Here is a 288358-nt window from a genome sequence, read left to right on the forward strand (position 1 = left end):
TCAATTAAAGTGCTCTGTAACAGATTAATAATAATTGGTTCCCCAAAAGACAAGAATAATGATATTCCTCTAGTTAAATTCATTCACGCTGCATTCCTAACAAACACCATTACCAATTCCTTGCAAACAATAAGCTACACTTAATGTTCAATCCACGATTATCACTCCCAGGTTAGATGTCCTCAATAGGTTCAGTGTTTCATCTTGGTTGACAAGAATAATGGAACTGCAAATGTTTTCACTGCATCTAAATGTTTTGAATGTTGTTCATTTCTTTTAAATCCCTTCGGTCTGTCTGGTTTAAAAAGTACTTTTAAGGATCATGAACAAGACTAGTGGGAACACATTTTTGTGTGTGATGTTCATGGCTTAATTTACACAGTCCTAGAGCCAGCAAAGCAAGAGTATACTAAAGGGCTCTTGAGTAACGTGAAAGTGCTTTTCTGTCACCAATGACTACCTACAAAGATTTAATTTGTCCTTATCACTACCAGTTTACTCAGATAGTAGGTGTTTTATGTATCATTACTCATGCACAATAACATAGCGCACAATAACAGGTGCATTATGAGTCACCTGGAGAAGGATACAAATGGTCATGCAAACATGTTTCAAGTAATGACAGTTACTAAAAGAATAGTTTGTTTGAGCCCAGATAATTGTATTAAGGTTACAATCCTGGAAGTCCCTAAATTACTTACTTCTGAGTAGACATGCACGGAGATTTATTATTACTTGTTCTATAATTAAAGTCTTGACTAAGTTGTTCTAGTGATTTTAAATTCATCACTCTTAAATTAGATCCTGATGCTCTTAACTGTGTAAAAATTATATTTGGAACAATTTGACTTGTTGAGCAATAGGTTGTTATAGTAATCCCCCATTTTTAATTCATATCTTCTGAAAAAGCACTGGAGGCTGTGATAATGTCACAGGAAGGGATGAAGAAATTTTGTTGGCTCATTTTAAGTGGGGGGGGGGAGGTAAAGGTGGGAATAGAAGCAGGCCCCCCCCCAGGAAATTGAACCACTTCCAATACCTCTTAAAACGTTTCCCAAGGCAAGAAAATATTCAAGAATGTCTTGCCAATTTTTGACAACAAAATAGCTTTCCTTCCTTTCCATAATTATGGGGGGGGGGGGCATCGCCACAATAGTTTGGCATGTGTTCTGAAGTTGTGGTGTGTGTGTGCAGGCTGCAAGTTACTTCCCCCTCAGTTACATACAAACTGTATAATGCTGTGTATATGCTAGGCTTTATTTATTTATTAAGGAGAAATGCAGATTCTAAGATATATTGGCAAATTCAGATATATATTCCTAGCTAGTATCATCAAAACTCTACTGGCTAACTCCAGCCTATTGAAGTTAGCTCCAGTCCCTGGAAATTTATAGGATAATAAATGCATTGATCCTGAAGATGTATGTTTTTGCAATTTTTTTCACACCTCAGATTTCCAAATGGAAACGTTTGGGCTCTGCTAAAAGTAGAATGCCCTAGCAACAAGAGCAGAAATTTAGTTATGCAAAAAAAAAAAAAAAAGGCATAGCATTTCTAGCCTTCTAAATTTTTAGGCATATTTACGTTGCTGATTGCTGTGGCAATGGCATTTGGGGGTGTGAGGGGAAAGAGAAGAAGAATTTTAATAATTCTTGCTTATCAAACTATAGTTCCTAAAAAATTCTTGTGTGGGCTTTTACAGTAGTCTAAAACTGATTTAGTCATGAAATTCAGGTCTTTGGGACAAAAGGCAGAAGACAAAGCTTCTCTGGTGTAGCAACGAGATCACAATGGCCAATTAAAGTGTTGCTATTTATATGTGGATGAGCACAGCAAGTATCTATGCACCAAAGAACAGAATTTTTGTGTCTTGGTGAGCAACTTTTTATACATTTATTCTGTAGGGCCATTTTGATTTCTCTTCCGAATGCAGGTAGTCCTCGACTTACAACAGTTCATTTAGTGATTGTTCAAAGTTACAATGGCACTGAAAAAAGTGACCTATGACTGTTTTTCACATTTAACAGCTGTTGTAGCATCCTGATGGACATGTGATCAAAATTCAGATGCTTGGCAACTGACTCATACTTATGATGGCTATATTGCCCTGGGGTCATGTGATCCCCTTTTGCGACCTTCTGACAAGCAAACTCAATGAGAAAGCCAGAATTACTTAACACCCATGTTACTAACTTAACAACTGAAGTGATTCAGTTAACAATTGTGGTAAAAGGGTTGTAAAGTTTTGGTTTAATTATGGTCATAAGTCTATCTATATTATCTCCACCAAAGCCAGACAAATAAATTGAAAGAAAGGATAGAAAGTGTTCTCATCAAAGAACCTCTTGAGCCTCTAGAACAGAAGGGACATCCACTCTCTTGTTTTCTCCAATATGGTCTCTTCTTAATTAATAGATTGGTCAATAATAAGGTTCTACATTTAGGCAAGAAAAACAAAATGCACAGGTATAGTATAGGTGGTACCTTGCGCAATAGTAGTAACTGTGAAAGGGATCTTGGAGTCCTAGTGGACAACCATTTAAATATGAGCCAGGAGTGTGCAGCAGCTGCCAAAAAAGCCAACACAGTTCTAGGCTGCATAAACAGAGGGATAGAATCAAGATCACGTGAAGTGTTAATACCACTTTATAATGCCTTGGTAAGGCCACACTTGGAATACTGCATTCAGTTTTGGTCGCCACGATGTAGAAAAAATGTGGAGACTCTAGAAAGAGTGCAGAGAAGAGCAACAAAGATGATTAGGGGACTGGAGGCTAAAACATATGAAGAACGGTTGCGTGAACTGGGTATGTCTAGTTTAATGAAAAGGAGGACTGGGGGAGACATGATAGCAGTGTTCCAATATCTCAGGGGTTGCCACAAAGAAGAGGGAGTCAAACTATTCTCCAAGGCACCTGAGTGTAGAACAAGAAGCAATGGGTGGAAACTAATCAAGGAGAGAAGCAACTTAGAACTGAGGAGAAACTTCCTGACAGTTAGAACAATTAATCAGTGGAACAGCTTGCCTCCAGAAGTTGTGAATGCCCCAACACTGGAAGTCTTTAAGAAGATGTTGGATAGCCATTTGTCTGAAACGATATAGGATTTCCTGCCTAGGCAGGGGGTTGGACTAGAAGACCTCCAAGGTCCCTTCCAACTCTGCTATTGTATTGTATTGTAATGGATCCTTAAATCTAGTGATCCGGTCAACCCCACTAAAACCACAAATACCAGGAAGGAAAAGTATGCTGCTTCCATATTGAGTCATCACTTCAATATACATTGAGCTCAAGAAATCAAAATACAAATTTCAACTTTTGGTCAACTTCCTCCATGTACAGAATCAATAAGAGGTGGTATCTTAGTGGTCAGAACATCAGAATGAATGTTGATTTAACATACCCATGAGAAATTGGGCAAACCCTACCTGTTCATTTTAGTTCCTAATCTGAAAAATGGGAGACAATGAAAGAAATGTATTGAGGAAGACCATTTGTACAAGGAACTGTGGTCAAGAAAGTATGCGCCGAGGAGAAGGATGATGGGGCAAAGCAGTCACCGTGTATACTGTTTCTAATAAAGTGTATACAGAGAATTTTAGAATTTCACAGACCTTTCCCTCCTTCCGTCTCTTAGTTCTTATCTCTGCCTGGCACAAACAGGATTTTCTTATCTTGAAAAAGATATCATGCTGATTTGTTGCAGTTGTATTTCTCTGGGCAGTTTACATTAATAGAAAAATGCGGTTTCACAAACCAATAGTTTATAAAATAACCAAGAGATCCACCAGTTAAACCAAAACGTTGAACCTAACAGGTATGCTAAAGTTGTTGGAATGGTAATGTTGGAATGAAACTAAAACATATAAAGAACGGTTGCAGGAACTGAATGAAAAGAACTAGGACTGACATGATAGCAGTGTTCCAATATCTAAGGCAGGGGTGTCCAAACTTGGGAACTTTAAGACTTGTGGACTTCAACTCCCAGAATTCCCCAGCCAGCATGTTGGCTGGGGAATTCTGGGAGTTGAAGTCCACAAGTCTTAAAGTTCCCAAGTTTGGACACCCCTGATCTAAGGGGTTGCCACAAAGAAGTGGGGGTCAACCCATTCTCCAAAGCATCTGAAGACAGGAGAAGCTATGGATGGAAACTAATTAAGGAGAAAAGCAACCTAGAACTAAGAAGAAATTTCCTGACAGAACAATTAATCAGTGGAAGGACTTGCCTCCAGAAGTTATGAATGCTCCAACACTGGAAGTTTTAAAGAAGAGATTAGGCAACTAAATGGTATAGGGTTTCCTGAGCAGTGGAACAGCAGGTTTCCTGAGCAGGGGGATGGTCTAGAACAGTGTTTTTCAACCTTGGTCCCTTTAAGAATTGTGTACTTCAACTCCCAGAATTCCCTAGCCAGTATGTGCTGGCTAGGGAATTCTGGGAGTTGAAGTACACAGCTCTTAAAGGGACCAAGGTTGAAAAACACTGGTCTAGAAGACATCCAAGGTCCCTTCCAACTCTGTTATTTTGTTACACGTAAGGCTGAATAGGTTTCAAATGATATGCAAAGTGCTGATTAATTGGGGAAAGGGGAGGAACAGCCCTTTTGAAGGTGCCTGGTTCTAATCCAGTTTCTGGCAACTGAAATTCTCTCCTTCTAAAAGTTAAGCTGGCCTGCTTTGTAGGAGGGCTGTTACAGATAGTTGAAATAACCGCCATTAATTTCTCTTACTATCCTAAGTGATTAGTGGGATTCCTATCTGAAATTTCTTTGAAAATAGTATTTTGTTTAGGGATTAGGGCTTTTTTGCCCTGCCTATAGACTCGCATAAAGTGCCACTAAATTTTTGAGCAGAGAGGGTGACAAATTTTGAGGAGAAGGAACAAGACGCGGTTGGGAAGCCGGAAATCCATCCGGGTAACTTATTAGGGGACTTGCTCTGGATTCTTCTGAAAGAGAAAACGGACGGGCGAGCGAAAAGGCGGGAAGTCGCGCGTCTCTGTGGAAGAGTCTGCTTCAAACGGTGCGCTTCCTCATCTACTCACAAGGTGGAGTGACAAGCGGGCCCATCCGCCTTCTTTGCGTCTCTCCCTCTCTCCCCCCACTCCTCCTTTAGTCTCTCTACACGAGAAAGAGACTGCGATTTCATCCCTGAAAAAGGGCTAGTAAGTTACTGTGCTAGATTGGGGAAAGGAAAAAAAAACATCACCACCAGACTCGCCGCCTCCCTACTCCGCGCAGTCCCTTCATAGAGTAAGGAGCCTATGGCTGTCTCCTTTACCCCCGTTTCCTTCTGCTCCAGCTAGCGTGGGGCTATGACCGGTAATGAGCCAGTGGTGAAATTCAAATGTTTTTACTACAGGTTTTGTGGGCGTGGCTTGGTGGGCGTGGCAAGGGAAGGATACTGCAAAATCTCAATTCCCTCCTCACTCTGGGACCAGCCAAAGGTGATATTTACCAGTTCTCCGAACTATTCAAAATTTCTCCAGAACCTGCTGGCTTTCACCCCACTGATGAGTTCCTTAATCCACGAATTTGTGGAGCGTCCCCACGCCTCTGCTTCAACAGAACTGACCAGCCTAGTCTTATCCCAACACGGCGCCCTCCAACCACGTTAGCTGTCACCTCAGTCCTTTGTCAGCGCAGCTACTAATTTGTCTTAGGGACAATGGGAGGGTGTAATCCAGCATGGCGGGTATGCGCCGGCTGGAGACACCAGCTTGCCCTGAGCCGAAAGGTGCGGGGGCAGAGTTTTTTCGCGGAGGGCGGGCTGGCGAAGCTGTATTTTGAACCCTGGGTTCAGGTTGCCAGGCTTTTGCTGCGGCAGCGGCAACGCCCACAATCTTGGAAAGCGGAAAAAAGGGAGCGGTGCGTGTCTCCCTTCTAAGTCAGGCTGAAGTCAAGGCGCCACAAAACTTGTAGTGGACCGGCAAAATAAACTCTGGCGGTGGCGGGAAGTCCTCCGTCGAACGGCTAGGGTTTCAGCTAGATAATAGATAATATCCGGATTCTCGCAGAGGCTTTTAAGGCGCTTTTAAAAAACGCTCTTACGCCCAACAGCCTTAAACAACTTTCGCTCTCTGTCCAACTTCATTCTTCATTCAAAAAGAGGCATTTCAGGGACGGTTGACTCGGAGGGAAGTACATGTTCATTGGCTTAAGCTCCATTGGCCTCGATTCTGGCTAAAATACGGTTGGGTTGGAAATAACTATGTGCAATTTGAAGAGACCCTCGAGGCCTTTAGTTCCCCTGTAAGATGCGTTCCTAGCTTTCAGTTTCTGTAAAGGTAGATACTTTTGATTTAAGCTTGGTGTTTCAATCTAATATATCTAATGTAACATATTCAGAGTTAGAGGGGTCTGTGTGTGTGTGTGTGTGTGTGTGTGTTGCTAAAAAAAACTACGCCGCTTAATTCTTGCTTTCCAGGTTTTCTCCCTTAAGTGCCACCGTGATTCATTCTACCTTTCTCTCAAATGTTGGTTTGCGATTGGATCCTAATCATGTCTACCCGGAAGGAAGCCGCGGCCGGTAGTGATTCCAGTGTCATTGCTACTTCACCGCTCCCAAAGATAACACTACTCGGTGTGTGCAAAGCAAGGAGCGCATTGACATGCTCAGCTTGAACTTTTGCTGAGTTGCATCCGCACGCTGCTGCACTGGGGTGGGGTCGGGTGAGGTGGGGGTGGGGGATGGAACGGGAAGACACATCCCTCCTTGTTTTCAAAGTTATCAATATCCTTTGAGTGCTTGCCGCGGGGAGGCGGTGAATCGCTGGCCTTGAAACCTTTGCCAAGATTTTACTGTCATTTCCACGACTTGCAGGCAGCTGCTTCGAAAGCCTGCCGGGGACTTCCTCCTCGTTTGCAACTTATCGCTGTCCCGGAGGAAGATAAAGGAAAAGAAAAGGAAAAGAAAAAAAGAAAAGAGCAGGGAGGAAAAAAATATGTAAGAATTTGAGACAAAGCAGCCAAACAATTACAAATAAAATACAGATTTTTAGGCCAGGGCGCTCTCCTGGTGATTGGCGGCTTGAAAGATAGGCCGAGGGAGGGGAGAAAACAGGGACATTTATTAATATATATATGCCCACCTCCTGCTGCCCTGGGAAGGACGCACCGCGTCTTCCTAGCTTATCCGCTGTCACCGATTGTGAGCAGGGATACCGAGGGGGGAGGGGCAAAACCACGGGCCAGCTGCAGAGGGAGGCGGGGTGGAGGGATAGGTCAAGGTTAGCGAGAGACGGCTATTGATCTGACTTTAAACGCAAGACGCGGAGCGCAACGAGACCAAAGGGGGAGCTGTGAGACAAGACATTAACAGCTTTCGCTTGTGCTAATGATCGCAAGTGCCAGACTGGGGAGAGACGGAGGGAAAGAAGAGGCGGAGAAATCACTTTGGAATTCTCCGTTTCCGCCTTCTGCCCCCCACCCTCATTTCGACCCTCCCTACCCCCCTTCTGGAGCTCATTCCAGGAGAAGAAGAAAAAACTCAAATCGCCCCCTCCGTGTTTGTGACCAGCCTTCGCCATCCCGGCGCTCTCCGGGGGTGTATGGGGGTTGTCTCCCCATTGGGTTGGTGTGATGGGGTTGTTGCATGCCCCTTCTGAAAGGCACAGAGGTGGGAAAGATTGGCCTCTCCGATTCTCAGAAGTAGCGGGGACAAGTTTGTGTGCGTGTGTTTTCCAATCATTTCTTTGTCGTCCTGGTTTTGAATGCTCCCTGCCTGACGGTATTTTAGTCAAGAGAGGGACGGCCAAGTTATTCTCTGATGAGCCCCGCCAAACGTGTTTCACCCCCTCTTTCTTTTCCTTTGAAATTTCCTAGTAGGACTAGCCAAAAACATTCAAGGTGGACTTCGATCGCCACCTTTTTAGTTATATGGTCCGGGGGAAAAATAGGATAAAGATTTAATTTACTTCTTGAGTTTAGCCCATGGGACGCATTCGCTGGACCACACTCATCTTAGCCCCGCACGAAGAGTTGCTACCCTTGCCTAAGAATTCGGAATCGCCTTTCATATTAGTTAATTGTGACAATTCTTTCTTTTTATAAACGCCGCTTATTCCAAGCTGAGCTCCAAACCCGCTTCTTTATTCGCTGCGTTTTATGGGGATGGCGATACATCATAAGAGTATTTTTAACTTCACGTTTCTATAACTATGAGTAATTAGAACCTTGAGAAGCCCGAGAACGTCACTTCTCAGACATTACGCCCCAAGTTTAAAGAAGGGGAGATTTGGAAGGAAACGTGTAGGAGTCTAGTTTAGGCACGGTGGTGTCCACATAAGACCCATTAATGCGCTGAAAGGTTGGCGAGGAGGAGTATTTCTCTTTTTGTCGAACTGATCCCAAGTAGAACAGGAGAAGAAAGGATTATTTTAATCTGACCCTAAGAAGTTTATGACCGGATCCTATGCATAATGTATTCAGCAGAAAGCGCAGAAGTGAATTTTACGGAGTAGGTGAAAATTAGTATGTAAACACTTAAAACAAGTAAGTGTTAAAATAAGTAAGTAAATATAAACAAATAGGATGCTCACTCTTAAGAGATGCATTCGGCTTATCACGAATATCTCAGGCTCAAGAAGAAAGGTAAACGCACAGTCGCTGGAAAATATGTTGTGTCAGTTAAAGAAATAAAATTCTCGGCGAAGTTTTGATGGAAAGTCTGCCCGAGGAAATTATCCACGAGTGGAACTTCATAGCCAAGTGGCTTCCTAGGGATTTTATTTCCCGAGTTTTGCCGCGTTTTCTGTCACCCCCCCCCCCCCCCCGATTAAGTGCTGGGAAACTACCTTGAGTCTTCCCACCCCGAAGTCTGGCGCCAAATGGGACTGGCACGTTTTAAACCTTCTTGGTGAACAGGAATCAATGGGAGGGAGGACATGAGATCTATTTTTTTAAAATTATGCATGGGGGGGGGGGGAGCAGTAAGAATCACTGGTGCTCCTTCAAAAGCCTTCAGGCTCTTCAACTCCTTCAGCCCCACATCCAGCAGCGGATTTACTCGGATCAAGCTCGAGTAAAAGCTGCAAAGGAGCGAGAGGGCGCGGACTGGAAAAAGCGGGCTTGCAGTAGCTGGCCCTACTCGCAAAACCGTTGAGCGGTAGGCCGAGGAAGGTTGGCCGAGCGCCAGCCAGGTCGACTTAAGCGCCGGGGCACCACCACCACCCCGCCGCCTCTTGCACCGGGGATGGCTGCCCGTTGGGAAGAAGTCTAAGGGACTGACATCGCCATCCGTGGCACCATTAAAAGGAGCAGTGATGGCGGCGGTGGTGGGAGCTTAAGTTAAAGGTAGGGCGAGGAGAGCGGAATCTGGAGAAGTTGTGTTTGGACGTCAGATTTCAGAGAAAGTTAGACGGGTGGGTAGATAAGTCAGGCAACACATATAAGAGGGAGCAGAAACGCCTACTTACGACCAACAAAAACCGGAGTTAGGGAAGCTAAATAGATACCTCAGTCCTATTCAGCATTACCCGAATAAAGGGTGGCTTAATCCTAAACATTGCTGGGGCAAGAACTTTTCAAATTCCACGGCCTGCAGTGGAAAAATTAACTATAGAAACGTATACCTGCGTTCTGTTCAGGAATAAGTCGAATTGAATTGAGTAAGACAAAGAAGGCAGGCAGGCAGGCAGGCAGGTGGCTGGCTCCCTCCTATAGCCTTTGGATATGCTTAAATCTCTCTCGGAAATGCAGGAGAGTTATCAGCATGGGATGGTTGTGTTCCCTTAGCTTATTAACTAAATAGCTTGATTCACACGTTCTCCTAATCCGTACTTATCTAGTTGTGGTTTAGAGTGACGTCGAGCCCAGCTTCATGATTTAACTCGTGGCTATGGAGTTATGAACCACAACTCGAAGCGATACTGAATCTGGCCAACATGTGAATGAAGTTCAATCGGATCTCTCTCTCTCTTCCCCCACCCCCAGCTGTCTGTTAAGGCTGATCCACGTGCGCGTAGCTAATGGCCGTCTTCCTAGCGTTCTCACCCATACTGGTGAATGGGTGGAGTGCGGAATCTTAAAACTGCCTGGAAGGGATAATTTTTCTTCCAACAGTAGCTCCAAGTTAGAAAGAAACATCATTTTTCGCTTCAGCTGTCCCAGATCAAACTCAGGCTGGAGTCCACCACAAGTTGGCTTAAATCTAGTGCTGAATATAGCCAAGAGGAAATAACTTCCCAGGTGAGGGCGAAAGAAAGAAGCCTTGTTTGTTCTTAGTTGTTTGGGAGGGAGGGGGGGATGGTGATGGTAACAGTCAAAAGTGTCAGGTAAGATCACCTGAGGAAAAATAGATTTGACTGCTGCCTTTTTGGTATATGGCACCTTAACCCCTTTATGCCGTCTTCTAGAGCGAGTTCAGGGGTTTCGTTGCTTCAGCCCGCCATCCACAACTTCCGTGAGCGCAGTTAGTCACAACTTCTCGCAGCGATCTTGGCCTGTTTTCAAGCGCCTTGAACGGCAGCAGCTTAGCTCCATGAAGACGCTCGCAAGGCGTGCTGGGTGACAGGACCAGGGCGGGTGGGCTGCATTTTTTTTAGAGGAGCCAATGAAATCGCGCGAGCTCGGAGATGGCGGGATCCCTTGCACGGGCTGCACTTCGCGACACTTCCGCGGCCCCCCAGGGGCTTTCCTGTTGAGTAGTAGGCCACTGAGTAACACTCCCAGGAATCCTTATGGGAGAGTGGGCCATATTTGCTCCAGGGGCGACTGCTGTTATGTCTTGTTTAATCAGGATTGAAAGGCTGCATCTAGCAGTCAACTATATTTACTTAGTGACTTCTCCGTTCAGACGATTATTCGGGCTAACGGGTGAGTCACTCTGGAGTAACCCAAGAACGTGGGCAAAATTGCGAGCTGGGCTACAGTCAAGTCATAGGTACCTTAAATCCCGCTTCATAATTCAAGGGAAAACACGAACTGTAACAAGTGGAGTTTCGGTCACTTTTGACACAGAGAGGAAACGGGGGGGGGGGGGGAGCATAGCGCCAGAATGGAGCTTGGGATGTACAGGTCTTACTCTGAATATACTTTCTGGCGTTTGCGCTTAGCTGCGTTTGATGACACCAGCTGGCTTGGCAGTCCAGCCCAGAATGGGGGGCTCGGCTCAGAGGGAGGCATGACGCCCTCGGGGAATCAAGGAGCCATGTGCCCTATCACACACACCCCAAGTTCACTCCCATGCTGTGGAAAGGAAGCAATCTTTTTGACCAGGCAGCTCTGGTACCTTTATCTCCGAACCTCTGAATAGCAGGAATCTTTGAAAACTGCTTTATTTGCAGACACCTGGTGAATGCCGGCTCCTTGATCAAAGCTGGAATGTTTCCATTAAGGGGAGGGGGGCGCTCTGGAAGACACCCATTAGCCTGAGCGACCGTCTGCACTGAAGGTTAAGGTAGAATCCCGGGCCTACAGGCTAGACGAGGAAGTTGAAGGCGATGGCAAGGCGCGTCTGTCCCGCTGCCAAGAAACTACCCAGCTCTGGCTATGGAAGCGCCAGAAGTCGGGTTCGGGAGGAGGGAGGGAGTCTCCCTTTGGCTTTAACCTGGCTTGTTTAGCCCGCTTGCTTAGGTCAACGCCACTTCCAGTCTGGACTGGCAGAGCCCCGGGAGTCTACAGGAATCCTTCTTCGCGCAAAGTGGTGAGACGCCTGGGAGAAAGTGAGAGCAGGGCGTGCGTGTGCGTGTCTCCCTCCGCAATCGCGATTCACATTGAGAAGGGGGTGGGAGAGAAATATCTCTTTTCCCACGCAGATATTTGTGTTATTGTAAAAACTGTTGGAAATAACACAGCGAAGGTGTTCTGAGCAGAGTCGGGCTGCTGCTGCTGCCGCCGCCGCCGCCGCCGCCAGTCTGCGTGCAGGGAAGAGAGCGAGGGAGCGTGTAGTTGAAAAGGGGGAAGTGAATGAATCTCTTTGAGGCCAAGATCCAGCCGCCTGGAAGCTCTCCGAGCAGGTGGATCGAGCAAAACACAGGATGGATCCCGCGGACCTCGGGCGCTCGCTGCAAGCCTCATTCCGGCTGCTTCTCCGGGTTGAGCCGATCGTAGCCACTTCCAACTCTTTCCTTCCCCTTTGCTTTTCCGGAGCCAGCCTGCTTGGTTCGACTAATCCCTTTACCTACACCCTGCTTCCCCCGGGAGACGGCCGTCCCATTTGGGCCTCCTGCCAGCGGGCGGCGGCGGCAGCAGCAGCGAAGATGGTCCGGTTCCTTGTCACCTCCTCCCTCTTCCTAAGACCTGCGAGACCTTTGCGGCTTCTTTTTCGTAACTGGAGCGGGGACGGTTTTTTTTTGGGGAAAAAAAAGACATCTCCTTCCGTCTACTGGATTTTACTCCCCCCTTTTTCATTTCCCCTCTGAATCTCGTTTTGGCTGTGGCTCTGCAGAAGGCAACCTTGGCTAAGCAGTGGGAGCCGCGCGTGTGCTGGGAGTGTGTTTGAGGGTGGTTTTCCCCCCCTTCTTGTTCTCTTGCAGGGTACAATGTTAAAAAGCCACCGCTAGTCGCCCCCAGTGCTCCTACTCTCTAGGTCTTTTTTGTCTCTAGTGCAGATTAAACGTCACGTCCGCACTTGAACTTGAATTTTATCCCATTGTACGGAGGCAGACCCAGCCATAGAGAGATTGAGCGCTCCCAGGGAACCAGGACTCCGCCATCTTCACATTGCAATATATCTCCTAGTAATAGCCAGCACTCACCCAGAAGCACTGGGGGGCTTCTTTCCTATCAAGACCTTGTGCCAAGCGAGGGGAGGGGGAAAAAAAGCACTGGTAAAAGTGGTGCGAGCAAAGCAAAGCAAAAAAAAAAACCAAAAAAAAAAAAAACCAACCTCAAACAGTAGCACTTGAACTGGCAAAGAGGAGACACAGTTTGGGCTATCCCTTTAAAAAAAAGCAAAGCAAAAAAGAATTCTAACTCAGCAAGGGTATTTTTGTTGCATTTTTCTCTGCGTGTGGGCAAATACCAATTTTTCTACTTTTGTGCGAGCGTGTATGAATATAATTACATTTTCATTTCTTTTTTTTTCTTTTTTTAAAGAAAACCCTCCTGATGGAAGAAGTGCACTTTGCTTTTTCCCCCCCTTCTTTTTCTTCTAACCACTCTGGAAAAATAAATGTCAGCGCTTGGTGAAGTTCAAGAAAAGATCTGGAAGCTGTGGAAAAGGAAAACAAAAACCAAACAACCCAAAAGACAGTTGTCTTATGAAAATAAAAGCCAAGCCTCCCCCACTTCATGTATGATGTTTGTTTAATTGGACGAAGAACCTCATCCTGAGAACGTCAAGGGGGGAAAAGTGCTTCTCTCTTTCGAGTTTTTTATTTTCTTTTTAAAAGAAGAAATCCGTCAAGAAGAGCATAGAAGAAGAAGAGGAGGAGGAAGACGACCGCTCCCCCCCTCCGCTCCCCCTTACCTAAGTCCAGCTCTCCGGGCGATGACCGTGTAAATGCCAGGGCAATGTCCCGTCGCAAGCAGGGGAACCCGCAGCACTTATCACAAAGGGAAATTATCACGCGTAAGTTGTGCCTCGCGAGGAACCGACTCGGAAAGCGGAACGTATGTGGGGAGAAGCGAAAGGGGTGTGGGGGGGCTCGAACCTGGACGCGATTTGGGCGCCTTGCGCGAAACTGGATAGTGAGGATTTCAGGGGTGCCGGTGGGTGGGAGAAAGTAGGGGGCTTGGAGTGTTAGGAGAGAAGGAAAGAGAATCTGGCCGCGGAGAGGATGCCTGGCAGGCTAAGGGGGGACGCGTATGTGTGCTGTTGGTGTTGGGGGGAGAACGGAGCGAAAGAGGTGTGTATGCCGGGTGCCGAGCGAGGAGGGAGAGAAAGTTTGTAGAATTTGTAGGCAGCCGGGAGGAAGAAGGCCGAGGAGCCGGCCGAGAGGGGGGAAGAGAACCGGGGATGGCGGGGAAGGAGTGAGGGGTGAACTACAGGAGCTTGAAAGGAGAGGCGAGGTGGGTCCAAAGTTGGCCGCGAGTGAAAGGCAGCGGCTGCCGGGGAAGGGGAAGGTGGCTGGAGCGCGGCAGGGAGAGCCCGTAATGAGAACCACATGCAGGGGACGTTTGGGCCGGGGATGAAGCGGCGAGGCCGGCGTGGGGAGCTGGGAGAGGGGGAGGCGGAGGAGGAGCGTGGCAGGCGAGGTAGGGGGGGGGAGATCCAGTGATTGGGGCTGCTTCGCCCCCCCATTAGGGAAGCCCCGCTCGGTAATGGGAGATAGCACCGGACTTGGGGGGGGGGGAGGGATGGCGGCGACGGACAGGTAGTCAGGCAGGCTCGAAGCCTTTGGATCGACTTCTCCCTCGACGAGGTCCGGCAGCCCGGCACAAAGCGTAGGGTGGTTTTGCATACGATGGGCGTGTGGCGAGAGCCCAGGCGAAGACGGGGGATTGGGGGGGGGAAGGCAGATGTATGTGTGCGAGGGGGGGGAGTGTGGGAATTTTTTTTGGTGGGACCTCGCAAAGTAATGGAAGCACCATTTTGCAAATCGCAGCGCGCGCCAGCAGCAAGCTAGAGAAGTCCAGTGAAAAGCGCGCCACTTTCTAATCCTGCAAGAGAGCAAGGTGCTGCTGAGATACCAATGTGGTCCAAAATAGTTCAAGCAGATGGGGATGGAATGGGGGGGGAGGGGGGGAAGAGATGTAGAATGAGATACTCCACACGTCGGAGGCAAGAATGGAGGGTGGGGATCCCGGACTTGGTTGTCTGGAGTCGTGGGGGGTCGAGCTAAAGGGTCAGCGTCCCTCGGTTTCAGCATCTTGTTGCAAAACCTACGGGGCTGTAAAATAAAAATAAAAAGACAGCAACAACCAACCTTTTATTTTGCAGTTCTCCATCTTTCTTTGCTGTCCCGAATACTTTGAAATGCAATAGACACCAAATACTGTTAAAAGTGGCTTGAGGATTTGCAAAGCAGCATTGCTTTTTTCCTGCTTTCTCGCTTTGCTTTTTAAAAACAACAACAGCTAGGTGCAACATAAAGTAGCTGCCCGAAAAGGAGATAGACCTGGAGTCGTATTCCGGGAGGGGGAGGGAATATAGATAGGATATTGCAGAGAAGAAAACGGAGCGAAATCAGAACCGAGAGAAATGCAAACAGACGCTGCAAGGAACAGCTCCTTTGCACGCCCGGGCTGCTGCAAGAGCCGCAGCTCTCGGGGAGCTGGGCGAAGCAATGGAAAGAGGCGCGCGCCTGGGCGAGACCCGGAGAGAGGGCTGAGCTGAAGAGACAGTTGGGGGGGGAGGGGAGCCAGGAAAGAATATAATATGTATGTTAGATTTCTCCAAATTTAAATGAACATAAATGCATACACGGCCCTGCGCCTACTTCCCCCCCCCACCCCCCGAGAGTCTAGGACTAGCAGCCATCTGCCAGCAGCATTTGGTGACAGCGGTCGCTCTCGGTCTTTCCTTTGTTACAGCTGATAAAAATGTTATTTGCGAGAATACATCGGAATTATATTGATTGGAGAACGAAGGCGCTCGACCCGGGATGGCATTTGGCTCGTGAATGTTGTTTTTCTCCTCCCCCCCTCCCCCAACTACTTCATTTCCCCCCTCCCCCCATTCTTGCACCCCCCCCCCCTTTTTACTACTCAGCTGCAGCAGCACCGAGGAAGATACGGCGTTTAAGTTGATTTTGAGCGGGCAGTGGATGGCTGGGCTTTAAAGTGGATTTAAAACCCAAACTCAGGCAAAACCTGCCATGCCTTTCGAGCAAACTGTTTATTTTTTTCTGAAGAAAAACCCTAGCCAGCTTATGAAATTCTCAAAAGGGAAGGAAGGAGGATTCCTCTTCTTTTTGTTTACAAATTGGCAGGTGGACTTTCATTTTTGAAAGTAAAGAGGGTGTTGTGTTTGTGTGGGGGAGAAAAAGATAAAGACAGTCACAGATATTGGTACTAGGAGAAGCAACAGACACAGTGCACACATTTTGGGAAGAAATTAGAATCTGGCTTGATTTGGGAATTTCACTTTCTCTCCTATGAGAACCAACCATCATTACTTTTGAGGTTGATAGCAAGGTTTGCTGGAAAGATTCTCCCAAATGTCTCTGTGCTTGTGGCTTAAGGTTTACAATGGTGCTAAAAAAGTCTTCAGGTACTTCCATTCTTTCTCAGATCTTCCATTCCACTTTTCAGGTGGACGGAGTTTACAAAGGGTCCTGAGGGAGGGCTTCTAGAATTAGGCTGTAGAAAGCAAAATCAGGAAGATAATCTTTTGTCATGGGCACAAATGATGTGTATATTTGAGTATGTGAGTAGAGGTGGGGAAGAAAGACAAAAATACCAAGAAAATGTCACTCTGTTTCAACTGTCAGAATTAAGAGAGAGAAGAGAGGGAGACAGGGAGGGAGGGAGAGAGAGAGAGAGAGTTTCACCAAGATCTGGTTGGAGCAATTTTCAGGAAGGTATTAATGAATTTTTAAATAATAGTCTGATTTTAAAAAAAGGAAAGAAAAAATATCAAGAAGTTGGACGGGAAGCACAAACAAGGACCAAATAAGTAAACAAATTCATATAAAATTCCCCTGTCTCTACCTGTATTTTTTTCTTCAATGAATATGAGGTGTTCTGAAAACTTCAAGTATATGAAAGAGGAAGGGTCAACCAGTTGGGCAACTGCCTTTTAAGGTGGATGGCTCTGTTAGGCAGGCATTTCTCTCTCTACCCCCTTTCATTGGAGTGCTTTAGATTTTAGTCTCTGGATGCTGAAATAAAGATTCTTACCTTGAATGGTGGGCAGGCAGAAAGGGAAATATTTATGGCCTGAGAGAAAAAAATATTTACTGACTGATCCTGTACAATTACTCAGAAGTAAGCACGGCTGATTTTAGTGCTGCTTAGCCTCAAGTAAGTATGTATAGGATTTTCAATCTTAAGGGAACAATCCAGATGCAGGTCAGGTCAGTTTTGTTGCTATCTTTCAGTGACAGCACTCTGACTTCATTGTTACGGTATTTTTAAATTTATTTATTTAGATAAATACCTCTGATTTCTCTGCATTCCTTCTTGATAAATGTATCTCACCTAATCTGTCAGTGATAGATTAATGAGTTGATGAAGGCAAAACTGTGGTTTGTTTTCTAGTGACGGATTAGTGGGAAAATAGAATGAATGAGTTGCATTTAATTTAGAAAATTAAAATGGATCCTGAGGAAAAAGCAGACATAAATGTTTTAGGATTTTTCTGTACTACATAATAACGTTAATTAGATTTTTTTACAACAGAATTTCTTGTTTAATAGACAGTAAGGTTTGAGCAACAGCACTACAGCTTTAAAATGAACTGATAAGCTAGAATGCAATCAAAGAAACCAACCATCAGAATAATTCTCATTGCAACATATAGCTGAACCTCCCCTAAGACAATCTCTTCAGGGTGGTGTTGTAGGATTGATAATAGAATCACATCCTTGCTTTGCATAAATAAATTTGCCAGATTTCTAGAATTCTTTTACTCAACAGGTGGCTTGCTGGTTTGCCTTTTTGGACCACGCTAATTTGAAAAAACATCACCATGGTCTCAGTAAAAAGAAAATATTTTAAAGTTTGTTTTCTTTACTGAAAGGATTTTTCTCATCCAGAAACAATTCAGGAATCTAAACAGACATCCAAGCTAAGAGATTGGTTAAACTCAGGAATTAGCTAGAAATAAATTTGTAGAGATGATTTCAATTTCTGAATAAAATAAGAGACTGTGATGTGTGTATGCAGCAGGTACTATACGCTTAATTTTATTGCTTCCTCCATTGTCCACATCTCTACTCTGAATTGTACTTCATAAGTTGTATAGGATATATTTTAGTCAAAATTGCAGACTGTAAAATATTTTATGAGACCTATTTTGGCTTTAAAACTCTATATCCCTTTTCTTTTGCTAATTTTTATACATTGCCTCGCATTCAGTCTGCCATCTATAGATGTCCTTTGAATGATGTAGTTTGTTTAGGAGAATAAATACACTGGGGAATAAGGAACAGTTTTACTTTTTGTTGATAGGCAAATACAGGGATTAATTTGTTAGGCTTATTTAAGCATCTTAGTAAACATGGAGATAAACATGCATAAGCAGAGTAGTTCATTGAAAGCCAGGTTATTGTGTGTCTCTTCTAGTTACATGGAAGTGTGAGCTGAACAAAGGCTGTTCCAAAAATGAATTTGGTCCAGGTAAAAGAGGCCAAAATTTTCATGTCATTGGCACTAGTTGGCACATTCAGCCTCCCTTATCAGAATGAAGTGGTTTGAAGCTTGTTCCATTAGTTTAACTCAACACATAACAAGGCTTTTCTTTTCCATTTTCTGTTGAGATCGCTCTGTACGCTCTTGTTTGTTATTACAAAATACTCTCCAAAATAAACTTTCCTAGTTTTTTCAGTTGAAGTCACATTGGTGGTGATCAGTGGCTTGCCTTGGCAGCTAGGGGGCGCTCATAGCCTGTCTGATAGAGATTTTGTTTCCCAGCATCTGTGAAGGCAAGGCAATAATAGAGAAGAGTCAGGTTTCCATCCCTGCCTACAAAATGTTTTAGGTGTAAAGTTGTGGTATTGATTTTCATGCTGAGATCTGTATAGTACAAGATGAGAGAGATTGCAAGTTAGATAAATCTATTTTCTAAGCAAATTATGACTGATTAAACAACTCTGGCAAGATGGATGTTTTTTAATTAAAATTAGCTTTTAAAAGTGTCTTTTACTGTTAGTAGCTTGTCATACTTTCTGAATTCCAAGTTGCTTGATTAACTAAAAGCAAGGAGTAAGTCCTTCACAGATTGAGCGTATGTGCTCATATATATTTATGCACAGCGAATAATTTGTCTTTTGTACACATTTTACATACTGAACATGGAATGGAATTATTTTTAAACAATAAAAAAGATCAGTGAGATTGAATTGTTTAGGAGAGATTGGCCTAACGGAGTAAGAATTACGGAGAGTGTACTTATGTCAATATGAACACATTTTCTGTGTAAAATCATATAGATACACATTGTGAGCCACATAAATACCCTGGCCAAACTACAAACTTATAAAAGCTGTATGTTTAATGGTGGGGAAAGGGGATTGTATGTCTACTCAGATTTCAGCTCAGTTTTGAGCAGATGTTCATGTCTATCAGTTCATTAGAACAATAGTAAACAAATTGATGTATACAAAGGTGAATGTTTAAGGAAACCAGATCTTGCAAGGAATGTACTAGTCCATGGTATAGTTACTTATAATTGATAACTGCAAACTGTTGGATTCATCTGGTACATATATTTTATTCAAGTTACTTTTAGAGAAACCATAGTTATCAAATGTATTTAAATACTCTGTGTAGTTTTATAGCGGCAAAACCTTTCAGCAACACCTTAATTATCATGGCTTTGAACGTTATGGAGACATGCAAGCTTATTTTCATTGGTTTACCTTTGTTAAAATAATAAAGATATAGAGGTTCATCATAAACAGCATAAATAGAGATCATCATAAACAACATAAAAAGTTACTTTGACAGCAGGTAAGTGCTGAATTGTGTGCTTGTGATTTCCCAGATTTCCTTGACCAGTTTTATAGGAATTAACATCTCTTGAATCCTTTCTTGCTGAAATTTATGCCGTATAATGAGTTATGAAAAGAGAATCCAGAGATACAGCTTTGCCAGAAGAAAGGCATTGAAGGTTTTGTAGAAGTTTGTTAGGATTGGGTTTTGTTAAGTCTTCTGCAAATTTTTCTCTCATCTCAGGGCACAATCTCTGGGTAGATATTCTCCATTGATGGTGCAGTGGGCTCTATTTGAACTTTCAAAGAGAAATAAATTAGGTCAGACAAAAGAGTAGAGCTGTCATTTACTATCCGAGAACCCTTCATTCTCAGCTAGACAGGGCCTGCAATTTATCTGATCATTTCTCCACTTCATTTAGTGTTCCCATCCAGTTTCTTGGAAGCATAGAGACAGCAGGCAGTTTATTGGACTAACTTGGAAATGAAGGGGTGAGAAGATCACTTCCCTGCCTAACATCCACTCACATCCCCAGAATACATGTAGGCTCTAGAAAGCTTCAAATTTTGTCCCTAACAACTTTCTTCAATCTTTGGACTTTAAAAACTTTTCACAGTAATAAAAGAAGGAAAATGGTAGTTGGTAATCGAAGTATCACCAATAATATTTCCACATTTGTGAAAATACTTGTTATGCCCAGCCTGTTCTTTTTATTTTGCTTCTGAATATTCTTTTTGCCTGCTTTTTTCATGTGTTCTACTCGGTGAATTTAGTTGAAGTTTTAAGAGCAGCGGATAAGATTAAGAACATCTGATTTAAAAAAAAATCACACAGATGCATTTTTACTAAGAAACTTAAAACTAAGTTTTCATCAGATTGTACCTTAAGGCTTCATTTGGGCTTGTGCGATTTAAGGATGCCCGAGAGATCATCCCCAAAACAGTTCTAATCTAGACAGTTAAAGAGGTAGGACACAATACATTTGCATTTGTGCAGTTTCAATTTATTTCAGAGTCTTTATGTTGAAAAATTATTTGGTTATATAATCCTGCAAAGCCTCGTTTGCCTTGTGCAGAACTCTAGGGCATTTAGCACAGTTCACAAGGTGGGTATATTGTTATGAATATAACTGCATAACGATCTAGGGGAAATGTGCTTAAACAGACTGGGCATTACTGATACGTAAGGAAATCTTTTAGCAGCTATTAGGATGATACTCTTCTCTTGTTTCTGCTTAATTAGTTTTATAAAATGCTCTTATAGAATCCTTTAGCATTCCCTGTTCATGTAGTATAATTCTCCACAGCGTTTGCATTAGTTCTGCTCTTCCATTATTTTGGAAAAGTACTATTTCAGTCAACTAAGTTTCAACTGTATATTGGGAATTTTGAATTTTTCTTGTTCTTCTGTAATACATCTACAGCATAGACAGGAGGATAAGCAGTGGTCTTGGACATAATGCAGGAATATAATTTTCTGGCAAAAGAGGTATTTGGGAGTTTTATTAATGGCATGACATCCATAGGAAATGGCTTGAGTGTTTTCTATAAATATATTTAGTTTTCCATTTGCAAAATTTTTGAATGCAGAATTTTTTTGGGGAAAGATCTACTGATTCGTTTGTTTTGTGAGTGCTTAAATGCTTGTTGGTAATTGTGTGTACTCATGGTACAGTAGGAAAGTATTGTAGGAATGTATGTGATTGTACACAGAGCATCACTTCTACTTCATTTCTTTTAATGCTTCTGAAATAATCTGATAAAATTTGTTGAATGACAGAACACCTAAAACCTCTGTGTAACTTGAAAAACAACACCAATAGAATTGGGTGTAAATAATGATGATGATTTACAATTCCCTTGGAAACTACCCCCACCTTTTGTGGTGGACGTTTGACAAAAAATGTCACCTGTTTTCAATCCACAGCAAAAATCACATTTATTAACTTTTTCTTACTTGTCGTCTATATATTGCTATAAATTTATAGTCTAGAAAGTCCGTTCTACTACAGCTAAAAATTATCTGGATGGATTCTCTTTCCCCATTCAGATATTTGGTTTTAACTAAAATAAATTTATTTACACGGGCACAAAGGAAGCTTTTTATCACAATCATATCATCTCAGTCCCTGATTTATCTGTGAAGATTTACAGCTTTTATGGTCTGTACAAGGACCTATGTATTTTAGCCTCTCAATTGCAATAAATCTTTTTTTCTTCTTTCTGCATCTTGAATAGCTAGTTCATTTAGCAAAATATACAGATATTTGTGTAGGCATTATTTAAATTAGAAAAGCAGAGTCATTTCTCAAGAAAGAAATTGAGAGAAGCAGATTAGGGTAACACCAAGTGTTCCAGAAGTTATAATATGACCTATTATTCTATACAGTTATAGCCAAAACTTCGCAAGTTTTTAAGTGGTCACTATGAGACCTTGCTGGAATAATTAAACTTGTGCTAAACAATTTTATTTTTTATTCTCCCCATCTCAAATCAAACTTGTGATAGGATTAACTTGTTCTCTTAAGCCAGAGGCAAGTTCTTCAAAAGGTGTTTAGAGAAGGGTTTAGAAACTCATAGCCGTGTAAGTGCCATTTGCGTCTTTTAATTCCAAATGAGCAATTCCAGGCAGTTTAAGCAATTCTTTAAAAATCCTGATTAATGCTGGTTCCTCCATAGTGATTGGAAATCATTCACATCTAGAGCTTGACCAGTTGTTTTGCAAAGCAGCCCAGTATAAATATGTGTATGTATGTACCTATCTCTGTCTACCAAGGCAGTCTCCTATCTTTGAGTCCTAAACAGAATTAGAACGGCTTGCTTTCAGTGGTCAAGACTGAAGGTCAAGCAGGTTATGGAAATCTTCCCAAAAGCTGCATTGTACTTAGACATGCCATTTTAAAAAGTGGATTTCAGATGTTTTATATTCTCATTTTCTCTGCCAGCTGGGAATACTTTTAAGAAGGTGGAATAGAAACTGTTCACGTTATATATGTATACCATTCATATTTGTAAAGCCTGCCAATCAACAAAGATGGGCAAATTACATCTATCTGCTTGGCCACATCTACATCTGAAACTTACCTGAATTGAAAGGATTGTTGTAGTCTAACTTAATTCACGTTGCATAAAATGCTTCTCAGTTGCAATTCTATAGTCATTTAGTAGGAATTCACATTGTTTTGTGGTGCTTGCTTCTGAGCAGAAATATACTCTTAGATCTCTTACAAGTAGATTTACAGGACTCTATGAGTTTGAGTTTGCTGAATTGCAAATTGTGGTTGTGATGAGCCATTTTGCACTATCTGATTAGTTTTGTTTTATTCACCATTCATATTGGTCTGTAGGAAACATCATTTCTCTTCTTTTCTTTTATGCTGATTTTATATGGAAACTAATATGAACTAATATGAAAAAAGTATAAGTTTTTCTTCTTAAGGGAAAATAAAATGTATAGCCTGTTACAATGACAAAGTTTAGATTGAGATGAATCTGGAAACAAAATTACAATAAGCGGATAATGTTTTCCCTGAATTGTCGATATTTATTTTAGCGTCTTCAGAATCTTCACTCAGTGATTGGTCCAGGTTTTTAATGTGCCACTGTGTAATTCTAATAGTGGTATGCCTATATGCCAAATAGCAATTTAAAAGAGGGTTTATGAGCAAAATCTCCAAGATGAAAGCAATTTCCTTGGTGGATGTCTGGCCATAGTTTTCAAGTACAAAGTTATTTTTTCCCCATGTTATCAAAATCCTCAAAATTCTGGTACAGGACCTGGGAAAACGCGTAAGTGCATAGAGTTCCTTTGAGGGGAAAAAATGGAGCCTGTTGGATATTCCTCTGAAATTAGGATTTCCCTGTAGAGTGGTGCAGCTGGCAAATGCTGCTTGATTCATCAATACATCATTACAAAGCGCAGCCAGATATAGTTAATCTACAGTCTGCTCATCTAGGTCTGCAGAGATTTACACCGTAACCAACATTACGGTACCTATGATGATTGCAGCACCTGCTTAACCTAAGCAGCACGTAGTATCAGCCCCATTTCTATTGGCTTCTGGCTTTGAGAAAGTTGTGATGTTGCACAGAACCTTGGTGCTCTTATCGGCAAGCATGGAGGAGAGTATTATCATTTGCCATTAGTTTTTAAAGAAGGTCAGAACAATGGATTCTTTTCAGAATTCCTAAAAATACATTATTTAGCTGCATCTTTTTTACTATAAAAAAGTAAGAATTTTTCTTTTCTTCACTATAGGTGATAAGGTTAGAAAAATAAGAATATTAAATGTTCAACTATTTCCCCTCTCCTTTAAATTTTTTACAGCTTTGCAAGGAAAAAAAAAGTATTTTGAAGCAGAATTTGATCTCAAGAGAGCTCTTTGCAAATTAAATTTCAAGAATAAAAATATGACCACACAAATGGGAGCACAGTTACATTGTGAGATAACTGACTGTTGCCTGATGACTGCATACAAGCAGAGTTGGTTTTGTTTTTGCACAATGTGTCAATTGGTACAGGAAGTCATCATCCGCCAAAAAGGGTCCTTCCTTTTGCTGTTTTCATGAAAAGTTTGGAGATTGTAAAAACAGGCAAATAGATTTAGCAAACATTTTTACTTGTAAGAGTAAACAGTGTGGCATGCATATTATATATGCAGCATTATTAACTTACTCACTGGCTATACCAATGCATTTAATTCAGCTATAAATCATAAAAAAAGAAGAAGAAAATCCCCTAGGCATAGCAGCTAGAAAGTTTGCATTTGCGTCTGATTGTTTCTTGATTCATATCCAATACCTCTCTTTTTATAGCGCTCCTAAACTGATTTCTTCCCCTTCTGCAAGCAAGACATGTATTAATGTGTAGTTCATTGTGTCTTCAATTGCCCAACGGTAAATATGTTAACATTACTGAAAGAAAAGGGTTAGTGGAGCTGGTTTGCAAACCCCTTGATGAAGAATGGAGTAACTATTAAGCCACTTAACTATGTATGCTTCAGTCAGATGGAATGAAAACCTTTTGATGCTACAATTGTGTTGGAAGAAAACACACACTTTGGAATGATAAGCAGTTAGTTTTGACAAGCTGGGTTATCCAGGTTTAATGAAGACAAGTCCTTTTAATTTAATAACACCTGGCCTGTTTGATTTTTAAATATATTCTACATCTTTGTTATAGTTTTAACATCTTGATTTTTTAAAAAAAATCTTAATTATAGAACATTATTATCCTAAGAGTGGGCATATGTAGGATCTCCAAATTTATAGAATTAAATTTAAGTTCAATTGAATTTAGTAACAGAAAATAGGTTTTGAATGTGTGCCTTGGTGGATATGTTCAATGAATGTGGTTGAAGGTTTGAATTGTTATTTTGGGTCAGAAAAGCTGTCTTAATTTCTTTTGTGTGTTTTTGTACAAGTGTACAAGTGTGCGTGTGTATGTGTGTTAAGAAGAATCAAGTGATTTTGCTCTCTCTTGCTAATGGATTTGTCAGAACCTAATGTTTATTGTCACTTTTGAATTCATGAATGTAGCCTGGAAGAGCTAAGGCAAACATAGTCTACAAGTGTAGAAAGTCTTATGCGTTACCATACTAGAGCATACCATGCTCACCTTGCATTATTGGCCTTGGCTGTTTTTTTTAATGGAAATTCCATTGAAGTTAATAACTGGGATTTTTTTAGGAGGGTTGTCTTGTGGATCATGCCCCTTCTGTGCTCAGTTGGGTGACGCAGTCCGAATTTACTGCTTTTGGATGAGATCATGAAAGTTTGAAACAAAAAACGGTTTACATCGCTCTATTTCTACACAAACCCATATAGAGCTGTGCTGCATTTGCTTTTTGCTTTTTTAAAAATGAATAAATGGCCAGTTTAAAAACAAATGTCACCATGTTTTCATTTATTTTATGCATGGAAAAACTTCCAAGTTCTCATCAAATTCTGATCACAGCTGTTCATATTTTTCTTGACTAATGTGCGTAATGTACATACACATATATACTGTGTGTGTCAGTGTATAAAATTATATACTTGATATTTTCTATATATTAGGTTTCATTAGATAGTAAGCTGCTTTTTAGGTTTCCTTTATTGTTTCACCAATATATTGATACTTAATAATGAGCTTTTTTAGTTCTGTAATGATTAGTTTATATTTATATTAGTTTCAAAATAGAATACTGTTCTAGGAGTTAAATTTTTAACCATTATTACTGAAGAAAGACCCCACCTACTCTGGAGTATATCAACATTACTTTTACCTGCTCCAGATAATTTAATCTGCAATAATACTGCAATCCTATACTTGGTTCCCTGGGAATAAGCCTCCTTAACTTGAGCAGAGCTTACTTGTACGTAGATATGTATAGTACTGCACTATTCCACTTATCAGCACAGCTTTCTGTCTGGGTTATTAAATTTAATCAGAATTAAAATGACTGTTTAAATAACTTCCATTGATTTCTTTGAAAACAGCAACGATAATTTGAGAAGGACTTTGCGAAAGGAGGAAACATAAAGCTGATTTTCTAAAATGTGATAGTTCCAGAGAATGAAAAATTACTCTGTGTGTGTGTACTGTGCACACCATTTACTTGGGTGAGAGTAAAGAGGAGAAGATTTAGATAAATGGAGACACACAGACTTACTAATCATGATGAGATGCTAATGAAACTCGCGTAGTACAGGATGTCAAGATAGCCAAATAAAATGGGAAAATTGATGACTTTAAGAATATTTGATTTCTAAATTGTTTTGCAAACTGGGAAAATTGATCTTTTTGAAAAATATATTCAATTCTATTTTAATTCTTAATAATAGACTTCTTTTTTAATAAAAAAAAATCAGCTACTGGCGGTGGAAGGAGATTTTGAAATTTCAACCAATATGAGGTCTGGAAGGCTGGTTACTTTGAATTTTTCTACTCCTTCCTCCCCTCTTGTTTGCTTTCCTTTTTTAATTTTTGTTTTTTTGAATAAGCAGTATCTCCTACATCATAAAGTTGAGAAGCTTGAAAACTCCTCTCCCATTCCATATTAAAACACATTCATAGTTAGCCTATTGTAATTTTAGCCACGTATCTCACTTTAGCAAGCAGGGGTGTTAAGGAAATGCCAAGACATGTTTTTTTAATTTTATCTATTTTCCGACTTCCATTCATTTTGCTCCTTATTTGTGCGTAGGTTCATTTCTGGCTCTTCCGATCCTTTTACCTTATCTTCCTTTGTGTGTGCGTGTTTTAATATTTTGACACTCTGCTCCCACCTAATAGGAATTCTTTTTGAGAAAGGATGCATATGTTGTCTAAAGGAGTCTTTTCACAGCCCTCGGTTTTTCCTTTCCCTTTTGGCTCTAAAATTATGTATATGTAATTGGTAATTAAAGGTGCAAGCTCTCTTCAATATAAACTATTGCTCAATGTTAGATCATTAAAGGGAACAGAAGCACTAAATAATTACCTTTTGCATTGTGACAAACCGTTCGCACAGAAATCCACTCACTTCCTGCTCAGCACTAGGGTTATGATTATATTTTCACGATGGCAAAAGAGTCCTTTCATAAAATAAATTGGTAAATTAATTACGTTGCATTGTCTACCAGCCGCTTTTAAAGTAAACTTTGAGGAAAAGGATGGAGGGAAAGTAATTAATGGGTTTCACACACCATGCATTATGCCTGGTGTTTGAGTTACCTAGTGGATTAATTTGGCTACAAGTAAGTACAGGAAGCTTTCATGCATGTGTCTCTTATTCCTTAGGCTGACTTCTTGTTCATCCACCTCCATTAATTGTAAAGAGAAGGCAGTTAGCGTGGGCTTAAACTGAAGTACTATGAATCCAACAAAGCCCAAGTTCTAATGCATTCAGTTATTTTTCTTATATACGTACTTCCTATGTATAAATGGCAAAACTGTATTTGACTACAGTCATGTACTCATTAGCAATATTTTTTCAGAAATAGAAGTTAGATACCTTTTGATCTAATTAAAACTGGAGGATTAGCCTCCTGGTTAGATAGTTTCCCTTTTATTATTAGAAAACAAAACAAAAAAATCCAAATAAAAATAAATAGCAGTTTTAAAAACTGCCTAGGCAAATTTCCCATTCAGTTCAGGGATTGCAATTCAGAAGTATGACAAATGTTTTACATTGTCCTGCTGCTTTTAGATCTCCAGGAAATTTGGAAACAAATCACCAATGCCAGTATTTCCATGTGTTCATTTTTTTCCCCTGCGGAGTTTCACTATTCCCTTCTCTTGATAAAACTTCAATGGCGCATCTCTTTTATTTACATGCCGTTAATTCACTGTGCATTGATCAGGCCAAATGCTACAATTCTTGTTTAGAGCAAAACCCTGCCAGTCATTGGGAACTGTGCCTGATCGAGGTCCATATTTCGTGTGGTTTTGCAGTTAGCCTGCCTTGGAAATAAATACAAAACAAAAGTTTATTGCACCCTACTAATATTGTGAATTAGCTATATTAAGTACATTATTATCTTCTGCAAACACAAAATTGTCCCAAAATTCTAGTTATATTAAGTAATGATAGGATATTACGCTTAATAGTGTTGGTATTCAATAGTTAATAACAATTTTAAAAATAACTATCAAAATGTTGAGCATTCTGAAGACTATTTATATAAATAAAATTTGGTCAGTGTGGACCATAGTGTGAATTGAATTGGGAAATCGACTCTTTCCCATTTAAGTTTCAGCATTTGAAGATAATATTTATGGACTGAAATTGAGATATGTTAGTTCTGAGCAAATTTCATTTTCTTTCAGCTAATAAGTGGATAGCATTATAATCTAAAATAAATTTGAATTGAGATTTCTTTTTTTAAAAATCATCTTTTTTATCAATTTGCCTTTGGTTCTTTATAAAGGGCTTCTCTGTATAGTTCCTTATTGAGATATTTATGCTGGAAACCTCAATGTTGCATATTGGTTAATTGAAATAAAAATAAAAAGCCTTAAAAGTTGCTCATATCTGAAGGTACAACAATTTGGAAAAGAAATTGAAAGGGAAGAAACGAGGGTTTGTGACATTACAAAATTGGGACCTTAAAATTAAAAAAAAAAAGCTTGATATTAAGGTCATCCTCTGAGCAGGGATGTTAAGAGTTGAAAAAGATTCAAGCAGCCTACTGAACCTACTCAGTTGGAAGCATGATTTAGCTGTGAAGGTTTTCTGGAGAAAATTAAAGTCGTTTTTAGAAAACCTAATTGTGACAGACTGTTTTCACGGGTGGCATTTGAGAGACTGACTCTAGGGAACCATTCATTCAGGACAAACCCCATGATCCATCCACAAGCCAGTCTATGAGCTCAGTGTGCATTCTCAAGGGGGGGGGGGCGCATAAAAAAATCAGCCAGAGATTGCAGGTGTGGGATTGGGTACATCTTCATTCTTATCCTGAGCCGTGTCGCATTAAAGTGATTGTGTGGCCTGGAAAGTTGGGGTACCGTTTCCCCGAGGCGAGCATTTGAACAATGTAGGGAACAAAGCCTGATCGGTGTGTTTTGGGTGTGAAATCAGTTCCCTGCCTTTTCTCTTAAGGCAGATGGACGTGTCACTTTATGCTGCTTGTAGACCTCAGGCTTGTTTTGTGGGTAGGGTTGAAAGAGACAGTCTTCCTCCTCAAGACAAGCCCAAGAACCTGTGACTGTCTTGTGCTACCTTCCAAGAGATTGCAGACATCAGGAACCACAGAAACTTGTTCTCTAAACTGGTTTTGGCAAATTTGTATAAATCTCCTTCTGGCATCATTGATGTCACTTTCTCGGTACAAGAGTGATTGAAAAATCCTGTCCCTGGAATGGCTTTCATCTTGGGAAAGACAGGCTTACGATGCCAGGAATCAGAGGCAAAAACAGTTCCTCCTTCTCTGGTCATCCTAAAAAGGTGATACAGTAAAAAGAGCAGTCAGATCAAACTCACTTATATAAGATGTATGTGGTGCCAAAAACCTGCTTTGTGTAAGCATGATTTGTCCCTATATTTTTAATAAATCCTGTGAGATAATTAATTTCACTGTGATGCACTGAGCACTCTTTCCATTCAAATTCATTTGAACAGGTGCCTACTTGTCGCCAAAGCTTTTCATGGTTATTTGACATGGCTAGTGCTACCTTGTTAGGTTAATCAGCCTCTTCACTATATTTGTAAGTCCAATGTATTGCATATGCATTGCTTCCAACAGTCCTTGGAATGGTGGCCATGGAATGGACCTAATTAAAAAAATATTTTGGAGGGCGAGTCAGTGACTGGGCCATAAAAAGCTAGAAATACGGTAACATTCCAAGAACGTCATAGTGCAACAAGCTTAATCTTACAATGTTTTTGACAAAACAGCGCTATATGATCAATAAATTCTTGAAGAATATCAGAAAAAATAATAATATAAAATATTTTCAATGTCAATTGTTTTTAATGGTGGGCTTCCATTGTCAAATAGTTCAGTATTGTTTCTTGCTTTATAAAGAAAAAAAGACGCTTGATTACAGTGCTTAACTGAATCATGGATTTTAATATAACTTGATGTATATCTCTGGCTCTGTCCAATGCATCCTACCAGCTTTGATTCTGGAAGTGACTTAACAGGTCTCTACTCTCCCCTGTTATTAATCCATTGCTCTGGAGATTGATGGTTGATTCAGAAAAAGCCTAATTAGATATGCTTATTATTTTGTTTTGCAGACAGACTTGATTGCAAAATGTACTCTGATCACTTGTGGAGACAAGCAGGGTGGGAAATAGATAAATTTTTTTTTACAACTATATGAATATTTAAACCAATTGCTCTCAATTGTTTTTCCTTCTTTTTTTCTTTTTCCCTTTCTCCCTGACCCTCACCTTTTTGGGGTTTCCGAACGAAGCAGAGGCTGACCACGTGGACACTGCCATCATCACCCATGAGGATGAGAGCCTAGCACTAGGAGACCCGGTTGGGCTCAGCATTGCGTTGGGTGGAACAGACCCTGACCTATTAACCTGTGGACAGTGTCAGATGAACTTTCCCCTGGGAGACATCTTGGTTTTTATAGAGCACAAGAAGAAGCAGTGCCATGGCGCTGGTGGTGCCTGCTATGAAAAGAATGTGGATAAGAGCAGTCCTCCCCCTCCATCACGCTCCGAGCTCAGGAAAGTGTCAGAGCCAGTGGAAATCGGGATCCAAGTCACACCCGATGAAGAAGACCGTGTTCTCACGCCTACAAAAGGAATTTGCCCCAAGCAGGAGAACATTGCAGGTACAGCATGTTTTACGTTCATTCATCTGCAGAGGTGGCCTTTCCTTGTCCCACCCCTTTTCTCTAAAAATGAGAGAAAGGCTTCTTGACAGAATGAAAAATGTAAAATTGCCTGTGAGTAGTGCATAGGGCCATAACTGAGGATCCTCTTGATTCTAAACCTCAGAATCCAGTTGATCCCAGTTTGTAAAGGGTTTAGTTGGATCCTTGGATTGTGGAATGCCCTCTGAAGATCATCTTGTTTTGAGTCATAACTTTTAGTCTTGTGTTGTGTCAGATGTTCCATATAACAGGCTATTATGATTCTCCAGCCTGAGAAGTCAGATACTGCCCCTTAAGTCATCACCTTAGCTCATCTTTACTTGCATTCAATAATTCATTACGACTTTCTACTGACAATTCTCAGCTCTGTGGATTGGCATGGACACTTAAGGCCTAAGTACTTTCACATTTTGCAGACCCCCCCCTCCCAAAAATCAAAAAGATCCTAGAAATTAATTTTTTAGAACACCTATTTGAACTTGCATATTTTTCAAATGAGAATCGTGTCATCGTGATGATAGTTGTCTAATCTTTAACTTTGAAAGTATTGTAGCCAAAGTATACATAATATTTTTAAAAGGGTAGAGAGAATTGCAGTGAAAAGCAATGGTGCATAATCATGGGTAGAGACATCACATATGTGGGGAGGGTCTTTTTTTTCTCCTTTGGATTTCATGGGTTGGAGAGGTTTTTTTTTTATAACCATGTTGAGCTTACTTTAGGAAATATGGCAGAGCTTTTTGCATTTCCTACCACAACATGGTGGAAATTACCACTGATTTGGGTGAGTTAAGGTTTACGAGAGGCTTGTTGACAGCAGAAAAGATGTTGAGGGGCCATACCTCATATCAGATTGCTCAGCACTGTTTGAAATTCTACAGAAGGCAGCCTCCCCATAGCTTAATTCTGCTTAGCTATTTCTTTGGTTAATATCAGAACACGGTGTCCAGGCAGAAGAATATTAGGACTACATAAGAAGATAAGACTGTGTTGAATTTTAAAGTAGTTTAATACATATGCATTTAGTGTATGGTTTCCAGAACAGCAAGAGAACAGGGCAGTTGTTCAATGGGAATACAATATATTTCTGAAGAAAGGGATAGTTAGGAGCTACAAATATAAAACAAGCTTAATTTGCATAACCATTTCTCTCTAGTTAGTCTGTTGTTCATATGTCTGTGAATGTGTGCGTGCACACGCACACATATATATTAAAAGTTTTAAAGACAACATAAGCATTAACACAAACTAATCTAGAATAAAGAAAACAAAGGAAGAAAAAGAGAAAGGAAAGAAAAAAGACAAATGTAGAAAGAAAAAAATAAAGATAAAAATGATGGTTTCCAATTTCCTTTGCAGAAAATACGATTGCAAAATTACCTCTTATTGTATAAATAAAAAAGCTCATTGTTTTCTATTGTTCATTTTTTCTAATCATTAAAATCACAATTCATAAGTACATTTCTTTTCTGTTTCATGCAAAAAGTCTATAAGGGTTTCCAGTCAGCCTTAAGTGCATAGTGTCTTTGCTGTAATCAAGGATGTCAATTTAGCCATCTCTGCAAGTTACATCACCTTCACCTATTGTAGTGAAGTGGAGAGTGTCAAATTTTTCCACTCTTTGACCGTATAGTAATCTCATTGCAGTTCTCATATATAAAAGAAAGTTCCATGACTTTTTTCTAGTTGTATCTCCTTTAATCTCAAAAAGAAAAAAAAAAGAAAAGTCTTCAGTTTCTATTGTAAATTCGTCCTTAATACTCTTTCTGAATTTGTGTATTTATTTGTATCCATTTTTTTTTTTTTTGCTTTTTGGCACATCCACCATGCATGATAAAATGTCCCTCATGTTGTTCACATATTGTTTTAGTTAGGCTGTTGTTCCGGTGGGATGGTCTTGTCATTTTAAAGTGAAGATTCTGTAGGTTTTTACCCACACAGATCTGCTGTTCTCTACCGCATTCTTAGTTTTGCGTTGTAGATACAGCAGTACAAAACTAAAACGAGGAAGTTTGATGTGTCTGGCTTACCTAGAACTGATCTTATTGGCTTCATAGCCTTTGAACAGGCCTGTGGCTTCTGATGTTTAGATGTCGCAACGGTTTCTAAGAAAAAAGGGGTTGCATAAATAATTATGCACGCTTTGTTTCTGAAATTATTTTTTTGCTAGTTAAGAATAAAATGAATGTGAACTTGTCTGAGGTCACACAAACACAGTGTTTGGGATGTTCTTGTAAGCATGGGCATGTAAAGGCCTTCCTGAGACTGTTTAGGGAATGGGTAGCCTGCACTTACTCAGCAGATTACCACATTATTAAAGAGGCATTACAGAAACAGGCTGGCTTGCTGGGAGAAATTGACTAGTCCCCCCCCCCCCTTTTAAGCCCTGGATGGTTATCATAAACGTACTTGGCCACTAGTCGAGCTGAAATCAAGTGAACCTTATTTTAACAATTAGAACAGGCTATAGCTGAATGAATTGTCTCTAGCAGGATAGAAACCTTCATGACTTGCCAGTCAACTTAGAGATGCTGGGGTTATAGACGTAAGAGCTATAGCTCAGGAACTTCTGGAAAACCCTGGACTGATTGGCAGAAAGACAATGGCTTTTGTGTTAGATTTATTTTGTTTTTAGAAATGTCTAGTCTTCTATTTTTCCATTGTTTTGGCTTTAGCATGCTTTCTCTGGATAATTTCTAGGCCTCGAAGGAGGATTTCCCTGGAGTTTTGAGGTAGTACTAGAAAAGACTGAAACCATGGATAATTGTTGCTACCCAACACTGCTACTAACTAGAGGCATCAATGATCTGACTTCATATAAAAAGATTCCTATATTTGTAAGTTATAAAAGACATACATGTAATCCTTGATTTATGATCACAATTGACCCCTAAATTTCCATTGCTTAGCAAGACAGTTATTAAGTGAATTTCCCGCTTTTACGACCTACCTTGCCACAGTTGTTAAATGGATCATTGTCAAGTTAGTAACACGGTTGTTAAGTGCATTTGGCTTCCTCATTGGCTTTGCTTGTCAGAATGTCAACAAGAGGTGATCACATGACCCCAGGAAACTGCAACTGTCATAAATACATGCCAGTTGCCAAGTGTCTGAATTTTCATCATGCGACCATGGAGACAATAAGTGTGAAAAACAAGTGTGAAAAATGAGTCATTTTTTTCAGTGCCACTGAATGGTCACTAAATGAATTGTTATAAATCAAGGACTATCCGTAGTGAGTTTTAAGTTAGGCTTCCTAATGCCAAAGCATAAGACACTGAATCTGCTATATTAAAGTTGGAAGATATGACAACTTCAGTGTAAGATAGCCTAATATAGCTCTACTTTTAGGTGTAAAATTGTCGCTTTGAGTCGGGCTTGAGTCCTGGAAATTACATGAAAAAGTCCATGCAGTTTGCTTGGCAACCTATTTGAGTGTAGTTTGCTGTTACCTTCTTTCTAGGACCAAGAAAGAGACTATGAAGTCTCTTAATTGGTTTCATGCCTAAGTCAGGACTTGAACTCATAATCTTCCAGTTAACAGCACAATACCTTTAATAGCTACACCAAGCCATTAGACTAGAAGTGGAGTGATGTGAGTTTTACTCTTGCCTTGAATATGGGTAACTGGGTGATTTGGGACTATTCATTTCTCAATAAGGAGAAAATGGCAAGCCCCTTCTGAAAATATTGCCAAGAAAACTGCAGAGATTTCTTCATATAATCGTCAAGAATCAAGACTGACTCAAAGGCACCCCTCCCCCAAACCCCTTTCCATAGGCATAATCTGTATAACATGATTGGTTAAAGAGTAGCATAAACTTGTCCTTGACTTCCAGACTTCACAAATCACAGGGCAGCTATGGAATTCACTTTCAAATTGTGTAAGTTATTTATATCTGCACATTTACACTTTGCATCTTTAAAGGTTATTTTCCCCCCTACATGCTGAGTTTAGTTTTGGACCATATCCCAGCCTTTTAGAATAAGAGATGCCTGTTGAATATGCAGCGTAATCCCTTTGTAGTTTATCCATCAAAAATGACATAAAAGTTCTCTTTGAGCTGAACTTGCTTCTCCTGGTGCCTTAAAGAACATATCTATGGGATTTGCTTGGCAACAATTTACATATAGTTTGAGATTGTCTTGTCTTCCCAGGATAGATCTGAAATCAGATCTCTATCCAACCTACTAATCAGGTCTAACCATCTTCACTGTCCAAGTCCAGATATGTATTCACAACCTCATCCCAAAAAAATACTATTGGGCCATTAAATGACAGTAAATGCATACTTTATTTATGTTTACTGTGCATAGCTCTTAAGAAGTAGCAGACGCAGGCTACCGTAGTAATGCTATTGGCAGAATCTTAGAAATAGGAAACAGTTAAGTGTTTATCTTTCATAATGTTGTGAAAAGTAATTCTTTTGAACTTGCAATTTGGATGATGAAGAATTCCTCTTTGGTACCAATGGATATTTTCCTTCCAATACCAATATTAGCTTTGATAGAGTGAGTCTCATCAGAAGTAGTATGGAAGAAAATAGTTATACTTCTCCTTTTTCTCACTGTTATGATTCCTCCCAGAAACAGCCAATTGTATTATTTTAAGAAGCACGATGCAAAGATGTGCTTAATATAAATTATAGCTTAACACTTTTCACATTGTATAAGAAGGAAAACTCAGAGGAAGAAAAATGAGCTGGTTTGGCTCTTAAACTGCAGGAGAACATGAAAACCAAATTTAAACTTTGCTTCAATGATTTCCCTTATTTATTTTTATATTGCATTTATGCTCTGCCTTTCCTGTAGGGGTTCAAGTCTGTGTAAATGGCCATTACCCCTCCTTTTATCCTTTCAATAACAAGCTTGACAGGTATACAGTTATCCAGTGAGCTCCTTGGTTAAGTATGGATTTGAATTTGAATCTCCTTGGTCCCAGTCCAGCTGCTTAACTACCATACATACTGACTCTCCTGGGTAATCCTTTGCTTTCTTGTATAAACATGAAGACTTGACATTCATTTCCATGGGAAAAAAAATAAGATGGTTGTCCTTGGAGGCCACGAGTTCTGTGTGGTACATGTGCCCACACGCAGACTTCATCTGCATTGATCCTTGCAATATATATCTATATGATTCACAGCAATTCTTCTTCTTTCATATTCTTCAGGCCTTTGGCTAGCAATTATATTTTGGTATTCGCATTCTCCAGTTATAAAAGCTCTTGTTTTATGAAGTTGCCTTTTATTTTGGTTTCCTTCAGCATACTTTAACTTTCAGCATGGCAAGTCTGCAATTTTTTAAAAAAACTCTTCAAGTATAGGGAGAATGAGTAAGAATGATATTAAGCACACCATTAAAAAAAAAGAGCAGAACTGGAGGTCTTGATTCCCCCCCCCCCCCAAGCTAAAGCAAAGATTAATTTGACAATGATTGGAAGATTTTGAATCTGAAAAAATAAATATGTGGTTCATTTGATTTTTCTCTATCCAGGATTCAAATTCCTTTGGTAAAAGACGGCATTAAAATTTAGGGTCAAAGCTCAAGTTCAGTATTGTTCTGTTATATTAGTTAAAGATTTTTGCTCACCTTCTCCCCTTTTTCTCTTTTTCTCTTCTTTTCTTTTTTTAAACTGCACAGGATAGTTTTCAATAGTAGGATAAAAGCTTCATATTACAGCCATGGAGGATAGCCATGAAAAAAACCCCTACAAAAGTCATTCACTGAAAAGGCTTTAGTGGGATATACCAAACCCCTTATTTATTTTTCAATAGAAAGGCTTTCTGCATTAGCCAAGAAAATCAGAATCTGTATTTAACACTAAAGGTATTTCCCAGTGAGAGTCTGTAGAGCATTGTTGTTAGATTTGTTAAAAAAAAGAAAGAGACTAAATACGATTTCATAAAAGGGAAACTTAATCTCTAAGGCAGCTCACTCTCTCTCTGTACCCCCTTCCCTCTTTCCTACCTCCTCTTTTTTTTTGGGGGGGGGGTAATCAGCAGCCTATAATATTTTCACTTTCTCTATGACAAAAGATATTCTTAGGCTTTTTTGTGCTACGACAGGAAGAATGAAAACTTCTTTATTCTACTAAGAAATATGTAAAATAATAGAAGAATGGAGGAGATATATTTGTTCAAAGCATTTAAAATGTTATTTTAATCAAAGGCATATAACAATTGACACGCTATGTCAGCTAAAAGGAGACTATAACATTTGAACTGCAAATTGTGTTCATATTTATATATTTTTTTTCTGATCAACCAGCACTTTAAAACAAATTTAGAAAAAATAAATAAATAAGAGAAGAGAAATAAAGATTAAAAGAATAAAGAGGGAAAACATCAGTGCCTCAAACGTGTAAAAGTAATTGAATATGGCAGAAGCATTAATTATTTGAGCTTAATTGAATTCTAAGGACTGCAGCCTTTGCATTTCAGATAGACAAGCTCTGTTTGTTATTTCTTTGTGTGTAGATTAACAGCAAAGAAAAAGTAGATACGTTTCCCTTATTTCTTGAAAATAAATCTGTCAATTCATGAGAAGAGCAAGTTGTTCAGAGATAACTGAGTCTTTAGGTTGGAAGCGGAAAAAACAGAAATAGCTTAAGAATTGTTCTCAAAGGGAATGTACCGTAGTTACTTTTTTCAAACTCATGCCATGTCCTTAGACTTTCTTTTCCTCAGAGTGATGTATGAATGTTGCTTCCGTTGCCATTCCACCCTCCCAACCACGTTTCCGAGCTCTGGCGTAACCAGATGAAGTTAAGCATTGGGTTTGGCTGAAACGTTTCTACCTTTCTTTTTCTGGGAGGCAGGACAAAAATATGTAGTGCATTAGTTCATGGGCAATACATTTCAAAGAGCACCTAAAAACACATTTGAATGTTCACGCTTTTTTAACCTGCTCCTTTCACAACTGCATCCTGGCAGAATCAAGTGACCATGTAGGTGCACTTGGTTTGAACTGGTATTTTTCCTATGACTATCTTTCCTTTTTATTTCCACCACTGTTTTTTTTTTTCAAAAACCCCTTGGTTTAGTAGTATCATGGTTGGTTTTTTTTTGACAACATCAACCATTCCTTCCGTAATCCTAATGAATGACCTGAAATTCACCGTTTTCCTTCCTAGGTCTCATTAGTATTTGACAGTTTTTGTATTAAGGAACAGTTTTTCCCACTTTTAGTTTTTTTTTTTTATGTTTTGTGTCATGGAAAATGTTCTTATTCCATTTGTTTGAAAGTATATATAAAGTGATAAAAGTGAGGCTGTCTTGATGCACAAAAATCAGAATTATCTTTTAAGCAACGTAACTAGATAAATAAAATATGTATTCAATAATAAAGAAAGTTTAAAGATATACAGAGGACAAATGGGGATATTTAATGTTGAACTTGTGATGTTCACATGATCTGGAGATCAAGACCTGGAGGTCTTGCACATTATACCACCATATTGTGCACATTTGGTTAGTCAGTTTATTAATTCACTATGGTGTTTGGATACTCTAAAATTACAGAAAGTCAACATTAACATTTTGCTGGGTTTTAATATATGCAGCAAGATCAGGGGTGGGTTCCAGCTTCTGTTACTGCCGGTTTGCTCAGGGACGCGCTTCGCACATGCATGATGTGTGCTTGTTGCGTGCATGTGCACATGCGCAGTAGTTAAAAAATTGCTTCTGCACATGCAAAAACAAGATGGTGCTGCCTATGGTGCTGCCTATGGTGCTGCCGATAGAATCAATTCAGGAGCAGGGCTGGCTGAGCTACTACCGAGTAATGTCCAAGGCCCTCTTCATGAGGATCTATAGGGTGGAAGGTGACATCTTCGACCATCAGCAGATGGCTAAGGGCGTTCATATCACGTTGAGATATGAACACCAGTCTAAATTGGTCTCATATCACCGCTCACTCCATAAGGAGCACCGCCACCATGGCTGCCTGGGCAATGCAGGTAACAATAGAGGAGATCTGCAGGGTGACAACGTGGTTGTCCCTCTCTCCGTTTGTTAGAAACTATAAATTGGACACATTTGCTTCCGCCGAGGCATCATTTGGTAGAAGGGTCTTACAGAGGATTCACTCCACTGCTGATACCCTGAACAGACCTTCTTCCCGCCCTCGTGACATTTAACTTGGGTATGTCCCATGCGTGGACTCTCCAAGCAGCGCACAGGAGAATGGCCTTTGACTTACCTCAAGGGTCGTTCTCTGTACACTGCGGGAGAGCCAACCCTGCCCAGGATCTCCTAGGTCATCTCATCACACCTCTCTGGTTTCCAGCCAATGTTGAAAAACTCGCCTCAATAAGGATCAGGAGGCGTGGCTAAAGAAAATTCAACTCAGTCCTTGGGCAAGCAGACTAAGTTAACCCATGCTTGGACTCTCCTGCAGCGCACAGAGAATGACCCTTCAGGTAAGCCAATGGTCATTCTCAGTCATCCAGGTTATGGTTGTCCCAAAGGTGCTTTTTTCAAGAGGCAACTGGACTTCCTGATTTTTCTTTGAAGACATTTTGCTTCACATCCAAGAAGTTTCTTTGGCTTAAGAAGAAGCTTCTTGGATGAGAAGCGAAACGTCTTTAAAGAAAAACAAAAAAGTCCAGTTGCCTCTTGAAAAAAGCACCTTTAGGACAACAAGCAAGACTTTTGGGAAGTTTAACATGGCATAAAAACTTTAGCCATTTTTTACTTTGGTTCTTCAAATTTAGTACTTGGAAAATATCATGGCTTCACATATGGAAGTTTCTAGATGGCATTGCCAATAATTGCTGATAGACCTATTCAATTCTGTGTACAGAATGGTCTGATTTTGTTTTTAAATTATTTAAAAACCAGTGTTTCATTAGTGCATATTTTAGAAGCCAATTTTATTTATTTATTATTCATTTATTTATAGCATTTGTAGCTTCCCATTTTAAAAAAATCTGAAAGCAGTTTACAGTAGAATTAATTTTGCTCCATGTACTATGAACTGTACATAATTTCGTACTCTTTTGTCATATCATTTGTCAGCCTTCCTTCCTTTCTTCCTCCTCCCTCCCTCCCCTCCCTTCCCTTCCCCTCCTCTCCTCCCTCCCTTCTTTTTTTGCTAAAAAATCAGTGACTTTTTAGATTCAAAGATTTTTTTGCTGCAATTCTGAGCTCTAATACTTACATTTTATTTATGTTACATACTAATACAGCCGCTAAGGGATTTTTGGTGTTCTTTCTCCCTTTGGATAGAGAGATGAAACATGTAAAAAAAATTGGTATGAGGTAATTTTAAAAATTTAAAATAAAATAGGAGTGAGAAAGCATGATACTGGTAGAGATGACATAGAGTCTTGAGAGAGACCAGAGGCCTGGCTGACTCAAACACTGAAAAAAATGCACTTGACATTTTTGCAATATTTTCTTTGGCAATAGAATTGACAAAAATATTAATAAATATGTGCATATCTAGTGACAAAACTCTGATTTCATGATGTTTTTAGAATTTTATTTTAAAAGTATAGTCCAGATTTCAAATCTGGTCCTTATAATAAGAATATAAACTTGGGTTCTTGTCAGTTTTGCTCCCCAGTTGTCCTATTTTGTCTCTATAACATTCAGCTGAAATGCAGTTGAAATTGTCTCATAGCAAGGATTTTTGGAATTAAATTTTACAAGCATACTTTACATGCTTGGATGCTTTTCCATATGAAATAACTTCTTGTAAAATCAAATTTAGTTTGATAAGAAAAAGGATTTTAGCTTCTTTTTTTTGAAACTGGGATTCTAGTAAAGTTTTTTTTAAAAATATAGCGTATTTTCAAAAAGATTTCTCCCATCCTCCTTTTCATTCCCTTCTTACAGGTGGAAATGGCACAGTCTAGCAAATTTAGGGTCATTTGGCGGTTCTGATTATGTGCGTAGGTGCTTAGAAAGTGAAACCTGCAGGGAAAGATTGCATCGCATCTGTGTTTGGTGCAGTGTAGCAATGTTAGCCTGTAGCTCACAGCAATAGAATGAGAGAACAACATTTAGAGTTACGAAGACCAAAGAAACCAGTAGTTGAAATTCATTAGACAGCTGTGCTAATTGCTGCAAAGACTGTAGACAATACAACAGAAAGTCAGTTTTTATTCTGTTCACCAGAGGAGTAGTCTCTGCTTCATGAACAAAGTACCCTCACTTTGTCTTGGACTATGATTCTCAAAATAATTAGCCAATATAGGAACAGTATATAGGCTGATAGTTCCAATATTTAATAAGGGTGTCAGACTTTTTCAGGAGGGGGGAAGGAGAAACAAAACACACACACACACATGCACACCAGAAGTGGTATTCAGCAGGTTCTGACCAGTTCTGGAGAACTGGTAGCGGAAATTTTGAGTAGTTCGGAGAACCGGTAAATATCACCTCTGACTGGCACCGCCCCATCTATTCTCTGCCTCCCCAGTCCCAGTTGATTGGGAGGAAATGGGAACTTTGCAGTAACCTTCCCCTGGAGTGGGGTGGGTATGGAGATTTTACGGTATCCTTCCCTTGCCACTCCCACCAAGCCATGCCACGCCCACCAAATCACACCCATAAAACCGGTAGGAAAATTTTTGAATCCCACCACTGACGCACACATACAAAATGAACACAGATGGTAATGGGTGGGTGTTAAGTATCAAAAAAGGGAGTTACAATGCAGTCCCTGTCCTATGAATGTTTATTCTAGTCATTTAAATAATTAAACTGCTAGAGAGACAAAATAAATAGCAATAGCATTTAGACTTATATACTACTTCACAGTGTTTTACAGCCCTCGCTAAGCTGTTTGTTACAGAATCAGCATATTGCCCTCAACAATCTGGGCCCTCATTTTACCCACCTCGGAAGGATGGAAGACTGAATCAACCTTGAGCCTGGTGAGATTTGAACTGCCAAATTGCAGACAGCCGGCAGTCAGCAAAAGTAGCCTGCTGTACTGCATTCTAACTACTGAGCCATCACATATATGCACTGGAAGCTAAACATTTTCATAGGTTGCTGTGAAAAGAAGCTGTTTGAAACATTTAGAATTGTTATTTTCCTTCAAATTAAGTGAAATACATGTATGTTGCATGAGTGACTGTTAACTCAGTGGCATGGATTAGCTTTCCTTATATTATGACAGCCAATTATTATTGCTGTCTACTTAGAGACAGTCATTTACATTGTGTACTATTATGGATTCAGGCACCCCATATTAGCATTTGGGAGTCACACAAGCTATCATGGCATCTTCAGTAGATAGAAGTAAAAGACATGCTGCTAGATACGATGAAAAGAATTACTTTGAGTTCCTGCAGTAGCAGACAGATTGAAATCAAGAGGCTGAAAAAGAACTGAAATAGGACTGTTTCCTGGGTATTAGTCGGGCCAAAGGGAATATGGATTGTGATATATGTATGTTAGTTGATAGAATCAGGACTGTGTGTAGACACAGAACTAGAAGAGAATAATTATCCTAGGAAATTAGAGACAAGAGGACAAAATTACCAATTACAGCTCATGAACTTAGCAAAATAAATCAGGTCTCAAAGATTGTCCCATCCTAAACACAGTATTTCATAGCTCTTTCTGTTTAGAAAGAGCTAATAACCTTTTTGGGTGGGAAATGCCATTTTAGAGCTTAACATATCATTTCTTTCAGCTAGGTGCTCTCCAGGATGTTGGATTTCACCTGCCATAATTTCCAACCAGGGCAGCATCATGTTGAGAGATGCTTGACTAGAAAGTTTCACTACCCTAGGAGTTGTTTATTACTTGAAGCAGGTTCATAAATGGCTGAATCTTAGTAGCTGTAATCCTCGATAGCTGGTAGATAATCCACAGTAGTCAAATATGAGATAATCAGACCCCATCTACAGTGTTCTGTCCAGTTCTGGTCACCACTTTTAAGAAAGGTTTAGAGAAAATGGAATAGTGTAATGAACATTAATAACAAGGACTGGAAATGTAAGGAGAGCAGACTGAAGGAACTGAGAATATTCCATCTTTGGAAAAAGATAACAGGACTATAATAACACTTTTCAAGTATACAAAAGGTATTGTTACTGTGACTTAGCCCCCAAGTTTTAGTCATACAACTATCTTGTGATAAATTAGGCTACGACACAATAAGTAACCAAGAAATGAAAAGCTTTTATGCCAGAAAGCTAAACTTTACATTATCATAATTATGAAGTGTGCTGCTGTCCTTTTTTTTTTACTTGAAAGTAAGTATGTGGGGCTCTGATCTGAATTATAATCATGGCACATGGAAGTGGATAATTTAGGATTCCTTTCCCAAAGCCACTTCCTTCCTCAAATTCATTTCACATGGAAGGATTTAAAGGAGGGGTCTCTATTGTGGCCTCTTGTGCTTTCTTGAAGAAAAAGGACAAAAATCAGCAGGTATAATCAAACTACAGCGATGTCCTATAACACAAAAATATCTCTTTGGTCTGGCATCTGAATGCTACGGAGACAATTTCAGGCTAACAGCCTCAGTTTGAAATGATCATCTGTGCTTTTATAATTGAAGGCTCTTCGCTTATTGTGTGTGGGAGAAGTGAAATTGGCTAATTAGTTGCTTCTGTCTTATATGCTCCTGGCAGATTTATGCTCATAGTACAGAAGTAAACTAGCCACAAGCAGGTGTCTATGATATAATCTTCTGTTGCATTATACTATGTATATACAGTAACTTTCGCAATTCATACTTCAGTGTATGGTGAAAAGGGGAAGGCTAGCATACTGCATGCTACAGGCCATCCTCCATCTCCATTTTGGGAGAAATTACCATAGGCAAAGTGTATAGTTCACCAGCATATTTTCTGTATAAAGACCTTGAAATCAGGGAAACCATTGAGAGGTGAAATGAATAGTCACCTCTTACTGAATTCTAAGCAACATATGTTTATAGAGCAACTTTATCTCTACTGGCTTTGGACTCTATTTTCTCAGTTTATCCATTTAAATGAAAATATGTTAGATAAGAGAAGCAAGCAGTACTGCTTGTTGTTTTATGGAATATAGGTTACAGAGGGATGAATCTGTAAATTACATTTTATGAATACTATATAGGCTTGGGGATAAGCTTACACTCAATTTTTTAAAAAAAATACCATAACAAATCTACCAATTTCAGATAAGCCAATGTCATTTTGGTTAATAATGTGAGGTTTGCTTATTTATTTATTAAATTTATATGCTGCCTACCTCACTGTTGAAATGATTCTAGGGTTTGCTGTAGATGGGCTTATATGAGGTATATAGGTACCACAGTAATAGTAATATACTGTACCACAGTATAGCCTCACTAGATAAGCCCATCCATAAATAAGCGGAAACAAATTTTTGGCTTATCTACGAGTATATACAATCTATAAAATTTAATTAAATGAGTTTGAAGGCTTTTTTTTAAAGCACTAATTTGTTGTAGACTGGTGCATATGAATTCTAGTTTGTAATTTTGTCTAAGGTGTATCGCTTTCCTATTTGTCCCAACACATACTTAGGTACACTTTTTCAATGAACATACATATTTTTGTATAAGTTTATCTTAACATGCATTTTTATTCTTTCTAATTGTTTGGAATGGTGAAAACAAATTATATAAAAGTGATTGAGACTCTCTTACTGCTGGCAAAGTAATTTTTAGATGTGTGCCAGGCTTGGTATAGTAGTAGAAACTGATAAAAGAAATATTGAGTTAAAGAGTTAGATGAAGACAAAAAATCCTTCATCTATATAGGAAAAGTAGTTGGGCAGTGGCTTGAGATGTTGGTAATTGCTCCATTCTAAGCTGTTTCCCACCTGGCCCAGAGGGTCAAAGTTTGTGTAATGTACTCCATGCTTCCCATGGCACATGGCAACATTAGACACATTTGGCTGTTGGAAAAAAATTCAGAAGCTATGCTTTTGCATATTCTCCATATCTTTGTTCATGATTGCAAAATTTAAAGAACTTCACATTTCGGATAAGTTTTCATTCACAAATTGTTTGAAGATGCAAAAATTTCATAATTACAGGGGTGGGATTCAGCCAGTTCAGACTGGTTTGGGCGAACCGGTTGTTATGATTTTGCGCAGTTCGGAGAGCCGTCAAAATCGACAACTGGCTAGCCCCGCCCTACCCTGCCCTGCCTCACCCCGCCCTATATATTATTTTCCCTTTGCCACGCAGTCCAGACCGTCCAGCTAATCTCTGTGCCTTGCCTGCTCTGCTTACCAAAGGTAAGCATGCTGCCCACTTGCCCTTCCCCTCGGGTCGGGGACCAGGGACACGCCATTCCCCAGCTCCAGACTTTTTAATTTTTATTTATTTATTTCCAAACATGTAAAATACACACACACACAAAATGTAGACGTATACCACATTAATACAATACGAACAGGAACCTCCTGTTCTTTCTAATAGCAATTGCCAATCGATACCGTTCTCCTTATATTATTTCCCCTTCTAGTATATTTCATTTGCATTTCACCATTCTTAACCCTCTTATTTTACTCATCTGTCTACTATATTGGTTGATTACCCCTAGTAAATGTAAACCTCTTGGATGCATATATATGTGTTAATTCTCCTTAACTACCGTTTTTGGGCTTTATTGGCTTCCTTCATTGATCCTTGTTTCTTTCCTCCATCTACCTATACCATTTATCCCATATTTGGTAGTATTCTGTTTCTTCTTTTCCCTGGATTTCTTTTGTTATTTTATCCATTTCGGCGCAGTCGAGACTTGCTCCGGAGCCTCTGCCCGCTGTCGGCCTGCCTCTGCCGGATCGGAGAATGCACCATTTCCTGGCTCCAGCCTTGCCCTGGGGCCGCTTCCCACTCTCCACCTGCCTCAGTTGGGGAATGCGCCATTCCCCATCTCCAGTCTTGACCCAGGTCTCTTCCCACATGCCTCTCCCCCCGGCCTCAAACTACCTAAAGTGCTGCAGTGGAGATCTTGCAGCTGCCCCTTGCCGAGGCTTGGTCGATCACAGAGACGCTCCATTTGGTCTCCGGGTCAGCAGCTGCTTCTCTCTGCTGCTGCTCTTGCTAGGAGAGAGAGTGTCTCTTAGGCAATTTAGCAGCTGTGAGTCGCCACTTTGCTCTAAGTCCCAACTGGAAACTGTGAAGCACAGAGAAGCAGTATTCAACATGGCTGCTGCTTCTCTGTGCTGCATGCTTTCCAGATGGAAAGAGGAAAGCAGTGGCTCACAGTTGCTAAATTGCATATGAGACGTTCTCTCTCCCAGCAAGAGCAGCAGCAGAGAGAAGCAGCTGCTCCCCTGGAGAGCAGAGATGGAGTGGAGCAGGCCCCGAAAGGCTGCTTGGTCAACCCTTGCCGCGTGGCAGAAGCCACGCATGCATGGAAACTGTACATGCACGCATGCATAGAAGCCGTGCACATGGGCATGCTCTCACATTTTAGGCGAACCGGTTGTTAAATGAGTTGAATCCTGCGACTGCATAATAATATTTCACATCCATGTACTATATGCAAAAAAGACACAGAATTGGAGTGCTGGGTATAACCTTATAATTCTGCTTTACAAATTAAATAGCTTTGAAACAGGTATGCTACTTTTAATTACTATTCTGCTCACTATTGCCATCAGCCATAGCTAGCTGTTTCATTATAAACAATTAACTTAGCCTGTGTACTAAAATGAGGCAGTGGGAATAGTGCATTAATATATTGTTTTTATATTTCCCCCTCATAATACCACTGTCATCTAATTTTATAGAAATTAACTCGTTTTAAATGATCTTACTAAAAAAATATACAGAAATTATATACAATGCAGATGATTGTAACAGAAACACTTAACTGTCCTAATGATAGTCTTATTCAGGCTTAGAGTGCATCCAGATGTATATAATTGCAGCAATGAGCTTGCTATGAGACCATACTTAGGTCTGTTCAAATGCTTGTCTTTCTTGCTTGTTATTGAATATGGTAGCACACCTTTTTCCTGGCCTCATTCAGAGTTATAAAACTACTTTCTCCGTTCCTTTCGGAACACTTTTCCATGTTTTAAAACGCTGCATTTATATGAGTGAAGTAAAGGTAAGGAATAATCATTCATGTGGCTGTGTGAAAGCCTAAGCTAGACTTTGCTGGTTTGGTACATCAGAATGCACTCTGCAATTCACGTTAACTCTACCCAGTTATCTCTCAATTATGGAGATATATTCTCTTAACTATTGTCAGACCATATCCCATTCTTATCTATTTGTCATAAAATCTGATTTTCAGTGCTGTTTGGGGTGTCCTATGTCATCTTTTATTGCAGCTGTTTTTATCTCGTTTTATCTAGGTTTTTAATTGTTTTAGCTAAGTGTTAGATTTTGTAAGCCACCAGAGTCTATTGGAGTGAACAGTCACAACAAATGTACTTATTTATTTATTTTAAAATTCTATTCACATCTATAAATTTCTTATGGATAAAATTGTATAATAAAAATGTGTTTTGTGAAAGTCACTTTATTTTTAAAAGACACATAGAGAAAAAAGGAAAGGATTTGAAGTGTAATTTTGTCATTTTGACTGGAGCAGAATTTTTTTTACATGAAGAATCCCACTACCTGCCCCTTTGGCTAGCAACCAATGGTCTGTGTATCCATTTTACATCTTTCTCTTTGTATTATGAATTAGAAGATAATATTGTCCCCACTTTGACACTCTTTTCCAAGGCCCTGGAGACCTGGTTTGATTCCACCAAGTACTTTTTATTTGACTGACTTGATTATTGCCTCCATGGAGCTGGGAAGGAGGTGTTATTGCTTTTTATTGTTTTTTACATTGGGTTTTTATATTTGTAAGCTGTCCAGAGCTTGGGCAGCTGTATAAATTTCCTTCCTTCCTTCCTTCCTTCCTTCCTTCCTTCCTTCCTTCCTTCCTTCCTTCCTTCCTTCCTTCCTTCCTTCCTTCCTTCATAGAAAAAAAAAAGAAAGAAAGAAAGAAAGAAAGAAAGAAAGAAAGACTAACTTGCCCAAGCAATTGAAGAATATGAGCAGTGTATGTATAAGAAGTACTTGGTTGCAGTATGTTCCATTTTTCCGAAGTCAGTAAAATGAGAACCCAGATTGTTGGGGGCAATATGCTGACTTCGTAAAACAGTTCAGAGAGGGCTGTAAAGCACTGTGGAGCGCCATATAAGTCTAACTGCTATTGCTATATCAGATATCTATTCTAGCATTGAAGACCTGTGAATGTATATTCATACTTTTGTTTCAGGTCATAGAAAATGAATCTAATTTATTTACCATTATTCACTCTTTAAGTTAGGAAGTTGCATTTTAATGTAATCGAAATTCAAATTCTAGTGTTTGAAAATGTATACAGTTGGCCCTTATTTGCACCCCACATCCTTCATAGTTCATAGATTTAGGGATATTTCTATGTATAATATTGGAGAGGGATCTTCTTTTGATTCTTCTTATAGGCAATGACATGGCTTATTAACGGAGATCTGGCTTAGATACCCCTGGGGTATGATTAACCTTTTTGACACCGAGTGCCAAAATTGGAGCGCATGCGCCGGAGTGCGAGAACCCGGAAGAGAGCAGCTAGCTAGTGTCCATGCGCATACTTCTGGGTTCCGTCACACACATGTGCGCTGGCCAGCTGCTCTTTTGGGTTTTGGTCTTCCAGCTGACTAGCGCAAGTCAGAGAGAGAGCAGCTGGCCAGTGTGTATGTGCACCGGACCAGCTGGCCAGCGCGCATGCACACGACAGAAACCGGAAGAGCAGCTGATGACAGCGTGTATGCTCACAGACAGGGCTCTGTGTGCCACCTCTGGTACGTGTGCCATAGGTTTGCCATCATGGATCTAGGGCAGTGATGGCTAACCTTTTTCTCATCGTGTGCCAAAAGCGGGGGGAGTCGTGTGCAGGCGTGCCCATCACCACGCACATGTGTGCATAACCCCCGTGCATGTGCACATAACCTCCGTCCTTCCCCTTTTGGCACGTGATGCCTTTCTAGAGGCCTGGGGAAGGTGAAAATGGCCTTCCCCACCCTCCCCAGAGGCCTTCTGGAGGCTTCAGGAGGCTTTTCTGAAGCCTCCGGAGGGAGAAAAATGGCCTAACGGGCAAACTGGAAGTCCATTCCTGAACTTCTGGTTTGCACCTTGGGTTGTTTTTCGCCATCCCGAGGCTTCAGGAAAGCCTCTGCAGGGCCAAAAACGGCCGAAAATGAAAGCTGAAGTCATCTGGCCAGTGTGTGCATGAGCACTGGAGCTGACAGGGCAACGCCTCGCGCGCCCTAACAAATGTGTATGCCATAGGTTCGCCATCACAGACCTAGGGATGTTGAGTCCTTATTGTTAAATTGCTTTGCTGCTGGCTGACTATCAGTGACTAACTTGGGTTACATGAAACCAAAGTAGCATTTGCTGGCACATGTTTTAATTTGGTCATATTTTGAATTAAATTAATCTCGGCATTTACTTCATTGTAATGAGGCTTCATGGTTATTTAATCTTTACACTACCAAGAAAGACTTGGATCAACCTTTTATTCAGCTATAACAAAAGGCAGATGGATTGTCAGCAGAAGAGGTGATCCTTCTAAATTAGGGGTGAAGATATTTTCCATAAGAGAGCCAAATAATTTTCATGAGTCATTTTGGAGAAAAGATTGGGAAACCCGCATTGATATGTATAAATAGTTGTTGAGAAAAGAGGTGGTACTAAGCATGACATACTTTGGTGATGTATCACTTACAGATTTGTCTCTTTTCTGAATTTCCCCTTTATGTCTGACCTTGGTCATCTCAGCCCACAATACTAAGAGAGTCTATTGCAATATATGTTCATTTGTGGGGGTATTTTTTAACGCAACACTATACCAGTGCATGTTGGAAATATGTGTATGATTGGTTGGATAGTCTTTACAGTGAATGTCAAATGACTTGAGATACCATTTCAGAACTGATATTTTGATAAATCATTGTTGGGAGTGGAGCTGAATAAATAATACACAGTCATGTAAATCTTCAAATGGCTGTATGCAGTGTAGGTTTCCTGAAACCTAGAGATGGAGGCACTGAAGATTGAAATGTCCACGGATCAGCTAAGCAAATGAATCATGCTAAACTCAGAATCAGGAGCAGACAGATTAAGGTTAGAGAAACATATTTGTTCATGCATATAACCTCTTATTTGCACTTACCTTGATAGGAATAGCACATGCCATTCATCCTTTATAATACTTAACTATGGAGAGCTGCTTTTGTATTCACAACCAATAGCTGTTGCTGTAATAGGAAAAGACCCAGGTTGTGCCTTATGTCATTCATCTCTCAAAAAAAGTATTGAACAAAATTGAAATTTGAAATAAGGGGTTCAAATGACAAGTTGGCTTAAGCATTATATGAAGTGGTTTATAGAATAGGGGCTAGGATTATTTTTCTACTTTACAATGATTGAAACATATTTCTTTTTAACAGAACTTAAATGTGTTTTATATAATTCTTAGGAAATTTTATTCCAAAGAACTGAGTGGGCTGATTCAGATGACATGATAAACCATAAGAGTGGCTAATTTCATTTGTCTGTCCATCCATCCATCCATCCATCCATCCATCCATCCATCCATCCATCCATCCATCCAATTTATATGGCCTATAGCAAAAACGTGATTTAGGTTACATACAATAAAATAAAACATTTAACATATAAAAGACATACAAATTCAGAAAAATTCAAAGTATTGCAATTAAAGACTAAGAGAAGGCAATGGACATCAGCAACAATGGAGTTACCTCAGTACCTCGCTAGTCCTCAGGAAGCCCAGGCGTGATGGCATAATAAGGTTTTGAGGGACTTACAGAAAATCAACAATGGAACCAATAAGATGGGTACCACGCAGAGAAGGCATGTCTTCTGGGTCAAGTGTAGCTCCCTAGGAGATGGGACCTATAGCATGCTCTGCCAGTGCATGGGACCCTTCTCTGCCAGTTCTGAAAGACAGACAGTCCCTCAAATAACTCATACCATGCAGTGTATTAAAGGTAAAAAACACCATCTTGAGTTGAACCAAGAAGCAGACTAGTAATCAATGTAGCTTGTGAAGCAGAAGTGTCATGTGTGCTGTTTTACAGGCACATATAACTGCCCATGTTACTGTATTTAACTGAAGCTTCCAGATATTCTTCAAGGACAACCCCTGTAGAGTATATTATAATACTCTAATCAGGAGCTTACTAGCAGGGCATAAGTGACTGAGAGCAGAACTCCCCAATCTAGGAACAGTATGTATCCTTTCATGCCATCTGGATCTTTTTCTGATGGTACAAGCTAAGAAACTCTTTGTTTGCAGATTACTTGCAGGACAACTACATATAAACAAATTTTGGGGACAGTCTTTGATTAGTTGCTCCCAGTAATACCTTCCAGACCACACAGTGAATTCCAAACAAACTACTATCTTTTCCTAGTTGGGCTATTTGGGAAGTAAGAAGGCTATTGAAACATGATAACACTGCAAAATCATTAGTATTTATTAATATTTATTATATATTTAAAATATTTTATCCTATCTTTATTACCTTATAAGTAACTCAAGACAGTGAACATACAGAGTACTCTTTTCTTCTGTATTCCCCACAACAACAGCCCTGTTCAGAGGAAACATCTGGTCTAAGTCACCCAGCTGCCTTACATGCCTAAGGTGACACTAGTGTTCATGTGTATGTGTGTGTGTGTGTGTGTATACACACACACACACACACACAATTACACAGCCAATCAACCCACTTACAGCAACAAAGCCAGCACTCTACCCCCCCCCTCCCCAAGATTTATAAAAAGACGGCAGCTCCGATCACACTTTAAGCCCAAAACCCAGCCTGAGGATGGCGAGTGAGACCTTGCTGAAATGTTGCCAAGACAATCTCAATCTTACACGGAAAAAGACCTCAATACAACAAGACCAGTATGAGTGTGTGCGCGCGCGCGCGCGCTCCTCTGTCTGTTTGTCTGTCTGTCTGTTTGTCTGTCTGTTTATCTATCTATCTATCATCTATCTATCTATCTATCTATCTATCTATCTATCTATCATCTATCTACCTATCTATCTATCTATCTATCTATCTATCTATCTATCTATCATCACATTACAGTAATTACATAATACTGCTTTGATCCTATAGATGTTCTGCTGATGTAGATATTAGGTTTTTACCTAATTCTTTTAATTTAGGATTTAGGGACCAGAGCGCTACAAAATGTGCAGGATCACATCAGAATGCAGGTTCAGCTGACTTTGGAGGTGGTTGGGGGCGGTTTAATAATATGTGAATTATAGCACATTACATGGCAAGGAATTATGAGTTTTCAGATGGGAACATATATTATATTAATTATATTATATTAATTATATCATATATATATATATATATATATATATATATATATATATATATATATATATATATATATATATATATATATATATATATATGTGTGTGTGTGTGTGTGTGTGTGTGTGTGTGTGTGTGTGTTGTATTTGTACTGATAAATAAATAAAGGGAGACTTCAGTACAAATACAACACAAATATAAAAAGGCAACATTAAAAATAAAAATATGGTTTTCTGCCTGCATGGTCTTCTGTGATAAGCCGAAGGACAGAAAGAGGAGTAGTGACCTTCCTCCCATATTTAGGCATACCAGGGGTTGTAACACAAATACATACATACATACATACATACACACACACACACACACACACACACACACACACACACACATTATGTTTGTAGGATATATGTTCTGTATTAAGTTATGTTGACCCTATATAGGTAGTCCTTAACTTGCAACAGGATGGCAGTTATGATGGATCTCCTTAGGACTACATGCAACCTGGATTTGAAGTTTGCTGCTCCCCTCCAGTCATGTGCTCATATTTTGGGTGTTCAACAACCATGTGTACTGTCCCATGGTCACATGACTATGATTACATTTTTTTTGCTGGAAACCAATATTTACTTCTGGTTTCCAGCAAAAAATGCCCATTGTGTATAATGGATTTGCTTAACGACTGCTGCTGCAGAAAAGATTGTAAAATGCATGGTCATGTAGTGATTCATTTAATGATCAAACAACTTACAATCATAATTCTGGGCAATTACAGTCATAAGTTGAGAACTACCTGTAATATATATATATATATATATGTATGTATGTATGTATGTATGTATGTATGTATGTATGTATGTATGTATGTATGTCACAATACATTCTTTCAGCACAGATTACTTGTAAACACTCTGTGGAGTATTTATAGGTCCCCTTATTTAGTGGGATCAAGATGAATGGCTTTCTTTATGGTGACTCCTTCCCTATGGAAAATCATCCCTGCAGAGATAAGATGCCCCCCCCCCCCCTGATACTCCTTTGAAAGGCCCTGGACATACGGCTTTGCCAGCGGGCCTTGAAACTTCAAAATGATATGGAGCCCATTGAGTGGTTTGTTTGATTATTGTCAACAAGGGAATAGTGGTTTATTGGATTTTGTATTTGGAATTTTACTTCCGTAAGTCATTATGAGTCACTGTGAGTGAATAAGTTGGTGGCCATATACATTTTTCAAATAAATAAGTAAACAAACTGTAGGCTCACATGCAGGGGTGAAATTCGGCAGATTCTGACAGGTTCTGTAGAATTTTGAGTAGTTCAAAGAACCGACAAATACCACCTCTGGTTGGCCCCAGAGTCGGGTGGGAATGGAGATTTTGCAGTATCCTTCCAATGCCACACCCATGGAACCAGTATTAAAAATTTTTGAATTTCACCACTGCTCACATGCATATAATCAGCACAATTCAGAGATAGGTTTTTTTTTTGTCTGTACTGTCAAGTTGTCTTCCAGCGTGCATAAGTGGTTTACATGATTAAATACCCTTGTTTATTTATTTATATTTATTTTATTAAATTTATAGACCGCCCCCTCTCCCCGAAGGGACTCGGGCGGTGTACAGACACCACATTAAAACCTAATATAAAATAGATACACTTAAAAACCAATTAAACTATAAGGCTGTACAGGGTAATAAAAGTTAAAAATTAGCTTAAAACAACCCCAAAAATTTAAAAGTACAGAATTGAGGGACTAGATCGGGATTAGGCCAGGCCCGCTAAACTAAACAGGTGGGTCTTGAGCATCTTACGGAAGGAGCGGAGATCAGTGATTGTTCTGATGTCACGGGGGAGGTCATTCCAGAGGGTCGGGCCCATCACAGAGAAGGCCCTACTCCTGGGCGTCGCCCGCTGGCACTGCCTCGTGGATGGCACCTGGAGGAGCCCCTCCCTGTGAGAGCGGATCGGTCGAAGGGATGTTGTAAGCATCTCTCTGTTTGTATGTATTTTAGGCTGTGCATAGCTTGAAAATGTTTTAGAAGAAGCATTTTCAGAGATTATTTCAGCGTAAAATTGAAGGCACTTCTTCCAGAGAATTTTTGAAGTGTGCTCGGGATGCCAGTGTTGAAGAGATTGGAAAATCAAGATGGTGGCTATGATTGCTCCATCAAATCAGTCCTTTTTTTACATCAGTTATAAGTGGAAAAGAAAAGGGCCTTTGATCATGCAGTTCTGGCCACCAACTTGACTTTTATGACTTATCTGTGGATAACTCTGAGTGTATACTACATAATTATGTAGGTACACATATATACAAATACACATAAGAAGAAATATATTATCTGTTAAAGAGAAGGGAACATTTTTGCTGTTTCTCCTTAGAACAGGGCTGAAAAAGATTGATTGTTTTGTTGAATTTGTTTTCTTCTGGAGTGAGTGTTTTATAAACTGAACTGGAAGGAGTGTTCGATATTCCAGTTGATTGGTCCAAATTCAACATCAAAGGCTTTGTGGGTATCTGTTTGTGCAAAGAAAGTTACACACATTATACAGGACAGTAATTATTCAAATTAACATATTCAATGCTTTGGAATGTATAGATGTAGGAAACATCGGTAGAAGATGATATTCACTAATTTGTCAGATTTTCTCTTTTTGCTATTAAAAAATCATGGACAGGTCAATAGTAATTAAACATGATATTAAATGTAAAATAAAAAGAAAACACAAACTCCTGGCATGTATTACAAGGTAAGCAAAGAAACTATATTTTACGGTTAACTAAGGATTAATTGAAGAAAGTATACATATTGAAAAAGACAACAGGGCATCCCATCCTATGATTTTTGATAGAAAAACAAATGCTTTGACAACTGGATGACCAATTATAATCACTCTAGCATGCATCCTATCCAAAGAGAAGAAGGGAGCCTTGCCCATTTCCTAAACTGTAAGTAGAGGAAAAACTTCTTAACAAGTTACAGTTTCAGGAGACCAAACTCACTGCAGCTTCACAGAATGTTATCTTGCATGCTTTATTGTGCATATGTACCCATTTTATCATCACTTTTTTTCGTTTTCTTGAAAAGAGAATCCTAAAACCCATCATTGCCACTGACAAAAGAGACACTTGGTGAATTGCAGGAATCTCGAAAGGAAAATCCACGGTCTATTTTTATTTTTTTTAAAGGTTGGGATATCTTGGGATTTAGTATCTAAGCTAAGGAGCTGAGCCGGAAATCCCAGCGATGTAATGAAAACAAAACGGACTTTTCACTTGCGCTGTGGCATTCTGGCAGTCAGAGTGCTTTCGTGTGCCAATGTTTTTATTGTAGGTTTTCTCGAGAGAAGTAGTGGAAATGAATCATTAACCCCTTAACTGGAATAAATGCCTGGAATTGCAAGCACAGCAGCAGCAGTAAAGTGTGTTTTCTACTATTTAGCAGTCTAAGAGCGGGAAATGGTGATGGGAGGGGGACAGAGCAAAGTTTTCCCTCAACAAGTGGGGTGAATCAGTGCTGTATTTAAAGCAGCTGCCTCTTTTTGTCCCCCCCCCCCGAGTAGTTCATTCATGCTCTTCCATCTTGTGGTTTGTACATGCATATCCATGTGTGCATACACAGACATGCATATGTGTTAAAAAAAACAAAAAACTGAAATATCCCCTGATAAGACAGCTTCTTGATATTTGCTAGTATCTTAAAATCCATTTATAATTGGATTTGCATGAGCAAGAAAGGGGAAGTTTGCTTACTCAAGAAAGCAGGATAGATTAAAGAAAACCTTACCCATATTAGAAGCATCATGTGCAGAGAACATAAATCTGTTTTAAAGTATACATAAACAATATGCAGTATTCTTTTTTTACTTGAAAATTGGATAAGTTAAACTAATAAGCTGTGCTTGCCTGCCTGCCTATATCTGGGGGAGCGGGGGAAGGGCTGGGGCCGTCCTGTCTCTGTTGATTGTGGCGTGATTTTTTGTGGTGATTTTTTTTAACCTTTTGATCATGGCTACTGCATAGCAATTTAAGCCCCTCCTTCCCCCCTCTCTCATTAGGATCTTTTATCTGCCTTTATGCTAGCAAAACTGTATGGCACATCTTAATCTAGCCTTTAGAAATAGGCAAAGCAATTAAAATCATTCAGCATCTCCCTTTTGCTGTCCCATACGCCTGTGTCTCCTTGTCTGGGAGGACCAGTCTCCAGTCTTTGGAATTTCACTGCCTTGCATAATTTAGGCATAATTGTGCAGCTGCTAGAGGGGCCATGTCTCCCCAGCTGACCTTGGTCAGCATGCCTGGTTGTTGAATAGACGCTTTGCCTTCTTTCTTTCCACTTTGACAGCTTCCTCCCACCTCCTCCCTCCCACCTCTCCACCCATTATACACACTCTTCTTTCAAACTATTCCTTTTCAGTTTTCGTTTGGAAAATTTGTTGATAGCTTGGGAAGATCTGTTGATGGGGCTGATCATCATAATAAAGTGATTGTTAATAATTTCCATATCTGCTTCTTAAACATTAGAAGTCATTACACAGTCTTTTGTGAGGTGCTGTACTCTAATTTTGTAGTACTATGTAGTGACAGGTTTTCTACTGGGTCGTAAGGATAGCCAGGAGCTTTAGCTAGTCCTGATCCTCTCCTTGAAGGAGGAAAGATGCATTAGTCTATGGTGGTAAAGAAACCAGGAGTCTGGTAGCAGACTCCTGATGTTTTGCCACCATAGCTTTGGGTGTACCTACATGGGTATGACTGAACACCTCTTGGAAAAGAGTTAGTGTTGTGAGTCAGTGTGGTTGAGTTAATGCAATCTTGTCTTGAGATAATACATTTGGAATATTTAAAAAAGCTTTACGGGCAAATTTGTTAAAGTTTATGTATATGTCGCCATATGTAGATTACATGATATATCCTACACATAAATGGGAAGAAATAGCACGTAAAAAATTATTTTAACCGTATGTATGTATGTATGTATGTATGTATGTATGTATGTATGTTACAACTCCTGGTATGACCAAATATGGGAGGGAGCTCACTTTATTTATCAGCACAAATACAACACACACACACACATATATATGCAGGTCTTGGTGTATTAGGGTCTTTTCCTGTGTAAGATTGACAGTATCTTGGTGACGTTTCGATGAGATCACACGGCATCTTCAGGCTGGTGCCTTTGACTTCATGCTTGTGCGAGCAAAGCGTGATCGGAGCTGCTGTTTTTCTATAAATATAGGTGTGTGTGTGTAATTTTCGCTTTGTTGCTTTGTTGCTTTAAAATAGATTGGTTGACTGTGTTGTCACATCTTGATTGGAACCAACCAATCCGTTTAAAGCAACAAAACCAACATTCCACACACCCCCACTTATATTTCTAGAAAAACGGCAGCTCCGATATATATGGTTAAAATAAAATCTTTACGTGCTGTTTCTTCCCATTCACGTGTAGGATATATCATGTAATCTACATATGGCGACATATACCAGCCTGAAGATGACGAGTGTGACCTTGTCGAACTGTCACCAAGATACTGTCTATCTTACACGGGAAAAGACTTGAATACACCAAGACCTGCATACCTATACCTGTGAAAATCTATGAAAACAAATTATATACATATACATATACATACACATACACATACACATATAATATTGTTATAAATAATTTGGGAAGAGCTCTGAAGCTTTGTGGTTTAAAATTGAGTTAGTCTCTGCTATCTAATCCTAATCTAATCTAACTAATCCAATCTGATCATAATCTAGACTTTGTACATATAACTCTGGAATAGGATTTAGCCTGTGAATTTATTTCTAAACCTAAATCCTATTTTAATCAGCCTTTAATGAAGAGAATGCTTAATGTTAGCCTGCCCCTTCTGTACTCACTCATCTAGATACTAGCTAGGTTGAATGAATGCCACAACAAAATGCAATATCTCTTCCCTCTTAAGGTGAATCAGGTGCACAAACACAGAATGCCTGTAGTTTGTGTACCAACCACGAAAGAAAGGATTGCATTCATTCAAACATACAGAGACTTGCAAAGATGAATGTATAAACAGTCTTCTGCTTTGAGAGAGAGGTGCCTGTAACTTTCCCCCCCTATTTTTTCCACAATATTTATAATATTCTTCTGAGTAACTCAGAGTGAGATTGAAATTTATTTTACACTGGTGGTGAGTGAAGAACATGCTGGAATGCTGGGCCTGTATAAAGATAGTTTATGAAATAATAACTCATCTCGATTTTCAGCCATTGTTTATTTCTTCTCCTAAGTGACCACATAAAAGGGATAGAAGAAGCTAAGAAGGAAGCAAACACAAGCGGGGCTTCAAAACGCCGTGCCCTCCTTTTAAAAAGACGTTTATTATTATTTTCAGTGTCATTCTGGAGCCCAGTGCTGTAAACGTGTCTGCTTGAACTCTTGGCTGGAGGAGGTGGGATCTGAAACCTTAGACGCCAAAGCTGCTGCTTACTCCATACAGACAAAGTCCAGGCTACAGGACATAAAGGGAACGAAAACAGCCCTTGAATTGTTTCATTCTGTATTTCAAGTGGTTTATTCTCTCCCCTTCCTTCCTCAATTAATTTTCACCTGGTTGCCTACTGTTGGGTGAAGAGGCCCTGTTATTAGCTTGTTAAAAACAAATGGCATCTTGAAATTGAAGGGAACCACAAAAGTTTCTTATTCTTCCCCCCCCCCCCTCCTTCTAGTGGGGTGGAGGTGGCTAGCCTTGGCTTCATGCCAGCCTCTGTTTCAACAAAAAGGGAACCATTCTGAGTTGAAATGTGTAGAGCAGAGTCCAGGTTCAAGGGCTGAAGCCTGCCAGCGGACCTGGCCTCTTTGTTACTGATTAATGCTGCAAGCAGTCCAGCTGGTTTGCTCACCTCTGTGTTCAAGCCACCACACTCCCTTCTTTGCTAAAAAGCAAAATTTCCCACTGCCACTATTTCTGTTTCTCTTGATTTCCTTGTCAAGATGCCTCTCTCCCTTACCAAACAACAACAGTTTCTTCCCTTTTCTTTCCCTTTCCAGCCACATGAGGGCTGAAGTCTTTTAAATGCATTCTTTGCTTTGCTTGATACTTACTACTGTGTTTGGAATTTTCGGTTTCAGCTTTAGCATCTTCCAACGAGCGAGAGCGTTGGCCTCTGAATTTCCTTTGAGGCATTTAATGGAACAAAACAGCTTCTTTCAGCCACACTCTGGGAAGTCTGGCTACTTCCAGCCTTTTTCAACCCGTGGAAAGCACAGGACAAGGGAAGAAATTGCAGGATCTTTTACTGTAGCAAAGCGTTGATATGCATGGCTGGACTTTGCTCAATAACTAACATGCTTAGCTTAAAGTGCCAGAATTCGTCACCTTACATTCACTTTGAAGAGATGCAAATTAATGGCATCCTTGAATATGTGCTAGCTGAGGATGAAAGTCCTGCATTTAGAAATCAAAGATAAATCTACACCCAGGTTATTGCATACCCTGTATTTCCCCCCCCCCCTTCACTGTGTAGACAAGTTTGCTCAGATGGATTAAGTGAAACAAGACATTGTGATACGATTTTGCATCCATATAATATTTATAACATGTAATAATATGTGTATTCATTATAGCTTAATATGAATCGATAGCATCTTTGAAGGTTAATGCCTTCTGGCTGATGTAAAGGATGCATTTCGCTAAAGGGAGATGGCATTTTGTCAGGGAATTCCAACTGGGACCAGGAAGTTAGGAAGATGGTTCCTGAATTAGGGCAAGTCAAGACTAGTCTCAACTCCAAAGAAAACTGTGATTACAAATCCCTTTAGAAATTGAGTTTGAGGTGTTAATCATTTTGGGTCTACAGTGTGCTATGTGAAAAAGCGCTAGAAGTTCCCTTTGTGGAAATATATTCTGTGACTAGGTATATGGGGGGGGGGGGGGAAATGAAGCCATATTTCAGGGGAAGTTTCGTATGTTTCTTCCCCCCCCCAAAAAAAACCCTTTAAAATAGATTATGAATTATTTTCTGATATTTTAAAACTCAGCATATGTTTGGGTGTTGCTATGCAAAACAGCTCCTAAGAGCTATGTTATAGGAACACTTTTATGTAAAAGGGCTCCACAATTTATGCTAGATCAATAGCATCCCTTTACATATTTATTCTGATCTATATAATGTAATTTTCAAATGCAAGGACAAGAGTGCACTTTTTTTTAAATCTCTGGGAGACAATGAAATATTTTCTTTGCTCATGAACTTTCTTTTTCTATTCTACAAGTTAGTCCTCTGTTCCTGTTTTCCCCTAGATTTAAAATGCTGGGTGTGGCTTTGATAGCATTTATTCATTCATTGACATTTGTAAAATGTCTGCCAATTAATTGTGTATATATTTCTCTTTCCACAAAAATTTTCAGATATTTTTTTCAGACTACCCTCCCCCCTTTTTTCTCACTGTTTTAGCATTCTTGAAATATATATATATATATATATATATATATATATATATATATATATATATATATATATACATACATACATACATACATACATACATACATACATACATACATACATACATACACACACACACACACACACACACACACACACACACACATATATATGTGTTGTATTTGTGCTGATAAAATAAAGGGAGACTAGTATAGATCCATTTCGAGCTCGAAATGGATCTATACTAGTCTCCCTTTATTTTATCAGCACAAATACAACACAAATATTAAAAGGCAACATTAAAAATAAAAATATGGGTTTCTGCCTGGATGGTTTTCTGTGATGAGCCGAAAGGACAGAAAGAGGGAGGAGTGAGCTCCCTCCCATATTAGGTCATACCAGGGGTTGTAACACAAAAACACACACACACACACACACACACACACACACACACACATATATATATATATATATATATATATATATATCCAGTGACTCTGATTTTCACGTACTCCTGTATTTACATTAGAAGGTCCCTGATTTCATTTGTATACAAATTGAATAAAATGAAAATAATTAAAAATACCTCTGATGATGGTAGATGTTTGTAAATGTGAAAGCAAAAAGGAGGAAAAAATTAAAAAGTGTACTTGCTACACTGTATGTAATGCAGATATCTTAGTAGCTATTTTGCATTTTGCTGTATGAAAAAATATTCTCAATAATAAAAGTATACTCATCTCTACTGACTTTATTAGTTTATTGAATTTAATCTGTAAATTAGGAAGTGTGATTTCTAGGTATATAGTCAGGCGTTATGATTGATTGTTATAGAGTAGACTGAAATATCAAATTGGATTAACTGCAGCAGAGATGAAAATGAGAGTTAAAGTTGTACTGCCATGACTTAAACCCAGCATTTAAGTATAAATGAATTGTTATTCTCTAAATGTACCTATAAAAAGCACCCAGATACAATAAAAGAAGTGCAATCTTAAATATCAAATATAAATATAAATTATATAAATAAGTTTTGGATGCTTCTAAATATCAAATTCAAAAGCTTATTTTACAGAATAAAGTTTTGGCATCTTATCTTTATTTGGCCCCTTTAGCTTCAAATAGATGCCCACCTCTGAACCAAATTCAGAAAAAAATTGAAGAAAGACCATCTGTGAATTGTTAAATCACATTGAAGAGAAATAATGAGTTGTTAAAAAAAAGAACCCAAAGTTTTATAATATGGTAATGAAATTAAGTCCTTCTAAAGACTGTCACAGATTTGTTTCTCAGGGAAACAAATGATTGGGACAATTGACTTTACAGTTAGAACTGTTTTTCATTACAATATTTCCTTTGTATTAATCAGAAATAAAAATGCATGTAAATACTTTGCTGTGAGGGTTTATTATCCTTTTCCTTCCTGTCACAACTGCTGTTCCTCAAGTTTTAAATAGTTAAAGAACTCAAAGAGTACACCGAGAAGCAGAAAAAGAAAGAATAACTCTCTTAAATTCTTGTTTAAACATTTCTCTCAAGCTGTTACTCCGGAAATAAAAAATGTGCAGTGTTTGCCTATAGCAGATTCAGAGTTTATCTTTTGAAATGACACCCTCTCAAGTATGGAGTCGGAAGTATGTTAATGTTTTGAGGTATGCAGTAACAGGTCTGGACCAGACAGAATATATTTTAAACTAAAAGGAAACAAGATACTGTGTGTTTTTAATTTTTAAACCATGTTTTATAATTACAGGTTTCTCCTGCATCTGTTTCTCTTGTAACTTTTAAAAAATGCTCTCAAATGGCAAGCTTGAAGAAAAACTACACTTAAAAAAAAAAGAGGCCAATTTAAGTTTGATGACCGTAATCGACCAAAGAAACTCATTGTGCCAGCTGTGTATGAAAAATGTTCTTATTGGATTGTGTTCCTTATCTTAAAAGATTTGAGAAAAAAAATCGTCTTTCTCCTTTTTTATAATTTTTAAGCCTCAAAGAAAAGCATCTGGAGGGAAAAAAAAAGCTTTTGCAGCTGCCAAAGCCAAACTATATTGAATCCCTGAGGTCCCGTTTATAACAAACTAACAAGATAGAATCTGCCTTTGAATGTCAGTAAATACAGCTAAAGATCACAAAACTGTATTCGTAATTGTTCACATCTAAAGCTTGAAAATAATATTAAATTAACATCTATAGTATACTTTTCAATTTTAGTTGATGGTTGTTATGATGTGCAAATGGCAATATCAGATATAAGCTAGCAGTTTAAAAAGTTTTACTTATTTATTTTTCAAAATCTTCATTCTGTAGAAGCAGATTTTGTTTTACTATGTTGGTGGTGCAGCTATCTGACTAAAGCTGTCTAGCTAATAAAATTACCTTAATGAAACATTTAGAAGAAACAAAACCTGCTATGGCTTTTGCAATATTTTCTGCATAGATTTTAGCCTTTGCAGATATCATCTGTGTGTTATATTTCCCAAGTCTGTTGTTATTATTTTTTAAATGCAGAGATTAACTTGAAATTTCCTAGCCAGTTCAAGAACATGTTATTTAAATCTGTCCTTATCACAAAGTGATGATAGCAATAAGAATTATTTATAATTTCATTATATGCATTGGTTCCATTTTTCTGATAAGAGAACTGATGCTGAGAAATTACGATCTTCCAAAAGTCATCCAGTATGCACATAAATGAAAATTCATTCCCTAATTTTAAGTTTAGATTTCATAGTAGTTTCTATGCCGCCCATCATCTTGAAGTTTAGATTTCATAGTAGTTTCTATGCCACCCATCTAGTGCCAAGAGCTGAATGAAGCCCAGTGAGGCTGAAATTACCACAAATAGAATTTTACCCAGAAGCACCACACACAGAAAATAAAAGAAATCCACTTCAAGTAGTATCGCGATAGTTTGAAATGTGCTGAAGCTAAGCAGGAAATAGTTTTGCTCCAGTTTTCGAGCACTTCTTTTTTTCTTTTCTTTTTTACATATGATCGCAGAGATCCAGAACTGTTTTCAAACTCTCACAGAGCCCTGGCATGGTAATGTCTTTTGATGAACATCACAGTTATCAAAATAACATAGCGGTACTTACAATGTAGATCTGTTTCAAGGAATCCATCTTTTTTGTGTGGCTGTTAAGAATACTGAAGGTTTGTTTTGTTCAAATTCAGTCTATGACAGAAGTGATCACATTCCTCCTGCTTTCTTAAAAAGTTGTTTTGTGTATAGCAGGAGAGGAGAGCATAGTGGGCAGCTACTGCTTATAGCATTTCTCGTTTAACTTACTTTTAGTTTCACTGCTTTGTTGTTGTCACTGCTCTTGTTATCTCATAAGCATACCATCTTTGGAGCATCTATGAAAAATTGATTTCCTATGACTTCTTCATTGTTCTGAAAGGTTGTACATCTTTAACGAGAAAGGGGAGGATGAAAGTACAGCCTGTCTGCTTAAAAGCAAAAGGCAGCCAAAAGCAGGCAAGGTGACACCTTTTTATTGGATTACTTTTTGCTGGTGAGTGGCCAAGATTTCAAGCATCACAGATCTTATGTTCTGCTGAATAATTGAATTTAAATATGTCTTTTTAAATGCCAGCTTTGATGCTCAAAGAATAAATTAGCACAAAAAAGTAAAATGACATTAAAAAATAGGAACATTATCCTTTGGGATTAATCCCAGGAAGATGTTCCATTTTTGGGTGCTTCCTAGATTCCTTTGTTTTAACTTGATTACGTTGGCCAAGAATTTGCTAAAAGAACATATCTATGGAAAAAATAATCAACATAGTAATCAGGGTAATAAAGTTAGGAATAGGTTATGATATCTTGTCCTATTATCTCCTTATTCAGCCCTGCAGTTGTTTGCCTGTGAAAAGTTGGCTTAATCCTCAAGCAGCAAAATGATTGTGTTGGCTGTTACTGAGACAAACCAGAAACAGCTAATAAAATAGACAAACTGAGGCAAGGCTTTGATTGAGGGAATGTGGAACCAATGTCAGTGCTGGCAATACTTTTAGTTATAAATTGGGAAATTTCAGGCTCAAATCTTGTCTGAGTTGTGAAGAATTAGGAGAATTTGGAATTCACTTACATTTCTAATAATTAATCATTCTGGGTAACTTAGTACTTCCTTGGTTTCAATTACAGATGTAAATGCAACTAGATTAGCTGTAGTATAGTAGAATTCACAAGAAGGAGGAAGCAATATTTATTTTATCCCCAAGTAAATAATATTGAGGTTATGACAAAGATATGAGTTTTAATAGACCCAGTAAAATAAAGGTTTTAGAAGAGCATCTTTTTGTCTTCTTTCAACATTCACTGCAGGAAGTAAGTTTCACATTGTAGTGTGATTCTTAACATTTTATTTTACTATAAGAATTTCCAGGTCTGCATTATCACTGTATCAGCTCACATCTTATCAGCCCCTGCCTGATTTTTTAAATCTGCAACATGACTAAAGTACAATTGTCATACTGCCTCATAATCTGCAATATGACTTTTTAATCTGCAATATGACTACAGTATAATTGTTATAGTGCCTCATACTATTGTTCTGTAATTTGTATTGGGATTCCAGAATCAGTGGTCAGTTAGCAGCTCATTGTGAAATGGCTTTTCTATAGTACAGGGGCTAACAATTCTGATCTATATCTCAAGGTTGTTGAACTGATTGCTGAGATGCTGAATGCCACCACATAACAAAAATTACCTTTAAAATTGCTCTCTTCCTTGGTGCTTCCTTATGGGTAGCAACTAAGCATGGTTGTCATAAATACCTTCTCTGAAAAATTAGATCTTAAGACCTTCTGTCTTAACAGCTGGAAACAATGCTCTACTTGTGTGTTGATCCTGGCCTTTGATGCCATATCCCTCGTCCAGCAACCTCCAGAAAGCAGTTCCGGGAGGACCTGGTAGGCATTATAAATAAGCCAGTTTTGCTTTCTGTCATGGGCATGGTTACAGGGCAATATCAGAGGTGGTATTCAGTCAGTTCCAACAGTTCTGGAGAACTGGTAGTGGAAATTTTGAGTAGTTCGGAGAACTGGCAAATAGGCTGTCCCTACCTCCGCTGCCTCCCAGCTGATCTTTTGTTGCCCTGGAGAACGGAGCTGGAAAGCAGGTTAGTGGGGTGAGCAGGGCATGGGGATTTTGCAGTAACCTTGCCCCAGGACTGGGGAGGGAACAGGGATTTTGCAGTATCCTTCCCCGGCCACGCCCACAAAGCAATGCCACACCCAAAGAACCAATAGTAAAAATTTTGAATCCCGCCACTGACAAAGTCTTCCGGCAGCCTGCCCATAACCATACAGCACACTCCTAGAGTGGCCGCTGCTGGAAGAATAGGAAGCCGAGTTCCGAAGTTTGGAAGCCGGACAAGAAGTTTTGCTCGGAACTCGGCGGCGGCTGCAAGGACAGCTGGTCCAGGGCATGGTGAGGCTGGGAGGCATGAGAGCTGGGGGCGGAGCAGGAGCTCACGCAACCCCCCTCTCCAGCCGGGCAGAGGTTCATGCACTGACCTAGGGGGTTTCCTGAATGTGCCAAACCACGGGAGCTGGGGGGCAGGCAGAGCGCCACATGGCTTGGCGCCTTAGGGATACTCCCTAGGTCAGTGAATGGTGCTCTGCCCGGCTGGAGAGGGGGTTTGCTTGGTGGCTGCTTGTGAGCATGGTCACCTCATGGCTGCTTCGCTCCTGAGGCTGTGCCTGGCTCTTCGGGAGCCCACTCGCAAGGAAGCAGCTGCCAGGCAACTCCCCCCTCCAGCCAGGCAGAATGCCACACCCCAACCTAGCGGTATCCCGAAGGTGCCAAGCAACGCGAGTGCCTTTCTTCCGCCCCCCCGGTTCCCGCGGCTTGATGCCTTTGGGATACTGCTAGGTCGGTGAGCGGTGCTCTGCCTGGCTGGAGGGGGGGGAAGTCCAGGGGGCTTATTTTTGGGGTGGGGGCTTATATTTTTGCCCACCCAAAAATGTGGCAAGGCTTTAGTTTCAGGACATGTTGTATTTTCGGGAAAACATGGTATTCTGTTTGGTAGATGGACTTTATGAAAATCAGATACTATTCTATATTAACTGTGGCTGCTTCTCACATAATATGCAACTGGCAGTGGCTCAGTTGTACCACTTTTTAGGCGATTGCAAAAGCTGAAATGTTGGCCAAAATGTTGAAACCAAATGTATGAGAATTGTATCCATGAATTACAGGAAGTAATATGGGAAAATTGAGAAAGAGATCGAGGTTGATAATCACCCAAAGGGCATAATTAATTTTTATGATTATGTAGATAATGTGGAAAAGAAGGTGGAGATCAGGATTTAAGTTTGCCATGTTTGTGGGAACTTTAATTATGAGTGAAACCATGACGTCATGATAGAGCTAAAAATTCTTTCTAAGGAAATTTTTTCACCACAAACAAAAATATATCTGTATTGGAAAGGCTATTTTCTACATAAAATAAGATCGGACAATTGTATATAAACTTAACTCAGCGATGAAGCAGAGTGTAGGTAGTCCTCGATTTACAAGAATTAATTTAGTAACTTACAAAGGCACTGAAAAAAGTGGCTCATAACCATTTTACACACTTAAAACCTTTGATCATGTGATAAAAATTTACATGCTTGGCAACTGATTCATATTATGACAATTCCAGTGTCCCAGAGTCATGTGATCACATTTTGCAACCTTTTGACAAGCAAATCAATGGGGAAAGTCAGATTCACTTGTGTTACTAATTTATCAACTGCAGTGATTCACTTAACAATTGTGGCAAGTAATATCATAAAATGGGGCAAAACTCCCTTAACAAATGTCTCACTTAACAACAGAAATTTGGGCCCAGTTGTGGTTGTAAGTAGAGTATTGTGTGTGTGTATTCTGAAGCACATAAGCTCCTTTGGCATCAAGGAGGACGCCCAAATTGCGCGCCCGCTCCACAGGGGACAATTGTTCGCCCCCTATGGCCAGCGATGGAGTCAGCTGGCTGAACCGAGGTGCCGGTAACCACAGCCACTCGGTCTTGGAGGGGTTGAGTTTGAGTCTGTTGTCCCCCATCCAGACCCCGACGGCTTCCAGACACCGGGACATCACTTCGACAGCCTCGTTGGGGTGGTTTGGGGTTGAAATATACAGCTGAGTATCATCAGCGTAAAGATGGTACTCAACCCCAAAACCACGGATGATCTCACCCAGCGGCTTCACATATGCGTTGAACAGGAGAGGCGAGAGGACCGACCCCTGTGGCACCCCACAAGTGAGTGGCCTCAGGGACGATCTCTGCCCCCTGTCAACACACATTGCTTCCGGTCGGAGAGGTAGGAGCCGAACCACCGCAAAACGGTGCCTCCGACTCCCATCCCCTCCAACCGGCGCAATAGGATACCATGGTCGATGGTATCAAAAGCCGCCGAGAGGTCTAATAGGACCAGGATAGAGGAGCAACCCCTATCTCTGGCCCTCCAGAGATCATCAACCAACGCGACCAAGGCTGTCTCGGTGCTGTGCCCGGGTCGGAAGCCGGACTGGCGTGGGTCTAGATAGTCGGATTCGTCTAGGTGTCGTGGGAGCTGCTGCGCCACCACATTCTCGACAACCTTCGCCAAGAAGGGGAGGTTGGAGACTGGACGATAGTTAGCTAGCTCCATTGGGTCGAGCGCAGGCCTCTTGAGCAAGGGTCTCACCACCGCCTCTTTCAAGGCGGTTGGTAAGTATCCCTCACTCAGTGAGGCGCTCACCAGGCCCAGGAGCCAGCCTCGTGTCACCTCCCAGGCTGCCAGTACCAGCCAGGAGGGGCACGGGTCCGTTAAACAAGTGGTGGGTCGCAGCCGTCCACGCAGCCTGTCCAAATCCTCGGGGGCAACAGAGTCAAACTCCTCCCAGAATGGTCTCTCAAGACTCACTGTTGGCGGCTCGTCTGGTCCACTGACGGAGGTCTACCCGCTCCGGATCTGATCGATTTTGTCCTGAAGATATTCCCCAAACTCCTCTGCTCTACCCTGTAAGGGTGTCTCCCGCGCCCCCTGCGATAAAAGGGAGCGAGTCACCCTAAACAGGGCGGCAGGGCGGTTATCCGCGGACGCAATAAGAGCAGCACAATGTCTACGTTTGGCCGCTCTTATTGCCACAAGGTAAGTCCGCAAATAGGCTCTTACCTGTGTTCGGTCAGATTCGGAGCGCGAGGATCTCCACCTGCTCTCTAGACGTCTCCTGTGGCGCTTCATCACCCTGAGCTCCTCAGTAAACCAAGGAGCCCGGGTGGGTCGATGCCGCAGGAGAGGTCGCAAAGGCGCAACCCGGTCCAAGGCCCCAGTCGTCGCCCTATTCCAGGCAGTCACTAGGTCCTCGGAACGGGAGCGGGACAAGGCTACAGGTATTGGCCCAAGCTCCGTCAGGAATCTATCAGATTCCATCAGGTGCCTGGGGCGGTACCAGTTTATAGAGTCTGGTTCCGCCTCCTCGCGGTGGGGGATAGCGCCAGGGAAGTCCAGCCGGAGGGATGAGTGGTCTGACCATGACAGGGGCGTGATAACTAAATCCCCTATTCCCAGATCACTCGTCCACTGTTCAGATACAAAAATGAGGTCCAGTGTGTGGCCCCCTTCGTGAGTGGGGCCCTGCACTAATTGGGTCAGGTCCATGGCCGTCATGGAAGCCATGAACTCCCGAGCCACCTCGGAAGCCGCTCCCGTTGACGGCAAGTTGAAGTCCCCCATGACCAAAAGTCTGGGAGTCTCAACTGCCGTCGCTGAGATTAGCTCGAGGAGCTCGGGCAGGGCTGCTGATGCATAGCGAGGAGCCAAGTATACAATCAGCAAGCCCCACTGCCTCCCTGGGCCCCAGCTCACACCAAGGGACTCACACCCGGGTATCTGAGGAACAGTGAACTCCCTCGGCTCTAAACATTCCCGCATAACCACCGCCACCCCACCACCCTTACCCAGGGCCCGAGGCTGATGGAATGCTCGAAAACCCGGTGGGCACATTTCCACGAGGGGTAAACCACCCTCGTGGCCCAACCAGGTCTCCGTTATCCCTGCAAGGTCTAGCTCCCCCTCTGAGATCAACTCATTAATGAGGGGGGCCTTGTTGGTGACAGACCTTGCATTGCAAAGCATCAGCCGCAGGCCCTGGCTCTGTAGCACCTGTCCACCTAGACTGCAGGGGTTGGTACAAGCGACCGGGCGTAACCAGCAGCCGCGGTCTCCCAACCGACCTTGGGATCTTATCCTGTCCTCGCATCCCCCCTCCCCGCGACCGTTGTAATATGACAACCCTCTGCTTTCGTGACCTTTATATTCCCCCCCTCCACCGCATCCCCGTCCTTCCTGGACTCACCTGTCTGTCCGGCTCTGGTCCTCCTCCCGGTCTGATTAACCCTCCCCCCCACCCTGGGACCCCCTAAAAAAGATAAAAAACATTTTACTAAAAATCCCCTTAGCTTCCGATTCCTGCACCTCTCGGGGTCCACGAACCCGTCCTCGAGGCGGGCCCTTGAAAGAGCCAAGGGCCAAGCCTGCGAGAGAGGGGCCTCCCGCAGGCGGAGCAAGTCTAACCTCGAATACGTTATTAAAAGTCCCAATAGGGTAAGGTACTGACAAAACAAAGTTGATAGGTAATAGCCGGCAGGGCTAGGGTCTCAATAAAGGACCAGAGTCTTAAAGTCTAGATGGTAAATCATAGTAAGTAAATCATAGTAAGTAAAGTCTGGATGGTAACTTCAGAGGAAGATGGTAGGTAATAGGTGGTAAATAGATGGTAAATAATGTCTAGATGGTAACAAGATGGTAACTTCAAAGGGAGGGGGGGAAATGGGAGGTAGTCAAGTGTCGCAAATGGTGGGGAGAGGCAAAGATGATAAATGGGAGAAAGATGGTTCACATGGCCCCAGGTGAATAAAAATTCCTTAATGGGTGGGGGGGCCTTGCATGATTACCACCAAAGGGAGGAGATTAGAAAAATAAAAGGCACAAAGCGATCCAGGATCAGTGGCTATAGATTACATATTATTTAATGGTATATCACTAGGCAAAGTCCTGTTGATTGGATGCCAAAGGATGGATAAACAAGATACCTTTTCCAGTAACTTAAATTGGAAGAAGCTTCAGAGCTGGCAGTTTGTCAATCAGCCTTCTATGACTTCATAGGAACTATTTTTGTGGAGTTTTCTGACTGCATAGTTTTGATGAGTGAGCAATAGGGGCATAAATAAACCAAACCATCCATCTTTCCACTGCTGCATTGCTCATATTTATAAAGGGAATGTGCCATCTCTCAGTGCCACACTATTGTGACAAACGTATGCATACTACAAAAGATTGTTGGTGCTTTCCTACTTGAATACTTTCTATTGCTCATAAACAATATCCTACAACATTAAAATAGAAGCTGTTATGTTTGAATTGAATTTTTGTTTGTTTTCTTGCAGTTTGTGGTGGTACTTTGTGTGTGTTTATAAAAACACCCCTCATGCACAACTGGGGTGACTGTTAAAATATTCTGTAGAGTATCTACAGCACCAACCTAAACATTGTTAGCTTTTAGATATTTCCGCTTTTATTAGTAGCAGCTAATATTTGCATACAATAAACTTGTTTAAATGGACAATTCAGAAAAAGTACTGTGGAATTCTGTAGTGAATATCATCACTAAAAATATCTTAATTCTTCCTTAAATTCAGGCATTTTTTTTGCAGTCTAGTGCAAAGAGATACGTTAAACATGGTTAAATAAATCATATTTACTTTGGGTACTTTCCTGGTGAAGGAGAAAAAATTGTTGGCTGTTTTAAACTTACTCATTTCTCCAGGTTTGCTTCCTACCTGTTTTTGAGTGTGTGCCCAGAAATAGTACTTTTGTCAAACGAGTAGATTATGCCAACCAGTAGTTGCCTCTGCCAACTAAGCTCTGTATTGGAAAACCCAGCACTTTTTCTCCAACAGCATCACAATATTTTTTCTCCGCTTCCAGTTAACAAAAGAAATGAGGATATAGAACTGAGGGCATTAAAACCTGCAGAAAGAAAAATGTGATATTGGCATTTGATCAGACTTGTTGCAGAAAATTTGAATGTAGATTATAATGGCCTTTTCCCATCCTGTTTAAGGACGATGCTTGTGTCAGTTTTGGAACTTGAAAAAAGCAGTAAGACCCAATAATACCTCTGTTTCCTTTGCCGTTTTGTATCTCCCTAGAGAAGTAGAGAAATTGGGGTTTGAATAACGTGCAAATAATTTTCAGAGTCATAAGCTGATGGTGATTAAAAGCTCTTGGTATAATATAGTCTTGCTTTTGCTTGGTTTCAGCAAGCTCTGTGTTTGCTTGTTATGTCTACATCAGCTAAATTTCATGTAGATTATTGCAGAACGTATTGTTTTGTGAAGGTGACCTTTTCCTGTGACTCGACTCACATACTGCTTTACTTCTGGATTTATTTCTATTAAAATATATCCATAACTATATTAAAATAGGATTCTTAATTGAAGTAAGGAATTCCACTTTGGAATCCTTATAGCATTTGCAATCTCCTGCCACTTCTAGGGGGAATAATTATTCTATTTAGTGCAGTCTACCCTACCTTATTCACTCTGGATGGATAGGAACAACAGCTTCTAGAGCTTCCAGCCATGTTCTGCATGGCTGGTTTAGCTTGTCTCAAATTCGATGACCTTAGAAAAAGTTTTACAAGAAGGCATTGGGAAACTTCTTCCATATTGTTGCTAAAAATGTATATGAATGTAGAGTATCCATGTAGTCACCAGACAGTTAGTTGAATGGAAAGTCTTCCCATTCTCTTTAAAGTAAATGCAGGATCTCACTAGGAGAAAGATCTGTGTTTTGTAACTCTGATTAACATATTTAGACCATAACTATTCATTTGGTTATTTTTTCTTAATAAAGTCACTACAATATACCTTAGGCTAATAAAATGAGGACATGTAAGTTACAGATAATTTTTAGTTAACTGTATAGTTAGGGGAATCTGAATCATCAATATATTTTCATTTTCAATTTATAAATAGACATATGTAAACTAATTTTAATACAAAACTTTACTGTAGAAGCTTTAAAAAACCACTTGTTTCTAAATTACAGTAATTGCTTATTACTTATATGATTTCCCCCCATATCTGAATTATTGTAAAACTCTCCTGAATAGGTCAGTCCTCATTCTTTCATTATTCTGCTATCATCTTATCTAATACAGTAGGTAAAATTGTTTTACTATTAAGAGATAGCAGGACTTAAGGTAGTCAGCACAACTGCTTGTCCTGATTATTATATACACCAAATCTTACATTTAGGGTCTTGATTGAATGTGGACATCTTGGAAGGTTGCAGTTAGTTTGTGACTTTCTATAATAATTCATTTTCCCTGCATAGAGAGCAATTTTATACAAAATGAAAAAAAATGTTTTATAATATATGATTGATGCCCTATTTTTTTAATGTTGCTTCCCTGGTATATTTCTGTCCTGTTATATAGTGTCCCTGGATAATTGTGAGATTCCTTCCCTTAAGCCTTTGAAAATGCTTGATAACTTTCAGAGTGTATTTCATGACAAAGAAATTAAACAAAACTCAAAGTTTATATATTATGATTACCCCAAATTTCTGGTGGGAATACTTTGCAATAGAAATGACAGATCCACGGAGGCTTTCCCTACCAGTTTGTCTAATTATATTAAATAGTGGTATAACCCTCAGTAGAAACCAAACCTGTGCTAAATCCAGTTTACTTGCATATTGAATCATAATGAATAACTAGCCCAGTGTAATTTATAATAACAATCTTTATTAAATTAGTAATTTGAAATGCTACTGTTCTTTTTTATTGCAAATACTAATATGACTGCATATTTTTCTCTTATCACTCGTTAAAGGCTTGAAAGAGGGATTGATTTTTGTTAGGGGAAAACAAAAAGCTAGGAAGCTGTTTAGAATGCTAAATTGGAAGACTATTGATGATTTTGTAATCAGATCCTGCTCATCTTTTTAAGAAGGATCACAGTACTTAAATTGAAATGCCATGTACCATCTCAAAATTAGGGTTAAAAGGGCTACTTTGTTGAAATTAATTACAGCCCTCCTCAATTTTTTTAAGCTCAGTGACATTTTAGAAACTTGGTTTGAAACACAAGAGACCAGAGAAAAATGTATTTTTTTTTACATTTGGCATAAAAAAAGGAGCTATTTGAATATATACAATTTCACTTGAAGACAAAGCAAAACAGAAACTCAATGGCCTTTATTTTACTAAGATGATAAAGATGAACTGAATATATCCTTTCTCATGCTGAAGCTGTTGTTTGACCTCGAACTGCTTTTTTTTTTGTCTTAAAAAAGGGGAAAAAGTCTGTAAACCCGCTAATCTGGCTTCACTGCTAATTAACCACTATAATACCTTCCCCTGAACTTTGGTTAAAAAACTCATTCATTACTACATCTCAAAACTTGATGTCAACAGGATGGCACATGGAGTATAAATCTTTTAAAAAGAGCTGGATTTTATGATTCATATAAACAATTAAGTAATACTGCCAGTCAAGGAATAACATAAATGATATGCTATTTTGTTTTTCTTTGGCTGTGTGAGGAAATGTCTGTCAAAAGTATTAAAGTTTTGCTGTTATCCGTGGTAACAACTGCCTCACCTTGTTCCACCTCTAGGGAAGATGTTTTAATTCAGTAGGCTTTTCTACATAGAAAGTAACCACTATTGCATAAATATTTAAAACTTTTTTTAGTGATTAATAATTAGGCTCTTTTAAGGTTCAGGTTATCTTTAATGGCTGCTTTTTGTCTGCATTTGGTCTTTTTATTCTACATTATGTTGCTTTGAATATACTTTTTGGTAAGTTGTTTTGAATATTTACAAAGCTACTGAAAAAAATTTAAACATTTACATAAGAACAAAGAGAACTAAGAAGTAGTAAGATAGACACATTGACTAAGGGAATTATCCCTTATATAATTTAAAATCAAATAGAATTGATGTCATTGGTAATTGGTATGTATTTGGAACACTTCCCTCGATATACAAGATTTAGAATTCATCTGTGTAGCACACTTGTTCTGGCTGTTATTGCCAACCTCTGATATCTTTTGGAATATAGGCTTTCAGTAGTTCACATAGTGTGGTAAACCATGATTAACCATATGGTATTAAATAAATCACATTTGAAATGGTTTGCACAATATGCTGAGGAATAAATAATTATTTACAAATCACAATGCAAAGGTTCACATTGCAACCTAAGTTAAATCATTCAACTCATTCTAACTTCATTATGTTATCTTTAGATTGAAAGGAACCTAAAAGTAACCTGTTTTCAAAACCAAGACATTCCGCCACTAAAAATCACATTGGCAGTGAAAAGTGTAGGTAAATCACTCCAGGGTGGAATTGATATTTCACTTATCAGCTGTTTTTTAAGCTTTTCGGTTAAATCAGCTTCTAGAGTATTTAGGTAGCATGTAGCATATTGTCATCTTCCATCAAATTAGGGAATAAAAAGCCTTTTCTTCGTTCTCCTTGCAGTTCTTCTAGACTCTGAAATCTGGAATATTTGCCAGAGCAGATTTCAGGTGGAAGTTAGAAAGTTTTTTTTCCTTACATATTTTATTATTTTAAAGGAAAACTCTGCAAAACATGCAGACTGGTTGCATCTTGCCCAGAGTCACTTGTTTTGTGAGATAGGTGCCTATATAAATTTGAGAAGTAAAAAATAAATATCTGATAACCAGCTAAGAAAGGGTCATTTTCTCTCTGGTTCTCATGAAGAAATGTCTCTTTTAAAATGTGATATACAGTATATGTATCCTCTAAAAACAGATTCTTTTCCTTAATCACATACCTATATTCATATATGGGTAGGGAGAGTGATGCATAGGTAATATATTATGCAAATAGATCTTGTCTTGAAAAAAATCTTAGACATTTTAATCAGTTTGGACCATAGTATAAAAACAACCTGTCTCATTGCCATCCTTCTTTCCATTTTTTTTTTTTGGTGCATGGCTTTTGTTGCCATTGCAGATTAGATCTTTTTATCGCTTTGCCTCTATGATTCAGCGTGATGCTGCCGGCAGCCGTGCGGCTTGCAAAAGGGGCAGGAAAGGTCTACCAGAGGCTGATTTCGTAGCGTGGAGGCCGTGAGTGATTGGGGAAAGCTGTTTTTTGGTCGCTGCTGTTTCTTGTGGGCTGAGCCTGGTGGAGCCCTGACTTGGTGCCATGGCAGATGCAGAGTAGAGGCCGGATTCCCCCCCATTGTCCCCTGGGGAGGGGACCTCCAGTGAGGCCCGAGTGAGGCCCACAGCCTCTGTGAGACTGCGAAAACTGCAGCAGCTGGAAAATCGTCCAAGGCCTTGCAGAAGGATGTAGAAAGAAGGCACAGGGCCCTGGAAAAGCAGGTGTCCAGGGCTGAACAGAGGGGTAGGCCTAGTTCTCCCTTGAGGTCTAAATCGCCCATTAGATCCAGGTCTAGGTCTCTTCACAGGGGGGATTCCCCAGTGTATCTCAGGGACATTTCACCTCCCCCCCACTCTCCATGGAGGAACAGGGCCCCTATCTAAAGGATCCTTTTCAGTGCAGGGAAGCCAGGGGGGGATAGTCCCATCAGGCCATCATTGGCTCCACAGTCTGAAGGCTGTGCACAAGAAGAGGAGGAGGATTCCTTTGTTAGAGTCATGGAGCAGCTTCCAGCAAGCATTCAGAGGTTTATCTCCTCTGCAATTTCACATGGAATTTCTGCTGGGTTACAGAAGGCAATGATGGCAAAGGTCGCTGGGGGGGGGTGCCACTGCTCAGACCAGGCCGAGGCCTTCCCCCTTGGAGGTGCGCCGGCCTGTTTCTCCTCTGGCTAGCGAAGGTTCCATGGCGGGGGATCAGGTTCAGAGAGAGATAGACATATCTGATGATGAGGATCCCTCAAAACCTGAGGCACCAGCATTCTCTGGTCTGTTTCCTCCAGATTTGTTCAAGTCACTGTTGCACAAGGCCAGGGCCACAGCGCAACTGGGTGAGACGGAGGGTGCCAAGTTGGGTGCCAAGGAGGGTGGTCTGGAGAAAAAGCCGGAGGATCGAGTTTACTCAGAGCCTCCTCCAGCGAAGGAAGACATCCCTGCTCCTAAGTTGTTCCTAGAGGTAGTTAAAAAGGAGTGGGAAAAGCCAGGAACATTTCCCAACCCCAGCAGCAGTGATAGAAAGTTCTTTAATATGGAACCTAGTTTCTCTAAGGCGTTGCAGGTGCCCACAGTGGACCCTCCAGTGGTGGCATTGGCTTCCACATCAATGGTAGTGTCCGGCGAATGTGACTGATTACTTGAAGGCTGAGGACAAGAAGGCGGAGCTGACCCTTCGTAAAACATTCCAGTCTTCCGCGTGGGCCATCCGCACAGCTATCCTTTGGCTACAACAGATGCAGGAAAGGATTCCGCCTGAGGGGGTGTGTACTCATCAAGATCTCAACAAGCTGGTTGCTGTTGCACAATTCTCTGCGGATGCCACTCTGCATGCCATGAAGTATGCTTCACGGGCAATGGCGGCCTCGGTGACCTCCCGGCATCTCCTGTGGCTGAGGGGGTGGCAAGTGGAGTATAAGGCAAAGTGGCACCTGGAATCTTCACCTTATTCCAGGGGATCCCTTTTCGGTACCCCGTTGGACCCAATCCTTGTTGAGGACAAGAATAAAAAGAAGGTCATGCCTACGCCCGCAAAGAAGTCGGAGCAAAAAATCTGCACCTTACTTTTGGAAGCAGTCCTATCATCAGTCAGAGGCGCAGCACAGCAGGTATTTTCCGAGATCAGATAGGCAGTCGGATAGGCACTACACCAGGGTTAGGCCTAGGTTCCAACCCCAGAGGAAGAAGCCCTTTCAGGGGAGAGATGGCCGTCCCTACAGTCAGGGCAGATAGGTCAATAGATACCCCACCCATAGGCGGCAGACTACTTTTGTTTGCCGAAGCCTGGGCTGAGATTACCACTAACGCCTGGGTTCTGAATACCATCAGATTTGGCCTGTGCCTAGAGTTTGTCTCCATTCCGCCGAACCACTTTTGGATGTTTTCAGTCGCCAAGAGTAAAGATAAACACTTTCTCATGAGGCAGGCGATCCGACACCTCCTAGAGATTAGGGCGGTGGAACCAGTTTCACCGGACCAAGTGGAGTCAGGTTTCTATTCCAACCTCTTTGTCGTTCCGCAGAGTTCGGGGGGATGGATTCTGGATCTTAAACTGCTACATTTTCACTTAGTCTATAGATTCAAGATGGCATCGCTTAAATCCATTTTGGCGGGGGTCAGGCACGATGACTTCATGGCCTCCATCGACCTGACAGAGGCTTACCTCCATATCCCCATCTTTTCTGGCCATTGTAAGTATCTCAGGTTCTCCTATTTAGGTAGTCACTGTCAGTATAGGGCCCTACTGTTTGGCTTGGCGTCGGCGCCTCGGACCTTCACTAAGATCCTAGCTGCAGTGGCAGCTTACCTCTGTGAGCGCTCTGTCAGGGTCCAATGCTATCTCGATGACATCTTAGTCCAAGCAGCATCGTTTGAGTGGGCGAGGGAGGATATTTCGTTGATGGTGTCCACGCTATAGCAGTTAGGTTTTTCGGTTAACCTAGATAAGAGATTCCTCACCCTGGGACCATCATAGACTTCAAGCTGGGGAAGGTGTTCCTGTCCCACGACCGTAAAGTTAGTTTGTTAGTCTTAGTTAGACAAGTTAGAAGTCAACGTTTTGTTCCTGTAGTAGTGCTCTCCAGCTTGCTGGGGAAATTCATTTCTTGCATAGATGTGGTGCCTTGGGATCGTCTACACGCAAGGCCGCTCCAGTGGCGTCTCCTGCCGCATCAGAGGTCAAACTCCAGCAATTCTGAGGAAAAGGTTCCAGTGACCCCACAGGTGCAGCTGTCATTGAGGTGGTGGCTCTCCCCAGCGCTACACGAGGGCTGCAGTTCAGGGAGCTGGAGCGCCTCATTCTGACAACGGACGCCAGCTTGTACGGGTGGGGAGCTCTCCTGGAGTCCCGGATGGCGCATTGGACCTGGTTGGACCTCCAACACAATATAAATTGGCGATTCACTTGGCATTGTGGCACTTCAAGAACCATGTTCGGGATCGAGACGTCTTGGTGCTGACCGACAACGTGGCGGTGAAGGCCTACGTCAACCGACAGGGCGGCACACACTCCAGGGCTCTTCGAACCGAGGCGATGGCACTCGGTGCCTGGGCGGAGAAGCATCTTCGATCGCTCAGGGCGGAGCACATCACAGGAGTGAACAACCATCAAGCCGACTGGCTCAGTTGGGCCACGGTCGGCCACGGGGAGTGGAGCCTTTCTCCAAAACTATTCCAGGCCATCTGCTCCAGGTTCGGCCATCCTGGTGGCCCTGTTTGCCACACCGCAGAACACTCAGGTGGATTGGTTCTTCTCTCGGTTCCCGGCTTCGGGGACAGAGGGAGTCAATGCGCTTCAGATTCTGTGGCCGGAGGGCCTGCTCTACGTCTTCCCTCCCCTTCCCCTTCTCCCTGGGGTAGTTCGGAGAGTTATATCAGAGAGGGCGGAGCTCATCTTAGTGGTTCCCTACTGGCCACGCTGGGTGTGGTTTGTGGACCTAATGTGCCTGTCAGTGTCACACCCGTGGAGGATCCTGGGGAAGGATGTGGACCTCAGACAGGGGAACCTGGTGCATCCCGAGCTGCAGTGGCTGCAGCTAGCTGTGTGGAGATTGAGCAGGAGTGCCTAAGGGCCGCCCAGCTTTCACAGAGGGTGAGATCCACAATTGAGGCTTCACGCAAGGGTTCCACCACTAGGATTTATGATTCCACCTGGCGGGTCTTTGCAGAGTGGTGCTGGGTCTCGGGAGCGAATCCTCGTGAGGCTTCAGTACCGCACGTCTTGGAGTTCCTCCAAGATGGATTGGATAGGGGGCTCTCACATGGCACCCTCAGGAGACAGGTGGCAGCCCTCTCCGTGATTATTTGGGGAGAGGGGCTCCTTCCACTTTCTCAGGTCCCATTAATTAAGAGGTTTTTTAAGGGTGTGGGGAATCTCTGTCCCCCGGTAGTCCACAGGTTTCCGACATGGAGCCTCACTACGGTTCTCCAAGCAATGACAGGAGCACCATTCGAACCTCTGAGGACGGTTGACCTGAAGTTCGTAACCCTTAAGGTTAGTTTTCCTTGTGGCGGTAACCTCAGCCCGTTGCATCTCCAAACTGGGGCATTGTCCTCCAGGTCGGATCTTTGTACCTTCCACAACAATCGGGTCGTCCTGCGACTGGATCCGACTTTTGTTCCCAAGGTTAACTCCCTTTTTCACAGGTCTCAGGAGGTGGTATTACTGGATTTTTGTCCAGACCCATCTCATGATAGGGAGCACCTTGGGCACCGGCTGGATGTCAGGCGTGCCTTGCGCACGGAGGTGCACGGAGCTGTATGGAGGGCCTCTGGAAGTCTGAGGCGGTTTTCGTTTCCTTTTATCCGTCTTCCCTGGGGAAGAGGATGTCCTCGGCTATAGGGAGGTGGATCGAGCTGGCCATCACATTGGCCTATGAGGTTCAGCACCTTCCGGTGCCCCAGGGCATCACAGCACACTCCACCAGGAGTGGGGCTACCTCGGCGGCCTGGGCCACACAAGCGCTTATCGTGGAGATTTGCAGGGCGGCTACGTGGGCGTCCCCGTCTCCCTTTATCAGGCACTACAGATTAGCCACATTTGCATCGGCTGATGCGGCATTGGTCGTAGGGTGTTACAACAGGTGGTAGCGCATGAGGGGCCCAGGACCAATAGTGCCCCCCCTGAGGGACGTTAACTTGGGTATGTCCCAATGCTGGCTAATCTGCAAAATTCCTCTGGAAAATGACAGCTGGTCTTACCTGAACTGTTGTTTTAGGAGGTTTTGCAGGACTAGCCAGGATTGGGTATTGTTATGTCCAATTGGCCTTGAGACAGAGTTAATTTGAAGCCACACCTCTGTGCTCCTTGCTTCTGGTTCCCAGTTTCAACGAGTCAAGCCCACTGCAAAACATCTGAAAACAATCATAAGGGAACACACCCTACCCCCTGAATTCCCCAACCCCTGGACCAACCCTAGGGCGGGAACCTGGCTAATCCTGCAAAACCTCCTAAGAAATAAATAAAAATATTATTTGTGGCAGAAAGATAATTTCCTTTCAACTAAATCTGTCCTTTCATAGGGAAGTTTTATGTTTTTAAGACTGTGCATAACCCTTGAAAGAAGGCTTTTGGAATGATTAGGGGTATATAAGAAGCACTTTTTATGAATTGGTGAAGCAGCTGACTCTTTTGCCATACTTACATGGCTGTATCAAAAGCTGTTCCTTGCTGTGTCTGCATGAATCTCCAGGCACAGCCATTTTGCTTTGCATTTTTCCCAGTAAAAGCAAAGTGGCTGTGCTGGAAAAGGCTTCCGAAGCAACTGGGTCGGATTGGAAAGAGATGTGGATAGCTTAACAATTCAAAAACAGATGGTTTGTAACTGTTCCTGTGCATGGCAAAGTGATTCCTTTAAAGGATTTGTAAACCCCTACTGCGTATTCCAGGTTTTGTTCTCTGATCTTGTGGGGGTATTGTAAGATTCTATTGGCTGAAATAATGCTCTGCTTGAGCTAGCTGTGAACCTTAAAACACATTCAGAATTTAATGTGGCATACAACAGTGTTCTTGCAAATGTATAGAGATTACACTATGGATAAATTGATGTTGAGAGGGCTCTGCATTCTGAAGATCACTATGTCATCCTGCTAATTTAAGTTTAAATTGCTACCTCCAAAGTCTTCATATGTGCTTATGAGACTTAGTTACTCCCATCTCATAGCTGTTTTTTGATTGATTTATATCCAGTACACATTATCAATGAAACAGTTTTTTTTAAACTCCATCCTCAATTCTAATGTACCCAAGGCTTTGAATATAAAGTAGTGGTGAATCTTGGTTGGTTGTTTATATGTATTTATGATAGGAAATTAAAGTTTAATAGATCTGTGAAAATCATTAAGTGTAGAGAGGTTTGCTGTCTGAATCTTCTTGAAGCTAGCAAAGTCTATACTCAAAAGACTTAGAGCTGCTTTGAGATTCCTAACCAAGGTCTTCAGGGCATGAGTGTATACATGGGAAAGACACTTCTGTTGGGACAATCTCTTGGTACTGTTGGAATAAATTTAAAGTTAAGTTTATTTAGCCTTGTGTATACATCAAAATTCTTGAACAGAGGATACTAGAGGTATGAAAAATATTTGTATTAATTATTATTAAACTAAAATTCAGAACCTTCCTGCTGATGAGCATTCAGAATTTTTGAATTGTTGAGATTTTTTTAATACAGTAATTTATTTATTAAGTTTGTTGCCATCCATTTTGAAACAAGGTGATTCTATGCAGATTACATTAAAATCAAACCATAAACATATGTATAAGTGTATAAAACCAGAGGTGGTATTCCGCAGGTTCTGACCAGTTCTAGAGAACTGGTTGGGGAAATTTTGAGTAGTTCGGAGAACCAGTAAATACCACCTCGGACTGGCCCCACCATCTATTCTCTGCCTCCCGAGTCCCAGCTGCTTGGGAGGAAATGTAGATTTTACAGTAACCTTCCCCTGGAGTGGGGAGGGAATGGAGATTTTACAGTAACCTTTTCCTGGATTGGGATGGGAATGAAGATTTTACAATATCCTTCCCCTACCACGCCCATCAACCCAAGCGACGCCCACCAAGCCATGCCCACAGAATGGTAGTAAAAAAATTTGAATCCCACCACTGATAAAATTACATTAAAATTGCAGTAAGATACAAGTTATTTTAGTTAATACATGGTTCATAGTTCTCATTCTCCCCACAAATTCCATTGTGGACACAAGGAAGGGCTTTTTATGAAAGTAGAAGTAGCAGCTTTTTTCTGAAATAAACATATTTGATATAGTAGAACTGCTCTAAAACATTGCTTGAATTGCTTACTTGCTTCATAGGCTTTGATGTTCATATTATTATAGTATGGATGAATGAAATAGAAGTCTCCATTCATATTTGATAAAGAATGAAGAAAATCGTTCAAATTGACATACGGCCTAATGTGAGCTAACTGCTAAGGATAGGTATTTCAATTTAAGAAAAAAAAAATCTCACAAGCCATATTACGTCAACCTTCTATTCTGTGTAATTACCTTATAATGCTACAAAAAATGTTTAATCCCATATGTTTAAATGAGCCGTGAGTGGATTATACTAGCTGCGGGTCATGGTAAAGTGATTTATGACCATGCCATTTCTCTATGAGTATGGTAGGGGTTGGATTTCACACATGCAACCATATGTACAAAACTACACTCTTTTGAGAGAAGTCAACTGGTAATAGGAAAATATTCTTGCAGTTTATAGGGTTCTCTTTCTACATAATCTTTGTTTATACCTTTTAATAAAAGGTAATCTAAACATACCAGATGTGTGAGGTGCTTGTTGTAAATCTCTAATAATTTTTTTTTGAAATACTGGATATGCATAATACTCATACATATATCACTTTTACTAGAATTCTCCCCCTTTCCCCTGTAAGTAAAAATAAACTATGAAAACTGCAATCTGCATATGAGATCAGAGAGAATGGACCTTTTATGTTGCTGGAAGATATCCATATCTTTTTTCAGATACAAGGGAAGGACTGTTTGGGACAGTGATGTATAGGGAAAATTGCAGAAGGAAAAAGGATAAAATTTCTTACCCACTTTATGCTGAAACCTCTGTGGGTGCATTTCATAAAAGAAAAACAAAATTCCTATAAGAACAACTTAATGTAGCTACAGTGCCAGAGAAATAATAATTACAGAACTGTTCCTGTCTTCCTTTGTGGCCTTTTGCTTCAAATAGCTGACCAGGAATTGTGAAACTTTACATTTCATTTTCACAACTGCACATTTTCAGAACTGCACAGCTATGAGTATGAAGGATTCTTAGCTTTATCAAACAAGTGAAACTCTCCTCCCGTCTCTCTCCTCTCTCCCCTCCCCTTCTCCCCTCATGTGATTTACTGACCTTACTTTTGAAAAGGCTATCTTTGTGAAACTTAAGAATTTAATACTTAAATTAGCATGTTTGGGCTTTTAGAAAGGCAAAGCTTTCCATAATCAGCTGAAGAAAAAGGGTAAAATGGTTATTGTATGTTCTAACCTCTGCCTTGTCATAGATAATTGTTTTCTGTGGTACAAATAGCAACCTGTGATTCTCAAATCCACTTTTGTGGTGCTTGGAAGCACAAACTAACCATGATTGTTGAGAACTGATGCTATGTTGCAACTGCAGTTATGCCACATAGATAGATCTCAAGTAAATAATGAAATGGAATCCATAAAGCTCAAATTTAACTCCTCCCATATTTGTCATGTACTCATACTCACTTTGTGGTTTTAGCCACCAATGGCTTATTCATTGTTGATCTATGGAATACAGTTATAAAAGCGGAAAGGTCTTGTTTTTCTTGCCCTTAGGAGATTTGAACATGTAGTTTCTCATCTCTGGAATATCATAGAATACTTAACCATGCAATAATGAGGGATTCAACATTTCTTATTCCAAACTGCTTAAAAGGTGATGTCATCATCTAATTAATTAATGGTATTTGGAATGAGACACCCATGTTTATCATTTAAATCGTTATTATGTGCTTCATTGTGACTCTTTCATAGAGTTTTTAAATAGTAAAGCTGAATTCATAGAAACATCAATAGATGAAGGCATTGATAGGTGTTAAGTGAGACAGAAAACTGGTACAGAAGGCCGGTGATTTATAAATTTATTTTCTACTTTTTCCTTTCCAAGGATACATATCTGAAACTGCCTTCTACTGCTCCATAAGGCACTGGTAAGAAGCAGGGACTAGAGCTTGCCATGAAGAGGATCTGCTGTAACTTTACCTTTGCATCTACGTATATTTGATGCAGTTGAACACAGTGAAGTTCCTAACGCTAAACAATACCATTCCAGTGTAGTGCAGACCAATTTGCTTCTCATGGTGACTTTTTTAAGGACTTTTCTAGCCCTGAAGTATTTTTAACAGGATATACTAAGGATAGAATCCGGGGTGTTCTTCACACAAAGCGTATGCTCTCCTATTAAAGTATGACCTCTCCCAAAGATGTTGTTTCTATGGAGATTTGAAACTTGTCCATTGTGTCTCATGTTCTCTCAAATTGTTCATACACTCTGTGCAATCCCTAAGCCTCTACAACACTTTGGAAGAGGCACAGAGTCAGAGAAATGTGGTAAAAAAATTCACCTTCCTGCTTTTTCAACTGCGCCTGCAACTCCATTTGCCAGAAAGACGTGTCAGGTTTAAACATAAGGTCTTTTAGCACTCAGCGTACCACAGGATGCTTTTCAAATGACTGAATATCTCTTGGGAGCAGCCTGATAACATTAAAACAAAAACCATTGATCATCTAATGGTCTGTATAGGTTTGGCATTGCCTAGGTTATAGATTTTCACCATTTATAGCTTTCTGAGCTTTTTTTCCACTTGAGAAGCCCTGTTGTAGATTGTAGTGATAGAAATAAAATTCTCCACACACCTTCCAAAACCATATAATGAAAACCAGTGCATCAAGTTTCCCAGTAGAATTATCCTTCTGTAGCTCTATCGGTTTTTAACCAAAACATAATTACTATTTTAAAAAAGCCCAATCTTCTTCTCAGGGTATGCTTTATGAGGAAATGGGCTTTTCGTCTGTGAGCAAACAGTATATTTAATTATGATTTCCCCTTCCCTGATCCAATCTTGCTACTCACTTAGACATTTTTTTTCTATCCCCCATTTTAAAAAGAAAGCAGCTGATAAAACATTGAACCAATGATTTAATTTTTTTTTAATTGTATGGCTTCAATTGGGTTATCTGCCTATCTTGTTTGTGAAATTTTGTGCTGTCTTTGCTGCTCAGGCTGTGACTCCCCAATCTTCCGCAGTTCCATTTCCATATTCCTGCATGCTTGTTCTTTGTTAATCACTTGGCAAGCGCTTATTTGAATATTAAAAATTTCTTTAATCATCAAAGGCAGGAGCACAGCTTCATGAATATTCATATTTTTTCTCCTCAGACTGGATTCTAGTTCATTACCCTGCAGTAAAGCCAAACAGTCATCAATCGCACTCATTACTGCCGCTGGCGTTTTGATTGGCTGCCTGCTGTTGGTAGCTTTCTCCCCCCCCCTCCAGCTTTTCTGTCGTGTACCTGCCAACAACAACAACAAGGAAAAAAAGCACACACCCAACAATGCAAGATTTTGGGGGGTTGAAAACCAACTTCACAAACTTGTCATAAAGTCATCACTTCTCTCCTCCCCAATTTCTCTCTTTTATTTTAAATTCAAAGTGCTTTTTTTTCAATAAAAGGAGAAACTTGAGCTTCAGAGATGAATATTTGTCAAGAGAGTTGACGTAAGTTTCATTTGCATAATGACTTTGTACTTCTGCATTAATAAAATTTGCATATGAAGCCACGTTAATTACTCCTGATCATGCTTTTTGCATTCATGCATAGTAATTTTCTCTGACTTGTGAGAATTAATGTCTTGGCATGGGGGTGGGTGGGTGGGATAGACAGGGGGAGGCAGTAAGGAGACTATCAGGTTTCTATGCCAGTGTCCCTCACTTTCAGCCTCTCTTTCCTGCTCTCAACATTTCTTGTTTGATCTATGACTCATTTATACGAAATCAGTAGGAATTCTGGATGTAAAGAAATGCATTTTTAGAATAAATCCTTGCTTGCTTTAAAAAATATCAAGCAGGTTTAAAGGGGCTGTTAGAAATCAGTTGCTCCATGTTCCTGCACATTAAAAAAAAACCCTTGCTACCTATGCATTTTGTTTAGAGATTTTGGCTGGTGCATTGGTGAACATCCAAGCTCTTTTGGTTATCCTTCAGCATGTTGTATGTGTACTTGTTCTTACTTCTTTTTCTGTAGATGTTGTTTTATGTGCATTATGATATATTGACTACCAGCTTCTTTTGTAAAAAATATTTATTTAAATGATTAATAAGAAAGAGTAAATCAGCTAGGTTTTAGAAAAGCTTTATAATATTTCTTTCCTAAATTGAATTGTATATGGAGGTAACTGAAGTCAGTCTAGATATCTATGAATGGTAAAATTCTGTAGCAGTACAACGGTGACTTTGAATCAATATCCATAACAGGCAGCATTGCTTTAAATTTTGCACCACTGGTATAACAGTATGATTATTCATAGGTAAAAAAAGGTTAAGAATGTCAGTATCCAATACAATCCCTTGAATACCTTTTGCCTGCTATTGTCTTGTAACACAAAGACACACAGGATTTAGAGCATCTTTTGTTTCAATAGCATCCAAATACTTTGCACATGAAATCCACCCCACCCACCCATGTAATTTCCAATTCCTAATCTTTGCTTTTGCTTCTGTATTTAAAGTGGTGAGATGTTAAATTAACTAAAGGAGAGATTGATCTAAGATTCATATGTGACATCAGCAGCTTCACATCCCAGTTTAGTTGATAGATGCACCTAAATTTTGTTGAGAGCCATAGTCTTCTTGTTTTGACTGGGAACATATGTTGTATGCTAGTTCCATGGGACCTAGGATAATTGTGGCTGTCTTTTATGTATGCATAATTTTTTTAAAGTAGCATACATGTATATCAGTTGCGATGCTCTACATCACATATAGTGTGATGTGGAAAATATATATAATTTGCGTATTTTGTTTCTAATATCTATGAAGCAGTTTGCAATTCTTTAGTAAAAAATAGTTTAATTTGAAAAATTGTGTGAGGTTTGTAAATTTCTAAGGGAGATGGGTGTAAAGAAATAGGCAATATGATAAATAAATAATTTTGTGTACAGCTTACACAAAAAGAAAATGGTCATGTTTCCACTATGAAAATCAGAAGACTCTTAAAAGAAGCTTACTCTTACTCAGACAATCAAAGGCAAAGGAAAAAAGAGTGAGTGCAAAAATTGTGTTCTTACACGGGTTTCTGTTTGGTTTATTTTTAAAAAATGTGGGTGCAGTTATGCATTAGCAGTGTTTTCCCACAGATCTTAGATACAGATGAAAATAAATGAGGAACATACCTTAAATGTGGCAACCCAAGCCTTTTGTGTATGTTTTAAATTTTATTTGGATCTTGTGGTTTGATTTTCTTTGACTGCTCTCGTTTTCTTTTTGTGTGCTTATATGTAGCTTATGTGATGAGAGAGGAAGTATAAAAAATATCTTAGATGTGTTTGGTATTCATCAGTGTCTACAGTCTCCAACCCAAAGTTCCCATCTGCAGTAACGATGTTTAATTCTAGACCAAGAAACTATTTGTTTCATACGCATTTGCATTGGGGGATGATTGCTGGATGACAGGGTAAAGGTAAAAGTGAATTTACTGTTAATTGTTCTATTTTTAAAAATCCATCTTATCTTGCTGTGAAGTGGGTACTTTTAGTAGGTGAAGTAAACTGATCCAGAGACCTGTGGGGTTTATAGAGATTTTTTTCTCTGTTTCCCTAATGGCCATACAGGAAAATCAAAGTACCAGAGAGATTGCATGTTCAAAAGCAGACTTAAATTCAAGCCATACTTACTGGCATTCTTCCATGAAAAGCAGAGGGGGTGCACTTTTTGAACATTCTTGATCGCTTCTGATATGGAGAGTCCAGTTCCAAGTTTTGTTTCACTGTAGGAAAGATAAAAATGAAAACTCACGTTAATATTGAACCTGTTCTGCTACTTCAAAAATTGGTATAGCATGTAACTATAATTTAATGATACCTTATGGTCTAAAGAATATACCAATATGCAAAATAGATAGTGTATTTTATATTCTAATATATCCCCTGTGGAATAAGTCTGTTTTCCATTTACAAGAGAATTCTACTGGTATTTGGGTTTTTTCATTTAGCAAGACAGAAAGTAGTAACAAAATGTTATTTCACATGATTCAGATCTGTTGTATTATATTACCTTGATTTAACATTTTCATATTAATTATGATTCTATTACTGTGTTTATAATATGTATGTGCTTTAAACTAGAGAGCATATACCTTTGAAAAATGGAAAAATAATGAAAATAATAGTGATGGTGATAAGAATAAGCAGTTCTAGTATTAAAAATAATTCTCTTAGCTGAGCAAGCCTATTCTCCGTTTTTAATTAATATGCATTGACAGTTTGCTTTCATTTTTTTTCTAAACATAATATATATGGACATTAAGGGAAAGGACAGAAATTTAATTTTTAAATTGAATTATTGTAAAAAAAACATTACTTAACTTTTAAAGCTGGCTTAATAGGACTCCAGTAGATCAAATTCTAAGGCAATTTTTTTCTTGTGATTGGCAAAGTCCAATAACATTAATCAGGAAGACAAATTATAATCTGGAATTTACTACTATAATGATACAGCAGTATTATTATGGATTATGGATTTTTGTGATATTGCAATAAAATTTTTCAGCATAAACTTGCTTTTCCTCAGTGTCCTCCCCCCCCCCCCAATTAATTCTGCCTGCCTTCTGTCCTTCACCCAATTTTCCCTTCCATTGGGTTGTCAATATTATGTACATATTGAGGGTAGATTGCTTCCGTTTTCCTGGTTTGTCTAAACACTTTTTTAAAAAATTCTAAAATACTAGGTTTTCTTGAGGATGTTCTCTTTGACAACATGAAGATGAAAGAAGAGTATTGATTGAGGATATCTGAACTGCAAAAATCCAAACAACTGTAAATAACAACAGAGAAATCACTTTCTGTATGCAGTTGTCATTTTGTGTTTGTGGGTGTGTGTGTGTATTCCGTGTTAAATAGAAGTATGACTTGGTTTCTCCAGCACCAGAAGCAGATTTAGTTTTACTTTATTTAAGCAGCATTGCTGTGCTGTATTTGACATTGTACTTAATACAAATTCAAAAAATTCATACCTATGTTGCTGGTAAATTAAGTACATAATGTATTTCAAACGCCTGTAGGAAAAAAATATGTGGTGTTTGATAATAATATTACATTGCAGGAAAATGTGGCAAAAAAGCTTACTGTAAAATATGAGATCTGTAAAACCAAAACCTGTAATGATTTATTAGTCCCTCTTGCTTCTGTTATTATTCCACCATATCTTGATACTTTGGTTTTTTCCAAAATCTAGAATATTTATAAGAGTTATAATGGGATTAACCTTGATGTCTCTTAAAAATAATAGCACTACAGAAATGAAACTAGAGAAATCTTAAAGCTTGCCAAAACTATAGGTTTTGCAGTAGGGAAATAATTACTATTATTCTCCAATTTGGAGCTAGCTGAAACCAACGTTTGTACAATGAAATATCTCAGCTATTTCTAAGCAACATTGTCTTTATTAACACTTATGTATATTTTCATATTACACATTTTTATCTCTGTCTCAAAGCATAATTCTAATATGTCATTGTTTTCTTTTCATGGTAAGTGCCACCTATTAAATTGGTATTTATTTATTTGTCTTTAACTCATTCTTAATTCTAAAATTATAGGCGATGTATGTAGCTCTTGACTTACAACCACAATTGGTATCAGAAAAATCATTTTGAGTGGCGTGGTTGTTAAGTTGAGGCATCAAATAGCCACCACCAGTTTCATGATCTTTTTGGCCACGGTTGTTAAGCAAGATATCACATGACTATGACTTGCAACCTTCCCTAATAGCTTCCCATTGATTTTGCTTATTAAAAGCTGACTCGGAAGGTTTCAGATGCCAATCACATGGCTTAGGAATGCTGCCACCGTCATAAATGTGAGTCAGTGGCCAAGTACTGAGATCATGATCGTGTGACTGTAGAGGTGCTGTGACAGTTGTAAGTGTGTTTATCAATCACAAGTTATTTATTTCAGCATAACTTTGAATGGTCACTAAGTGAGTGGTCATAAACCAAGGACTACCTACATATCAGAGGTGTCATAATCTTTGTCTTTCATGCCAGTGTTAGATATAGGTAGTCCTTGACTGATGACCACCATCAAACCCAAAATTTATACTTCTAAAGAGACAGTTGTTGAATGAATATTGCTCCATTTTATGACCTTTCTTGCCACAGTTGTTAAGTGAATCACCTTAGTTATTAGCTTAGTAATGTGGTTGTTAAGGGAATCTGGATTCCCCATTGACTTTACTTGTCCATAAGTCTCAATCCCCCTAGGATATTGCAGCCATCACAAATAATGAGTCAGTTGCCAAGAATTTTGATTACATGACCATGGGGATGTTGCAACTGTCGTAAGTGTGAAAACTAGTCACAAGTCACTTTTGTTAGTGGCATTGTAACTTTGAATGGTCACTAAATGAATGTAAGTCAAGGACTACTCTGTTTCCCTGAAAATAAGACCTCCCCAAGTAATAACCCAAATGGGCTTTTGAACGCATGCCCTAAAATAAGCCCTTCCCATAAATAAGCCCTCCCAAAAATATTGCAATACAGTAGCAGCCAAGGGGTGACTACATTCGCTGCCTCCTGCACTTAAAAAATAATAAGACCTTCCCGAAAATAAGGCCAAGTGCTTATTTCGGGGCTCAAAAGAAAATAAGACCCTGTCTTATTTTTTGGGGAAACACAGTACCTGTACTATAGGATAGTGTAGTTTTCCCAGTTTGGCACACTCCAGATATGTTGAATACATCCATCAGTTAGCTCAACTATTAGGTCTATGGGTTGGGTCAGTATATCTGGAGGAGACCAGATTGGGAAAGGCTGCATTTTTTTTTTTAGTTTTTCTGCCTTATCTGCAGTTGTTTTGAATAATTTTTCTCATTACTTTTACCTATTAAGAATCACTTTGTCTAACAGAAGAGGCTGTAGGCCTGACTGTGTTAGAATTTTGGCAACTATTCAAGAGCCCAAGGGATATGACTCAGTGCAGAAGATATTAGCCACCCTTGTATTTAATTGGGGTGTGGTTTCTGCAAAAAAACTTGCAAAGCCTTGGTCAGAATAAGTTACATAACATGTTAAGGCCTGTGGCCTTTGTGCAGTCTGTTTTGTTAAATTCTAGAGAGAAGTTAAAAAAGTTAAATGGTATGTGCCTTTTCGAGTTCTGTGAAAATGGCTTCTCAAAATTCTCCATCCTATTTGTGGAGGGGGTTATCGGTGTGTGTTTTTTTTTTCTCAGATGAAAATAAATTACTCCAGTGGGTGCAGCTAAATAGTAATGACACTAACTTCAAGTCTTTCTTTTCACTGTGGATATTTTTTGCTGCTTTTGAAAATGGAAAAGCAGGAATGAAATTGGTAGCCATTTTGTATTAAGTCATCTGGATCTAGGAAACTATAGGGCTATATATAGAAAAGTCTCTATATAACCCTAAATATCTATACCAATTTGGACTGCAAAAATCTTAAACCTCAGTAGATGGCAACAATTCTTTACTGACATCTAGTGATTGTCTGGATTTTGAAACCCAGATATGATAGCCAAAGAAAAATCAGAGTGAAATTGTAAAGTGATTTCCAAAAACGTGTGTGTGTGTGTGTGTGCGCGCGCGCATTTCTATGTTTTGAGGGAGGGGGTTAAAAAGGGCTTCTGAAAATGTAACCTCAGCCTGTGGCTGTTTTGAAGTGAGACCATTCCTGATTTGTGATTTTTACAAACAAGTTTTCTCTCTCTGAAGCAATTACTTCTCTCTCTGAAGAATCAGCAATATTCATACATTGTAGGTTTGATGAAACCAAGAGCATCAGTAAAAATTGTAACATTATGTAAATAGAATATACATACATTTTTTTCAGCAATTACAAACTTAAATTTTAAAATCATTTAGGAATTCTTCTGTACTCTTCCTACTTTATCTCTTTCTTGTCGTATTAAAAGATCATGACACTATCTATGCATTTTCTAAATGCCAAGCAAAATTATTTATATATAATTAGACATTCCATGTCTGCCATCTGCTTTCATTGGCTCCACAGACAAGTCACTTCCAGATTGCAATGTAGGTGCAGTTTCTGTCAGTATCTTATTTTACCTGTTTGTGTAACAATTTGAAATGAGAAGGTGGGAGAGCAAGGAGTAAATAATCCGAAGGTCCAGACTCTGTTTAAAAAATAAAAATCGCAAAAGACACATATTTTATCCTTGATGCTGCAGAGCTCAAGTATTTATGCCAAAGATTTAGGGCCCTTCACTTGTGGTTTGGCAACAACTTCACACAAATGTGTTGCCCTGGTAGTCTCTTAGCCATTTAAGATAAATGACAAAATCAAATGCAGTCCATGCAGACTGAAGTGCTGAATGCAGTGCCAAGGATGAAGTATTTCTATTGGATTCACATCTGTAGCTATCAGATCACCATTCTAGCTATAGTTTTCAGACTGGGACAAATAGATGAAAAACACGAGGAGGGTAAATGCTATTTTTAATGAAAAACTAGGCCTTCTAGGCAAATAGGGAGGAGGAAATCATAAGTAATAGTTATAGTTTAATTTTTTAATAGTATTTATACAACACTTTTCCTCAACTGTGTCTGAGATGCAATAAATCCAGTAACAACAGCAGTTAATAAAGACATAAAACAATAAAACTGTACTGAAACATTGAAACAAATTTAAGCCATTACTAGTAAATTAAATGACTGTTCACATAAATAGATTAAAAATAAATCTTTTTTTCCCCTAAAAAGAAAGGATGTAAACCAATTTTAGCTCCTGATGGAGAATAGTCTGAAAGGTGGCATCCAAACATCTGTGACCAGAAATGTTTGTTTCGGCTCATACTTAGGCAAGTTCATAAAGAAGGTAGTTCTGCAGATAATCAGCACATAAGCTGTTTACAGATAAGAGAAAACAATTAACAACTTTTGCAGAACCTTCAAGCAGTGGTGGGATTCAGCCAGTTTGCACCACTTCTGGAGAACCAGTTGTTAGGTTTCTGAGCAGTTTGGTGAACTGGTTGTTGAAATAAATCATTAGATCAGAGAACCGGTTGTTAAATTATTTGAATCCCACCGCTGCCTTCAAGTAATATAAGTAATATGATCATAATAACCAGGTATCAATTTGCAGTTTAGCAGTCTTTTTGTAGCATTTGATGCTTCTTCAAGCATAGTCCAATTTGAAAGAGCTTACTACATGATGTGATAAATATGCAGGATCCAATCTGAGTCGGTCACCAGGACCAGAGATGACCGATCCAGATTCATCTTCATTGAAGATGGGCTCCAGCACGAGTCCAAAAGTTTAGAAGGCAAAACCTCTGGTCCCAATGACCGATCCTGATTGGCTCCTGCAAAAGTATGATATGAATAATGTTGCCAGATCAGGCTAATTCTGAAATAGTCACAGATAGCAAATTTTAAGTATTTATAGTTCTTTATTGAACACAAGCAGTTTTCAAAGTGCAGTTTTCAGAATGGTTAAGATGATGACCTGAAAAACAAAAGACAGCGAGTTCAACTCCCACCTTACGCATGAAAGCTAGCTTTGAGTCATTCACTCTCTCTCAGCTCAACTCACATCACAGGGTTGTTGTGGGAAAAATAGGAGGAGGAAGGAGTATTAGATATATTTTCTATCTTGAGTTACTTATAACGTAATAAAGTTGGGATAAAAATCTAATAATGTTAACTTTAATAAATAATAAAATTATTAATATTGTAAGTCTAACATTGCCTTAGAGTTAGGTGACAGGGAACAGTTCAAGTAAGAGGTATTACCATATATGGAGGATAATACTTCAGATTATTTTTCCAGTGATTTTAAGTAGCTTTTAAATAATGTAAAAACATAGAACATATACTAGGCAATAGCTTCAGTGCTAAACAGTTGTCCTTTAGCCCAATTTTAGATCACTATAATATAGTCTCCATATTATAATATATATCTATCCCTCAAAACCTGTTTAGAAGCTTCCTGTCACTAACAATATCCAAAAGCATGTGATAACCAGGATCCAGTTCCCATTTCTAACATTCACCAAGCCAATCAAGGGCACTTTCTCAGTTAAAATTATAATTTAAATAATTTTGTGTGATTTCTGAAATAAAATTGATACGTAGTGAATAGCTTAGGTGTTTTTTTATTATGCATTTTGTTATTTGTTTTGTTGTATTCCCATTTCTTTCAAAGATTTGTATTTTGGGAAGCATATACTAGTGTAGATAGGCATTATATTTAAATTAGTTGGAAATTACAAACACATAGTTTGTAATTTTTTAAACTCCTTTGTCTATAAAATTCACATGAAATAAATTGCCAGACTATTATACTTGCAAGCTTATTACAGAAACTGCAGTTGATTACTGCAATAAGTATATTGATTCAAGAGCATCAGGTTAGTGGCAGCCAAATACTTAGTTATTGAAAAATGGGTACAGCATCCTGAGTTCTAACTAAAAGTTAACTTCATGCAATGTGTCTGGGTTATGCTTTTATTTAATTGCTTAAGTCATTCTGATGACTGCCAAGAGAGCAAGAGGGAAATCATTTCCAACACACCAGAAACAGAGACTAAATACAGTTCTAAATAACAGATGATTTCTAGATATGTGTGTATGCGTTTTAAATGAATAATAGAGTTTGAGGGTACAATGCTTCTTTCCAGCTATTAGCTACAAAGAAAGGTTATGTTCTGTATAGACTTAACATGGGAAATATAATGCAGAAATGAAACATGTAGAATGCATTGTTGGCTGCAGCTCAAGTAACGACGAAGCCACAATGGGCCATAAATGCTTTATTCTGGGAGCTTGATTCCTGGCAGTTGTATGAAGTTGTTTCAGCTATGAGTTGTGGCAATTTGTGTTAGTGTGCTGGGCCTGGTTCAGTAGTAACTTGGCAAGCAGCTGCCCCCCTTTATTCTCTTGGCGAGATGAATTAGGATGGCCATAAACAGTAATCCCCTTTCAATCTGGTTCCTAAGCACATGCCCTATAGCTCTGGCAATGTCCCCTAGTGCTCCTCTCTAATGCCTATAAGATGATTTATCTCATACATTGTCCTCTCCTATCACTCTTCCATTTTTGGTTCCTTCATAACAGCGGGAATGTTGCTGAGAACTCTTACAGGATTATTATGACAGGTTATTTCCTGCATATGAATCTGTTTTATCAGAAGTGGTGTTTTTGACCTGGTAAATTATGATCAGAGCAGCTCTTGAGAGTGGGCAAAAATACATAAACTATCAAAAAATTTTTTAGCAACTCAACAACTCAACTCAACAATATACACTATTGGAAAATGTCTGTCTAAATATAATTTTTTTGTATCACTATTTTGGTTTTTAGGACAAACAAAACAACAGTATTAATTTATATTTGTACAGAACAACTGGCATGTTCTTTTTAAAGCACATTTCTTTGCTGCTTGGCACTTCCAGAAATAAATCACACATTTCTGGAGTCTGACAGAAGTTTGCTAGGATGCTGGCCATTTTGCCACATGATACATAGCTAAACTCTACCTGTAATCTTTTTGTTTGTACTATGGAGGGATAAAAAATGGAAAGTAAAAAAGCCAATAAACAGCTAATAATCTAGTCACAGATAGATTAAGCTGTTAGTGACTCTATAGCAGGGGTGTCCAAACTTGGGAACTTTAAGACTTGTGGACTTCAACTCCCAGAATTCCCCAGCCAGCATGGCTGGTTGGGGAATTCTGGGAGTTGAAGTCCACAAGTCTTAAAGTTCCCAAGTTTGGACACCCCTGCTCTATAGAGTAGTCCTCAAATTGATACTGTAATGGAGCCTGCCGATTAGGCTCATAAATTGAATTGGTAATAAAACATGACCGACCTGATTTTATGACTTTTTTTTTGGTAAGTGTGAATTCTATAGTCAAATGAACACTGTTGTTATTAAGAGAATCCATGGTTTTGCTGTGGTGCAGTTTTGCCAAAAACCAGAAGTGTTAGTTTTATGCAAATTCGTTGTAAAGTGTAGTAATGTGACTGTAGAATGCTGCAAATGGCCGTAAAAGTGGGCTATGTTGCTAAGCGCCCGAAGTGTGGTTGCATAACATAAGGCCATTTTTTTCGGGTCAGTCATAACTTTGAACAATTGTTAAGCTACCAGTCGAATATGAAGGACTGCATATCTATCAATGTCTTGAGAGTTACTGAGGAAGAAGAAAAATAACAGCAAAATAATTGCTTATGTATTTATATTTATATTCTCTTCCTTTGAGAAGATCTGGCATAGGGAAAGAAAATATTTCCTCGGTGGATATACAGATAAAAAGAAAAAAAATCCCATAGACAAACCATATAAAATATGGATGATCAAAATTTATCATCTAGATCAGAGATTCTTTAACTATGCTTTTCATAGTCATGTTTTTTCTTTGGTATTATGACTGCAGCCTTTATTCATTCACTTATTTATATAGTTATTCTAGTACTATACTGAATCCCACCCCATGTACCTTGATGGTTTATAAATAAATAGTACTAACACATTTGGCATTTAAAAGACAGGGGGACGATACAGTTATCTATCCTTCTCAGAGGAAAGGCCTTAGTGGAGAGAGAAGCCTTTCTACTGACTACCGTCTCTTTCTGCCCTGTGAGTTTGCATGGGCAGAAGGAATAACCTTGAGAAACAGGAGGAAGACAAATAACCTGGACGGTGACTAGATAAAACAAATCTGAGTCCAGGCTAGAGGTGTAAACTAACAAAGCATATCAGAAAGAACTCTACCTAGTTCTAAGGATGATAAAGAGAGAGAGGTGCATTCAGACTTGCAAGATTCTTTTACTATAACCTTATAATACAAGTAGTATTTGCATGGATGTTTTCCTAGTTTGGTCTACCTTGAAAGACTGACCTCAATTGCACAATCTCTATGCGCTTCCTCCTCCTGTTATTTTCCTGAAAACAAGGGAGCGTCTTTTCTGAGATGCTTATTCACCTTATAGTTGCAGACCCAGACTCAGATTTCCCCCCCTAACAGTTAGCTTGGTTGTGGCTTTTTATCCAGTTCCTCAAGGTTAGGCTCCTTCCTTCCATTACAGTTTGTTAAGCAAATATGTACTGTAGGTCATGCCAGCCCTACATTGCTCCTATTCTCCATCTCTGCTTTCAAACATCGGTACCACTGACAGATTTTTCTATTGTTTTTTCCTCAGGGCCGTCTAGGCCTGCAAAGCTGCCGGCGGCCTCCATAACTGCCTCCTCCCACCCTCATGCATCAGTGATCGCACCGCCACCTCTCCGTGCTCTAACCTCAGTCCCGCCCTGCCTGAGCCTGCCCTGCTGTGGTGCGCGCGCAATCTCAGTTGGCGGGTCTCAGAGTGAGACATCAGGCACATTTGGATGTCATTGTCAGTTGTCAGGTAACAGAAACATTTTATTTTTGCTCTCTGAAGATCAGCTGCCAACGTGATATATCTCTGGAAGCATCAGGTCCATTTGGATGTAAGGATAGAGCTAAAGCACTAGAAATCTTCCTTATCATTGCTGAGACAGGAATTGAAACCAGTTTGGTCTTGTTTTGCCGGGGGTGTGGGCTAGTTGATCTCAGATGTTGCCACCAACACTGGGGCTGATGGTTTGTTTACACTGCATTGTGATCAAATGTCTGGGAATCCTCCTACAAATGTGATACTCTGATATCAAGATTTCATCTCTCTGGGCTGTTTATGCTAAACTTAATTGGATAACAGTTAGCATCTGAAGTCTTTCTTCCTGATGATTTGGTTCTTCGGATCTCATTGGAACATGGCATACTTGTGGTTCGCACACTTTCCCTCCACTGCTATAAAAGCCTCTCATTAATTTTGTCTTTGTTCCATCACTGACTTGTATGGAAAGCAATGAAAGGAAACCAATCTTTATGGAAAAGACTTTGTAAATATTGAATACCACTGAAAAAGTAGTTCACTAATTTTACCCAGATTTGGCCAGCACCCAAAGCAAGTTCAATGGGAGAAGTTCAATAGCTGGTGATGACCCATTGGAGTCCCTATCTTAGGATATAGTGAAACAAAACAAGTATATCTTTATGAAGTGCATAATTTAACAATGATATCCACTGCTCCAGCATTTGATGACTGTTGGCTTTCATGACTACTAATTAGAAGGGCTAAAAGCAAGGTTTATGCAGAGGTAACATGTCTTTGAATAATAACTGCTGGGAGAAAATAATGTTGCCCTCAAGTTTGATTGGGCATGGTGGGAACCAGAATATTAAATGAAATGAATCTCTAGGCTCATCTTTAGCTCTTAAATAGCAAAGGAAAAATCAGACTGAAATGTGGAAGAAAAATTATTCTTCTAAAATTTCATTTATTGCTATAAATGAAGTTTGAATAATGCCTTTGTGAGAGGTTCTCATTTTATTCTTGTAATATATTAAGGCTACCATTAATAAGAAAATCCTTCCAGAAGATCGGGATTTGACTTACTTCTACTACAAATATTCATAATATAAGTAACAAAAACATACTATCAGTAATCTACAACTTATATATGATCTAATAAAGAGATGGACATACAAAAGAAAAAAAGTAACAATTTTATACAGAGAAATAAAAGGTAAAGAATAAAAGGAAAAGCAAAAAGGTGAGAAATGGACCAAGCAAGAATGAATTAAATATAAATATTTGGGTTGCAATAAACAATGAATTCTAGACATGAACAATTTTACATAAATGTAAGTTGAAGGGATTTCATTGTGTTTTAACACTCTTTCAAACCACTGTAGCTAGCATTCATTTATTGCAACAAGTTAGCCACTCATATTGTCTAAGGCTTTTAGTGTTTACTATTGCAATTATACATTTTTATTTCTTTGGCATAGACTGATTTGTCAGGCATAAAAGCCCTTGCCCTAAACTACTTATAATATAAAATATATTTTTCCCAGTACGCCTCTGAACATGAAAAAATATTTTTTTCTTTTGAGAAGTGGTAACCTTTAGATATTGTTTAGTATGTTTAAATTGTCTGATGCATGTTACCAAATAACCATGATATGCTGCTAGTATGGATGGTGTTAGCTTAAATATATGTGAGAATTTTGTTCTTGTAGAGTTGGCTGGTTTAAAAGTTAAGATAAAGCAAGATGTCTAGTTCTAGGCCACATATAGCTTAGTTATTACTTTCCAAGGTTAATATTCATTTATTGGTTTCTTATGACCTGAATGCATCCTTGTAATATTCATAAGACCTTCATAAAGGAAATAATAACCTAATTTTTCCATATTTTTATATGGAAATAAATGATGCTGTCATAGCATTTTAGAAAAACAATCCATATTCAGTGTAAGGGATTACATGGGGAAATAGTTTGATAAAAGATTTAAAGTACCCTTTAGGTTTTAAATACAGGAAATTTGTTTTATTTTAATATCTTAATATCTGTAACATGCACCTCCCCGCATCCAACAAAACATGTAAAATAACAGTAAATATATATATATACATACATACATACATACATACATACATACATACATACATACATACATACATACATATATATATATATATATATATATATGTTGTAATTGTACTGATAAATAAATAAAGGGAGACTAGGATAGATCTATTTCGAGCTAATTAGCTCTCATCAGCTAGCCATACCCTTACTGGGATTAGAACCCGGGCTGTTATAATAATAATAATAATAATAATAATAATAATAATAATAATAATAATAATAATAATAATAATAATAAGTTTGAATTTATTAGCCGCTCCCTTTCCAAGTAGGACTCGGGGCGGCATACAATGGAGCATATAAAACATAGAGGATGTATAAAAAGCACATAGACATACATACAAAACACACATACACATACACGGACACGGACACGGAGGAGGTAACAAATTACATCATATAGACAGTTAAAAATCAACATTAAAATACCCCAATTGTAAGAACCCAATATGCAATTAAAAATTTAACGTTTAAAAGACAATTTAAAAAACAGTTAGGAGGAATAAGAGAAATTACGATTGAGCCAGGCCAGATAATTGAAAGAGGTGGGTCTTCAGCTGTACACGGAAGGAGCGGAGATCGGAAGTAATCCTGATGTCACGGGGGAGGTCATTCCACAGGGCTGGGCCCATCACAGAGAAGGCTCTGCTCCTGGGTGTCGCCCCCCGGCACTGTTTGGCGGACGGCACCCGGAGAAGTCCCTCTCTGTGTGAGCGAATTGGTCGTAGGGATGTGTGGGGCAGGATGCGATCCTGCATGTAACTAGGCCCTGTGCCATGAAGCGCTTTAAAGATCATAATCAAAACCTTGAAACGCACTCGGTAGACCACAGGAAGCCAGTGCAGCTCGCGCAGGAGAGGTGTTACAGGGGAGTATCTAGTCCTCCCCATAATCACCCGCGCGGCCGCGTTCTGGACCAACTGTAGTCTCCGAGTGCATCTCAAGGGAAGCCCCATGTAGAGAGCATTGCAGTAATCCAGGCGAGACGTCACTAGCGCATGGGTGACTGTGCGTAGGGCATCCCGGTCCAATAAGGGGCGCAATTGGCGCATCAGGCGGACCTGATGGAACGCCCCCCTTGCCACGGCTGTTACATGGTCATCCATGGACAGCCGGGCATCTAGGAGGACGCCCAAATTGCGCACCTGTTCCATGGGGGCTAGTTGGACGCCCCCAATGGCCAGAGATGGAAGCACCTCGTTGAACCGGGAGGCCGGAAGCCACAGCCACTCCGTCTTGGAAGGGTTGAGTTTTAGTCGGTTGCCATCCATCCAGACCCGTACGGCCTCCAGACACCGGGACATCATTTCGACGGCCTCATTGGGGTGGTTCGGGGTGGAAATGTATAGCTGAGTATCATCAGCATACAGATGATATCCCACCCCAAAACCACGGATGATCTCGCCCAGCGGTTTCATATATGTGTTGAACAGGAGAGGCGAGAGCACCGATCCCTGTGGCACTCCACATGTGAGTGGCCTCCGGGTCGAACTCTGCTCCCCTGCCAACACACGTTGCGTCCGATCAGAGAGGTAGGAGCCAAACCACCGTAAAACGGTGCCCCTGACTCCCAGCCCCTCTAGCCGGTGCAACAGGATACCATGGTCGATGGTATCGAACGCCGCCGAGAGATCTAATAGGACCAGGATAGAGGAACAACCCCTATCTCTGGCCCTCCAGAGATCATCAACCAATGCGACCAAGGCCGTCTCCGTGCTGTGCCCGGGTCGGAAGCCGGACTGGCGCGGGTCTAGATAATCATTTTCCTCCAGGTGACGAGGGAACTGCTGTACCACCACACTCTCTACAACCTTCACTAAAAAAGGAAGGTTGGAGACTGGACGATAATTGACTAGGTCCGTTGGGTCCAGGGAAGGCTTCTTGAGCAGGGGCCTCACCACCGCCTCTTTCAAGGCGGCCGGTAGGGACCCCTCACCCAACGAGGCGTTCACCAGGCCCAGGAGCCAGTCGCGCGTAACCTCCCAGGATGCCAGTACAAGCCAGGAGGGACACGGGTCCAATAAACATGTGGTGGGTCGCAGATGTCCACGCAACCTGTCCAAATCCTCGATGGCAACCGAGTCGAACTCCTCCCAAAGCGGTCCCTCAAGACTCGCCACGGGCGTCTCTACTGGACCACTGAAAGGGGCCCATCCCGTCCGGATTTGAGCGACTTTGTCCTGTAGATATTTCCCAAACTCCTCTGCTCTGCCCTGTAGTGGGGCTTCCCGTGGTCTCTCAGACAAGAGGGAGCGGGTCACCCGAAACAGGGCGGCAGGGCGGTTATCTGCGGACGCAATAAGAGCGGCACAATGTTGACGTTTGGCCGCTCTTAATGCCACAAGGTACGTCTTCAAATATGCTCGTACCTGTGCTCGGTCAAATTCGGAACGGGAGGATCTCCAACGACTCTCTAGGCATCTCTTGTGGCGTTTCATCACCCTTAGCTCCTCGGTAAACCAAGGTGCCAGGGTGGTTCGTCGCCGCAGGAGAGGCCGCAAAGGTGCCACCCGGTCTAGGGCCCCGGTAGTCGCACTATTCCATGCGTCTACCAGGTCCTCCACCCGGGGGCGGGTCAGGTCCACAGGAGGTGGCCGAAGTTCCGTCTGGAACCTATCTGGTTCCATCAGGCGCTTGGGGCGGAACCATCTAATACCTTCCAGTTCCGCCTCCTCGCGGCGGGGGGTAGCACCAGGGAAGTCCAGCCGGAGAAGTGAGTGATCCGACCATGACAGGGGAATAATGTCTAGATCCCCTATTCCCAGATCACTCGTCCACTGGCCAGAGACAAAAACAAGGTCCAGGGTGTGGCCTCCCTCGTGAGTAGGGCCCTGAATTAACTGGGTCAGGTCCATGGCTGTCATGGAAGCCATGAACTCCCGCACCCCCTCAGACGCTTCTCCCATCGACGGCAGGTTGAAATCTCCCATCACTAAAAGTTTGGGGGTCTCAACCGCCACCGATGAGATCAGCTCCAGGAGTTCGGGCAGGGCCGCTGACGTATAGCGAGGAGCCAGGTATACTATCAGCAGGCCCAACTGCCTCCCTGGGCCCCATCTCACGACGAGGGACTCACACCCGGATGTCTGCGGCACGGTGAACTCTCTCGGCTCTAAGTCTTCCCGGATAATCACTGCTACCCCACCGCCCCTTCCCTGGGCCCGAGGCTGGTGAAATGCTCGATAACCTGGTGGGCACATTTCCACAAGGGGTAGACCTCCCTCGTGGCCCAACCAGGTCTCGGTTATTCCGGCGAGGTCCGGCTCCCCCTCCAAAATTAGATCGTAGATGAGGGGGGCCTTATTGACAACGGACCTCGCGTTGCATAACAGCAGTCTCAGGCCTTGGGTCTGTAGATCCTGACCACCTAGTATGCAGGGGTTGGTACAAACGACCGGGAATGACCAAAAGCCCCGGTCTCCCAACCGACTACGCGCTCTTAAGTTGTCCTCACACCTGCCCCTCCCCACGACCGTTGGTATTACGGAGCCCTGAACAGGAATGCTATCTTCCCTCTCCTCCCCCACTCCGCTCCCTCCTCTTTCGACCACAAAGTGTATCTTAGGCAGGAGTCTTAACCACTCAACCACGGGTTCTCTTCCTTATCAGTTGATTATACACACACACACACACACACACACACACACACATTTTATTTTATACTGATATAAAATAGTGCATTAAAAAGAGAACAAGAATTTAACACACAATCTGAAGAATGTTAAAATAAAATTCATAGAAAAGGTAAAGATTTGAAGCCTAGGTAGAATACAATGGAGAGATAATTTTTTGGGCTTCAAAGTTCTAAAAATAAGTTTTAAAGTCTGATGCCACCAAAGATTCTCCAGAAAACAAAGATATGGACAGGAATGTCACAATAATTAACCTTAAAAGTTGGTAGGCTTACATTTGACTTACAAGTAACTTGCCTTGTTCCAAAGCATTAAGGCCTTGAAAAGTAATAATTAACATCTTGTGATTCTTTTAAAAACACACCAGTCAACAGCAAGTATCCTTGCTACTATAAATATTCCATAACAAATATGGATGTTTTCCACTAAAAGGATCCGTTTTAAAGAGTCTCATCTAGATGGGAAGATAGTGGTAGAAAAACTCTCTTGTTTGCATGTGCAAGATCTGAAAGTGCAAGGTGAGAAAATGAATGTGAGAACAAAAGGTCAGTGACAAACACTGATTACATATCCTTAACTCTAGCATTTATTTGAATGATGTGCTTGGTTTACTTGAATGAGGATGTTTGCAGTTAACATTGCTAATATTTTCCCAGTATATATTTGCTTCTATGCAATTTGCTTAGCGTAATATAAATATGATCCCATATAGAAAATGTGGCAGTCAAATACTGTTATATTTGCATACTTCCTTTGTGATAAACAGATACCAATAATAGTGATAACAAAGAAATCTAAGACTACTGTAGATAAGTAAAAGTAAAGTACCCAGAAAGAGCATTGCACTTTTGTATATTCACTCCTATGTTGTTGGACACCTAACTTTTAGACTGATCTTAAATGAAAAGCTATACCAATTTAAATTGTGGAACAATCTGATACTATGGCATCTCAACCTGAGATATTTTAGTATCATGCCACACACTGTTTATAAAAGCAGTCATTACAGTTTTATTTTTGTCTATTTGTTAAATCTATATGCCACTAATTTGCTCCTAATACAGTCATATAAGCTGCTTTATCACTGTTTGTTATGAAAAAGTACTTATTTCAAGTTAAGTTTTCAGTACACATGTAATCAAGGGAAATGTAATCAAGCATTGCATTCAAAATGAGACAGATATTTTCAGGCACAATGGAAAGTTCATAGAGTCCTTGAGTATTTGTTTTTAGCAATTCATCACCTAGCTGTAGTTTTGTTTTAGACTGGATACTTCAACTTTATCCTGGGACATGTATATTCATCTTTATCTGTGGTGATATTTTTCTATGAAGGTAGTAGACTTCATGACTGATGAAAGTCCATCACATCTTAGTGCTCTTAATGGCTAAAAGTAAAATTCTCTAGGGGAATTTTTTGGTGGCTTTGCAATAAGGTTGATAAATTAAATTTCCATGTATCATTATTAAAGTTTTTATCTAAGGGAACAAAGAGTTATCTTCAGCTACTCTCGTCTTTTTCATCCTCTCTACTTTTATTCCAAATTTAATATATCAAGTCCCCTTCCATAGCTTTTGCTTTTATGCCTGGGACAAAGTTTAAAATCATAAGCTTCTTTATATATACACAGAACTTCATAGCATCCATGTACACATACGTAAACAGCCCACATGCTTTTGTGCTACACAAAATAGTCATTTCAGTCCTAGAATCTAAAAAAGCACAACACTATTCCCTAGTAGTAGCATTTTTTCATTAATACATGAAATAACTCTCCTGCTACTCCTACCGCTGTTAGCTTTTCTTGAGGGAAAAGTGTGCATATCTGTGCTTGGAGAAATATTCTAGGTTTTTAGACCATTTACTTCCTCAACGTTTCTTATTATAGTATAATATACAAAAAGTGTACATGTTTACTTTTGGTACTCTTGTCCCATGAAGATCTTTCTCCTAGCAATTCTGTTTTCCTGAAATGTTATTTTGCCCTCTTGGAACAAGGTGAAGGAAAGGGAAAAGGAAAGGAAGGGAAAAGGAAAGGAGAAATTCTTGCAGAGTAGATCACATTTGGTAGTTCACAGTTTGCATATCTTGCAGTTGTCCCACCACTGAAACAATCTTTCCTACTGGGTTTTCCAGTTGGGCAAGTAATACTGCCTACAAGGCCAGTGAGAGGTTACGTGTGCTTTTCTGATCAAACAAATAAGTTATAAACTGCTCAGCACTTGACCTCTAGAAACCCTATGTATAAATATGTATAAATACTTGTTTTGTTTTTTGGCCATAGGCTCGGGATAACAGCTGTCTGAATAAAGATGATCTTATTCCTCCCTTTTAGCTGTTATTCATCACAAAATTGATTGTAGTAGCTTTTTATTACTTGGATATCTAATTTAAGTGGTATTAAAACTCTGATGGTCCTTCTGTGTGGTATTGTAATTTGACCTATATGTTTATTGTGGATTTTTGTATCCTTGTAAAGCTGCCTTGAGTCTCCATGAGTAGCCAGCAATATAAATTTTCTTACCAACAACAAGAATAAATATAATAATAAATCAAGGGACAGTTCTTGCCCTTTCTACAGAAATTTCCTCATGGTCCATTTTTCTGAGTAGAAATCATGGGCTATTCTGTTCTAACCATTTGGTTCTCATGTAGGATACTTATGACAGCTCACATCCAAGGTATTTATCATTTGTTATTTCTTTTCATTTTTTTATTTCATTTTTACCAGCCATTCTGTGGCAGCAGCATATTTTCTTCTGATCTTAGAGTAACAGTCAGGGGTTTTGCAACAGTGAGGTCTCCTGTCTGGTTGCAAGCTAAAAGCTCCACCTGTTTTTTTGCATAACTTTCCAAATCAGTGTTTTACTGGCTAGCCTAGGTTTAAGTTCTAGAAGTTACCCACATAGAACAGGGGTCTCCAACCCCTAGGCCATGGCCCACTACTGAGCTGTGGCCAGTTTGGAACTAGATCATGCAAGAGGCAGCCTGGTGTCCATGCATGTGCGAGCACAGCTCAACTCACCGGAGTGGTGGGCCAGCACACACACATGCACATGCAACTTCATCCCAACTGCATGGCCAAGCCAGAAATGTTGGGGACCACTGACATAGAACACTAGTTGTTTCAGATGGCTCCCAAGCTCTACAGTTCCCATATATTTTAATACTTCGACCAACTGATTAAAGTTTGGCTAATCTTACTTTGACACTTTTCCTATAGCTCCTGGTACTTTACTTCCAAAGTATGATTCCCATGGCTATCCAACACATCCCAATAATCTTTTAACATTGAAGATGAAATTATCTGGGAGTTCCTCCCCACTGAATTGAGCAGGACACAAAATGAATTTTCTTATAGAAAATTGTGATATGAATTGTGTAAGGATCTTAATGACATGCATAGAGCATTTCGTAATGGCAAGTGTGCTAATAGTGGTCTTTATATTTCCCTATTCTTTTTGCTAATACTACTTTAATCTACTACATGTTTTGTATACTACATAAAGTCAGCTCAGGAAAATACTACTGCAAGATAAGCCCATTCCCTAACATGTTGCTTTGAAATATCTGCACACACCTCCATTGCCCTGTCTTTTTGCCTTCATTGGGAGGTTTCTCCCTGCTGAATTGTATTCTCCTGTTGAAATATTGTAGTGTCTTTTTCATTAGAAGCTGGAAAGGAATAACAGCATTCTCAGTCTTATATCATTTCTGTTTTGATTAGCTTTTTCTGAATAATAGGAAGATGAAGGAAGAGAGGTTGGAAGTAGTTCTGATAGAATTATTTAAGTTCATTGAAGGCAACTAGACTTGGAAGTATTTATAGAAATCACAGTCTTTTGGGTGGGATGTATGCACAAATAGACGCACACATGTGGGCACACAGTTTGCAAAATGCATAACCTTTCTGTTTTGTTCTGTTTTTTAACATATCTATTAACAACTACTAAGAGGATTTACTATTTGTGCTGCCTCTCCCTGCACTTCAGTGGTTTCCTTATGTATCACTGAATGGATAAACTCCTTATCTTACATTAGTACTTATTTTGCTCTATTTTGTGACATCAGAAAAGTTTACGTATTTTTCACACACACACACACACACACACACACACACACACACACACACACACACACGATTCTGGATCAGAATCGATTGTTGACCTTTTTAAAGAACTTACAATACATTAAAAGTTAGAAGTGTAATGATACCAGTAAGGGAGTTCTTGTGGCCATGTGATCCTAACCTGTCTACAGAGGCATTCATTTCAATGGACGGTACGCAATATGCAGGTCAGTGAGCTGGACAGTCCTTATAGACATAGAATAATATGTGAAACTATCTAATGCCAGGTCATGATGTGATTTTAATGTCCAGCTTAGCATTGGCGAGAGCGCCAATTAGCATTGGCGAGAGAGCATTGAAAAGCATATTCTTGGCTTTACTTGGCAAGCAAATTTAGATTTGATTTGTAGTAACTGATTCCATTAGTGAATAGCTATTCCTTTTTGAGTGCTTGGATCTATACTTTTGTGCATGGTGGCTTTTTTGTGATGGCAGTCACAGCACATGTTTCAGAGGAAAGCCTTGTCCTATTTTAGTATTCTAGGTTCTTGTGGCTATACAGATTTTTCTCCATTTTAGAGATCTTTGTAGCTATTGTATAAGAATTTCCCAAACTGGGAAGTGGCCCTCCTTAGGGAGATACAGGCAGAGACATGAAGGGAGGTATGAAGATCTTTATTTTTTATGTCTTCATTAAAAATTAAGTTTCATTTTATTGTTTTCATTGCTCAGTTGTGCTCATTTGGGTATTTGGATTTTTAGGGAGCAGTAAGAATATTAAGATTATACTAAAGGGAAGTATGATGGCAAAAACGTTTAGGAACTTCTACTATACATTTGAATAACAATTCTGTGCCTATTTACTCAAGATAGCTTCTCTTTTAAAATAATGATTTATGGCCTAATAAACACAGTAAAATAAATAAGTAATGAAGGGAAGTAATAGTTACTAAATTAATACAAATTAACATTTTTGATTTGATATTTGTTCCCTAGTATTTGCTTAGCTAGTTGGTATTCTATGGTATAGTTTAGAAGAAAACATGATTATATAAGATATACCTATAAGAAAATAATGTGATTGAACTGAGGATATATATGCATGTAGGGATATGGTTAAATAATACTGTAGCTATTTCTCTTTCTGTCTTCTCATCACTATTATCCTTAAACTCATTTTTGTTAGATTTATACACCAGCCCAGCCAATGAGAAATCTAGATTGGACCACCCTTGCTGGAAGAAAGGAAAAGAAAAAAGTCTGATGCAATTAATACAATCTGTCTAGAAAGCTGCATTATTTCAGAAGCGTTTATGTTAATAATATGGTATGTGTTCTGCACATTTCACAGTGAAACAAGATGCAGACTTTTGTTTCATTCCAGACTGGGTTTATTAAAACCGAGGATCAATGGGAAAACAAAACAGTAATCAGAGTAGAGAATGCAATCTCATCCACATTTTTTTCATCAAGGCTTGAGGAGAACAGATAATAGTACAATTTTTGTGTTATACCAGTTATATCATTATGCAGACCAGACACTCTAGAGCTGCATTAAAAATAGTCTGCCCTTGTTCCCCTTACATCCACTTAGGTGACAACAATGGTAAGAAGAACGTGGGCTATTTATTAAGTGCATATGCAGACAAAGAACTACAAAGGCATATATTGGGAGTACATAAAAACAGAGATTTTTTCCTACTGAGAAAATACAGCTTTGAATAAGGTGAAAACTGCTGAAGTTTGGGTTTAGCAAATATTATTGATTATGATGAAATCTATATAATATCTGGAAAAACTGGATTTGTGGGTCATAGTTGCACTGTGTAAAGTATGTGAACTCCCCTCTCTCCAACTTAGCTCAGACAGAATCAATGCTACATTTATATGTTTTCATTTAGTTTGGTTTCATAGGCAAAAACATTCAAATGGCTGAGTCCAGCCTTGTTTTACATGATTTTGAAATATGGTGCAGATATAGACGAGTGTAGAAAATATGAACACTACATATACAAAATAAGTCAACCCCCCCATAGGCATTACGAAAAAAAAGGAAAATTTGTTTTGGAGCATTCTTTTCCCCATGTACAGTGATTCTACTGTTACTAAGTTAACCGAAGTTTTAATTTGAAAAAAGATACTTAAATTGATTCAATCTGGCGAATCATCATCATTTAGAGAACACATTGGATAAAAATATTAAAAGATGTTAAAAGTACATGCTTACAGCTTTTAGGAATTTGATATTGTATATTTATGTGCTCATGTTAAATTACACAGTTATCAGGTAGAAGTAGATCGTATAATCTAAACACTAAGAGAATAAAGCTGCAACAAAGACAATGGGTCCATCAATTAGAGAGTTAACTGGATTTTATTCTAATATCCCAGTCCAAGAGCCTGAACTCTTCAAACATTCCAAATGTAGAACTAAATCAAAGAATTCTGCTTCAAATCCATACAAGATGTTGCTGTCTGTCCCCCCCCCCCCACTTTCTGACATGAGAAGCATTTGGAAGTATAGTTTCTTTCTTTCCTTTTTATAGCTATCTTAAAAAGGAATTTGGATGTTTAGCACAGCTGGTGCTCATTACATTATGCACTATCAATAAAATAACATGTGTAATTAATTTTTAATGCGATGCTCTATGCAGTGCTTTAAAGCAGTTACTGTATGGGGGAGAACTGACACTGGTCAACAAGCTTCAGAAATATTAAAAGAGAAAGCTCTATTTTTGCATTTTAAAAAAGGTGTGGAAAAGAGACAGTAGCTGTCATCAGCTTGCTGTTCCTTCGCCAGGCATAATAGTCTGGAACATTGCATGTAAAATGCAAGGAGACCTGAAAAAGAAAAGTATTTAAATAATAACCTGAGCCAGGGGATACAATAGATAGATGTTTGGCTGAGATTTTGTGAGACTATGCTCAAATCCTCAATCGGTTATGAAGCTTGCTGTGTGGCCTTGGGCAAGTTTTACATTTGCTCCAAAAGACTGTTCTCAACACCTTAGAAATGAATTTAATATGGGTAGGATGCAGATATAATGGTTAAATTTGCCTAACGTAGAAGTCATTTTATTTTTAATGGCCTGAGCTCTGCTCAGAAAAACAAAGCCCTAATCAAAAGAGGTGGGAATGAGAAGAAAGTTTTCCTTCCTTTTGTCTACCAATCTATATTAAAACTTACTTGTGGCTTGTAAATATTAAGCAGGGGAACCCTCTGGGAAAAGACAAATTTGAATTGAAATCTAAAAGAAAACAAAGGGGAAGAATTTGGGATTCTTCCAGGAAAACCATTCAAAAATAATATGAGCCTTTGCCTTTTCTTGTGGCTTTTGGTTGGTTACACTCAAAATAAAAACCAATGTTTTTTGCTTCATATTTGGGGAGAGACACTAATTTGAAAGACAGAAAACCAGGATGACTGGTAAAGGGCCTGAATCATTTGCTCTGATAATTGACCAAATAATAAACAAATCTATTTGCACTTTTGTTTTCTTCTCTTTCTCTTCTCTATAATTAGAGTGCATGCCCACTTTCAAAAACAAAACCAAATGGGGATTTTCAAGATAGCGAGGTGGGGATGGGAAAAAGAAGGGAATATTAGCAAAGGGATTCAGCTACGATTCCTGGCAGTTCCTACCTCTACTTGGGATCCTGTGCCTTTAAGCATTTCATAGAAAGCAATCATTTCCTGGACATGACATTTTTTCATTACAAAGTGGCCATCACAGGGGAAAATACAACTGATGTTGTTGTTCCAGGTAGCTATTATAGGAAGAACAAATCTCTCAGGGTATAGAATAGGTAACTTGACTTGTTCAGCTGATATATTTACCTTAAACCTCTACTGTATTCCAGGTTTTCCCGAAATTGAAGGAAGGATTTTTTTTCCTGATCAAATTGGCACAGTGAAGTCATTTAAGGAATTTCAATAAGGAAAGGGGGGCTTATAGAGTAAGGTTAATATAGTTTAAAAAACCTTTACAATGTAAAAAAGTATGATTTAAAAAAATGTTCAAAAAGAATTCTCTTAAAATTTTTGGGGAAAAAATATCCATTGGGGATGGGATGGGAGATTATTCAAAGATAACATCATCAGACTGCCAGTTTGACATGGCAACAACTTGTTTTAAACTTTGCACTTTAAAAAAAATGGCTTCATTTTTGAAATACGTAAGTCGAGATCCATATTTTTCAATATGACGTCCTAGTTCATATACAAAGTGATATGTGTGTGACTGTTAGAAGTAGCATGAAAAGAATGCTGGCCTGTTCGTCTCTGGCTTATTTCATTTACATATTTTCTCCCAGATATATTTCTCTAAATACAGGAGCTCTATGAAAATGTCAGATGAAGCTTTTACAATTGAACATCATGCCTAAAGACATAGGCAGACCATTATTCTATGCCATTTGGACAAAGATTCTTCTGACTATAATATAATACATATAATCAAAGATACTACTTCTTGAAGATTAAGCTATATGCCAGAAAAATCACATGCTGAAGATTAGTTTCCAGACCATAGATGGAACAGTCAAATACTTAGGTAAAATGTGGTATATTTCCTTAATTTGAAATTGGACAAGAATTTCCTTTTTTTTTTTTTAACAACAACATCACCTTAGCAACAGAATAAACCACTATGGGTGATTTGTATTGTAAAATCAGCTGCACTACCTTAATTGTACAACTCATCATTTTTATGAAATGCAGCTGAATGTCTTTTTAAAAATATCATTATAAATATTAAAAATAAATAGGAGAGGAATGTTTGTTAGTAAATGAACAACAAGTTGGGGAGTATGGGAACTTCACAAACTTTGATCAGCATAGAAATTTAGGCCTAGATTTTTTGATATACGTATGTAATAACAAAGTGTTTTCAAATATTTTCTCATTATATTAATAGAAATACTTCATCTGACATACGTTGAATGATGTTCTTGTTCCGTGAAAATTATCTGTTTTTACTCTTCATTTAATGTGCAGGTATATAGTACTAGTTTATTACTCTAGCAGTCTGGCATACTATTAATGTAGAGAAGGCTAAACATTTAGAAGGCAGGGCTGCTCAACTGTTTTCAGTGCTACATATTAATTTGTATTTAGGAACAAAAAATTACAAGGGTAGATTTATATATTTGCCTGTGTGTATGAGCGAGTATAAAGGTTCTAATAATATTTTGAATTAAGGTGAATGTCTACATTCTGGTATAGATATACTAGCTTGATAAGAGGTTATATTTTGCAGTTGTCAAACTATGGCAGTGGAATTGCTTTCTACTTGATCCCTGTGTTTCTGACAGTGAGAACTTGTCTGACATATGATCTAGTACCTAACACAACAGTTTTGCTTCACCATGCTTGGGATAGGAAAGTCTCTATCTCACCGAAGGTCAATGATCTCAACCTGGTTTGGCCAGCCTGTCGAAGCTGTTGTCTTGGGTGTGGCTGCTGCCTGTGCTACAGCTACTAGGAGCCACAGGTGAGAGATGAGTAAAAGGTGTGGACCAAAGATGGACAAGCTGCCCGAAAACCTGTCATAAAACGAGCTGCCCTAAAAGGACACAACATGTTTGTTTGTTTCTTTGTTTATTGGATTTATATGCTGCCCTACTCCCAAAGGACTCAGGGCGGCATACAACATTAAAAAAAAGATATATTACAAAAGTTAAAAAGGAAATTAAATAAAGTATCCAAAAACAAACCCAATTAATATTAACAATAAAAATTTAAAAATTAGATTTAAATTAACAATTTAATTAATCATTTGTTTTATTCTGTTCAGGCCAGGCCGGCTTGCTGGAAAACCCAACTTTTTAGGACGCGTCGGAAGGACCGGAGGTTGGGGATTATGCGAAGCCTCGGGGGCAGCTCATTCCAGAGGGAAGGTGCTCCCACAGAGAAGGCTCTCCCCCTGGGGGTTGCTAGCCGACACTGTCTGACCGACGGCACCCTGAGGAGGCCAACTCTGTGGGATCGCACTGACGGTGGGAGGCTACTGGTGGCAGTAGGTGGTCTCGCAAGTACCCTGGGCCTAAGGCATGGGGTGCTTTAAAGGTCATAATTAGTACCTTGAATCGCACCCGGAAAACAACTGACAACCAGTGCAGGCTGCCTAAAAGGGGTGTAACATGGGAGCACCTAGGTATCCCCCATGATAACCCGCGCAGCCGCATTCTGGACCAGCTGAAGCCTCCGGGTGCTCTTCAAGGGCAGCTCCATGTAGAGAGCGTTACAGTAGTCCAGGCGAAAAAGGACAAGGGCATGAGTGACTGTGCATAGAGCATCCTGATCCAGGAAGGGGCGCAACTGACGTACCAGGCGAACCTGGTAAAAGGCCCCCCTGGTCACGGCCATCAGGTGTTCTTCTAAACTAAGCTGCATATCCAGGAGGACTCCCAATCTGCGGACCCCCTCTGAGGGGGCTAAAATTTCTCCCTCTATCATCGAAGATGGAACAAGATGCACAAATCAGGATGATGGAAACCACAGCCACTCAGTCTTGGAAGGATTGAGCTTGAGCCTGTTCATCCCCATCCAGATCCGCACATCCTCCAGGCATCGGGACATCATGTCAAGGGCATCGTTTGGGTGGTTTGGGGTAGAGATGAAAAGTTGAGTATCATCAGCATATTGATGATACCGTACCCCAAAACCATGGACGATCTCGCCCAGTGGTTTCATATATATGTTGAACAGGAGGGGTGAGAGAACCGACCCCTGGGGCATTCCACAAGTGACGCGCCTTGGGGTCAATCCCTGTCCTCCAGTCAACACAAACTGTGACCGATCCGATAGGTAGGGGGAGAACCACCATAAAACGGAGCCCCCCACTCCCAACCCCCCGAGTCGTCGCAGTAGGATACCATGGTCGATGGTATCGAAATCCGGTGGGAGGTCTAATAGGACCAGGACAAAGGAGCAGCCCCTGTCCCGGGCCGGCCAGAGATCATCAACCAACGCGAACTATGCCGTCTATGTGCTGTACCCGGGCCTGAAACACGACTGAAACGGATCCAGGTAGGCAGTTTCATCCAGATACTGGGGAAGCTGACGTGCTACTAAGCGAAGGTTGGAGACCGGACGGTAGTTGGCTAAAGAAGCTAGGTCCAGGGAAGGCTTCTTAAGGAGGGGCCTCACCACCACCTCCTTCAAGGCGGTGGGAAAGAACCCCTCTCTCAATGAGGCGTTGGTAATCGCCTGGAGCCAGCCTCATGTCACCTCCCGGGAAGCCGAAACTAACCAAGACAGACATGGGTCCAGCACACAATTGGCAGCACTGAGTCTCTCCATAATCCTGTCCATGCCCTCGGGGATCACAGGGTCAAACTCATCCCAGATAGTTTCCACAAAATTCATCCCCGTCGACTCGCCCGAATCTACCCAGTCATAGTCCAAGCCTGTCCGGATCTGAGTGATTTTATCCTGCAGATACTGAACAAATTCTTCAGCCCTACCCTGCAAGTGGTCTTTCCCAGTTCCTTGGTTAAGTAAGGAGTGGGTCACCCTAAACAGGGCGTCTAGGCAGTTATCTGTGGACGTGATATGAGCGGAAAAATGTTGCCGTTTTGCCGCTTTTAACATCACTAAGTAGGATTTAATATGAATTATTACTAGTGTTTGATCAGATTCAGACCGGCTGGCCCTCCAACCACTCTCTAGGTTTCATCTTTTCACTCTCTAGGTTTCATCTTTTTCAGCGTTTCATCTCCCGGAGCTCCTCGGTAACCCAGGGAGCTACCCGGGATCGACACAGGGTCAGAAGCCGCAAAGGCACAATGCGATCCAAGGCCCCAGTGGACGCCCTATTCCAGGCTTCCACTAGGGCTTCGGTCGAGCTGTGAGCAAGGGATTCAGTAAAAGTCCCAAGCTCCATTAGAGTCCATCAGGCGCCTGGGGCGGAACCATCTAGTCGGTTCCGCCTCCCTGCAGTGAGGGGTAGCAGCATGGAAGTCAAGCCTGATGAGGAAATGATCAGATCATGACAAGGGTTGGATAGAAATATCTCCTAAATCTAGATCATTCATCCACTGGCCAGAGACAAAAATCAGGTCGAGTGTGTGTCCCCTGTTATGGGTGGGGTCTTGAATTAACTGAGTTAGGTCCATAGCCATCATGGAAGGCATGAACTCCTGAGCTGACTCGGATGTCTCGCCAATGGAAGGCAGATTGAAATCCCCCAGGATCATAAGCCTGGGGAAATCAACCGTCAATCCGGCTAACATATTCAGCAGCTCCGTCAGGGCTGATGAAACATAGCAGGGAGACAGGTACGTAACAAAAAGGCCCACCTGAACTCCAAGGCCCCATTTCACAAAAAGGGACTCACACCCGCCTATCTGAGGCACAGTGACCTCCTGAGGTTCAAGACTTTCCCTAATAATCACCGCCAACCTCTCCTCCACCCCTGCCCTGGACTCTCGGCTGGTGAAATGCCCAGAAGCCTGGTGGGCATAATTCACTAAGGGGAACACCCCCCTCATGGCCCAATCAGGTCTCCGTAATGCACGCCAGGTCCGCTCTACCATTTTGTATGAGGTCGTAAATGAGGGGAGCCTTATGTACCACGGACCTGGCGTTAAGTGACATCAGCCGGAGACCAGGATCTTGTGATCCCGAGCACCCAGGGGTGCAAGAAGGGCGATGAGGGTCGGAACGCGCGATCGCTCTTAAACAGCAAACCCACATCTCCCGAACATAATTTGGCCCTCGGCCTCCACCATATCTGCCTCTCCCACAAACAATAGAGATGGTGAACCTCCCAATGGAATGGCTTAATGTCTCCCCCGGAATCCCAACCCTTTCCAGCACTCCCAACCCGCGCCTATTTGTTAGCTCTGGCCTGTGCCCTGGCAGACTCCCCACAAGCCTGTCTGAGCCATCCAAATCACCTCCCCCCTTAAAATTTGATTTAAAAACCCCTGTAAGAAACCCCTCAGAAGTCTCTTCTTTGCATGGCACCTCTCAGGATCCCAAGATCTGTCATTAAGGAAGCGCCTTGATAGGCAAGAAGGCCATCCCTGGGAAAGGGGGAGTTCCCGAAGGGCGTAAAGTTCTGTCACAATATAACATAGAGGAGAGTGTGACATCAGCCAAACGGGATGACATCATGGGGAGATGGAACAAGAAGATGACATGTCCACGGGATGTGGAGGTTGCCGACAGTGTTCAAGGGGGTAGTGGGAATGCCCTACACCAGAGGTGTTACCCCTCCCTGAACACCCCATACACGCCTTCCCATATATATTATATATGTGAAGATTACATCACTCCTCTGCAGACGATGTCTGCAGTTGTTTGAGAAATGTACTGATAGTGGAATTATTTGGCATATTGACATATTGTAATTTGATGTAACAGGGCTGGGAAATAATGGTTTTCAATAATCAGAAGCAGAGGAGAAAACTGAGTTTATAGAAAAAGAATGAAAATAAATTGTGCATAGCCAACAGGGACAGCATTCTTAGTTACCGTATCAAGACATCAAAAGTCGGTTAAAATGTATATTTGGATAATTTCTTCAAATATTCTGCATGATTCTAAACATCATTGTAAACTTGAAATATAATCAAACTGATGTATTTTTTCCAGTACAAATTCTATAATATTTTCCAGAATACTCTATTGATATATCATGTTTCTATTGCTTGATTTATACATCTTGAGAAGCCATGTTTTACTGAGCACGTCACAATTGGCTGTTTTCAGAATGAGTTAGCCTAAACAAGGAAATTACATGATGGGTCTAGCACTGTTGACTGACTATAACTATGACTGACCAAAGGAGTAGGTGGTTATAGAATTAAATCATTTGGTGAATATTTTTCAGTACAGAAAAGAGTAATGCATTATCCAAAACACTCATGCATCTCCCTCCTTCCCTACTCTCTTATCTCTCTATTACTGTCAAAATAGCCAGAGGTCAATCAGTAAATATACATCTGTCTGTTGTCCATCTGCCTGTTCATCTATCATCATCCATTCTTCCATCTATCATTCTATCCTATCATTTTACAAATTCCCTGGAGCCTCTTCTTTTCAAAACCATTCTTCAAATGAGCGCACAAAGCAGTTCTTAATGTAGAATGTTCTTAATAATTATTGTGCAGTATTATTAATTCTTTTATAGGTCACAATTTTGAAGACCTTTGGTTTGCATCCAGTATAATAAAAATAAGTTACCCCAGAGTTCTCTTGAATCAAGTGCTTCTTTCAGTGTATTGTGCCACTATCTGTAGCATAGAATTAATGAAATATTGAAAAGTAAATATAGGGAAGAAGGAATTTTCTGGTATATCTTGTTAAGCTTAGCCAATTTTGTAAGATCAGGACAACAGTGTTTAGCCTCTTTTTGTCTTCCAAGAAGTAGGAAATGAAAGCCTCAGTGATTCAATATGATCAGTCTTTGACATACGAAACAAGTTTATTTTTTTAAAAAAATGAATTTGTCTGAAAGAATTAGAAGTCTGTGAACTTACAGAAGGTGTGAATATTTGAAATGACAAGGGCATTTGGAATATGTCCCTAACTGACATATTTTAAACCTCTTTCTATATAAATTGTGTGAATCTCTAGTTAAAGAAGGACCAAGTTACACACTCTATGCAAGTAACACATTTGAGATTCTATTTTAAAGTCAAATAGAAAGGCTATTAGCTTACACAAATAGTCCATCTGTAAGAGATAAAATTATTGATGTCTGCCCTCCACTGAGTACTAATGTTGTTGATAGTGGCAGTGAGTTGCACGTAAAATAGATATTTTCAAAGCTTGGATTTTTCTTATAATTTGTGATTTGACCAATCTGAGTTTGTATGTTTCATATTATCCCTGCCTTAGAACAACTTGTAATTTGCCAAACCAAATGTAGGCTATCAGCCAAGGAATTCAATAGGCTTTATTGTTGTTTTCCTGGGACTTCAAAAATGGGCGGGAAGCTGAGTTTGTCATAATAAGTAACATATATTTCCTTGCACCTGCAAAATGGAAAAAAACAACAACTGCTGGTTGTCACAAAGTGTGTAAATCTGGATTATGATGTTTATTACCATATTAGAAAGTTATTTATTTTATTTATTTATTTAAATAATTGATAAATTGCCTAATTGTTGAAGTAGTTCTGAGTGGTGTAGAATAAATTAATAATTACACATTAAAAACAAAACAACAACCCTGAATATCAATAAACCATTAATGATAACAGAACAACACTAAACACAAAGTTGGGGAGAACACTAATACATACAAGGAGAGGAAAAATAATTGATATTAAATGCAGAGTTACAACCATCCTTCCCAGGGCCTGCTGAACTATCCTACATAAATCAGCATCACTGAATTGTGCAGACTTTAGTGGGCATTGGATCCAAAGGGCAGGCCAGCCGCAAATAATAGCTGTTTTTTGCATTGTATATTTTATTTCAGAGTATAATGTATTCATATTATTTGCAATCCTTTTGGCTGTACAAAGTGTTTTCTGACTTTTATAGTATATATTCTCAAATGGAGCTGAGAAGCACCACGAGGTCTTCCAGTGGACTGACTGTACATTAAATAAATTCTATGGCCAAATCCAGTAACTTATCCATTTAATCATGGAGGCTATATTCCTAATAAACAAATCAAAGCACACTCTTTCTATTTTATATAAATATTGTTTCATATATTAATTATATAAGGTCAAATCAGGCCTCAATGCATTTACTAGAAGCTAGTATTTATCAAGTGTCATGAAATAAATCTAATAATGACTTATAGGATTGAATGGATCATGATAGTTCTAACATCCAATAAATTATTTTTATACACTCTTTAGTTGCAACATTTTTCACAAGAATCAGTTTATACAGTCAGCTGCCCCTAATATGTAAAGAAATGAAACCATATAGATCTGTATACTACCTATTAAATTGCCCTCTCTAATGTATATCCAAGTAACAGAGGTTAGCATTTTACTTGTATGTAATATGTAAATATGTTTCCGAAAATGAACATTTTTAATGAATTTTAACTTTTTTTGTGGCATGTATAATATACTTTTTCATTTTGTAAAAAAAATCTTTTTTTAAGCAACATCCCTGTAATCAAATTATAATGATACATCCCAATAAATCCAAAGAAGAGATGCAGCTTTCCTTTTAAAACAATTTGACAATAATTATTGAATACTACAAATCTAATTCCTGCAGATCCGTGAGTTTCAGCATAGTGATGTTTTCTGTATAACATGCAATAACTGCTGTTGGAGGATTCAGGAATTAAGCTTGATTACTTACCTTCATTAATTTTATGAGATTTTATGATCATAACCAATATTACATTCATATTGGGCTCAAGAGCCATATAAGATTACCAGAAATGGTATGGTGTTTTTTCAATAAATACTTGCATTTTATTTTTAAATGCCCAGGGCTTCAGATTTTTATCAATCGTATTGAAAGTATTATTTGTATCCTTAATACAGAGTACATCTGGAATAATTTGTATTATTTAAAAAGGAGAACATTTCTCTGATATTAAAAAATGTGAGGTAATATTAATTTTACAAGGTAGGCGAAATATATACTTTTCAGATTTTTAATTTTAAGAAAAATGGGGAATATTATCCACTAATAAAAAATCATGTATGTCACAGGAGGAAATTTTAGCTCATTTTTTCTCAGTTTGTCATTCTCCAAGTGTGTGGAATCACAGTATTCATAAATATAGTTGATTTGATTGTCTGTTGTATATAATATACAGAAATAGCAGGCAACCCCCCCCCCCCAAAAAAAAACTTTCCTCATTTTATATCTGCTTGGATCAAGCTTCTCTCAATCAGATAACAAGGAAAATGTTCACACTACTGGCGTTTCCACATCCCTCCACCCTCTAGTTCCTCATAACACAATTTGAAACCAACCTGCAATCATATTCACTTCTATTGGGTTCAAAATGCAGACTGCATGCAGAAAACCCAATGAGTTGAACTCAGTTCTTACCCTCTTTCACTATAGTTGATCAACAGAAAAATACAAACTATCTGTCCTGTTCTTTAAGTTACATCAGGTCATGTAATCACAGGAATATTTTTATTCCAGAAGAAATGGTATAATTTTCTAATATATTTTTCTCCATGTTTTGTTTGTATTTGTCTGTTAATATGCAAATAAATAGAATTGGTGCAATGGAAAGATGTCAGGAAAGTTGATTGTGAAAGCACTAATAATTGCCATGCCTTGCCTTGCCTCCATTTCTCTATTGCTGTGATGGCAAACCTATAGCACATGTACCTCTTCTGGGGTTCTGGCGCGCACACAACTATCAGCTGGCCTTTGTGCGTGTTGCAGTACTGGAAACCGGAAGAGCTGGTCTTTCATTTTCTGGTGTGAGTATGAGTGCCAACCAGCTGATCAGTGCGTGCGCATGCACGGCAGTAACCAGAAGACTTGCCAGCTGGTGCGCATGTGTGCTCCGGGAACCCAAAGTACATTTTCTGGCGCATGCATGCCCCCTGGGCAACTCCTCTTCCTCTTTGCAGCCCAGAAGAGCACATGCAAAGTGCTCCCTTTTCGCCATCTCTGCTCTATTGCCTTGTGAATTATGAAAATGAAACAGTAACATGTCAGCAATTTTGCATCTAGATGGTTTTCTCACCTTCCAATACTGCAAAGAATGGTTATATGTTGCTATCAAGGCAGAACTTGAAAGCGGTGTGGAAAAATAAGTTATAAACAATGCACACAAGAAAAGACAAGCCATAGAAATAGGACTTGCTGGAGCCCAATGTGAGGCAAGAGTTCTCATCAGTGGGGGAAAAATGCCTCTCTGTAAGGTTTGCAGAACTATCATAACTGAAAAGAAATTATCAACTTTGCTAATACTTCCTGTAAACTAAACCACAAATAAATCAATTCAGTCCCTTGAAGTCATTCATATCTGCTGCAAACCAGACAACTACTGGGTGGCAGCAAAGAGTTAGAATTGTCTTTATCTCTCTGCTGCCATCTTACAGTTATTTAGAATTTTATAGACTAAAGTAGACTGCACTTAGCCAAATGAGATTGCTATTAGAGGAAATGGTGGTGATGTCTCCTGTTTTTCTCAGTTCACCCATAACATCTACAGTATATTAGTTTTCTCACATTATAGAGGCATAGAAACCTAGCAGAAACTTATCCCTTACATATACAAAATGATATGTCTGTGTAGACACATACACACACACACACACACACACACACACACACACACACACACACAGGAGAAAGACAGCACATATATCTCATATTCCATCCCTTTTTGTGCTCTGTACAAATGTGTGTAAGCAAATGATGGTCCCAGTTATAGTATTGCTTCTCTACCTCCCCCCCCCCCCTCTTTGTGATCTCTATAATGTGGTATCTTCTTTGGGGATTGTGCTTTAGTAGCATTTAGTTTTTCAAGCATGCTAACAAAGTAACTTTCTCCATTACTGATTTATTTTGCATCAGTAAAATGCTGTATTTTTTAATTAACTCTGTTTAGTCATTGTTCTTATTTCAGGGTTTCCCAACTCCACAAGCAAAATTGTTTTGATTTAATTTGTAAATAAACATTGGAATTGTTGACTGATGGAAAGCACAATTCTCAAACATGTGCAGAAACACATTTGCACATACATACCACTCACACAGAAATATAATGAACCAGGTACTGTATACAGTTATTATAGTAAGAATAATAATATCACCAACAATAATAATAACAGCGCTGTCCTTTTAAATCTGGTCTCTCAAACTTTACTGGATATTTTACAGAGCCTGGTTTCATTTATAGTGGAGCCAGACTTGCTGTGTGAGTCGTTCGCATGCTGGAATTAGTCTTAAGCTTGCTTCTGTGGGGTTGCCAAATTCCATGTTTGTGTTTTATTTAGAATTCTTTTCACGGCCAGTCGAATCTGTTCAGGCATACACAGGCGCTGTTGCACCCCACAGAGAAAATAAGCAAGCTTGCGTTTTCTTTGGCATGGACTGTGGCCACAAAAGACTGTGGTCTAAAAAACATTTTTTTTATATAAAAAAAGCTATTTTAACCCATAACAGATGTATAAAGTAGGCACATGCGTGCCAGTTTCCTTAGTTTTAATTAAAAAATAATTATGGCTTTAATGGGATGCTAGTGACAAATTTGGATGAATGGTGGGTGACAGTATCTCCAGGCTCCCTTCAAGTTATAAATTAGTGTATTTCTCTTGGCTGATGGAACAGATGAAATTAAGAAAAGGGAGCAAAGTCATTTTGTTTCCACAAGTCACATTTATTAAGTGTAAAATAAAATATTCTGAAATAATAGAAGGCTGAGGAAACTTCATCCTTGGCTGAAAAATAGTTGAGTTGAGGTTAGGCTTTTACTTTGTAAGACACCTGCATCCGTCATAACTTTTTAAATAGCCACACTGCCAAATCTTTGTTGCTTACATCACTTAGATAGCTTTATTTATAGCAACATATAACCAGCTAGTGGGAGATTTACATTCAGAGATATTTTTAAGCATTGATAGGAATTTAAGTCTTGTTTTATTGGTAGTACTGCTGTTGCTATTGTCACCTTAGTGACTTCAAGGATAGACTACTGTGGTACATGCCATATAGGAGATAACTTGTTGACAGTTCGACTCCTGGAAAGAACAGAGAAATTGCATCACAAGCGCACATTCATTTCTGTCTTTTTATGTAATTGAAGGTATAAGTATGTATGAGCAATCTGTGGCTCAGGTTTGCACATAGTCCTGATTTTCCTTTTTTGTGGCTCTCAGAATCATGTTTGACCATGTTTACCAAAACATTGAAGCGCATTTCCCTCTATTTTGAAATAGGAAACAAATAAACATGATAGTGTAATTATCCTACTTTGGACACATTGTACAAACGCTAGCTCTCTAGCGATAGCTGTAGAAAGGAAAGAGGATGACCAGCAGCAAGGAAGGTGGCAATGAATACAATATAGAAAAATCCTCAGAATTCAGCTCCAAATCCCAGACTTGCCTAACTTCGTGATGTGATGGCCCTTATGCGCTCACCCATCTATATCAAGTCCATAAACCCCGCTAATATTTGAAACTGAGATACATAAAACAAATGGTTACTTCTTCCATCAGTCTGCTTGCATGCTAAGATGCCCAGGCAATGATTTTCTGCAGTTGCTCTTGTTTTTTTGTGATAAGGTGCTAAGTGGAGAACAGCCATTTTCATTTGCAGTATGCAATTTGTATGGCATCTTTTTTTAGTGAAATCCAACTTTGTTGTTTTTGAAAGGAGTGATACCATAAGAAGATTCATTAAAGGTTCTTCTGGACTGCTTTAAAATACTATATGCTGCATCTGATTACTATTTTAGGATTATGTTACATCTGCTAATACTATTATTTGTTATTTTATTTGTAATTTTGTAAGTCACCTTAGAGTCTTGCTGAGTAGATTCTGAATGCAGGATGAAATATTATTCAGTTTAGAGCCTAAATGCATGTGTTGTTAAATACACTATATGAATTTAAGATAATGTAGGATTTTAAAACTCAATAGTAAGCACAGAATGTCTCTATTCTTCATCTAAATTTCAGTACATTTGGAAGAGTGATGAACCTTTCTCTGCCCATTCCATCCCCAAATAGTCACTCATGAAACAAATAGTGATGGGATGAAAAAACTTTTATTGGTTCCATTTTGAGTTTTGTCATTGCTGCTAATTGACAGAAGGGCAAAATATCTGTCAAGCTTCCACACACAGATTTCTTTCTGTGTTAGAGATCTATTGATTAAAATAATAATTTTAAAAAGGTATATCATGGTGTAGGTGAAGGCTTTAATATCATGTGTATTTAAGTCCTCACTAACTAAATACTATACTAAGGCATTTCTTAATATATTATACTTCACTCTTACTTAGTTGTATTATGCATTTTTTCACTCATAATCTGAAAAGAATGGTCCTATCATAAGGGTATGACTTAGTAGTTTTGGGGGGGCACTTTTGTGCCAAATACTGTTTCTGGGTTTTAAATAAATAATTAGGGGGCAGGAGAACTCTCTCGGCAATGGTCTTGATATTGTCTGGAAATAGAAAATTGCGACAAAAAGTGAAGTTTGCTGTGCAACTGTCAAATATGGCAAAGTATTATTTTTTGGTGAAATGGCTGATTGTACAAATCTATTAAATGCACATTAGAAGTTAATCATTAGGCCCAAAGAGCCTAATTTTATGAAGGATTAGGGATTATGAGTATACTGTAGGAGACCAATGTGTCCTTCACTATTATGTGACTATAATGATTGATTAGCATGAAAATTTTAGGATATCTTCTTGATGCATTTGAAAAATAGTTAGCAAAGCTGGACATAGGCAGTTCTCCTAGGCGCTGCTTGGAATGTCCAAGCATGGGTTAACCTCAGCTTGCTGCCCAGGGACTGAGTTCAAAGTTTGTGTAGCCACGCCTCTTGCTCCCCTCAGAGGCTCAGTTTAAAAAACACAGTCGCCCTAAAAGGATGGATTTTGGGGAGTTCCAGTCCTTGAGCAGCAAGTTGGACTCTCCAAGTCAGCGTAGTGTAGCCTTTATTATTTTTGTGCATAGTTAGGTTACGTTTCCTTAGCTCCTTATTATTTCCTCTCATCTGTCAAAAGTGTGGATTGCCTGTCTTTGACTTCTGACGCGCAGAACAGGCTGCCTGGAGCGTGGCTGGCTTCCGTGCTGCTGCGATTGCAGCAACACCGTGGGATGCTCACTAGCGGCTGCTGGCGAGCTTCGGGGGCAGGTAGACAGCTCGGGACCCTCTAAAACACTGTCGGAGGACTTCTTTATAGCTGGAGGCTCTCCTGAGCCTTCCGAATAGCCAACAGCTTTCCCGGTGCTGCTCCAGGCATGCGGTGGCCATTTTGGAAAGGAAAAAAGTTCATGTGCTTTATTTCTGAGCCATTTGAAGCCGCTGCTGCCTGTTCCTTCGCAGATCGCTGCTGGGAGGAGTTCTAATCATCTGGCCTCGTTCCGGATCTCCAAACATGCCTTCCCCTCCCCAGGACTTCCAATTAGGTGGCTGCAGGGATTTTGGCTATTGCTTGGCCATCCCCTGGTATTAAAATCTAGTGCGGATTTGCTGGCGCCCTGGACATATTCTGACCGGCGTCATTTTGTTCTGCCTTTGCTTCACCACTTGGGACACTGACTGTTTCTGAGGGCCTTCAGCTCCCATCTTCTGTCCTAAAGCCTCGTCTCTCCGTCTCAGTAAGCCAATTCTGCCTCTGTGCCTGACGCCATGGCTAATTCTACTGATGCTGAAACCAATTCCCAGGTGGGACCTACCACCAGTAAGCGCAGCAGGCTCAACCCTGCTGCTAAGGGTAAGGGGGCTGGGGGGCCATCCAAGGGAAAGCAGTCCAAACCCAAAAAGCCATCCAAGGCTGCAGAGAAGATAGCTGAGAGGCACCAAAGGTTACTTGAAAAACAATTCCAAAGGGTTCAATCAGCCCAGAGGCCTGCAAGGGATCTCTCTCCACCCATGGAGAAGATTGCAGGCCCTTCCCTTCCCACTCCCCAGCGGGATAGGTCCCCATCCTTGGCAGGGGAAGAGGACTTTGGTTTTTCACCTAATCCCTCTAGGGCTTCTCCTGGGTCTCCCTGTCCATATCTAACTAAGGGCTCCATGAATGAGGCCTGCTCTATTATTGAGGAGGAATCCTTGCCTCCACCTGAGACCAGACCCAGGGCCTTGTGCCCTCCTGAGGACCAGGGGCCTCAGCTGTCTAGGGAAATGCAGGAGGTAGTTGCATATGTGATTTCCCAGGGGATTGCGGATGACATCCAACAGTTAGGGATCAACTTACCTAGACAGGTCAACAACTCGAACAGGGCTCGCGTTGCTGGGACTAAGAACCCACCAGCTAGAGCATCCTCCCCGACCGCTTCGGGAGTTAGTGAGGTGTCCGAGGCGGAGGAAGGCGAGCAGGATGCTCCTGATCTATCAGAGGATGAAAATTCTCTGCCCGATACACCCGCCTTCTCAGGCTTATTCAAGCCCTCAATGTTTAGAGCTATCCTTCCCAAGGCCAGGGCTCCGCCACCCAAATGGGTCTCCCAGCTCAGGCAGATAAGTCCTCCACAACAGGGTAATAAGGATGCAGTTGGGCCCCAGGATCCGGGTGCAGGACTCTTCAGGGAGTCCACTCTTCCCCAGGATCTGGTTCTAGCCCCCCCAGCTGTTCCTGGATGTTATCCAGCGCCAATGGGTCCAGCCAGGTTCAGTGGGGTAGAAAAAAAACTATATACCATGGAGAGTAGCATTGAGGATCTATTAAAGCTCCCTCAAGTAGATGATCCCATTGTGGCCTTAACTTCCAATTCAGTACTTCCAGCCGATCTGCTAGAAGGTCTCAAGGCTGAGGATAAGAGGGCGGAGAAGGCCTCTTATAAAACTCACCTGGCCACCGCATGGTCCGTGAGGGCATCTTCTTCTTCTTCCTACTTTAGCAAAGCAGCCCTTCTTTTGGCTTTGCAAGCTGCTGTCTAGCCTGCCAGCAGGCGACACCAGAGTACGCCAGGACGTGAAAAAAATCATAGTGGCAGTTGAATACTCTGCCAACGCCTCACTTAATGCCACAAAATTTTCATCCAGAGCCCTTTCCTCCAATGTGACCTTGCGCCGTCTGCTGTGGCTCCACCACTGGCAGGCGAACATGAAGGTGAAGTGGAAGCTCGCTTCCGCTCCCTTTAAAGGGGGAAAGCTTTTTGGGGAAGCCTTGGATTTGGTCTTGAGCGAATCCAAGGATAAACATAAAATGCTACCAGCGGTCACCCAAAAACCAGACCGCAAGGGTCAGTCCTTTTTCCGTAGGCAGCCCTTTTGGAACACAGACCACTCTCAGGATTGGGCACAAGACAGCTCATCTTACAGGGACAAGAATAGGCAACAGCGTAACCGCAGGTCCTTCCAAGGGGAGTATTCCAACCGTTCCTTTCGGAAGTTGAAGTGATCGCCAATGGTCACCTCCCATTGGCGGACATCTCCAACTCTACACCACTCAGTGGGAGGAGACTACAACAGATGCTTGGATTCTGAATATGGTCCATCATGGATTGACCCTGGAATTCCTCTCGATCCATCTACGGACCTTTGTCCGTTGCCCTATTCCCAAGTCTGTCCACAAGCACCAGCTAATGCGGGCAGAGATAGGACATTTGCTGGAGATAGCGACCATGGAGAAGGGGTCAGGAGGACAAGGTATTCTACTCGATCCTCTTCCTGGTCCCAAGTCCTCAGGGGAGGGGTAAGGGCAATACTGGACCTCAAGAAACTCAATATCCATCTAGCGTACAAGCGCTTCAAGATGCAGTCACTTCAAACCATACTGGGCTGCATAAGGCAGGACGACGTCCTAACTTCCATCGACTTGAAGGAGGCGCACCTGCATGTTCCCATCCATTCAGCGCATCACAAGTTTCTGAGGTTCCAGTTTGCCAGCCAGCACTATCAATACAGGGCCCTTCCCTTCGACCTTTCGTTGGCCCCAAGGACATTTACCAAGCTCCTGGCCACCATCGCAGCGCATCTCTGATCTCTTCTGGTGCACCTCAAATGCTACCTGGATGACATTCTCATTCACTCATCGTCCAGGGGGCAGACCCAGAGAGATCTCAATATCACCATCCACATTCTCCAGCGCCACGGGTTCTCTGTCAATCTCAACAAGAGCCACCTGACTCCAACATCCAGAATCCAGCATCTCAGCACAGTGATCGACTCCAGGAGCTGCAAGGTCTTTCTCACACAGGAGCGAGTGGAGAGCATCAGATCTCTGGTGAGACACATCCGAGTGACTGGGTCAGTGTCCATCATCTCTCTCTCTCTCCCAGTTGCTGGGAAAACTAATCTCATGCATTGCAGTGGTTCCTTGGGCAGGTCTGCATGCGCAGGAGCTCCAATGGTTCCTCCTACCGATCCAGAGACGCAAAGCCAGCAACTCCAGGAGAACGGTTCGCCTCCCCCCAAAGCTGCTTGGGTCCCTCAAGTGGTGGCAGTCAGAGGCCTTTCTAAGGGGATCCTTCTTCGGGGAGCCGGAGTACCTGGTCATAACAACGCATGCTAGCCTATACGGTTAGGGCGCTCATCTCCAGACTCATGTAATACAGGGCAGATGGTCGCAGGCGGAGCTCGCCCACAACATAAATTGGCTGGAGCTCCGGGCCGCCAGACTTACTCTGCATCATTTTCACCATCACATCAGGGGCCGCAATGTCCTAATACTGACCAACAACATCGCCACAAAGGCATATATAAACCACCAGGACGGCACTCGATCACAAGCCCTGATGACAGAGGCGGAAACACTGGCCGATGGGGAGAGTGTCACCTGACATTGCTGCGGGTGGACCTCATCTTGGCGGAGGACAAAGTGGCTGCGGACTGGCTGAGCAGAACTACCATCAACAACTCAGAACGGCAGCTCTATCCATCACTATGCCATCAACTGTCGCAGAGGTTCGGCCTTCCGAGGGTCGACCTGTTCGCCATCCCGGCCAACACACATCTCCCCTGGTTCTTCACCAGGTTGCAGTGCCCCTGCGCAGAAGATATAGACGCTCTACGATGTCGCTGGCCTCTCGGCCTCTTTTATGCGTTTCCGCCTCTTCCCTTGATACCCCTGGTGATAAGTAAGATTTTGTCGGAGGGAGCGGAAGTGTTGCTCATAGCACCATACTAGTCGAGGAGGTCCTGGTTCGCCGACCTAGTCAGCCTCTCAGTGACCAAGCACTGGCGCATACCTCAGGAGCAGATATTTCTCAGCCAAGGGGCCATTCAACATCCAGACCATCAGTGGCTGCAACTAGCCGTTTGGCACTTGAGGGGGACCTCCTGAGGCTAAGCAGGTTTTCAGACATGGTCATCCATACCATCCAGTCGGCCTCCACAATCAGAATTTATGAGGCAACTTGGTCTGTCTTTTCGACTTGGTGCCAGTCTCATCACATTGTCGCCGCTTCTGCAACTATTCTGCAACATCTAGATTTTCCCCAGGAGGGCTTGGACAAGGGCCTCGTGCCCAATACACTCCGTTGGCAGACGGCAGCCTTGGCCCAATTCTGTCCACGGACTCATCTCTGCCCTTTAGTAGCTATCCTCAGGTTCATAGTTTCCTCAAGGGGGCTGCCAACCTCAGTCCTCCTACAATTCACCGATACCCGACCTGGGATTTGTCCGTTGTCCTACAGGCTCTGACCGCAGCTCCATTCGAACCGCTTCGATTCATCGGTTTGCATCACTTGTCTCTCAAAACAGCCTTTCTTATAGCAGACACCTTGGCCTGGAGGATTTCCGAGCTAGTCGCTCTTTCAGTCAGTGAGGACCTTTGCGTTGCGCTTCCGGACAGGGTCGTTCTCAAACTGGACCCGGCATTTGTGCCGAAAGTCAACAGTGTCTTCCACAGGACACAAGAGATGATCCTTCCTGATTTTTGTCCGCGACCCAGACATCCAAGGGAGCACGTGTGACATAAGCTTGATGTTTGCCGTGCTGTGCGCATATACAAGAAAAGAGCTGCTTATTTTCGCAGGTCGGAATCATTCTTTGTGTCCTTTCAGCCCGTTTCCATGGGCAGGAAAGTCTCATCTTCTCCATAGGATGCTGGATACAGGCATGTATGAAGCTAGCCTTTGAGCAGCAGGCTAGACCGGTTCCTCCGGTGTTAGACCGGTGTTACAGCACACTCAGCTAGGAGTGCCACGACCTTGGCTGCGTGGGCCACGCAAGCGCCCATCAAGGAGATATGCAGGGCCGCAACATGGTCGTCACCATCTCCTTTCGTGAGAAACTACAGACTGGTTGCCTTTGCATCTGCGGAGGCTTTCTTCGGAAGAAGAATCTTACAATGGGTCATCGCAACTCCTGCAGGCCTGAACACTTCTTCTTCCCACTTGGGTATGTCCCGTGCTTGGACACTCCAAGCAGTGCCTAGGAGAATGACCGTTGGCTTATCTGAATGGTCGTTCTCTAGGCACTGCGGGAGTGTCCAACCCCTCCCTGGGATCGCCCGCGGGTGCGTGTGTTGCCAACTTTGAGGACATGAAACATTCATGGTTTTCTTCCTTTTGAGACTTATTCTTCATTTTTTAAACTGAGCCTCTGAGGGGAGCAAGAGGCGTAGCTACACAAACTTTGAACTCAGTCCTTGGGCAGCAAGCTGAAGTTAACCCATGCTTGGACACTCTCGCAGCGCCTAGAGAACAACCATTTAGGTAAGCCAACGGTCATTCCATTGCCCCAAAATAGGCAATCAAGTGAATAGAAACAGGCTTTACTGAAGTTTATATTAGATATAGTGACATTGTAATCAAAATAAGCATCCTTATTCTAAGACAGCTTTTTCCAGTTTGGCCCTTTATCTAGACACTGACAGTTGTATCTAATACAACTCTCATGACCTTCAGGGAGATGTTTGGGAATTATGGGAGTTGTCCAGGTTGGGGAACGTTTCCAAAGATATCCAAAATTCAAGTATGAAAAGAGCAATATTTGTTGCCGATATATTTCTTGTATGGGTTAATATAGAATTGGTTTGACCGATGTCAGTGTTCTTTTCTGAAGTCTGTATAAAATATGCCAAACATATGGATTTCCCTGCTGGGAACTTTTTAAGCAGGAGAAGCGGGTGTTTGAAACATGCCCTTGTGGGTGGATTGGAGAAGGTTCTTTCTGCTTTGCATTATGTGTGAGTCACGCTATCTTCAGTGCTAATTCTTTCATGAATAAGATCCATAGGCTTTGGCCTCTGTTATCAAGCTCTTCCCAGCTATTAAACTCATATAATTTGAATATTGATTTAGTTAGATAGTTCCAATCTTTTAAGGCACTAGAAGCTTATTAAAGTTCATGGGGTTCATATAATGTAAGCTGAAAAAAAGGTTGTTAATATTAGAGAACATTGTCTGTGTGGGTCTCCCACAAATGGAGAGGAGGTTGGTCTTCCAATCTATCCTCAGTCTGAAATTTTCTCTTGATAGAAATGACTGTACATCTGGTATTCAATTTGACTTTCAGGTCAATTCTCCTTTTACTGAAATAAATCAAAATTAGACTTTTGATTTCAGAGAATATCAGTGCTGAAAATCTTCCTTCCAGCCACCTTCTACTCTCTGCTGCTGTAAAGCTTGTTGACATTACTATGTCAAGGTAAATATAATCTTGACTGAATATATTTTTAATATGTTAATTAATTAGATTATGGTTTCTCAATTAGTTCTTTTACATTTCATTTCAGTCAGCTTTTTTCCTTTTTGTATCCATCACATGAAATCAACCTACCACCAATTCCTCTTAAATTTTGTCTTTGCAGTTTTATCTACAAACAACTGGGGGAGGGAGAGAGGAGAGAGAGAAATTTGGCTTTGTTTCTGAAAAGCACAATTCTGAAAGCATGACTTATCCTGGTCCAAATTCTTCCACAGTCAAAATATCTTTTCTGCTTTAAAATTGGGAGTTATATCAGAACATTACACACACACACACACACACACACACACACACACACGGAAATAGTCCCTCTTTTGCCTGATTAGAAACAGTTAACGCTTGAAAACATACCTGTTTTAATACTATTATGATGTACTTAATTTTCTTTTAATGTTTTTGCTACACTCATAAAAGCTTGTTGCTTTCTGGCCTTCTCTTTTATTTCTGTGGTTTTTTTTAAAAGATAGAGGCTAATTTGATTTGTTCTGATATGTCTCACATATCTAATTGCTGCTGTTGAGAATGATTAATGTCCAGCTGAAGAGTTTCCACATCTATAAATGAAAATTGAAAACAGATGTTACTTTGATGAAAGTGTCTTCCAGCCCTCATCAGCAGTGGCTGACAGCACTGGCTGCTGAGATATAGCTATCTGTCAATAGATAGATATTTGGTGCCAGATACAGTTCATACACATACTGACAGAGAGCCAAGATAACAATTTATGATAATTTCATCTAGTTTATAAATATACAGATATATATTCTTGTGGCCATACTATTGGTGGACTTTGATAGTGATGGACTGCCAAAAATAAACAAAACCAATTTATTTTATGATTCTTGATATCTTTCTCCAGAATATTGGCTTCTATTGTCAGTATTGTCTCATATTTATCTCTCATTCATTAATTCACTGCTGTTACAAAAAAAATCACATTTAAAGTCTTAAGAGTGGATAATAAAGTTGGAAACACTTGTAATTTTTGATGACTTTAAGAGTTAAATACATGTTTAGCATCCTCCTACTGAAGTTAAAGGACAGTAAAAATAATTGTATTTGGCAAAGTGATGGCCATTGCCTAATTCATCAGTGCTTTACTCAGGAAAAAGTGCCTGAAAATGGGCAATATGATCCTCTTTTGCTTAATTCTAAACAGGAATTATCTCCTAAACAGGAAAATGACAGTATTTTAATTCTTAAAAAAAGAGTAAAGATAAATAACATTAGGAAGAAAAATATGTTGTGCTTTTTTTCTCTCTTTAGCTCTCAGACAAGGAAAACAATTCCTTTACTTGTGTTTTTTTAAACTGTTCATGCAACTGATCACTTTGGCAGAAGCTCACATTTTACAGTCCACTTAAATATTGTAGTTTTTGGACAGTTGCATTTTTTATATGGTTTTCACCTAGTTGCACTGGCAGAGAGAGTAGCATAAGCAAAAATAGATGGCTGCTTTAAGTGCAACATAGCATGGATCTTTTAAGAGGTTATATACTGTATGTATTTTGGCTGGCATGGTAGAGGATGTAGCAAACAACTTCTGTACTTAGAACCTGCACTTAGACAAGCCACATGGGGAGCTGTTCTACACAATATAACTGCAACAAGAAGATTGGATACTTTTAGGGTATCTCCCTAGGTATTTGTAATGATATGTACGTACAGGTAATTGACAAGTGAGAAAACTGAAAAAATAAAAATTTGAAAATTTTATATTGGAAAGTTCAATTATGTTTCTCAGTCTTAAACTGCCTGATTAGGTTGAATACAACCAGTTGTTTTATACAACTGAAATGCACAGACATTTACTATTCCTGGTAAATGGCTGGGAGGATGCTGAAGACTAGGTGTTTCTGAACTGAATTGTAAGTAAGGAAGTTAATCTTGTAAGTAAGGAAGTTAATTGTAAGTAAGGAAGTTAATCTTGCTTTATTTAATTTAGAGGAAATGGCTCCATGAAACCTCAGATTCAGGAGTCTGAAACTTCACCTCAATCTTCTATTCCACAGATTGCCTCTTTCTTTCTTAAGATTCCTTGAGCTTTATTTGGGGCTTTGACTGAGTCTGGGGGCAATGAAGCTACATATCTTATGAGGCAGCCCGTGGGATAGAGGACAAGATCAGACTAGCTGCCTTTCTTGTTACAGCCAAGAAAGAGGAAAATCCTCTGCTTTTAGCATGATGTCATTTCATCCAGTGGGTGGGAGCTGTTAATACCTGCATTGAAATCTTTCTTAGGCGTTTCTTGTAATGTTGCTTGGGGCAAATGCTGAAGAATGCTAAATGAATAATATTGAAATGCAAACTTAGAGGCTTACTGTAATGCGTAGAAAAATCTGCTTGATTTCTGACCCAGAAACAACTATAGGTATATAAATTCATATTCTTACGCAGTCCATATAGTTTCAAATTATTTATTAGTAACATTTATTGCTATGGTGGGAGCAGTGAGTATGCTATTGCATCTGCATAGGCTAATTATTCTGACATATTGAGCAGCTGCTGTTAGGGTATGGGTTTGAGTTTTTAAAATGCAAATCACAGCTACAATTTCTTTGTTTCAAATGAGGTTTTAAAAATTTCTCATATTTAAATTTAATACATTCATTATATAGATAAATGTTGATATATGTACGTGTATAACATATCCAGAGACATATCCGAATAATAATCATAGCAAATGCATGATGTTCATTTCAGTGTTAATAGATCAAATAGCTGCTCTTTGAATCTTGCCCTGAAGTGATTAAGATTTCTCTCCCCCCCCCCCCCATGTGAAAGAGCATATGTGAAGCAAATGGAACTGGGCTGATTTGGATTAGAATTTCCTGAGAATTTCTATAAGTTGTATTCTTTTTTTTCCTTTCTGCTTCAAATGAAACAGAGGCAAATGGTTTAAACTTTAGAGAATTCAGTGCTTATTCAGTGCTTCAAGAGCTCCTAGAAGAGAACAGTGTAAGAAGCAGAGGCTGGCAAGGTCTATTGGCAGATTTGGCCTATTAAACTGCAATTAAATAACTTGGGGATTTTCTGGAATGGGCAAAACCACTTAAATGAAGTGCTGACTCAGTGTTCAAGGTATGTAGCAGTATAATGCCACATGGCACCTTGGAGAAACAGCTGGAAAATATAAATAGATTTCCACAGTGTCAAAATACTGAGAACTTGTTTTGCAATTCTGATGACATCTGTATTGCTAGAAATAGTAAAACTCATAGCAGAATGTATTTTCCTTTTTTATGAAGAAAAGGGTGATCTACTTTATTTTTTTAAGCTAAGCATAATCTTGTGAGATTTTCAGAATGCTAGGTTGTGATTCCAAATGCTGCATTATCTCTGTCCGTACTACACACTTCCATCAAAACTTGGTATTTAGGGGATATTCTCAAAGGGAAATTTATCAGGCAATTGGAAAGTATACTGTTGACATGCATATATAAAGTAGCTATCCTAGGACAACAGTGGAACAACTGGTAATATTGGACTCTGCCCTTTATGGTTTTAAGTGTGTGAGTAGAGAAGAATCTATGAGTGAAAGAGAGGAACAGAGTGTGTGAGTGTGAGTAGAGAAGATTGTATGAGTGAGAGAGGAACAGAGAGAAGAGGATTTAGACAGACACATGCATTATTTAAGTTGGGAAACACATGTAAATTTTTGTTTTTCCTTGCATACCAAATAGAAGAACCGTAACAGCCATATTTATCAACTTAGATTTAAAAAATTAATATTTTAGGTGAGAGAGCTGATTTACATTTTAAAGTCAAGTCATAGTACAGTCTTGATTATTAGACTACAGTTGTTGTTTTTGTTTCTTCAATGCTCAATATATGTACATAGGAATAAGTTCCCTTATATTACAAAAAATACAACATATTTAAATATGAAGCTAATAAAATGAACTGGTAATAAAATTTCTGGTTGCTTGTCAGGAGTATGCATATAAATAAATACGATTGGTCAAATGATCCACATACTTATTATACTGGCTAACACACAGCATATTGGCTGCTAACCTTTGTTATTGTCACATTCGGGGTGGTTGCTATGGCCTCCAATCACTGCAGCAGAGTTATCATGGGAATACATTTATATTATCTGGTGCTGGTTTAAATACTGTATACTACTGTACTTGTTGCGAGTCCTCAACTTTATTCCTACAGTATGCTTAACTAAGACAGCTCTCAACTTAGGATATGCATTTATATCAGTGCTTCTCAATTATTTTCTGTCATGCCCCCCCTAGGAAGAAGAAAACATTTCGCGCACCCCCCCGGTGCGACTGTAAATAGTATAATTTGTCTATAAAATTGTTATAAGTACACCTCTGCATAACATAGCACACCGGTCTTTCCTCGTCGCCCACCGTAGTCACATGCTTTCTTTCCTCTTTCCTCTTACTTGTCTATCCTTCCTTCCACCCTCCCTTCCTCCTTCCCTTCCTTCCTGCCTCCCTTCCATTTCCCTCCTTCCTCTTTCCCCCTGCCTGCCTGCCTTCTTTCCCTCCTGCTTATCTATGCTTCCTTCCTTCCTTGCACCTCCCTCCCTTCTGCCTGCCTGCCTTCTTTCCTCTTTCCCTATCCTCCTATCCTTCCTTTCTCCCTCCCTCCTTCCCTGCCTCCCTTCCAGTTCCATTCTTCCCTCCTTCCTTCTGCCTCCTTCCTGCCTGCTTGCCTTCTTTCCTCTTTCCCTCTTGCTTGTCTATCCTTACTCCCTCCTCCCCTTCTTCCCTCCCTCCCTGCCAGCAGCTCCTCCAGCATCCCAGCTGGAAGCAGCAGCACAACAGTCACCGTTACCAGGGGCGAAGGGGTGGCGGTGGCAAGATCGGGCGACCGCCGCCCCTTTGTCCCTTCCCCAACAGCGGCTGTTGCGCTTCCGCTTCCAGACGGAATGCTGGCGGTGGAGCTGCTGGCGGGGAGGCGAGCTACGTGCATAAAGACGCCGCCGAGGGCATGGCAGAATATATCCCGGCTTGAAGTGGCAGCGCTGGGGACTGCTCAGAGACTCATCAGAGCCGCGGGCTGGAGCTGTGCAAAAAGTCTGCTTGGGCTGGGGGGGGGAGGGAGGGAAGCCTGGGACAGCCATGCTTCCCTCCCTCCCACCCCCGCCCGAGCAGGCTTCTTGCACAGCTCCAGCCCGCGGCTCCAATGAAAATCCACAGTCCGAAGTGCTGCCACTTCCAGGCGGGATATATTATGCCTCGCCCACGCCGCCGCCGCCGTTGCACCCAGATGGAAAGGGAGCCTTCGCGCCCCCCTTTACGGAGCCTCGGCCCCCCCAGGGGGGCGCGCCCCACTATTTGAGAACCGCTGATTTATATACACATTATGCCTGGTTAGTTTTGACATTGGTTCATATCTTATGACTTAATGTGCTATGTGGTTCGTATACAATTTTGTATATTTTGCAACCACAGAAAAGGGTTAAATTCAGTCTGTGAGAACATAGCCATTGAATGATTGACCATTGAACAAAGGAACTTGTCAGCTTCTTTGTCCAGCTAGCCTGGCATTGCCCCTTTAACTGCCAGCAGCTGTCCTGGGCTTTTAGCTCTTTTCGTTCACTTAGTTCCTAATATTTCTAAATGGAGATGTGCAAAGCTGAAATGGAAATTTCTATGACAAACATGATTGATGTGGATTTTATAGAAATATTGGCCCAAATGGTCTGTGGTAAGGTCCTGTGATGCAGGAAAAAAAAACAAGATTAAAATTAATATAAACAAAGCATAGCTATTTGTTTTCCATTTCAGGTCTTGGCAGTTTTTTACAGCTACAAAATTGTGACTTTAAATTCCAGCAGTGGCCAAACCTCAACATTGTTAGGATCAACGATTCTACCTTATTAACAAATTCTGAATTTTAACCAGACTTATATAATAGTGAGATAATTATGCTGGTAACTGGGAATGAAGAATAAAGGTGTGGAGAATGGAGAGAAGGGTCATCAAAAGTTAGAGCCCCAGGGAGGCTGATTAATCTGGTTTACTTATAGGGTTTCTTCATTTTGTGCTTAGGCCTCAGGCTCTCCTTTTCCTGACCTGGGGGAAAGATTGGGCTGACACCTGAATAAAAGAAGGGATGCTTTCTCACACTTCAAAGTCAGCCATCCCCAGGCAAATCATACAGCTACTTTACACTGATGTTCTTTGATATTCGAATGTATTTGCTTTTTCATAAATATGAAGGAGTTACTCAATGGTCCCTGGACATTCATTTCTGAAAAAACTTGGAATGACTATCCATTGCCTAGATCCTTTGAACAAATTCTTTCAGCGTGTTTATCAAGTTTTTAAATTCATCACATAAATCCTAATTCAACATATGTTTTCCTTGCAGAAAAGGACTTGTTGGTTAGGATTAAATGTTGAGGGATATGAATGTGTGGCTGATAAACTCAATGGGAGTTTAATAATATAATTTGCTAGCCAATTAATAATCCTGACCAATAGTATCTCTCCAGCTTTTTCCCAAAGAAATGTCAACTGTATTTATCTTCTTCATCTAACTTCTGCTCCTTGCCCATAGTGGTATCATCCTGAGCTGTATTTCGGGGTTCCAAATAACACCCCCAACGAAAGAAGACTCCGAGACTTGAAGTTCTTCTAAGTTCCATTTTATTAGAAATGTCATATTGGCACATCTGGGAAAACACGAATCTGAAAGCTTCTAGGTTTTCCCCACCCAAATGAAAGTCCTGACACTGTAATCCAAAAGTTCTCTTGTTCTAATTTTCGTTACTGTTCTTGCCAGTTCCATCATCCCTTTGGCATTTTATTCATGGAATAATGTGCAAAATTCTTTGTTGGGATGTGCTGTTCATTCCCTTTCTGCCAAAAGTATTATAGGAAGACGTTTGCCCTGTAGCTGTCTATTTCTGTTTAAAAAAGAAAAAGTTGTATTAAGCAAACAAACAAAGGCAGTGTGGGTTATAATTCTGACTTCCTTTCTTTAAATAGAAACTTAGTCATTTAGTTCAAATGAGGATTAAATCTCTAATTGCAAGGCAGAGAAAATTATGAGGTAATAGGTTTTCCATGTAATGCTGGACTAATCTTATAGATACCTAATAGAACCTCTGTGGAGACAATCTAGGTTTGAGAAGTGGCATGGTGAAAGAATTAAAATGCCACGGTCTGTATGTCTGTTCTGATCCATTGAAAAAGCGGATCATGGATTCCATGGGTTGAACAAGATGGCATACTTGCGTAATTGATAATGAGTGTTATCAGGAAAAATGTAGTAGTGTTATATGTAGAAGAATACATTCATGACTCAGAGGACTGCTATGCTCAGCATTAAATTACATCCAACTTAGGGCTGGCTCATTTGAATATTCTCCATTTCTTCTAAGTACAATATGAAATATGTTGCTTGTGCAAAACCAGCATGTCAAATAGAAGGCTAGCCTAGATGGATTCTTTGACATGCTAGCCTTGGGTATGAAGGGAGCATTTACATTTTCATTCCTATAATAATTGAAGTGAACTAGAGCCCAATGCAAAATAGTTTAGTTATCAGATGCTGCTGTTTATGATGTGTTTCGGGTTTCTGTGAAGCTTTGTGAAAAAAATAGCTTATTGAGACTTAAAGCTTTTACCTTCAAATGTTCAATGAGTGAAAGCTAGAAAATACATATTAATAGAGGGCAAGAACAGTAGGCTGAGTTATGGGAGGCCAATAAGAATACCACTAGTCATGAGACAAAACTGGGACAGTAAAAAATGATTCTAACAGCCAAGTCAGGCAATATTCATAAATAGAAATGACTAGCTAGTCAGAAGTCATAACTACTTTCAAATAGTACATTTTGTAGAAAAGCCACATTGCGGTAAATTAATCATTGGTCCATAAAGTTCAAACAATGAAGCTATTCCAGATTACAATAGATAGGTAGATATCAGGGTTGTGGGACCAACTGTATAATTTCTAGTATACTAGTATAATTTCTAGTATCTGATGAAGACTTTTCTCCTGTGCACTGCTTGGAGACTCCATGCATGGGTTATAACCTATATTTAGCACTGTAATACTGTAATAGTGGGAGAATTGGTCAAAGTTGTAATGTAACCATAAAGGGGAGAGAACATGTGGGTGGCCATTTCTTTTTAGAAATACACAGATAAAATGTTCTGATAAACACGTGGCTATTCACAAAAACAGCGGCTGTGCACACCTCTCTTTCCCCCCTCTATAATAGTTAATAACATTTAGCTGCATTCTATGTTGTGACATTATTTCGTGTGTGCATGGTACTGGAGTATAAAATGCCAAAGCACATTCAGGACAAAGAATCATATAATGTATCCTTCTAAGCCTTTCACATGGAGAAAAGAGTGTGACAAAGGATGAATACACATGTCATTTTCCAAGGGGAATTTCTTACAAAAGTGTGAACAGTTGCTCCTATAAGTGTGAACTATCACCTAACCCACCCATTTCACAGCCTAGATCTTACAACAATATTAATTGGGCCAGTTGGCAAGTGTGAACCTGCCTTTCTTTGTCCATGTCTTCGTGTAGGTGTGATTGATAAAGGGTGCACATGGTTTTGCAAGATAGCCTTTGCATTACCAAATCAAAAAGTCCATGTCTGTCTGATTTAATTCCTTTATTTCAGAGCTACCTGCATATTTGTCTGGGACAGAAAATGATTCCTCTATCTAAAAAGTCTTTGCTGTTTTTGATGTAACCTAGGGAGACACAAACTGTTGAATTATTTTTGTCTCACAGGACAACAGTTGAAAATCCCATCCTTAGATTATATAATGGGGAAGAATCCAACTGTAACTCTCTCTTCTACTCCCACTTCTAATGTACAGTCATACACATTATTACAGGTGTGTTTTATGATATGATGGGAAAAACTGGTAGCAGTTTGTCAGATGGACAAGTCTGCACTTATGCTTAGCACAAAAGAAGATTAGTTATTATTTCCCACAATGAGATCTGTATCCACAGATTTTGAAAGGCCAGTTGGTAGGTCATCATTTATATTTAATTGCTATATTCAAATGTTTTACAAGAAATATATATATATATATACACACACACACAATGATTCAAGTCTATTGGTTCTATTTGTTTTATTCTTGCTAGTCTTGTTTTATTATATCTGAATCTTGAATAAGGGCATATCACTAAATTTTGGGGCGGGAGAGTTTCTTATAATCCTTTTGATTGAAGTTTTATTGCATATCATCTATATATTTGCTGAGAATTCTGGTATGCCAGATATATAATATTCCATCATGGCTGATAGAAGAGGAATGTCTTGACATTCCCTCTCTTGTTTTGCAATACTATGGCTAAATGTCACATCTTAAATGAGCTGCTTTCTTTCTCATATTGTTTCCAAAACATTAAATATTGTAGGTTTTTTTCTTCATCCTCCTCCCAGGAGTTATATTCTCAAAAGTGAGAATTTTAAAAAGCATATGAGAGGGAATGAGCTGCATTGCTATTTATAATGAATCAAGTGCCCATATTAGACATTTTATGATCAACCTAAGTTTCCTATCAGGTACCGTTTTTGATATGTATGCCCTGTTTAAATATAACGAGGGTTCTGGCAGATACTTATTATACATGTCTATGTCATGCAAATATAGTTGTAGTTACATAGTAAATAAATCATTTGAACATCCTACATCCATTTAGGATGGGACATTCGTTCAGTTGGATTATTAGATAAAAATAAAATATTACTTTTGGGGGATAATAAACCACACAAATGTAAGTTTATTTATTTATTACATTTCTACACCAACCATTTTACCTAAATGACTCTGAGCTGTTTACAATAAAAGTTGCATGCATATTTAGTATTAGTAAATGCTAAGGGATTGATTGTATCTGTAAATATTCAAACACTGGGAAAAATTCCTTCACCTTCCCCCTCATTAGTTCTACTCTATGTTGTTTTTGCAGATTTAGGAATGAAGTAGTCAGGGGGAGCTGTTCCACAACAAATGTAGCTGAAATTCACATATTTTGGAAGCAAAACCCTTAAAAAAAGCCATTTCCACAGCGTTCATTATTAAGATATTCATTCTTATAAGAGTATGCTAAATAATTAAGCTGAAGGAGGGGGAACTATGTAAATAAATGCAGGAATATATTTAAATAATGAAGAATATTTTTAATTTGCTCATGTAAAATAACTGCAGGCTGGTGGCAGCTCAAACCTTCAAATTTATTAAACTGTTCTTTCCATTCCCGTTGCAAAGGAGCAAGGTTGCATTATTTTCTTAACAGTAAAAACATGTAGCAACTTCAAGAATTTCCCCTTTTATTCAAAAATGGAGTCAGTTATGCTCTGAAGTTGCTTTTTGAACCAGTTCTGTAAATCCTGTTGGTGAGAGCAGATCCCTTGTGCCCCTGTTTTGGAGTGTGCTTGTGTTGTTGATCAGGAGGCTGGACTAGAAGACCTTCAAGGTCCCTTCCAGCTCTATTCTGATTCTGTATGTGAGTTCATGTTCTGTCCCCCTTATTTTTGATGGAAAAGTTATTGTTCATTTGCTTCAAAATATGGGGGGAAGACATGAGAACTCATTCTTTATTAAATTCTTTCTAAAAATTATAAAATATTGTGCTTATTCCTTATCATATCCATAATACATCTGTTAGTTTTCCAACAAAGTTTCTAGGTATCTAGAGTCGAGATGACGCAGTGGTTAGAGTGCAGCACCCCAGGCTACTTCAGCTGACTGCTACCTGCAGCAGTTCAAATCTCACCATGCACAAGGTTTACTCAGCCTTCCATCCTTCCAAGGTGGGTAAATTGAGGATCCAGATTTTTGGGGACAATATGCTGACTCTATAAGCTTAGAGAGGGGCTGTAAAAGCACTATGAAGTGGTATATAAGTCTTAAGTGCTATTGCTATCTTACACTCCAGGGTGTAATCAAATAGAATCAATAGTATAAAGGTTTGACCACAAGTTAAAATGATAGGAAAAAAATCATATTATTTTAAGCAAAAAGAGTCAGAAACATTCTCTAGAGCAGGGATACTTTATTCTTTTCGAATCTCCAAGGCCTAGAGAACTTCCTGTCACTGGAATAAATGAGATAGTTCTTGTTCTTGCAAAATTCTGCTTAAGTCTTTTCTGCGTGTAAAACCTACTGAATCAGAATAAATACATTCTGAGGAAAAAGAAATAATGAAGAAACCCATAGATGCCCCTGTATTGCATTATATTGAGTCCAGTCCTAAAATTGAATTCCTGTTATAATCATGAAGCCCTTCTCCTGGAAAATTGTCCAGGAAGGGTTTTTTGGGGGGTGGGGGGATGCAGAAGAGGCAGAAAATGTAAACAAATATCTTACCATTTAAACATAGATTTCAAACAATCAATGTACCGACAGCACTCAGAATTCTCGGGCCATTGAAACTTCCCCTGTAGTTGAACTGGGAAAGGTAAACCAGCTTCAGTGCTCTGTGCGCTATAATTGCAATAATTTAATTTAGCTATTTAACCTGTAATTCAGTGGTATTTATTAAAGAGCATAGGAGAAAATGAGGCCATTAGGAGCCAGAGATGAATACATTGAAACGAAAATGAACACTTCTAACTGCTAGTTGACCTTCGTTTTGTAGCAGTTTTTATTAGAGTGGTCATGATAATTACTGGGATGTGAATCAGGAAGAAAAGTGAATAATTCTGTAATGAACATTTTTATTCATTATCTCACATTTTCAGAAAGTGGGAAAGTCTCTTGTAAGAGGACTGGCAGACGCTCTCCCCTTTTGTTTGTTTTTCGACAAATAATGGTTTGTGGACAATAGCCCAGTGCAAAACATCCTTCCACTGGGCGAATTTGTGTCATACTAAATTGATGGGCCTGTGGTGTTCAATATGCAGCATACCAACTTTCATAGTGCACTCAGGGAGACATAGCTGTTTGCAAATTGAACAAGAAAAGTACCAGCAAACAGAAGGCAGGCAAGTTGCACAGATTCAAAGACAGACTGTGCAATGTTTATTAAAACAAGTTTCTCATGTTACAAGATTTAGATGTATCCAGTACATGGGGGAATGGATCTGCAATGACGAATCCCATCAGTGTTTTATTTTCACTCTGGTGTCCTTTATTGAGTAAAGTGAAATATTTATGGTAATTAACACATAGGTAAGCAGCTGCCTTTACTTCAGTTAGGAGTTGTTTGAATTTTTTTTTTTTAAAAATACACTCTCAGCAGCAGAGTGCATTGGTACAGAGCAGTTGTGGAATATTCTGAAAGCTGCTTAGAGGACAAATGAACAAAAAATCATTCTCGCTTCATCAAGGAACCCTAATATAGTACAAGTACATAAGAGTAGTACTGAAAGAACAGCAATAATCAGAAAATGATGATGAATGTATGGGTATGTATGAATGTAAGAGTAAGGGTTAAAATTGAACTCATTTTTCCTGCTGAGGTAATTTCCTCAGAATAATGTAAGACGTAAATATTGAGAACTAAGTCTAGCTTTTTTAATATTAAAAATAAGGCTCCTTGAACTACTGGTAATGCCAGGCATACTATTCAACAGACAAAAATAACAATAAATAGTGTGGTATTAAAGCTGTTGTTATACTCCCCCAAATATATCCTCCAAAGAGCACAAGGAACATTCTAATTCAGGGCTGCAAAAACAAATGACCACTGAGTGGTAAAGCCGTCTGTGCTGCCAGCTAGTGGTTTCCTGGATTTTACAGCTCAGAAATTGTTAATGGCCAGACATCAGGAATCTAAAGAGACAAATTTCTTAAAAGGCTACTAAAATAAAGTCCAGGAGACTTGACGTATGGCTCCAGTTAGAAGCCATGTCCTATTGCTGCCTCTGTGTGCCCCATTTTCGGCCTCCGCATCCAATTTTCAGCCTCCATTCCGAGCGACGGGGATTGAAATAGGCGGAAAATTGGGTGGGTGGGCAGTGGGTGGGCGAGGCTACATTTGGTGTATAAGATGCAACCAAATTTTCACCCTCTTTTAGGGGGGGAAAGTGCGTCTTATACTCCGAAAAATACGGTATATTTGACATTACTTGTTATAGATCAGTTAGTCCAGGGCAAGATTAGTGGGACATTTCTCCAGCTTAGCATAGTACTTTTGTATACAAAGTTATGTCATACATTCCTGATACATTCACTATAGGTTTTTTAATCAAATGTCTAAACAGATCACCTTAACTACATAAATAGATGATTGCATTAAATCCTCTGAAAATATTTCAGTAATGAATCTCATGAAGGCCAAAAGGAAATTTGAAAATTGAAGAGCAGCATTGTTGTTCAGGTAATTCTTGCTTATTGACTATTCATTTAACCGCTGTTTACAGTTATGATGGTGCTGAAAAAAGTGACACAACTGATCCTCACACTTAAGATTATTGCTATGTCCCTGTAGTCACATGATCATGATTTTGATGCTTGGCGACTCTCACATATTGCAATGGTTGCAGCATCCCATGATCACATGATTGCCATTTGCAACCTTTCCAGTTGGCAGAATGTCTCGAAGTCATGGTTACATGATGTTTTGCTTAATGACCATGGGTGATTTACTTAACTACAACTAACATTTCTAAGAAGGGCAGTCACATAATGTTTTACTTAATGCCTATTTTGCTTAAAAATGTAGTGGCTAGTTCCAATTAGAGTCATTAAGTAAGGATTACCTGTGTGCCAATTTGGTTATACTTTGGCACAATCTGCAAATTTCTAGATCAGCTTGTGCCGCTTTTGGCAGAGTTATCAAAACAGTTTTTAGCTTCTACATAAAATTGACATAGTTGCTCATCATAAGATCATTATAATCTGTGGGTTTATCTGTTAAGAATTGACAACCCTATCTACTAAGAGTCTAAGGACAAAATCCCATTTGAACGCAATCTGTGGAAAACTGAGCAGATCTCAAGAAATGTGTGATGTACACTGAGTGAAAAAAGTTGTGAATTTAGCGTGTAGAAATCCTTAATGCTTGTTTGGTAATTAACTGGAAGAGTAAAGTAACATGATCAAAGGTACTGTCAGGTTAGCCACTTGATTGCTTACTGTTGTTGACCACTTAGCTGGTCATTTGAGAAATAGTATTAACCAGTTGACTGACCTGCACATCTACCTATTACTCTTGTTGAAATAACATTGGTGATTTGTTCATTGTGTTCCTAAAAGGCTGACTGCCATGATCTAAGTCAAAAATGCAAAGCAACCTGGCCTTCCTTAAAGGAGCCATAATGCCTACTGGTACTAATGTCAAGCTCTTGGTAGTTTTGCAAAATGAAATCAAGATATATATATTTTAAAAAGTCTTCTTTAAGAAAATGTATTGAAAAGGTATAGAAGTCTGAGCAACTTCATTATTTTCATTTTATAACCTACTATATTTCAGTTTGTTAGAGTTGAGGTTTTTGTTTAGTCTTTTCCTAAAATACAGTATATTGGTGTGAATTAGGAGCTGGCTGCTTTCTTTCTAGATAACTGAGGAATGTGTAGGTGGTTGTTTTTCCAAGTGTCAGCTGAAAATTTATCTGTTTTGGTCAAACCATTATACATAATTTCTGAAGCCAAACAAGGTCAGCCAGGCACTGCTGTTTGCTAAGACCTGAATTCTAATTTTATTTTTAAATTCAAGTATGTTACAATCGTATTACCTGGTATGATGTTGGGAGACTGATGATAATTTCATACCCTTATCTGTTTTATTTTGTTTTGGTATAATATTTTACACATTTTTAACCACCCTGCTTTTTAGCTAAGTGAAAATATATTTGAAATTGATGGTTGAAAAACTATAAATCATCAAGTAAATAACAAGAATTTGAATTAATAAAATAAAATATTAGAAATGAGTCACTTACAACAACTCTATGAAAAACACACAATTTAGTTAAAAATTGAGTCTGCTTCCTGGTCTAAAAGTTGATAAAGACTTTTAATTCCCTCAGGCATTTTCTTCATTACCTGAGGGCATGATAATCTTAACCAATATTAGGAAAGTGCCTCAAGATATATCTATATTAATTACATAACAATTATGGTTATTATATAAAATAGGCACAAAGCCATGAATCATGGGGAAAATAATTCAGTTCCTAGCCCTGAATATTCCTAGAAGTTATATAAATCTAACTCTTGATTGACTCTAGGTCTATGAATTAAAGTGATAAAATATAGCAGTTTCACTACATTTGATTATATTTTATTCTGTTCCACTGGAGGGCAGAATGTTTGTTTTCCCCTTTTTATATATGTCTTGAACCTTCAGAATATAGTGAACTGCACTTCTAAAATAAAGAAATAAATATACAGGTTTTGATCCAGGCTTAATTGTTATATGGTGAATATTACACAGTTGCAATTCAGATTTTTTTAAACAACCTGATGCTTTAGAGAACATTCAGGGCTAGGATAATTAAGGCTCTGACTTATTAATTTAAAAGTGTGATTAGAATAGATTCTTTATCTTATCAATCTGCCTGCCTAAAAACTTTGCCTCATACTTAACTACCTCTGCTATACATTTTGAAGAACTAGTTTTTATGGTAGTCCTGCCACTAATCACTTCTTTCTTCTCTCAGATGAAAACTTGTAAGGGTCTCTTCCCTGCTTAAAGTTTAGCTGATAAAATGGTTCACGCATCTTCATTTGTTTTAGATCTGATTTCTATATTTATTTTTAAAATGAATCTGAAAAATTGGTAGCTTAATTCTGTTGAAAGGCATGGACAGTTGCAGTATAATCTAATGAATTTATCCACTTATTAAAGTGGTGTTAAGTTATACCACACTATTTCATTTATTATAAAAAAACTGTCTAGGAGAATAGCTTATTTTCTAGTCTGCAATACCACAGGCATAGGCCTGGAATTGCTTGAATGAAGCTATGGAGAACCCATTTGTCTCAAAATCTAATTGGTCTATTATTTCTGTAATGATTGACCAGTTAACATATTGGCTTGGGCAGATGGAAGCACAATATTTGGAAGAGACACTCATTCCATATTGTTTTGTTTGGCCTTCACCTCTGAATTTTTCTCCTTTGCTCAAAGGTAGGAAATGGGAACAGTTCAAAGGTCCCCAAAACAAGTCCTCCCTAGGTAAACAGCTCCCATAAGATATACATTCATAAAAAAAAATAGAAGAAGTCAGAGACATACCAGTATATACGTGGCAACATGGAATCTTTCAAATTGGTAGGTCTTCTTCAGATGTTTATAATTTGAGATAATTAATCCTTTTCTGAGTTTGTTGTTAATTGCGAAGTCATGTCCGACCCATCGTGACCTCGTGACATTCCTCCAGGCCTTCCTGTCCTCTACCATCCTTTGGAGTCCATTTAAGCTCCCGCCTACTGCTTTGGTGTCTCCATCTAGCGACCTCATTGTCTGTCGTGCCCTTCTTCTTTTGCCCTCAATCTTTCCCAACATTAGGCTCTTCTCCAGTGAGTCCTTTCTTCTCATTAGGTGGCCAAAGTATTTCGAGTTTCATCTTCAGGATCTGGCCTTCTAAAGAGTTGATCTCCTCTAGGATTGACAGGTTTGATCGCCTTGCAGTCCAAGGGACTCACAGGAGTCTTCTCCACACCATAGTTCAAAGACCTCAATTCTTTGGTGCTTATGAATCCTCAATCAAAAACAATTGTCATCGATACCAGTCTATACCCAGAATAGTAGGCTGGAGCGGTGATGAGATGAGGACAGGGGAACAGACCATCATTGAGGTCTTTGGGATCAAGATGAGGAGAAAGGCTACAGCAGCTTAAGGATGGTATTAACCTATTTCAGTTACCTACTGATGTTGACAACTTATGCTGTACAGATATGTCTTTCTGATCTTGTTCATTCAGTGCTTAGAGCAGAGGAAAGGTTATTACTTTTGTAGGGAACTGTAATAGGATAACATGCCCTTCCTTTTTAAAAGGTTTTGGCAGATTTTGTGCTTTGTTATGGTCCACATAAGGAGATATGCCGTTTCCTTGCATTTCTGCCCTCAGGAGTAGGCTTTGTGTGCAAAAATAAAGAATTTAAGCACAAACCTGTCTGTAAGCATGTGTGTAAAAATAAGAGCATATGTGTTACAGTCAGAATATGAAAAGAGAAGAGATTATTGTTATATGCAAGTGACTAAAAATTTCATCTTGACAATGCAAAAGCATCCTTCTGTGTTGTGCATTGGAAAAGGAATATCATCTCTTTGGTTGGATCCTGTTCTCCTAAATCATCATCAAAAAATGATCACATGCTGGAACTTTGAAACTCTTCATCTGACTGGTTGCTTGGTTACAGTATCACTTGTCATATATTCCATTAAAAGTGGGGAGGGGGAGTTTAGGAGAAGATTGGATGTGCTGTTGAAAATGCAATGAGCCCATTTGATCATATCTAATTCCCATTCATATTACTGTGGACAACGTTATTGTCTAACTATTTTCTCGCAAGGCTCCAATTTATGCATATTTTGGCATGAATGAGAATGGGGCACTGGGCCAGATGTTTGTTTCTAGAATTTTCCATTTTTAAAACCTTCTGACTTTTTAAAAAAAATCTCTTTTGGCTTCCTGTGAGATGTTTATCAGGAGAAGCTTTAGGGTGATAACTTCTGTAGCAGTCACTGGTGACTTGTAGCAAAATTAGTTTTTCTTAACATAATAGAAACATATATAGCAAAACTATTTAAGTGATGATAATACCTGGGAATCATATTGAACTGCAGCACATAATAAGCTGATTCCTCATGACTGATTAAATGTATGTATAGACCTCTATTCTTGCCTCACATCTTCACAAACCTATTGCCAAAGCACAGGTCTTTTCATTTTCTGATGACTTTTGAGTGTTCAATAGATATAAGTGAAAACACTCTTTAAAAACAGCATGCTATCTTTAATATATACTATTATAATATATTTTTTAATCTGGAAATTTCTGTGAGATCTGGGTACCAAATATACTACTATTTGCACTTCTCGGGCATCTTTGAAAAATGTACATGTGATTTTGAAGAAGAGAATTTAAGAGAAATTATGAAGGCAGATACCTCAAGGACTGTTGGGAAGAAGATATGTCTGCAATTCCTGAGGGTAGCACTAGATTACTTGAATGGAAGTGGCAAAGAAGTAGATTTTGGCTAAACATTAAGCTCAAATTTGTAATAGAATCTGTTTGTCAGTGGATATCACTGTTGCGGCCTACCAGCGGCCAGCAGAGCTGGCAGCAGATTCACACAATGAGGAAGTTGGGGAGGAACATGGGCCAGTCCTGGAGTCTGGGGATGGCTCTGATGAGGGCTCTGTGTCAGAGGCAGAGAGGGGGCCAGAGCCGTATGCCAGTTATCAGCTGCCTTCAGAGGCAGACATCAGTGAGGCAGAAAAACAACTGGAGCCTGTTCCTAGTGTGCGCATGCGCATAGTTGCCAGGCAAAGGGAACATCTGAAGATCAGAGGTCGACTTGGGAGCAAGGCCACAGGTGGACAATGAATGGCCCTCTCAGAGGAAATAAAAGAGGAGCAGAAGGGGAGTGGAGTTTGCAGGAGAGAATTAGTTCGCTTCATTGGTTCATGACTCTCTGAGCCTCCTTGCCAAGTTTTGCAGATATTGGCCTGTCAGCTTTCCAAGCCAGATAAGGTCTGTGACTGTAAATACTCCCTTGAAAGACTTTGTTGGGTGTGAATGAGCAGAATTCACAGTAAATCAATAAAAGGGTTTTTGTCAGGACAAGGAGTTTGCTTCATGCTCTTAGGAAGCCTAGGTCAGAACAACGACATCTTTATGGAGTGGCAGGTTATCTTTCGGCCCTTAGTAGCAAGCAAATGACTTCTTTGAGGGATCCTATGGCTTCAGTGATTGGAGGAGAGAATAAAAATAAATTACCATAAAAGTCTCTTTCTATTCCATGATTCAATTTTTTTTTTTCTGTGTTAGATGCCATAGTTAGAAACATACGGTAGGAAGAATAACGTAGCTCTCCTTTTCTTTTCTTTTCTTTTTTTAAAAAGCAAATTAACATGGAAATGGGATGAAAGAACCATAAGGTTAGACAAATGGAAACATTTGCTTAAACTGACTTTGCCAGATTTGTTCAACATTTAGTATTTGAATACATATATGCATTGGGAATGGGAATAAGAATAGGAATGAGAACCACTAGGTCATTGCCCACTAGTGAGTAAAACATTTCTCTGTAGGTCCTTTGCTTCTCATCATCTACAACAATTTTTAAGCTGCTGTATAATGGTCCTCACTCCTGATCATGCACCAATCAGGCAATTGGTGCATGATCTCCACCCGTTGACTCCTCCCAGCCAGTACCCAGCTCATCTTTACCCTTCTTTCACCACTTTTATTTTTACAGCAAGTGGGGAAGGAGTTTGACCATTGTGCAGAGAAGCAGCAAAGCAGCTAACTGGGACTAACTGGGAAAGATGAAAAGAAGGGGCTTCGGTGATTTGAATTCCAGAAAGAAAGGGAAACTCTGTGAAACCCAATGATGGGTCAAGGTCAGGGGTGGGTTCTAGCAGTTACTACTTCCGGTTCGCTTGACAGTCCTTTGCACTGGATGCGTGCTGTGCGTAGTACAATAAAATTGTTCTGTGCATGCGCAGAAGCCAAAAACAAGATGGCGCTGCCCGAAGAACTGGTTTGGGGATATGGCAGGCCTGGGTTCCAGCGACCCAGGCCGCCAAACTACTACTGGTTTGGCTGAATCAGTCCAAACCGGTAGGAACCCACTACTGGTCAAGGTGGGATTTCTTGCCAGTGGAAATCCACCAGCAGAACAATATGTATAAGTTGTCTTCTGGAGCACACCAGGACCAAACCCTAATTGGATTAGCTACTATGGAGTTCAAGGATATTTAGCTCTGGATTCAGATCAGTGAAGCCCTTGCATGCAGCAGAAGCTAAAAATGTTCACAACATTTAATATAAGAATAGTAAGTAGTAGTTTTCTCAACATACAAGTGGTGGGCTTTTAAGGTTCTGCTTATAAATGCTGTATATTTACAATAATAGTACTGGAGTGATATATCTGTACCTAATTTTAACTTGCAGCATAATATTGCTATTCAGTTGGGTCATTTTTTTTTAGTGAAGAGAAGATTTGCTTTGAATAGAATTGAAAAAGCTTACCACCAAAGACTGTCCCAAATTCATGTTTCTTTCATGTAGCTTTCATAATTTTAACTCATAAGAAAACTATTATATAATAGTCTGTATGTCCTTAAAAATCTCCTCATAAGTTACGGAATTCAAAACTGCTTTCTAAATACATTTTCCCCACAAAGCTGATACCTGCCTTTGAAGTTAGCAATGTAAAGTGTTCCTCTTTCCCTTATCAACCACTAATTTTTAAAGGACCAGTCATTTTAGAGTTTTAAAATACTTTAAAATTTGGTAGGGAAAAATGTAACCAACAATCTAAAATGTTTACAAATTTCAGTTTTAAATGGCATGTGTTAACCTTTCTATCAGAGTTTTACTTTCTATTTGTGCTATCTTAAAAACAAGAAGCCTAATCTTTGAATGTGTTGTATGTAATTACATTTTAAACATGTAACAAATGAACTAATTTCATCATTCTGAAGATGGTATTTTTAACATTGGATATGAATGCCTTAAACTAGAATGGATCTTAATTTTTAGTTTTAATAGATATGAATGGAAAAAAACGTAACTAAAATAGACTATTCCCTTAATCCCACTAGTGAAATTAGTGAAGGCTGGATTTTTTTGCCTGGAAAAAATAATCATTCTGGGAAACAAGGTACTAATCTTGCCTTCATGTTTGGATTTTGGAAATGAAATTGAGAATTTGTTACTGCCTTTCTGTTTCTTCTTCTTAGGGCAGGAAAAATGCACAGGGTTTGATAAGATTTATACCATCCTCCATGTTGTCCTGGTCCTAGATTGGTCATCAAAATTCCTTTCTTGGATACAGCAGAATTTCCAAAAGATTTTCTACTGAAATTGGCTTGAGGATTAATTCCTTAATTGGATAATTAAATCCAACAATTCTGATATGATCTATAATATTGGTAAGCATAACACTTACTGGTTTCTGAGAGAAAATGAATGATAACCTTTGGTAAATTGATCATCCAGATCTACTGAACTGACACTCATATCAGTTCTGAAAGTCCTTTGGACCCAATTTAGTTGAAATGGCATTTTTTAAAACCATGCAAATTGCATTATTTAAGATGCCAATGCAACAAATGGGATTTAAAATGGTTAAGAAAAAAAAGTAGTGTGCAATGGGATGCACAATTTAGAATGTAATATATAGAAAAGGAAAAATTAATATATTTGTTCAGTTGTGATCTGTGTTGCAATTTGACCAGTTTTACTGTTGTGCTAAGCTAAGAACTATTATGTGCTTATATATACCTTTGCATAAATTAACAAATCAAGGTAGACCATTGGACAGTTTTAGTTTTCTGGTGGAGGATCATAAGACAACAATTTGGATCTTAGAAACAATTTGAATACTTTTCTGAATTCTATTTTTTCTGTGCACAATAGATGGTCTCCACTTTGCAAGGAAGCAGTAAGTTTTTGGTTCTCTGCTACACTAATTTTTAAAATTCAAAGGGTATTTGAACATGGGGACTAAAGGGAAAAACCCTAATGTTTCCCCTCTTCAGCATTGTACTTTAACAATATATAATCTATAAGAAATTATTTTGCCCCAGATGTTTGACATTAAACATCAGAACACTAGAGCCTTTGAAATCCATATTTGACAATTGTTAGATCTAAAATGGCCACACCGATTTTGATGCAACATTGGCTTTTTACAAGAGAGAAAAAGAGGGAGTAGCTTCAGATTATCAATCTATACTATATGTAGTGGGCTGAGCTAAAAAAAAAAGTTTAATGAACAAGCTCTTGGTGGCTATCAATACTATAAACACCAATTCACGTATGTTGTTCATGTAAAAAGAAGAGTGAATCGTTATATGGATAGGCCATATGGCAAAGAATATGTCCATATACATCTGTAATAACCAGTTTGGTTTCTTCCTGTTAGGCTATTGGCAATGGCTAGTAGTACTTATACATATAAACTGTAGCTTTAATTGATTTCTTCATGCTTTGTGGAAAGGTTTTCTGAAGAACCAAATATTGATTGTCTGCCATTTTCCATTCCTATGTGAATAATCACATTATAGATGCATCTAGAAAGCAGGTGGACAGATGGGTCTATGAAAATAAGCCATTTTGTACTTCACATTGGGGAAGGCTATGTCTGCTTATACACTATGGCTGTTATGATATCTTCTAAGGGGAAAACGTCCCATAGATTTCCCATCAAGTTGCTACAAATGGATAAGCAGACAATGAAATCACTATATGATTAATTTATTAGCCATGTTTACATTGTGATGATGATTTGCCCATGTAGCTTCACATAAAGAAAGAATGAATAATTCTCTTACAATATTTTTGAAGAGCACTCCAGATAAGTAACGGTAAAAAAGAGCTGGAGGTCACAACAGAAACAAGTGAAATATGCTGTTCATGTGTAAGGTTTTGCGCGACTGATTATTTTTTTTCAAAGAAAATAATGTCCTTTTTATTTGCTTTTAACATTTTGCCCTTGGCATCTGTTCTATCCATTGTGGACTAACCTAGACGGTGTTCTGACAATGGGTTAAAGTGAGCACTTATTGAAAAGTGTTCTGTACTTAATTACTTTTCCTTCTTCTGGAAGCTATTTTTTTTCATAATCACATGTTAATTGTGTATTAGCAGCCTTCCTGATTAGTTGAAAACATAATGAAACCTTTGTAAACAAGGGAGAGAGTGAAGTAGATAGAATATAAAACAAAACATAAGAGGTCTAAACAGGAAACATCTCTAATGGGGAAGTTTCTAAAAAAAGTAATGCCAGTACGTAGGGCAAAACCATATATTAGAAGAAATGTGGGATGTCACTGAGAATAGCTTCTTCAGGGTCTGATGCCCCCTTCCTAATTTATTATTTACTTATTTAACATCTAATATTTTTTAATATTGTCTGGGAATCTTACAAAATTTAAAAAGATTGTAACATGTCATGCGTTAAAAAAATGCAACAAAAGAAGTAGTAACAATGGTAAATAATATCTTTAAACAGCAGTAAGCAAAGACTAATAATTATACATACCTTGGGCAAATTAAACATCTGCGTTGATACAACTTACTCTTTGATTATGGATATCTTTATGGTAGGTGTTCTCTTCTGTCTTCCATTTAATTCAAGGCTCACTTTCTTAATATGAAAATGAAATGGCTTACTCTAGAACTATTTGGCATTGTCCTCTATTTTGGAGCTCATCGGCTGAGTCTTGTTTCTTTGGTGTTTCCTTTTTCCCTTGTGAGAGAGAAAGGCCAGCACTGGATGAGGTTGATGTGGTCCCATTGGCATTCCTGTAGAAGTTCAGGATCAGTGATACAAGGTAGTGTTATTAGTAGAAATGTTAATATGGAGGCAAATCCTTGAGGAAGGACAATTTCAAAGCCCTGTGGATTTGAGATAGATCCTCCAAATTCATTGAAGATTTTATAGATAGTGGAGCATCCAGTTATATGATTAGGCAAGTGTGCAGAAGTAGGCTTGCCTTTGGACCTTGCACGTAACATTGATATCAGTTATGTGTGCACTAGTATGCTTTTTAAATAATTTATAGGAATATTTTTCAGAGTTTCTTTTAATATTGCTAATAAGAGTTGCTAGGAGTAACCTTAAACACCTTTTCATTTTTCAGGGAGTCTCAATCTCTTAATTCTCATTTTCTAGATGACTGCAAAATTAACATTGGAAAATGTCAGTAATTTTAAGCTACTATTCCGCAAACTGATGTCATAAAGAAAGTCAAGATGCAGCAGGTGCTAATAAGAAAACCAGGGATTATAATACTTCTGGAAACAAAAGGGAGAAAGGTTGAAAGTTTGCTTTTCTGTTTAGATATAATGGAAGTTATAGCTTCAGTAGAAGAGAATATATGTAGCCAAGTGGTTTAGGCCCAAATTTAGAGAAGGGTGTAGATACTGTTTCCTTTTTCTTGTGATGTTGATTTACTTTCTTGTTGTTTAAGGAAGGCATGTATTTTGGAACACTCAAATTTATAGTTTGTAACTAGCCATATAGTCATTATGTTTTGGTGGCAGGTACACAGTTAGCAACTCATTGGTCTGTAAACTTTCTGGATTTGAAATATCATGCAATTCTAGCATCTGCTGTCTTATTGATTTGGTACTGTCAGTGTGCTTGGTGTATTTCCTTTTCTTGCTTTACTCTTTCTGTATAAAAAGTTTTCAGTATTACCGCTATATGCTAAAACAATTCTTTTCTATTTAAAGGTGTTTTTGATAAGATGGACATGACCCTTGGTTACCCCCTTTTGTTGCTGCATTAGAGAAAGTCACTCAAATAAGTTTCTTGTAGCTCTTTTTTCTTTCTTTTTTCTTTCTTTCTTTAAAGAAAATGGGTGGCTGGGATGCTTAAAACGGGAATGCTACTGTATGTGAGAGCAATATCCACTGTAAGCACTCCAAGGGAAGCCTGCCAAAGCTGTATGTGAACAGCAGCCAAACAAAACACAGGCGCCTTTCCAGTGAAAACCAGCACACTTCTGCAAATAGAAGAAAAATTGACTTTCTGATTTGGAGTGTTTCTACAACTCAGAAGCAATGCTACAGAAATTGTACTAAAAATAATTTCAGGCAGTGCATTTTTCCAAAGCTTTAAAAATGCTTATTCTTTCATCATACCTTACAAGAGAAAATTGACCAGAGTAATATTAAAATAAATTTGCAGGATTTTTTTAAAAATAAAGTATAATGTACAGTGATGAGCAATTCTCCCACTTCCATTTTGAGGATCTTTTTCTTTTGCTACTGTAGCTACTTAATTCACAATTGTTATTTCTATGGTTATCAGTAAACTGAGTTACATAGGAAAAATAGTAATATAAAGACTAGGGAGCAAACTCATACAATTTTCCCATTGCAAAGTCTTCAACGTTTCAACAAATCTTTTTCATAAATTCAGAAAATCATAAACCTGTCATTATTCAGATCTTTGCCTTGGTTTGTTCCAATTTGATTGTCAAAGCTTTATCCATTTTCTTTTGTATACCCAGAGCCCTTATTTTACAATCCACATTTTTTATATTTCCACTTTGATTTTCAAAATCAAAAATTGCTTGTTTACTATTCTATTTAGTAAACTTTACTATTCTCTATTTAGAGATCCCTGGAAAGAAAGAAAAATTATGAGTTTAAGAATGTAAAGAATTAGAAATAGAAACAGGATCCAGACAAGTTTGAAACATCGAGACATTTATTAAAAGATTTTGCAAATAGTTTAAATAAAATAAACAGCATTTCTTGGTAACCAGAATCTTTTGTCTCTCAGAAAAATAATTTGAGATTTAAAATTTCAAACATTGGACACTAGAGGAGACTGAAGATTCTAAGCAAAAAAAGAAAGAAAAAAGGAGAAAATGATATAAGATGCTATAACATTAGAAATACTTAAAGCAATTTTTGAAGAATGGGGCCTGACATTAGTAGTTAGAATATCAGAAATATCAGTAACAAAGTTTGTTTCTATACATAAATTATATCCAAAAGAAATCAAATCTGTTGCAGAAATATTACAACCAGAAATATTGGATTTAAAATGTGTGGTCTACAAAAAAGGGAAGACAATTAAAATGGCATTAAAAATAAGTTCTATAAATGAACTCTGCTTAAATAATTTTGTGTTATTTCTGAATAAATAGATACTGGATATGGATTGTACTGATGGTGATTTATACATCTTGGTTAATAATGTATGCAGACTTTGAGATTATACAGAAAACTTCATTAGGGAAATATGACAATTAACTGTCAGCTGTGTAGATTTTTTAAAATAGATGCTTCCTGACCGGAAATGCCAATATTTTATTAGTGCTACAGTAGCAAATACATTAAAGCAAACTTTAGATTATATGATCCAACAAAGAGAATGATTTCAAAATTAAGGGATACATGAATGAAGTTGGGCTTTACATATTTTTTACAGATATGAGGGTTGGTAGTTCAGGAGAATAAAAGCAAGTTGAATTTAGTAAGAATGGGGAATTTAAGAAGCAGGTGTGGTAAAACAAGAGATAAGCTCAAGAATGAATGATTGCAGATTACAAAAGTGAGTAACAATATAAAAGAGGTTGTTTGATAACTTGGTCATATGGAGATAATTTATGAATGCAATTTATAGGCCACCTGGCTCCCAATGACTTTGGGTGACTTAGAATTAAATAGTAAAAAAGGACCAAAAAAAAGAGAACATGAGTGGCTTTAAGACAAACATAAATTCCCCATACCATCCAATATGACTTAACCAGCACATTGACTCCTTCATCCCAATGCAGCTTAAACATCACTTGGAGAATAGAAAAGTTTTAATAATTTCCTGAACATAATCAGAACGGGAGCCTCTCTGGATCTTTGTGGGGTGGGCAGGGATAATGACAAATAAGACCTGCTTTTGGGTCCCATTACAGATGACACTTAAAGGGCTCAGTGGCTAAGACGCAGAGCTTGTCGATCAGAAAGGTTGGCAGTTTGGAGGTTCAAATTCCTAGTGTCGCGTAACGGAGCGAGCACCCATTACTTGTCCCAGCTTCTCCTAACCCAGCAGTTTGAAAACATGTAAAAATGCAAGTAGAAAAATAGAGACCACCTTTGCTGGGAAGGTAGCAGACTTCCATGTGCTTTCTGCATTGAGTCATGCTGGCCCCATGACCACAGAGACGTCTTTGGACAACACTGATTCTTCGGCTTTGAAACGGAGATGAGCACTGCCCCCTAGAGTCAGGAATGACTAGCACTTATGTGTGAGAGGAACCTTTACCTTTACCCATAGATGACACTACTACATCAGTAGGACTCCAACCCCTCCACACTGCCCTGTTTCACGAGACAAACAGAAACAAAGTGTCCTGTTAATTAAATTTGATTGATTGATCATGTGCCATCAAGTTGTTTTTGACTCCTAGTGACTTCACAGATCTTCTCCATGATGATCTATCCCTAGTCTGGACATTTAGGTCTTCCAGTGGTCCTCTCAGCACCACTGCAAATTAATCCATTTTGCTGCTAGTCACCCTCTTCTTTTTTCTTTCACCTTTCTGAGCTTTAGAGCCTTTTCCAGAGAGCTAGGTCCTTGCATAATAGGTCTGAAATAGAATAAATTGAGTCATTTATGTTTCTAGTGAAAACTGTGGCTTGATTTGTTTGATGATCCATTGGTGTTTTTTCATGGTTGTCCACAAATATTCTCAGAAGTCTTTCCCACACCAGTGTTCAAAACCGTAAATATTTATATTCTCCTTTTCAAAATCCAACTTTCAGTTCCATGGAGTGTCACAAGGAATATTATTGCTTTCATGATTCAGATTATTGTGGGTATAGAGCTATTGCGGCATTTGAATTTCTTTTCCAAAACAAAGTTTGAATCACAAAGTAAATATATATGAAGGAAGAGTGAATCTGTTATGAAGGAAGAAGATGACTGAGAAAGTCATAGTTGGATGGCTCTTCCTTGAAAAGAGGGGAGAACAAGTCAAAAAATGAAAGGTCATGCATGAAGAGTATGTGGACAAAGGATAGAAAGGTATTGTGAGATACAGTTAATGGAATTAGTTTAAATTACATGTATTTCCTTTTCTTATTACTATTATATTATTTCTTGCTATTTGTCTAGTTATATTATTTCTTGCTATTTGGCTCTACTTTGCATAAATTGCATATCCTGAAAAAATTGATGGGTACATTTGTATTGGTATAAATAATATACATTCTGTTTATTGGGAAATGGCAGTGACAAAGCACTTCTGTTTTGTTGCCAAAAATGACATGGATATTAGCCATCAAGTTATCAGGAATGGAATACAACAGGCAGAAGACTTTGGTATTACTATTATTCCATGTCAATTTATACAGCTGTTTTGATAAAAATATGAAATCTTTGCACTTGCCAACATCTTGGTATTGGACATCCTCTATTTACTAGACCATTGTTTTTATTTATAAGGAAAAAAACTGAAAAAAAGCAATTTCCTGTAATTGTATCCCATATTCATGCAAAATGAGTGGCTGTGAATATAATCAAGATTGAGGATCTTGAGGTAGTTACATGAAAGCCAAGTGAATATCGATAGCCTTTTGGTCAATAATGCAATACATATCAACCCAGTGAGCAAAATATAGACTTAAAGATGCAGCAACAAATACGTTGAGATTAGGGCTGGGGAAAAAAATCCTCACCATTTTTTCTGGCTCATACAGCCTGAAAAAACAGCCTGCTTTAAAATGTGGCAGAGAGGGGCTGTGTTTGCATGAGAGCCAAAGACTTTATTCCAAATCCTTGTTGAAGCAGGCAAAGCCTGATTGTATATCTCAAGCATGTGTTGCTTAAGCAGCTGCTTCTCATGCCATGATTTTTGAAAATGGCAAATTTTAGATTCAGTTTAAACATGAATTATTTAGAAATTTTTGAGAAGTGAAGTGTTCAATATTGAAAAGGATTGCACCTTTTTTCTTTTTTCAAATCAGAGCATTTGTAATTTTTTTCTTCTGTTCACGTATCCAAATCTCGGAGATTGCTTTGGACAAATCCAGCTTTTCTTGTATTTCTTCAACTACTGTGTCCAGTTCTGGACACATAATGTAAACTTTAGTATGAGAAATAGTTTTCAGAAGTTTCAGAAAAGGACAGCAAGGATAATAGACCCTAAGTCTATTAGGGGAAAGCAATTGAAGAAGCTGCAGATATTTAGTCTTGAGAAAAAATGAATAGGAGGGCCAATAATATCATTCCTTAGATATCTAAAATGAAGTCACGTAGAATGTCATTTCATTCCAGAGTGAAAAAAACAGAACAATTAATTTAATTCACAGAAAACAGAATTGCATTGGTTGCCACGTTGCTTCTGGGTGCAATTCAAGGTGCTGGTTATCACCTCTAAGGAGGTGATATCCTAAAGCTTCTTCAGGTGGATGACCCCATAGTGTCCCTCACCTCAATTTCATCTCTCCCAGCCAACCTGCTAGAAGGACTTAAGGCTGAGGACAAGAGAGCAGAGAAAGCCTGTCATAAGACTTACATGGCCACTGCGTGTGCCATAAAGGCTTCCTCTTCCTCTTCCTACTTTGGTAGGGTGGCACTGTTTTGGCTGCGCAAATTGCTGTCCACTCTCCTGGCTAGTGATGTTAGGTTGCGCCAGGATGTCAACAAAATAATCGCGGCGGTTGAGAATTCGGCCGACGCTTCGCTTAATGCCACCAAATTCTCAGCCAGGGCCCTTGCCTCCAATGTGACCTCGTGTCGCCTGCTGTGGCTCCATCACTGGCAGGCAGACATGAAGGCGAAGTGGAAGCTTGCTTCCGCTCCCTTCAAGGGAAACAAGCTCTTTGGGGAAGCCCTGGACTCCTTTTTAATTGAGTCCAAGGATAAGCGTAAGATATTGCTGGCTGTTACAAAGAAGTTGGAACGGAAAGGACAACAGTTGTTTTGTAATGCAGATGCCCCTTCTACATCGGGGGGCTACTCTACACCTTCCACCCAGTCGCAGGACCGCTCCCACGAGAGGTCCTCCTTCAGGGACAAGAATAGGCAGCAGGAGAATTGCAGGTCATTCCGAGGGGGATATCCCAACTGCTCCCTTCGTTGGACTAAGTGACCGGCAATGGCCCCCTCCCATTGGGGGCCATCTACAGTTGTATGTCAACCAATGGGAGGAGGCAACGACGGACACTTGGTGCTGAACACGGTCCGTTATGGGCTAACCTTAGAGTTTCTTTCGATACCTCCACTACAGTTCCTCCATTGTCCCCTTCCCAAATCGCCCCTCAAATGCCAGATGATGCAGGCGGAGATCAGGCATTTGCTAGATGAGCGACCATAGAGCAGGTATCCCTAGAACAGGAAGGCAGGGTTTTACTCAATCCTCTTCCTGGTTCCCAAGGCATCGGGGGAGGGGCAATATTGGACCTCAAGAAGCTCAACATCTCTCTAGCATACAAGCGTTTCAAGATGCAATCCCTACAGACCATCTTGGGTTGCATCAGGCAGGGCGATCTCATGACATCGATCGACCTGAAAGAGGCGTACCTGCAAATCCCCATTCACCCAGTGCACTGCCAGTTCTTGAGGTTCCAGTACGCAGACCATCATTACCAGTACAAGGCCCTTCCCTTTGGCCTCTCATTGGTACCAAGGACATTCACAAAGCTCCTGGCCGCGGTCGCAGCGCATCTCCAGTCTCGTCCTGTTCGGCTCGTTTGTTACCTGGACAACATCCTCCTCAGCCTCACCATCCGCACTCCTCAGCCTCACCATCTGCACCCTCGAGCAGCACGGCTTCTCTGTGAATCTGGAGAAAAGTCACCTGACTCCGGCCTCCAGAATTCAGTATCTGGGCACGGTGATCGACTCCACCATTTGCAAGGTTTTCCTCACACAACAGTGAGCGGACAGCATAACCTCCCTTGTGCGATGCATCAAGACGTCCAGGTCAGTTTCCATCATGACCCTATCCCAGTTGCTGGGGAAATTGGTCTCGTGCATAGGGGTAGTTCCCTGGGCTCGAATGCACGGACAAGCGCTCCAGTGGTTCTTACTTCCGGTTCAGCGGCACAAGGCCAGCAGCTCCAAGAGGATGGTCAACGTTTCTCTAAGAGTCATCCAATCATTCAGATGGTGGCAGTTGCCGGCTCTGCATCAAGGTCTCCTCTTCAAGGATCCAGAGCACCTGGTTGTAACAACGGATGCCAGCCTGTACGGCTGGGGCTCCCACTTTCAGACTCAGGTAACGAAGGGCAGATGGTCGCCAGCGGAGCTCGCCCACAATATAAATTGGCTGGAGCTCAGGGCGGCCAGGCTGGCACTGACATTTCCGCCAGCAGATAGCCAGCGCACACATCCTAATAATGACGGACAACATTGCCACCAAGGCATACATAAACCATCAGGGCAGCACTCAATTGAAGGCCCTGAGGCTGGACGCAGAAGCTATAAGGCGTTGGGCTGAATGGCCACCTGGGTCACTGAGGGTGGATCACATCTCAGAGGAGGAGAACACAAGGGCAGACTGGCTGAGCAGAACGACGATCAGCAACTCGGAATGGCGACTCCATTCATCTCTCTTTCACCAACTGTCCGAGAGATTCGGTCTTCCAACAATAGACCTGTTCGCCAGTCCGTTGAACACACAACTCCCTCAGTTCCTCTCGCGCTACCAGTGCACCGGAGCAGAAGGGACGCTGGCCTCCAGGTCTCCTTTACACTTTCCCCCCTCTCAACCTCATTCCTCAGGTGATCAAGAAGGTCCTGCGGGAGGGGGCCGAGGTGCTGCTGGTCACCCCATTGGTCGAGAAGATCCTGGTTTGCCGAACTCGTCAAGCTGTCCGTGACCAAGTGCTGACGCATTGCTCAGGAGCAGATCTCCCTCAGCCAGGGGGCCATCCAACACTCGGATCCTCAATGGCTTCAGTTGGCCGTCTGGCACTTGAGGGGGAACTCCTGAGGCATGACAGTTTCTCAGACATCCAGACGCCCCTCCACGGTGTGCATCTATGACACTACTTGGGCTGCCTTTTCAGCCTGGTGTCTACCGTGTCAAATTGTTGCCTTGGCCGCAACTATACCACAAATCCTTGAATTCCTTCAGGACAGAGTGGACAAAGGTCTGGCCCCTAACACCCTTCGGAGGCAGATTGCTGCTTTGGCAACCATCTTATCCAGAGACGACTCTACACCACTTAGCAGTCACCCCATGGTTCGCAGTTTCCTGAAGGGAACTGCCAACTTATGTCCCCCGACAGTCCACCCAACTTGGGACCTGGCAGTTGTTCTTCAGACATTGACTTCTGCTCTATTCGAACCATTTCGTTCTGTCTCTTTACGCCACTTATCGTTTAAGACTGCATTTCTCATTGCGATCACTTCGGCTCGCAGAATCTTTGAATTGGCGGCCCTGTCGATCAGGGAAGACCTATGTGTTATGCATCCAGGCAGGGTCATTCTTCAGCTTGACCCCTCCTTCATTCCAAAAGTCAACACCTTGTTCCACCAGTCACAGGAGGTGATTCTCCCTGATTTCTGCCCGCATCCCAGGCATCCCAGGGAGCGAGTCTGGCACAAACTTGACGTACGACGGGCAATATGCATATACAAGAAGAGGACAGCCTCCTTTCGCAAGTCCGAATCCTTCTTTATTTCCTTTCAGCCTGCCTCAATGGGCAGGAAGGTTTCGCCTTCGACTATTGGGCGTTGGCTGCACGTCTGCATCAAGCTGGCCTACGAACATCAGGCCTGGCCAGTTCCCCCTCGCATCACTGCTCATTACACGAGCAGCCCCGCGACCTCGGCCGCATGGGCAACCTAGGCGCCCATTGAAGAGATATGCAGGGCAGCGACTCGGACCTTGCCATCCCCATTTGTTCGTAACTATAAATTGGAGTCCTTTGCAGCAGCGGAGGCCTCTTTTGGAAGAAGGGTCCTGCAGCGAGTCTTAGCAGCTCCGGAACAACGTAAAGTTTCTGTTTCCCACTCTGGGACTATATAGTGTGGGAATGTCCCATGCTTGGACACTCCAAGCAGCGCCTAGGAGAATGACCGTTGGCTTACCTGAATGGTCGTTCTCTAGGTGCTGCAGGAATGTCCAGCCCTGTCTTGGGGTAATCTGGAGGAGCCGAATCACCTCTCCTGAAGAAGTAGTTCACCTTCTTCAACATCCTTCTGGACTTCACCTCCTCGCTTTTCAAACTGACCTCCAAAGGGAGCAGGAGGCATGGCTACACTAAAGATTTAAACTCAGTCCTTGGGCAGCAAGCTGAAGTTAACCCATGCTTGGACACTCCCGCAGTGCCTAGAGAATGACCATTCAGGTAAGCCAACAGTCAGTTTCATATATAATATAATTAATCACATATGCCATTATATGATCCATATAATGTTAAATGTTTACAATCTTGAGCTGTAATACTAGCTGTCCAAGGCTGCATGTTGGTCATAAGTTGGACATGCCTTCCTTAAAGATCTGGCTGTTCTTCTAGGTTTAGAGATAGAATGGCTAGAATCCCACTTATTAAAGATAATTTATATTTTTTCTTTTTGTGTTGATGTTGTCTGGACTGCCATTCTGTCATTTCTTATATTGTACTTTTTATTTGTTATTATATTTCTGTTCTGTTTTTATTGTAAACTGCCCAGAATTCCTCTGGAATTGGGCAGCGTCAAATTCAAAATAACGAAAAAATAAACAAGTTAGTACACTTATTGTCCTAGAAACAATACAAGGATGCAACATTATAACTCTCCATCATGTAGGCCAGTGATGGCGAACCTTTTTTTCCTTGGCTGCTAAAAGAGTGCGTGCGTGCCAACACCCATAATGCAATCCGCCGCGCGCAGGCACCATCCTGTGCATGCACGTATGACCTCCCCATGCATGTGCGTTAACTCCCATTTTGGTGCTAGCAGGCCTCCCTAAAGCTTCTTGGGACCAAAAATGGGGGGGTGCTGCACCTCCCTGTGCCCAATTTTTGGTCTCAGGAGGCTTCAGGAAGGCCAGCTAGCACCAAAATGGGGCATGGGGGACGCGTGCCACTCCCCCCACCCCCCATTTTTAGTCCCAGGAGACTTCAAGGAGGCCTGCTAGCACCAAAACAGGTGGGTGGGAGGGGACACCGTGCATCTCCCAGCAGAGACCTGAAAGTCAGCTGACCGGCGGGAGGTGCGCGTGCATGCACAGTACAGCTGACCTGAGCGACAGCTCACATGTCCACAGAGATGGCTCCGCATGCCACCTGTGGCACGTGTACCATAGGTTCGCCATCACGGATGTACGCAAGGTAGTTATACTGCCTTGGATTATTTTTTCCATTGATGATTTCAAATAAGTAAACATATGAAATATTGAAGTTCTAGTTAGCTTGTCATTAAAACCAAAACCGCACTATTCATATTTTCTATAGCCAGATCATCTAGATTTTAAGAATTTGATTCACAATATAATGCAAGAGACCATGGAGGCTTGTATTAACAAGCATGATTATGGAGTAATTAAGTTAATTGTTCCACTGTGTGAGGATAAGAGTCACAAACCCCACTTTATATCTCTTGCTATTCCACATACATAATACCCCACTGTTGTATTCTGCATAAGCTCCTCCAGAGTAATGAACACCTTGCTGTTTTGTGCTTACAATCGATAACATGGATTAGAATCCCTACTTCATACATTTGAAAGGTTAGCCTGGGAGGGGGACCCCACCATTTAACTATTCCGCCTTATTTTGTGATTACATCAGGGTGGTTAAGGAACAGCTAATCCTCATTAAGTGACCTGAAATATTCCATCCTTAGATCAGTATGCAAACAAATTGTGTAGCGGAATGGGGGTTGGGGAGAAAAATGGTTAATTTCACTTTGAATACTGGGCTTTCAGTTTGGTCTTAACAATCAACTGGGCTTTGGGGTGAAGTTACCTCACGGCAACCAGTTATTTTTGAAGTAAGGGGATGATGGAGGTAGTAGAAAAGAATAATGATCATTGCTGAAGGTTTACAGTTTTTACTTTAATTGCTCCAGTTTTGTACAGCTGGGGAGAGGAGGAAGGTTAGTTTTATTTTGAGACATCTGTAGGTTGGCAGCTGTGCCAGCCATGTCAAGCAACAGAAGCTGCAAAGCCAAGAACCCTGGCATTTTTGATAGCGACAGTGTTGTGAATATTGGTTGCATTGCAGTGTGACAGCATTTCCCCCCTTTCCCTCCTTTGCATATGCTTTTGATGTGTGTGCATGTCACATGCACATATGGAATGGTGAGGGAAAGGGTTGTTTTGTGTCTTAACTCCAAATAGCACTTCCTCAGTTTGCGTGCATGTTCATCAGCATCCTAGCAGAGCAATTTTGCTAATTATATTGAGCAATCCACTTTAAATTCAGGAACGTTGCAACTTTGAAACTGTAGCATTTTGACTGGCTGGAATGACCAAGCTTCCTTTCTCTCTTTTTTGCATCCCCCCTCCCATTTCACAGTGAGCTAGTTGAAGGAAGCTGGCATTGTCGCAGAGTGAAAGCTCTGCAGAAGTGCCGCAGGTTTTTTCATATGGAAATGTGAAATAATGGGGTGATTAAATAGAGCTGTATATTAAAGTACATCTGACATTAGAATTAGCATAATGTGCTCTAGCCCTAGGCTGAGTACTTTATTTGCCATCTGCGTCGGACCAAAATCCCCTGGGGAAGCGCTAAAATATTCTGAATAAACTCAGCCCGAGTTCTTATTGAGAGTAAAATACCATTTGTGGCACGTCGTATTGATTCGTCTTAATTGCGGTGCAGAAAAGAACATTCAGTCGCCGATGACTTTTGTATTCTGTGACAAGTCAGCTGGAGTTATTCTAACACTGCAGTTGGTTAACCTGAACAGACTGTGGTGTTCGGAGTAGGAGAAAAACTCTATCTTCAACCACATAAAGTGCAATATCATCTCATTTTTCTTTGGGATTTTGAAGGCAAAACATAGCCACAAAATTAACAGAGAAACAAGTAGCTATCAGAAAACATTTTTTAAAAAATTAAAGTTGAATTTTACTCTGTTCATTTTATATGACTATTTGAATAGCATTCTTTGAAAGGTTGAAAAATCACCTATTTTGATCATCCATACTATAAATGATATGCAGATACTTCAAACAATGCCGCTTATGGAATTATTTTTTTGTTTTCTCACTGAAATATATACAATATCTTCCATCATAACATATAAAACATATGAAACATATAATGAGACAAGAAAAAAATAGAATAATCTCTAAACCTCGTTAAAATATACAAAAGCAGTTTTTTTGTACCATTGTGTACCATTTAAATATTCAAATGTTCCCCAAAAACTCTAGGAGGTTTTTATTACAAATTCAGATCAAGGGACCCTTAACTTCAGAGACAAATGAGACAAATTTACAAGAACATGTCTGCTGTTTTCTTGTTTTATAAATCTCTGTGGACTTGAACACTTTTGCTATAATGCTACTCTGAACAATATACATACATTACTACTTGTTTGTAGTGCTTCAATGAGTCCCCTTTGTATTAGATAACCTATATAATTCAACATCCAGACTCTCTATAACATCAACTATCTCCTCATATCTTAATGTACATTCTATTAAAAAAAGATTTATAGCCCTTACAATACTCCTTTTGCTTGAATGTGGAGATTTTGTGGATTTGAAGAAGCCAGAATAATGACTTCATAATTATTAAAGCAATGAATTAAAATAAAAGCACATTCATTTGCAAACTAGGAATAGATATCTAATATCCCCCAGTATATGTCATGTTAAAATATATATTCACCCATGTACAGTCAAGAAGATACATTATGTCAGATTTGTTTCTTATCTTTTGATGTCATTTTTGTGTGATTTACATCGTTTTTCTGACTTAATATTACCGTCCATTCTCTTGACTTTTAAACTATGGAATTATTCTGTCCTGAAATTCAGTTTTGTAACATCAGCATCTCAAAATTCTCTTCTAGAAACAACAGGAAAAAAAAGTAGGGGAAAAAAACCCTTGTTCCAGCTTTTAGACAATTACTGTGTAGGAGCTAGATTTTAAAGGAAAATTGCCAGTTTATTTCATACAATGTAACAAGGGTTGAAAATACTTGAAATGTATTTGAATGTCTTATGCAAAAAGAGGCAGCCTAAAATGTCCTTGAAAAACCTTCTTCTCAAAAGCATTAAATGTGGTGTTAATAAAAACCCACCTTGTCATGGGTATATCCTGTGGCCTTTTCATTTCACTAATGGATAGATCTTTTCTATCTTATATTAATGTGGGGTTGTTGTTTTTTTTGTTAAATTAATAATGTTTCTATTTTTCTGAAGCCGATTTCTAACCTACCTATCCATCCATATTCTGTCAACCGCAGTACAATATATTTTGTTTTTTTTTTAAAAAAGTAATTACAGCATTTATGAATTATATGGATTCGATTGAAATGGTGGACTGTCAGGGGTTAACTTAAATATTACTTGGTTGTTTTTTCGTGAAAAGACTTTTCTCCTTATTGACCCGCCACCTTCCCCTTTCTGAAAGAAAAGAGCATTTTCGGGTTTTCCATATTGATCATAGGTATCAATGAGTATATAATGAATTTCACATTTCTTTTATTTTTAGCTCATATGGGAAATGTAGATAAATCCCTAAACTTGCATAATGTTTTTGTACTCAAGGTTCTGAAAAAAGTTATTGATGCTGGCAACACTGGCTAAGGTTCTGTCATCACCTATGTGAGGGCATCCAGTTATTTTAGAGCCGGGGTGTCCAAACTTGGACACTGGCTGGGGAATTCTGGAAGTTGAAGTCCACAAGTCTTAAAGTTGCCAAGTTTGGACACCCCTGTTTTAGAGGGTTGGAAGCAGAACTGGGAGGACAGTAGGCTGATCACCCTGAAAATTTGGTATTGTTAAATGTGTTATTAATTTGTAAAATAAGATGGATATATTTATGCACTTGTTTAATGATTTTTCTTCTTTCTAGTCAATCTTTGGGTAATGACTCGAGGACAGTAGAGATCAGTATCTTGCCAAGACCAGTCAAACTTTGATGTTGATTTGTTTCTATCTAAAGCCGTTCTGTCTAAAGACAGAATTTTCTATCTAAAACTGTTCCATCTACAATAGGATGATTTTTTGTCCATGAGCTGTTTCTATGCACTTGGTGAAAATCTAAATGAGCATCTGCATTTTTTCTGATGCTTAGTGTGATTCCATGTGAGTCCCCGATCTCCCAGTAATGACTAGCTTGTTCTTCAGATCAAGATATTGCCACTGACGGAATTGGCAAAACCTTTGCCAATGGCATCCTTAATGGAATTGGCATATTTTTTCATTGGAAAAAAATGCATATGTTGCTCATATGTTAATGAATCCTAAATTGCATGTCTGTTTATATTTATTAGTTAATAATATATTTATTAGTTTGTATTTTATTAGTATATTGAATTTTATTATAATTCAACCTGATTTACTTAGTAAAAACTGAAATGGAAGTCACATACATTACTATGGCATAGCTGTGTTGAAATGCAGTCCAGTGCATGTTTATATTCAGAACATCTTTGTTCATTGTATAATTCAGAGTTACTCAAGAAAAGCAGCATTGTAAATATTTAGAAGTCCAGTAAAGGACTGACAGCAAGGAAGCTGGATTGTTTCCAGTGTAAACTCTTCCTTCTGTTTTGGTCTAGGGCAGAATGGTCTGCTCTGGCTCTGATTTAATTTAGTAACAGATAGTGAGAGAAAGAGATAACAATTCCAATGGTGATAAAATAATTTTCCAATCCAGCTCTTGTAAGTGAAATAGTGTTATTTCTTAGAAATTAAAATCTTGCTTTGGGAAGTCATCCTCTAATAGTTAGCATCTTATAAATAATGTTTTCTTCTTCAAGGCTTGTTATTTCTTACAAATACAAATAGTCCTTGAGTTATGACCCCAAAAGGGACCAGAACTTCCATTGCCAAGCAAAGCACTTAGACATACCCTGCCCAATTTTACAACATTTTTTTGCCACAGTTGTTAAATGAGTCACTCTAGTTAAGTGAATCACATGGTCATTAAGCTTCTGGCTTCTCCTATTGACTTTGCTTGTCAAAAGCCAGCTGGGAAGGTCATAAATTGAGTTCACATGCCTCCCAGAATGCTGTAACTGCCATAAAGACATGCCAGTTGCCAAGTGTTCAAATTTTGATCACATTTCCATGCGATGCTGCATTGGTGGTGTGAGGACCAGTTATAAATCACTTTTGTCATAACTTCAAATGACTGCTAACTGAATGGTTGTAAGTTGAGGACTACCTGCGTGCCAAAATCAGTCATTTAATTCTATGAAATTACCCCACCTATGGGCATCGCTTACTATACCCTTCTATGTTGATAAGATCTGTTAAAAAGCTGTTGAATATAACCCCATCTACTATACTTTTCACTGTGTGTTTGTGTGTGCATGTGCGCACACCTTTGAGTCAGTGTTGACTCCCGGTGTCTGCTTGGACTAGTATGTGCAGATTTCTTGGCCGCTTTTTCAGAAGTGGTTTGCAACTGCCTGCTTCCTAGTGTTGACACAGAGTTCCTACTGTTGGCTCAAGGTCACACAGCTGGCTTTATGCCTAAAACAAGGACTACAATGCCCAATTTCTAGCCTGATGTCTTATCCACTACACCATATTGCCTGCCATATTCCTTTTAACATTTTCCAAATAAGATGTTCAGATTTACTAATATTTTTTCCATTACAAATCTTGATTCCCCATTTTTCCTTAATAAAACCATACATATTAATGGGATATAGCAATTGCAATAGCACTTAGACTTATATACCGCTTTACAGCCCTCTCTAAGTGGTTTAAAGAATCAGCATATTGCCCCCAACAATTTGGATCCTCTTTTTACTGATCTCAGAAGGATGGAAGGCTGAGTCAATCTTTAGCCTGGTGAGATTTGAACTGACAAATTGCAGTCAGTCAGCAGAAACAGCCTGCAGTACTGCACTCTGTGCCACTGCAACTCATATACAGTATAATTGTTTGTACCTCAGCCTTTGTAAGATAGTTTCCTGTAATATCCCCTATCCTTTTTCAATTCTGAAAATTCTTAAAGCATCATGAATTCTGCAGACTGATCCTATGTATATCAATCCATTTATATCAGAGGTATACAGCATGTTAAGCTGTGGCTTGATAAATTATGATTGGTGGACTAAGCCACAGTGAGGGGTTCACAGCATATCAAGCCAAAACCAGTGAAACCATATTTTAGTTTAAAATGATGTGTGAACCGAGACTTAACGTAAACATTTGTGCGGGCTGTTCTACTTGCATCAACCTTGCAATATTTCTTTGCTGTAATTCTTTAACCAGAATGAAGCACAACTGTTTTATGGATTCCCATTGTATAGTAGTTAGCATGTATCTTTTAAAATGTATATTACAGAGAATTGTAGAATTGAAATGCTCTCATGTTATGCATACAGTTTAAAAGATTAAAAATAAAACAAAATGATTCAAAATTAGATATCTTATAGGACATATAGGTAATATAAAAATTTAACAAATAAATAAATAAATATGTTTGTTAAAATTGTTGTTTGATGGAGCCATTGTACTATAATGAATTGATTCTCCAAGACTGCTTTCACGTTGCCATGTTTGAATCATGAAATGATTTGGTTGGCAGGATAACAGTAGCACAAAACAGACTCACTAGTTATTACATATGATTGTGTCATTCCTTCCTGAATAACATGGGTGATCAGGTATGTTTTTTTTTCTGGCAAAACTTCAAATCAGTGAAGCCTCCATGTGTCCATTTTATAATGTAAAACTAATGAGTATATACATTATCTATTTAATAACTAATTGGATATGTTTACAGTTCTATATATATATTTATTGAGAAACAAAACCAAATGCTTTTCACCATTACTTCCTTTAAAAAAAACCTGAGCTTATGAGAAGGCTTCTTAAAACAGTGCTTTCAATTATAGCATTTTTATTCAATAATAATTGAATTAAAGATGTGGTTTAATTGAACATTCACACTACTTTTATTGGGAGCATTAAAATACAACAACAACAACAACAACAACAATAATAATCCCAAAACAACCCTTAAATAGAGAAGTTACTTAATACTTATTATATGAAGAAAAAAAGTGAAGGCAATAGAGGAAGTGGAAACATGTTTGCTTTTGAAACATGTGCTTGCTTTAAAACCTTGCAAATTGTTATTTTCCAAAGTTTCTAAAGCTGAACTGAAGTAGCATTAAAATCTCTGTTTTTATGATATTTGATGCTGATTTCTAAAAAGAACCTTTCAATGTTTTCTTAAAAGTTAAGGTTTTTTGTGGTATGTTTCTTTCAGACATGCATACAGATTACACACTCTAAATTCAAATGTACTTGTAACTAGATTATTTTTAATTCATTTCCAACAACTTTAGGCTATATCTGATTTAAAAAATGCTAAAACAGGAAATCTTACAAATTTGAAAAGGTAGATAGACACAAGTCTACTGATTCCTGTTTTAAAATTCTACTGATTCCTGTTTTAAAATTTTAAAGCAAATGAAACTACACTTTTAATTCAATTATTATTGAATTAAAATGCTATAATTGAAAGCACTGTTTTGCTACATTATCCTTTCTGTTATAATTAGCTTATATACCTTGGTAGAAATATGTTAACTACTGTGTTTTATTTTTATGAAACATAAGCAAATGAAAGCAAATTCCTGTTTAAGCCTTTACATTTGGAAATAGATCAGGAGAATTCTACATGGTTGTTTTTTTTTTACATATTGCATCCTAATGCTTGCTCATAGCCAGCTCTTTTGTTGCAAATAGTTGAAGAATATTCACAATGCTGATACTCTACTTTCTTGTCCAGTAGACCTTCCATCTATTGAATCAAAAACGTAGCCAGATCTGATTTAGAATCCAAACACATACTGTAATTAGTAATAATTTTAATACATGTTATGTTAAATATTACATAATGTTCATTTTAAAGAACCACAGATTTAAATAAAACTTAACTCTTAAGAGAAACAATAGCCACATAGTTCAAATTGAGTTTGAAGCCATATTGCTTGCTTGTTTATGTTAATCCAGTAAAACAATTAGTATTAATAAACATAGCCACCAGGAACTAAACTCCCCAACTTTTTTTATCTTTAATATAAACAGATCTTTGTCTGCAAGAGTTTGATTGCTTGTGCATCTAGGTTTAGAGAAGTGGAGACAGGTTGAACCAGAATAAAACAATGACTACCAAGGACTTAAATCAGAACAAAGCAAGAATTAGCAGCTCCCTGCCCCCAACACCAAAAAGGGTTGCATAAGATAGAAATTAAAGATACATCAAAGGATGGAATTTGTCCAACATTCTTTGTGGAGTGTCCATTGGAAAAAAAACTTGTTTCCAGCACAGGACAAAACCACAGCAAGAAACAGCTGTTTGGGGAAGCCCTGTCTTAAGTTGTGGATGTGCTTTGCTTGCTTACCTTTTTAATGCATTCAGGTTTTGCACATAATGCCAGCCATCACAGAATAAGGAAGAGAACAATAATTTTCAGGAAAATTATATATTTCAAAATAGACCGGTGAGTTCAACAAATTTACAAATTAATTACTTGTACAGGTTTAAGCTATGGGATACTCAAGGCTCATTATTTAATCTAATGAGATACATTTATTAAAGGCCTAAGTGGTGTTGTAGCAAATCATTGATGATACTTATGTTCCAAAAGTGAATTTTGTGTAAAAATGCTTTGGAATAAGGAGTTCATATGAGCTATGTGAAGAAATTATTTCATTTTAAAATTATTTTTATTATTTTTGCAAGGAAAAAAATGAATAGTCATACATTATTCTGTTAATATAGTATGTTCATATACTATACATTTAAGTTAGTTTGTCTAAGAAATAAAAATGTGAAATAATCAAATATAGAATAGTTTATCTAGTTTGTAAATAATCTTATCATTGACGCTGCTGTTAATAGAATGCTAGTTTAAAAATAAGAGGTAAATTGTTCTGGGACAGAGAACTTCGTTCAAAGCTAAGTGCACACAATAACTATTTCCTTTGTCCTTATGTTTTAATACTGCTAGAATGTAATTCAAAATAATATGATCATCTGCAAAACGAATGCATCTTGAGATAATTAGCTTATGATAACCAGTATGGTGTAGTCATTAAGGGGTCCCCAGTTCAAGATCAGACTGCCATGGAAGCTTATTCTCTTTCAATCCAATTTATCTAACAGGATTGTTAAGGGAAAAAATTGAAGGAGAGGCTGATGTGTAGGCCACCTTAAGCTTCTGGAGGAATGGAGTGATATAAATCTAACAAGTTTTATTCAAAAGGCTATGATAATAGCACAAGACTACATCTTTTGAAACTGTGAGGCATTATCATCCAAAGCAATTAGTTTAATGTCCTGGTTTTTTTCCTGAAAAAGATACATATTAGTCAAATATACATAAACAAATATTTTTATCAATAAAACAAAATTCTAATTCTGTAGAAATCTAATTCATAGTAGTCAAAAATCTTAAATATAATAATTAAAGTTAAAAAATGAAAAATAGTATCCATTGTTATTGACAATCAAATTGATAAGCACAATCCATCCTCTGGATCCATCTTCCAGTCTAGAGGGTTTAATCTAACCTTCCATTTGTAATTTTCTAGTTGTCCATTTTGCAGAATTATATTGGAACTCTAACCTTTCTTGAAAATGACCTTCAGAATGTTGCTGATTAAATATGAGATAATAGATCTCATGCTGCTCCTGTTTAGCCTTGCTTGCTGTTGTAACCAAATTCTGAATCAAAATAATATCAACAGTAAGTTTAGGATTTGTAATATCAGTCCTGCATATCACTTCATACACGATTGTGTTACTTTGTACTCACTTGTAAATATACGGTTCTTTATTATGCATTGCAAAATACAAGTAGTATTGTTCCTAAAGTTACTGTAAAATTATTATAGTCTACTTGTAGGGGGAGAACTGCAGTTTTCACAGTCTGAATGCAGATGGAAATTACAAAGGAATTAATTTATTTGTGAATTATACTGATGATGTTGTTCATTATTTAAATATATTTATTGTAAAAGTAATAGCAATAAAAAAAGAAATAAGTTTGAACAAAGCATGGAAGCAGAAAGAAGTATAAATTTCTTCAAGTTTAACATGTTGGGGGGGTGCATTTTTGTCATGGCCATATGCTAGAAGTTGAGTAATGCATAATGGGAACATTATACATTACTCAACTTACACGAAATATCGTGTATTCAAGTAGCACACCTCTGCTCACAATATAAAACCTTATGTAGTAGAGTACCATTGGTGTACAGGAGGAAAGTATCAGTCTTCCAGGAACAGCAAGTGTGGAGAAATGGGCACCTTAGGGTTAGCAATATTGATCACATTCAGTGGACCCAGAATGCTAAGTGTGAAATGTTAGGAAAATAGATAAATGGAGCAAAAGAATAGAATGCTCCTTTTAGACCAACTGAACAGAACATTGCCCTCCACATAACATTTATTTCACCCTTAGTGACAATAAAGAATGTAATTGACTCAAATGTCTTTTTCCCACTTACGTATAATATGCAAAGCCAAGCTAGACAACTTAGATACACATTGAAACTAACCTTACGGCACTTTTTTTTTTTCCAAAGCAGGCATTGTGCCTCAACTATATAGCAATCACTTTACAGCACTATCTGACCATCTGAGCATTTTAAAAATATTTGGCAAGTTTTAGCATATAAAAATATTCAGAGAGGATCTTCAAAGAGTTTTTGACATTGTTCTGCTCTTAAAAGTGAGCATTTACACTGCTCAAGGCGATTTTGAGGCAAGATAACCATGAAGTGATAATATGGAAATGAAGGTTTTATTTATTCATTTATTTATTTATTTAAAATAGAACTTCATATAAAATAAAGGGAAAATCTAAGGAGAGCCTTGGAGGGTTGTGAAAAGTGAAGCAGGCAGAAAAAGAAGAGAAAAAAGAACCCTGAAAATGAATCTGTCAGAACCTTGGTAGTTGGGGAGCCCCAGTCAGTCTCTTTTAGTATTGTGAACAGGGACTGCTGAACAAAAAACATTTAGGGCCTTGGAAATGAAAAGAAAGAAGGCCTATTTTTTATCAACATTAGATGTTCATACCAATATCTTTATGTTGGACACACATTAATAAGTGGGGTTTGAAAGGGAAGCAGAAGTGAAACTTTTGCATTTCAAAAAGGTGAATTTTTAATGTACAGTATATGATTTTTTAAAAAAAACCTTACCTGCAGGAACCAAATGCCAGTGGCTAGGAAATTGCCATTTTGAAACTATTTGGATTGAATCGGTCTTAGTCTTTTAATTCCAAACAATATGACAGCTATTTTGCCTTGTATCCGATAGTAAATTCTTTTGATGATTTTAAAAATGGAAGACTCATTCGGCCACGAGTATTCAGCCAACATTTCTAGATGCCAATTGAAGAATTTCATTTCAGTCAGGGTTTCTGCTTTCCCACACCCCAATTTTAATTAAGATGATTTTACAGTGCTTTAGTTTATAATTTAGTTTATTGTATATTTTTTATTTGTAAATTGCTTCAAGTCATATTTGCATGGAAAGTGGTATAAATTATTGATAAATAAAAAATAATTAGTTGTATAAAATCAGTTTAAGGAAGCGGAACATTCATTCTTTTGAAGCCACATGGCTTTGTAAGATTGTGTACTTGATTTGCTGTTAGATCACATTTCAAAAAAAGGTTTGTTAAAATCCATTCATGGGTAAGCTGAGGCAAAATGTATTGTTAAAAGAGCTTTTTGACAGAATATACTATAAATTTTAACATACCTCTGTGATTTCTGTCACTTTTTATGCTACCATTGTGTTTTTAAGAAGCATTAATGGTCTAGACTTTTTTTCACATATACTTTGAAGAAAGAAATATTTAACTCTGAGTAGTAATAATAATAGGAGCACTGACTATTGAATCAACCTCAAAATTGGCATAAAACACCTTCTCTCTTTCAAATGCCTCAATTGCTAGGATTAAGAGGCCTTTCTTGCATTTTGGACTATAACACCAATATTAATTGCTTATAGAAAGCTATAGTTGAAATTCATATTGTTCCAAAGCCCTAACATACATTTGGAAATACCAGCATTTCTATGGCCATTTGCCCGCTATTAAAATTGGGGAGGGAAAGGGGACAATGAAAGTATTATATTCTCGAGGCATGAATATCCCTCCACCCATTTGTAATTTCTTAGTACACCTTAATTTTCAATATAGCTAACACTTTGGGAAATAGTGGCATCTGTGTGCTTAAATTGTCTGGTTTACTTACTGATTAGCTCCCAGCTTGTATATGAGAGTAAGGCAGTTTGCTGTTTCATTCATGAACTGGCTCACATTCATTTATTCTGTCTTGTCATATTCAGGGCAAGTACCCATGATCAAAATAATTAAATGTCAGGGCCCATGTACCATTAGCAGTTAGTATGTCCGATCATGTTGTCATGTTGCCATGTTTCTTTTTTATGGTGTGTATGCATTATCTTCTAGTAAAGCAAAAGTTGCGGGGGGGGGGAAAGAAATATGATATTCTCCTGATCTATCACTTCTGTTGGTTGTTGCTGGGGGGGGGGGGGAACAGAATTAGAAAATGTTACTTTTTTTCTGCATAAAACAGCTGCTTTGAAAAAATCAAGGTGGAATACCTAAGAATTTATCTGAATTAGTGTTTCACAATGGAGGAATTCACATTTTAAATAATGATAACAAATCTGCCCTGTATGTCCAGTGTTCCATTTTATACTTTGTAAAATCATGAATGTTGAACTACAGGTTGTCTACTCTGCCTTTGATAAAACTTTCTAGGAACTTTCAAACCTATATTCTTGATATTTCAAGGAAAAAGAAGGATATTTTAGAAAGGCAAATAAATTGCTGACCTTTTCCTATTAAATAATGGATATGATTGTTCCATTAAACACAATTCAAATGCAGTTCTAATAGCTATTACCATTCAATTATTATAGTAACTTAAACATCAGCATGTTTAAAGCTTTGGATAAAGGGAATGATGGAATGATTTGTATACAAGATTAATTTTTCAGATTTAGACATGATTCTAATATTCAGTTTTCACTGGATGCTAAATGTGATTGAGTATAACTTTGGATTGGAATATGGAGAAATGGTTTCTTCTAAGCTTGTATTGAAACTTTAAAGAACCTCTATGCTATAAGCTAGGACCGAGTTTAGGATGAAGATGGATTTCAGGCATGTACATGTTATGTTAAACAAGAACAGATACCTCCTCTTTATTAAATATGTTTACATTACAACTGTTGGGGGGGGAAGTTTATTTACAGTTCTCGAGGTTACTTTTCTAATTATTTTCCCTTTTTCTCTTGTCACTTTTTCTCAACAGGTAAAGATGAGCCTTCAAGCTATATTTGCACAACATGCAAGCACCCTTTTAATAGCGCTTGGTTCTTGCTTCAGCATGCCCAGAATACACATGGATTCCGCATCTACTTGGAAACTAGCCCTTCAAACAGCTCCCTTACTCCACGCATCACCATCCCTCCTCCTCTGGGACCCGAGACTGTTGCACAGTCCCCGCTGATGAATTTCCTAGGCGACAATAACCCTTTTAGTCTCTTGCGAATGACAGGTCCCATCCTGCGTGATCATCCTGGCTTTGGTGAAGGTCGGCTTCCTAATACACCTCCCCTCTTCAGTCCGCCACCTCGTCATCATCTGGATCCACATCGCCTTAGTGCCGAAGAAATGGGGTTAGTTGCCCAGCATCCTAGTGCCTTTGACAGAGTCATGCGTTTAAACCCCATGGCAATCGAGTCGCCAGCGATGGATTTCTCCAGAAGGCTTCGAGAACTGGCAGGAAACAATGCCACCCCACCACCAGTCTCGCCTAGTCGCAGCAACCCTATGCATCGCTTATTGAATCCTTTCCAGCCAAGCCCTAAATCTCCTTTTCTGAACACCCCTCCATTGCCACCAATGCCTCCAAGCAGCACTACGCCTCCTCAGCCTCAGGCAAAGAGTAAGTCATGTGAATTTTGTGGAAAAACCTTCAAGTTTCAGAGCAATCTCATTGTCCACCGGCGCAGTCACACAGGAGAGAAGCCCTATAAATGCCAACTCTGTGACCATGCTTGTTCCCAAGCCAGCAAATTAAAACGCCATATGAAAACACATATGCACAAAGCTGGATCCATGACAGGGAGGTCCGATGATGGATTATCTGCTACAAGTTCCCCAGAGCCTGGCACAAGTGAACTTACTGGAGAGGGACTAAAGTCTAGTGAGGCAGATTTCAGGAATGAGAGTGATCCTTCTTTAGGCCATGACAATGAAGAGGAGGAGGAGGAAGAGGAGGAGGAAGAGGAGCTTGAAAATGAAAGTCGACCTGAGTCAAGCTTTAGCATGGATTCAGAACTAAGCCGTAACCGAGAGAATGGTTCCAAATCTCTGACAGATGAAAAATCCCTTGTCCTAGGAAAAGTGATAGAGAATGTAAGCCTCGGTACCATCCAGCAATACAGTGACATGCTGGCTGAAAAGCAGAAAAGAGGTGGCTTCATGAAAAGGTCTTCAGATCAGCGAGATCTCTGCCCTCGAGACCTTTGCCAGAGAGACACAGGTGATGAAGATTCAGTTGCTGGAGAACTTGACCGCACTGAGGAAGGGACAGTGAATGGGAGAAACTTTGGGCCAGGTGAACCCTTCCCAGGGCTATTCCCTCGCAAGCCCACCCCTATCACAAGCCCCAATTTAAACAATTCCTCCAAAAGAATAAAAATAGAAAAAGATTTGGACTTGCCACCAGCAACAATAATACCTTCTGAAAATGTTTACTCTCAGTGGCTGGTAGGATACGCAGCATCAAGGCACTTCATGAAGGATCCATTTCTAGGATTCACAGACTCCCGACAATCCCCCTTTGCAACTTCTTCTGAGCATTCCTCAGAGAACGGAAGCCTGCGTTTCTCTACTCCACCAGGTGATATGCTGGATGGTGGTCTCTCAGGGCGCAGCGGGACGGCGAGTGGAGGCAGCACCCCTCATATCAGCGGACCAGGTCCCGGTCGACCCAGTTCAAAGGAAGGACGGCGGAGTGACACGTGTGAATACTGTGGCAAGGTCTTTAAGAACTGCAGTAACTTAACGGTGCATCGCCGGAGCCACACAGGAGAGCGGCCTTACAAATGTGAGCTCTGCAACTATGCATGTGCCCAGAGCAGTAAGCTGACACGTCATATGAAAACGCATGGCCAGCTAGGGAAGGAGGTCTACCGCTGCGACATTTGCCAGATGCCCTTCAGTGTTTACAGCACCCTGGAGAAACACATGAAAAAGTGGCATGGCGAACACTTGCTGACAAATGATGTAAAAATTGAGCAGGCAGAAAGAAGTTAAGCCCCCCACTCCCAACTGGGTTAAAAGCAGGGGTCTAGGTAACATTTAAATTGTACAGTTTAACTATTACCAATTGAGAAAAGCTGACCTAACTTGCCTCCATAAACATATCTTAGTGTAACTATGGCAGGTGCCAGAATTTGGCACTTAAATATAACCTGTGTCTACAAAGTTCTATTAAACCTGAGGATTGGTTAAGGCAGTAAAAATTGTGAAGCCTTTTAACTGTGCAATAATTTCTGTATTTATTGGGTTTTTTTTGTTTATGTTTTGGCATGTGCAGGTACTTTTTTAATACTTTTTTATTTTAGATTTTTTTAAAATTTTTGTTGGGTATCCCATTCTAGTTTTCCCCAATAGTAACCTGAGATTCTTTGCATTACAAGGGGAGATGCATATCAATTTAAATTATAATTTTAGAGGGCCGCTGCTTTGTTGAATCTTACGCTGAGTATGTGTAATTTCTTGTGAAGAAGCCAACATTTTATGTTTTTGTTGTTGTTGTTGTCCTTTAAAAAGAAAAAAAATCATTTGAGAATTAGGAAATATTAAATAGTGTCGCGGATAACAATCTTAAAATGTTAGCACTTTCTTTTGGATTTGGATTTAAAAATTAGCACTGATGATGCCACTTAAAATAGAGGCCTTTATTTAAAATATTATTTTTAACAGATTCTAAAATAAGCATTTTGAAAAATAAAAAAAATGGGCACCAAATTTTCTAAAGGCAGCTATAATAACAAGCAATAGCAAAATTTGTGCATTATTGTTAGGGAATTTGTTTAAATGCCTTATCCATTTTCTTTTCTGCCATTTCTATTATACAGTTTATTAAGTAAGGAGAAACCCAGAGTAGTGAGAGCTTCATTGCCAATCTTAGGAAGCAAAACAGAAAGAAAAGCTTGATTTTTTTTTTGCAGGTATGCCACTTATCCTTGTTCACATTGCACATTATGCACATGGTAATTTTCACTTAATAACCCGAAAATGTACATTTACAGTAACTGACCATTCAATACCAATATGCAGCAAAAGACTAGTCAGTGTTTTAATTGAAGAGTAGTTTAATTAGTAAACCTGTGTGAGTATATGTGTGCATCAAGAAAAGCATACACAATATGAGTAAAATGATGTTTTTATTATGCCATTCACTAAAAAAAACCATCAAATCAGGTTAAATCTGCATAAATTTGCTTAGGAGTAAATAAACCTCTTAAGAAAAAGATATATTTTTGTTTTAGAATATGTTGTAGTAGATGTTCATTTTAGAGGAGTCATTCCATGTGTGTGAAGTGAAGGGGTGCATAGTGTACACTCTGCGTGCAAAAAGTTCCAGTCACTTTTTTTTACATCCTTAGGTTAGGGTGGGAAACATCCATTTCTGAAATTCTGCAAAGTGTTGTTCATGTGTTTGGCAATTCCAAATTGGACAAATTAACTAGCTATCCTAAAATAGGCAGCCTATTTTAATTGTTAGGAAAAAAAATGCTTTTTCTTATATGATGTTTACTATTAGCAATTTATAATTATGTTAGTTGACTAACAAAAAAGTTGCCCAATTAATCATAGATTTCTTTATTTACTTATGTACAATTGTACTGTATACTGAGAATATTGCTCTGAGAGTAAGCCCAGTTAAACATGAACATGCTTTTTAAAGCTGGTTAATTAATTAAAGACTGCGGCTCTAAATCTTAAACTATTAGCATACCACAAACTTTTTCTAAATGTTGTCCTGATTAAATAGATATTATTTAATTATAAAATCAGTTAATCCTTTTTCTCTAGTTTATTCTAATATTCTTTGGAAAGGAAATTCCACACAATTTTAACACTTTGCAGCCTTCAATGGAAAGAATTGGATGCCAGCTAAACGTGAACTTTAAACAAGATGGATAAAATAAACAGAATTTTATAGTGTATCTATGTCACTGGAAAACTAGGTATTTCATTTGATACGTAATATGCCATGCTAGTAACTGAATAAAGAAAAAAAAACCAGGAATAAACCATATCAGTCAGAAATGGAAAGTGTATCATCTAGCCCTTTCCCCAAGGATTAGTTTTTGGGACCAGTATTTTTAAACTTATTCATAAATAATTTAAATTAGGGTTGAGCAGCTAGTGGCCAATTTGCTGATGACATTTCATTGTTTTAGGTGGTTAAAACAACAGATTGCAAAGAGCTCTAATAGAGCTCTTTTCAAATTGCACAACTGGGCATTAAGAATGGTCATTGCAGTTCAGAATGAAAAGTGTATTACCATGTACTTTTTAATTCCTAATTTCATAAGTTTATGAGGTCTAGCTGGCACACATATACCCAGAAATTGATTTTACAAATAGTGATAGCTTAAAGATAACATTGAAGCAGTGTACAGTTCTTATAAAAACAACAGCAAAAGTGTTACTCCACAGTAGGCATCATTAGGAAAGGAATAAAAATAAATAAATCTCTGGATACTATAATATCTTTATAAAGATATATACAATAGTTATATTCATGATATAATCACATTAAGATATCTGTGTATGTTTCTGGCCACAGCATCTTAAAAAAAAACATACTGGAAAATGTGCATGAAAGGCAACAAAATTATCAAGGGGCAAGAGCAATTGCTTTGTGAGGAAACATTACATCTGGGACTTTTTAGCTTAGATAAAACAAGTAGCTTGGGAGAAAACAAACATGTATAAAATTATGCCTACTGTGGAGAAGCTTTTCTTTCAGTTATTAGAATCAGGATTATCTGATAAAGTTGAATGTTGTCAGATTCGGTATAAATTAAATCTGCTGTTGCACACTATGATGATTTCCCCCCCCCCCCTTCCAATTTTTATGCCAAGTGGTTTAGATATTTATCCATAACTAGTAGACACAATGGCCTTAACATTATTTCCTGAATCAAAGATAGTAGGCTTCAAAACCCCAGTTGATGTGGAACATAAGAGGTGCTATGAGGTTCATGTCTTAAAAATAGAATTCCCAACAATATCTAGTTGCACCCTGTAAGAAGAGACAACAGAACTAGTCAGGACTTTTCAGCATGACCTTTCTTATGTGATTTAATTCATTACTTTTTTCTCCAATTGAAGAAAATCATATTATATAATCATAGCACTTCTTGAACATGCTGTGTTCAGACAGGATCAATTATGATTTTGGAACCCTGATGAACAGATTTGAAAGGTGCCTTTATATATATATGCATTTTCATCACATGGAATGCCTATGATTTACATGAGAATCTACAGAGTTCTCATGAAATCAGCTGAAGTCTCTCTCAGGCTCCTAAGACAATGCTTAAATTGGGCTCATATTTAAAGTTCATCTCCCTTTGAAATGGCCAACTTAAAAGAACAACTGAATAAACAGTAAGATTGTATGTCCCCCTAACTTTGCCCAGTATTTAGCAGATACCAACTAGCATAACATCCAACACCCTAATAGTTGCCTTAGAAACAGCCTACCAGCCACATATGGTAGTTCACCAAAGCTTCCTGTTTTGGCTGCTTGCCGGAGATACAGAAGCAGAGATTTTCAAGTACCTGGCAGGCCCCTATATTGTGGGTGATTTGTAGTCAGCTTGTACAGATTTCTAACTAATGGCATGCTGAAGCCAATACATAAGGCTTCTAATCATCACAGTTAAACACTCATGGGAACACTTGTAAGACTATTAGACCCCAAGATTAGAATGCAAACAGCATTTTCTTTTTAAAAAATGCTCTTGTATGGTTGCATAAAAACATGATGCAACTCTTTAGACAATCTTCATAGTTTTTAAACTAGTTCAAAACAGGAGTGGACACAAGGGAGATGTTGCTCTCCAAATTAGTGAAAGTTTAACTTTTGATTGGCCCATGGGTATATTTGCGCTGGGTTATGTGGCCAGCAACTTTTTATTAAACATACCAACGCTGTTATTGTTGCTATGGTCATTTAATCAACACGTTTCTTAAGAAAACTTAAATCTGATAGTAAACCTTTTCATTGGACCAGTAGTAAGCTAATACCCAACAATGATAGACATATTGGGTACAACAACTATTAAATAAGAACCAACTGAACTGATGAGGCATTTTTTCATTAACATTCTCATATAATGCACAGTTATGTTATTGTAAGCAAAATAGGTCAACAACCAGTCTTTTATGTGGGTGCCATTAAGACAACTTGTAAGAATTAAATTTGTTAGGAAGGTTTTAAATTTTGCAGCCTTTCAAATGGTACTAAAATGAAAGGTGCTTGATTTCACTAAACTCTTGAGTTTGAAATTGCAGATCTGAGTCCTTTAAAGCAAAATGTAAAATACAATTTCTTTTTAAATTCTGAATTTATACAGTTATACAAAGCTCTTCTTAATGTCTGAAATTAAAACTTTCTTAAGAACTCTGCCATTCTAAATAAGATTTTTTGGGCTCATGCATTTTTTAATTTAGCATTTTTTTAAAAAAAAAACATTGTTTTTGTACATTTGTTTTGCCACAAACATTTCAGTCCCTTTTTACACATTGCATAGTTATTGGAGATTTTCATATATATATTAAATATTTTTTCCAATTAAATTGTAAATGGTAAATAGAGGTTCTTTCAATGGGAGTTGCTGAAATGTTCCCTTGAATTACTGAAGTCACTAATCACTTCATTGTTACTTCTGTTTGAATATTTTATTGAAAACCCTTTTAATTCGGAACCTTCATTTGATAAATAACATTGATTTGAAGAAGAAAATATATTGTAGTGTTTATTCACTTGCTTTGCTTTTCTGTTTCTAGTTCCATGGTTCTTCTGAGGGAAGCATGGACAGTGGCTAGAAGAGATAGAGGCTCTTTTCTTCTCCTCAACTTGAGTATTTTGACTGAGAGCAAAGCCTAATTTCTTTAACTGACATGTTAATTGATCAGACGTGGAACAATATGCTTTCCCTTATTTACAAAGATCCTTTCATCCTGACATATAATACTTTTTGTGAGTTATTATAGTTCTAATTCTTTGCTGTTCTTTTAGCTTTTCAGATCAGAACAGATGCCCTAAGCTGAAATGTCAATCTTTATCTGTTTGTATATGTTTGTGTGCTTTTGATGTAGTGGTTAAGTCATCAGCTAGAAACCAGGAGACTGTAAGTTCTAGTCATGCTTTAGACACAAAGCCGGCTAGGTTATCTCGACTAGTCACTTTCTCTCAACCTTAGGAAGGAGACAGTGGCAAACCACTTATGAGAAACTTTGCCAAGAAAACTTGCAGGCAGTCTCCAAGAATTGACATATTGGACGGAAGGAAAAACAAAACACATGTGAACACACATATCCATATACAAATCTTCATAGCCTAAGACTTTCTAGGTAATAATTTGAAACCCCCTGATATAGTTAGTATACATTATTATAAAATTTACATTTTGATTCTGTTGACCCGCACTTTAAAGCTATTTTTTTTGTTTATTTGTTTGCATTGAAGACCAGTGGCTTCTAAACAAGAAATTACAGCATTTTTGTCTTTGCTTGGCCCAGAGATGGGTGAACTATTAAAGGGGGACATCTGAGATTAAGTGTCAGTGTTGCTAAGCATGGCATTCACAATACTGGCACTATAAAAAACTAATAATAATTTATTGGACAGTTTTTTTACTGCCATTTCAATTTGATGTGAGTGCCTTGAAAACTGATCTTCCTATTTCAGTCTCTTGAGACACATGCAAACAATTTTTGTGAAATGAAAAGACTTTTCAGAAAAGATAGAACAAGAAAGGTATGTTCTTTAGATGAAAAAACAAAGAGCCACATTTACATTTTTTTAAAAAAGCCTGGTTGAAGATAGTGGACATGAAACTGCCATAAGACCCAATCAAATGAAGATGTATATCCAGCACAACTTCGGACATCCATTTGCTGAATTATTCTCAGCCTTTCTCTTTTTTTTCAGGACAACGCTGCTTAGGAAATGGAATGGAAATGATTTACTGCTGAATTAAAACTCAAATGACACAAATTGCAAGTTGTTATCATTGAATGAAAAATAATTCAGGAACAACGGCTAATTTTTTAAAAAGTTAAATTTAGTGCACTCTGTCTTAAAATACGTTTACAGTATTGAATACATACAAGGGTAAAAAAATGTGTGTATGTGTGTTTGAGCAATCTTTTTTTTTTCAAAGTTTGCTTAATAGGTTATTAAAAATGCCATAATGGCCATGTGTATATTGTTTTCTTTTGGTGACGGGGTTTTAGTATATATTATATATATTAAAATTTCTTGATTACTGTAAAAGTGGACCAGTATTTGTAATAATGGAGAATGCCTGGGCATTTTACAAAACCTGAAAGAAAAAAAAAACTTTTCTCTTTTTTCCTTGAAAATGTTGCAGTAAAATTTAAATGGTGGGTCTATAAAATTTGTTCTTGTCACTGTAACTGTAAAGTCTGAGTTTTAGTATTTTTTTTTCTGCCTTGGGTGTTGAATTTTTATTTCAAGAAAAAATGTATAGAAACTTGTATTTGGGGATTAAAAGGTGACTGCTACACCATGTAGAAAAAGTACGTAGAAAAAAAATGCTTAATATTGTTATTGCTTTGCAGATTAAAAAAAAAAATCACATTTCTGACCTGTACCTATTTTTATCTCTTCCTCCCTTCCCCACCTTCTCCCTTTCCTCTTCTTCTGGAATGAATATTGATATTGGTTGATTCATATAATGTAGGCACTTGCTGTATTTTTACTGGAACTTGTAATTTTTTAACTGTACGCTTGTCCTTTTAAAGGGATTTAATGTACTTTTTTGTTAGTGAATTTGGAAATAAAAATAAAAACAAACAAACAGGCTGCCATAATATATTTTTTTAATTTGGCAGGATAAAATAGTAAAAAAAAAAATGTATGTCAAGACCTTATTGTACAGAAGAGGGTAAAATACAACGGTTGTTTGACAACCTGTGGGTAAAAGAAAAAAAAACCAATTATTATTTTTAATTATTGGAGGGTGCGATAGGGGTATTAAATGTTGTTTCATTTAAATTTTTGGTTCACTATTTTAGTTGTGTGCACGTGTATATATATATATGTATATACATATATATAAATATATATATATAAATATTTTTTCTGTCAGAAATGGCCTACAAAAAAAACTGCTTGTTCCTTCAAGGCAGTAATAACTTTGAAGCTGCCTGGACCCCTTGTATCAAGGCCTTCCCAGGTATTGTTGAACTAGGTGGTTGGCTGTTGTCTATTAGAAGAAATTTCATTTTTGTGAACTTGTTTGATTTAACATTCCACAATTTCCCTCACCCCAAAGGGAGGCGATTTTTTCCTAGCAAATGTAAACTTTCTAGCTATGTTCCATAAAACATATATGTGTGTTTAAGGTGTCCAGAGATACTGAATTAGATGGCACTGCATGTCCTGAGGGATGAAATGGTCTGTATGCTGTCCTTCTCTCATCATCGAACAGAAGGTAGTACTCTGTTACCTGTGGGTTAAGGGAATGCCAGACCTCAACTCACCCAACAGTGCAAGGTTTTCTACTATGTAAAGCCTTCTTCCTTCAGAGGGGCCTGATCTGGAGACTTTATGGGATCAGGGTACCTGTTTATTTCCACATTCTACCCTATTCTCTTCACAGCTTTCAGTTGAAGTCATTTTAAAAGGGAAAAAAGAAGAGCAGCATTCTGTTGAGTACAACTGTGAATTGCAGTGGAGTAAAAATTGGTCCAGGCGCATCCTCCTTTTCTCCCCCTTTCTGTAAGAAAGGGACCATTGTACAGGTTTTGCCAGTCTATGTTCTTTTGTCTGCTTTGCTGCTACTGTTGACTCCTAATTGTACATTCCATAAATTTTACAAATATTTGAAGGACTAGGATGAAATTCTGTACTTATTTTATTGACTAAGTTATCGTTCCCCTCCATCTTTTATTTTATTTGGGTGGAGTAAGGCAGGGAGAAATTGCTGAAGTCTGATGAAAAAGTTACTGATAACTTTTTACCCAAGAGGATTCTGAGAATGTTATGAAAAAAAATCATTGAAGGAAACTGATCACCAAAACAAAACACAGATTTAGACCTAAAATATCTCAGAGGGCTTTTTCTGACCATGGGATGTTCTTTGTGCAGTGGAGAGATACTACTGATGGAAAGATAGATCTTCATTAATTCTCCTTTCCCAGCAGTCTTATCCTCTCCCCAATTTCTTCCATTCCTGAAAACATTTTTCGCTAAATTTAGGGGCAGTGAACAACAATAACAAATAGGTGAGGGTCTTGTTCTCAGTGTAAAATGTCCAAATGTAACTCTCTTCAAGAAATGCTACGGTCTGGAAAAGAAGATGCATCTCATCTATTCCATCTCTTCCAAGTTAGGGATAAAATAATGCTGAAAGAAAAATCCATTGTGGAAAGACAGTTCACTGGATGTATATCTAATGAACTTCAAATAGCAGACAATAAATTTAACTTCTTAAAGGCATATTCTACAGTATTTTATAGAGCCGAGGTGACGCAATGGTTAGAGTGCAGTACTGTGGGTTACTTCAGCTGACTGCTAGCTGCAGTTCGGCAGTTCAAATCTCAGCGGCTCATGGTTGACTCAGCCTTCCATCCTTCCGAGGTGAGTAAAATGAGGACCCAGATTATTGGGGGCAATATGCTGACTCTGTAAACCGCTTAGAAAAGGCTGTAAAAAGCACTATGAAGTGGTATATAAGTAAGCGCTATTGCTATTTTATGCATTTGATTTCCTTAATTGGAATATGGACAGTGATTTTTTCTGGAATATTTTTGGTCAAAATTCAGGAGTATAATTTTTATTCCAAGATGCTAGTTTCATCTTATTCTGTAATCAATTGAATTCAAGATCTGTCAAGTACGCTCTTTTTCATTGTAGATGAATTCAATTCTGAACCACCAGCAGTTGTGATTTGAATACCTGAGAATACAGTATGTGGTATTCTAAAGCACAAAGGTTATATTCAGTGAAACTATCAGGGCTCCTCCTTTTCTACTTTTAGGATTCCAGTTTTACAAGGCACAATGTGATAGGCATATCCTAGTCATCTCAGCTGTTACAATTGAATTTTTTTCTTTTAAGTCAAAATTATTCCATATTTCAAGCCTGTCCCACACTTGTTAAAATTCATTTACAGAGCATTTCTGGAGTAACTTTTTTTAAATAAAAGGATGTAAAATAAAAAAAAATACGTTGTACTTTTTTTTTAATACTGCCATGACTTCAGCATTTCATCCTAGTCCTGATCACAGTCCAAGGTTTTATTTTCACAGGCATACTCATTTTATGGTGCTCTTTGTATTTTAGAATTGCAAAGCAAAGTATTGTTGATTTCAGTTGTTTGCATTTGTACCAGCAAGTAAACTATTTTTATTACCTTTTTCTATTTCTTATTGTATGAGCTTTTGTTGTTTTCTTGGAGATTTTGTCTTTTACAACAAGTTTGGAACTATTTATTATTGCTTGGTATTTGTGCTCCATTTAAAAAACGGGAGCACATTTTCTATTATGGATACAAATGTTGAGATGGCAGGATGTCATTTCAATATCACTTAGTAAAATATTTATTGTTCCTTTTATTCTCTGTACAAGACTTTTGGCCTCTTTTCTCCCCTTACTGTCATATTGTTGAGTTCAGCATGTGTCTACCATTTCATTTGTACACTCATTCAAAACAACGTTTGTTCCAGTTTCAAGTTATAAAAAATAATAAATTGGACATTTGACATGATCTCCAAATATTGTCTTTACTGCTTATTTTAAGGAGTTCAAACCAGCATGGATTATATGGAAGACATTTTCTTTAACTAAAAAAATGTTTTAGGCTCCAGATTTCTTTAGGGGGAGGGGAGGGTTGTTAAATTCCATGTATACAGCAGCCTCAGAACACTAATTTAATATGGAAGTATACTTTCAAACTTGTAAGAACACTTCTTTGATTTCCCTTTTTGTCTATGTATACTTGTGGATAAAAGGAAAGTTTTTCATCTGAAAGCAAAGTCATGGTTATTCAAAGAGAATCAAGTAGTTGCTTTCTTTGTTCAAGGAGTAAGTCTAGTTTCTTGGACTTCATATTCAAATTTTATTTATTTGTATAGTCACTCAACTCAGACAATGGCATTACTAAGAAAAAACAAAACCAACAAATACAAAGATAGTGCATATTATTGTGCACTAATACAATAATGTGATAATCAAGGCTGAAATATAATGAAATTAGGTTGAATCCTGGCCCAAAGTCCAGCTCTTAACTGCCCTTATAAAAGCCTCGTAGCTTTATACTTTCAGTTATATCTACAAAAGTAGAATGAAGAGAATGGTAGTGTATAGTATGCACAAACAATCTTCACCATTAAAATGATTAGGGGGCACTTTGTTCACAGCAGGAGTTAAGAGAACTTTACACATTGAAGTAAATATGCTTAAACATTGTGTTTTGATCAGTCTAAAGAATATTAGAAATGGAAAAGAATGTGTTCTGAGTTAAAAGGGGAATAAGCAGCAGCACACTGAAGAACTTTCAATGTGCATAGGCTTTAGAGTAATCTAAGAAACATTGTGCAGATGCAAATTGAGGATACCTTGGGTGCATACACAAAACTTGTTCTAGAAAGGAAGCTGAAGAAATCCTACTGAGAATTATAGACTAAGTAGGTATCAAGAAAATATCAGTGCTAGCCTTTTACCTAGAGGTAAGGAAACTGGTTTTAGTTGTGAAATATAACAACATATTCCACCATTAATGATGCTGCCTTACGCTGTATGGGTTGTAAGATTACATAAAACGATTCCACCCTTCTTGACAAAACCTGAAGAAACAGTAAGAAGTGGGCAGAAAAAACTGTATAGGGAGACCATGGATGGCTAATTTACATAAAAAGGGAGAATTCACATTAGGATCATGATATGGGTCGTTTTGATACTCAGTAATGATTGGGATTAAACAGCGTTTAAGATTTTTCAAACAATGCAGGGTAATAAAGATGGCCGTTTACATAATTTTATCTACATGGTTTCAGTATTATTCCTAAATTAGCAAATAACTTGTAAGTCTATGATAGTGATCTGTCCTAAAAAAGGGGAAATGTCTCGACTTAACTTTTTAGGAGGCCTGTTGACTTCAACTCTGATTCAATATGATTTGGAGATGGGGGGATTCACAACAGGCATGATTTGATTCAAGTTTGTGTTCTGAGATTTGAGAGTAACTGATTCAATCTGAGTTGCTATGAAATTTGATTTGGGGGAAAACCCATCCACAGACTATAATGGGAAAAATTCAGACATGTTTTAATTTTTTGATAGAATGGGATGAATATAATAAAAATGATACATGCTTCAAAGGACATTAATTAAAGGCAGCTTTAGTTGGGTGCCTTCAAAGATGTTACAACAATACATTTTTAAATATCTCCCTTCAACCTCTTTCAGGACAGAAATGTTGGTGAGGAAAGGACAACACTTTTCTTTTTATGTGATCAGTGTAGTAATATGCACAATTGTTTACAAAGCAGTGCAGGTTTTTAGATCAGGGCATTTTCAAATATATTTAAACAAATTTAATTTCACTAACTCTACACATCATATATCCACAGTTCTCTAAAAGTACGTGGAGTGGTGATAGGATGAACCTGAAATAGCTGTAAATAAGTTCGTAACAACAAAGCCCAGAATGACAGAAGTCCTTGGTGACACTTTCTGTCCAGCTGCCTACTATACTGGGCAAAAACTTCTCATCAGAGGATATCAATATCCCACTGAACCTGGAAAAAGAAGAAAGAAAGAAAAGGATGGGGTTATTCTGTATTTAGAAGAAAGAGACTTTCTCCCTTAAGCAGCTAGCATGTCTCTTCCCGCTCCAAAAGTATATTTCTTTTTCCAGTCGCTAGAAGAGAAAAGTTGGGCAGTTATTTCCTGACCACTGGAAGAATGGAGCATAACACAAGAGTTGAGAATCCAGACTAGGGCTGTGCATGCTTCAATAATGGTTTGGAAGAAGCGATTTGGACACGGGTATGAATTTAACAGTCCTTTAAAGCAACTATGTCTTTTTTCAGGTGGAAAACACAATTGAATAAGTTGACGTATTCAATTAGAATTTCACTTGGGCATTTTTCTGCAAAAGATGAATTTGAACATGTGTTTTAGACCAGAGTTCCCCAACATTTCCAACTTTGCGAACCAGCGGGGGGAGGAAATAGTATGCACAAGTGGCTGGCAAGCACAGGTGCCTGCTGCTCACATAAATGTGCATGTGCTAGCCCACTCCTAATGCAAGTGATGGTGTGTGTGTGTGTGTGTGTGTGTGTGTGAACATATTCTTGCAGACCATTTCCATGGCCCAATTGCAAACCCTTCACAACTCACTAGTGGGCCGCATCCATAGATTGGGGTTCCCTGTTTCTGAGTACTGCAATGCACACTATGTGGGACTTCTAAGAATGTTTGGTAATTGAAATTGGTATTAAATGTGGCTAAGTTTTGATACATATTATGTAGATCATTGAATATCCTTTTCTACTTTATTCTGATGTATGTGTATATCCTGCATTTCTATTTAGAGAACACACTTATGGCTTCACATATCTTTGGAACAAATCAACTTTTTAAAAAAAAATCTAAAAGGTCTAGGGCTATCTGTTTTTACTTCTTTGTTTAATATCTAATGAGGTTTATAAACAAACATAGTAAATTAGATGGATGCACATGCGGCAACATTTCATTTGTCCTAAGATCATACTGATCCAATATTTTCCTAGCTTTAATATTTAATATTTGTTAAATAATAATATTTAATATTTGTTTTAAATATGGTCATTTCTTTTTGTATACTTTTATACACACACACACACACACACACACACACACATACATACAATCTTGGGGATCTTTTGGACAGGAAAACAATTTTCCCATTAAAAATCTTGAGAATACCAGTTTTCACAGTATTTGCAAATATACTTTTCTATCTATATACTCCAGCATGAAGATACATTTATATCCATTGTGCATTTGGGGTTAAATGCCTGTGTGACCTGCTAACTGAAAGAGACTACAGAGATTAAGCCTGCAGTTTGTACCTCTGCAAGTATATTTGCAAACAGGGCTGGCATTTCATTTTTCTGGATAAGACATGGAAAGTGAAACAGTCCTCTTTTTAATAAGAGTATATAGCTTTACAGAATAATAATCAAACTTTTCATTTTGCTGTTATCATTTGAAAACTTACATATTCCTTTCATAACAGAAGCTAGTGCTCTTTTTTTTAAAGAAAAAAAAGCAGAAACAAAATCTGTTCCTTGCCCAATATTCAAGGGATATTGCAGAACAACTTGGGAAACATATTTTGAATTCAAAATCCCACATGTTCATGCCACAAATATGCTTCTGAAATTTGAATTGAAGTAAAAAAAAAGAACCGTAATGTGCAAGTCACATTGCCAACAAAACCCTACAAAAAAATGACAATTTTTACTTTGCTCTTTATTCTTTAATGATACGTTTATTTGTAAACATATTTTGGGGGGGGGGGGGATAAAGGCATATATATATGCTAAATCTTTAGTTGTCAAACACCATTGTGTAAAAGATGCTCAAAAAATTAAATAACTAGGATAGCATAATTAGAAAGAGAACAATCAAAGAGTCATAGGTGTGAGGGGGACAGAGTGAGTATATGTGTTCAGAAAACAGACTCTCTAAGGCTGTCCCTAGCTTTTTTTGCTGAGATCCTCATCTATTTCCATCTTTTGGAGGATAGAGATATTTAAGGGAACCATGTAAAAATACTACACTGCTACTATATGTTTCTGGGAAAAATTATATGATCATTGGGACTGAAGAGTCATTTAGAGACCTCGTGAAATCTGCTAAGTACAGGAATCCAAATTAAAACACTCTCAAAATGTGTTTAGCCTTATCTTCTGCTTAAATGCATAGAGTGAAAGGGAATCTACAAGTTCTCCAATTCAACTCTTTTAACTGCTCTTATTGTTTCGAAGCTGGTTTTTTTCTTGTCAAATATTTGCTAAGAATCTACCTTAAAAGAACTTGAAAGCATTGCTCTACTTGGAGTGATGGAAAATATATCTTTATCGTCATCAGTGTGACATCCTTTAAAATACCTGTAAAATAACAGATTTCTCCTCAGTCTTCTTTTTCTGAGCCTAATCATTTTTAATTTCTTCAGTTTCTTTTCACAAGATTTGGTTTCTAGTCTTCTTACTATCATTGTTACTTATCATCATTGTTACTATACTCTGAGTCTCTTCTAGTATATCTGAATGCTTCTTAACGTGATACCCAAAACTTAATATGGTGGTTGATAGGGGATAGGAGATAGGGTCTTACCCCAAATAGCACAGCTTGGAACTATTATTTGTCATGATTTATAAATGATATTTCTATTAAAGCAACCTAAAACTATAGTGCCTTGATCTCTTTTGCATTTACATACTCAGTTTGCAGTTCATTACTATTACATAATCCTTTTCACAAATTCTGCCACCATATCATGAAATAAGAGTCAGCTGCTAGCAAGGAACACTTCAATATATAAAATAAGGGTAGGAGGTCTTTTTCTTCTTTGTCTAATTCAGCATAACCTCACTGAGTCAGTCCTGAATTAGATTTTATATTAGACTTGTCTTCCACAAACTCTTACCTTTTACATATACTGGGGTTTGTAGCTCCATGGGTTTTCAACAACATGAATTCTGGTGGTTACAGTTCCAACATATAGAAGAGCATATTTGTAGCTCAGGAATAAACTGTGGAATCCTTAGTGCTCTCTGAGTTTGATTGTTTGCTTGCTGATGTTTCATTACCAAACTAGGTAACATCATCCTTACAGATTTGTTGCAGTTCCAGCATATCTAGACAGCAACAGGTTGGCTCATTTCCTTCATATCTTTCCCTAAAAGACATAAATGGTTGAAATCATAGCTTTTGAATCTCTCTCAATATGTGGTGCAAAGCAATGGTAGTTGGCCATCGAGATAATGCTTTTAATTTAGGAGTTTCCTGGCTTCCTCATTTATTTTTGTCTCTTCTTGTTGTTATTATTACTCTCCCACCCTCAATGCATCCAGCTCTTTCTTGGAGTCTGACATTTTCTATTTGGTGGCTTTTAAGGAATATGCATTTTAAGAAGAAGTATAATTTATGTTCTGCCCTTTAATGATGCCCCTTTTAACCAATGAAAGAACAGCACTGCATTTCTATAGATATAGCCCTGCCGGCCTGGTTGAGGCAGATGATTTTAGCAAAGGGAAACAAAAGGTTGTCTTCAGTGGGTATCTCTCGGCCAGGGAAGCTACTTTGTCTTAATTACCTCAGGATGAGAGACTGCCCCTGAAGCAATCATCTTTGTTTGTTAACACACCCTATCGGCTCCACTGCTCTGTATAAATAAAACATGACCAAGATTACAATGTCATGTTCTTCTGCACTGCATACTCTGGTAACTGCTCAAGCTGAATTGCAAAAACATCCCAGAGCAGCCTGGTGCATATCACAGGGCATCAAGGAATATTATTCATTCCTAAGCAACCACATGCAAACTTGTTTCTAATATTAAACTCAATTGTTTGCTCAAACATTAAAAAGAAGTGCAGAAAACTCACCTTTTTTTGCTTTTGTTTCGGTTAAGCAACAAACTGACAATGATACATGGTTGCATTTATCTTAAACAAAGCTTTTATCCTCTCACCCCTTTAAACTCCCTACTAATCATTTTTAACCTGTGTGTCAACCTGAAAACTGTGTTTCCCCAAAAATAAGACAGGGTTTTATTTTCTTTTGACCCCCAAAATAAGCACTTGGCCTTATTTTCGGGGAGGTCTTATTATTTTTGAAGTACAGGAGGCGGTGAGCATGGTCACCTCATGGCTGCTGCTGTTTTGCAATATTTTTGGGGAGGGCTTATTTTAGCGCATGCACTCAAAAGCCTGATTGGGCTTATTATCCAGGAATTCTTATTTTTGGGGAAACAGGGTTAAAATATTGAAATCAGGCCTTATTTTGTAATAGAAGCATTTGTCTTATCTAAATATTTTTTAAATGAATATTTTAATAGAAATTCTTTAGTATAAAATTACTCTGCTTTATTTTCCTTATCAAGTAATTGTTGGTGTCATTATTCTATATCTTACACAATAGAAGTATTTATGCAGCACCATTCACATCAAAGGAGGGGTTTGGGGAAGACTGTAGCAAATAGTTTGTAAAAATATGCTTTAAAAAAACTTCAAAAGAAAATAATTGTTTATGTGGAGGAAACATTCTAAAACTGTTCACTGAAGACCTAAAATGCTCAATCATGGGCTGAGTGGGTAAACAATAGAAAACCAACATAGACATGGTAAAGAAGGAAGAATTCATAGAAGCACGTTGCTTACTAAAGTCCTCAATTCTCTCTTCATTGAGAATCCTGCAAGTCTCACCTGTTCCACGGTAGATATTGCTTACCAGTTTATGCATTTATGAGTCGTGTGTTAAAATATTGTGCTTGAACACATATTTGAACACACATTTTGGTTGGAGTTTTCATGTTAAAATATCTCATACACCTTATTAAAGCCAGAAATGATAATCAATTATGCCCAGCTGAAAATTGCAAATTTGCCAAAAGTCCCAAAAGCAGGCGGAGCGCAAGGGGGTCATGTGTGGGCATGCCCACACCCATAGTTCAATGCACAACCCCCACTTTTGGCGTGCAATGGACCTATTTTTCGCCCTCCCCAGGCTCCAGAGGCTTTCTATGAACATGGGGAGGGTGAAAACATCCTCTCCCGTTCTCCCAGAGGCCCTCTGGAGCCTTCATGAGGGTTCTGAGGGTGAAAAAATGTCAAAAAGAAAGGCTGAAGTTGGCTGGCTAGTGAACGCATGCGCATTGCAGCTGACAGGGCAATGCCTCGCGTGCTCTAACAAATGGTTCCCGACGCCACCTGTGGCATGCGTGCCATAGGTTCGCCATCACAGGCATAAAGCCACATGGCCTGCACTACTAAGTGGTGGCAATCTCTGTAGCCCCTGTTGCTGTTGTTAAGCAAGGATTATGAGTCATTAAGCAAGCACCTCTTCCTGCTAGCTTCCAACAATCAAGCTCAGTGGAGAAGCTGGAAGGAAGTTTCAGGCAGCTCACAAGAAGGCCAGAAGGCAGGTAAAGTCACTGCTTCTGGCTGAGAGACAGAATGAGGGCTTGTCTGGTTCTAGGGAGGCGCAGAATGTGTACAGTGGGGTTTTCCTGCTGAATGGTAAAATAGGTACCAGTGTGCACAAATGGTTGGGAAAGGCATGCAAGTGCCTAAGGAGGTGCAGCATAAGTACAGAGAAGCATAGGGATGGTGCGTGATGGTGTTTGAATGGCTGGTGCACCTTGGATGCAGTTCATAGGTTGGGAAGATTTACCCAAGTAACTTGTGACCTTCTCTGCCATCTTCCTTAGATTGTGGGAAGCTGGCAAGGATGGTTGCAAATGGTAATCAAATGACTGTAGGATGCTGCAAACATCATAAGTGCAAACCAGTTTCCAAGCACCCATGTTATGTCATGTTACCATGCAGGTGCTGTGTTGGTCAAAACTTAGGACTGGTATAACCACCACTCATTTCACCTATGTAACTTTGAACAGTCACTGAATGAGTGGTCATTAATGGAGGCTACCTGTATGTCCTATGAGATGTTGTCAATACAATCCTGAATTCTCTTGCTAGAAGCCCCAAGGTAAAGTGTAGATCCTTAAAGAAAGAAACAAAATAGCTAAATGCGTCCTCACTTTGATATTACTCAGTTTAGTGATTAGCTGCTGGTGATGGCCAAACATTACTGTTAAACCCATGAACTGCATTTGAGGTGCACTGGCCACTCACCCTCAAGCACCATCCCAACTACAATTGACCCCATGGATATCATTCTTGTCCAATAAATGAACAAACATAAGCTATTTCTAATCTCCTAGACTACAGATGTTCCTTCACTTGGGCTATCAAGCCAATCCTTTTTCCATGTTCCCTACTGCATATCTTGCTCATCATGTTCCTAATGACATATAGGAAGACACTGAAAAGTGCACTTCTAGAAAGGATAAGAAACAACTCTCAGCCTTGGTTGATTGATGGTAAGAACTTGCCATCTCACCTCCCTATTTCCTGCCATAAAGTAAATAGTTAGTGATGGAGGCAGATTTGAATTGGAATGATTGGTCCCAGACAGTTGATAGAAAGGGGTATACTGCCATATTTTGCCTTCTGCTTTATGTTACGCATAAAGTCACTGCAAAGCTCTTGTTTTGCTGTTGCCCTTTGCACTAGTTTTAATTCTCTACCTACAGCACAGCTCTCAAATATACTTAGTCAGAAAGAAAGTTTGAGGAACATATTATAGGAAATGTTGACAGGAGATATAACTGTTTTCTCCCTTCCCCCTTTTTTGGGTTGGATATAAATGCATCCGATCATTAAGGTTGTGCCAGCATCTCTGTGTTCCCTTGGTGCATGTTGGCACTCCAACGCTCAATCTGGGAACAAACATGCTTACATAATATGCATTAAAAACAAATAGGTTTTGCTTGCCTCTTGAATTTGAGGAACAAGGTGGGGGAGAGAAATGAGAGAAATTCATTTTGAAATAATTTATTTTGTCCAAAGGGAAAGGATTTAATTTATTTTACTGGTTATCTATGCTATGAATTGTGCACAAGATTTGCTGTAAGCCTCTGCTAAACCAAACAGCTGATGCTGAAATCAGTCTTCAATTCTCTTAATTCTGGAATGGTTGGCTTTTTAATCAATTCTTGATGACATGTTGCCATGATTAAACTTTGGTTTCAATGAATAAATGGGGTGCGAAATAGTGATAACAATTAAGAGAACCAACTACTTTTGTATTGGGGTCAAAGTCTGAAAGAAGGAAGAAGCTGACTGAGTGCTATTATTTTCTGTAAGCTTTAATCATTTCCTTTCCTTGCACTATTCCCCACAAGCTCACAAAGCAAAGACTGGTCATATCTCTCCAGACCTGCTTGACACTTATCAAACTTAGCAAATGTGACCAGTGAAAAAAAATGTGGGAGTTGTAATTATAGATGTTCAGTAGAAGCCATGGTAGTATCACATACATTGTGACATTATTGTCAAATATCATAAATCATGTAACTTGTGCTGGTTTTGGAATGCACCCAAAACGTGATGTTATGAAGTATGTGATGTCCCTTCTGTCCCTTCCTGTGGACAATTGATTGCCAATGCCTGATGCAAAACATCTTCCTTAATGAATGGATTATCTCTATTATGTCAAGGAAATTACCAGTAGCCTGGCTGAAACATGAATTATTCAACAGAATGACAGATTTGGAAGGGACCTTGGAAGTCTTCTAATTCAATTTAAAGATGGCACCAAAATATAGTGATAAAACATTGTGAAGGGTCACACAGTTCTCCTGGTTGATATGCTCTTCTTCCCATTTCCAATCTCACAAACTAAATTCTAGACTACAGTTAATTTTTACAATAATTGCTAGAAACAGATCACCTTCATAACTATGGTTTTACATTCACATATTTCTGCTGTCCAAGTTAAGGTTAGCAGATTTTTTTGGTGCAGACAGGACATTAAAACTATTGTTAATCTAAAGTGGAAACCCAGAGCAAGAAAAAGAAGCCCAAGATAATTGGAGGCAGGCTTGGTTTATTCTTGGAACAGTGAACTATGGTTTCACATTATGTCTCAATCAATCCACTGAAATAAGTGAAGGAGGTCTGCTGGACATCACTGCAAGTTTCAGTATGTCATTTGAAGAAACATACATTGTTTGCATTATTCATCTGTCAGGGATTTTGCGCTTTGGTGAGAAAAGTGGGGTCAAATGCATGGATATGAACTACTGGTAGTATGAGGTGATAAAAATGCTATTATAGTTCAACTCTGAGACTATTTGATGTGCTTCTCATGATTGTTAAATGTTTTTTCAATCCAGTGATATATCTGTATTTTTGTATTGCCTTTAGTAGATTTTGGTGAGTGGGAAGGCATAGAGAATGGGAGGAGAGGAAGAGAATTCCTAATAAGAATTCATGTTGATTAGGATATCTGTATGGGATTCTTCAATAATATGAAAGACAATAAACTTAAATTCAAAATTAGGAACTGAAATTCAAGTGCGACTTTTTATTAAACGAGCCAACTTTTTACCAAAGTATCAGTGATCCCTAAGGGATACATTCTTTTCCTAAAAAGTACTTATTAGAGCTCCCTTCATGGATTACTGTTTTGTCGTGGCTCAATGAAGCTATGAGCTATGCCCTGCTATGCACTGTTTTGTGCTTGGCTCAATGAAGCTATGAGCTATGCCCTGCAGGGCCACCCAAGATGGACAGGTCAAAGCAGAGAACTCTTGACAAAAGGTGATCCACTGGTGAAGGAAATACCACTCCAGTATCTTTGCCATGAAAACACCATGGACAGTACCGAAAGACAAAGGTTGTCCATGGGGTCTCAACGGACATGGCTTCACAACTAACAACAACTTATTAAAACTATAATCTAGACAAAAGGTTCATAGAAATAGAGTCCATCAAAAAGAGCTAAGTAGATGATCTCATTTCATTATTTTTAGCTCTGTACACTGTTGATAATTAATTTGTCCGACATCATATAGATTTCCTGTCTTTTTTTTGTAAACTTTTTTTTTGTAATATACAACAAAAAATAGTTAGGTTTCAATTAACCCTTCTGCCCAAACAACATCCGAAATACTAAAGAAAAAGTCTTCTAATTGATTTAGGAGAAAAAAGGTATATTTTTGATCAGCGTAGATTTAAAAGAATTAATAAAGAAATTGTTCTTTATTAAATGAACAAATATAAATATGACAGAATTGGGAAGCAGTAAAAAATTATCATCAAATTATTTTTGCCAGTTCTCTGAAGCTGCTCTGCTCTTGGTTTTCACTTTGCCAATTAACATTTGTTAGAGAATATTTATGCATGAACAAATCACTTATCTGTTATTTTCATTGATGGAATTTGATGACACTAGAAAGCTTGATATTCTTATAGTACAGATACAGTTTTGTTCTGGGCCACTGTGGCCTGACATAGCTTTCATTGTTTTAATTGCAGGTTCTCTTATTTCCGATCTCTGAGGTGTCACAAAGGATTTAACAGGATAATTACAAATGTTTATCACCACTTTTCCAGTTCTTTTCCTTCAATGTTCTAATAATACCAGATCCCACTTCTGAACCATCATCTCAGTCGTTATACATATCAATCTAATTTGAAGTAACTTGAAAGCCATGATGGAAAAAAAACCCCAACTTATGAAGTGATAACATAAACTATTATTTTTATTTAATGATTTTAAACAATAAAAGAAAATGGAGCAATTGTAGCATATATTATTTACATTAATTGATCAAAAACATACATAGTATTGCATATACATAAATACCAATAAAGGAGAATATTTGTAGCTCAGGGCCGAAATAAGGAATTTTTGGTGCTCTCTGAGCTTAGTTGTTTTCTTGCAGATGTTTCATTGCCCAAACTAGGTAACATCAGCAGGGCTAGGTGCTCCTCAGAGAGTGCCAAGGACTCGTCATACATAAATAGCTTGAACTGCAAGAAATATATATTTTCTTTGTATTTTTAATTATGCACACAAAGTTTATAGCAGCCATCGTTTTTGAACAAAAGCTTTTTTGTGTCTGGGAGGAGAGAAGAAAATTTTTTCTAAGAGGGCCCGTGTGACCTGTTATTTTTGCAGTCTGTTGCATGGAACAGATGCCTCTTTCTATTCAAAGAAAATAGATGAATGACAACTGTTATCTGGTTAGAAGAACAACCCTAGAGACTCTATAGGTGCCACTGATTATCTTTTCCTCTGTGGTCAAACATGGAAAATCTTCATTCATTCATTCATGGTGTGATGGCTCAGTGGTTTAATGACTCTGGAGATGGTCTCTGCTCCAGTGGTTTGAGTCTTAGCACTGAGTGGCAGGTTGAGCTCCCATCACTTGCATCAGCTTCACATAGCAGTTTGAACGCATGCTCTATGAGTATGGATAAGTACCACTTTGGTGGGGAGACAAACTGGTGTTTCATGCAGCAGTTAGAATCTTGCCAGCACCAAACTTTCCTGGCTGTTGATCCATTTGTGAGCAATAGCAATAGCACTTAAACTTATATAACACTTCACAGGGCTTTACAACCCTCTCTAAGTGGTTTTGCAGAGTCAGCCTTGTGCCCCCAACAATATGGGTCCTCATTTTACCCACCTCGGAAGGATAGAAGGCTGAGTCAACCTTGAGCCAGTGAGATTCGATCTGCCGAACTGCTGACAGCTGGTGATCAGCAGAAATAGCCTGCAGTACTGCACTCTAACCACTGGGCCACCATGGCTCAAGGTGAAGTGGCTTTGGTGGAGAGAGAAGAGGCTTGCAAGACACTATAGGAAAAGGCATTCATCTTTCTTTCTGGTGCAAAGCTAACTCACTCGCTCGTGGTACCTAAGAGCAGGTAAACTACTACTTTGCATCAGCATTGTAGTCTCCTAGCTAATGTAACAACGCCATACACTCAAACAAACAAATAAACCAATTCCATGTTGTCCCAAGTCTAACAGTAGAAAATGAAATCTCCCTGCAGAGGAATCATACTAAAGGAGTCATGGCCTCTGCCATCACTGATCCTTTTGGAGATAAAGGAGTATGTTGGGACAAATCATAGGAGTCTTTGAACCTATGCATTCAAAGCCTTGTTTCCTGCCAAATGTGACCCTTGCATGGGGAATAAACTGTTTCCACCCGGTGTTAACATATTCAATATATTGTATAATTGAATAGGCAGTCATAGGCAGTGGGATTGATCACATTTCCCAGAAATTTATCCCTATAGAATTCATCTGTCACTACCCATCTTTAGTTTTTCGATATCTTTCTAACTTTCCAAATGCCTAGCTCTCTTCAGGCTTTAGTTTGTTACATCATTAAAACTTTATAAAGTATTCTATCATTTATTTTCTTTCCAAGCATTTTGTAAACTACTTTGTGAATATGTATACTTAAGAAGCAGTTTGTTTGTATGTGTGTAATAATACTTATCAAGTTCATCAAGTAATTTTGGATGCTTTAATCCAATGATTTATATTTTGAATTACATTCCACTGTATCATTTAATATTTTCAGATTTGTTCATTGTATCAAATGTTTAGAGTTAGAATGACATGTGCAAAATACTGAGATGCAGTAATTTAAGAGGAATTATTGCAGATTATTACACTGAGAGTTTATGCACCAAAGACAAATTCCTTGTGTGTCCAATCACACTTGGCCAATAAAGAATTCTATTCTATTCCATTCCATTCCATTCCATTCCATTCCATTCCATTCTATTCTATTCTATTCTATTCTATTCTATTCTATGAGAATATCTTTAATAATTAAAATTGAAATATATTAAAGTCCATGATATCATCCAATTCCCAATTATAGAGAGACAGGTTGAACTTTTACTCTACCCTTTCTCTATTTTGGAATAGTGACAATAAATAAGAACATTGTTTTTCAACTACTTCTGGAGAAAACCCAAGAAGAAACAAAATCCTTTGTTCCAGTGAGATACAGGAGGCATATGCCAAAAGGTGGAAGCCATGAACCCTAAAAGACCCACCCACAGAAAGGAAAGCAATTGATACCTGCTTTCCCAGCCCAGGTGAGAAGATTAAAGAAGCTGGTAATCCACAATTAGAAGTCACGGTAAACATGATTGGGATATCATTGTGGGCAAAGTGGAGAGAGGGGTTGAAATCTGGAAATTGATTTCTTTAGCCACCTTCATTTTCAGCTAGTTTGTGCAAGGTTTTAGTCTACTGGGGCATCAGCTGTGAATAGAGAATTAAGAATGTAAATATTCATCATGGTACCTTGACATCTGAAACTGCACACATTGTGGAAATATTCTCTGACTTATTAAGTCCTTCAAACTGTGGAGGTTCATAAAATGCCCTTCTCCTTATCTCTTGTCATGTCACATTTGTGTGCCTCTGGGGGAAAATGTGTTTTTGGCACCCCCATCCCCCTGTGATAATTATAAATATACTTTATTTAGGTCATAGCAACTAGGACTGTTGCACTTTGTAGAGATTCATTTTATTAACTTCAGAATTAAGGGTCTTATCTTGACAGATGATTTGGTATCATTTTGGATGTTTCCCCCCCTTCTATATTCAGTTTAATTAGAGTAGGTAAAAACTCCATTTTTCTAGAGATACATAGAACACAAAAGAGGAGAGAGGTACTAAATACCTATTGCAATTGCTAAGTGGAGGGATCTCCCTCTCCCCCCCCCCCTTCTCTCTCTGTGTGTGTGTATTGTTTTCCAACTTCATGGCTGGCATTGGTAGAATAAGACTTCATGATAAATATATTATGATGGGTCTATGATAATCATTACAGCTTTTGGAACAGGCACTTTAGTTGGCTTTCATTTGTAAATCTCATGAGTCTTTCACAATTTGATGGTTCTCCTTCAGGGGAAACCTTCAGAAAAGGGAGAGTGTCATTCTACACAGTAAATGGAATTGGCAAGTCTCTCTCTTTTTCTCTGATGGGATTGCCAGTAAACTATTAATGTGTGATGCAGTGATGGGGACGAAAAGCAGTTTTAGCATTCAAGCAAATGCATCCTGAAGTGTATGCACAATAGCATGGATGAAATTTGACCACTGATAGTAGAATGATAATGTAATATCTTGTAGTTTAGGCCTCCGATGTTCATAATCTGACTTGTGGTGCCTGGAAATTCTGGAAATTTTGGTCCTATCTCATCTGGCTAGGCACCAAGTTGAATAAGGGTGCATTGTGTCCAAGATCACGCCATATAGTAACTCAAGATTTATTTTCCTACATAAAAGAAAAATGAAAAAGTGTCAATTTGCAAATCGATATGATTTTTCCACTTAAGGAAGTAGTCAATTTGCAGACACTCTGAAATGAACACGACAGATTTATTATGGCAAGTTCCAAGACACTGATTGTCCATTTTATTGTTTTAAGTATTGCAATAGTTGCTGAGAGTGAGATACAGTCTGTCTCCAGTGAGTGACAACAAGAACAGTAGACTCTTCTTCCTTTGGTAGTATGTATGTATGTATGCATGTATGTATGTATGTATGTATGTATGTATGTATGTATGTATGTATGTATGTATGTTGCTACTATGTTCCAAGCACCCTGCCACAAAACTAGCTGTGATAGGATTACTTCTCACATGTTATGTTATACTTTACTATTTGGGGAACATGGCCATATCCAACTTCCTGCTATATCTCATTACCTTGGAACGTGGCTCAACATTCAATTAGGACAATGTTAAACCATCAGAATATGAATACTACAGAACAAAGATAAACAAATTTGGAGGTCCAAGAATCTACTTAGTCTTTTATGGTATCTTCCAGAAGCCATTCCAAAAATGTAGAGAGACAAAAAGTAAAATTGATTTCATTAATTTCTATGAAAATGCAAAGAAGTCAAAGAAAACTTAATAAGATTATTCTCCACTCTTGAATTTAATCATGCCTTCCCTCTCATATTAGAAGTTACATTAACAATTCTTAGAAATCTCTGGAAAAAGCACCTCACAAACTGCATCTATTTCCTGGAGTGCCAGTTTGTTCATCTTTGCTTTAGCTGGAATTAGTTTTAAAAGACAACTCTGTTTTAAAAGAATTATAAGATAGGTCTTTTCCACACATATAAAACACCACAGGTGTGTTTAGTTATTCTTACAATTTACCAGGGAACTTCAGGGATGCTAACTGAATTGGTTGTGGAAACCTGTCTTACCTCACAATACAAGTAGTTTAAGTAATGCCAACTTTCTATGAATACAAGAAATTTGGCAGGCCTAGAGAGAATATTTCATTATACCTCAAAATATAAACAAGGGTAATGTTCACATCATGTATTCAGCATGTAGACAGCTCAGACTAACTAAGTGGACTTCTGGATCCAAGTGCTTTGATTGTCTGCTTAGCTCTCTTCTGCACCAAAATCAAAGGTGATGAGAGACCCAGCATAGTGACATGATTGGGTCAAAATAGTAAATCCAAAATCCAGTAATGGCCATCTGAAGAACGGGCCATTATGCCTTAGGATTAGGTTAGGGGTATATGATCATAACAAATTTATGCCAGGTGCTACTGACGGAAATTTTGCACTTAAAAATATTTACTCTACGTTGTGCATCATTGAACTATGGAAACTGTCACCACCAGATGTGGTCTTGCCAGCCATTTAAATACTGCAGACAAATTAAGGAAGGATAAAGCTATTGATGACTACAAATCAATAATGGTTATATTATTCTGAGGCAACATGCCTCTAAATTCCAGATGCTACTGTGGGAAGAGGATGTTGCACAAATTAAACCTTGTTCTGATCCAGCAAAGCTCTTAGTTTGATCTCAAGAGATATGGAATGCCACTGAACTCACGACAGTCATACTAACAAAGCACTTGTTAAAATAATGTAATTCATGAGGAAAAAAACCCCTCTATCTTGATCTTTTGGTGCATTCATTCTTTAAAATGAGAGAGAGAACTGTTAAACATAGGGAAGCGAGCCTTTGTTTTATGCAGCAAAGGCCCAGTGCTTCCTTTGACTGTATGATCACCAAGAGAGTGCAGCTTCTTTGCCAGGTCAGAGGAGTTCAGCCGAATGCTGTACAGTAGAAAAAGCATGCCTGCCGTCTCTTCAAGACATCAAACTTTGGTAATTCAACATTGCCCTTGGCTCTGAAGGAAAATCACCACAGACTGAAGACTCTTACATCCCTTGGTCCAATGCTCTTCCAGTCAAAAGGGGAGGGGGAGAGAACCAAGTTGGAACACGGACAGCCATTGTCAATTGTTCACATTACCTGTAACAAACTTTGATACTGCTTTACAAACAACAACAATATTATATTTAGAAGGCTATTGGTGAGGTTCAACCATACACCATTACAACAAAATAAAAAGATAAATTGACTGGCTTATTGTAAGTCTGTTATTATAATGTGGGATAAATAACAAGCACATAATGTGAAATACAACAGAGTTTAGGATTTTAAAAGGGGGACAAGTCGACTTAGGAAATGAGGAATAAAATTTGGGGCTAAGATGCTGAGCTTATCAAACAGAAGGGCTGGCAGTTCGGCAGCTCAAATCCCTTGTGCTGTGTAACAGAGTGAACTCCTGTTAGTTATCCCAGCTTCTGCCAACCTAGCAGTTCGAAAGCATGTAAAAATGCAAGTAGAAAAATAGGAACCACCCTTGGCGGGAAGGTAACAGCAATCCATACACTTTTGGCATTTAGTCATGCTGGCCACATGGCCACGGAGACATCTTCGGACAGCATTGGCTTTTCGGCTTTGAAATGGAGATGAGCACCGCCCCCTACATTTGGGAGAACGACTAACGCATATGCGCGATAGGAACCTTTACCTTTACCTTTAACCTGAGGCAGAATGTGGCAGGTGCTTCAGGCACTATGAATGCTTGAAATAGTGGCTCATTGCTGCAAGGCAGAGCTATGTATGTCTCATATGTTTGGTCCTGATCCTTAAACTGCACATGCACAGCTCATGCCTCTTGAACATCTTGGATGTGGCTTTTCCAAAATGCTCCAGAAATTCTTATTAAACTATGATTGGCAATACGAGAGAAAAAGGAAATTAGTAAATATTAGAACAAGGCAACTGTTGTGTTAAATATACACTATATTGCCAAAAGTATTCACTAACCATCCAAATAATCAGAATCAAGTGTTCCAATCACTTCCATGGCCACAGGTGTATAAAATCAAGTACCTAGGCATGCAGGCTGTTTTTACAAACATTTGTGAAAGAATGGGTCACTCTCAGGAGCTCAGTGAATTCCAGCGTGGAACTGTGATAGGATGCCACCTGTGCAACAAATCCAGTCATGAAATGTCCTCGCTCCTAAATATTCCACAGTCAACTGTCAGCTATATTATAAGAAGGTGAAAGGGTTTGGGAACGACAGCAACTCAGCCACAAAGTGGTAGGCCACGTAAACTCATGCAACATCAGTGTGTGACCTCACAAATGCGCTTCTGGAAGAATGGTTAAAAATTCCCATAAACACACTCCTGAACCTTGTGGACAGCCTTCCCAGAAGAGTTGAAGCTGTTATAGCTGCAAAGGGTGGCCCGACATCATATTGAACCCTATGGATTAGGAATGGGATGTCCCTTACAGTAAGTTCATATGCGAGTAAAGGCACGTGAGCGAATACTTTTGGCAATATAGTGTATCTTTAAGTGAATGTAAAAGAAAAAAAATGATTCTCTCTTGCTCTCCATTTATTTTCCTCCGCATTCTATTGGACAAAGTTGTTTAAATTCACTTTCAGCTGGATCAGTGGAGATATCATGTTGTGTATTGGTTATACCAATTCCTGAGTTGGGGAGCAAACTGCTAATTGTCACTCATTCCCTAATCATCTCATGTTTGGAGTTCTGTAATGCTGTCTATATGGGGATGCCCTTGAAGAGTATCCAGAAGCTTCAGCTGGAACAAAAATGCAGCAGTGTAGCCTCTAGAGTGGTCCTATGGAGCTTGTGATACACATCACACCGCTGTTCCACAAGCTGCATTGGTTGCCAATGAAGGAATCTTATGGAATCTTCTCTCCTTAGAAGTGAGGTTAGTCCATCCCTCTTAGCATTTTGCAAGTCACTCAAGACCTGGCTATGCTATCAGGCTATGGTCCCTTTTAAGATGGTTGGGATTATACAAATATACTAATACATCAATGAATGAATGCCACTTGAAAACAAGCAGCTTTATTGTACTGTTCTCTGGTGTGCTAATGGATGCTGATCTCATGTTGAAGGAAAACTGAAATGTTGGCCCAGTCATCTCTTCATGGAATGGTGGGACATCAAATCTTGTTTATTGCCTCCAACAATAAAAGATTGATTTGGTTCAATTCAGGAAAGGCATATCAGCAGAAACAGAAGTATAAATTAAAATGTTTCAATGTCTCACCACAGAGGGGATTTTATGCTGAATATGGGGTACAATAAGCAAAGAGGCCATGCTATAAAAGAGGGGTCCTCAAACTACAGCCCGCTGAAGCCATTAATCTGGCCCATGAGAGACCACAAGGCTGTCCCACCCACATTGCCCCACCCACCCACCGGCCCCCACCCATCTTCTGGAGGCTGAGGAGGCCAAAACAAAGATGCACGAAGGCCTCAGGAAGCCAAAAATGGACCTATTTTGGGGTAGCAGAGTGGTTCTGGAGGCCGAGGAGGCCAAAAATGGGGCCACCCCTCCAGTGGGAGGGAGGGAGGGAGGGAGAGAGAGAGAGAGAGAGAGAGAGAGACAAACAGACAGACAGACAGACACGCGCACACACACATACCACAAGGCATCCCTTCACTAACCTGTTTTCCACCCTCAGGAGCATAACAAATTAAAGTTTAATTTATGTGTACTGCCAAATTGGCCACACCAAACCCAGTCACATGCCCACCTAGCCATGCCCACCCAGTCACATGACCACCCAGCCAGCCAGTCTGGCCCCCCAAGAGTCTGAGGGACCATGAATTGGTCCCCTGTTTAAAAAGTTTGAGGACTCCTGCTATAAATGATGTGGCATAAGCTTGCCTTCTCTCTTAACAGAAATAGTGCAAAGTGATTTTTGTGAAGTTGGAATACAGGTTACACCTTCTGCAGTTTCATATGTGTGAATAACCAAATATGAAGTAGATTTGGTACCCCAAACCTGAATCTCCTGACCATCACTCAGAACAGGCAACCGAATGGGAAGAAGCAACAGACATTAAAAAGCAGTGACATCATGACATATAGTGTTAGGGATGTCACATAACATGGCTAATAACGTCAATGAAGGATACAATGCCTTCTGAGAACCTACTAAATAATTCAATATTACAGCAAGAGGGAGCCTATTTGGACCCAGAACCGAAGTGGAGCAACTGAGATTCAGACAATTCTCCTCTGCCCAGACTGTATGAATTTGGATCAACTGTGCAGGATCTATTCTTTGCAGCCAGAATGCTACAGCTTTATAAATGCGAGCCACTTGTTTTCAAGATTCAGCTTGGAGTTTAAAACTTTCGGTAAAACAAACAAACAAACCCCCCATTGCTTAAATGAAAAATACAAATACACGAAACCTGTGGCTGAATTAGTGAAAATAATTTATTCTGTCCCCAAACTCCTAAGATTGCTATTCTGAATGGGAAACATTGGAAGTTTCCTGAGAACCTCTCCCCCCCCCCCCACTGAGTTCTGACATTCTCTTTGGTTTCACCCATGTCTGTAGCCACTGCTATTACTCCTTTACACCATGGATAGATAATAAGCCCCCTTTTCAGGAGCAGAAAAAGCTCTTATACATTTTAATGTGACCTTAGACAGTGCCTTTCAGAAATCACAGGCACATCTGACTACACTTGAGGTTGAATTGAGCTAATGGCATTCACCTCATCTTTAGATGCAAAATTGGAAGATAAAAAGACCTTGATATGAAAAGGAAAGAGGAGAGGAGGGAGGGAGGAAAGAGAGGCAGATTAGAGATATTGCTTAAAAATCTTATGATTGCTAGTTGATAACAAAATGTCTCCTCTTTCTGGGGGGAAAACCCTGTGGGCTTGCAAGATGTCCTCATGCTTTTTATTTTTAATGATAGAATCTATTTTATTCCCTGGCCAAAAAAAATTTCAATGTTGCTGCATATGTGACCAGGAGATATGCTGACCTTTAGCAAATCTTATTTTAAAAAACTGATGGAACAGTTATTGCAATATTCCTTCCCTGTAAGATTAAAAAAGGAACTTTCTTCCTCTGTAATCAGAAGTGGATTAAATTTATTAAAGGTGCAGTAACGCGTCCCACTTTAGAAAAAAATGACACTTGCCAGTCATATTTCATTATGAAAAGCTGTTTGAAGACATAGTTTCATCCCCCCCACCCCACCTCTGTATCTAAAAACCATGCCAAGGTATTAGAAAGTGAGCAGGTTACATTTATTTGACTCTGAAAGATATTTAATGTTAACAAGAGGAGGACACCCAGTGCAAATAATAATAAATTAATAACTAATACTAAATAATAATAATAATAATAATAATAATAATAATAATAATAATAATAATAATAATAACAACAGCAACAACAACAACAACAACCCCTCCAAGGAGCTTTACCTTGTTGTGGTGGAGGGGCTTGTGTGCTCTAGTGATCCTAAGGGCTATGCTGAACAGGTGCAACCATATCACATAGGTCTTAGGTGAAGGGCCAGACAAAATTTGCTCCACAACCCATTCAAACATGGTGAATACGAGAAAAATGAAATTTATGCTGGCTGAACCATCACCTGGATTTACAAGGGTTCTGTTGGATGCTATGGCAAACAATGGGCATGATAGTGGCAAATTTTATACACCTGATTTTACTTTGAAAACTTCTAGGTTAGTTAGCAAATAATTAGCAAAATCAATGCATGCAATTTCAAACACGTCAATGTGAGCATGTATGAAGTAGAACTTTTAAAATTATTTACTCTACTTTCTTATTTCTAGGATTTTTATTCTATGTTCCTCTAGGACCCTAATTCCTGTTTCAATTTTCTCCTTAACAATTGTTTAATGAAGCAGCTTTGACTCACAGTGACTCATTCCAAGATGCCCAATAAGTTCCTAAGGAATGTGAACTTGAGTCTATCTTTAGTTCACCAGACACCATAACCAGTTTACCACTCGTGCCATTATAGTTTTCTTTCTGTTTTATTTTCTGTTTTAAGAAACTTGTTACCAAAATAATAATAATAATAATAATAATATATTTATTTCTTAGCCGCACCCTCTCCCGAAGGACTCGGGGCGGCGTACAACAAAACATACGAAATAAATATGTAAACAAAACAAACATAAAGCAAAAACATACACTGAGACATACACAAGGAGGAGGTCGATTGATAAAAACAATTAAAATACAAAATATAAAACCCCTAGAAATTAAATATAATTAAAATACCCGGTTAAAAACCCGTCAGGAGCGATATGGTTAGATCAAAGTTGAGCCAGGCCAGCTGCTTGGAATAGGTGGGTCTTAAGCTTAATACGGAAGGAGCGGAGGTCAGAGGTATTCCTAATATCCGGGGGGAGGTCATTCCACAGGGCTGGGCCCGCCACAGAGAAGGCTCTACTCCTAGGCGCCGCCCCACGACATTGTCTAGCGGACGGCACCTGGAGGAGCCCCTCTCTGTGCGAGCGAATTGGTCGCAGGGATGTATGGGGCAGAATACGATCCCGCAAGTAACTAGGTCCTAAGCCATGGAGCGCTTTAAAGATAGTTATCAAAACCTTGAAACGCACCCGATAGACCACAGGAAGCCAGTGCAGCTCGCGCAGGAGCGGTGTCACATGGGAGTACCTAGTACTCCCCATAATTACCCGCGCGGCTGCATTCTGGACCAACTGAAGCCTCCGGGTGCATTTCAAGGGAAGCCCCATGTAGAGAGCGTTACAGTAGTCCAAGCGAGACGTCACCAGCGCATGAGTGACTGTGCGCAAGGCATCCCGGTCCAGTAGGGGGCGCAATTGGCGCACCAGGCGAACCTGGTGGAACGCCCCCCTTGCCACGGCTGTCACATGGTCATCCATGGACAGCCGGGCATCCAGGAGGACGCCCAAATTGCGCGCCCGCTCCACGGGGGCAAGATGAATGCCCCCAATGGCCAATGATGGAATTAATTGGCTGAACCGGGGGGCTGGTACCCACAGCCACTCCGTCTTGGAAGGGTTGAGCTTGAGTCGGTTGTCATCCATCCAGATCCGTACGGCTTCCACACACCGGGACATCACTTCGATGGCCTCGTTGGGGTGGTTCGGGGTGGAAAAGTACAGCTGAGTATCATCAGCGTACAGATGGTATCCCACCCCGAAACCACGTATGATCTCACCCAGCGGCTTCATATATGTGTTGAACAGGAGTGGCGAGAGGACCGACCCCTGTGGCACCCCACAAGTAAGGGGGCGTAGGGTCGACCTCTCTTCTCCTGTCAACACACGCTGCGTCCGGTCAGAAAGGAAGGAGCCGAACCACCGCAAGACGGTGCCCCGGACCCCCAGCCCCTCGAGCCGGCGCAGCAGGATACCATGGTCGATGGTATCAAAAGCCGCCGAGAGGTCTAATAGGACCAGGATAGAGGAACAACCTCTATCTCTGGCCCTCCAGAGATCATCCACCAACGCGACCAAGGCCGTCTCCGTGCTGTGACCGGGGCGGAAGCCGGACTGGCGCGGGTCTAGATAATCATTTTCCTCCAGATGTCGTGGGAACTGGTAGGCCACCACACTCTCTACAACCTTCGCCAAAAAGGGAAGGTTGGAGACAGGACGATAATTGGCTAGCTCCAAAGGGTCCAGGGAAGGCTTCTTGAGCAAGGGTCTCACTACCGCCTCTTTCAAGGCGGCCGGGAGGGACCCCTCGCCCAACGAAGCATTCACTAGGCCCAGGAGCCAGTCTCGTGTAACCTCCCAGGATGCCAGTACAAGCCAGGAGGGACACGGGTCCAATAAACATGTGGTGGGTCGCAGTCGTCCACGCAATCTGTCCAAATCCTCGATGGCAACCAAGTCAAACTCCTCCCAGATCGAAACCTCAAGACTCGCCGTGGGCGTCTCCACTGGACCACTGACTGGAACCCAGTCTCTCCGGATTTGAGCGATTTTATCCTGCAGATATTTACCAAATTCCTCTGCCCTGCCCTGTAAAGGGGCCTCCCGCGGCCTCTGAAACAAGAGGGAGCGGGACACCTGAAACAGGGCGGCAGGGCGGTTCTCCGCGGACGCAATGAGAGTGGCACAATATTGACGTTTGGCCGCTCTCAATGCCACAAGGTACGTCCTTAAATGGGCTCGTACCTGTGTTCGATCAAATTCGGAGCGAGAGGATCTCCAACGACTCTCTAGACGTCTCTTGCGGCATTTCATCACCCTCAGCTCCTCGGTAAACCAAGGGGCTAGGGTGGATCGTTGCCGCCGGAGAGGCCGCAAAGGCGCCATCCGGTTCAAGGCCCCGGTAGTTGCATTATTCCACGCAACCACCAGGTCCCCTACCCGGGGGCGGGTCAAGGTTACAGGAGGTGGCCCAAGCTCCGTCTGGAACCTATCAGGTTCCATCAGGCGCCTGGGGCGGAACCATCTGGAACTTTCCGGTTCCGCCTCCCCGCGGAGAAAAAATGAAAAGAAAAAATGAACACACAAAAACAATTAGGCAGAATTATTACTTTTTAATCTATTTGTTTAGCATGCAGAAAAGTTCTTTGTGCCCTCCCCTCACAATTAGGGTGGGGGGACAAGCATGAAATCCACACCCTTAGCCAATCTTAGATTGCCACATGATTCTGCTGAATTTAAAAAAATAGCCTTTACCACAGTACATAGAAAATCACTCTATTAAGCAGACTTTCCTGCCATAATTTTGTAAGTAATATTCAAAGGCTTCCCATTATTTTCTGTGATACAGTGTGGTGTCCAAAACACACTGACAGGGGAACACTTTCTAGCAAAAAAAATGTTTTCATTATTATTATATTACTATGCAAAATGTGTGTCAGCAAGTGTTGGAAAGGGAGAAAGTGACTGGTAGCCTTGTCTTCCAGAGACTTACAACATTATTTTAACTTGACTTCTATTGGCCTGAAGCCTGGGTAAGAATTAAATTCATTTTTAATCTTATTTCTCCAATTGGCACAAGAAAATAAGTTGTCACTGAGGTGCACTGGCACTGAAGGGCCATTTTCTTAATTTCTTCTTTTCAGCACACATTGCAAAATATGCACTATTTCCCCATATTTTTCATTTTTATGTTATTTGATTTATTTATGAGATAGACGCTTAAAATACTTGCTCTGACCCTGCAGGAAAAACAAAAACAAAATATATGGAACATTTTCTGTGTGACCTTTTGAAAGATGGCTACCAATAGGGATAAGAAGCAAAGCAAACATGAAGGTCCTGTAATATACCCAATTATTAACTGTTGCAAACTGATATTCATGAATATTAATATTTTGCACTATGACCCGAGATAACTACCATTATTAAGGATGAGCAGTTTACTTCCAAATAGCTTAAATCTTGGGATTTCCAAATCTCTGTAGATCTTTTTTGACATTTGTAATTATTTACAATTTGCAGATGCACATCCTTTTTGATAAACAGTAGCTAAAAATGGAAGATAATATAAGCAGTACTAGTTACTCTGAGATTTAAAATTACCAAATTGAATAAGATTAGTTATTTGATGAACATGGCAAGGAATGTTTATGTTTACTAGAATCTATCCACATTGTTTCTGTATGTTTATAAAGATAAATAAATAGAAATGAAATGAACAACTTGTGAGAATTAAGGCAGCATATGATTATTATTTATTTATTCATTCAAGAAGTTATATGAGGCACTTACAATTATGATCAATAAACTGTGTGAATTTATTACCATGTGGCAGTAAAATTGAATGGAAGCCATGATATTGATCACCAACTGGTTGATCAACTTTATGAGGAAGCACCAAAGTGGGGCAGCCATGGGAATTCAACCATCAAATGAGAATTCAACCATTAAACACTCAGATTGTGTATTATACTTTGCTGGTCACATCTAATAAAAAATGACACAATCCTTGTCTTTAGCTTCTTGGTCATTGATGTCCACCTTTATTGCCTTTAAAGCACTTACAGATGTTATCTATAGATGAGTATTGAGATAACTTTGAAAAAAGTATTCAATAGTTGTTTTGTAAACATTAGCTTAGTCCCAGAAGAAGGAGGTAATAACAAAGGAATTCAAGATTGCCCCACCTTGTTTCTCTTTGGTACAAGAGGGGAGAGTGAAAATCTGTCAACTTTCCAAGATTCTGTTTTCATAACCTTCAGCAATGCACTAGAGTTCCTGCAGTCCTCATGAAATTTACTCTGACTTGCTCTACATTAAAAGGCTGACAAAGCCCTTTGATTTTCCCATGACTCATAAAATTTCCCATCAATTCCTAATTTTATTTGTACCTCTGTTATGTAACATTAAATCAAAACTATATGAAGGTTATATGCTTTCTTCTCCATAATTTTAGTTTGACTATATAGTATCAAGTCAATGTTGAGCCTTAGCTTTATGTTTTAATTTGGTCTAGTAGTCAAGGCTCCAGGATAGAAAGAAAGAAATTGTGAGTTCAAGTCCCACCTTGGCAACGAAAGCCAGATGGGTGACCTTGGGCCAATCATTCACAATCAACACAAGTCAACTCATAGGGCTGCTGTTGTAGGGAAAATAGGAGGAGGAAGATGTGTTGGATATGTTTGCTGCCTTGAATTATTTGTAAAAATAATAAAGGTGGGATATAAATAAAAATAATTCTTGCAATCTGCTCTTTTGTTACTTGTATTTACTTTATATTGTAAAATCACTACCATTTGCTGCATTCTTCTGTCAGTGACATACAAGGTTTATGGAGTCAACACAAAAGAACTCCATATTTCATCTCTTCAACCAGATCCTGATTTGGTTCTTTTGAATTAAACAGGTATCCACAAAGGTATGCCTTTAATTTTGGACAGAGTAGAAGTTGCATTGTATCAATTCTGGAATATATGTTGAATGGGGTAAGAGAGGAGTTTCGTTTGTAGTTAGCTCATGTTGTGTGAGGTTACTGAGGTCATGTTGCAGAAACACTTCCTTCTTGTGCTTCCAAACTTTGTTTAATCATTGTTTCAAAGTTTTGAGTGTTGCAATATAGCACTCTAAATTTATAGTGTTCCCAGATTCAAGGAAACCCATGTGAGTAATACCATTTCCTTCCCCAAAACTGTATCCATAAATTTTGATGCTGGGATCTGAATTTTTTTCGTCATGGTTGGAATTTTGTTATCATATTCCATGTACTGACCCTTCTTTCTAGATCATAATGATGAGACCATGATGAGGCTATCATGATATGTGAAGAAATTCCTTTTCTTTTTTTGCCACATGACAATAATTGCCAGAAAAATTCAACTACTGAAGCTTTCATCTCTGTTATCAACATGCAAGGAATCCATCTTGCAGAAATTTCCTGGTATTGAAAAACATCGGTAATGTGGCTTATCCTATGAGTTGCCAAGTTTAACAATTAGTTGCATTTGAGTGATGTACCAATTCTTAATAGGTTCCCCTGTTTTGTGTATGAAACTCTTGGTTGCTGTCATGGGTAATTCATTTCACTTTTTATCACACAAATTAGTTCTTCCTGGTTCATCATCTTTATATTTTTTTGGCTTAGTGATAAACAGTACTGATGTCAACACAATCATTACCTGTTTGGTCAAGTGATAAAGGAATTAGGATAGAAAGCAGGAGACCATGAGTTCCAGTCCCAGCTGGGTGATTTTGGACCAGTCACTCTCAGCCCAACTCATCTCCAAGGGTGGTTGTTATGGGCAAAATAAGAGGAGGAAAGTGTGTTGGATATATTTGCCATTTTGAACTATTTGTTAAAAATAATAAAGCAGGGGTGAAATTTAGAGAACTGGTAGCAGAAATTTTGAGTAGTTTGGAGAACCAGCAAATACCACCTCTGGCTGGCCCCACTATGGAGATTTTGCAATATCTTTCCCCCAAGAGTGGGAGGGAATGAAGATTTTACAGTATCCTTGCCCTGGAGTGGAGTGGGAATGGAGATTTTGCAGTATCCTTTCCCTGCCACACCCACCAAGCCCACAGAACCGGTAGTAAAAAAATTGAATTTCATCTCTGTAAGAAAGGTGAAATACAAATAGATTAAAAAAAAGAACTGTGTTTGATGAGCTGAAGTGGGATAAACTTTTTCAGCAACTCAAGATTCAACCACAGCCTGTTCTTTAAAGCCCCTGACAAACACACACTGCAGCCTTTCATTTCAAGTAACATGGTTGTTCAGGGATTCTGGCTTCCCCATTGACGTTGATTGTCAAAAGGTCACAAAAGGTGATCACATAACCCCAAGATACTGCAACCATCGTAAATGCGAACAAGTTGCCAAGCAGGCAAATTGGGATCATATGGCCATGGTGATGCTGGTGGTTATAAGTGTGAGAAACAATCATGTCACTTTTTTCAGTGCTGTTGTAACTTTGAACAGTCATTAAATGAATGATAGTAAGTTGAGGACCATCTGTATGCTGGTTTTAGAGAGGATAGTCCTAAACTTGTAACTGGAGATGTTGGGATCTGCATTTGAACTTTCCAGGCATAAGTCATCCAACAAACATATGGGCCTTAGTCAGCCTTTACCCGATGCCAGAAGGATAATGATAATGGCAGCTAGTTGGATGGAAGTATGGTTATGGGATACTGCTCTAGAAACCCATTCCAGAAAAGGAAGCCTGAAGATCTCTAAGATCAGTTTTTAGCTTGTGGCCAGTTTTGTCCATCAACTATCTTTGCCTTAAAGAAAAGCAAGTACATTTTTATTGTCCAAAGATGACCAGGAAGGGCCTATTTTCATGTCTCCCCAGTGTGTCTTAGCTATCATTTCTACTCTTAAAAGGGAAGAATGGAAGGGAAGGCTTTGTCTACATAAATAAGCTGGCATTCTGGTAAAGGAGAAAGAAGTTCACTTTCTTTGAAACTGTGGTGAAAATGATACTATGATGAAAAGAGTTCCTCTTGCACTTCTTTTGTAAGATTGAAAAAACGGTAATTGTTATATATTTTTAAAGGAAATGTTTTGAAATGTTTGAGGGTAAATATCTTAATATGGACATTTAAACCTTGCTTGATAATTAGTTGTAATGTGTTCTCTTTCCATATCAAAGTTCTATAGAATTTCAGCAATTTTTTTCTTCAGCAAAGTAATAACTTTCCATATATTTTCTATGGCTCTATTATATCTTATTCATATGGATGCTGATATATATATTATGTACAGTATATACTTGTAGGAAATACAAAGACCTACAGTAGAGAATACTGCAATCTTTCCTTTTTTTTTAAAAAAAAAGAACCATAATCATTTGCTTAGGATATGTGAAGTGTGCTAGCAATTTTAAGCTGGTTAATTTAAATTTAAAATGACATATTTCAAGCTTCTAATCACTTTGAACTGAAGTGGTTTAAACCAAATGTGAAGTGCCAGAGAACAGCAGTTGAAGTATTTCGGAATGGAGCAGAGAGTTGTGAATTTCTCAGAAGAGTTTAGCTATTTAAAAAAAGAAGATGAGCAGCAATATTTTAACACTTTCTATATTAAAAATAATAATAATAGAATGTGTTAGGTTTCAAATGATCAAGGTTTTCTTAAGACTGTGCAGAAAAAAGATGCAAGTTATGCACAGCTTGTGAAAAGTTGTGATAAGAGAAACAAATAACAAAAATTGAAAGAAATCTTTAGCTTTAGCGGTTTGAGCAAAACACAAAAAGTTGCAATTAACAATAAGCTAATTGAAAAAAGTTTTTTTTTTACATTGGATCCACAGTATCTCTTAACTGGAATGAGAGGGCTTCTTCAGTTCATGGAAAATTTTCAGAAGTAATGGATGGTTCATTGATGGAAGCTGGGTGGAGGTGATTCCCATCAGTTTTTCTATTGAAGACTCTCGGGTATTTAAAATATTGTGTACGCTGAATTTTCATAATAGATTTTCAGATGGCATATTTCTTCCTCCTACTGGAGAATTCCATGAATAGAACTTTGCCCATAGATAGTCAGGATCTTGGCCTTTGTGTTTGATTATGAATAAGTTACACGATGAATAAGAATGATTCTTATTAAAATAAAATAGGAAAATATTTCAAATAACTACACAATAAGCAATCCTGTGCTTCCGCTTTGTCAACTGCATGCAAGGAGAAGTTTGAGAATATAAATATTCTCAATATTAGGAACACTTAATGTGCTTTAAACATAATTAGGAAGGCTTATAGACCTTCTTCAAACATCAGCACAGAACTTACCTAGTATTCATTAAAGCAACATTATCTTCTTTTGTATTTAAGTCTGAACCTGAACCTGGGGGAAAAAAAGATATGGCTGCTTTTGAATCAAATCGTTTCAGCAGCTGCATTACTTCTGCAATTTGGCCAGTATCCTAGAAAAAAGGGGGGGCTGCTTTAATGAATAGCAGAGAAATGTCCATGTTTTCACATGTTCTTCAAAGCAACTCTTCCAAATCATTTTCATAGCCCACACAGTTTATGACTAGTGAGAAAATTTGTCTAGAATTTAAATAGCAATATGGGTCATTTTTGTGCTAACCTTCCTTTTCTAAATATTATAATATAAAATAACTGATATAGGTCTCATGATAAATCCCAAAAGTGGCATGCTCAAAAGTGAGGAGATCTTAATTTCTCAGATGTAGCTTGTTCAAAACTTATTTTCTTCATAATCTTTTTTAAAATACAGATACAAGAACAAATGCATAATTAATATAAAAGGCTAATAACAGCTAAAATAATATTACAAAAAATATCCATCCAACAGTATAGAATTACAAATATATTAATAGTCTGATATTCCCAAAAATATCAATGATATTTCCTTATAATACAATCATTTCAAGTCTGTTTAGATGAAACTTTCATTTATTTTAACTAAGAATGTATGAAAGATTGCAGCTAATTGACAGTTGCTTAATTGTACCAACTGTGCTAATTGCTAAATTTTGCTTATATCTAGTGATGGACACTAATTTTAATTGTTAAATCAGATTTAAATATTGCCAAACATCCAGACATTCCTACACTTTAGCTACAAGACAAATGGTGAGACCCAATGTTCTGTTTGAGTATAAGTAGAGCATGTACAATCATGCTTGTTAAATTTTCTAGTGTAGTTGACATATGAAAACAATCCATATCTTTCAGTTTCCACTATGTTATTGACTCTTTCTAAGAAACTATATTTAAATTCATTTAAAAAGAAAGCTATACTATACTGATGTAAAAGAAAAACGAGGGCAATAGCAAAACGAGGTAGAATATTGTGCCTTGCTTTCTGTATCCTCAAGAGAGGATTGCCATTTTTCTTGTTTTCCTTTGTAGCTAATTCTCATTATCAGATTGACATTAATACATATTTACATATGTGAATGTGTAAGGCCATGGAAGGTCTCTGCCTCCCCCATATCAGGGTGATGGCAAAGTCCTACTTTGACCTTAGATGTGTGGAGCTAAAACTCTCTATGACTTCAGGCTTTTGAATAGGAATTCATGTCATAATTCCTCTGAAACTGCCAAACAACCTGTGCTGGCATTCAACTCTCAGTATTTCTTTTGGGAACAATTTGAACATTGGCATTGTTCCCAGAGGCAGGGGGTATCTCTATCCACACAGTATGGCTAATTGCTCAGCATTACAGTATGTGGATGCATTTAACAGTACAGAGCGATCTACATTCTACAGCAGGGGTGTCCAAACTTGGGAACTTTAAGACTTGTGGATTTCAACTCGCTGGCTGGGGAATTCTGGGAGTTGAAGTCCACAAGTCTTAAAGTTCCCAAGTTTGGACACCCCTGTTCTACAGTATGAATATATAAATATAAACCCTGCTTTAAAAAAATAGCACCATATCTCCTCCTCTGCTGAGTGTAGGAAGTGTAGCATCGTAGGTATAAGCCTAATCTATGAATTAGACATTCATTCAGGATTCATCCAGATCTTTTCTCTGCCACTGTCACAAAGTGCCTTTGAATGGGAATTTGTGATAAGGTATCAGAAATACTTTGACTTGCCCTAAAATGTTTTGTGAAGGACAATAGTGTAACCCTGAAGAAAATTTGCGAAATAATGCAAGGAATACTTCCAGTGGAAGCCCATTTCTTAGTTGTGATTACATTTGGGCTAAATCCCTAGTTCATTTTAAAGGAGTGAACAGATTCTATCCTGACAACTGCAAGTAAGCAATATAAATGAATGCTTCCATATATTTATGCTATTAATTAAAAAGCAAAGTATCATGCAAAAGCTATAGAATAGAATAGAATTCTTTATTGGCCAATTGTGGTTGGACACACAAGGAATTTGTCTTGGTACATATGTTCTCAGTGTACATAAAATAAAAGATACATTCATCAAGAATCACAAGGTTCAATGCTTAATGATAGAAATAGGGTCCAAATAAGCAATCAAATCATATTAGGAAACAACCAATATAAATCACAAGGATACAAGCAACAAAGTTACAGTCATACTGTCGTAAGTGGGAGGAGAGGTTGATAGGAACGATGAGAAGATTAATAGTAGTGCAGACTAAGTAAACAGTTTGACAGTGTGAGGGAAATATTTGTTTAGCAGAGTGATGGCATTGGAAAAAACTGTTCTTGTGTCTAGTTGTTCTGGTGTGCAGTGCTCTACAGCGTCATTTTGAGGATGGGAGTTGAAACAGTTTATGTCCAGGATGTGAGGGGTCTGTAAATATTTTCACAGCCCTCTTTTTGACTTGTGCAGTGTACAGGTCCTCAATGGAAGGCAGGTTGGTAGCAATTGATTTTTCTGCAGGTCTAATTATCCTCTGAAGTCTGTGTCTGTCTTGTTGGGTTGCAGAACCAAACCAGACAGTTATCTTTACTATCTCTAGATGCAAATTTATAAATAATAAACGCCATATATAAAGATAAGGTGCTTTTATAGGTAGTCCTTGACTTACAAACATTTAGTGGCTGCTCAAACTTATGATGGCACTGAAAAAAGTATCCCTCACTTTTATGACTATCACAGAGTCTCTAAGATTATGTGATCACAATGCATGGGCTTATTAATCGGCTGCATTCACAATGGGGGTCACTTTTGATTGTATTTGCAACCTTCCCAACTGACTTCCAGCAGGTAAGATCGATGTGGAAGTTGGTAGAGAAAGACATACATTATGGGGTCATTTGATATCTCTCTTAATGCTGTTTTAATGCTTAATGCTGGTGAACTTTATGATCCCAATTATGATAATAAGTCAAGGACTCCTACATTCATCTTTAGATTCTATTTCTGAACACCTTCACATATGTCAGATATGTATAAATGCAGTTTCCCTCCACTGATTGGATCCAACAACATTTTACAAGACCATGCAAAAATACATATCTTGAGATTTTGTGTATATGATTAGAAAAACTGATACAGCTGTGCATTCTTTGCATGTATATGTCCTCCATATCTTCCTTTTACCAGTTGACAGCAACCTTTAAGTTCAAAGCTCTTTCTTTCCTTCCTGCATGCCACTTATAACAATTGTTCTAAAATAGAGATACTAAAATGACTAAGAATAATTCTTTGCTTTTATATCAACCTTGAGATCTGCTGTTCTGTTTCAAAGGCGGGACAAACACATACTTTTGAAGAGGATAAAAATTGGAGCATTTTGTTTTTCTCCACTTGCAAATGAATGTATCTGCCTCTTTTCATATTGTTTGGGTCATATAGTCAACAATAGAATAGCTACAACAAAGTATATCCCATAGCATCTTTTATCTGACAGAACTGATATCAGATAGCTCCCCAAGACAGGTAAGTAATTAAAGCCAGATTGTTACAAACATACAGTGTCTGTTTGCCTTTTTCATGCAACAGTATTTTTAAATCTGAACTATTAGAAAATATGGAATTGGCTTCAGTTATTAGACAACTTCATGCATGTCATAGTAGGCAAGGCATTCTGGGAATCAAAGTCCAAACATCCAAAGCATTAGGGAAAGCTTGCAAAGCATAGGGTTTTTTTTCTCTAGTGCCAGTTAATTGTGCCTTTCGTAGACTTCAATTCAACTGTCTCTTCCAGTTCTTTTGTTTTATTATATATTCTGATGTTAAAAGAGATCAGTTGGCTAAGTAGCTTGTTAGACATATTTGGACTGCTCAATGAATTATTTTGATTTTTGTTATCTCTACCACATCAAGTATTAAATATGATTTAAGTTGTTGTTTGTGTTACCTAATATATTTTGAAAAAATGTTCAACAGACTTAACAGATGAAAAACAGTATCTTTTTAGGTGTCAATAGATAAAATTCACTTCGTGCAGTTGAAAATAAGAAAAGCAATGGTGAAACTGAATAAATAATACATAACTGGAAATTGTTACAGAACATTCCAGTGTAATTCTGTGACAACATAAGATGCATTAGAGTTAAAGAATTTGTATCTTTGCTTTAATGGCTTGAAATATATGCTTGAGCAGGAAGCCGTATACCATTCCAGACAAATGATTGTCCAATCTTTTCTTAAAAACCTCCAGTGATGAAGCACCCACAAACCAGAAGTTAATTGTTCTCATTGTCAGGAAATTTATCTTTAGTTCTAGTTTGGATCTCTCCTTGATTAGTTTGCGTCCATTGCTTCTTCTGCTGCCCTCAGGTGCTTTGGAGAAGAGGTTGACCCATTTGTCTCTATAATATCCCCTCAAATAGCAAAATAATGCTATCATGCCACTGTTAGTCTTTCCCTTTGTAAGACTAGATTTACCTAGTTCCTGCAACCATTCATTATACTGTATGTTTCAGCCTTCAGCCTCCTAATCATTTTTGTTGCTCTTCCCTGTACCCTTTACAGAGTCTTAACATCTTTTTTTGTATCATGGCGGGGAAAACTGGATGCAGTATTCCAGGTATTGTGTTACTAAAGCAATTTAAAGCAATACTAATATTTCATGTGGCCATGATACTCTCCCTCTGGTTTTGCTAGGCTGCATTTGAAAGAAAGTGATGGTGGTGGGAAACTGAATTTTTTGAGCATTTACTAAGCAGTTTTAATCTAGTAATTATTGACCCTTGCAGCATTTGCATGATACTTTATTGAATATTGATCTGGAAAAGAGCTATTAACAATGCATTCTACTGTATCACTATATCTTCCAAACCAGAGGATTCATCCTGTGTCTGCATTCTGAACATTACAGTAGCAATGTAAAGTAATATAATTAAAGCAATAAAGTTTACACACACTTTAGAAGTTCAATAATGTAGACTGGAGAAGCCAGCTTTTTGTAAACACCCCCCCCCCCCCCGATTATTGCTATTTTAAGGAGGGCTTAATAAAAGGGCTTTTTTTCTATTGGGGAGATGAGAACAGATAAAGTTATTTAGAAAGCAAAAATGGATATGATAAGCCTTCAGAAGCTTAATATACTTATTTGGTTCCTTATTTGGCCTAAAATACAAAGCATTACACTACCACAAATTAATGCTATTACTGAAATTGTGGTTTAAGGTCATGTATGAGATATGACTATTTTTTAACCTACCCTTCTTATTTACTCCATCAGTAAAACTCAGGCCTAATTGTAGTTTACAATCTGTGTAGATATAAACTATGAAACATTTTTTGTTGATTCTGACATTGTAACTTCTGGGACAATGCAACCATTTTGACAGGAGATTTCAGCAAGTATATTCTTATTATTTAGCTAAATGAATGCCACATCTTATTGCAATCGTCAATATACCTACTTGAAAAAGAATTTGATGTCATTGTTTTCTGCTTCTAATGGGACATATGTCTGGAGGATGTGCAGTATGTGGAATAGCAAGGACTAGATATCCATTGATAGTGATTTTTGATGGTGAAGTCTGAAATAATACCAGTTATAGCCGTAGTGAGGGTTTTCCAAGGAACATTGCACAGATGTAAGAATATTACCATTTTCTCCAGGATAAAACCCACTGAGGGCTTTCAACATAGATTGCTGGGGGGGGGGGGGGGGAATTAGAGCTGCAAAGAAGTATTGAAAAGCAATCTGAAATACTGAACTCTGTGGATAATACCAAGTGTTTAAATTTTAATTCCTACTTCATGCTGATCCTCTGAAGCAAGCATAAAAGATGGCAGAGAAAGCAATGGACACTCATTTGGTTAAATGGTCTTTACAGTATGCGAAAATCCTAAGTGAAGTTGTTGCTCAGAAAATGGGGGCCGAAATTAGAATTAAAACTCTTGAGAGTGATGTTGCTGAGAGCAGAACTGTATCAAAAGAAAATGATTCCTGGGGATATTATGGCAGACAGAGAGAGACAATTCTCGCTCTACTTGCTTTTTTGACAGTCTGTCGCATAGGATGGAGGCTTTTTCCACAATTCTACATTTTGACAGTCCATAAAGGCTAATTAAACAAGTCTCCCAGGTCCAAATGCTACCATCCTAGGAGCACACATTCTTCTTACCCAAATAGTTAATATCAGATATCATGGGCATGTGGCTAGTTAATGTGATATAACACATATTGTTGGAACCTACTGAACACAGATATTACCAATTAACACATGATATCAGCAATCAGCGTCCCTGCCATTTATAGAACACTTCACATCTTCACATTCCAGTTCTCATAGCTTCAAGCCTTGTAACAATCTGAAGCCTTTGTAACGGAAGGATCTGTGTGTCAGATGGAAAATTAAGATGCTGGTTGGGGAGGGGGTTATAAATAACTCATAGAGACACACATTTTCTGTGAGGGTATGTGCACAAAATTAATATTTTCTTTTGTCATTTTAGGGAGTGTAAATTACTTACCGGTAGGCTTTTCTATCTATCTTCAAATTGCACTAACAGATATGACAAAAAAAAAAATCGTGGTATATTTTGATTTAAGTCTACATAGTTACTTTTAACAAATAAACAACAATGCAGATTTGGAATTCATATTGTGTTGTGTATGCCATAAAATATTTTTTAGGCATAGATGACACTAAAGACTTAAATGGAGAGGACAGAAGAAAGGACCCCTGATAATCATGTGTCCTGATGTTAGTTGCTTGGCAAGTCATGTTAAGAACTCTTTGATACACTTGGAATATTGAAGGAAATTTATATTCATGTATCTATTTGCTTCATGAGATATAATGACACAAATAGATATATAAATATAATTTCCCTTCGTAATTCCATATATTTGCCAAATGCCAAAAATATGCTAAAAATGCTTCTTTCAATATGTAAGGGACAACAAAAAAGTCAAGATAATGAGTTGCCCACTAATGGGAGAAGATCGCAAGAAGGCAGCAGGGAGTTGCTTAATTTCTTCTTTGCATCTGTCTTTATGCAAAAGGAAAAAAAAATAGGCCAACCTATCAAAAGCAGCACAGTGAGAGACAGAATAGAAATGCAAATCAGAATAGGTAAGAAATTGGAAACACACACACACACACACACACACACACACCTATCCACTTAAGATGAGTTCAAATTACCAAGATCAAATGGTTTACATCCCAGAGAATGGAAGGATCTGGCAGATGTGATCTTGACCAGTGAGAATTGAAATCTGGCAGTAAGCAGAAATAGCCTGCAATTAGTTTCCAATACTGCATTCTAACCACTGCGCCACCACTGACAACAACAACACCACAACAATCACTAGAAGCCAGCATAGGTTTGTTAAAAGCAGATCATGCCAGACAAAACTTATTGCCCTTTTTGATAAAGTGGGTACATTAGTGGATCAGGGTAATACTGTGGATATACTTTACTTGGACTTCAACAAGAGATTGGACAAAGTACACCATAGTCTATTTCTTGGAAAGATAGAACAATGTGGGATAGATAGTACCACCACTAGATGGATTTGCAGTTGGTTGAAAAACTGCACTTAGTGTAGCTTATAGTCCTTAATGGAACTACACCCATATGGGGGGAAGTATGCAATGGGTTATCTCAAGGTTCTGTCTTGGGCACAGTGCTTGTCAACATAAGTGATTTAGAGAATAGAAGAGTAATTCATCAAATTTGTAGATGACACCAAACTGGGAAGATTTTCCAATGCTTTGGAAGATAGATGTAAGTTTCAAAAAGGTCTTAATAGACTAGAGCAGGGGTGTCAAACTCACGTCATCACGGCTGTGTCATGTGATGTATCGGGATTCCCCTCCCCTTCGCTAAACTGGACATGGGTGTGGCCAGTATGTGACACAGCCGGCTTATGGGCTGGGAGTTTGACAGCCCTGCACTAGAGCATCAGACCCTATTTAACAAGGTGTAATTCAGTGGTGAGTAAAGCAAGGTCCTATACTTAGGCAGAAAAAATTCAAATGCACAATTGTAGGATAGGCAGTACCAGACCACAGTAGTAACTGTGAGAGGATTTGGTATTCTAGTGGACCATCATTTAAGTAAGAACCATGAGTGCCATGCAGCTTCCCAAAAAGCCAGTGTATGCATAGACTACATCAACAGAGAGATAGTATCAAGATCAAGTAAAGTAATAGTGCCACTGTATATTTCCCTAAGGAGGCCACACTTGAAATACTGTGTCCAATTCTGGTTGCCATGATATAAAAAGATGCTGAAACCTTAGAAAGGGTGCAGAGAAGAGCAGCAAAATGAACAGAGGCTAAGCTGTATGATGAACTGTTAAAGGAACTAGGTATATGTAGCCTAACAAAGAGAAGAATTAAAGAGCGACATAATAGCTGTCTTCCAGTACTTAATGTGCTGTCAAAAGGAGGAGCAGGTCAACTTATTCTCCAAACTGTCTGAGGGCAGGACAAGAAGCAATGGGTGGAAGCTCATTAAAGAGAGATTCGATCTGGAACTAAGGAGAAATTTCCTGACAGCAAGAAAAATTAATCAACGGGACAGTTTGTGTCCCAGAGTTGTGGTTGCTCTCTTACTGGAGGTTTTCAAGAAATGATTGGACAGCCATTTGTCTGGGAGGCAATAAGGTTTTCGGCTTTGGGCATTGGGTTGGACTAGAAAACTTCCAAGATGCCTTCTAGCCCTGTGATTTATGATTCTATTTTATTCTAATTTAATCCAATCTAACCCTTCCTTCATGTCTACTTGCTTCCACTTAGAGGTTTTTATTGGAATTTATACTGTATGTTCATATAAATAAAATATACATGCACAGTCATTTCTTTCATTCATCCTTTAAAAAAAATGGATCCTATCTTTTAATCTTGAATGGTATTTTCACCCATATGGATGCCAACTGCATGTTGACTGCACAAAATCAATGAAATATAATTCTGTGCAAGTCTGCTCAGCAGAATGTCCCATCTGGCCCAAATGAAGTCAATTCTAGATCTTTATAGATTGCAACTTAATTATCTAATAGTCGCCACTAAAACCACAAAATGAAGACTGAACTTTATATAGTTTATTTTAAGTTCAAATTCTATTCTAAAAACTCACTAGTAAACTTTAGATATCACGAGAACTAATACTTTTGTCTTCTGAGACAGCCAAACCTCCAAGACAATGGTTAAATGAGAAGTTTCTTAAATATCATGGTATATTGTTCTAATTCTATTTGTACAATACTCCATACTTTAAAAAATAGCTGTCAATCTGTCAAGAGTAATTCTAGCCATTTAATTGGAATTGCGTGAGACTATTCATATCTGGTTGGAAATTGCAGCAGTCAAGAGCCATCTTTGGATACCCAGATTACTAATCATGAAAGGAAGCACCACATCCCTGTGCCACCTACATCTCACTTTCCTTACATTGACCTGAAAAGCTTCTTCAATTTTTAAGGTGTGCTGGATTCTCTCAATCAAAATTACATTGGACATGCTCTTTGGCAATTCTGAGATCGATAGTCCCATCACATCTGGAAGGCAACAGTTTGGGAAAAGTTACCATGAACAGAAACTATAAATGACATTTGATTGAACATGATTATTGATCTCAAAATAGCTGTGACAACTTTGCAAACTGCAGAATGCAATTATAGTTTTTTTTTAAAAAAAAATTCTGGTTGAATATATAAAGGTTGGGGAATAGATTGAGATTGGGGCCTCCTAAAAGTCTGGATGAAAAAGGATCACTAGTTCAATAAATGTTGCTTTTCCTGAAATCTGAGAATTTTAAGTGTAAGCACCTTTCTAATGCTGGAATATTTTGGTGTAGGTCAAACCAATGGAATTTCTCTCTTATAATTTGACTCAATCCGATAGCCTCCTCTTCTCATTATGCATCTCCCTGTGAATGACCCTCGATAATCAGACAGTCTTTTGCTTACAAACCCTTGAATCCACAGTATTCTAAAAAGCCTGACTGTGCCCATCTTTGTTAGATAACAGCATTGAATATGTGCCTATTTATCCATCTTTCACTTGAAAAATAATTAGCAGATTATTAAATCTACAAGAAATGTACCCTGATCATCATGATCGTGGCGTTCAAAATCATGGCTGCTGTTGAAATTGTTGTTATTTTGATGGAAAGAATGAAAAGAAGCGAGTAAAGAAGAGAATAGGAAATATGTACATTTAAAGTCCAGCATCTTGATTAGTGTGTGAATGTGTACACATACACACACACTCAAACACATTTCCCACCTGTGCTGTGACAGATGGATGAAGGGGTCCCTGGGAAAGTGTTAATTGCTCTTTTTTATGCCTGTGGTTTGGAGGTTCAAGAGACCTTCTAATTAAGGAATCTGTAGAAGAACTGGTCGTCTTATAATACCAAGAAAGGGCAACAGTAGTCCAATTGCTTGACAGCTTGAAGATGCATGCAGGGTAAGAGGATAAAAATGCCAGAAGTGCTGGATTGTCGTCATGTGGCAAATGTGAGCTATTTCTAAATGTCTTTTTGAAATGAAGATATGCTCTGAGTTTGTAGTTTCTGCAGTTCTGTTCCAAGAGCGAGTTACAACATGCAGAATTCAGCATCCGGCTAATTTCAGTTGCCATAAAAATCCCCAGGTCTCTCTCCCAAACCTGTCTGTTGCTTGCAACATCCACTGCCTTTTACAGCTGGGCCAGCAAGCCATCAGTTTAAATGAACAAAGCAGACTGTTCTCTTATCCTCCCAAGACCTACATTTATAGTATCCACATGCTGGGGTAATTATGGCTAAATAATTTAATACTATAAAAAACTGACATGTCCATTTAGGCACAGTTCTGTTATATTGTTTAACTGTATTGGGGTGCTGACCTCTATTAGATGACTAATATTCTGACTAAAGACTGGTCATTTCCCCCTTTCCTTCTGGTTAGATTTTATTCATAAAGAGTTTATTCCACTCCTAAAGACTGGTTATTAGTGAGCATGGACTGGTTGGCATTATGGAAGTTCAGCACAATCATAATCACATTTGATTACCAGTTCTGAACAAGCCAGAGATCGCGCTTGTAAATGAAAATGTTCTCTCTGTTTAATAGCTCTGGGATTTGTATGTGATCATGCTGTGTGACCAACCAAAATAAAATAATAATAAAAATGAATTAGATTATTTGCTAATGCCAAGGCACATTAAATATTTTTTGACAACAGAGAAGATGCTTTCTAAATTGTAATTAGCCTGGAAATTATTGCACAAAGTCGGCTTCCCTATAATCCTTTAAAATCAGAAGGTTTGTAATTGGCCTTAGAGATTCAACACTGCTTTGTGCTTTATTTTCCAGAAGTTCTGGTTCTGCATATGTAATAGCTGGATCCTTTGTGGCTGCGATACAAAACTCCATCAGGGAAGGGGAAAGTGTGAAGCAAGTAAAACAATTGGATTATTTCCCACACTTGCAATGCATGCTAATGGACAGAGAACATTTATAAACTGTGTTTAGACTAGCATGTAGAGAAACATGGGGAATGTTGATCTGGATTACATAATGCCAAGAAGAAGAAGTTAGATGCGTACTGAGAAATTGTGTGTAAGAATATTGCAGATGTTGGTAGCTTAAAAATTAATTAAATTAAACCCTATCTTGTATAGGGTTACATTTATTTTCTGCTCAGCTTTCTAAAGGGGAAAGAGTGCGTCCTTTTGGGGAAATGATTCTCTGTTCACTGTATCATATACAGAACCATATTTTGACTTTTTGCAGATGATCTTCTAGAATCCTTGTAATGACATGGCAATAAATGTGCAACAACTATCGATTAGTTCTCCTGAGGCCAGGCCAGCCACTCCCCATGATACATGGAAGGTAAGGCACTGACGTTCTGCCAGGTTCTAAGAACATTGATGGCCAACAACCCATCATCAAACCGTGTGAGCATATGAGTGACCTGGTCAGCTGGCATTACTGCCGGTTCACTCATGTGCATGCTTTGTGCATGCACGCATGCACAGTTCAATGGAAATTGTTCTGCGCATGCACAGAAGTAAAAAAAAGATGGCAGGAGCAATGGCGGTGACTGGGGAACCGGTTTGCGGGCATGGCCAGCCTGGGTCACTGCCGGTTCTGCAATCCAGGCAGGCATACTACTACCGGTTCGGCCAAACCGAGTCATACTATTAGGAACCCACCTCTGGACTGACCACATGTAAATTCAATGACCACTGGAAGCATATTTCAGCACAGGAAGCCTGAGGGAACTCAATAGCCTGCTGTCCTATTCTGATTCCTGTCAGCCTCTGCTTTGCTGCTTGCTTTCGGCTGTCACTGAAAAGGGGAGGGGAGGAGATAATATGGTATTTGGGAGGGGAACCTTAAACACAGGAGTGAATGAAGAAGGGAGTGATTTTCTCACCATCTACTGCGCATGCTGCAGATAGTGGAATTGCCGCCAAGGCCAACCGTCCAGCATACCAACCTGATGATGGGTTTTGAAGCAGCAGCCCACATGACCCCTGTGGGGTATGTGGATTGGATTTGGGATTGGGGTTACTAGGGGGAGGGGGTTGGGTCAAATATTGATATCTATGATTACGCGCGCTTTTGCCTCAGATCTTGCTTTGCTAGCTGCTTTCTACTCATAACCAGTAAAAGTACTCTTAATTCTGAAAAATGGAGTTGAGTGGTTTCTTTCTTGGTTACTGATGGAGGCTGCCCTGACATTAAGCAAGATCCCAGTTTCGCATTCAACCCGGAGTTAACACCTGAGGGGAGTGCAATAAAATCTCAAACTTCAAAAGAATGTCCCACCCAGGCAGTGACCAGGAGGAAGACATGGGAGCAACTGCATCCTCTTGCCCTCTGGAAATGGAGCGAATGGCTAGACTACACTTGGAAGAACAATCCGTTCGCCCCAGATGGATATTGGGAGTGGGGTAGAAGTATGATCCCGAGGAAACTCCGTTTGGGGTCACCACAAGGAGAGAGAGGCGTCCAGCCGGTGAGTGGCAGGAGGTCGAGGAGGAGAACCTTATGATATCTCAGGCCATGAAACTCTTCGAAGAGGCTTGGGAGAGGCGACGTTTACGTGAGAGTGGTCCTGGAAGAGAAGATCTTCTCCCAGAAACAGAGGAGAGAACTGCAGAGGGTCTGTTCTGCCCGAGAGAGACTGGGGCCGTGGATGGGGGTGATGATCAGGATGAACGAGCCCCAACCCCAGCAGCAGCAGCTGCCAGAGCCATCCCAAGAGGGGGAGCCCCCCCCGCAGATGCCGGATGGCCAAAGTTCCTCCACTTGGAATGAAATTCGGTGGGGAGGCAAAAGATCTAGGATTTTTTCTCGTTCAAGTGTGGAATTACATGTGTCAGTTTGGCGAGGATTTGCCTACAGAAGAAGCCAAGGTGAGAATTGTTACCCTAGCATTAGAAGATAAAGCAGCTGCTTGGATGGTTGTTCTGCATAATGTTAATTCCCCCCTACTGAGAGATTACAATAGATTTTTGGCTGCCCTGAGGAAACGCTTTGATGATCCACTCGCAGAGCGAAAAGCCAGAACTAAATTTAAAACCCTCACCCAGGGAAACAGGCCAGTTGCTGAATATATGCAAGAATTTCATGAATTGTCTGTTTATATGAGGGGTTGGTCCGAACAAGCCCTGTTGGATGGCTTCATGGACGGTTTAAACAAAGATATATACCAGAACTGTGTAAACAGGGGGGCTCCCCGCACATTGCAGCACTGGTATGACTTGGCATGTGGAAATTGATTTGGCCTGAGACAAGTACTGTGATGACAGTGGAAAAGAGAAGGCTATTCCCCCCCCCCCCCAAGGCCCTCCAAAGAGTTCCAAAAGGAGGGAAAAGTTGGTCTACTAGCAAGCCCCGGGTCATCACCTGTTTCGGTTGTGGAAAGGAGGGGCACATCGCAGCAAACTGCTGCACCAAGATGGGACCAAACCCTACTCCTGGGGGAGAGAGAAAACCAGACAAACAGCCCGGGAAAAGAAGGGAAACTGCCATGAAAGGGGATAGAGCCGACTGCGCAGTTCCATCCCACCCTAAGGGAGGGGGAAACCATCCTCCTCATCGAAAGAAAGTGAAACCGAATCTGACGACGAACGTCTGGTAAGTTCCCTATCGGGCCCCATGACTATCCCAGTAAAACTAAAAGTGCCCACTACTGGAGTGCAAGAAAAAATGGCATAAAATGGCCTCTTAGATTCAGGATGCACACGTTGCATCATTAGTCCTGAGGTGGTGGAAAAACTGGGGCTGAAATTGAAAACTTTAAAAGTCCCCATTGCTTTTTGCCAGCTGGATGGCTCAATAGCTGGGGGGAGCCCTGCCCATTTTGTAACTGAGCCAATGGACATGTGGATGGGAACTCACCAAGAAACTATAAGGTTTATTGTCGCCCCAGGAATGGATCGGCCTCTCATACTAGGATTACCTTGGTTACGGAAGTGGAACCCACACATCAATTGGCGGAAAGGGTGGTTGCGCATCCGATCCGCAACACCTCTTGAGGGTGAGGGGGGGCTGCAAAGCCCATTAATGCTAAATCTAACCTAGCAGCCACAGGACAAGGAAAAAATGAGGGGGAGAAGAAAATCCCAAAAGAACTTTGGGACCTAAAGGATGTTTTCAGTGAAAAATCCTCTGATAAGTTACCCTCTCACCGCACAACAGATTGCAGTATTAATATTCTCCCAGGGGGGAAACTTCCCAAACCCCAAATCTACTCAATGACCCCCCCGAAAAAATGGACGAATTACGGAAATTTATTGATAAAAATTTATGAAGGGGGTTTATTGAACCTGCCAGGCCCCGAGTGGCTGCTCCAGTGCTGTTTAGAGAAAAAAAAGATGGCTCTCTTGGCCTCTATGTGAATTATAAGAACTTAAATGCGGTGTCTGTACACAATGTTTACCCCCTCCCTCTTATGAAGGACATGTTGGCCCATTTGGGTAAAGGGAGGATTTTCACAAAATTGGACTGAAGGGAGGCTTATTACAGAGTCAGGATTAAAAAGGGAGGTGAATAGAAAACTGCTTTCAACTGCGCACTTGGTTATTTTCAATTACAAGTACTCCCTTTTGGCCTACAGGGGGCACCAGTGGTTTTCATGCAACTAATAAATGAAGTTTTGCATGACCACCTATACAAAGGCGTGATAGTCTATCTCAATGACATCCTTATTTACACGGAAACACGTGAGGAACACGTGACTTTGGTGCGTTCAGTTCTCAAAAAACTCCGCGCGGCGGAGCTTTATGCCAAATTGTCTAAATGTGAATTTCATCAGGAAAAAATTGACTACCTTGGTTATCGCATCTCCCACAATGGCATCGAGATGGACATAGCTAAAGTCCAAGCCATTACCGATTTGGCACCCCCGCATCCGTAAACAATTGCAGTGTTTCTTGGGATTTGTGAATTTTTATCGTCAATTTATACCATCCTTTGCCAGCATTGCGCTACCTATTACAAATCTCCTAAAGTCAAAAGGAGAGGCCAAACCCAAACCGGGAAAGCCATTAAAATGGACTATGGAATGTCAGGCCGCATTTGAAAAACTAAAGTGACTCTTTGCAGCTGAACCCGTTTTGAAACACCCAGACATGGATGCACCATTTGTCGTTCAAGCTGACGCTAGTGATGTGGTGGTAGGAGCAGTGTTACTTCAAGCAAACACTGACGGGCACCTGCAGCCTTGCGCTTACACCTCCCGAAAACTAACAGAGACGGAGAGGCGATGGGCTATATGGGAAAAGGAAGCTTTTGCAGTCAGGTGGGCTTTGGTGACCTGGCAACATTTCCTTGAGGGAGCTAAACACCCTTTTGAGATGTGGACTGATCACAAAAAATTTGGAAGCGTTAAAGACCCCTCGAAAGCTATTTCCTAAACAAATGCGCTGGGCGCAACATTTCAACCGATTCAATTTCACCCTAAAATACATCCCTGGAGGGAAGAACTTTATGGCTGATGCATTATCCAGACTCCCACAATACAACAGTTCCAAGTTAAGCGTGGTACTTCCAGTCATCCCAGCGAAAAGTCTTGCTGCTCCAATGGTTATCAGAAGCCAAAGCAACTCTAAGTTGGAGGTCACAACAGACCTCATCTGCAAACTCAAGGAAAGCCTTGAGTCCAACTACTGGTTTAAGGAACATTCAGATGAATGCACCATGAAAGATGGACTGGCCTGGATAGGTGCTAAATTGTATGTTCCTGCAAATATGAAGTCTTTGGTGCTACATCGAGCTCATGATTCACGCATGGCAGGGCATTTTGGGTTTGTGAAAACTCTGCATCTCATCAAAAGACAATTTTGGTGGCTGTCTTTGAAAAAAGACATTGAATCATATGTGGCCAGTTGCCTTGTATGTGCTGCTGCTAAGCGACCTCCAGGGAAGCCCCAAGGCCTGCTTCAAGATATAGCCCATCCTGAATCCCCGTGGAAGGAAATATCAATGGATTTCATTGTCGAATTACCAGAGAGTCAAGGAAATACCATGATCTGGGTAGTCACGGACTTGTTCTCTAAACAAGTTCATTTTGTGCCTTGTTCCAAGATCCCTTCAGCTAAGTCCTTAGCTAAATTGTTTATTACACATATATACCGTTTGCATGGGGTGCTGGAGCGCATAATATCAGATAGAGGGGTACAGTTCACCTCCCTCTTCTGGAAGGAGTTTTTGAAGTTGATTGGCTCCGCCCAGGGGTTAAGCTCCTCCCACCATCCTCAGACTAATGGAGCTTGTGAAAGGACTAACTCTGTTTTGGAGCAGTACCTGTTTTATCAATTATCAGCAAGATAATTGGACTGAACTGTTACCACATGCTGAAGTAGCGTACAACAACTCTGGGCACAGCAGCACCAGTTTCACCCCATTTAGACTTGTCTTTGGGCAGGACTTTGTGCCAATCCCAGAATTGCCCTGTGAAAAACCACAAATCTTGTCGCTCTCAGAGTGGAATGACCAGTTCCAAAAGATTTGGCCCATAGCCCGAAAGACATTGGAAGCTGCTCATCGAGCACACAAGAAACAAGCTGACAAAAAGAGGGTAAAAGAAAGGGGGTACAAGATTGGAGATCAGGTTTTTCTGTCTACCAAATTTCTCCAAACTATCCAAAATCGAAGAAATTAGGGTCTAAGTATGATGGTCCGTTTCCTATTGTGAAGATCATTAATCCTGTTTCTGTACGGTTGGAATTGCCGAAGTATCTCAACCGTATTTACCCCGTGTTTCATGTTAACCTTTTGAAACCAATGCACACCTCATCTGTTTGGGCACCTGTACCGCCGCCTCCTGCCCCTCTTCTCATTGAAGGAGAGCAACATTTTGAGATCAAAGAGATTTTGGATTCCAGGAGACATAGGAATCAGGTGCAATATCTGGTCTCCTGGAAACATTTTCCCCTATCCCAAGCTGAATGGGTTGATAAGTCCCATGTTAGGGTTCCTAGACTTTTGCGGAAATTCTACTCTACCTATCCTGATAAGTCCTGACTCATATTGCCATACATATGTCTAATCTGTCTTGTTCCTGTTTTCTCTCTAAGTTTTTTTCCAGGGGTGATGTCCTTTCCTGACGGAGGGCCGGATGTCAGCCTCTGCTTTGCTGCTTGCTTTCAGCTGCCATTGAAATGGGGAGTGGGGAGATAATATGGTATTTGGGAGGGAAAGCTTAAGCACAGGAGTGAATGAAGAAGGGAGTGATTTTCTCACCATCTACTGGGCATGCTGCAGATAGTGGAATTGCCGCCAAGGCCAACTGTCCGGCATATCAACCTGATGATGGGTTTTGAAGCTGCAGCCCACATGACACCTGTAGGGTGTGCGGATTGGACTGGGGGTTGGGGTTACTAGGGGGAAGAGGTTGGGTTGCATATTGATATCTATGATTACATGCGCTTTTGCCTCAGATCTTGCTTTGCCTAGCTGCTATTTATCATAACCAGTAAAAGTACTCTTAATTCTGAAAAATGGAGTTGAATCGTTTCTTCCTTGGTTACTGATGGAGGCTGCCCTGACAATTCCATTTTATGTAACTCCTCGTGTGTAGCTTCCATTAATTTGGTTGGGAAAAAAGAGGGTGTTCGATTATGTTTAGTGTTTCTTTGGTGAAGAAAGGTCAGCTTAGTCTGGAATGAAGTCCTTAGAAGGATTGTTTAGTTCCGTCAGTTAGTTTGACTCAATTTGACAAAGGAAAACCTGGTTATTGTCAAATAATGTGCCCCTTAAAAAAAAAGGAAGGAAAGAAGGAAGGAAGGAAGGAAGGAAGGAAGGAAGGAAGGAAGGAAGGAAGGAAGGAAGGGGGGGAAAACCCACTCCAAAGCAAGAACAACAAAACCCCCATGGCGTATCCCTTCTGAGGAAAAATAGCAAGGCAGATTTTGGCCTCAATGGTTACTTTTGTCAGCATTTCTTGAAATGGATCTTCTCCAGATCAGATTTATTTCCCAGCCAGACTGAAGCCTCCAGCTATGAATGCAATCCTTAATTAAGGCCTCTTCCTAGGCAACATGTTAGGTTTTACTGCTGTCTCTTCAGGACAGCCAAACATTTTACTATTACAAAATTTGGGGAGGTCCTTCATTCGTTGCCAAGTGACAGATATAAGGGGTGAAAGCTGCTGAAGTACTATTGCACAAGAGTTACATAAGCTTCTTATATATCCGATGTGAACGAAACTTGCAGAGTTTGTATTCTCTGTAACAATCTGTTGTGTTGGAAATGTTCTGAGAGAAATAAAAAAAAGTGGATTACATAGAATCATATATTTATTGTTAGTTTAGAATTAACAAAATCTGCTATATTTTTAAAATATTTCCTTTGTGGTGAATACTTCAAATTCTAATTCCTTTAATCTGTGAAGGAGTGATTTATTGCCCTTCCAAAGCTGAGTGTGAGCCCCTACTGAGTGGAGTATTTTGAGCCCCCTTTCCTCCTCCCCTTACCCTGCGTCAGTGGTATTGAATGGAAGATTAATTCTTCTTGGCCTAGAACTAAGGAAAGTTCTCCTGACAGTGAGAACAATTAATCGGAGGAATGGATTGCCTCTAGAAGGTGTGGATGCTCCATCACTGGAGATTTTAAAGAAGAAAGTGGATAGCCATTTGTCCAGAATGGTATAGGGCAGTGATGGCGCATCTTTTTTGGCTCGCGTGCCATAAGATGGGGGAGCACAGGGGGGTCGTGCACAGGCATGCCGCACCCATAATGCAACGTGCAACCCCCCCAGTGCACATGCATGCATGAGAGGCGCGACCCCCCATTTTTGCATGCTTTTTTTGTCCTCCCCAGGCTCCAGAGGCTTTATAGGAGCATGGGGAGGGCGAAAACAGCCCCCCCCCGAGGCCAAAAATGTTGGTTTTTGTTTATGTTTTTGCTTTGTTTTGTTTTTTAAAAACACAGGTCAATTTGCATTAGGTGTCCACTGTGATTTGTGAATCTGCTTCAATAGGGTGGTTCAGTTCAAAAAATGTCAAATCAAAGTACTCTTCAAAGTTTTTCATACTCCTACTATTTCAAATATAAAAATCATGGTTCAAAACACACTTTGGTAAGTTAAACAAAACAGTGTCCAACTCCATGATTTTCATATGAAATTTTATCAGAGTCTTAGTAATTCATAAAAAAATGTCATGTTAGGTCAGGTGAGGTCTTTGAACCAAGAATATATTGAAACATAGGCAGACAACACATACAAATATATGTATAACCAATTTCATTTATTTAAGTACAATGACAATAAAGATTATACTTATACTTATAGTTGATTTCTTTGAATAACCTTCCCTAGAATTCATCCTCATGTTAAACATATACAGCAGGCTTCATTTGGCTTCACCTGATCAAATTATCTAATCAATGAGATCCAAAAGACCAATATCTACCTGTAATATGAACAAAAAAAGAGTCAAAATCCACATTATTAGTAAATTTGGGTATATGTTTTATTTCTGTTTCCCCGAAGACTGGGAGGGTATTTTATTTTGGCAGACCTTGGTGCTCTCTCAGCTTGCTTCCTTTTTTGCAGACATTTCATTACCCAAACTAGATAACATTATCAATGGTGATATTTTACTTTGCCCAATGTCAGGCTTCTCCTGGGAAAGTCGAATTGGAAGCAGATGCAAATGGACAGTCAAGAATGCAAGATTCTGCTCTGTTGAAGGTATTGTTCAAAACAAAACAGAAAACTAATGACATCTGGTTTCAGGTTGTTTACTGGAATTCTCACAACCAGTTCTGCAATTTTGACAGATTGTCCTGTAGAATGAGATCAGTAGAAATACACAAACGTTCACTTGATTTGGATCAGGTTAGGGTGTCATATTGATCCAACATAACAAATTTATAGATTAGTTTCATTTATTGAATCAAAATGAACACATCCAAATTTAAACTGGATCAGATGTATCAGAACTGACTTGAGCATTCTCTCCTCTCCCCCGACACCCCACTGACTAAAGCGCTTTCTTTCGCCTGCGGAAGAGCTCAGGCGGGCGAAAGAAAGCCCTTTAGTCAGTGAGGTGTCGAATCTCTCCTCCTCTCTCCCGACACCTCACTGACTAAAGCGCTTTCTTTCGCCCGCGGAAGAACTCAGGTGGGCGAAAGAAAGCACTTTAGTCAGCAGGGTGTGGGGGAGAGGAGGAGAGAATGCCTGAGCATTCTGTCCTCTCCCCCGACACCCCACTGACTAAAGCACTTTCTTTCCCTCGCGGCAGAGCTCAGAGCTTTAGAGGCTTTTTTAAACAGGCAGTCATTCACGGTGAGGCAGCAGCTAGCTAACCTCATTTCAGCACTCGCCTTTTCCCATTTACATTTTTTTTCCTTTTCATGATTGACCTTGGTGAGGCTCTGCCTCCCCTGCCTCCCCTGACCGCACGTCACTGGTTGACAGGTAGGACATTGTAGCAGACAATTTTGTGTACTATGCTTAGGTCAGACTGTAGGCGGCATAGTCCCAGGTTTTCCACAATTCAGGATACAGAATACAGTTTTAAATAAGAGGAATGCAGCTTAGAACAATGTTAGGGAAAAAATTATTGATAACAGCAACCTGCCAGTGGAACCAATTATTCACAGAGATGGTGGTTTCTTTTTCTATAAATATGTTCAAACAGAGGCTAAATAAGTATCTGACAAAGACACTTTCAGTTGAATTACTGTACTGAAAAATAGTTGGACTCAGTGGCCTGAATAGCTTCTTCCAACTCTAGAATTCTTTGACTCTATACTTTACGTTATAGAAGAAAGACCCTCAGTTCCAAGAATGATCCTTTCAAATTCTACTTTAAAGAACAGTAGGAAGGGAGAACGGTGGCCTTTAAGTTGTCCCTCAACACTTAACCTCTGGGTAATAGATTGAATTGAAATGGAAACATGGGCAGAGTCTCTTCCATTATGGGGAAATGCACTATATTGCTCTTTTGATCAGGAATTAGCTATCTCTTGTAATCCTGGACACTATTACATGACTGTATCTGTACATCATATGCAAATGTAAATTTTTGTCCTACTTACTGGTGAAGCATTTCCTCTTTGGGGGAGATATGCTGGCTATCATATTTTCTTGAAAAAGAACACTGCTAAGTTTATAATTAAAATTAAAGGGGCCTATGTTCTATGTGCCAAAGGACATAAGAAGCGGCCCTCAAAGGGTCTCTTGGAAAATGATTTAAATACTAGTTGAGTGTGAAAAACAATACTTGCTAATTGATTGTATAGTAAAACTAATAAGTAATTTCTTAAGACTAGGGCGTTCTTCGGGTTTTCCAAACAATGATGCTAATGCAATTGAGTACCTACTCATTTGGATTCAAACTTTTATGACCAAATCTTGTAATCTTTATTGTGGGCTTACTCAGGCAAAACTCATGTTGAGTCAGAGGAATGTGTGGACTGAATCACAGCTGGCTGAAACTGCTAAATCATCCAGCCTTGGGATTAATAGACTAGATGACCTACAGGTCTTTTAACCTTAATGGACAGCTGGAAATTTGGGATCAAGAGACTTGAAAAATAAGAAGAAAACATAGTGATCACAGCAAATTGACTTTTTTTTTACACATTTAAAAATTTCCATGAATATTGGAATTCACATGTTAAGAGACTTGTTTGGCTTCATCTAAAAAAATTACTCCCATTCAGTGTAGGGCTTTTAATAACTATGGTTTTCTAAAAGATTCAAGTTGCTCCTTATCAAACACTATTGCTGATTTGCACCATGACTGTGGGTGCAAATCCACAATCATGGATTTGCATGATCCATGATTCAAACAGAATCATGGGAAAAAGCAGCATTTGAGATTCTGGAGAACCAGTGCTAATCCGAAAAGTGCTTTTTCAAGAGGCAACTGGACTTTCTGGTTTTTCTTTGAAGACATTTGAAGAAGCTTCTTGGATGAGAAGCAAAATGTCTTGAAAGAAAAACCAGAAAGTCCAGTTGCCTCTGGAAAAAGCACCTTTGGGACAACCATGACCTGGATGACTGAGAATCTCCATAGACAACCAGTGCTAATAGGTCACATTTTCCTAATCTACTACCTGTCCATTCGGTGGGATATTGATTCCCAAAATTTCTTGTCATCCAAAAATTAAATTTATACCAGTCTGGAAAAGAATGGAATAGATAGTAATGGGCTAGATAATAATTTGTGATCTTCATATTTGTGGTGGAAATCTGTCTCCTAGATACTATTTCCATTTCACACATACAAATGGCCTTTTCTTGATGCAGCCAAACAGTGAACCAATGTTTTGTTTAGCATGAATTCGACAATCTAAATCTGCTTTATAATATTTACCTTCTGCTTTTTATCCTCTTGTTAATGCTAATATTGAGTGGCACTGTATTATATTGCCTGTTAAGTAATTTATTATTAATAGGTTTAATTCAGACTTCATTACCTTGATTAAACTTACATCACCAGGAATTAATATGCGTCTTGCATCCTAATAATTTCCATGGGTCTTATGACAAATAAATCCAACCTATAATGACTTGAAATCTAATGGTATGAAGGACGGGCACAATGTTTTTTAAAAATATTATGTACTGTATTGATTCCATTAAAAGGTCAAATTCCATCCTACTGCAAATTATTTTAAGGGGAAAAATGAGGACAAATGCTAACACATGGAACTTTTGGGACAGGACCTAACAACTAAGGGATGAACTGTATCTGATGAATCAATGCCATGGAGTGGCACTGAAATTTCAGTCTTTTCAATTGATCCCAGTACTTTGTTGCTTAAATATTAGCACTTTTCTCTGGAATATCATTCTTCATTCACCTTTTTGTCAACAATCCAGGGCTCATCTGAGTCAGAACAAGGGAACCCAACTTAATTTTTCTATGTTGTCCTTTTTTCAGAACTTTTTGAAGATAATTAAAACTATGTTTTATGAAGGGGTTTCTGCATTGCCTTAATCATGGCCAGGAGTTAGTGATGAACAAATGTTTAAACTGTTCCTTCTTTAGCTTCTTCTTAGCTAATGTTACACTTTGTTGTTGCACTGGTCAACAAAGATATTGTTTCCTGAACATTATTGGGTGTATCGTATGGATTTTGGCTGCTAATCCTGAAAATAACCTGTAACCCATCACATATCTCTTTATAGATATGTGTATTGGTTGCCACAAAGAAGAGGGAGTCAAGCTATTCTCCAAGGCACCTGAGGACAGAACAAGAAGCAATGGGTGGAAACTAATCAAGGAGAGAAGCAACCTAGAACTGAGAAGAAATTTTCTGACAGTTAGAACAATTAATCAGTGGAACAGCTTGCCTCCAGAAGTTGTGAATGCCCCAACACTGGAAGTCTTTAAGAAGATGTTGGATAGCCATCTGTCTGAAACGGTATAGGGTTTCCTGCCTAGGCAGGGGTTTGGACTAGAAGACCTCCAAGGTCCCTTCCAACTCTACTATTGTATTATTGTATTGTATAGATATCTTCTATTTTTATACAATGGCAATTGTCCACCCTTCAGTACCTGTGGCTATACTGCACACATGAAACCAACATATGAAAATATGGACTTGTTGTTGAAACATATCCAGTATGTTGGATACTGGACATATTGTTGCATAAGTTGCATACAGACAGTCATGCAAGAGAGTCACATTATAGTAAAAAGAAATGGCCACTCCAAAAGAAAAATGTGGTTCATGAGCCATTTGTTTGACCAACAAAGATATTTTTTGCTTCTGCTTTACATAAAACTTGGATTGAGGGAATTTTTTGAGCAATGAACAAGGAAGATGAAGGTTTTTGTTATTTGAGACAGCTGTTTCCAAGAATAATTGGTGCCAAGATTGTAGAAGATATTTTTATTAATCCACAGATCAGATGCACCATTAGTGACAAGCAGTTCAAAGATCTGTTAATGGGGCCAGAGAAAATCACATGGAAAGCAATCAAGGATGTTGTTGGGAATTTCTTGGCAAACACAGAGCACCAAAATACATTTACCTGGCGGACAAATTTCATACAGCATACAAAACCATGAAGTACAATATCTCACTGAAGATAATTTTTCTGAATTCAGAGTTTGATTTCTTTCCCAAAAATCTAGGTGGAGTCAGTGATGAATATGGTGAAAAGTTTTCACCAGGACATTATGGAAGAATGGTATCGGGGCAACTGGAATCCATCACTGCTGGCTGATCATTGTTGGAGACAGTTGCAGGATGCATTAGACAATCAATACAAATGAAAATCAGCAGCAAAACACTTTTGACCCTGTTGAACCCATGCAGCACATCAGAAACATTATGTGGCTAAACACATTATAATAATTAAAACATTATAATAATTAAAAGTTAATTTCATATTTCTCAATTTCTACATCTTGTAGTCATTCTGACGTTATACTTATGTTCAACTTGAAGGGGTCTATCCTAATCATCAAAAGTTTTTCCGGAAACAAAGGTTTTGAACATTTTTTTTGACCAGTTTAATCATTGCATTAACCATGAACAGCAGAAACATAATAGAAATTATATTCTGAACTGTTGAAAAATACAGTATTCTGTCTTTTTGGTCAACTTGTGATCAAATAAATATCATATGGCAGGATACAAATGGGTGAAGAGGTGGAAGAGGATGAGATCAAAGCATTCTTAGGTTTAATCTAGGCTCCCTTGGAAAAGATTTTTCTAGTATTCCTTCAACAAACTTACATTTTGATAGTAATTTAAAGGGCAGCAGCACCTAGAGCAGGGGGGACAAACTCATGTCATTACAGTGGCATCATGTGATGTATCGGGACTTTCTCCCCCTTTGCTAAACTGGGTGTGGGCATGGCCAGTGCATGACCCATCCGGACAGCAGGCTGGAAGTTTGACAGCCCTGACCTAGAGAGTTACTGATATTTCAATACAAGTGGACAAGAAAAATGCATCCCTAACATGCTGGGAAGTAAATGATTCTTCTATATGATGAGTTGGGCGACTGTGGAAAAAGAAATCATATGTTGCCCCGATTGCAATTGGAACCCTTGGAGCAAAACCTAAAGGGCTACCTCACTATTTGGAAATTCTAAATTTATCGTACTTGAATATTCTGATTCTACAAAAAAACACTCTACTTGTAACAGCTTATATCCTCCGACGTTACCTTAACAGTTCCTAGGTCCTTGGTTAGGACTTGAGCTGTTGAGTTACCAACCAACCCCAAAGGCTGTGAATCTCACCAAAGATTAACCATGTAATAACACACAACAATCTATTAGGGGCAAATATAGCTTCATTTTATTTTAACCAATACATTTCTCAAAATTGCTTCCCCACAAAAGAAGAAGATTTGGCATAAAGTATTGGGACATCTCTAGAGATGTTTTCTTAGCTTTAGCTATTTGTCCTAATTGCAAGATCTTTTCAGGTAAGGGTGTCATCAGATCCTGGAAAACTTTCTTGACAAAGCTTGTTGCTACTCTAATGGAAAAGAGGTCAGGAGTATAGTAATAAGACCTGCCAACCTCAGGATCTTGCAACTAAGCAAGAGAGATTATGGGCAGGCGAGAACAAGCAACGTTTGCGAAGATGGTGATTGCAAAACGTGAAAGGCTGCCTATGTGAACTCAGACTGGTGACTAATAAATAAATAGCCCTTATATACTCACATCTGCCATTTGAGGCATCAGGCCTTTCTGCCGAAGGTCCCTATGAAAACTGAGAATCCTGTCTGTTTGCCTCATCATGAAAGGGGAAGGAGGGAGGAGGAGGAAGACTTCTCTATAGAAACCTTCAACCTCAGGGTAACTGTGAAGTATGCATCATTAGCCCCGGGCACAATTTCCAGTGTTGAGTAATGGCTTTTCTCACAATCTATCTTTTATATTACTGTCTATAACAGCACTGGATAGCATTTCTGTGGTTTAAAGTGACCTTGAAATAGAAGCATGTGAGTTTCTAGAACTTGGTGGACTATGACCGAATTATAGTTTCCAGTAGCTACTTTTGGCTTGGCAAGTGGGCAGGGAAGGTGGAACTGTATTTCAGCAATACTTCACTGCAGAGGTGGGCTGCATTTTCTTTAACAAAGGGTTCACTGGTTATGAGCGTGCGTATCAGGGGTGAGTTCCTACCAGTTCTAACCTCTTCTATAAAGAGGTTCCACAAATCTACAGAACTGTTTAGAATCGGTTCCAGCTCCCTCCCCCCACCCGTCCGCACATCATCAAGATGAAGAGCGAGAGGAGGAATTCTGGGAGTTGAAGTCCACAAGTCTTAAAGCTGTAAAGTTTGAACACCCCTGGGTTTTTTTTCTAAAGGGTTAGGGGTGCAAGGGTCTTGTAACTTGACAGCTTTAAGACTTGCATGCTTCAAATGCCAGAGTTTCTGAGCCAACATTTTGGTTGCTAAGCAAGAGTGTTGTTAAGTGACTTTCACCACATTTTACAAGTTGGTCACGCCCACCCAGTCACATGACTGTCAAGCCACTCCCACAAAGCAGGCCACACCTACAGAAGAGGTTCTAAAAAATTTTGAAACCCACCACTGGTGCGTATGCGTACTTCATTCACACGCATGGATTATAAAATATGTTCTTATTAATTTAATTATTTATTTATTTTATTACACAAAGTAGATAGACATCCAACCTCCACATAGGTGCCTCTGGGTGGCTTACAAGGTTTGGCTTAACCAAGAGTTTCTATAAGTCACATTTCACCACATTTACATATGCCAAGCAACAACCAAACCACACCATGGAAATGTTGAGGAAACAACGTGTTTCACAAATAAGCTACACTTTCTTTACATAACTAAGTCCAGGAATAACCCTCACTTCAGCTCCCCTAGCACAGATACTCTTTTGTAAGTTATTAATAGGCAAAATAAAACTCTCGCTGTTACCCCATGGTAATAAAAAGCAGAAACAAAGTTCTTTGAGAAGAAACAATAAAGGAAATGCTGCAGGATTTTCTTCACCATTTTTCCTCTGGAATAGCTGCATGTATTGGCCAAGTTAGACAGCTAAGCAGAGCCAACCCTGGATAGTATGTGATGAGAAGAAACAGCACACGAAGGCAATAGGAAACTACTTTTGTATTATGTGATGATAACTTCAGGGATATGTTTATGTAAGTCACTATGATGTGCTTTTCTGACTAGAAAGGGTCGAGTTGAAGCCTGTTGTCCCCTTTCTAAACTCCTATAACTTCCAGCATTGCTCATCTCACCAGGTAACCTCACTCAAAAAGCGTCATGTCACTGTTAAATAGGAGCAGAGAAAATGCTGAACCTTGTTGCACCACACAATTTAGGAGCCAAGGAACCTGTCATCCCCAATCAGTGGTGGGTTTCAATTTTTTTAGAACCTCTTCTGTATGTGTGGCTTGCTTTGTGGGAGTGGCTTGGTGGCCAGGTGGGAGTGGCTTGCCAGCCATATGACCGGGTGGGAGTGGTTTGCCAGCCATGTGACTGAGTGGGAATGGCTTGGCAGTCATGTGACTGGGTGGGCGTGACCAACTTGTAAAATGTGGTAAAACTCACTTAACAATGCTCTTGCTTAGCAACCAAAATGTTGGCTCAGAAACTCTGGCATTTGAAGCACGCAAGTCTTAAAGCTGTCAAGTTACAAGACCCTTGCACCCTGAACCATTTAGAAAAAAAACCCCAGGGGTGTTCAAACTTGTCAGCTTTTAGACTTGTGGACTTCAACTCCCAGAATTTGTCCTCTCACTCTTCATCTTGTTGATGTGCGGTCGGGCGGTGGTAGGGAGCTGGAAACTGTTCTAAACGGCACTGTAGATTTGTGGAACCTCTTCTATAGAAGAGGTTAGAACTGGCAGGAACCCACCCCTGTCCGCAATCAACACCAACTTAAACTGGTTTCTGAAGAAGGAAGAAAACTTCTTGATCACTCTCAACTCCTACAAATGATACCATGATCAAAGGTATCAAAGTCTCCTGATAAGATAAGTAGTGCAAGGATGGACACAATATCCCCATCCCACTCTCACCACAGGTGATCAAAACTTAACTTAACTTAACTTTATTTGATTTCTAGACCGCCCCTCTCCCAGAAGGGACTCGGGGCGATGTACAGTCATATTAAAAACAATAAATATACATAATATAAATATAAAATAAATATAGATGTGGCTGGAGGAGGTAGCAATAGTTTACTGTTCAATAGTTAAAGTTAGATTTAAAAATTTTTAAATTTAAAAATACATTAAAAAACACCCCTAAAAACTATCCCAGGATAAAATATTTGCCAGGAGGTATAAATGGGACTATAAATGGGCCAGGCCAGCTAATTGGAACAGGTGAGTCTTAAGTTTTTGTCGGAAGGAGCGGAGGTCGGTAGTAGTTCTGATATCGGGGGGGAGGTCATTCCAGAGGGTTGGGCCCATCACAGAGAAGGCTCTACTCCTAGGCGCCGCCCGTTGGCATTGCTTGGTGGACGGCACCCGGAGGAGTCCCTCCCTGTGAGAGTGAATTGGTCGCAGGGATGTATGCGGTAGGATGCGATCCCGCAGGTAACTAGGTCAGTGTGACCAATGCTCTTTCAGTCACATTCTCAGGGCTGAAACCTGACCGAAATGGTATCCAAATAATTTGCTTCATCCAGAATCATTTGAACCTTTGCATGACCAACAATCTTCCCTAAAAAGGAAAGATTGGATAGTGGATGAAAATTGTCCAGATTGGTTGGGTCCCGTGAAGGCTTCTTAAGGAAAGGGTAGACCAACACCCCTTTAAATCCCCTCTCTCAAAGAAGAATTTGCCACTGTTGAAATCCAACCACATGTCACTTCCCTGGAAACCTTTGCTAAGCAGGAAGGGCATGGATCTAATAAGCAGATGGCCAACTCATAGCAAAAGGACCCTGCCTGTTTCCTGGGGCCAACAGGTTCAAACTCCTCCCAGATAACTTGGCAAGACTTCCCCAGGCATTGCCATAGGACCTGTATCAGCTGGCATCCAGCTGGGAATGAATCCAAGCAATTCTGCTGATAGATGATCTGCAAATGCCTCATCATAAACCTGAGATAGTATCCCAAAGTCCTGCTGTCCATCACATCATCTCCCCTTTTGTAGGCACAATCTTTCATAATAGTTTACATAAATATAATGTAACCTTGATTTATGAAACATCTACCAGTATCTACTCCTGCCATGATTTTATAATTCGTTAGTCAGACAGTCATGGATTGGGATTTTGTGATCAGTTAGGAAATGTGGAGATTAGTCAGATAAAATGTAATGAATTTATGGTACATAGAAGACTGAGATAAATGGTCACTACTTTTATGATTGATATAAACTTAGTTGCTTGTTTAATGTGATGTAAGGAAAACAGAAATGCATAGAATTCACCGGGGATTAGTTCCTACATTTCTTCAGGTAAGTATAATTATTGGCTGACTCAACAAGCCATAATTTCCAAATTACATGAATAATTGTACCTCTTTATTCTGCTTTGGTTACATCTTCACTTCAACAATAAGAGTCAGTTGTAGGCACCACATTTAAGAAAGATTCAAAGAAATCTGGAACAGGTTCAGAGAAGGGCAAGAAAGATGATCAAAGGCCTTGAAATCAATTCGTACTGGGAGGGGTTGAACAAGCTGGGCATTTTTAGCCTTGAGAAAGAATATGGAGGATGGATATGAAAGGACTGCTCAAAAATCTGAAAGGACATTAAAAAAACTTCACTCTAAAGTGTAAGATGTGGAATAATGAATTTAAGCTATAGGGAGGCAGATTCTGATTGTTTTCAAAAGCTTCCTGAAACCAAGTGCATTCACTTGACACCCAAAGATGAGCTGTTGAGAGAATGCCTGAGGAAGCAGCAGACATGGGATGAAGATCAAGCAGAGTAATTACCATAGTAAAACAAGACTCTGCATGGGATGTACCATTGACAGATAGCTGAGGTTATCAACATTGGAAAATTATATCAGTGACGGGAAAGGGCTGGACTAAAAGATAGCACTGAGACACTCATCAGAGCAGCACAAGAACAGGCACTAAGCACCTGATCCATAGAGGCAGAGATCCACCATGCTAGACAGAGTCCAAGGTGCAAACTATCCTGAGAGTCCTCAGAGTCAGTCTATTAATGGTAGGGATGCAAGCAGGGACAGAATATAATGAACGGAAGAACAAATAGCTGGCATTGTGTACAGGGGCATCTGCATGGTTTTGAATCTCCCAAATCCAAATGGGAAATTACACGGAAGGTCATGGAAAATAACAGGGGTAAAATCCTGTAAGACTTCCAGATACAGATGGACAGTCAGTCACTGGCCAATTAGCCAGACATCATGGTAGTAGACAAAGACCAGAAGACAGCTGTGCTGATAAATGTACAAAGTATCAGGACAAAAGGGAATGAGAAGCTGGAGAAGTATCAGTCTGAACTTGACAGAAAGTGAAAAGTAAAGGTCCAAGGAGTCCCAGCGGTAGTAGGAACCCTTGGGGCAGGGGTGAAATTCAGCAGGTTCTGACAGGGTCTGGAGAACCAGTCACGGAAATTTTGAGGAGTTTGGAGAACTGGTAAATACCACCTCTGACTGGCCCCACTCTGGTGGGAATGGAGATTTTGCAGTATCCTTCCCCTGAAGTGGGGAGGGAATGGGGATTTTGCAGTTTCCTTTCCCTGCCATACCCACCAAGCCATGCCCACAGAACCTGTAGTAAAAAAAATGAATTTCACCACTGCCTTGGGGCATTGCTTCTGTGACTCTGAAACTAGAAGAATGGTTTCAACAGACCCAGGAATAACATCAGAACATCTGTCCGGAGAAGTGCAGGTGAGGTCAGGTCAGGCCAGAAGAGAACAACCAACATATTGCACAAAACCCTCAAACTCTCAGGTAGATGACCTGAGATTGAGGAAGACACGTACTTCCTATAGGAGTGAGAAGGGATTCCCCCCCCCCCCCATGCATATGTATTAAAATATAAAATGAACTAAAATTGATTGTTTTATCCTGCTGGACCCTTGAGATATGCCCTTAATTTGTCTCAAGACAATTTAGATTGTGAAGTATAGAATTCTTGTTCATTTAGGATCTATAATTTCAATTGTAAGAACAAAAGAAGTAATAGACCTTATTTTAAGCAATTACATTTATACTGCTTGGTTTCAATCCTAGAAATAGTTATTTTGAAATATATTTCATTAAAATCAGTGTGTAATTGCCCTTCTGATCAATATAGGAAAAGCATGACTTGCTGAATGATAAGCCTGTGTGAGCAGGTCTACCAAAATTGAGTAAACTGGAAGAATAGAAATGCTTGATCTCTGGCTAAAAGGTAAACATACCAGGCAATATTACACGGCTGTAATATGGTTTAAGGAAAGAGATTTAAGCGTTTGTCTGACTTTTTCACAATGCATTTAACTCTCTGTCCCAAACCCTGCCCTGTCTTGAACAATGCAGTTGCTTGACAAAATCATGGTTGAAGGTATTTATTGTTTAGAGATTGAATTGTGGCAAGGTGCTTCTCGTCATGATGTGTAATATCACCTGTCTCCTCTTATACCTATATACATGTCATAGATCAGTCTTGAAGCACTTTAGTTACCCAACCTCAGGAATCAGTGTGGGAGTGTTGGATATCTAACTAGGATTCAGGTTAATACTCTTGCGAATCAGATATACCATCTCTCAAATACTCTACGCGATCAGATACAGACATATTTTGTTTTACTGTCTTGCACTGTTAGTGACATTTTTTCAAATTGCTAGAAAAGAACTTAAAGGTCTAATTAGATCTAGAAGATGCATATGAGTTTGAAGAATGTGATTGATGCCTGCAAGGGTACAGCTTCTTAATGGAGGCCTCCTGACAGCAGTTGCTGAAGCCCATTTAACGGCTGATGCCTTGTTGTGATCCATGTTGTCATTTTTTTCATTACTGATTAAAATTAAAAATCTGCTTGGCAAATCCATTGTAAAAAATTTCCTTCATGAAAATCGACGGGCACAAATTATTTTGTCAATCGTCTAGCAATCAAAATGTGAGTTCTTCGTGCACAATTCATTTTCGTCCTCCCCCTTTTCTATGTTCATACCAGGGACTCCTCATAACTAATTTTTGAAAGGACAGAAAGCAGCATTAGAAACACTTAAAATATATATATTAAAGACTTATCTGTATGTTTTGATTAAATGTCCTCTTTTTTGCTCTTATCATAAAAGTGGAAGAAATATTTTCCCCCTTATTATAGAACTCATGGTATGCTGTGTAATTGTCTAATGCTGTATAATGACAGGTGAATAGCAGTAATAAAAGTCCTTAATAGGAAGAAAATGTGGAAAAAATGCAGCTCCCCCAGCCTCCAAAACCAGCAATAAACCAGCTCTGCCTGATATGTAGAATAATAATAATAATAATAATAATAATAATAATAATAATAATAATAATAATCTTGCTATAGCTATTTTCTGAAACCATCTGCAGCGCATTTTCTCCATTCTTTTCCCATTTTCAAGCAGATAAAAAAACTAAAAAAAGCTTTTATAAAAAAAAATAGTGACCAATTTATCGACCAGGGAGTGATCTGTACTTAACATCAGCTCGATATAAGGACATGAAAAATGGAGTATATCTCTCATAATGTCTTGAGAAGCTTCAACCAGTAGCCTCCTTAGCAAATTGAGTGTCAGGTTTGTCCCAGTTTGGCCATTTAAGAAAGAAAGACCTTTGTCTCCATTTGTGGTGAAAGCTATATTTTTACTAAAGCCAAGTGGTTACAATGTAAGCAAAGCTGGACCTGAATATTCCCACTCAAAATCTGCATTTTCCCCATCTCCAAGGCCTTCGCCCCTTGACCAGTTCCTAAGTGTCCAATAGTGTTAGAATTTGGTGCTTTGGTAACAGCTTTAAGGCTTGGAACTTCTTTGGTGTAGTTTCCCATTCTATTCTCATGCTCATTTCCTTGGATGCACAGGTTTGTTCGGGATTGGCATCTCTGGTTCCTGTAATCCTATCATTCCTCCCCTCTGCATTCTCATTCTGTCCCCTCCCACATGTTATGGCAGGATGCCAGTGAAGAGTGCCCTAGTAGTCCTTCCTATGTTCTTGCTGTTATTTTTTTTAAAGGAAGCCCATGGGTAAGGGCAGAGAGATTGGGATTGAGTAACACTGCAGGACTTTGACTGATATAATGAATGTAGCCCAAGAAATTAAGAGTCTGTCTCATTAGATATTCTGTGGTTGATAGACCTGGGAATTGGATGTATCTCTCTAGAGTTGCATTCTTGCTGAAGAAACAAATACATGGCATTGGTGTCTTCCTAGATTCATTTCTGTAACTTCAGTCCAAACCTCATGTGGCTGTAACCATTAGATGCAATCAGAATCCAATACTCCAATAACTTTCCTGCTTAAGCAGCTGCATTATGCATGACTGTCTGCCCTTGAAGATGAATGGGAAGCTACAACTCATGCAAACAGGGTTGTTGTCTAGTCAGCCAACTAGTTATATTTTATTGATTTTTTTTACTTCACACTCTGAAATATCTTGGTAGCTTGTATATCTGCCTGGTTGCTGTTGGCAGAAAACCCCGATTGCTGCTCTGCTTCAGGTAACACAATATCTTTGGTTAAGTTAGCTATTTTTTCTTTGGAATGGAAAGGTGTAATAAAAGTTAATTGAACAACTCAATCAAGCAAATAAACAAATTATGAGTTTTCAACATGAACATTTCATACAGACACCAACCAGGGGTGAAATCCAGCAGGTTCTGACAGGTTCTGGAGAACTGGTTGTGGAAATTTTAAGTAGTTCGGAGAACCGGTAGCAGAAATTTTGAGTAGTTCAGAGAGCGGGCAAATGCCCCAGAATGAGGTTGGAACGGAGATTTTGCAGTATCATTCCCCTGGAATCGGATGGGAATGGACATTTTGCAGTATCCTTCCCGTGCCATGCCCACCAAGCCACGCCCACCAAGCCATACAATGCCCACCAAGCCACATGCACAGAAATGGTAGTAAAAGAAATGGAATTTCACTAACCTATATTCACAATTCTTGACCACAAAGACAAACTTCATCCTCTGTTCTAAGACTCTTTATTTTTTCTCTCTCCTTGCTCCATGTAAATTACATCTGATGAAGCATCATGGGCTTGTAGAGGCAGAAGAAGAAGAAAGCTTTTCTTATCAATTTCTTGGTACTTCAAATGTGAATGCATTGATCTTTCTCTTTCCATTGAGATTATTCCTAAAGCTCTTTAAAAGAAATCAATCTAGTTTTGCTAGATAGTTTTCCCTTGGTATTGGTGCAGCTGTGTGAACAATTAAAGGAGACAAATGGTAGTAATTTGCAACATTCTTCTGCAAGATGACCCAGATGTGCAATTTTGTCACTAACCTTTACGTTTATGTATATGATTGTACAGGCTTTTCAAACATTTCCAATCTTTGCAATGGAAAGGTCAGGAGAGAGTGAATGAGCGCATCTTCCTCTTTTCAACATACTAAACTTGCCTGCAGAATTTGATGCACTGGCCTGCTCTGTTCAAAGTAATCTGGGGCTTACTGCACATTTCAAGACAATTGCAATGGATTCCTGCTGCTTTATTGACTATTGTTTGCAGCATTGGTGAAATTTGAAGACAATAGGCTACAGCGGAAGAACAATAGTAACAAGAGAGCAATCCCAAAACATTGGATTTCCTCCCAACCCCAAAAAAGACACAATGGCTTATTTTTATTAAGCCGTATTATATTATATTTCAACAAAAGGAGGCAGTTGAAAAGAGTATAGAAGAATTAAAGTTAAGGGTCTTCAAAGGGCTAATAAATTCCAAGTTTGCCAAGGAATATTAAGTCAGGTTATTTTTGCTTTCTGAACCAAAACAGTAGGAATGACTTAGGGCTGAGTATCAAATTCAATTTACTAATTTGTTTGATTTTTGTGATAAGAGCTTCCAGAATCTTCTTACAGCATAGGAAACAGTTGTCTTGCAGTATCTGCACTTACTATTATGGGTGTGACATCTGTTTCTACATACCAAACTGTTCTCATATACCAATCCTGGTCAGAGTTTTACTCTTTTCTTTTACTTTCTCTAGAGAAAGTCAGCCCTCAGAGACTCATTCACAAAGAAATATAAGGCTCTTTTTAATGTATATAAACAATGAAGTTAAAGGAAAGTAACTAAAACAACTATAGAAATCTTTTCAACATAGACCAGAATAACTGGAATGACTAGGAAAGGATTTCTGCCATGGACAGTCACACAGATTATCCTGAGTTGCTTAAAGTTTCACAAAAGTGATCTGTAAAAGCCCTGGGATTCTACTCTCCAAAAACTGCCATTAAATTGTACTTATTACCGAGACAGAGGAAAACCTTATATTCACATGATATAATTAAAATTAATAATTAAGGTAATAAAATGGCAAATTGCTGCCCCTGTTTTTGACATGCCTTCTGCATGCTTTCAACATGTGGCCAAAGACACTTTTTTTTGCTCCTCCTGCCCTTTGTTTAGGATTGACAGTTTCAAGGTTTTTGGTTTTAATCTTTAAGTTAGAACGGATGAAATGGTTCTTTGAAAAAGATGTCTTGAATCCTAAATTGTCTTCTACTGCTGTCCTTGCAAACAGAGTCCAGATGCATTTTCATTCAAAAGAGAATTGGGAATAATATCAAGTGATGATACCATAGTAGGAGATAAGATACCTATTCAATAGCAGCAAAGGAAAGTTTAATTAAGGTAAATAATTACTTACTTTGACAGAAATAAGGCAATATTTCTTTTTTTAAAAAAATATCTCTAATACTCAGACCCTATATAAACAAAACATACCAATTAACCTTTTTCTGAAGGTTAAAATCATATGTGAAGCCACATATGTGAAGCCACAAATCCTAGGCCTTTTTACTAGTAAGTGAAAAAATTTTTTTCTATAATTTAAACCATATTTGTTTTCATTTTAAGGATGTTTCTGCTGTATTATGATTCTGGGTGCTGGGTTTTAGCTGTTGGCAAGTTCTTATATGCTGTAATATTAACCTCTGAAAAGAGAATATGTGGGGGAAGCTTAGCCTACTGAGGAGCAGGTAAGCATTAGGAGTGCCAATATGAAGCCTGGCAAGATTCAACCTTAAATTTCTATGGGCAGCTTTCAATGTAGTATCTTGTCAGGATATTAAATAATGTGTTACCCTCACTGCTGAAGTTGCAACTTTCTATATAGTGGTAACCCCTAAATAATCATAGGCTCATAGAATGGAAGTATTCAAAAGGACTTTGGAAATTACCTACAGTACTCTAACCCTCTTCCCAGTGAAGGAATCCACTACCACACCGTTCCTGACAGATGGCTTTCTATTAAAATTAACAGGTTTACACTGTATAAAATGAAACTTTTAGATATTTGAGATGGGATAAAAAGGCTTGTCCATTATTCTGCTGAGAAATACAGCCAAAGTTACCTTGGATCCTGAATTGTGTTTCCATGAAAGAGAGATCTCCTTCTATTCATGAAAGAGGCCTCTATTCATCTGTTGGAGGCTGTCACTGAGGGAAGCTTTTGAGTAACTTTTCCTCACTCTCCTTTGCCCTCCTTCTAATTTCCAGGCTTTATCCTTTTATCAAAGCAACCTGCCTTCCTCATTTCTTGGGTGGGCTTATTTCTATGTACTCGATTGTTGTCAAGACTATGCAACTTCATACGGGAGATATTAGGTAAGAGCTCTGAGCTACTCCTACCACTATATTCTGGATAACCAAATTCTTGCTTATTGGCTGGGCTTTATTTCTATCATTGTACTTTCCCCATCTTTTTCCTTCTCTTTGTAAGCAAAATTTTTACTGACAGCAGCGTCCTTTCAACACAGACATTTGATTGCTCACTGCCTATAAAATATTGGCTTCAAGGACTGTCCAGTGCTCTGCTCCTATGAAGCAAATTTAAATTTAAAAACAAAAGAGACAGGAAATAGACTTAAGTAGTCACAATTCACCATGGAAGACTGATGCTGGATGGTTTCCGGCACCACAGTGTTACATGGTGAATTGTTACTACTTAAGTCTATTTTCTATTTCTTTCATTTTTAAATTCAAGAGAAGTTAGAGTTCCTATGCTGAAGTACCTTTGAATGGAAAGTAAAAAACATTTCCCCCTGATTTTCTTTATGCCTGAATTATGATAAATAATGCACTGTTTATCTATTCATCAAAAATGACTTTTCTGGTTAGTTTTGTTATTTTAGAATCATCTCCAGTGATCAAAGCTTTGCTTGATTAGCAGATATATGATTTAGACATTATACTAACTTCTTTTTGTCTTTTCTCTTTGGTTTAACCTTTCCATTCCTTTTTAAAATTTAGCTTAGGAAGTATTTGAATTGGTCCATGTTTTTAATGCATTTTTCTAACCTTTTCAATGCAATTCTTTGCCCAATATTCTTACAAAATGACTTTTGTACAAAAAAAAATATGTACGGTAGAAAAAGTGATATACAAAAAGATGCTTAGTTTGTCCAAAGCATAAATGAAGATAAATGTGAATATTTATGCAACATGTAAAGATATTAAAGGAATTAAGTAGTTTCCTATAGATCTGCATTATATCCTGGTGAACCTTAATGCAGCATATATTTCTGAAGGCACAGAGGAAAAGAAAAAAGGAAAGTAGAAAAGAAGGAAGGATGGAGGGAAGGAATAAAGGAGAAAAAGAGAAAAAAGAAAGAAAGAATGAAGAAATGAAGGCAAGAAAGGAAAGAAAGAAAAAAGAAAAAAGAGGAAAGAAAGAACCACACACGTGTATACTGTCACAAAATAAGCAGCTCTAAATGAAAGGCTTTTATTTTAACGTTTAGCTTTTATTGAGCTCGTTACTAGAGTAATAGAATTCTCAGCAAATTTCAAACTGAAATTTCCATCTGAAGTGTTTTGGAAGGCTATTATTACCGACCTTCTAATTTCCACTGTAGCTAAGCATGTATTAATAACAAGGAGAGGTGAGGCAACCGCTGATACATCCAATGGTGCTTGACATTTAGTAGATGAATTAAAGTTTATAGTCCAATTGGTTTTTAACCAGTAATATTAGAGATCTTTGTTGTGAGCTTTTCTTTTTTTTAATGTTCCTCCCCCCCCTTCACATTATAATTAGCCATTTCTATTATTTATATTTCTGAGACCTCATTTGTCTTGTATTTCATGACAAAGGCACAATACACTGTACGTAAAGTGGCCAATCTACATTTTGCAAATTCACATTTGGAAATAAATGTAAAAAGGCTGAGCTAAATCTTATTCCGGTCTATACCTTAATCATCATGATACTGAAAGACAAAGGCTGTATCTACAGTATGGATATAAATTGGCTTAATTGGCACTTTTTCTCATCAGGGAAAACTGGGAATAAGACTTCTATAAGGATGGGGAATGGTTTAGGGACCATTGATGGACAATTAATAGTGTGTTATAAAAATGACCATTTCCACAAATTTTTGATGGAAGTGAGGATATCAAATTAAATTTATACTGAAGATTAACCTTAGGAATCAGTTCACTATGCAAGAACTGCTATGAACCCTCCCCTCAAAAATTAAACTGAAATTACACAGCCAGGAGTATTAGAAGCTCCTTGTGTCACAATAAGAATAAGCTTAGGTCAGCCACTGTGTTCAGAATGGTTTCAAGTCCTAGTGCTTAAGTGTAGGTTTGGACAACCTCTGGCTCAATGGCTAAATGTGGCCTGTAGTCAAAGTTAGGGGAAGTTTTTGAGCCCCTGAAAATTCCTACTTACAGATCAGTAAATTCATCTGTCTGGTAAGAAACTGATATTTTTTTGCTTTCCCTGATGGATGAAAATTAAAGCATTAGCTCCTAGCCAGCCCTCTGCAATTAGCTCTTTAAAGGAAGGGAAAGGGTGAAATGTGTGTGGGTATATATATATGTGCAAGTGTGCAGAAGACGTCATTGCATGCAATAGAATGCATGGACCTTGCTGGTCTTTGGCTACAACCCAAGAGATCATTGTCCTCAGGACTGGAAAATCTGTTTAGAAGTGCTGAAATGTTTGTAAAACAGAGATAAAAAATGAGATACTGGATTCTATTAGAATGACTATGTTGACCTCCTAGGGCCAAATACAGCCAAAATATACTTATAGAAACGGAAGCAAATTAACCTGGGCACTTAATTCTAACTAGTTTTAACTAAAAAGCATGTGAAATAAGTTGCTTCTTTTCTTTTTAAAAACATCAACAAAGGTTCATTTAAAATATAAATTTTGTCCTCTTCCAAATCTATGATACTATGATATAAAGTAGGAAATCCATAAATGAACAAGGCCAAAATTTCTGTTTGGAATGGACCTTTGTGGGGCTTTTAAAAAACGTTTTTGAAAATCATGACCTCATATTCTGTGGTTTGCCCCATTGTTATCCACCCCAGCATTCATTAATTCTACCCCCAACACTCAACTGCTCACTTCAGGGTCTACACGGCAGGCAAAGGGGGAAAGGCCAATGATATATTTATTATGATAACGTCCAGTATATGATTTAGGCTGGGATCTGATACCCAAATTACATCATTATTTGTGCAATGAAGACATAGCGCATGTGACATCATTATGATTTCTAAATACCAAAGCTGATTCAGTTTCAGTTTGGTTCTTTCTGATAGTGACTACTCCTATTAAAAACTCAGTTGAATCAAGAACTTACATGATACTAGCATTGTGCCTAGATGAACCTTGTGTCCTACCGTTAGCACCTGAGGCTGCTCTCAAGACTGGGCAGAAACCTGATATAAGAGTGAATAAGTCATCTGGATGAAAGTAGACGTACTTATATTGCCTCTGGGCTGCTATTTGATTTTGCATTTTACACGACACTGTCAAATTACAGCACCCAACTATTTTAGCCCTGCAAAATGTGACTACAAACTGTGAAGCCAACATTCAGCAGCGGGGGAGGAAGGAGATTTCAGCCCCAAACAGAGATGGGTTCCGGCTGCTGCTACTGCCGGTTTGATCAGGGATGCGCCACATGCACACACGTGCCTCACACTCACGCACGTGCTTGATGTGTGCTGTGTGCACATGCGCAGTACAACAAAAATTGCTCAGAGCATGTGCAGCAGGCAAAAACAAGATGGCAGCGCCAACTGCCGGTTCCAGCGACCCAGGCTGCCAGGTTACTAGCGGTTTAGCCAAACATGTCCGAACCAGTAGGAACCCACCTCTGCCCCCAAATCATCAAAGGGGCTGATGCCCGTCTATTTTTCAAAGGGCTTTTAGTCCGTATTACAGGATTGCTGAGAGCTACACCTGCAGATCTTCAATGGGATACCTTAAAGTGTTAATACCACTTTATAAGGCCTTGGAAAGGCCACACTTGGAATACTGCATTCAGTTTTGGTCACCACGATGTAGAAAAGATGTGTAGACTCTAAAAAGAGTGCAGAGAAGAGCAACTAAGATGATTAGGGGACTGGAGACTAAAACATATGAAGAACAGTTGCAGGAACTGGGTATGTTTAGCTTAAGAGAAAGAAGGACTAGGGGAGACATGATAGCAGTGTTCCAATATCTCAGGGGTTGCCACAAAGAAGAGGGAGTCAAACTATTCTCCAAGGCACCTGTGGACAGAACAAGAAGCAATGGGTGGAAACGACTTAGAACTGAGGAGAAATTTCCTGACAGTTAGAACAATTAATCAGTGGAACAGCTTGCCTCCAGAAGTTGTGAATGCCCCAACACTGGAAGTCTTTAAGAAGATGTTGGATAGCCACCTGTCTGAAACGGTATAGGGTCTCCTGCCTAGGCAGGGGGTTGGACTAGAAGACCTCCAAGGTCCTTTCCAACTCTGCTATTGTATTATTGTATTTTGCAGGTCCTACCACAGATCTGCTTAAAATCAACAGTGATTTCTGCCTTTCCTACGGCAGGACCATGACAGGGGTATCCACCAGTTTTGGGGGGAAAATAAGTCAAGATGTCAGCAACAATTGTGCAGTTAAAGATCCATCTGTTTCATGTGCATTGCAGAGCTTTATTATAAGCTACATTTATTTATTTAGGAGCTCTTTAGTAGCTTAAATATTTGTTTTTACTCAACCTTTAAAGGCTTTTTAGTTTGTTTTTACAACTTTTAAACCAGGTTTTATTTTATTTTTTAAATGTCCTTTTAAATGTCTGGTTATTCTATACATTTTTAAAAATAAAAAATAAAAAAGTATTGCTTTGGCATTTTTGATTGTATGGATTAGTGCTTTTAAAAACATTGTCAGTGCCTTTGAATGTCTATATAGGCTACTTCTGCTGCCTGCCGGCTGCCAGTAGTTCGGCAGTTCGATTCTTACTGGCTCAAGGTTTTCATCTTTCCAAGGTTGATAAAATGAGGACCCAGATAGTTGGAGGCAATAGGCTGACTTTGCAAACTTTTTAAGAGGGCTGTAAAGTACTGTATATAAGTCTAAGAGCTATTGCTATTTAGATGGAAAAGTGTGATCCAAATTGTACTGCTAAATACAGTGAAACATTATAACATTACCGCTACAAATTGCCCATCACAAAAGGATGTATGTATTTTAGAAAAGCATTGTATGTATTTAAAGGACTCTGGACAAAGTATAACGTTTACTTATTGTCTGGTGAAAATTGGGATGTCCTTGACTCATCCCTAAACCTCACTTCAAAGGAGAATAAATATATCCAGGGCTAGCTAGCAAGAGAAGAATAGCTTTATGGCAGCTGTCTTCAGTGAATCTTCAGATTTTGGTAAAAGGCAGCAATAATTTTTGTGTGAACATGTGGGTGGAGGAGCTATCTCTGTCCTTGGCTCCAACCCGTCCTTCACAGATACTTGAATTAGTTAATTATAAATTGCTACTTAATGACATAACTAGGCTTCCTGATTTCCCCAGAATGCAGTTTATGAAGTAAACAGGCTTCTCAAGGTTTCTTGATGCACTGAATAAATTTGATGCTAGGGATGGACATGCACTGTGTCAAACTGCCTGGGAATTCTCACCCTATCTGGAGGACATCAGCAGAGGCAATGCTCTACTGCATCATATCACACCCAGAAATGGCTGATTTCAGTTCAGAGGGTGGATAGCTGGATGATGGACATGTATAGGTGTACTCGTATTGTATCTATTTAAAAAAAACTGTACTGTTTGTCATTGTTCATTGTGAGAGGACATCTCAGAAGAAATAGAATAACAAATCTCCCTGTCTCCCTCCCCTCCCTTCAATTCACCACTTCAATTCACTTCTGGATTTCACATCACCATTCCCACATGTTCAAAGGTAAAGGTTCCCCTCGCACATATGTGCTAGTCATTCATGACTCTACGGGGCATTTCAAAGCCAAAGAGCCAGCGCTGTCCGAAGACGTCTTTGTGGTCATATGGCCGGCATGACTAAACACCAAAGGCACATGGAATGCTGTTACCTACCCACCAATGTGGTTCCTATTTTTCTACTTGCTTTTTTACATGCTTTAAAACTGCTAGGTTGGCAGAAGCTGGGACAAGTAATGGGAGCTCACTTCATTACGCGGTGCTAGGAATTCGAACCACCGAACTGCTGACCTTTCTGATAGATAAGCTCAGCATCTTAGCTACTGAGCCACCTTTTATTACATGTTTTACATGTTCACTGAGCCCTTTTACATGTTCAAAAGAAACAATAAAAAAAACTAAGAAAGTAACAAAAAAATAGAATAATACTCTCCAGCAGCCTACACTCAGATAAGCTGGGATCAATCCCAGACCAAAAAATAATAATCAAGCAGTAAATAATACCCTAAACAAGGAACTACCAAGGAAAAAAACCACACCTTAACCAAGAGCAAACCCCACATTCATTAGCACTGATGATGTTACCTTGATGAGTAGTGAAATGTCTTCAAGCAAAATAACTAAGCTTAGAGAGCAATAAGGAATCCACAATTCAACCCTGAGCTACATATATTCTCTTCTATTACAATCCTAATTCCCTACTTCAATTTTAGTATAAGTAGGCGTTACATTTTGAGAGTAGTGAAGTGAGTTGAAAACCTGTATTTTAAAAAATGAAGGGAACAATTATTCTATTCTCATATGCACATAAAGCACTTTTATAAGTGTCTAATGGGGAATTTCTTTTCTTACAGCATTCATTCAGTGTGCAACGTATGTGCTGGGTGCCGCACATAACTCATGGGCATTTTTAAAAATCACATATATATTGTGCAGTCTGGTAACTTTAAAATAAAAGGTTTTGACTGAATGTGAAATGCCTAATGTATGGCAGAATTTCCTTTATTTTTGGAATGGGAATTTTATATTCCTATATCCTTTTTATGTTACTTTTGTTACTTTTGTGTTATTACAGCATAAAAAAAACCTCTTCTCATCTCCTTGTTTTACTCATGGACAACTTGGGTTTTGGGACAGGACAAATTTACTTCCACAGTTTCTCCTTTCTCGTTCCCTATCCTTAAATTTCCATCCCTATTTTTCCATCTAGTGCTGCTACAGCATCACTGGATCTCCCCATAGAGATTAAATCTTCCAGAAAGATTTAAAGATCAACAAAAATTCACCTTTATCTCATCAGATATATCCATTGTTAAGCCTGCCATGCTGGGCCCAACATTTGGGAAGCCAGGCTCTGCCCGTCACAAGCCAGGACAAAGGGTGAGTGATGGAGGAGAAACACTTCCTTAAAAAACCTTGGTCCAGCTGGCCCGGCTTGTAGCACCTCATAAGGGCCTCTTTCCAAGATTACAGGAGAAGACGGTCAATGGTTTTGAAGGTGAAGAGGGCTCTACGTCCCAATGGCAGATAAAGTGGCAAAACCATCTTCTAGGAGAAGGGAAACTCTGATTACAAACCTCCACTGCCTTGTGGCTACAGTATATCCATTCCTGGAAAAGGCTTCAGGAGTCTTGAAGCAAAATCCTGAGCCGGAGTCCCGGAAGCAGTTCATGACTGTGTACAACCACGTTCTGGTAACTCCTGCAATGCAGCTGGAACCAATCGTATCGGCTCTGCCATTCCATTGGACTATTTCAGTGATGTGGAGAGGGGGAATCTGCTGCTTGGGTACCAGTCTATCCTCCATATTAATCTACCCAGGCCTTGTGCTGGAGAGGACACTCCAGCTTTGACCTCTTTCCAGAGCATGATACCATAGTCTTAGTCTTATGAGACTGAATGAATGATATCCATTGTTTAACATTCTTTCTGCTTACACTCCTTGTTGTGTGCTAAGGAGAACCACAGTATGTGAATAAGTTTGATTCAAAAAGTTAAGCTTCTGCCATGATTCTGGCACACGTATAAAAAGGGGCAAGATTTTGATCTCATGGTTGACTTGTCATCTTGATATTTTGGGTTCTTTTCCCCCAAGGATACCCTGGGTTCACTAGTCTCCATGATCACCAGCTCAACCACCCGGCCGTACATTTTCATCAGGATATTCCCTCTGCTGTTGGTTTTAGGATTTGTCCTCTTTTGCTTGTATTTTCCTGTTGATTTAAAGTTTATCTCTCTAAAGAAATTATAAACACCTATAACTATATGCTGAAGGGAAAGGAGGCAAAGTAAAGAGAAAGGTTTCTGTGCTCCTTTCTCCCAATTCTGAACTTTAGAAGAAAGTATAATTGGCTTTTTGCCCTGTCTGCAAATTTTCTTAACTCTTCCTTGGAGTAAGCTTTTCTACATGGCAAAGAAACATGCTGATAGACAAGCACAATAGCTAGGCGAAGGTAACAACCTTTTGGAGTTGGTGACATATTTTTCATTTTAAGAGCATGTGATAGATACTTACCCAGTATCAAAATGGCAAAATGGTAGAAATTTGCCCATTCCACAAAAGGCTGTCAATTGTGGCCATGGCTTATTCACAAAACCATCATTTATCAGAAGACCAGGATGGTCTTTATCATCCCAGTGATCCTGACAGGGCCCAAAAGGTATGCCTGCAGATCCATATGACGCTAAAGGCTAATGCTTGGTTTTACAGAAAGCTAACTAGCTTTAAAAGCAAAAGAATATTTAAAAGGCAGGATCTAGTGGGCATCACATGATCTACAGGTAATCCTTAACTTATAGCCGGTCATTTAACAATCATTTGGAGTGATAACAATCTTGGAGAGGGTGCATTATGTCCTATAAACCAATTTTTAACTGTCCCTCCGTGGGTTAAATGACTGCATTTCAGGCATTTGGCATCAAGTTCACATTTATGACTGGTTGCAGCATCCCATAGACATGTTGGTGTCCACTGTTTTTTCTTTTTGCTGGTTTCTGGTAAAAAATTTCTCCTCGAAAAAATGGAATCAGATTTATGACTGTGTGATTCATTTAATAACTGCATGATTCAAAGTTACAACTGCATGTTTTGCCTAACCAATGGTCCTAAAATCTGATCCATCACATGGGTACCTCAACTTACAACCATCATGACCTACAACTGAAATTTGGATCCCAATTGTAGTTGTAAGTCAAGGACTGCCTTGGAGGTGGTATTTGGCAGGTTCTGACCAGTTCTGGAGAACTGATAGTGGACATTTTGAGTAGTTTGGAGAACTGGTAAAAACCACCTCTGACTGGCCCCGATCCCATCTATTCTCTGCTTCCTGAGTCCCAGCTGATCAGGCGGAAGTGGGGATTTTGCAGTAACCTTCCCCTGGAGTGAGGAGGGAATGGAGATTTTACAATATCCTTCCCCTGCCACCCCCACCAAGCCATGCCCACAGAACCGGTAGTAAAATTTTTTGAATCCCACCACTGGACTGCCTGTACTCCTGGCCTATCTCTTCTTCATTATGACACATTGCTCGCCATTTGGAAAGTCTCAATAGGTATTTTCTTTGGACGGGATGCAGGGAATTAATTTAGAGGAAAGAATTATTTAGCCTATTATATTTTACCACCCTTCTTCTTCTCTCTGATTAAACAGGTAAAGGAAGTCTAAGGACTTCACTCTACTTATCTTTCCAATCACCCTGACTTGTAAAGCAGACTTTTAGGTTAAAAAAAAAAAAAGACTGCATCCACATATAAGCTATAGCTTGCCATTTTTATTACTTACAGTACTCCTCTCAAATTCATCACTGACAAAAGCCTTAAACAGGAAGATAATATAATTTTTGACACGACAGCCAACAGGAGGCAGTCATAAATAATTTGCCAAATAATTCCAAGGGAACACTCAGGGGAAAAAATAATAACTCGGACTCAAGTATTGTATAATCTAAGCACTGTGTACACACCGAGAACTATGGAGCACATAGATGACGACGAGTATCCAATTTGAACCTGCTAATCCAGCTTGTGTCTGAAGTTTTATTCCCCTTCTATCAAGCTTCAATATGCATCTGATCTGAGAATATTGGATTCTTTTTTTTTCTTTGAGTAGAGAAATAAATGACTTATCTGGGGAATAAATTCCATTCTACTCTTAACATATTGCTTCCCATATATACTGTATGGTGCCAAAATAAGCTTCACTTTTTAATGTAAATCTCTGAAGAGGAACCATGATAATGAGTTTCTAGGCAGGATGAAGGCTTTCTTGGAAGAAAAACATATACCCACAAACAGATACAGAGTGTTTGTTCTTTAGCGGAACTGCAGTTACAGACACAAATAGGTTTAGTAACTGTAATTTCATAATGTGGTAACAATAGTTGGCAAAGCGCTATCCTTTTTGTTTATATTGAACTGAACCCCGTAATATAGTTTTGAGTGATGTTTGTTGCTCCCAGCTTATCCTTCAATTATGTTTCCCGGCATCCAGTTCTGGAATATAATAACCTGTTCTTAACCCAGTATTATTAATATGCCAGTGGCATAGAGTGCCTTTCAAGTGTGTGTTTTGTCAAAAAGAATGAGGGGAGGTGCCATTTTGTTTGACTGAAAAGGCCTCTTTCAGTGCCAGGTGAAAACTTGAATTTTTATTCCAATACTTTTATTCCAATACTCCCCTGAGTATTCCCAGTTTGACCACGTCTTTCGCAATGCATCTCCGTCAATGTTACAATATTTATTATTAGGCATTTTGCTTTAGCACAGTGGCTCAGTGGCTAAGATGCTGAGCTCGTCGATCAGAAAGGTTGGCAGTTTGGCAGTTCAAATCCCTAGCGCCGCATAATGGAGTGAGCTCCCATTACTTGTCCCAGTTTCTGCCAACGTAGCAGTTCAAAAGCATGTAAAAATGCAAGTAGAAAAATAGGAACCACCTTTGGTGAGAATGTAACAGCATTCCGTGCGCCTTTGGCATTTAGTCATGCCTGTCACATGACCACAGAGAACATCCTTGGACAGCGCTGGCTCTTTGGCTTTGAAACGGAGATGAGCATCGCCCCCTAGAGTCGGGAATGACTAGCACATATGTGCAAGGGGAACCTTTACCTTAACCTTTACCTTATTCTGCTTTAATTTACCATAGATCTATAGGAGCCTCCGAAAAAGACTTCAAATATTCTAATTAGATAGCTTGAATAATCTCAGTTAATGTCACTGTACAAAATACTCATGGTCAAGACAGATGTAACTCAATTGATCAGGGCTATATACATACAACAGCATCATAGATCCCTATAGTTTGTTGCTGTAAAGTTTTCTGTTCAGTTTGAATAGAAAGGTAGCAATATATATGAACCAAAAAAAATCCCCAAAACAAACCAGGCATAATTCATCAGAGACAACACATTGTACAATTCAGATGCAGAGCTTGGAAATACTTCCCTTGTTGATTTTTATGCCCGTCACACATAATTCTTACAGACTGTTATGCCAGGTGGACACTTTTAATGAGAGAGAAAGAAAAAAAATGCAGATTCTGGGCAGTCAACAAACAAGGAACCATTTTCATGAAAGCCTAGAGTTTTTAACAAGGGATTGTTTTTTTTTTTTTAAAAATAGTCTCTGTTTTGGCTAAGGGGCCCTGATGATTATTAAAAGCCAAGCAGCCAATGTGGGAAGAGAGATTTTTTGATAAAGGTGGGGACTTTGCTGGGTTGCAGCTTGTGCAACCTGTTTGGTTTCAAGCTGTGTTACACAGAATCATCAGAAAGGCACACCCCTGGCAAGTCTGTCTGTGTGACCAGATAACTTCAATTTCCCCTTCAGCCTGAATGCTTGTGAAATTCTGAAGCTCTGAGGGATAATAACATTTTTAAAACCTTGAAAGTTGAGATGGCATTTTCCTTTTCCCTTAAATTAATGCAGAAGGTAGTAAAAAGCTTTTGTTTTGTTTTGTTTGAGAAGGCGGATATCTAAGGGCTTTTCTGCAATGCAGTTTTAAGCAGCTGGATTCCTCTTCATAAGCCAGATAATAGTGAATGTGGCTTAAGACATTTCTTTCTGGCTTTTACTCTCTTCCTCTGCTTTTGACACAATGAGGGCTGAATGTTCTGTCTACTCTTCTGCTCCTTTATTCCACCTCGACATGGAAAACAAGAGACCGGACAAGACCAACAAGTTTTATCATGTTTCTTCTTACTTAGATAAAAGGAGAAAGTGACAGAACCCTTGTCAATTCCCCCCACCTCCTTTTTAAATGGTACAGTCTTACAACTTGTTAGAAAAAGGCCATGGAGGATATGGCTCATTGACTGGAGAAGGGGTATTCTTATTCTCGCTCCGGCGGCTGTCACAGTGCCACTGCTGCTGGTGCTCCTGTCCTTCCCCTTGAGGCTACCGCTGCCGCTGCTTTTCTGGGGCACTCGAGCCCCCCAGACACTTCGGACCACAGGCTGGAGGGCTGGGGCTATGCAAGAAGCCCACTCAGGTGGGGAGGGAGGGAAGCCCTGACCACAGCTCTACTCTAGTAAGAAGCGATGGCCTGGAACCCTTCTCCGTGTCTTTTGGCACGCATGGCCGTTGCTCTTCCTGTTGCTGGTTTTTGCGTGTGCCTGCATGCCAGGCACCAGATCACCAAATGGCCGATGCGCATGTGCACCCTGGAAACAAAAATATCATTTTCCTGGCATGTGCACCGGGCGGCTCAACTTCTGTTTTCTAGCACACCAATGTGTGTCAAGACCAGCTGGCTGCTGCGCCCGAACCCAGAAGAGCAACTGGTGATGGCTCCGCGTGCCAGGAGAAGTGGCTCTGCGTGCCACTTCTGGTTCCCCATCCCGGCCTTATGTTGTAGTATTAAATGCAAACTGGGTCACTATGCTTTGTTCAAAAAATCCAAGCTAAAATAATTCTGACTTATGATACATGAATCCAGACTAAAATAAATCATGGGTAGCCTGACATCTATACAGCTGATATAGGAACACTGCTGCTATCTGAAAGAAATCAATTGAACCCAAGTGCTATAAAACTGTTTTGATTCAAAAGTGACTGGTAGAATGAATTTTACTGGAAAATAAAATAAGAAATAACAATAGGATCATAATTTGCCTTGGTAAAAGTTAGCAAGCCTATCTTTCTTGGACTAAAACATGTTCGCTTAGAGACTGTCAGTTGCATCCATGAAAACATTAGGAAATGAATATGAAATATAAATAAAAATTCAATAGTTTGTATATATAGTTTGCTTGATGTAAACTGCTCTTGGATGCTCAGTTTTATGGGGCAAAGACCATTTTCTGTGATTGAGAACAGCAAATTACATTTGTTATATTTCTATTGGATTATTGGGAAATGTTCAGAGATGAAAGTTTAAAAATGTAATAAAAGTGGATCAATATGTGTTCAAGAATTTCATCAATCGTGTATTAACAGCACTAGTTCCTCTGACCTTTTTTTTCCTTACCTATTCCCTTGATCACAGCAAAAATGGATATAATAGATTACACTTTATAAACATCTCTGTTGTAGAGATCAGACTCTCTCTCTTTCCAATGGACCCTGGAAGAAGATGCAAGATTGCTAAACTTCCAAGATAAAGAAGCCTTGTCAATAGTATATAACCACTTTCCTATTTTCAATCTTTTTTCCCCATTTATTTTTGCAGGATTTTTCAACAATGAGGAGAGTTCTCAATTTGTTACTGGGGAGCAATAGCCAAAAATGCCTGGAAGAGCTTCTTCTTTATTCAGGGGAAGATGGATTTTTCAGATTCTCATTCTTAAAACAAATGTTTGTATGCCTTGTTTTAAAGACTCTTTGACCACAGATGAGCTGTAAAGAGAAATAACTCTTAATATATGCTATTCCATCTGTAAAAAGCTGCAGTTGGAGAGACTCCTAGGCCATGGGTGTCTATTAGGGGAGACTAAAGGAAGCAAATGATATCACATATGTCAGGTGACTTGATCTAGAGGTAATTCCACAAAATTAGTATTTCTATTTTCTATGTCTTCGTAGAGCAGCTTGAAATGGAGTTGTGAAAACCTTCACCACAGGTAGATATTTACTAAAATCTAAATGTACAGAACATTGCCTTATCCTTCCTTTTATAAGCCTATTGTTGCCCAGAATTACAGGACCTATTCAGTGTCTATCTTCTCTGATACAGATGATCAATACAAGTGTGCAAGGTAATATCCAATTGGTATCTCATCCCCTGAATGGTAGAAACACCATCAGAGCCATCAATACCTGAGCCTTACCTGTGATATGACATACTGCTGGAATTATTAACTGGATACAAGCTGAACTGAACAGTTTGGACTGAAAAAAAAAAGAAAGTTAATGACTATTCACTATGCACTACGTCCCTGTAGTGATACTGATAGATTATACCTGCCCCATCGAAATGGAGGCAAGAGGTTTGCTTCAAGTTAAACAAACTATTGAAGAAGAAAAGTGTGCATTGGCTGATTACATAAAAGATAGTCAGGAACAAGATTGATGCAAGTTAAAAATTGGAACTTACTGACTGGGCGGAAAATAAACATGAATATGTAATAAAAACAAGAAGCGAAAGCTGAAGCCCTCTGGTCCATGTCTCCTCACACCTCTGTACTCACTTCCCCAGAAGGGCTGGGACCCAATTCATCCTCATTCCCTGAACTGCTGGCCAGAGAGGAGGCCAGAGAAACATCCATGATAAAATTTAACCTGACAGATTTACCTACGACGGAAAAGAAATAAGTGTGGATAATTTAGGTGGCAATATCAGGAGATAGTAGAGCACAAAGAGTTGGAGAAGATTAGATAGTATCAAGATCTAAAAATCAAAGCTGAAAAATTATGGTGCATAAACTGACCCTGGTGGTCCCAGTGTTGATCAGCACAATGAATGCCATACCAATAAAACTTAGGTAACACTTAGAAAATCTGCACAATGATAAAATCTCCATTTGTCAGTTACAAAAGGCCACACTTCTTAGATCTACACCAATACTATGCTGATAAATTACAGCACCTCAATGCATATGGCGGCCAATACCAATGAAAGAACTGGCGGCTATGATTTTAGATTGTTGTGTATAATAATAAACATAATCAAACATCAACATCTGCTTACCCTACGTCTTTGGGAAGGCCTCGATAGGGAGATCAAAATGCCAAATCCAGTCTAAATATCTGACTGACTGTGTGACTAACCATACTATTATCTAAGAGGTTGTGCCTAGGAGAAGAAGCTATACAAAGGAAAATCAATTGTTAAGAAATGTAAATAAATGCTTCCTGGTTGCCATGCCACCTATCTTCTCTTGCACTGAAAGCTATTGTGATTTTTGAGACAGAAAGCAAGCATGTTGCAATTTTGTTTTTTTTTTGCAATGGCTGTGACAATGATGGCTGCTGCTATTGTGGCCAAACAGAAAGATGAGAAAGTGGATGAAAATAATTTCTTAGCCATGCTTAAACAAAGATTCAAAGGAAATGCTAGGAAAAGAATTGTAAATTTCTGTGGGCAGGGACAGCAGGGTTTTTTCTGAGCCTAGAATCTGGGTGACAGGAGAAGGCAAGAATTTCTGCCGGTGGGAAAATGGATTGACAACAAAAATGCAGAAGGGAAGCAGTGGCTCCTTCTCTAAAACATCAAACTTTGTGATTAATCAGAAAAATAAATGTGATACCGATCTGCTTAATTTTCATAGGAGAACCAGAAATAGACAGACGTAACACTTCCAAACAGATAACATTGCAAACAAAGTTAGATGCAGAATTGGTACAAAACATCGCTATGCAAATGCCCTAGCTGAGGGGTCCCCATCCATGGCAACTTTAAGACTTGTGAATTCTTCGAATTCTCTGGGAGTTGAAGTCCACAAGTCTTAAAGTTGCCATGGTTGGAGACCCCTGCCCTAGCTACCCTTCAATGCTAGACCCCTGCCCTAGCATTCTTCAATTTTTCTCTGAGATTGATTTATTAGAGTTAGATCCCACTTTTTGTTTAGAAACCAAAAACAAGGATGCCTACGGAGTGCTCTCTCCTATTTCCCCACACAATAAGCCTGTGTGATAGGTTGGGCAGAGAAAAAGGGCTCCCTCAGTTCAACACCTTAACCACTACGTTATGCTTTGTGATGCCAAAGCCCATTCTTCTTCCCCTCCACCACCACTGGGCTTTGTTGAAAGCACATCTCTGCCTGCTCTCCACTGCATTCACTTCCAGGGCAATCGCCTGTCTTCTATGGCTATAAAAGCAAAATCGAGTGTTTGTTTGTTCTTTTGCTAAAGATACACTAGTAAAACATAATTGTCCTACAATATGTTATCAACAGTGCAAAATATACCTCAGCAGATGCACTGTGAAAAATGGCAGGCTGTGCACTGCATGATGCCTTAGTGTTCATATGCCTCTGTTTGCACGCATGCGCATTCGAGCTACGATGCACCCTCCCCATCAGCTCAGAGAGTTGGAAGGCCTACAGACCACGGGGGGGGGGGGGCATAATAAATGCACTCATTTGACAAGACATCCTTGAGGGGTAAAAAAAGAAGGGGGGAAAACATGGGCAGAAGTTTATAGGAAGCAAGAAAAGCCAAGAAAGCTCTTTGGAGTGTATGGATCATGTATTGTATTGCAAGTATGGCTGGACAGCTGAATTTGCATCAGGAAAAAAGTCAGTGTCGGGAACACAATTTCTTCTTCCCATTCCCATTTACAGAATGCAACAAGACTGGGAGATGATCCTCACCACAGTAGAACTGCTCATGGGATGACATTTTTTCTTAGACCTGAAAGCAGCAAGCTAATTTAGGAGCTGTATGACAGGCTCCCCATTATAGAGCTAGATTATTTTTTTTACTGCCACCTCATTGCTACCATGGTTGCTGGTCTTATATTTGGGTAGCTTTCAACAGATTGACGGAGAATACCCAAACCTATTGAGGAGGAATGAATGAAGTGCATATGAAAGGCTAGAAGGGGAGGTAAGCCTGCTTCTTATATTATCAGCAGTTGTAGTTCTCCTTCATCCTCTGCTTTTACCCGCAGTTTGCATCAGCCTCACTTCACCAGTAGAGTTTGGTTCTACAGGATTTCTATTTTCTATTTTATGCTTGGGGTGATCAAAAATGTTTAACACTGTTTAACTGACCCTTCATGTTTATTTTTTAAAAAATTATACACTAGCAAGTGGTGTTCTCATCACATTTGAATTTTACTCACCTTTATTATGCTGAAGGTAGAAGAGGGAGAAATCACAGATATTTTCTTCCTCCTTGTGATTTTATTTTTTGGAGGGGGGGGGAGCCCTTGCTGAGAAAACTGAATGAGCCATCCTAGACTAAAAAAATTATTTCTGGATTAAAATATAGGAAGTATTTGCCCATTGCAAGATAGAATTTAATGTATCTGTGTGATGACAAAGGTTGAAAAGCTACTTTGCAAATGTTGGTCATCATACCATGTAGGTATCCATTCCAGTGGTGGGATTCAATTTTTTTTACTACCAATTCTGTGGGTGTGGCTTGGTGGGCGTGGCAGGGGAAGGATACTGTAAAATCTCCATTTCCATCCCACTCCAGGGGAAGGTTACTGCAAAATCCCCATATCCTCCCGATCAGCTGAGGCTCGGGAGGCATAGAATAGATGGGGCCTGAGCCAGTCAGAGGTGGTATTTACCAGTTCTCTAAAATTTCCGCTACCGGTTCTCCAGAACTGGTCAGAACCTGCTGAATACTACCTTTGATCCACTCCAAATTGAAGTTTATGCACATGTAGAACTGCAAAACAAATGATCAGGCTTCCTGGATACTTATAGTTATCAATGTATAAATCAACCCAAGATCTACAGAAGTAAGTGGAATTATGTATGCTAATTTGGTTGATTTGGCTGCAGGCCTTTAACCACTCACTCTTGAGTGCTCCTCTTAGAAGCAACTAAGTGTTTTAATGATTTTGAGTTATGGCTGGAAGCCATACACTGTTTACTCTGGAGTAGCCCCATTGGTATTTAGGAATGCTACTAGTTCCCCCCTGCCCTGTACCTTCCTTCTTTAAAAAAATGTTTACAAGTGATGCGAGAGAGTGGGAGAAAAAAAAAAACCTGAAAAATAAACCATCACTGCAGTATTGGAATTCTTTGGGCAAGATGCTGATGGATAATTGACACATTTTTTAAAAAATATTTTTAACTAGTACCATGCAGAAAAAGGTTATATGCATTTTTATATCCATTTATAACCATTCTTATTCTCGATGAAAGAGAATTTGCTTGCAAAGTTTATTTTGGTGAAATTCTAATGCATAGAATGTGGTAGAGGCAAAAACTTGGGAGTTTTTCTGCTCTCTTTTAGCTAACAAATATCACTTGTAGCACTATTAAAAGCAAAAGAGTGAGGATCAAAGGACACCCATTAAAAACTCCTGCTCCCCTGTACATGCTCCTATTTCTGAGCTGTAGCACTTCCTTTTTCCCCTTTTTGTCTTCTTTCCTTTCCTCCCCTCCTTCACAGTTTTTTCAATCGAAGCCAATTCCAATCCAAGCCAATCCAAGACACCAAGATGCCATCTTGCAGTGCCTGGAGGCTGTGGAGGTCTAGATGGGGGACAACAGGTTTTGGTTGAACCCTTGCAAGACTGAATGGCTTTGAGCTTTGGAACTTTGAGATTTGGGCTTTAACATCTTTAGTTTTGGATGGGGTTGAACTACCTGCCCCGAGTCCTGCCCGGAAAGGGAGCGGCTAATAAATCCAAATTTATTATTATTATTATTATTACCCTGGAGAGACCCAATGAAAAACCTGGAGATTCTCCTGGACTTACAACTCCTTCTCAAAGAGCAAGTGGTAGTGATGACTAGGAAAGCCATTGCACAACTTAATGTTGTGTCCAGATGTGCCCTTTTCTTGACAGGGGCTCTCTGTGCAGTGGTGGGATTCAATTTTTTTTATTACCGGTTCTGTGGGCGTGGCTTGGTAAACATGGCATGGTAGGTGTGGCTTGTGGGCATGGCAGAAGAAGTATACTGCAAAATCCCCATTCTCTCCCCACTCCAGGGGAAGGTTACTGCAAAATCCCCATTTCCTCTCAATCAGCTGGGACTTGGGAGGCAGAGAATAGATGGAGGCTGGGCTAGTCAGAGGTTGTATTTACTGTTCTCTGAACTGCTCAAAATTTCCACTACCAGTTCTCCAGAACTGGTCAGAGCCTGCTGAATGCCACCTCTGTCTCATTCATGCCCTACTGTCACACTTGAACTATTGGACTGTCTATCCTGTTATCAGGAACCAGAAGAAAAGCCTACTTTGTTGTAGCACCTGCCATTTGGAGCATTTTATCCTACAATCCTAAATCAAAATAATAATAATAATAATAATAATAATAATAATAATAATAATAATAATAATAATAATAATAATAATAATTTTATTTGATTAGCCGCAACCCTCTCCCGAAGGACTCGGGGCGGCGTACAATCAAAACGGATAAAAATACACATAAGACAAACATATATACAAAAAGAACAGAGACATATACATATGTGCATGGAGGAGAGTTGACTTATAAGTGAAAGACAATTAAAAATACAATTTAAAATCCCCTTAAATAAAATTACTAAATTAAAAAACCCATCAGGAGCGTTACGAAGTTATGGTTGAGCCAGGCCAGCTATTTGGAAAAGGTGGGTCTTGAGCTTAACACGGAAGGAGCGGAGGTCAGTAGTGGTCCTAATATCCGGGGGAAGGTCATTCCACAGGGCTGGGCCCGCCACAGAGAAGGCTCTGCTCCTAGGCGCTGCCCCATGGCACTGTCTGGTGGACGGCACCTGGAGAAGTCCCTCTCTGTGCGAGCGGATGGGTCGTAGGGATGTATGGGGCAGAATACGATCCCACAGGTAACTAGGTCCTGAGCCATGGAGCGCTTTAAAGATCGTAATCAAGACCTAATCCTCTTATCCTTCCACAGGAACCTAAAGACTTGGGTCTGCTGCTTAGCCTGGGGACCAAATGAGGGAGTTCCATGCTGGAGGTGGCTGCTGGATCAATGGCAGACTCCACTTCTCCCTCTTCTCTGCTTTCCACCTATCCATTTTTTTTGGTTCTCATATTAATGTATTCCCATTGTATTCTTTTTATTTGTTCATTTTATTGTTCTACTATCTACTGTTTTTTCTACTTACATTATTTTCATTCCTTTCTTTTTAATTGTTGAAAGCTGCCTAGAATAGCCCATGGGTGAGATAGGCAGCAAATAAATTTAACAAGGAAGCATATATTTGTTCTGTCTGTCTGTCTGTTTATTTATTTATTTATCTTTTTATTCTTGAAGATCATTCAGAAGCTACAAATGGCGCAGAATGTGGCATCATGGACAGTTATTGGGACCTCTAGGGTGACCCGTGTTCCATGAGCTGCATTGGCTGTCAATTTTTTCTGGGTGCAATTCAATCTGTTGGTTATCACCTTTAATGGCTATTCATGGCTTGAGTCCAAGCTATCTGAGGAACTGTCTCACTTCAGTGGATTGGCTCACTCCATCTGTGCCAGCAGAAATAGCATGCTGTGGACCTCATTGGTCAAGAAATTTTACATGGCAGGGTCCAGGAGAAGAGCCTTTTCTGCCATGGCTCATATCCTAGATCAGTGGTCACCAACCGGTGGTCCACAGACCACTGGTGGCCCATGAGAAAATTTTGGTGGTCTGCAGAGAAATCTTTGCATTTCTCTCGAGGAGTCCAGCCGAGGCTCCCCACGCCACTTGCACTTCAGCACTTTGACTCCCAGGGACAGGATGGAGTCCATCAGACAGTTAGCTTGGCTACCTGTTTCAGAGAGAAACAGCCAGAGTCAACCCTACCTTTGCTGTTCATTGCTGATGCTAGATCGACCCCCTGCAAACTCTTGTCTCTCGAGAGCGCTCACTGAAGCAGCATGGGAAAGTTTAGCCAGGCTCCTCGAGAGACAAGAGTTTGCAGGGGACTGATCTAGCATCCACAATAGACAGCAAAGGTAGGGTTGACTCCAGCTGCTTCTCTCTGCTGTAGTGCTTCCCAGATGCAGTTTACTGCTCCGAGTCCCAAGCAGCAGGAGATGAGGACTGCCTTGGCACCACCAGCAAATTTACCTCAGTGAAGGCGGGATGTTTATGCTATGCAAATGCAAGTAGCGCTTCACTCTTGCACCTTCCAGCCATCGCCACTGCCGCTTCAGGCCACTTGGACTGCCTCCCCCACTGAAACAGCACCATTACCTTGTTCCAGTCAGTGAGGGTGCACTCCTTTTTCCACACTGCTCCACCTACAAAGTTGCACATTGCATGTGCCACCCCCTATGGCAGAGATTTCCAGCCCCACCATGGGCCGGTCCCATATTCCAGAGCTTTAGTAGTCACAGGACTGGCCCTTTGGTCATCCCAGAGCAGCTCTTCCACCCGGGTGTACTGGCTTGCAGGGGAAGTCCCTGCAACGTAGGTGCCACCATCTTGTTTTTCAGTTCTGCGCATGCACAGAACAATTTTAATTGCACTAGGCATGCTCACACATCACATACATGAGCGAACCGGCAGTAGTGCCTGACGGAACCCACCCCTGTCTGGAAGGTATGAATTTGGGAGAACTATTGAATTGATCTGAACTGGGATAGGTAACCTGAAAATCTGCAGTTCATGATTCTTTAAATCAATTTTTGTAACCCCTGGTCTTGTCGAATCTTGCCACTGAAGTGTGATGGCTACAGATCTCAAATAAATGGCAGTTTCTTCCTTAAAGACCCCACTCAACTCCTGAAAAAAAAATCCCTAACTTTGGCCACATACATGCTTTGTAGGTATGTATCATCATCCTTCTCAGTTTGGGCACTTGTCTCATCCCTCCTAAAAATGCAACACTTGGAGAAGGAAACAGGAAGCAAATAAGAATACCTTTTTTGGGGGGGGGGGTTGCTTGTTCCGTTTCGCAAGAGTTAGTTCTTGCTTAAAGCTTAAAGAATGTTTGAGACCAAATTTGGTTTCATAATAGAGAACATAAAGAGAACAAAAGCCTTGAATTTGCCCACCACTACTTAACACCTACTGACACTATTTTTATTTCAATTATAGCAATTTTTAAATGTGCATATTAATAGATACAAAGAAGTTATGCAAAATCATATCCTCTCTATTTTTAGTGATGCATTTCCCCCCTTTTAATATTGTACATTTTATATGAATCCACGAACCCCCCCCCCCAGACAGTAGTGTATATCAGAAAAGAGATTGGGATGAGACTTCTGTAGATCATAATGCCATGCCCATCATTCTGAAATTTTCAAACCATCATCTCTGATCTTTCTTCAGTGTGGAATCACATTCTTTCCAGTGAAAGAGTGACATCAGAGGTCATTATCTTGAATGCCAATGGTTAGGCTATATTGTCAGTGCAAGGATATCTGGGGATTTAAACACATGTACGTTGTGACTAGACTTCATGTCAGTTTAAGGAGCTTTGGTTTTTTTTTTAAGTGGAGAAAAGTCACTTGTCTAACCACAAGCTTAAGGGTGGAAATAGAGCCATTGGTTATTGGACAATAGTTGAGTAACAATTCTTCATCTCAGTGATTGAATAGGAAAGACAAGTGATGATTGGTTTTCCATTGTCTTCTAGGTCTGTAGACTCCCTAGTCTACAGACCTAAAAGAAAAAAGAAAATTCAGAGTTATCTAGTGGAGTTTCCAAGTGCAAACAAAAGCGATGGGTAATTGAAAGACTACTTGTCTTGAAGGGTCCTGTGTCATCACCTTCTCTTTTATTGGGGGTGTGTGTTGTTGAGTAAATGACTTTTTTTATATTCCCCTGGCCAAAAACATCTACTTTATTCTCTGTTAAAATCTGGCCCAATCATGTTTCATACTGACACTGGATTTTGAGAGTCATAATAGCATTTCAATTGATAAGAAACAAGGACTTGCAGAAATGGGTAACCATTTATAAAGCAGGATTCTATGTCTAATTCCCAATAAAAGCCTACCAGGATTTCAAATCTCTTATAGAAATCCGTGTTACGATGAAGGAAAGGGGTTCCATGCAGATATCCCTGTGCATTTTGATTCTCTATGTGGGGCTTTGCGGTTCCATGAAAAAGCACTTCCTTGTATCTGCACATGATGAAAACAGCCTTATGGAAGAATTCAATTAGATTAGCAGCGACAAGCAACTGCTTGCCCCACCATTCCTGAGCAACAGTTTATTCCTAGGGTAGTGAGAAGGACTTGAGCCAGCGGTCAGCAAGCTGACAAATCTGTCTTCTTTGCTGGGTGGCTGTCACTCAAATTGGGTGCCTGCTGATTGTTATGGCGCTCCCTGTATTAACACCCTGCTGGGATAATTCTTTTTTATCCCTTTTTTTGGCCACCAAGAGGGTCTGCTACCACACTGCTGTTTTTCATCTTGTTAATTGAGTCATTTATTTCTTCAAAAGGTGAAACTTTATCAGGCTTTACTTGCCAAAATGTGAGAAGGCATTTTTAATGATACATCAAATGCTGGAAGCATGCAGGTGCTACATTGAGAGGAGAATAATACATTTTTAAAAATGCTGAGCAGGAAAGTCAACGAAAACTGCCCAAGAAGATCTAAGGAAAAAAAAACTAGTGAAAAGCTACAGTTTATGCAAGGCTCACAATATATCACTTACAAATGTCTTATGTCTCTGCATACAATTAATGTTCTATCAGTCTGTCTGTTTGACTGTCTGGAGTACACATTCCACAAGACTTATTGGAGATTATGAATATTGCTCAGACAATGTGTAAAATACAGTTAAGGCTGTAATATGCATATTCTTGGATATATCTCTTTATGGAAACATTATGTGCATTATCTCTCAGTGAACAACGGCTGGTTCTTATGTATTTTAATCATTTGAAATGTATGTAATTTTCAAGTTGACTTTAGCATTTAGTGTTTAGACTTATATATCGCTTCACAGTGCTTTACATCCCTTTCTAAGCAGTTTACAGAGCCAGTATATTGCCCCCAACAACCTAGGTCCTCATTTTACTGACCTTGGAAGGGTGGAAGGCTGAGTCAACCTTTATGTTGATCAGTGTGATATGTAGGGGTACTAAACTAAATATAGACAACTTTCTTTGCATCAATATTTTTAACTTTTAGAAAGAAAAAGAAATAGAATACCATAAATTGCCAATATGTGCAACAACCCCCAAACCCCTGAATTGATTTATAAACTGCTCACTTCTCTAATTGGCCAGCTGAATGTCTGCAGTCCCAATATGCTTTAAAGAACATTCTGACTGCACATAAAAATAATAATCTGGTGCCAAGTAACAGGGCACCTGTTCTGAGAGTTGATGGCCATGTAGGAAGAGTTCCCCTGGTCAACAGCTTCAGTGGCAGAAAAATATGAAAAAAAGAAAGAAAGAAAAAAAGAAAGAAAAGAAACAAAAAAAGAAAAGAAAGAAAAGAAAGAAAGAAAGGAAAGAAAGAAGGGAGAGAAAGAAAGAAAAGAAAGAAAAGAAAGAAAGAAAGAAAAGAAAAGAAAGAAATAAAGAAAGAAAAGAAAAGAAAAGAAAGAAAGAAAGAAAAGAAAAGAAAAGAAAAGAAAAGAAAGAAAAAAGAAAGAAAGAACACAAATGCCATATGGATCAGATCAAGGAGGCCATGGCTTCCTGAACAATCAAGATGGCTGGTGGGATGGGGGAACCAAAAGACATTTTCATGAAGAGCAAACAAGCAAAATGCTGAAGCTGGCAGTACTGACAGAGCAGAGGGTGTGGGGGTGACAGTCAAAGGAATACGTGACAAACATGATTCTGAAGGGGAGGGGGATTGAGCTAGGAAGGACCTTGAAGCTTGAGAGCATATAGCACAACCTGAGGTTTGAGAAAGATAGTCCAAGGGAACAGAGACAAAGAATAGAATAATTAATTGGATTTGAGATGTTCATAATTGGTAGAGTAGGATTTAAGTTATTGACTGTTTCATCAGGAAATGCCTTACCTATTCCAAAGAACTTTTCCTCTTTTCAGATTTTGGCAGATGAACATGCTGTTTTGTTTCACAACAAAGGCCTTTAAGAGACAATGCAAGCGTTTTTGAAGGACAAAAGTAAAATGAAGATGTAATGAACAGAACTCATTTTGTCACACTCTGTTGTCCCAGTAATGGAATCCAGATTACACACAGGGTCTGTTTGGGGCAGTGCCACTCCATCCAAGACCAAAGGTGGCAATTCTCCGTGGACAAAAAAAAACCCAAATCCAGAGCCACTCGGTCTTGACAGGGTTCAATTTCAATCCAGCCCCTAACAGACTCCAGGCACTGTGAGAGGGAGGTATCAGCATTGCTTAACTCACCACAGGTTGAGTTATACAGCTGAATGTAATCAGCATATTGATGATATCTCAGTCCATGGTAATGGATGATCTCATTCAATAGCTTCATGTGGATGTTGAATAAGACCAGAGAGAGTACCAAGACCTGCAGGACCCTGCAAAGCAGTAGGCAAGGGCTGGATCTCTTGTCTCCTATTAACACTAACAGAGTGGCCAAAGAGGAAAGAAGTGAACCAGGATAGCACACAGACCCCCCAATCCCCAAAGCCACTCCAGAAGGATCAATGGTATCAAAAACCAATGAGAGTTAAGTAGAGCAAGGATGGATGCATAACCCCATCCCATTCCCACCAGAGATCATAAAAACGCACAATCAATGCCATTTCTGTCCTATATCCAGGCCTGAATCTGACTGGTAGGGATATAGATAATCCGTTTCATCCAGAAACCTCTGGAGCTGCCATACAACCACCCTCTCAACAATCTTCCCCAAAAAGGAGACAGGTCAGAAATTATCCAAAGGATGGAATCCAGTGATGGCGTCTTGAGAAGAGGGCAGACTACAGCCTCCTTAAAGTGCTGGGGCACTACCCCATCTAGTAAAGCAAGCATTAATCACTGTCAGAGTTCACCCATCTCGCATATCACTTCCCTGGAAGCTTTCACAACCAGGAGGGACATGGCTTTAAAACACAGGTTCTTCTGCATATGCTCCCTAGTATCCTGTCCACTTCTTCATGAGCAACAGGGTCAAACCATTCCCAGATAATAGGGCAAGGCTCCAGGGGCCTCCACCGCAATGATCCCGGCATCTACCTGGGAATGAAGTTGAGTGATATGTGGTGCCTTTGGATTATTTTCAGAGTCTCATAGCTCTAGGAAGAAATGTTGCTTTATTTAGTTATTTTAAAAACGACACCATTAGTGTACAGTAATTTCCAAATTGTATATTGGAACAGAATAGGACAAAATGTAAGGCATAATAAAACAATTTCATTATGTTTCATACTTTATCCTATTCTCTTATTATATCAATACTGCTGAAAGCAGGCCTGTGCACACTTAAAAATGAGAGGTTTTTAGGGCCTGTGCAAGATAGTTCAATTGAGTGAAGCAAATTTAGATTCACCTGAAGAAGAGGACAGGATGGCCGTAGGTTTTTCTTTTTTGATTCCCTTTGAGTGGTTCAATTGTGTTTGTTGGCGAAGTAACCTCTGCAATGGGATTTTTTTTTGCCTATGTAGACTCCTGTGAGTCCTTTGGACTGCAAGGTGATCAAACCAGTCAGTCCTAGAGGAGATCAACCTTGACTGCTCTTTAGAAGGCCAAATCCTGAAGATGAAACTTAAATATTTTGGCCACCTAATGAGAAGGAAGGACTCACTGGAGAAGAGCCTCAAGCTAGGAAAGACTGAGGGCAAAAGAAAAAGGCGACGATAGACAATAAGGTGGCTGGATAGAGTCACTGAAGCAGTAGGTGTGAGCTTAAATGGACTCCAGAGAATGGTAGAGGACAGGAAGGCCTAGAGGAATGTTGTCCATGGGGTCGCGATGGGTCAGACATGACTTTGCAACTAATAACAACAACAAGGCTCTGCAAAGCTACTGTACCTCCAGAGTTCTTCAACTCATGGAGAACCTTTATGAGTAGACTTGACTTCCCATATAATAAGTTCTGTATCTAATACACATGAGAGAAAGTTGAGTGAAGCGATGGATGTGTGAAGAAAAAAAATGATACTACCATCCTTTCATGTGTTCCAACATATATAGGGAGCATAAAATCCAAATTGGATGATTGAAACTGCTTCCTGAGGTAAAACATGTCACTTGCTCAGATTCTATTGAAGGAAACTTCTAAATTTTGTAGGCCTTACTTCCAATCTCTAATAATGTAAATGTTGTTATTTTTGGAAAGCTATTGAAATAATTTTGATGAGGGACCAAGCAAAATGAAATCAGTAACAGTTTAAAAAAATACTTTAAGTAAGCATGCATTGAGAAGCAGGGTGACATAAATGGTTTATGCTTGTAATTATTTAGTGCCAGAAGCAGGGGGTGGGGTGAAAGAGAAGTAAAATTGGCAAATAGTAAGCAGTGGCAAATGACTTAAGCAGGAAATACACACAGATATATTTCACTCAATTTAATTTGGCATTTAACAGCAAAAAATTAAATTAAATTAATTAATTGTATCTAGTGGTAGAAAGATGCTGCTGGCAAGCACTGAGTCCAGAGACTGAGTTTGGTCACTGATTTGTCACGTGACTTCTTCATCTTTCAGTTAATTGAAACTTATTGTCTGAATTATATATGGGAAGGAAGCTGATTCCTTGTAATGAAATGAGAATCAGGTTGTTTGAATGGCTTTGCTTAATTTTTTTTTTTTTGCAAAACTTTCCTTCTTAGGCAGTGTAGGAGTGACAAATATAAAAGAAAGAACATATTAATTAATGCTGTGGTTAATTTTTCTGTATAACTGCAGGTAAAAATTAATATCAACCTTAAACAACAGTGGCTGTGATCCAGTACATACAAAATGTTTCTAACACAAAATGATTTCTGATTCTTTCTTATTAATTTATCTTACATGTTGATTTAGAGAAAAAAAATAACAATTTGAACAATATAGGCATTCTTATCCAGAAATCCTACTGAGATTTGTGTCATGGAAACTATGCTTAGAACTTAATTAAGCTTTCCTCTGAGTTATTATTCTCTTCAGATTCTAATGTGATAATATTATTGGGTTATAATTTTTGGGAAACAAAAATTATACTTGTTTCAGTCTGGAAATGGCTACCTACACATAAAACTCCCTGTGGTGACAGGATCACATTTTGGTCACTGGCAGCATTCTGTGGTGATGTGACCACATTTTTTGGTGGGTGGTTGTTGTTTTTTGCCAGTGTCCGGCATTTATTTCTGTTTTCCAGCAAAATATGCTAATTGAAGAAAATTGCTTTGCTTAACAACAGCAGCATTCGCTTAACAACTGGTGCAGAAAAGGTCATAAATTGGTCACAATCACGTGGTGACCTATTTAATGACCACCATGACTTATGACTATAATTCTGGACTCAATTATGGTTGCAAGTCAAGGAGTTATAGAAATATATATGGATCTGATAATGAGGCAAATAAATAATGCCACATATTTCAGTGAGATAATATCACGGTCCACTTGTGCAGCATCAATACTGCTATAATTAAGAGAAACTACAGGTAGTGCTTGAGTTACAAATGTAATGAAGCCTGCCCATTCCATTCATAATCAAAGGATTCATAGGAGTGAATGCAGGTACAATCACTCTCTCCTTTTGACCACACATTCACTAATTGAATACCCAGTTTGTTAAGTGCACGTGACGTTTCTCAGGGTGAGAAAGGCCATGGGGGCCTAGTGATGGAACAGGCCACCTGCTTCAGACCACACAAGGCTTCCCCCAACCCACTGAGACACCTCATTCTCCCTCTTCTGTGGTCTCCACTTTTGCTCCCCACCCCATCCTGCCATGCTGGGTCACTTACTTTGTGAAGATCTGTCTCCTCTCGAGCCTGTCTGTTTCTTTGCCTGCTCCCAGCGAGCAGCGAGAGCAGAGGGAGGAAGGGCGAGTGCGCCCTGCTCAGCCTCTCTGATTTACTGAGGCTGCCTGCCACTTCTGGCACAGCAGGCAGCCTCAACTCTCCTCCAAAGGCTTCAAGCCTCCTGATGGCATACAAAACCTTTTTGTGTACAGACTTGAAGCTTCTGGATACCCTAATCTCATGAGACCCATTCTCTGAAGTCGCAAGAGATCATGCCCCCCAGAAGCTTTTGGCCTCTGGCTGGAAAGTGTTTATGTGCCTATGGGGCGCCACTTCAAGGAATTCCATAGGGCTTGAGGAGACCTTTGCTGAAGAGAACACAGCCGCCGTAGGAAGCATGTGTCACTATGGAGCTCAAGGTCTCAGGCTGTGTCCAAAAGGGGGAACAAAGGAGCAGGAGCATGTCAAAAATGATGACAGGTAAGATGACTCCAATAGGACTCATTGGAGCTACCTAGGGGACAGGTTCTCCTTTCATTGATTTCTTATGCCATTACTTCCACAACATATTTGCAGGGCTTGTTGCAACTTCTTCCATTCCTTATTTGGGAGGGAATACTATATTTTTCGGAGTATAAGATGCTCCGGAGTATAAGATGCACCTTAGTTTTTGGGCAGGAAAATAATAAGAAAAAAAATCTGCCTCTGCCTACCAGCATCCATGATATTCAGCTGACACATGGTAACAAGGTCAACCAATGAATAGGCATAGCAATTAAGCCAGCCAATGAGGGCTATTTGGACTCTGAAATTTGCTGTGTAAGCAACAAGGAAACAGGAAGGAGCCTGGTTTAGCCAAGAACTAAAAGTGAAACTGCTTGTGTTTTGCTTTTATTTACTGCTACCTTGGAAAACCTGCTTTTGCTAATATATTGTATATTATTATTATTTTGAATCCTGCTGAATCAGTTACTGTGTTTTCTGAATGAGATTACTGCTGCAAACTCTGACCAGCCAGGTCAGCTTCAGCACTTATTGCAACCTGATTCAACACAGATGATTGGCAGGTGGATTGGACTGCTGGATAACCCCAATCAGCTGTTCCAGGTTGCAAGGATTGCCACAGACCATCACTGCCTTCATGCCTCATGTTTTTGGCCTCTAGTGGGGGTGGATGGGGTTACATTCAGTGTATAAGATGCACCCAAATTTTCACCCTCTTTTTTTGGGGAAAAGGGTGCATCTTATACTCTGAAAAATACGGTATTTTACAGTGATTGGGAAGTTGGGGGGAAATCTTTGTGGGGACCAGGCCCCACAAAAGAAATAGCTATGTGGTCCTCTTTTTCTTCCTTTCCTCATTTTTCTCTCTTGACCTCAAGTGCATGGAAGAGAGGCATTGGCTCTTGTCATTGAATGGTGCCATCTGACAGGTACAGTGAAGTTCAGAGTACTCTATTTACACTCCTGTTGGGGAATAAGCGTCTGACATGAAGGCCACTGACCTGTGGTCTCCATCTTGTTCCCAAGTTTCTGTCTACCACAAAAGTGAAATGAGATGTCTACCACAATTAAATGGGTAAAACAGAAGAATATGAGATATACTTTCCTCTGTTTGAGCTATTGAGTATTTACTCAGTTATGTGAACCAGTCTTTCTCTGGGACAATGTTCATCATAGCATCTAATCATAAGTGA

At 39.3% G+C, this 288358-nt stretch overlaps 1 protein-coding gene across 8 annotated transcripts; it reads left to right on the top strand.

Moving 5' to 3' along the window:
* Positions 1–6841: 6841 nt before the first annotated feature.
* Positions 6842–190727, top strand: BCL11B (BCL11 transcription factor B). Of its 8 annotated transcripts, none has more exons than XM_081950636.1 (5): positions 6842–6941; positions 13034–13508; positions 30359–30730; positions 97668–97874; positions 178985–190727. In XM_081950636.1, exons 2-5 carry the CDS (start codon positions 13451–13453, stop codon positions 180994–180996), a joined length of 2649 nt encoding a protein of 882 aa, XP_081806762.1. In that variant the 5' UTR covers positions 6842–6941; positions 13034–13450; the 3' UTR covers positions 180997–190727. The 8 variants fall into 8 exon arrangements, with proteins under 8 accessions (XP_081806762.1, XP_081806763.1, XP_081806764.1 ...); XM_081950637.1 differs by lacking the exon at positions 6842–6941 and adding an exon at positions 10115–10183; XM_081950638.1 differs by lacking the exon at positions 6842–6941 and adding an exon at positions 11597–11639.
* Positions 190728–288358: the final 97631 nt, after the last annotated feature.

The sequence above is a fragment of the Natrix helvetica genome (genome assembly GCF_964273705.1).
Source record: "Natrix helvetica genome assembly, chromosome: 1".
Taxonomy (NCBI): Eukaryota; Metazoa; Chordata; class Lepidosauria; order Squamata; family Natricidae; genus Natrix; species Natrix helvetica.

Coding starts and splice junctions, on each gene's coding strand:
- BCL11B (XM_081950636.1), top strand. CDS start 13,451: ATGTCCCGTCGCAAGCAGGGGAACCCGCAGCACTTATCACAAAGGGAA. Junction 13,509..30,358: donor ACAAAGGGAAATTATCACGC/GTAAGTTGTGCC, acceptor TTCCGAACGAAG/CAGAGGCTGACCACGTGGAC. Junction 30,731..97,667: donor CAAGCAGGAGAACATTGCAG/GTACAGCATGTT, acceptor TTTTTTCCTCAG/GGCCGTCTAGGCCTGCAAAG.